Below are 277,507 nucleotides of genomic sequence, written 5' to 3' on the forward strand. Positions count from 1 at the left end.
TGGCACAGAAACAGACACATAGATTAATGGAACAGAATAGAGAGCCCAGAAATGGACCCTCAACTCTATGGTCCACTAATCTTCGACAAAGCAGGAAAGAATGTCCAATGGAAAAAAGACAGTCTCTTCCACAAATGGTGTTGGGAAAATTGGACAGCCACATGCACAAGAATGAAACTGGACCATCTCCTGATGTCACACACAAAAATAGGCTCAAAATTGATGAAAGATCTCAATGTGAGATAGGAACCCATCAAAATCCTTGAGAAGAACACAGGCAGCAACCTCTTTGACCTCAGCCATAGCAACTTCTTCCTAGAAACATCGCCAAAGGCAAGAGAAGCAAGGGCAAAAATGAATTATTGGGACTTCAAGATAAAAAGCTTTTGCACAGCAAAGGAAACAGTCAAGAAAACCAAAAGATAACCGACAGAATGGGAGAAGATATTTGCAAATGACATATCAGATAAAGGGCTAGTATCCAAAATCTATAAAGAACTTATCAAACTCAACACCCAAACAACAAATAATCCAATCAAGAAATGGGCAGAAGACATGAACAGACATTTTTCCAAAGAAGACATCCAAATGGCCAACAGACACATGAAAAAGTGCTCAACATCACTTGGCATCAGGGAAATCCAAATCAAAACCTCAATGAGATACCACCTCACACAGTCAGAATGGCTAAAACTAACAAGTCAGGAAACGACAGATGTTGGCAAGGATGCAGAGAAAGGGGACCCTCCTACACTGTTGGTGGAAATGCAAGCTGGTGCAGCCACTCTGGAAAGCAGTATGGAGGTTCCTCAAAAAGTTGAAAATAGATCTACCCTATGACCCAGCAATTGCACTACTAGGTATTTACCCCAAAGATACAAATCTGGTGATCTGAAGGGGCACGTGCACCCCAATGTTTATAGCAGCAATGTCCACAATACCCAAACTATGTAAAGAGCCTTGATGTCCATCAATAGATGAATGAATAAAGATGTGGTATATATACAATGGAATATTATGCAGCCTTTAAAAAAAAGAAATTTTGCCATTTGCAACGAGGTGGGTGGAACTAGAGGTTATTATGCTGAGTGAAATAAGTCAATCAGAGAAAGACAATTATCATCTGATCTCACTGGTATGAAGAATTTGAGAAACAAGACAGAGGATCCTAGGGGAAGGGAGGTCAAAATGAAACAAGATGAAACCAGAGAAGGAGACAAACCATAAGAGACTCTTAATCTCAGGAAACAACCTGAGTGTTGCTGGAGTGGTGGGGGCTGGGAGGGATGGGGCGGCTGGGTGATGGACACTGGGGAGAGTATGTGCTATGTTGAGCTCTGTGAATTGTGTAAGACCTATGAGTCACAGACCTCTACCCCTGAAACAAATAATACATTATATGTTAATAAAAAAAAAGGGGGGAAAAAAGTGAGACTCAGCAGAAACAACAGATTGGAGGATTATACCCCTTAAGATCCTGAGATAAACAACATTTGGAAGGAAACCAGCTCAGAGAAGGGAGAGGTGAGGCGGTAGCTTGGGATGATCAGGGAAGGACTGAGCATGGAGAAGGGATGACTTTGGTAGGCAGAGTTAAAAAAGATAGCATTTTTCCCGATGAGAGACACAGAAAACTTAGGGCATTTTCAATGATGGTAAATAAGAGATGAGGTGGAAATAGGGTTTTTAGATTTAGCAAACAAAAATATAGGATCCCACAGTTAACTATCATTTTAGGTAAACTACCATTATTTTTTTTTGTATAAATATGCTCCATGAAATATTTGGGACATACTTACACTAAATATTCCTTGTTTATCTGAGATGCAAACTTAACTAGATGTTCTACATATTAAGCTGGCAGCCCAAATATAAAGCACCTTGAAAAGTTACAGCTAAGAGTTAGGATTCCATGGGTGCCTGGGTGGCTCAGTCAGTTAAGCATCTGCCTTGGTCTCGGGTTATGATCTCAGGGTCCCGGGATGGAATCCCAACTCGGGCTCCCTGCTCCCCAGCGAATCTGCCTTTCTCTCTGCCCCTCCCCCTCCATGCGCATGCTTGTGTGTACACACAAGGGTGTGTGTGTGTGTGCGTGCGCGCACGTGCGTGCTCTTGCTCTCCCATTAATCAATCAATCTTTGTTTAAAAAAACGAGTTAGGATTTGGCTATGCAAGTTCTATTTGAGGGTGTTGCTCATGTGTACAACCTGAGGAGGGAACCCATAAACTGCACACATTAAAGAATATGGGAGGAAGGGGTAACACGAGAATGGTGACTTGCCTGGACCAACTGGGGAAGCAAATAGAATTACCAAAACGCAGATCAGGAATGGAAATTATAACAAAGAGATAAGGACCTGGAAAGGCCATTTAATTTTGGAGATGGGAAAGATGAGGGTAACTTTTGAGAAATTAATCAATGGACGACTGCAGGTAGGAAGACGAATTACAGGTATTTCAAGAGTCAGAGAAGGAAAGGGGTGGGGGTCATAAGCCTAAGTAATGTATTTATTATGAAAGCTTAAAATAAAGAAAATAAATAAAGATGATATCTAGGAGAGACCTGGGGGTATTCACAGAAACAACAGAAGGCCTGATTGAGGACAGCCCCGGGGAGGTGGGACTGGCTGAGGCAGGAGGTGAACGAAGAGCACAGGTGGCTGGAGGGCACAGGAGGACTAGTTTTTCTTGGAGGGCGAATCCCCAGACACTTGCATTCAGCCCCACTTAAAAAAAGTTTCAATGAGGCACAATTGGCATACAATACACTGAACGTATTTAAAACATACCATTTGATACATTATAACATATGTCACACCTGTGACCAACACCACAAGGTAAAGAACAAATCTGCCATCCCCAGAGTTTTCCTGGGCCCCTTTGTAATCACTCCCTCCTGCCTCTCCTCTTTCAGCATCAGCCTTCCCCAGGCGATCTCTGATCTCCTTTTTATCTCTGTAGATTGGTTTGTATTTTAAAAATTTTGTATGAATGGCATTATACAACATTCACACCTTTTTCTAATCTGGCTTATTCACTCAAAATAATGAAGGTTTATATATATGAATCATGTTGACCAGTAGTCCGTTCCTTTTATTGCTGGGTGCTATTATTGCATTATATGGACAGGCTGAAGTTTGGTTATTCATTCACCTGTTGATGGACGTTTGTATTGTTTTCAGCATTTGCTTTTACAAATAAAGCTGCTATACACATTCATGTGCAAGTCTTTGCATGGCATATACTTTCATTTCCCTAGATAAATACCAAAGAGGGGAATGACTAGATCATATGGTAAGTGTATAACTTTTTAGAAAACTGCTAACTGCAAACAGAGACAGGGAAGGATGCTCAACATCACTCATCATCGGGGAAATGCAAATCAAAACCACAGTGAGCTATCACCATACACTTGTCAGAATGGCTAGAATTAAAAGGACAAGAAATAACAAACGTTGGCGAAGGTGTGGAGAAAAGGAGCCCTCACCTTCTTTGGGAAATGTCTTTAGTAACGTCTTCTTAAATCTTCTGCCCTTTAAAAAAAACTGAGTTCTTTGCTTTCTTATTGAGTTTTGAAATTATTTGTGTGTTCTAGTTACAAGTCCTTTATGAAATATGTGATCATAAAATATTTTTCTGCCAGTTTCTCATTTGCTTTTTCATTCTCTTAACAGTACCTTCTAGAAGCTTAAGTTTTTAATTTTGATGAAATCCAGTTTATCAGTTTATCAATTTCTTCTTTTATGAATCATATTCTTGGTGTCACATCTAAGAAATCTTTGACCCAAGATTACAAAAGATTTCTCCGTGTTTTTTCCCCAAGAATATAACGCTAGGTTTTACATTTAGGTCTATGATCCATTTGTGTTATTTGTTATATATGGTGCTAAGATATGGATTCAGGTTCATTTTTTTGCATATAGATATCCAGTTTTTCTGGCACCAGACTGTCTAATTTTCTAGGCAATGTTTTCTCCACTGACTTGCCTCTATGCCTTTTTCAAAAATGTTTTCCATATTTGGCTAAGTCTATTTCTGGACTCTATTCACTGTCTTGAATATTGTAGCTTTATAATAAATCTTATAATCAAATAGTGTTAGTTCTCAAACTTTGCATAGTCTATACATAGATAATTACATATATACTCTTTATGATTATGTCCTCAATGATAAAGGCAGTTGTACTTCTTTTCTAACCTGAGTGCATTTTATTTCTTTATTTTGGTTTATTTCTTTTTCATTCACTGGCTAGAACCTTCATTCAGTACAGTGTCAAATAGAAGTGGTGAGAATTGACTTGTTCCTGATCTTCGGGGTAAGACATTCGTTAAGTATGATGTTAGCTGTAGGCTTTTCATGGATGTCCTTTACATGGAATTGAGCAAGTTCCTTTCTAATCCTAGTTTGCTGAAAGTTATTTTCCTGAATACATACTGAATTTTGTTAGATGCTTTTGTTTGTGTGAATTGAGATAATCAAATGGTTTTGGTTTTAGTTTATTAATATGGTGAATTACTTGATTGGTTTTTCTTTTTCTTTTTCCTTTTTTTAGAGAGAGAGTTCGCCCATTTGCATGCAAGGGGTGCATAGAGGGTGGGGAGGGGCAGAGGGAGAGGGAGAGAGAGAATCTTAAACAGGCTCCACACCCAGCATGGAGCTTGACATGGGGCTCGATCTCACAATCCTGAGATCATGACCTGAGCTGAAATCAAGAGTTGGATGCCTAGCCAACTGAGCCACCCTGGCACCCTAACATTGATTGATTTTAAATGATAAACCCACCTTGTATTCCTAAGAAAACTATACTTGGTCATAATAAACATCTCTTTTATGTGTTATTGTATAATTTCATTTATATCATCCATAGCTCTACTTAACTTTTTGAACATATGTAATACAATTATAAGTACTCTTTTCATTTTCTTGTCTGCTAATTATCACATCTGTGTCAGTGAGTATTCTTGAGCTTTTCTCTGGAATGCAGTTAAGTACATAGAAACAGTTTGATCCTTTTTGGAGGTTGCTTATAAGATTTGTTAGGTGGGACTAGTCCAGTGCTCATCTAAGGTTCATTATTCTTCAGTACTGAGGCAAGATCCTCTGTATACTTGACCCCGCCTCCCATGAGGCTTTCCCTCTGACTGGTGAGAACAGGCATTGTTCCATGTTGAGTGTGAGCCTCAGGTGCTCTTACCTCTAATCCTCTCAGGTGTTCTTTCCCTGGCTTCTGGGGGTTCACATGCATGTGGTGAACAGTTCTCAACTGAATACTTGAGGGACTTCCTTAGCAGATGTCTATAGTTTCTCTGTGAGGCACACTCCTCTCTCGGACTCTTTTCCTGCAAAATGTAGCCACCTTGGTCTCCCTGGGCTCTGAGTACTATCTCCTCAATTGCGGAAGTCTGCCAGTGTCCCTGCACCACAGCTAAGAAACTCTCCAGGCAGAAAGTGGGAGATGGGGGGGGCTCACCGCATTTGGTTTTCCCTCCCAGGATCACTGTCCTTCATTGCCTAACGTGCAGTGTCTTAAAAACTGTTTTTTTCATATATTTTGTCTGGGTTTTTGTTGTCGTTTCAGAAGGGAAGATAAATCCAGTGCCTGTTATGCCATCCTGGGGAAGCGGAAGTCACGACATTTTTTTAAGGGTGGTAAATTGTTTATTAAATATCATCTGGAGTCTTGGTTAATTGAGCAATGTAGAGATAATCCAAAAACAGTTTGGCAATATATCTTTATTTGTGAAATCATGTCAGTAGAGTGACCATATCATGGTTGCGGGGGCCTTGTTATGACACAAGTGAAAATTTCCATTGTTCACACTGGGAATCAGGAGTTGTTTGCCTCTAGCATCTAATTATCAAGGCCCAAACGTTTATGTTTCAGCTCCACTTTTGAATATAGATGCACATTTGCCACACAATAATTTGGAGGATGTGGGTATTTGCAAAACTTCTAGATGATTCTAACAATTGGCTGGCTAAGTGAATCATTATAGTGCAAATCAGAGATTCTCACCCTATGCACTACTGACTTTTTAGGGTGTAGATTATTTTTGTTTTGGTTAAGGAGAGAACTGTTCCATTCACTGTAGGATGTATGGTAGCTTCCTGGCCTCTACCCAGTAGATGCCACCCCGATCCCCAAACAAAACAACAAAAATTCTTTCCAGAAATTGCCAACTGTCCCCTGGGGGGCAATGTTGCCTCCAGTTGAGAAACACTTGTGCACATTAAATCCAGACCTTAAACTGCTGGAGAACATAAACTGTATTTTATTTATTTCTGTATTCCTAGCACCCAGGAGAATGCACTCAATAAATGCCTGTGGAGTGAACAAATGAGTGAATAACATGAATGAATGAATGTCATCAGTCCCTGTCTTAAAGAACAAGTATTCTCAAATCTCACTGTTCTTGTTAAAAAGCAGATTCTCCAGCTACACTCCCAGAGAGTCCTTCAAGGCATGAGGTGGAGCACAGGAATTGCATCATTTAACTGGCATCATAGTGAGTTCCCAACCAGAATCTGAGGAACCCCTGACTCTGAGTGCTAAAAAGTATTTATTAGAGGGAAAGAAAAAAAAAAAAAAACCCACGCTATTTCCCTGTAACTGTAATGCCAATTACAAAGCCTCTGGCCATTTTTCTCCACCCTGCTCAATAAGCAAATGTAATTTCAGGGACAGGGAAACAAATATTTGGCCTTTCCACAGGTCCAAGAAGGTTTTACTTTAAAAATATTCTGCTTAACCTGCAACAATCCATTACAATGCCATTTACCATGCTATGTTTCTTTGGGATAAAAATCTGAAAGTCAGCTTAGAATTCAACCTGACATCTTTTAATGAACAAGTCCTCTGGGTAAAACCATCAACCAGAGTCTCTAATCAGAGCAAATTCTTGAATGGGTTCAGTCTCTGCATCAGTCACTTCTGTTCAGAAGTTGATGGAACTGAGCCCTTCAGTTCCAGAGACCCATTCTGATCCAGGAGACCTCAGACCCAGTTTGTATGGTGATTATATCATAAGGTTGATGGGTCAGGGAAAGCATTTGAAAGGTAAGGATTTTAATGATTATCTGTTTCTTTTTAAAATTCAAGTGAATTCAGACAGACTAAAAAAAAGACCTTATTTCTTAATACATGTAACTGTCAAGGGACCCTGTATAGGAAAGAGTATTTACATATTTTGGTTTGGTTTAGTAATTTTTCAGCAAGACAGATTGCTTTGGTCAGAGGCTTGGTTTCCTTTATTCCTGTAAAGTTCTTTTTGGAAAAATTGGCGTCTTGTTTATCTAAGGAGTAGGAATTGTTTGCCCACCCACCTGAGAGCTTTCAGAGGAGAAAGAGGCCTTGGAGCACTTCACAGACTGGTTGCAGAGCATTCTAGAAGTAATGGATCAAGGATTCAAAGTGGTAGCTGCCATCTGGGGGTTATTACCTTAGCAATGAAAGGGACCCATAGGAGTAAGTACTGCTGAATTGCTCTAATAATGACGTAATATGCATTAAGAAAGGATGCATTCTTGATTCCTGCATGGCTCAGAGCCATCACTTTACACAATTCTAGGATGCAGCTTGCATGTGGTTAGAGAATTGGCTCTCTCAGGGCAGTCTAGCTTAGACATGTGCCTCCTTCTGGAGTGGAGAGAGCCACTGGACCTTTTGCTGGCTCCAGTCTGGGGCCTTTCCATGGGTGATTTTCAAAATACTTAACAATACTGAGCCATCAGCATGGTGATATAAATTAATAAATAAATCAAACATTTAAAAAATTATCTTCTGTTCTCCAGTTCAGCTAAACAATACCACATACAACTGCTCACCATGCAATTTTGCCAATTACTCATTGAACTATTCTAATATTTTTGAAATGATTTGTTGCATTGTAAATATTGCCCGTGTGGTCTCCCATCTGACCTGGCTGTCACAGGCTAAATGATACCCCTGTCTGAGCTACTGTTTGGTGAAAGGATTGCATCAAAATCTTCTTATACCTTCTGTGTTAGATTGGTCATGTTTTGGTGCCTGCCTCTTCTCCGTGCCACCAGGGCTCCTAGCAGGCCCTGTGACCTGACTCTGCTGTTGGGCAAATCACAGTTTCAGGAGGTATGAAACTGCACTTCTCTTTTGTAGTGCTTAATTGACTCTGCAAGCACCTGCTGGTCGAATAACAATTACATTCCCAAGTTGTCTAGCCCATCAAAGACCACCCGAGATGTAAGTATATTCAGTCCCTGTTATTACCTAGGTCACTCTGCAGCAGCAGGCCCATTTATTAGCGGTCAGAGTGACATTGTACGACAATTAGCTTGAATTAATGAGCTGACATTAGAAATTACATCATTAATTGTATCTGCGGCTTGGTTCAGCTACCGTTAGATTCTTTACAGCAGGCGTAGAAGTACTGCACCAGTTCAGCAACTTACCCCAGCCCTTTCCCAACTCTTTGGTTCTCAGCCTCCAAGAGGCTGACTTGCTACCCTGAGTTCCCTGAGGTAGTGAGTGCATGGACTGTGTCCTGAGAGCCCAGCCTGAGCGAGAAAGAAAGTAGCGTCTTAACAGTTCATAAGACCCACAGCAAACCTAGTGAAATGGTAAGTCTCTAAATGTATTTGTTGCCAGTTTTGATCGAGTCTTTTAAAGCTTTCCTTTGGGATGAGATGGAATATAAGTACATATTATTAAGTGACATAATTAATAATGAATATTGAAAGAATGCAGCTATTTTATTATTATTTTATTATTATTATTGCATAGAAGAAAAATAATGTGATTTCTGTAGGGGCAAGGACTGTATCTTATTATTTATTCCTCTTTTTGCCCTGTGTATAAGACCTGGTATACTAATTGTGCAAACCAGGTGTTTGAATCAACGAGGGAATAATAAATAAATAAAAGGCTCTTTGTTAAGCTGGAAGTAGGGGGCTTGAGAGTTATGGGAAAGTGCTCCATACTAGAAATAGCATGGGTTTTGGAGCCCGGCAGATCTTAGGCAGAATCCCAGATCTCATACTTAACCTGTCATGTACCATAACTTCTATGGAGCCTCAGTTTTGAAATCTGGAAAATGAAGGTTATGTGGTGGCAACAATATTTATGTTGCAGAGTTGTCATATAAATGATAAATAAGGCACAAAAAGCTCCAGGCATAAAGTAAGTGATAACAATGTGGAAACTATCACATTACTGGTCACTCACATCATTCACTGAAAATACTAATCTGAAAGAGCAATTGAACCTCTTAGTACATAAGGGAAGAATATTCTCAATATACCCTGAACCAATGGCCAAAAGTTGGATGGAATGAAAGCCTTTTATATTTCACATAATTCTTGGATAGCTTGTGAAATATCTGTGAGAAGAGTAAAGCTTTCCGCAAGGCAGCTCAGACTACATCTATCATCTCCCTTTTGTGTTAATGAAGAACTCTGTATCAGCTCAGAGGAATCCCGTAATTGAGTCAATATGCAACTTTGCTTTGTAAATGCTCAGGTAAGCACATGAGAAACTTCAATTAGGTCTCTTCTTTTGCAGAAGAAACAGTAGCACAGCTCAAGATCCTATATGAAGCTTCATTTTTCAAGGGCTCACATTTTAGTGTTTCTAAAGTGATATTGGCTATTTATTATTATTATTATTATTATTATTATTATTATTATACGTTGGTTTACACAGGGCTAGGCACTCAGGCCAGCAGAAGAAATAGCCATACCCTGGAGGAAGAAATGAGACTGATGGGGCCCTACGTCTACTGCCCAAGTGTGGTCAGCACGGGCTCCTGCCCTGTCTTCATTTCCTGGTTAGCCTTCAACAATGGTGACTGGTTGTTGCCTGTGACATGGCTCACTTCTGGAGCTCCTGCCATCTCAGTCCTGGAGTTGCTCACATCTCTTCCATGGGGAGGCTGACCCTCCTGAAGCATGTCAGATGACCAAGCAGGAAAACCAGGGGTCCTCTCATTTGCATGCAGTCTATTACCTTTCGTTGAGGAAGTTTCAGTGCATGGAATAGAAAACCTTATGGCTGGAAGGGATCTTAACTGGTCCAATACCCTCCTTGTACAGATAAGACACTGAGGGGTAACTACTTGTGGGGGCTCATGTCAGTGGTTAGAAGTATAGCCAGTCTCCCTGCCAAGTCACATGGGCATATGCCTTTTCTTCTATAGACTTTTAGAACTTAAAGGAAACTGGGAAAGAGAAAATGGGTACCACCATCTAACTCATTGCTACCAAAATTCAAACTACATATGCCCATAAGAGTTATTAATAGTGATGGCATCTTTTATATAAAAAAACACATAATAAAATAAATATGCTTATACTTGTAAGTTTACTTGTAAGAAGCTGTATACATCTACCTCCTTGTAAAAAAAGTAACTTTAACATTTAACGCTCACACATAAAACACATATTCAATAGAATAGTTAAAAATAAAGGTGAAATAACTGAGCTCAGTAGCATATTGACTAAGAAACACAGGAGATAATTGAAGGAGGAAACTGGAACAAGGTAATTACTATGAGTGTTATATTTAACTCTGAGATTCTTAGCAGCCAATACAAAAAGGAAAAATAATGGGTTAAAAAGTCAATTGTTTACAGGAATCATTCTAGTTCTTCCAGTAAAACAAACTGTTTTCTGGTGCTGAATTATAAAACACATTTATTACATGGGATTTTCTTCAAAGGATACTGAATAGTGCAACAGAAAATACCTTTGATATTTTCAAGTAGAATATGCAGAAATGGTCTTCATGTGCAAATTACTCACTTGCATAGAAGTACAATATTAAATTCTGTGAAGCCTTTTTTTGAATTACATTTGTAGGCTGATAAAGGGAGTTGGCACTAAGAAAGAAACCCTGGAGAGAAAGAATGGTGTGGTTGGTCCAGAGGCAACGTTTTAAATCCCGAATGCTTCTTTCTAAGTGAATGGGCTCAGTATGCACTTTTGCACACCTTCAGTGTGGAGGCCAAGTCTCCTTCAGCATGTGGTAAGCTGGAGGGGTCGGAGGGGTGTGGTGAATACAGCTGAGTCCTTATTCACAGTCTGTAACCTTGCAGTGCTGGCTACCTTGAAAGGTTGCAGGGATTATTTTGAATGCTACTCTTCCTGACATATTTTCAAATGACAGACTAGGGATGCAGCACAGTTAAAAATCATCTGCTTCAGGAAGTAGGGGAAGTTATAGCAGCATAGCCTACAATGTAGGTTACATTCTACTCATCTCGAGGCCCATGGCCAAGAACTGCCATCATCAGGCCTGGGGAACTGGAGTGTGGGGTACTGTCAGGCAAAGTGTCCAGAGAGTTGAGCTGGTTGGGAGGAGCAGGTGTAATCATACCCTCTTCAAGCCTGTGCCCAAGTCAGGATTTATAGGCCCCCTATGGAGGGTCTTGGGCAAGAATACAAATAGAGAGTCACACTCTATATGCACATCTAAATATTTAACACCACAGACAGCTGACTGATGATAGGTCAAATATACACCCTCCTCCTACCTTTATAAGTATACATACTTCAGAATGGAACTGGAAGGTCAGTTTCAAATTGAGAACCTCCAGTTCTGTGAGTTCTGCTCCAGTCCCTCGTCAGAGCCTTTCTCTTCCTCATCTGGCTTTATCCCTCATTGCAAAGGGCCTCATGCACATGTATATGGACATTCTAGCTTGCCCAACCAAACTACTTCAATATGCCCTTCAGTGGCATATAAAATGGCAGCTTCTTAGGCCACCACTCAGCCCTAGGGGTGCACAAAGCAGTAGCAGAGTTCACCCTAGGAAGGAAAGACCCAGATAAGACAACTCTGGAGATCTGAAAGTAAGCTCAAGGCATTTGAGCAGGGAATTCTGGGATGCGAGATATTTAGAGATGGGGAATGGGTTCCAGGTGGGCACGTCTCTTTGCTCTGGCTGACTCTTCATCTCATGAAGAGGGACATGGCCCAAAGATGGCGACAACAAGCCCTCTAGTCTTGGTCTAAAGGTGGGGGTGAACAATTAAACACTAGGTGTAAGGGCAATCTGGATGCAATATTTGTCACCAACACCCACCACCTGACCTCCGTTGGGCACCAGAGTAGATTCAGCTGATCCGGCTCTCTGGTGGGGATGTTGTCTTCCCTCATTGCCCTATACAAGTTCTTCCTAAAGCTGCATCATTCATCAAAGCAGAAAACATTCACAGATAGAGGAGGGTCTAGGGTCCTCCCCTATGAGAACTCCCCCAAATCTAGAGACTTCCCCTGCTCTGCCTTCTCACCCAGGGCATCTCCTCTGGCTGTCTACCAGCTCCCTCAGCCCATGTATATTCAGGTCCTCTGCCCATTTTTTAAATCAGATTATTTGTTTTTTGATGTTGAGTTGTGTAAGTTCTTTATATATTTTGGATTTTAGCCCCTTATCAGATACCATTCAGTAAGTGGCCTTTTTGTTTTGTTGATCGTTTACTTTGCTGTACAAAATCTTTTGACTGTGGTATAGTCCCAATAGTTTATTCTTGCTTTTGTTTCCTTTGCCTCAGGAGACATATCCAAAAAATTATTTTTGGATTATTTTTAATAATCCAAATTATTACCTATGTTTTCTTCTAGGCGTTTTATGGTTTCAGGTCTCACATTAGGTTTTTAATCCACTTGAAGTTTATTTTTGTGTATGGTGTGAGAAAGTGGTCCAGTTCATTCTTTTGCATGTGGCTGTCCAGTTTTCCCAGCACCATTTCCCTATTCTGTATTCTTGCGTCCTTGTCAGAGATTAATTGACCATATAAGCGTGGGTTTATTTGTAGGCTCTCTATTCTGTTCCATCGATCTGTGTGTCTATTTTTTGTGCCAGTGCCATACTGTTTTGATTACTATAGCTTTGTAGTATATCTTGAAATCTAGGATTGTGATACCTCCAGCTTTGTTCTTTCTCAGAATTGCTTTGGCTATTTGAGTCTTTTGTGATTCCATACAAATTTTAGGATTATTTATTCCAGTTCTGTGAAAAATGCTGTTGGTATTTTGATAGAGATTGCATTAAATATGTAGATTGCTTTGGGTATACCGTATGGACATTTTAACAATATTTGTTCTTCCTATCCATCAGTGTAGAATATCTCTCTGTGTCATCTTCAATTTCTTTCATCAATGTTTTATAGTTTTCAGAGTACAAGTCTTTTACCTTTTTGGTTAAATTTATTCCTAGGTATTTTATTCTTTTTGGTGTAATTATAAGTGGAATTATTTTCTTAATTTCTCTTTCTGCTAGTTCATTAATGTATAGAAATGCAACTGATTTCTATGTATTAGTTTTGTATTCTACAACTTTACTGAATTCATTTATTACTTCTAATAGTTTTTCTCTCAGCTGATGTTTGCACAGGCTTCTCTGTCCCATCTTGTGACTGTGTGACCTGTAGGCCACACATTCATGGCATTGCCTGGTTCTGTCCAGTGCTGCTCACGTGGTCTTATTACTCTGGGTGTCATGGAGGTCTTGACTCCAAGCCAGTCCCTTGGACTCAGCTCAAATGCCTCTTCTTAATAACACCTGACAGATTTCTTTTTCTTGGGCTTTTACAATGATAACACCTGAATGAATTGAGAATATGAGGTTTCAAGCAGACCTGAGTTCAAAACCCAGGTCTGCCACTTAATAGCTTTGAAAACTTTGGCAAGTTACTCAAATTCCTTAAGCTTCAATTTCCTCATTTAAAAAAAAAAAAAGAAGAAGGTATATTTACTCTGTAGGCTTGCTGTAAGAATTGGAGGAACTAATGTATGTAAAATATTAGTCCTGTGCCTGGTACATGGTAAATGTTTCATAAACATCAAGATCCTTGCTTGTATTTTTAAGGGCATCATTTCCTGTGGAATCTGTAGAGGCTCCTTCCAAGTGCAGGTTCTCAGTTTAGCATTTAGGGCCCTTTCGCAGTTGTCTCTGTCCTCATCTCTTGTCTGTCCCTGATGTGACTTTCCTATTCCTGCCAAGTAAATTTCCATACATCCCACAAGTGACTCATACATTCTGGCCTCCATGCAATTGCATTGCATTTAGCCCCTGAACAGCTCTTGCCATCAGACCTCCTCTCTACAATTCTAGGTCTCAATTTATGTCAAAGCCCAGTTTGGTATTAACTTCTCCCAAAAAAAACCAATGCCACTCTCTTGTTTGCACTCTCCTTTACCACATGTGTTAGATTATTTTTAACAATACCTGTGACTGACCTCTCTGATCCAACACCCTCTCTTAAAGTGTAACCTTGCCAAGGGATAGAGTCTGCTTCTCCTGCCCTTGAAACTGGGTGAGCTCTGTGACTTCTTGGACCAATAAGATATTGTCAGATGTAGTTTCCAATATTTCTGAGCCCCGGACTTAGGAATACTGGCAGCTTCCATATTCTTACCTTAGAATGTTCCCTCGGGGTAAGATGAATCACATCGTTGGAAACCTGGTTACCTTGAGACTTACATGCAGTAAGGATGCCCAAGCTAGTTACATGGAAAGCCCATTCGGAGAGAGATACCCACCAGCCTCCAGCTGTTTTAGCCATTTACAGTAGACAGCCTCCAAGATGCCCCCCACCTGCCGGTGTTCAGACTGTTGTGTAGTCTTCCTATATTGTACTAAAATTGGTCTGTGTGACCAATAACATATGGCAGAAGTACTTGTTGGTATGTCACTTTGGAGATTAAGATGTAAAAATTACAGCTTCCATCTTTCTCAGCACTTGCTCTGGAGAATACCGGCTGTCATGGAGCTCAGGTAAATTGGAAAAATCACTCAGAGCTAGCAAGTGAAGGAACCCAGATTCAAGTTCAATTGCAGGATTTCAAAGCCCAAGTGATTAACCCTCTACCTTCTACTTCTCACAGAATTCAGGAGAGCCAAAAATATACTTCTTACTGCTTAGTAATAGTCTTCAAACCCCACCCCACTCCCATACATAAGCCAATGTATATTTCATTTTCTAAGTGAAACAGCATTAGATTTATTTTACTACAAAACTTCACTTAGTGTTAGCCAAATACCACAGAGTATAGTCACTTTAATTATTTACTTTTATAGTTTCCAGTACTTTGTCCAAGCATTTTGTTTCATTTCTTTATATATATCTGCAGGCCATTATACTTCTTCTGTAGTATAAAATAAGCAAACAAAAAAAGAAGAAGAAAGGTTCATTTAATAACACTAAGCAGTTTCCTCTTCTGGCATTGATTTATTTCTTCTCCTCTCACATTTCTATACTGATATGTATCGAGAGGGTTGACTGCAATCTTAAGCCAAACAACACATACATTAATCTATTGTGACCCAGAATACTGCTTAGGCTAAGGTGTTGATGCTCTTTTGTGCTGCTAATGCCAGGGTTTTGTTACTCTTAACTTGATTGTTTAAATCTACTCTATGTTGCTTTTACCTGTGAGTGTTAATTCACACTTGCTGATGACTTCTCAGTAGCCTTCTTCCGTTTGCAAAGCACTGTGTCATGCTCTGTGGAGGTTAGAAGAAGCTGCATGGAGGAGGATTCCTGCTCTCAAAGAGTTTAAACCTGGTGATGGTTAATAAGTCTACCAGGCTTCCTGGGTGGGATGGTAGGAGTGGTGAAAAGGAATTCATTCATTCATTCCCTAGATATTTTTGTGGAGTGTCTACAGTGTTGCAGGCATTATTCTAGGCATTTGGAATTTATCACTGAACAAAACAGTAAGTGTAGAGAGCTTATACTGTTGCATATTAGGAGGTGATACATGTTGGCAGAGACAAATGGAGCAGGGTGAGGGGAAAGTGAGCATCTTCTTTTGGATTTCTTCTATATGCCAGATATGTTACAGATGCTATTGATCATCAGTATAACTCAATCCTGGAAAAATAAGAAAATCTGGACTCAGAGAAATTAGGAAACTTTGATCTTTATAATACAAAGGCCGCTATACCACTGTACCATGTTATCTCCCTTTAGAAATGCTAAAATAAACACACACACAAAGTTCAATGGAAGAAAATGAGAAAGCAGTGAATGCTGAAGGGGCTTTGTGGAAGGCTTCATGGAGGAGGTGGCATTTGAGGTGGGTCTTAAAAGATAAGCCGAAAGAAGAGGGGAAAGCATGATCATTGAAGGAACTCTGAATACATGAATATATATCTATTTCAGTTGGTTATTCAGCTCAAATCCATGTGATTGAAGGTTTTGCTATCTCAACCATAAAACTCAAAAGGTTTTCCTACTGAATGAAAACTTGTTTTCTAAAAGCCAACGTACACTCCACAGCACTACAGCATTCAAATAGAATGCAAAGAACATAAAGCAGTACTCTCGTAATAAGGAACAGAACTGCCAAGTCAGCATGTTAAAACAAAAAACCAAAAAATATATAAAGCAAACCCGTGGCTCTGAGCCAGAAAGATCTTTCCAGAAGAGGCAGCTGAGCCCCAAGCCTCCCCCAGTTGTACTCTATCAGATGGCTTCTTGCCAGCATAAGTCCTCAGAATCTTGGGAAGGTCCGAATATGACCGTCCTTGTTCATTCATTTTATGTCACAGAGCTCTGCCAGTGGCTTTTCCCATTACGGAAATTGGGGCTATTTTTTTTCCAGGACATATTTACTAACGGTAATGCTTTGGCTCTCTTCCATTTTCTGAACCAAGTGCTTATATGCATTCCACTGAAGAATGTAAATTGAATTTTTTCCATTATCTGACCCATGTTCTTCTTAAATCTGATGGGATTTTTTCCTAATGTTTCTAATAATGGCTTTCTTTGTGTGTATTGTTGATTGAAGTGTAATATACATATAGAGAAGTACAAAAATCTTGAGTGTACAGCTTGATGAATTCTCACAAAGTAAACACCTGAGTAGTCAGTACCCAGATTAAGAAACAGAACCTTCCCAGCGCCCCAGAAGACCTCTCATGTCTCTCCCCATCACTCTCCTCCAAGAGTAACCACAATCTGACTTCTACTAATAGTGATTAGTTTTGACTGATTTGAACTGTACATAATTAGAAATAGAATCATGTGGTATACACTTTGCCTTGTTGGGCTGTTTTTACTCTGTGAGATTCATCCATGTGGTTGCTGTTGGTTGCAGTTTGTGCATTCTTGGGTGTTACAGTACTCTGTAGTGTATCCACTGAGTTAACAGATTACGTTGTGTCCATCCATTCTGTTGTTGATGGCATATAGGTTGTTCCCAATATGGGACCAACGCACTTAGCTGATTGCTGTAAAAACAATTTATGGGACTTGCACGTGACTGATAATAAAAATTGTTATGCTTATATGTTAACGGATACTCTATCATTGCAAGCAAAATTCAAACTTAAAAAAATTTGTACTAGAGAAAATAAGGTGTATATCAGTCCCTGTATATCAGTCTGGATTCCCAGAGCTGATTTCATGGTGGAAGCAGATAGCAGAGGGGCTCAGCAAACATTTGTTTAGCATGTAAATGAACTTTACAAATAGGCAAATTGTATCTCTAGGTAAGGAGACTACCACCTAAGAGGCCATCTTACTAATTGGTGAGCTATGTCAGTGTGGGTATTCCATCAAGGGCTGAATGATTGTCAGCAGGACTATTGTAAAAGAATTTCTGCAGTGGGTGGGAGGCAGGTAGGACTAGATGACCTTAATTCTAAGTTGCTAGGATTCTATTTAACATGTTGTAATTACACAAATAATGTCACTCTGGGTGAAAGGAAGAACAGGGGAAAACAAATTGTTTCGTCTTACTTTTTGTGTTGAGGTTATTGGTTTGGTGGGGGTTTTTGGTTTTTGTTTTCTGGTTGTTCGTTTTTAAGTTTTTTTGTTTTTTTTTTTTCTTTTCTGCATTAGATACTTTCCCAGGAGCACCAGAGGAAGCTGGTGTTTCAATAAGTAGCAGCTTTCACTATACATTTATTTTGCTTAATTTTCATGTTTATTTTGTAACAAAGTCCTCAATAGTTATGTCACATGGCTCTAGTGGTGTTATTGGTTTTACTCAAGGCAGAACAGCATTTTTAGGCAAAACAGGACATCATACCATAAAGAGCAGAAACTCAGAAGCCAGATGGCTCATGATGAATCCTGACTAATTCCACCATTTATTAACTGTGTAACTTTGAGACATTTATCCAACCTGTGGTTTCCTTGTCTGCAAAACGTGGCCAGGAATGGTACCAACCTCATAGAGTCATCATAGGGATTAATATATGTAAGGCACTTGAAATAATGCCTGACACATTGTAAGCAATCGATTAGTATTTGCTTTGTTTGTAAGAACTACCACTTGTATCGTAGACATTGGTTCAATGCTACCCAACTTATTCAGTTAATATTCATTAAAATGTTTAGGGTTGATGACATTCTGTAAGTGTTATTTATTTGGTCTTAACACAGGGCAATGATGTGATTTCCATTTTCTTCCATGATTAAATAATGTGGACCTTTGAAAGTCAAGGTTAAGGAGGAGGAGTATGTGTACGCAGCAGGCAGACTTCACTTGCAAGCGGAAGAGAGACTGTGTAGAAAACTCCTGGGGATCTCCACAGTCAGAGCCTTGGAGGACTAGAGGAGACGAGTCCCAAATAAAAATAGAGTTCACCCCTGAGTTCTAGAGAAGGCTAAAATTTGCATAGATAAGGAGGTGTTCCTTCACTTGTTTGTTCAATAGCCATTCATCCATTTCTGTACTCTTCTTTTTTTTTCCCCATAAAGGATTTACCACCTTAGTATTCCTCCCCCAATTCCTGATCAAAACCTTCCAGAGCATTTAAAACTCTGACGTTTAAATCTGTTTGTAAGAAGACCTTGCTCTCATTGCTGGCTTTTTATCTATATGCACTGGAATTAAAACATCAAAAGAAAGTGACCTCTAACAATTCAGAATTGTACCAAGTAATAAGCCCACGATGAACCCTAACTTTACAAAAGTGATTTTCTTCCTGCTCATCAAATTTTGATAAGGTACTTCTGTAAGGAAAAGCCACTGAGAGGGAAGCATCGTTACTTCCCTGCTACTTCTCTGGATTAAAAAACAATAATAAGCAAGCCAGATCACAAAGTATACATACATATTTCTACATGCAAATTTAAAATGTTTGTAGTTTTAAAAATTAAAAGCATAATCAACACAAAGATAAATTGAACGATGAAAATTAGCAGCAACCAAAATTGTTTTTATAAAATAATCTCACCAATCAGTGAGAAAAAAATGTAGACTTTGCTATTTGGTATGAATAAGAAATTCACAAAATGCCCTATAATTACTTAGCTAATATACCAAGAAAATGTTCAACTGCCCTAGGAATAAAGAAATGCCAATAAAAACCGAAAATAACATTTCTCTTTATTAAAAGAGCAACTGTTTAAATGATAATACTCAGAGCTGTTTAAGATGGAGTAGGTAAAAGCATCTATGGGAGACTCAACTGGTCTTTAGGATTTAGATTAACGGTAGGTGTCACGTAGATGTTTATTCCTTTAGATCCAATAATCCCACTTCTGGAAGTCTGTTTTAAGTATTTAAAAATCTGGCAAAGCTTAGTCCACAAAGATATCCATCACAGCATTGCTTAGATAGTGAAACATCTTAAATCCCTCAAAATTAGAAGATGGATTATGTATTCCATTCACTTCAGCAATGAAAAATAAGGTTTACATAATTTGCAATATAAAAGAGTTCTGCAATAATGTTAAGGGAGGGAGGCAGGTCATAAATTATAGCGTGATTGCAATTATGTAAATACCATGTTAAAAATCTAGGCATCACACAAAAAGGCAAAAGAAATATATTGAAATAACACACAAACAGTTGTTTCTGCGTGGTGGGACCAAGTACAAGGTTTTCCTCCTTTTGATTTATCCATGGGTGTATATATCATCCACACAATATGTAATGAGGATGTTTATCTATTATATTGGAAAAAATGTTTGGTAATTGAAAAAAATAAACAAATGTGGAAAATATGGGAACTTTCATTTTCTCTCCCAGCAGAGTAGAACAATTTGTTTTATCTGAATTGTGGCCACCTGTTCTATTTATAGAATGTAGATGCTAAATCCGGTGTCCTCCCAGCCAAGGCTCTCCCCTGCTATAGCATCTTGGCCTGCAAGATCAAGTCTGAAAGCCATTTGAGGCCATATTAAAAACTAAAAGGAAACCCTAAATATTTAGTGCTTGATTTTTTTGGAAATTTAATCTTCTTCCAATCAAGTCTGAGAAATTTTTTAAATTCATTTTTCTAAAACATTAAATCCAATTTTAGTTGTATCGCTGATTAAGTACCTTATGATTTTTGAGATCACCATGCTTGAGAAAGCTTTAAGCACATTCATATTCAGGGATTGTGGGCATAAGTAATATTCTCCTCCTTTCTCATTTGTTGTGTGAACTGCCCTTATCAAGGGCAGACTATCACTGAAAGGTAGATAAAGAAAGTACTGCAGTATTAAAGCTTATAAATGGCTAGTGACTTACTTGCAGAAGGTTCCAGGCTGACTTCTATGGCATGATGTGCTCTTTGTGTCATCAAAACCTCCTAAGATTCTGAAGCCCCAGTTCCATGGCAACCAGGGATTTGGGACCTGGCATTAGGAAGAATACATGTCTATTATGTTTTATCCTTGTGAGCCCATCTGGGATGGCCAGGACACTGGTCAGGTCATGTGTTGTGTGTGTCCAGCACACCATGCTGCTGACTTCTTGGACTCTAAGTAAGGTCCCAACCAAGGCTGGTCTTTACCGCGAGAGGTCCTTATTAAAACTTGGTCCCTACAATTTCTTTGTAATCTTTCTTCCAACAGAGCCCAATTCTAAAGTAGCTATTCCTTTAAAATAAAATATAAGAAATAAATTTTGGTTAGTGTAATAATGCTTATGAACCTTTCTTGGAGGGTTTATATTATTATAAATTATGTATTATATATAATATAATGCTATACAGAACTATTATAATCATGTGTTTAATATTATGCTGATTTTAAATATTAGTCCCAGAAAAATGAAACATTTCAGTGGAATTTCAGACCTTGTTATTAATCAATGGGGGAGAGATTTTAGGAGTCTGAACTTCCCACATATCCCATATCACACTCCAGTGACTTATCAGGCTGGCTTAGGCTGAAGGCTGTACAAGATATCTTAATTCCTAATTTTTCAACATGGGCCAAAAGAAAAAAAAAAGGAGCAGTCAAGAATTTCAGATAGCTATTGTGGATTCTAAAATCTCTAACAAGGATTCATCCCTGAAGAAAGCTGACCTTTTCTTGTTTCAGGTGTCATTTGTCTTTTCAGCTCAACACTTTAGGTCATAAGTATATGTCACATTGTTCAACAAAACTCCCTGATTGACAGAAGCTCTGTGAAACAATGCTAGTGTCTAGAATTGAAATGAGAAAAATATAGTTTTAGTCTGGACTGTACCAGCCATCAGATAAAAATAGCAGGTATTTTGATTCTGTGGTTCAGAAGTCACATATCATTCAGCCCTCAGTTATGGACTGGGAGAAAGTTAATGACTGGTGTGTGATGGTTGGCCTCTTCTTATCTGGGATCATCAAGTCAAAGACCAAATGTGACATTTTCATTATCCAAAATCATTTTACAGGAAATAATTTCATAATAGCTTTGTCTTTTACAATATCAAAAGAAATGGTTTCTATCTCCACTTCTGGTCTGGAATTGTCATTTTGTCAAACATCCACTGAGTTTTTTGTTTTGTTTGGTATTGTAGGCAATTCAGTTGTGTCTCTTTAATACTCATTCTCTGTCAATTTTGAGATGTGCTTCAAGCAGGCAGTGCATGTTATGGAAAGATTACTGCATGCTGTGGATCCAACTTGGTGACTCTGGCAAGTCAAAACTTCTGACCTTCAATTTCCCTTGTCCATAAAAAGAAGATCCCACCATCTGTCCTACCAATCTCATAGGGTGTGGTGAGGATCAAACGTAATGATACGTGTTAAGGTACTATAGAGATAGAAACTATTAATAATAAGAAGAAAAAAGTTGAAGGAATTTTTATATAAATTTATCTTTATAGTATAACTAGAGCTGTAGTTCTTCACTCATATGCTAAATATAGTAGGTTTCAATTTTGGTTCTGCTGCTAACTAGCCATGTGACCCTGAACGTGCTATTTAACCTCTCAGACTTAGTTTCCTCCCCGGTAGTCCCGATTACTTAGGGTTTTTATGGGTGTTAGGGACTATAATGCATGTAAAGTATAGAGCAATGTGTGTGACGGCTGCAATTACCATTATCACTGATGTGGGTTAAAGTCTCACCAACCAGTCTAATAATTTTGATCGTGGTTAATGGCCATTTTGGAAAATTATGGTAAGCAAAAGTATTTTTCCTTGAAACAGAGTTAATGTTCCTGAGTAATTTGAATTATTCAGTAATTATTTTTGCTGTATCCTTTATTTGACTAGAGAAGTATTTATAGGGACTATTTAATGGTCATATCTTTATTTTAGAGAGAACATTTCTTTTAGTTATGGTTATAGTTTGTTCCACACAAAAAGTACCACTGCAGTGTATTTGATTTTTTTCTCTTGTTTGCATTTATTTATTTGATAAATCTCCTATGAGTCAGGCATTATGTCTGGATTAACCTCAGCGATGTAGGTACAGACTGGAAGCTGGCTATGGTGAGAGGGAAGGTATCAAGGAGAGCCCCAAAACTGTCTCTTTGCCTAAGCTATTTCAGTTGACATGACTATGAATAACTCAGGAATAGTCTGAGTTGGAAGTGGGAATTATGCCCTGTTTGTTCGAGGCGCAGCCCATCTCAGGTGTTTGACCTCCCCAGGGGGGTACCAAATCTCTCCGTCCCCACATCATCCCAAGCTCTTTGCAACTCTTGGGTAATCAACTGCCAGGACAACTCCAACCTGTCTCCTATCCCATCCCACCTATACACCTGCAGCTAGCCCAGAACGCAGTCAGGGTTTTTTGTTCCAACTATCACGGCTGATTAAATTCTCATTTCTATGGAGCAGCAGCTTAGAGTGAAAAGAAATAAATGTTGGTGAAGACACATTTAGACATTAGAATATAGACACAGACTAGGAACTTTCTAAGAGCTGAAGGAGAATATTCCAAGTACTGAACATTCTATTTTTTCATTATTACAAAATTAAATTTGGAACAGAATAAATTGGGAGATGATTTGCCTCAGAATATGAGTGTGACTAGAAGTTGAAATTTGAAATTAGTATTACAAAGCAAATCTAATTACAGTTTAAAATACGAAATAAGAATACTTCTAGATCACTTCAGAATACTGAGATAAGTACATGTAGATTTTATAAAACTCTACAATAATATTCTTTTATAATATTCTACTATTAGCTTGTGCCTCTATTCAAATTTGGAGGCCTTAGTATGAATGTATTAAATCATTTCTGAAGTTTTGCAAGTGATCACACTGACTTAGGGTAAAGAGTGGAATGTTGGGTTCCATTGTTTTCTATTATTAACCAAGTGTTTTCTATTGTTTCTATTACCAGAAACAAATAACTAAAATCAATTTTCCATATTATTTTCTAATAATTCCTCAAAGCCTGGATTTGTCATCTTTATTCCAGCAAGGAACCTAGTTTGGTTCAGGAGATAGTCACGTTAGAAAGAACGTGATCGAACGCTGCTCACTACCCACCTCAAGTTGTATTCTGGGTAGGATTTACATCCAAATATGTGGAATAATAGACCAGGCCTTCTCCTTTTTATATTGTTATTTTGGGGATAGAGAATCACACAGCATTACTCTTATCAGCTGATATGTACCGACGTCCTGCCATAGGCAGGATTATATAAGATACAGATATAGAACCCTGCCCCCTAAATTGTATGCTACTGTGTTCATTCCCTTGAAACTTTGTTTCTAAGGTAGATATTTTGAAATAAATGTACATCAAGAGAATTGCAAAAAGGGTCAGGTAATCTACAGAATGATATTCCTGTCAAGTGCAAGGCAAAGACAATATTTTCTTTACTGGGAGTTGTGTATATTTTGGTTCATTTTTTTACCTTCTTGGTACACAAAACCAGGAAGGGATATTTAACTGGAATAGTGCAAATGTTCCTGAGTTTTCTTTATCCCTGAGGCTAGCAGCTTAGTGGCCCCTAAAAATATTTATAAAAGCTGCTTTCATCTTTTTTCTAATAAAAGCTGGGTAGGTTTTTTATTTGATGCAATTTTTAGAGTATGGGAAAAGGGGAAGGAGGGAGAGGTCTGATGGAATGTTATGTGAAATTGGGTATCAGGATTTTATTGTACCTGAGAAAAAAGCTACATAATTTTCCTATGTTTGATTGCTATTATTGCTTTATAGCTCTTTACTCTGGTGAATTGGCAAAAAATATTGAGAAGTAGGAAAGGCTCTTTATTTAGGACCATGTCATACGCTTGGGTCAATTTGAAGATGAAATTATCAGAAGTAATATTAGGTTTCTCACCATGGCAGTCAGCCAAGTCATTGGAATTGCTTTTAATTAAACCCTAAGAAGCTCTTACAGAGGAACAGAGACCAAAGCAATCTCTTTTTTTAATTGAATGGACTTTGTTGGCCACAAAGCCAGCACTCAGATGTACACACTGTGGAGAGTCATCCCACTTACCCACCGTGTTGCCCTGCGTCCCAACACGGTAAGCCCTTCCTTCACACTGTGTAGTTTCCTTAACTGTCTGTGTACCTAATGCAGCCCAGTATAATGACCTGCTTTGCCACGGATGATGATAAAATTAGTCCACGCATCATCAAATATGATTGCCTGTATCTCATCAGGTGATCACCCCTCCACAGTACTCCTCTCCATCTTACAGCTGATGGAGTGTTTACCACTTCTGAACGGCCTTGCTCTTTTGCTCCATGTGCTTGGTGAGAGTCCCTCTATTTTGTGTTGCACCTCCCCTAGGAGGAAGCTAAAAACTCTTCCCCGACTTTCTTTTTAGCGAAGGCACAGGTATGTGTCCTAGGTTCTGCCAGTCCTAAGACATCTTTCTAAAGAAAGTGGGAATGCAGCCCTAGCAAATGCCACTTCCTACCTAGCAAAGGCAGTGGTGAAGGGATCTCGCTTTTGAAGGCAGCGGCGGTGAAGGTTCGGGTCTTCCATCAGTGGTGGAGTTATGGTGTCAGGGCCACAGGTGGTGGCTATGAAATCTTTGCCGGAACACCCCAGAGTGTAGTTCAGATACTAACTTCCGCCGTGTAGGCTTTAAGCCTGATCCTTTGATCTTCTCTCAGAGATACTGTAAGCTACTTAATATCCTTTAATAGATTCCTTTTCTGTTTGAATTGTCTCATGCTCTTTTGTATGCAACTAAGAACTCCAAGAGACTTATGGATGGAGGATTTTTCTAAAACAAGTATTTTTATTCACTACCATTTTATAACCCTGCCTGTGCCAGCGATTTGCATTTACTGCTTAAAGGACTTCTTCTTTTTTTTTTCCCTCTATGTGTCTCTAAAACATATTTGAAGAAATTTAAACAACTATAGACAGTTTTACGTGATATCCAGAGAGTGGGTGCCTATGAGCCTTGTTAATCAAAACATACATAAAAAAATTAAAAAAGACTAAAGTGAATAGTCACAGTAAGGGAGTGGGCGGATGAGGAAGGAGAACAACAGAACAGCATGAAGAGTGTTGCAGCATAAATATAAGGCTGTGACCTTATTCCACGCTAGCATTTTTATACTGAGTAAAGAGCCCTAAGTACTGCACGGTGTGGAGGGGAGATTAAAGCTAATATGAAATTTCAAGACGGGGGAGGATGGCGTGGAATGGAAATCTGAGAGAGGACTGCAGATAAAAGTAGATTGCAAATCTGAAGGTAAAGGGCTTCTTCAGAGGAACCATGAGCTCAGGGCCTGGACATAAAAGGGAGCAAGATCATGTCTTCAGTAGGGCTCCTCCCAGGGTACAAGAGCCTTCCTTGAAGTGTAATCTTGCCAAAAACAAAACAACACACCCACACAAATCAATAATATGTGCATTACACCTATTATGTAAGCAGCTGTTTCTCCCTGGAGTGAGTCCTTTGGCTTAAGGATCTCTGTTTTAGTTTTACACGTTCGTTGCGTGTCATTTTCTCCATCATCATCCCCCAAAGCGTATATCCAGTGCTCCTCTTCATGGGCTATTTTGCTAGGTCCACTCAGAGCAAATCCAAAAGAAATTGTTCCTGCCTGCAAGGAGTTTACAATTTAGATCTCAAGGAAGTTCCCCTATCCCTCTCTTCTTCCCCCTGATCCCTCATGGTAGAAACCCAGTTTATAGCCTGGCAGGCACTGGATTGAGATGGTTGGAAAGTTGAGATCAACCCCTCCCTACCTTTCGTTCCTTAAATACCAGTGTTCTGAGAACATCAGAATGCTCTTTCGCTGTTCATATTTTCCTGTTGTTAATGATTTTAGGATGAAACACAACAAAATTCTAAGAATGACATATTTATGAATAATCAAAGGAACAACATTGAAAGCTATTTTCACCTCTTCCTTTTTCTAATAAGTATTAGATCCAAAAGAAACTTAAAAAGGTAAACAAACATTGTAATTTATTACTATCTTTGATATGCAACAGGTCGGTTTTGATGTTTGGTCTAATTTAATTCCAAACTTTAAACTTCACTCAAAGTTCTCTGAATGCTTTGATCCCCCAGAATTATTGCATAGAATAGAAAAAAAGATCTCAAGGAAGAACAAAATACTGATCTGAATGTTCAGTGTGTATAGCTTTAGAAAATGAAAACATTTATGGATTTTAAAATATGTTATCCCTTGCCTGGTAAAATTTTCTTAGAATACATTACCCAACAGCAACCTATGACTAAAACTAGTAAATGGAATATTCTTTTTTTAAAAATCGAATGTTTAAGTGTCCTGCATCAAAACCTCCAGTCTGGAGGATCAAACATCTGCCAGAAATCTTAAAAATCAAAGACTTATAATAGAACACTTGTCCTAGTTCCCTACACATGGAAATTGACAGGTATCGAGGTGGGTACACAAAGCACAATCACTCACATCCCTTAAATAAGCCGTCTGTCTTTTACGAACTTTATAATTTATTCTTCCTGATTACAAGGAAAGTCTCTTACTTTTTAATGAAACGTATAGAAAATTATAAAATTTAACATTTTAAATATTTCTTTTTTTGTGATTCTATTAGATGTAGAGTACATGTAGTTGAGATCATACCGTGTATACAATTTTATACCATGCGTTTTTTCTCACTATAATGTAATGATTTCTCTATGTGTGTTCTCTGTGTGGTATACACACATACCCCATAGTGTGCTAAGCCAATTTCTACGTTAGATATTTAGGTTGTTTCCAGTGTTGTATGGTTATAAATAATACTGCATTGGACAGCTTCATGGGTAAAGTTTCCTGTTTTTTAGAGTTCCACTTTAGGAAAGAGTCTGAAAGTGGATTACTGCATCATTCAGTAGGGATGGTGTTACAGCTCTTGGCATGTACTGAAGATTATTTCCTTAAACCCTCAGATAATGGTACCAACTTAAATTGCTATCAGGGGCTTATCAAAAAGGACAGTTCATGAGATTCTATTACCGGCGTCTGTGCTGTCTTCTTGTCCTATGCTCCTCCCCCTTTTAAAAAACTGAAGTTCATATCAAGGTATGCCGTGAGAAAAAAAACATACACAACTCTCTTTGTAGAGGCGTTGTTGAAGACACGGTCTGTCACTTACTGACTCCTTAGGACAACACTGGGGAGAAATTGCCCTCAGGTTTCATTGACAGGGAAAGCTGTGCCCTGGGAAACAACTGGTATCCGTAGTCCCATGAGGCCCTGGAATTGCATGGATTTCTTTCTTGGACCACGAGGGGTTTCAGAAGCCAGGTTGTGGCTCATTTTCTAGCCTTGTGGAAGACTTAGTCTTTTTTTTTTTTTAATTTATTTTAAGTCCAGTATAGTTCTCCTACAGTGTTATATTAGTTTCAGGTGTGCAATATGATTCAACAATTCTGTACACTACTCAGTGCTCATCATGGTAAATGTATCTTTATCCCCATCCCCTATTTCACCCATTCCCCCACCCACCTCCCCTCTGGCAATGATCTGTTTGTTCTCTATAGTTGAGAATCTGGTTTTCTTTTTGTCTCTTTATTTTGTTGCTTAAATTCCACATATGAGTGAGAACATATGGTATTTGCCTTTTCTGACTAATTTATTTCACTTAGGATTATATCCTCTAGATCCATCCATGTTTTTGCAGATGGCAAAATTTCTTCTTTTTTATGGCTGGATAATATTTCCCAGTGTGTGTATATATACATCTCCTTTATTCACTCATCTATTGATGGACACTTGGGCTGCTTCTGTAATTTGGCTGTTGTAAATAATGCTGCAGTAAACATGGGGGTACATATATCTCTTTGAATTACTGTTTTCATATTCTCTGGGTAAATACCCAGTAGTAGAATTACTGGATCGTATGGTATTTCTATTTTTAATTTTTTAAAATTTTTTATTGTTATGTTAATCACCATATATTACATCATTAGTTTTTTCTATTTTTAATTTTTTGAAGAATCTCTGTACTGTTTTCCATAGTGGCTGCACCAATTTGCATTCCCACCAACAGTGCAGGAGGGTTCCTTTTTCTCCACATCCTCACCAACACTTGTTTCTTCTTTTTTATTTTAGTTATTCTCACAGGTGTGAGGTGAGGTTTCATTGTGGCTTTGATTTGCGTTTCTCTGATGAGTGATGTCGAGCATCTTTTCCTGTGTCTGTTGGCCATCTGGATGTCTTTGGAGAAATATAGTTCATGTCCTATGCCCACTTTTAATTGGATTATTTGTGGTATTTTTGTGTTGAGTTATATAAGTTCTTTATGTATTTTGAATATTAACCCTTTATCAGATATGTCATTTGCAAATATCTTCTCCCATTCCATAGGTTGCCTTTTAGTTTTGTTGATTGTTTCTTTTTCTGTGCAGAAGTTTCTATTTTGTGAATGTTAAGTACATCAAGACTGGCAGATGCCAAGGAACTGTAAAACTTCACCACAGTCTTCTCCATTGCACCCCGTTCCACCTTCCTTTCCCAATATATAGCTCCTTTGCTGGGTCTGCCTTCTCCTTTTTTTTTATAGCAATTTGAGAATTCTGCAACAATGGACTGATTTTTCATTTGTGAAATGAATTTCTATATTGAGTGTGTATCAACGAAAAAATGAACCAAAAATTAAATTTACCAGAAACGGGAAAAAAAGTTTCTAATTTGATTTAGTGCCAGTAGTTTATTTTTTAGAAGGCTTATTCTTTGAACTTATTTTGGCTTTGATTTGATTTTCTTATCTTAAAAATAATTTTTATGTCATTAATTGTATTTTTAACCTGCTTTAAATTCTTAAAGAAAATAGATGTGATCTAAGTTAATTATTAAATAGTTTTCAGTTAAGGGGCACCTGGTTGGCTCAGTTGGCTAAGCGACTGACTCTTGGTTTTGGCTTAGGTCATGATCTCAGGATTGTGAGATGGAGCCCTGCATTGGGCTCTGCGTTCAGTGGGGAGTCTGCTTGAGATTCTCTCTCTCTCTCTCTGCCCCTCTTTTCCTCCCCTCTGCTCACTGTCTCTCTCTCAAATAAATAAATAAAATTTTTAAAAAAATAATAAAAAATAGTTTTCACTTAAGAATTTGATGATGAAAAATATTGCTTTAAATTGTATTTTATTGAATTGTAGTTCCTCTTTAGCAGTTTTTGATTTGTTTCCTTGCCCATTTATCTCCTGAGGCCTTATTTTTCCCTTGATAATTTTTTTTTCATATGACCTCACTGATATGAGGAATTCTTTTTTTTATTATGTTATGTTAATCACCATATATTACATCATTAGTTTTTGATGTAGTGTTTCATGATTCATTGAGTATAACACCCAGTGCTCCATGCAGTACGTGCCCTCTTTAATACCCATCACCGGGCTAACCTAACCCATCCCCCCACTCCCTCCCCTCTAGAACCCTCAGTTTGTTTCTCAGAGTATATAGTCTCTCATGGTTCGTCTCCCCCTCCGATTTACCCCCCTTCATTTTTCCCTTCCTGTTATCTTCTTTTTTTTAACATATAATTAAATATGTTAATTATATAAATTATATGTTAATTAAATAAATTGTATGTTTCAGAGGTACAGGTCTGTGATTCAACAGTCTTACACAATTCGCAGCGCTCACCATAGCACATACCCTCCCCAATGTCTATCACCCAGCCACCCCATCCCTCCCACCCCCCACCACTCTAGCAACGCTCAGTTTGTTTCCTGAGATTAAGAATTCCTCATATCAGTGAGGTCACATGATACATGTCTTTCTCTGATTGACTTATTTCGCTCAGCATAACACCCTCCAGTTCCATCCACGTCGTTGCAAATGGCAAGATCTCATTCGTTTTTATTGCTGCATAATATTCCATTGTGTATATATACCACATCTTCTTTATCCATTCATCTGTCAATGGACATCTTGGCTCTTTCCATAGTTTGGCTATTGTGGACTTTGCAGCTATAAACATCGGGGTGCACGGACCCTTTTGGATCCCTACATTTGTATCTTTGGGGTAAATACCCAGTAGGGCAATTGCTGGGAATAGGGTAGCTCTATTTTCAACTATTTGAGGAACCTCCCTACTGTTTTCCAGAGCGGCTGCACCAGCTTTCATTCCCACCAACAGTGTAGGAGGTTCCCCTTTCTCCACATCCCCGCCAACATCTGTTGTTTCCTGACTTGTTAATTTTAGCCATTCTGACGGGTGTGAGGTGGTATCTCATTGAGGTTTTGATTTGGATTTCCCTGATGCCGAGCGATGTTGAGTACTTTTTCACGTGTCTGTTGGCCATTTGGATGTCTTCTTTGGAAAAATGTCTGTTCATGTCTTCTGCCCATTTCTTGATTGGATCATTTGTTCTTTGGGTGTTGAGTTTAAGAAGTTCTTTATAGATTTTGGATACTAGCCCTTTATGTGATCTGTCATTTGCAAATATCTTCTCCCATTCTGTCGGTTATCTTTTGGTTTTCTTGACTGTTTCTTTTGCTGTGCAAAAGCTTCTTATCTTGATGAAGTCCCAAATGTTCATTTTTGCCCTTGCTTCCCTTGCCTTTGGCGATGTTTCTAGGAAGAAGTTGCTGTGGCTGAGGTTGAAGAGGTCACTGCCTGTGTTCTCTTTTAGGATTTTGATGGACTCCTGTCTCACATTTAGGTCTTTCAACCATTTGGAGTCTATTTTGTGTGTGGTGTAAGGAAATGGTCCAGTTTCATTCTTGTGCATGTGGCTGTCCAATTTTCCCAACACCATTTGTTGAAGAGACTGTCTTTTTGCCATTGGATATTCTTTCCTGCTTTGTCGAAGATTAGTTGACCATAGAGTTGAGGGTCCATTTCTGGGCTCTCGATTCTGTCCCATTGATCTATGTGTCTGTTTTTGTGCCAGTACCATACTGTCTTGATGATGACAGCTTTGTAATAGAGCTTGAAGTCCGGAATTGTGGTGCTACCAGCTTTGCTTTTCTTTTTCAACATTCCTCTGGCTATTTGGGGTCTTTTCTGGTTCCATACAAATTTTAGGATTATTTGTTCCATTTCTTTGAAAAAAGTTGATGGTATTTTGATAGGGATTGCATTCCCTTGTTAATTTGTATGACTATTTTGTGTAGTAAGGCTATCAAGGCTATCAGTCTTTTTCATAATTTGTTGCAAGTAATTGCTAGTTTTCTTTTTTTAAGATTTTATTTTATTTATTTGAGAGAGAGAGAGAGTGAGCAGGAGCTGAGGGGAGGAGCAGAGGGCGAAAGAGAAGCAGACAACCTGCCAAGCAGGGAGCCCGATGCAGGACTCAGTCCCAGGACCCTGGGATCATGACCTGAGCATAAGGCAGATGCTTAACCAACTGAGCCACCCAGGCGCCCTGCTAGTTTTCTTTCTGATTTTGTATCATTTTTATCTTTAAAAAAGTTCCCTTGTTATTTCATCACATTCTCTACAGCAGGCTTTAGAGGCACTCAGGCCATGAAATGATGTATAGTAGAATTGATAATAGTAGTATTATTTGTAATTTCTTTAAAACCACTTACAGTCCAGTATCAGTCATCTGTTATACTCCACTGGCTTTACAGACTACTCTATGCCAGTGCCAAACTGAATTAATTATTGCACCTTATTATGTTTGGGGAAGGGATGCTTAGTTATTGTCCTTTTACCAAAACTGCCTAAGCAATCCTTACCTATTTTATTTTTCTGGGTACACTTAAAATTATTTTGCTAACATCCCCCAAATTTAAGCATTATGTGTTTTATTAAATCTGTAAATTGACTTTGGAAGAATAGACATCTTTATAATATTCTGCTTTCCATTCAAGAATGTGTCTCCATGTATTCAACTTTTCTTTTAAGTATTTTAGTAAAACTTTATGATTTTATTCATTTAGTTCCCACAATTCTCCGGCTAATTTTACTCTTGGGAATTTTATATCTTCTCTTACTTTTGTGAATATGATCCTTTGCCATTTTTCTTTATAATGATTATTGTCATTATATAGAATAGCTATGGATCTTTGGACATTTACCTATATTTAGCCATTTTTTGTATTTTTTCCCTTGTGTTTATACATATAGAGTCTTAACAACTACATATAATGATAGTTTCTTCTACTTTTTTCCTATGATTATTTCTTAAATCTTTGGTCCATATTTTTATTCCATTGGCCAGTACTTATAAAACCAAGGTAAGTGATACTGGTAATAATGAGCCTCTTTTTTTCATTCCTGATTTTAATGGGAATGCCCCCAGTGTTTCCCCAATAATAATATGGCTGTTGGCTTGATATAAATACCTTTTTGAGAATATATTTTCCTAAACCTAGATTTCTAATGAGTCAAAAGTGAGTGTGAAATTTTAAGGATTAACATTTCAATATATATTGGGATACAGTCATAGGACTTACTATGTGACCATATGATTATTATGATAACATTTCTTAATACTAAACTATACTTTCATCCTGATAAAACTAATGAGATGATAGTATACTCTTTCTCTTTTCATCGTGTCAAAATCAACTTGCTGGCATGTTATTCAAGATTTTTGTATCTATATTTGTGATTGAGATTGGTTTTTAGTTTTTGTTCTTTTTGTATTACTGCTCTGAGGTTTTTATATCATGGTTTTCTATTTTCATAATTAATTGGGTAACTTCCAATGTTTTTTTTACCCTTCAAAATAGTTAACATAGTAGCAATTATCTGATCCAAAAAGGTTGAGAAAATAATATTGTTTCTATTTCTATTTATTTATACCCTGAAACACTCCAAGAGGAACTGTTTTCTAAAACCTATAAGGGGATAAAGTATAAGTAGGACAAAATAAGCATTTGTAGAGAAGGATCACAACTTTTACTGATACTAAAAATGGAAAGAAAAGTTCCCTTGAGATTACTTAAAGGCTATGCTGCCTGACCCAGTCACCAAAGCCCTCACAACCACCCCACACTAATGAGGCTGTGTGGTTTTTCTTTTTTAATAATATCCTAATATGACAGCTGAGGGCATAATATCAAGGTACAATTAATAAAATTGGCCAAGTGCAAAAGAAAAGGAAAACCATCTCAGGTATTTGCACTCTCTCACATGGTCTGCCACAACATAGGAGGTATAACATTCAGAGTATCAAATGGATGCATTGCCTGTTCTTTGGGGCCTTCATAAATACTGTTTTAGTAACAACAGCTTTTTCTGAGGAATGAGCAGTAGAACATTTGAAGTTATAATCACTCTCTGCCAAGAATCTGTGGTGCAGATTTTCTCTATCGATGCCATATGCTTTAAGACTCAACCAAGGAGGCACTGATCTGCCATCTTCCCTCAGGCCACCTGCCTGACCCGTGGCTGCACCGTGGGTCTGAGTGGGGCCCCTCATTGCTCCATCCTCACACCCAGCTGCACCTGTGAGAATCTGTAGAGTGACTCTTGCATCAGATGGCCTTCTACCTTGCACTCTCTACCTTCCATTCAAGCCCTTGAAACCGCTGTTTGTCATTCAGCAAATTGAATTGAGTATCTCTTGTTTTGTCTTGCACAGAACCATTCCGCCCTTCCTCTGGGAGCCACATCCTGCCCTTCTGTTGTTAAGTGACCCTTTCTCAGGTTCTCTGTGGTCCTTGTGGGCATGTTCATCGGGGTGCCCTTGGCTCACTTCTCTACCTGTCATGTGCCCCAGGCTGGGCCATTCAGACTCTCCTGAGAATCCCAGGCTAGTCACACAAGGGCTAAAGGCAGAAGTAGCTGAATCATTCCAAAGACAGCGCCCTAAAAGAGGCTTCTCAGAGTTCAGCAATCTCCTGGCTCCTGTCTTTCCCAGACCTGGCCTTTAGTTCTTCCTGTGGTTCTAACTGACTCACTTTTCTTCCAGTCTCTCCCCTTTTTTGGCCCCAGTTAGTCTCAGGTTCATTTTCTCTTGTTTACAGACTGCACTGTCACAGGCCTCATGTCTGGATTCAAGCTCTGTGTAGCCCCTTTGGATCGTTGTCCCAGTTGTAATGTCTGCTGGCTTATCGCCTTGGCTGCATTCCTGGAAGCTGTCAGGTCACTCTCCATGCTCCGCAGCTTGCAGTCCAGGCCTGCCCCACATCTAAGACCCTCCCAGGACTCTAGGGCCCCAGCCCACATCATGGCTTTTTTTCTCCTGGCAGAGGAGACCGGGCACAATGCCCCAAATGCCTGGGGGATTTCACCAACCTGAACTTTTATCACATCTCTGCTGTCCACCGGCTTGTGTTCTAAGCAGAGTTTTGCCAACTTGCCGCCCTTGTTCTAAGGATCCTCAATAAGTGCCTTGTTTATATGCATATGTTTCCAGATAAGAGGAAGAGGAGGTGCCCATCATAGAGACAACTGTGCCTTTGGAGTCCTACCCAGGCCTATTCTATCAGGCGAATGTCTACTGTTCCTGGGACCCAGGTGCTCTGCAAGAACACATGTATCAACCTGTGATTGTGGCATTTCAGTGTCCTTTTTTCCTGGCAAGAATCTGTATGTTCTCTGTAAATAAGAATATGGAGGCCTGACTTCTCTGGGACTCTGAGGTCTCAGCATGATAACCTCTAAGACCACTGCCCATTCCCACTGATCTCTGAGCTGGTTGTCCCAGGGTGTCTGAATCTTGTCTTCTTTTGGAAAGGTGGTACCTGAAAGGCGGCCTTAGAAATTGTATTTTACCAAAGTGACATTTGGCCTGTGTGTTAAGGTGCAGCCATCTTCTGGTGTCTTATGAACACTGTGTTCTGTGACTTTTGGCTTAACCTATCAGGATGATATGCCAAGGAAGTCTCTTCACTGAGCATTCTGAGAAATAATGATCTGGAATATCTTCTACTCACTTCTGTGCCATTTCTGCATTGCCTCTAGGAAAACCTAAAGAAATGTGTTTTGGGAATCTCTTTGAAGGAAATCCTGGGCCAATTTCTGTTCTTCCAAGGGGTCTCTGAGCCTACATCCCCAGAAAGCCTTTAGAAATGAGCTACTTCTTTTGGAAACAGGAATTTCATGGCATTAAGGTGACCTCTGAGGTGGTGAGTCAGAGGGACAAGATGGAGCCCACCATACTTTTAAGGCACCTGGTAGGAACCTGACTCTGCCTGTTGTGGGATAAATGAAAAGGGAGTGGAAAGAAGGGAAGAAGCTTCTTCCTCGACAGGTCAGAGAGCAAACATAGCCTCAAACACTAAACTTTTGGTAAACTATAGCTAAGTCCTTATGCCAGAATGAGACTTCCTACTCCCTCCCTTGGAATTAACAATAAACTGGGATGAGCTTGATTTGAATTTTCATCAGTAGTAAAGGTGGGAAGCTACTTTCTTGGGATTTAAAGAGAACCCCTGGCAAGTGTGTAGGGAAGAGCACTAAGCTTCACCTAATCCATCAGGCCCCATTATTAAAGAACTTTTAATTCTGGGCTGCCGCTGCACACAGAAATGAGCTTAAGTTTTAGTGAGGGAGATCTAGTGTCCGTATAGGATATATCATTATGCAGATTACTATGGTACCCAGAAAACTCTCCTTGGGACTGGGAGTGAAGCAAAGGCAAGGGGAGTTCAAAAATAGTTTTATCAGCAGGGAGTAGCTTTAGCTTAAGTGTAGAGCAAGAGAAAATATGAATTAGACTATTAATACTAAATGCTTCCATCATTAACACTCATAGTATTGCTACCTCTTAAAAGAAAAAGCAATTTGTGACCCAAAAGTTGGTCAGGACCAATAGCTATGGATCATGCTAAAAACAGAAGTGAACTTAACTTCCTGAGAGCTTACTACATGCATTTTTAATAATTAGATCATATGGGGAAATCAGCATGTCTATTATTAAAATAGAAGAGCTGAATGTTGGAACACTAATTTGGAGCAGGAAGATTATACAAGACAAATTCTGAACATGGGAACAATAATTCTCCCTTGAGCAGGAAAATAATTTCATAGAATTTAATGTATTAACAAACCTGTGGTAGAATGTTAAAAAGGAAAATCCAGCCAGTGATAATATGAAAGACCCAGTGGGAATATTCAGATTTGAGCTATAAATCATGTAGATACGATCCATAACACTCATTACAGAGCTTGGAGCAGCAACAGAAGTCACTGAAAGAAAAAGAGCAGGAAAAATTTCAGAGAGATTACTTTTGCTACAAAGTAGGCATGTGTGTGTGTGTGTGTGTGTGTCGGCTTTAATCTAAATCAAATTAACATGATAGGAATGCTGGAGGTTTCTCAAGGTATTGTACTATTCCCCCTCCAAAGAAGGCATTGCAAAATTTGAAGCTGTAAGATTCTTGATAAGTCTCATTTTGTAAAGAGAAGTTCAAGAAGGAATGTAGAACATTAATTAAATGTTTCAACAATTATTCAAATGTATTTAGCACCTCTCATATGGAAAGCATTGTGTTAGGAGTTTGTGAGCTTTCAAAGACTGTGGCACTTCAGGAAATGAGACAGGATACTTATAGCCAAGCTGGTAAGTAATGAGGCCATACACAAAGTAGAACCTAAAAGCTCTCAGTGTGTGGAGCTGATGATGCCTGCCTTCGCACAATGGTTGTCTCAGTTTGGGTTTAGGGTTTGATTACATGTGGTTTCCTGGAGAATCGATCATGTGAAGCATAGTGAGCAGGTGAAGAGGTGAGAGGAGGAAGGGAGGAAAGTCAGTGGCTTGTTGACTAAAAAATTGGTTACCACTATGGCCAATTGTGGGCTATCCTACTGAAAACTCTCTGAGAGACTATATAGAATGTTCTCAGAATTGTCCCTCTGTGGGGCAGTACATATCTGTCAACCGCCATCCTTCAGTGGTTGACAGTTCCCCAGGCCCACTATGCAAGCCCCAGGATGGCTGAGGTCAGAGAATGGCCAGGTCTACCTGGCCACCTCATGATTCACTGCTGCCTCTGTACCGAAATCTCTCTGGTGGGCAATGACATGAGACATATGGACAGGCTGAGGCATTTAGTGCTTTACACAGAGGCACTGCACAGCCACTGAGAGACTTGGAGTGAGCGAGTTGCCTACTCACAGCCATGCTGTCTCCTGGGCATTCCTAAACTAATGGCCGGGGCACTACATGCTGTGTGAGATGGATCCAGTTTCTCTGCCACCATTCAGATATCAGGAACTCCTCTTCCTGGCACAGAGACCTCAGGAACACAACAGCCCATCTGTGTTTTAGCAGTGGTCACATGCACTGAGGCTAGACATTTCCTGAATGACAAATCTACTTTACTCTAGACTTGCAGATACAGGGAGCTAACCATACAGAGAGGGACAATTAGGGGCCCACAGGGTCTACCCAGGATGTAGCCCTGAACAGATTAATTTCCTTTCATTCATCTCTCTCTTTCTTAACATGAAAACTTTCCAGACATCAAATTCTGCTTCTTTTTACCCACAAACGTCCCACAAAAGGGAGTAGACATTTCTACTCCCTTCCCCATCTCTGCCCTAGCACGGACTCTCAAGGGACATGTGACCTTTCCTCTGAGTCACGGGGGGGAAGCTAGAGACCTCTTTGGGCTCTTGTTTCTGGACCCTGCCTGGTGCAACTCCTTCCCTGGCTGTTTGGGCAGAACGATTCTTCCAGAATCCGAGTTTTCACTGAGATTTTTTTTTTTTTTTTTCATTTTCAGCCTTCCATCTGGACCCTAAAAGCTTCCCTTGTGCTTACTAAGATCCCGAAGCCATTCTGGCTTCAAGAAAATATTTGCCAAACACCTTCTATGATTTTAGGGACCAACAGACGACATCCTTCTTGTTTTCTCAACAGAAATGAACTCAACACACAGTCAGTTTAAATCAGTAGACATTTGTGGAGAATCTACTATGTACCCGATACTTATTTAGAGTTGTGGATAATGTCAGTGTAAGAATGTTTTCAGCTGTGAGTAAAGGAAGTCTACCCAGAAGCTAGAGAGAAAGGCATACACTTCAATCTTATAATTGGTTTTTTTTTATAGATCTTAAAAGACTTGGCCAGGGAGTAAAGGAGATTGATAGCATGATGTCTGGCAGAAAGGGAGGGGACTGATGATTCATGACCCTGCAGTCACAGAAATTCCAAAGAGGACATTATTTGGACATAGCAAAAGCTCCTCCAAGTCGGGTACAACCTCCTTCAGGGCATATGAGACCATATTAAATTTAATTCACTACTTTCTGAATTTATTTTTCAGTCAGTAATTATTATTAATCATAATAATGATTATTGCCATTAAGGCTTTAAACTCTAAACAAAATGTAATCCGTCTAGTTAGGAGTTAGATTTGGCTATGCAATGGTATGAATTTCATGCCTTTCTTTAAAATATGAAGAAACGTGCTCTTAGCATTCTGTGTAAAATCATTTTGTTAAATATATGTGTACAATAAAAAAAAGATTGATCGCTGAATAGAATCAAGGTTCTTTAAGGGAGGAGGAAGTTGTGTTATATAGGTGTGGAAGTTGGATTGGGTGTTGGTAAGATAACCAGTAGAGTTGGATAGGTTTTTAAGTATGATTGGTTATTCCTTGTAGTTTCCTATCACCTGCAAATATTTATAAGATTGTCTTTTATTTTTCTTCAAGTAAAGGAAGAATTGTGACTAATAATTCCAACATCTGAAGTCTTTTCTTGAAGAAGGACTGAAGTTTCTTTTTTTATATCTGCTATCTGCTGACTCTCCTTCATGGGGTCATCCTTATTCGTGTGTTTCATTGTTTTGTGTGCTTCGTCATTTTCTATATTTCACCAAAAACTTATTTGAGGGAATTTTTTTGAAGTCTAGGATAAAGGAGAGCTCCTCCAGAAAGTATTTGTGTTTCCTTCTGCCAGGGCCCTGGGAAATTACCAGCCCAATATTAAACTGAGTTCATAGTTTCATGAAAATTGGGGGCTGCAAACCCAGCCACCAAAGGGGGACTTAAATTTTTTTAAGTAAGGCATTCTAAAGCACAGGCCCCCTCAGGCACAGAACCCTTGCTTGCTCAGGACTAAGGGTAGTACTGGTTGCAATGAACAACTTCATGTGCATTAAGTTTGTGAGGCTTAAGGTAGGATTAGTGATTAGGGAGTGACCTTGAATTAGGAGCTAAAATTGTCGGGAAAGGTGCAGAGTGACATGGAGGTCTGAGCATAGCAGCAACGTTTCAAAGTGTACAATAACCCGATGAAGTAAGATTCAGAGCTGTAGGTTTTCGGGAGAAGGGAGGAACAATGTTCTGGAAGCAGCACTGAGGAACAAGAAGGACACCACCTTCTTATTTCCTGACATAATGATACAAGAGCTGGAGAGGGAACAACCAGCCATCACTTGCAAGGGCTGTGGAAGCAGTTTTTCTAGCGGGAGAATCAGGCTTCCATTCGAGCAAGAAGTGAAGGGAACCTTCAGAGAAGAGGCTGAGGATATAGGGCATTTTGCTAATGGTTGGATTGTGCCTTCCAGAAGCCCGAAACAGAAGGTTCCAGGAGCTGCAGAGGGAGAAAGGGACATATAATATGTGCTCAGTCTATGAATGTTAAAAGGTAGGAGATGAGAAACGCACTTGAGATTCTCGAGCTGCTTGTGATAACCAACATAAATAGGCATTAAGGGCTTAATGAGATTAATATTGGTAGACTCAAGACCTAGAGTGTTAGGGAAGCTGTGAGCATTGAGGGTGAGAAGGGTGTCTGCCTTGTTACTGACCCCTGATGATGAAGGTGAGGAGAACTGGAGTGAGGTAGCCTTGGTCCAAGTGTATGGAGGCTCTCTTGAGGTCTCTGTTCTGGAAGCCAGCTGTTAGTTACCCTAAGCTTGCAGAAATATAGAACTAACACCCTAAGGCACACACTTGGGAAAACCTCACTCTGGCTACTAAAAGGAGAGGGGTATTAACATTTAATCTATGTCCACTATGTGCTAGGCACTGTGCTTCTTGTGTGTGTTATCAAGTTTAATCACCACAGTCTATACTTAGTATGAATCATTTTTATTGAATCCACTTTGCAGATGTGAAGATAGATCTTTGATGCTCCTTAGGTCTGTTTAACATCTTACTTTCTAGCATGCTCAGCAGATACTGCACTGAGGAATAAAATTGCAGATTGGTAGGAGGGTAGTGACGTCAGAGCACTGGGATTTTTGTGGGGACAGTGCAGGGGTCTCCTTTACCCTCCATCAGCTCCTACAAGACAAGTGTTTTTAGGAGAGAAAACACATCCTTATAATGAAGGTGTGAAGACTATTCTGAGTGCTGGATCCAATAGGCCTGAGGTGCACCAAGCGGGACCCTAAAATGAGAGCACTCTTGGAGGGCAAGCTGAAGAACCTATGCATCCCATCGTCATGAGAAAATGTTTGTTGTCCTCCAAAAACACAGCATTAAAATACCCTCCTCTAACACAAGGTAGTCTTAAATCGAACATTTCTCAAAAATACATAATCAGGAATTTTCCTGTAGGAGCTGTTATCTTCAACTATGTCAAGACATGAAAACTTGGCAGCTAGAAAAATTTTTATACTTTAAATATCTTCCATGGACAGCACAGGGAAGAGGTAGCATAGCACAGGGCACATTGATCATTCATGGTTTTCTGAACTTCTCTCATTGGAGAAATAATCCATTATCATATGACATTTGGAGAAAGGTTTTCAAGAGGGGGTCTGTCTGTCCATTTGGAAACCCAGTGAATCGCCAGCATGTTTTGCACTTGAGAGTTCAATGTTTTATGTGTAATATGCAGGCGATCTGGATAAGGTTTGTGATTTTTTTTTAATTTCACAATTTCATTTCCAATGCTGGATTTATTTGGCATTCCCATGGGATATATTTTCCTTCTCATTGTAACCACACAATAATTTTAGCCTAAATACTTAATTTAAATAATTTGCTTATGTAGAGGGATCCATGAAATGCAAATAAGCAGCATGTTCCTAATTTTCATGTTTCCTGACCACCTTAACAGCACCACATATGGTTGAAAACTGCAAAGCCTTTAACCCAAACAAGACCCAGTCAGGTTTTCAAAGACCGATGTAGCAGAGCAAGTGTAGGTTCCACAGGACAGGGAGAATCATAACTTAGAGTTCTTGAGAGCCTGAAATGGAGAGAAGGGAAAATTATAGGCCAAGGACTGTCTCTGTCTTCCTCTTTCCACAGCATCATGCATAGTGATACGAACCAAGCCAGAAAGCTCATGTGACAACATCGCTCAGAATTGACCCACCTCATCCCCACCAGCTTCTCTGGGCAGGAGGCTGTCTGAGGTGCCTGGTATCTCTTCTTTCCCGCACAAGTACATGTAGTATTGATATTTACATCCATACACTGACCCATTCAATCATCCAGGCATATTTACACGAATCAAACACATTTGGCAGATAAACTGTGTGTGTGTGTGTGTGTGTGTGTGTGTGTGTGAGAGAGAGAGAGAGAGAGAGAGAGAGAGTTCCACCCACTGCATCCCGCTCAGGCGTTGTGCTTTGTCTTGCTTCGGGTCACCCATCATTAGAGCAGTGATCTTAGGGAAGACGCCTGCCAGTGTGGCCGCCTCCCACGCTGCATTTGTTCCATGTGAGCGCGGAGCTGGCAGGGTCAGGGATTTGGGGAAGCCCAGCTTCTCGCAGCATCTGGGTGGCAGTGCGTGAGATGGGGGGGACAGGGAGGGGCGGCGGCCAGAGGTCAGCGGACGACTACGCCCTCCTCTACCGCCGCGGAGTGGCAGCGCCAAGCCTTGGGGAAGGCGTCGCCCGAGTAGGCTTCCCCGAGCCGCCGAACCTTGCTGCTTTGTAGTGGGGAAGCTCAAGTGGGGGTCTCCAGCACGCCAGTCTTATCAAGAATACAAGCAAAATTCCCGTGCCTCCCTCTCCTTTTTAAATATTTAGTAGTTCCCCTGAAAGAGCCACTTTCGCTGTCTGCCTGTGGATCCGGCTGTCTGCCCCTCCCCCCGGCATTAGGGAGACCTCAGACACCCAGCAAAGTTTCCTCCGGTTTGCTCTTGCTGCGTCCCAAGTTTCCCCTCGCCAGGGTGAAGGTGGAGGGTGGAGGAATGGTCAATTTAGCCCTGCCAGGTGGCTCCCTGGAAGAGGAGTTGACGTTAACAGGTCAGTCCCAGGCCCAGGAATAGGGGGCAAACCCTCTCTCCCCTGGCACCATCTAGGTCCCGCACTCAGAATTCCTTCGTTTCTCGGGGGACCAGACTAGGGGCGCCGCCCCCAGTGCACCACGCAGAGCACTGGTGCCCCTTTCCTTCCCCCCCCCCCCCCCCGGTGCAAACTCGGAGCCCTGACTACTCCGAGAGTACTTGCCACTTGGGGGTGGCCCCGCCCGGGGTGGCCCCGCCCCTCCCCCTAGTCCCACGCTGCAGCCAGGCCTCAGAATCCGGACTTCCCGGAGCCAGTCAGCCGGCTCCGCACCTAGTCGTGCGCCGCTCCCGCCTCCCCCGCACGGTGACTCCCTCCCTGCGCACCGCTCGTACTCTCGCTACGCCGCCGCCCGGCACTGCAGCACCGCGGGGAGGAGGCGCAGGCGGAGGAGGGGGAGGAGGACCGCAGCGTGCAAGCCCAGAGCCACTTTGCCGCCCCTCCTTTCGTCGCTGACACGCTCGGAGGAGTCACCACTCCGTGCGCTGCCGGCGAGAGTGGCAGACGGAGGCGGCACCGGGGAGAGAGCCCGAGCGACGCCCGCGAGGCAGCAGCTGCAGCGCTGACACTACCTAGGGCAGGGGGTCCCAGGCGGCTGGAGCGGTGAGTGAGGGACCCCGGCAGCGGTGGCGGGTTTTCCAGCCGCCGCCTAATTTTCCTTCCAGACCGGGGAGCCGGGCGCTGCAGCGTGGGGAACTTTTTGCAGCCTTTTAGAAGCGCAACTTTGCCCCGCGTGCCCCCGAGGAAGCGGTTGCTGGTGCCTTTTTGCTGGGGCGGGACCGGGGAATTCGGGGTAAAGCAGATGGAGGACTCCCGGATGCCCAGGGTAGGTCAGGGGAGGCGGGTGCACTTTATCCGGATTCCCGGGGGAGGCGGGTGGGCGGCCGCGGGGATTCGAAAGCCGCGCCCGCCTTCCTTGGGGACCTCCACAATACTTTGCTTCCTTGGTTGGACCGGGAAGGGGAGGCTGAATCAGAACAGCAGCTCCGAGCCCCCAGCCAGGCGTCCGACCTGTACCCCGACCCCAGCTTTGGGCTCAACTTTTCGGCGGGGATCCTTCTGCAGACGTGCGGCTGGCGGAAGAGCAGAGAAAGCCGCATTGGGCGCTGTGCGAGCCTGAAAGAGACCCCGGGGCTTAAAAAACGATTCCACGGAAGTCCCCAAAGCCCCCGTCTCGCGTCTGCGCGAGAAGCAGAAAGGGATGGAGAACCGGGAATCCCGCGGGGCTGTGGTTGTAAGTGCTGCACTTCACTCCAAACACTCCGCCCTCATCCAGTAAAAACCTACTGAGCGCCCACCAGGCTCCAGGTGCGGCGAAATAGACCGACTGGCGTGCGGCTCCGGGGGAGGGAGAGGGGCCATCACCCATAAATAAGCTACCTGGGTCATTTCAGGTGGTGGTGAGAGCTGTGGCGGCGCTCACCCAATCCATCTGACCCTTTCAATGGTCAGACTCTTTCCCCTCCGCCTGGGTTCTAGAACTGGGAAGACTTTTCTCCAGCTTGTCGCGGGGACCTCCCGGGGCTGGGCCCATGGAGATTACGGAATATGGTGATGAACTTGTGGGGCAGCGGGCACCCCGCCGCAGATGCACAAAACCCAGGGTCTTTCTGTGGGCGTGCGGGGACCTTAGGCGCGGGGCGCTTGGGGGTGGAGGGGGAGGGACTGAGTCACAGGGGCGGGAGCCGGGGGTGGGGGGGGGCGCTCACGTCACCCGCTGCGTGTGCTAGTGATGCAAATGCAGACCCGCGAGGGGCGGGCGGGGTGGGGGCTGGAGGGGAGGCGGGCGGGGTGGGGGCTGGAGGGGAGGCGGGCGGGGTGGGGGCTGGAGGGGAGGCGGCGGAGTCTCGGTCTGGGAGAGCGCGCGTGCGTCAAAGTCTCTCCGGTGATGGATGCCCCGCAGCGCACCCGGCGGCGGCGGCGGGGGGGCGGGCTGCGGCCCGGGCGGCGAGGAAAGCCCAGCAGGGCGGGTCTGCGGGCCATCCCGCAGCTCCGCAGTGCGCCACAGTGCGGGGAAGGCGCCGCAGCGGCCAGGCGCTCCCCGGGGATCGAAAGATGGGGCGTCTTTTAAGGCGCCGCAACAGGGATGTCCTGATGGCCTCCTCTCTCAATAGACCGCCTGCCTAAATATTTAGGTGATTGATAGCGCGAGAAAGTTGTTTCAGTTTCTTAGCCTTAATCCTGGAAGAGGCTTTGGCATTCATCTCTTTGGCGTTCACTAGTTTTCTGTGGCAAATTCCGAAAGGCCTCGTGCTCCTGGCAAGTTTTCATGTGAAAGCTTCGACGTTGAGGTTCATGAGATTTCCGTAGTGCTCACGCATTCCTTCATTCTTCAGTTTTGTCAGGAAGCCTGGCCTCTAAGTGGGGCTTGAGAATGGCTACCAAAACAGTGTGCTGCGTTCCTCCTTTAGGACCTAAAAATGTGTGTTGAAAGCAGTCCCTGGGAGAAAATAAAAAGCCCAATCCATGTTTCATTTTATTTATTTTTAAAAGCCCCCACTTTCTGGAAGCCTCCTGGCAAAGGTTTTTCTACTGGCTTTGCTGAATGAGGGCAAATCTGCAGTGTGTGTGGCAAAAGGATTGAAAGGGGGGAGGTGGAAGGGAGGAAGGAAGGAAATGGGGAAGGCAGTCATCGGAGAGCCCAGAGACAAAGATCCTGGTTCCTGCTTTCCGGAACCTAGTGTTACAGTCACCTCGGGCAAGTGACTTACCTCCTGGGTTCATCCTCCACGTTTGAGAAGTCTGAAAAAGCTCAGACTAGCTCTTACTACGAAGTTGTTTTGAGGACAAAAGACGATGGTCTCAGAGAGCTTTGTGCCTACAAATTCTCTATGAATGGAAAATATCATGAAACACAGTCCCTTTAAGGGAAAAAGAAAAACAATTTTATCTTTTAAAAAATTCTGGAGACATTCACCAGTGCTGTTCCTTTAATGAAATTTAGCTTTCAGTGTCAGCAAACGCAGACAATAGACTTTTCCTAACAGTCTTATATAAAATCAGATGCCATTAGCTGCTGTCTGGAGAACGAAAAAAAAAAAAAGCACTGGATTACATCTGAGTGTTTTTGGTGATGTAGTAGAGAAAACAGATCTATTTTTCATGACCTGATGACAGTCAAAGCACGTTCTCTGGTGTGAGCAGCAGACTAGCCTAAGAGCTTTTAGGTAAAAATTCTACTCATTATTAACCCAGTCATATTCCTTAAGTGTGGAAGTTGCCTCAGAAAACAGGATGCAGTTTCCACCCTGAAGGAGATGACCACAAAGGGTATCATAATGTGCAATATATCATGTGACCACAAGTCCCAGAAAATCCATTTCCTATAATTAGAGATATTATCTCTTACTCTAAGGTAAACTTGTTGATGATATATTTCACGAATAAAAACATCTGATTTGTCAAAATGCCTTCCTAACCACTCACAATGTTGTTATTCGTGTTATTCATACATAATGGTGGATATCTATGAATGGTTAAAGTTAAAATGCCCTATTTATCCTGTGCGGCTGTACCAAGGAAAAGCCTATGATTGACCAGTGCTTCTTGGTTCCATGTTGCTTTGGGTTTTATCAGACCCATGGTTTGCAATATGTACATCATTGTCCATTTCACACAAACTCATCATTTAGGTTAAGTCTGTCAGTAAACCGAAGAGGCAGACCCCTGTCTGTGTGTGGTTTTGGTACAACATTGCTAAATTGTTTTTGTTTTTGCTTTGCTTTTTCCATTCCAGCCCTATTGAGCAACCAGTGTAAATGTTGCAGTGAATTGAATTTGGAGCTTTCTTTATTTGGCACAGCTGAAATAGCAAGGGGGGTGTCAAGTTACTATTTTAATTCTTGCTGGAAATATGTCTTAATGGTGTATAAACCGTTTATTTTTATCACAAACACCCTTTGTAATTAGGGACACTTGCTATTAGTTGCATATCATCATGGTTTCCCTTGTGGGGAAGAATTGAACAAAATGAAATAAATGGAGAGAGATCAGTGGATTGGATGGTTTGGTACTCTCTGGTTCTAATATTCTTTCCCTCCATGAAATGCAGAAATATATGATGAATTATAGTTTATTTTATTTCTTAAAATTTTAATTCTAGTATAATTAATATACCGTGTTTTAGTTTCAAGTGTACTATGTAGTGATTCAGCAGTGCTCTACATTACTCAGTGCTCATCATGATAAGTGTACTCTTAATCCCCTTCACCTATTTCACCCATCCCCCACTCACCTCCCCTCTGGTAACCACCAGTTTGTTCTGCAAATTCAAGAGTCTGCTTTTTGTTTGTCTCTCTTTTTTTTGTTCGTTTGTTTTGTTTCTTCAGTTCCACATAAGAGTGAAACCACATAGTATTTGTCTTTCTCTGACTTATTTAACTTAGCATAATGCCCTCTAAGTCCATCCATGTTGTTGCAAATGGCAAGACTTCATTCTTTTTTATGGTTGAATAATATTCCATTTTATATATATATGTGTGTATATATATATATATATACACCACACCTTCTTTATCCCTTGATGAGTTATATTTTAAATTTGAACTTTGCTTATAAGTAGAATATAAGAAGTGTTTTTTATTAACTCACGTTGCAATTTTACATGGACCTATGGGCTCTGTTTTTGTAGAATAATTGATCTGTTAGATTTTATATTATGCCATTATGAATATGGATTAAAACATTTTTAAAAGACCGAAATTGAAAAATAATCTCAGTTTACTAATCTCAGCAAAGCAGATATTCAGATGAATTTAACATGACAAATTTTATTTTATTTTATTTAAAGATTTATTTTATTTAAAGATTTTATTTATTTATTTGACAGAGAGAGACACAGCAAGAGAGGGAACACAAGCAGGGGGAGTGGGAGAGGGAGAGGCAGGCTTCCCGCCGAGCAGGGAGCCCAATGTGGGGCTCGATCCCAGGGTCCTGGGATTGTGACCTGAGCTGAAGGCAGACGCTTAACGACTGAGCCACCCGGGCGCCCCTAAAGATTTTGTTTTTAAATAATCTCTATACCCAACATGGGGCCCGAGCTTACAACCCCAAGATCAAGAGTTGCATGCTCTACCGACTAAGCCAGACAGGCGCCCCTAACATGACAAATTTTAAATGCTTTCTGTTGAGCATCCAATGTATACCATGGCTGTTGTATCATTTCCTGTGGACAGGATGTACTGCAAATGATTAAGACTGGAAAGTAAGAACTTTATTAATGGGCTTTAGTCTTCTCATAGCACTTGGGTCCTCTTACAACTCAGGAGCACAGTGAGATTTATGACTGATTAGACCAAATGCTTTTTCTTGTTATTTGCTACTCTTTGAAAATCCTGTGGATTAGAATCTTTGTGTAGCTGAATAGACCTATGATTCTCAGTAGTCCTGTGTATCATACTTCTCTGGGGAGCTTATTCAAATGGAGATGTCTGAGCTTTATCCTAGACATTCTAAATAAGTAATTCCACGGGTGGGCCCAGAAAATGCTATTTATCGAGCTCTGCCAAGTGGGTTATATGTCATCAATAGGGGTCTACACTTGAAGGAGTACTTGAACTAGTACTTGACAAGGTGGCAGTGTGGCAGGGCTATCTAGGCTGTGTTGTTCTCTTCAGTATTTATTGAATCTCTACTTGAAGCTCTCAGAGAAGTCACCTTCCAGCTGGCAAGACAGACTTAAAAGATGACCAAGTTCTGTGGAAGGAGTCAGAGGTGGAGTGAGTGAGGTAGGTGGCTGGGCAGAACTCTGTGGAGACAGTTATGTAGATGGCATCATAGAAGGAGGGGCCTAGGCAGGAGGAGCAGCATTTATGACAGGTTGCTGTGGTGGCGGAAAGGCTGAAAACCTTAGCATGGCCTTCAAGGCCCTGGATGGCCTGGCCCCTGTGCACTTCTGTAACTTCATTTTGCTTAACCTCCAAACCTCTCCCATCCTAGCAACCTTCAAACATCAGCCCCATCCTGCTACAGCAACCTTATCACTGCTGTACCCTACCTTCACCATTTTAACTCTTGATGTTCTTCAGACTTCAGTCATCTTCCCTTTCTGGGAGAGCTTCCCAACCCTCTCGGGAGGGGAAAATTCTTTCTTCTCTCACAGTGTTCTTTTCTTTATAAATAAGGTTGTTGGAGAAAAACGGGATACTCAGTAACCTTGAATTCAGATTAATAAAATGTTTCTTAATCTACGTATGTCTCAAATATTGCATGGGACATAGTTATGTTAAAATATTATTTGTTGTTTATATGACATATAAATTTATCTGGGGGCGTCCTGTATTTTTATTCGCTGAATCTGGCAACTCTGTTTATAAAGCTCATTAATTTTACCATCTCCTTTTTGAAAACAGTGAGATTGTTTCATTAATGCCCGTCTCTCCTGGCTGAACTACAAAACCCCAAGAGGCCAAGGTCAGAAGTAGAGATAGGTTGTTGTTTTGTCTTGCTGTTTATCCTTAGTCTCTAAAATAGTATCTGGAGCACAGTAAGAGCTCAGTAAATTTTATCAGATGAATTAATGAGCTGCTTGAGAAAAATGGTATAACCATGGACAAGTTTCTTAATCTCTTAGAGCCTTAGTTTCTTCAGCTGTGAAAAGATGATTTTTATATCTACTTTTTAGGATTGTGTGTAAAGGGTAAATGGAGAAAACATACATAAAACTCCTAGCATGTTGCTTTGCAGGCACTGTACTATAAAAGATGTCTTTTCTCTTCAATCAGTATTTGTTTTGTAACACGAAGGGGTTCCTTCTTAATGTAGGAAACCCTGCTTCCTTTTTATTATAAGGCAATCCTGTAAGTAGTCAAGTGTTTCCTGAATGTTTACCAAAGGCAGGGTACTTTGGAGATTCAGCTGTGCAGTTACAAAGGTCCTGTTCCCAAGGAGCACCCATCTGTGGAATGGTAACACTGAGGGCTCGCTTTATGGACCACGCGGGGCCTGATGGTTAGAAAGGCCCTGTGTTTGGTTTATGCTCTGCCATCAGCTCTTGAAATTTTTTGAACAAGCGGGGGGGCCCACGTTTTCCTTTTGTCAGTTACTAGCCAATCCTGGGAACCTGTGCATATTTGTATATACACGTGCATGTGGATCGTTGTAGCCTTTATAATGATGCGGGGCCTCTCATTACTCAGAGAACTTGTGATTTTCCCGTTACATGGTTTGTAATTGACTGAACCAAGATCAGTGTCTTTTCCAGTACACCGGGACTGTCTTCACCTGATTACAACCATCCAGTGTGGGCCAGATCTTTGAGTGAGCATCAGAAACTTTTAAAGAACTGGCTTCAGGTCTCCTATCCTTGGGTCATTTCCGTGGACCTTCCCTCCCTGTCACTGCTCCCGGAGTCGCTGAGAGACTGCAGCTTGAGGTGCTAGGTCTGCCTTTGTTAGAAACACCAGGAACACTGGCGATGTGTTTTAGACTCCATCCCCTCCAGTACCATGCGTTTTAGCGGTGGGTAGAGAAGGGGACCCATTTTGTCATTTCAAGCTCTGACTAGCTTGTTTTAAAATACACTCATTGTAATATTACTCTTGAGTAGTGCTAAGTATGCCATTTTTCTTTTTTGAAAATTTTTGTGTTTGTGTTTGTATTGAAGAAGCAACATTCTAATAATTCCATCGGGACATTCTCATGTTTGCCTTCACACTAGTATTATTTTCAACATGTGACAACATGCTCCAATTAATGCACATTAAACACATTCTGAGCTGCATTGAACACAAACGTAATTTAAGTATAAAGATAATTATTTTTTGAAGTGTCCCGTTAAACCCGCAGCCAGGGTCTCCTTTTGGCCACGTCAGTGTGGAGGTAGACATAGAGACCCATGCTAGCATCCACAGTCATTGCCCTCGTTCTATTCCTCCCCGAGTTGTGGATTCCCAGTCTGCTACAAAGATTCTTCACTACTTCTTTGAGCTCTCAGGGATAATCCCTATGGTCCCTGCCTCTACTTCCCTGCAGCAGCATCCCACAGTGGTGCAGAGCGTGCCTCCCACTCCCAGAATGCCCTGGCTCCAGTATTACAGAACCTCCTGAAGCTACCATGTGCTCCTAATGTCCCTGGAGAGTTGGGAGGCTGTGCGAATGTACGGGGCTGGTGAGAAACACAACATCCTGTATTCACGATCACTTGTCCCTTCCGACTCCAGCCCATTGTCCTAAGACCATAAATAGTGGGTCTCAGATTGTCTTCTGCTTGCACTGAGCTCTCTACTGGGCGATTTCTTAGTCCCTCCCTTCCAGACATGCTCAGAAGTATCAGAATATTAAGATTAATCATGAGAGTGTTGCACAGGATGTTCTGTGCATATTGTTCGTGGTAGTGAAAAATTAGAACCAATCTAAATGTCCTTCAGAGGGTCATCAGATCAAGTATGGTTTATCTAAATAATGAAATACTACACAGCCATTGAAATGAACCTGTATGTACTCACATGGAAATATTTGAAGATAAGTTATTAATGAAAAATACAGCAGTTTATTGACCAGAAAATGTCCTATGTCTCTATTAAAAAATTAAAGTACATTAAAAAGCCCGGAAGGACAATGACCAAACTATTATCTCTGGGGATAAGATGGGGAGGACCTGACACTTTTCACTTTATATTTTTGAAATGTTTGAGTTTTTAACAATAATTACATATTACATTTGTAATTAAGGCATTAGTAAAGTTGGTAAAAATTAATTTCAGGTTGCCCATGTGATGATGTTTCTCAAATATGTCCAGATATTAATGTTTTAGTGGCTAAAATGCAGTGCCAGTTTTTCCCATGGATATTTTTTTTAGCTCATAGTACAGGAAGGTATTTGAGGTTGTGAGAACATAAATTATTTTAGGACTCAATAAAGCTGTTTTCATTTTGAATGAAAAAAGGGAACTCACCTATAAACATCCGGTACAGCGGACCCTGAGAGGAACTGCACACTGCTGACATAGGTCATTAAAGTCAAGGACCTCTCTTCCATCTCCCACCTCTGTTCTCAATAAATCTTATGTGTCCGGTGGCTGTCAGAAGCCTGTATTGCTATTCAGAATGTTGTGCTTTTAGGGACATTTTTCATCCTATGGCTGTGTACTTGATAGGATTGGAGGTGGACAATTTTTATCTTCTCTTCCAGGGGTCTGGAATGTCCTCCCTCCCACCACTTACCTTCCCCCAACTCTCAACACATACCTACCCATGGAAAAGGCTCCTACTTGCCCTTCAAGCCTCAGCTTAAAACTTCACGCCCCTCCCTGGAGGAATTTGGGCCCCTTTCTTTGTTTCTCCCAGGCCCCTTGCTGCCACCACCATCATAGTGCTTCTCACACTTTGTCGTTGTGGCTCTCTACACATTTCCCCACTAGATTCTGAGTCCCTTGAACTTAAGGGAAGAGGCCAAGTCACTGAGATCTTTGTAGCTCCACATGCTGGACACATAGGGGCTGAACACATTTTAAATATTTATTAAGCCTTTTTATTTTTTTTAATTTTTTTAAAGACTTTATTTATTTATTTGACAGAGGGAGACGCAGCGAGAGAGGGAACAAGCAGGGGGAGAGGGAGAGGGAGAAGCAGGCTTGCTGCTGAGCAGGGAGCCCGATGCGGGACTCGATCCCAGGACCCTGGGATCATGACCTGAGCCGAAGGCAGATGCTTAACGACTGAGCCACCCGGGAGCCCCTTATTAAGCTTTTTTAATTGAAGTATAATATACAGAGACAAAAGTGTGCATATTAAAAGGGTATAGCTGAATTCATTTTCACAAACTGAACACATCTCTTTAACCAACACCCAGATGATGACAGTGATGATTCCCGGCACCCCAGAAGCACCTTACATGTCCCTTCCAGTCATAACCTCCTTCTGGAGGTGCCTAACACAGTTCTCCCTGTTCTGCTCAGATGCCCACTTTTTCATGCCCAGTGTCTGGGAAACTGCTTGGCCGAGCCTTATCACTGCTGATGGACATGAGAACGTCATGAATGTGCCCAAACAGGATGCTGTCTCCAGGTGGCCAAACTCTCAGTCCACAAGGTGCCAGAGGCTAAGAAAACAGCCCCTGATTTGTTCTCCACTCGTCTGGGTTCCACCTGAGTCTAAGTCCCTCATGAGCAGTTCTGTCATTTGACCTCCACTTATATCAGGTTGGATAAGTTTCCTTCTGTTTCTGATTTGCTAAAATTTCCTATGAATGTGTATACATTACAAAATAATTTCTTTTTAATAGATAAAGCCTCCAGAGTTTCTATTTCTTCTTATGTCAGTTTTGGTAAGCAGTGTTTAAAAAAAAAATAAATTTGTCAATTTTATTCAGGTTGTCAAGTTTATTGCATTTATTTAAGATCACTGGTTTGTTTTTATTTTATGAACTGTTGTGATTCTTGTATCTAATTGTATTTTCTTCACTGCTTTTGATACTTAGTTCAATTTTTTGTATAGATTCTAGAAACTTCAGAGTCATGTAGCATTTTCTGTAGATCATTAAAAATGTATATGAATTATTTAAAACGCATTCCTATCTCATTGGAACATGGAATCATTGCCTGTGGTTATTTGCAAATATTTAAACCCATTATTTCTTTTATTTACTATTGACTCAGCCCTCAGAATATCAGAACATTAGTAACTAGATAGAATGACAGATACATTTAATTAATTTTATAAATATCTATATGATAGAAGCCAGGTTTATAGAAGATTCCAATTTCTTTGAAAGCAAAGGTGTTGATAAAAATGAAATACTCATGGGCTTGCTGTGGATCTACTGGTTGTTTAATGTATATATGTTTATAATCTGAACAGATAAATGAACCATGATTTGAATTTTGATGACAAGGGTTTTATTTGGTGAAAACCATGAACCATATTCAATTCTTATTACATCTCTACCTGCCTTTACAAGACTGTCGCAGACTTTGCAGTTTCCATCCTTTGGTGATTGTTGGGGGAGCAAGCTCATGAAATTCACATTGGCATGGTTTGTTGGAGGGCTCTTCCATATCCCAGCAACTCATATAGCTAGTGACTCAGCATTGCATGTTTTTTATAGTGCTGCTTAACTTCTACGTTTTCCCTCAATCCCACCCATTCCTTCTTTTTCCTAATATCCATCCATTCCCTGTCCAACATCATGAATTTCTTTTTTTTAAAATTTAAATTCAATCAGCCCAGGTACAGTACATCATTAGTTTTTGATAAAGTGTTCAATGAATTTCTTATTGATTTTTCTATCCCTCCTTTAACCATACTTGCCTCCCTTATGCCGGGGGCGGGGGGGGGGGTGCAGGAAGTCTCATTTGATACATCAGACATTTATTGCTACATCATGGTGCCTAACTGGCTACTCCCAAAAGTTAGTAACGTAAAGCAATTTCTTTTTGCCCATGCATCTGTGGTTTGGCAGGGTAATTCTCCAAATTACGGGTTAGATTCAGGTCTTTAATCCTACTTGGAATAATTGGCTACCCAGTTCATAATTTTTGCATGGAGAGGACAGAAGTACAGGGAAGGTGAGTGGAAACATGTGATGCCTCTTAAGCCTAGGCTCAGAATCCATGCATTTCATTTCAGCCCATGTTCCACTGACCAAAGACGTATAATGCGTAGGGCAGTTCCACATAACAAAGCATTGTCTCACACACTACAACTTTACCATCTCCCATCAGACATCCATTTAAGTGAAAATTTCATTTCTGATAATCCAAGTCTAGATCTTTTTCTGTGAAATACAAGTATTTTTTCCTTAGTTTTTATATATATTTTCCTTGGGGGAAACCCCCTCTCATGCTCTCTCTATCTCATTCTCTCTCTCAAATAAATAAATAAAATCTTTAAAAAAAAACTACTTATAAATCAATCAAGGGAAGACTATACTTTGTTTCATTTAAAATCTTACCAAGAGTTGCTCATCGTTTCCAACAGTCATGTCACCAGCAGTAACACACACTAATTGTGATATTTAAGTTGCTAATAAGCACACCTCTATTTGTATCCATGGGTGTTTGTTATATTCATGGTGATTATACACTTAGAAGCAAGCATTTCATGTCTTCATTTTGTCTTTTTTTGTTACACCAGAACATTTACATATTTAAAAATGTATTTTATTATTTTTTTCTATTTCTCCTTGACACTTTTAGGGCATTATATAGTTATTTTCAGTTTATGTGTGCAGGTGGGTTATTTTATTTATAAAAATTATTTAATAAGGCATTGCAAAATATTACTAGATGTTGTTGGACTGCTCTAAATTGTGTACATTTGAATACTGTGTGTAGTAAGCCCATTTATATTTGGGAATGAGAAAGGGCAAGTCGTAACACAGGGAGTGCTCTTCCATTTTGGCATTGTCTCTGAAGGGAGCATGTTTTTTCTGTGAAGATTGCCGCATTACTCTCTCTCTAGTGGCAGTTGTGAAGGGGGTAGTGTAGGAGCTGGACTAGCTGACAGAAATAGTGTGTCTGGAGGAAACATACAAGCCTTTATCGTAATTCTACTTCCAAGGCTTACCCAAAATATAAACAGTGTGGAGACTTGAGCTGTGAAGGCATGAGCTTTTACTGTGCTGCTCTAATCTTGGTTAGTGACAGCAAAGGACATGGGAAGCTTAGAGGAGTGAAGAAACAGACATTTTCAAAGATGGCTGCTCTAACAAATGGGGGAGATACCCAGTAGGAATCTGGTGGTTTCTTTCTAACCCTGCTTTTCAAATAACAATTTCTTGTCATTCTTTGAGTTCTCTGCTAGACGATGTTTCCTATGATTCCCCTGCCCGTCTTCTGTGTACGAGGGTGGGAGCCATCTGACTTGCTTCCACAAGAGAATGACAAAACAGGGAATGAAAGGTTGATGACCTGTCTTGGTCTGTAGTTCAAGGATAAGAATATTTTTCTTATCAACAGAAACTGATGCAAGGTTAATTCAAAAGGGAGACATTGAAAGAGTGACCCAGGACTGAATAATATATCCAGTTTGTGTGACTTTTAATCCAAAGTTGGAGTATTGACAAGGGCATCACACCGTTTATCTATGGTGTGCAGCAGATGTGGTTACTGGGGCAGAGCTCCAAACATTCATTACTCTGAACCTGAATATATAATGATCGTGCCTGCCTTTTGGGATACAGATGTGTGTGCACAAGAAGGCTTGATTGTATTCAAAGGCTGTGAATTTAAAAAAAAAAAAAATCCAAACCTGTAAAGGTTAATATCAACTTCCCAGCAAGCCTGAGGAGAAAAGCCAGTGATCAATATCATTGAATGTGAGACAGGAATACAGGCCATCTTATACATCCAGCTTTATTTAACATCAGGAGAATTAAATGATTCTTCTTTAATGGTGACACCAATGAAACCAACTGGCTGTGGAAGATTTGGAGTCATTTGAGCTCTGTCTAAATGATGCATTGATGAGACCTGGCCAAAGTTAAAGGGATATTTTGCAATAGACAATAACTCATTTACTCCCAACTTTTTGACATTATGCACACCCTTATTATTACCATATTACACAGTTGCTATGTTGACGACCACATCAGACATTTGGTGTAACATCATATTACATTTAATAAAGCTCCTAAAAAATAAAAGTTAAAGCTCCTAAATAAGTTGGAAAATAAGAGTTCATGCTATGTATGATCACTGGCTTAGAAATTTTTTTTCCTCAGTAAATGATTTTGAAATAGGGTAATGCAAAATTTAAAAAATCATATAATGAACTATCTTTGCCTAAAATTAAAGTGCAACAAAGTGTGACCCTGAGCTCCCAGTGATGCCTTTTTTTTTCCCCCAGTGATGCTTTTGAAGTTACTTCTGCACCTCCTCCTGGCCATATTAGTGCTTTCCTTTGCTGGTATGTATGTGTTTGTTGGGATACTCTGTGTGTGTGCGTGTGTGTGTGTGTGTGTGTGTGTGTGTGTCTTGTCTTCATTCCCTCTGCTGGTAGTGATGGGTTGTGACATCTTCACTCAGGAAACCATGACAATGTTAAGTGCTTCTCAGGATCTTCTGATTGCATTGTGCTTTTCTGCTTGGAGAGGTTTCCTCCTTCCCTTGAAGGATAACTAACCATTGATTTTTTGGTCTGGCTGACATATGACAACAAAAAACTCTTTCATAACAGTTTTCACTGTCCCTGACTGACAGCATTGGGAATCAGGATGCCTACCTTCTCAGGGTAACAGCTTCTCGGGTGACCCACTGCACGTGTCCTCAGCCTCAAGGCCATTTGGGTTTATAGTCATGAGGGTTCAGCCTACCTTTCAGTCATGATGAAGGGATTTATGATGATCTCATCTGATCAGATTTTCCTTCTTTTCACCAAGCTGAATTTTTCATTCAAAATTTGAAACTTAATTCTAAGGACTAGCGTGTGTCTGTGTCTGTATATTCCTTAGGCTAATCGCTTGCTTATGTCTCAGAAGAGATGAAGTTATGAGTTGATGGTCAGATGTGGATTTTTTTAAAAAAGATTTTGTTTATTTATTTGACAGAGAGAGACACAGCGAGAGAGGGAACACAAGCAGGGGGAGTGGGAGAGGGAGAAGCAGGCTTCCCGCAGAGCAGGGAACCCGATGCAGGGCTCCATCCCAGGACCCTAGGATCATGACCTGAGCCAAAGGCAGATGCTTAACGACTGAGCCACCCAGGGGCCCCCAGATGTGGATTTTCACTCTTAGTTGAATTTTGTAAGTGTGCCAAAAGCCTCTGCATGTACAGCCCTGTCAGCAAAATGGCCAGAATAATTTATTTGTAAAATGCTTAGAGAATATTTATAATGTCGATGGATTATAAAATTAGCAAATATTTATTAATTTTGTTAAGTATTAGGATTATAAAAAAGGAGGAACTTTAGATGAATCATGACATGTATGACTTAGTCCTGACTTGTGTAAAGCCACCTTTTATCTCAGCTAAGGTTCAAGGTTGGCTGTTTACTTACTTGTTTATTAGCTCAAAAGCTATAGGTATGTTAAGTGAAAAAATACAGCTTCACAGTATGTGATGAAAACTAGCCTCCAAACTACAATTAATCCAATATAGCACCAGTTATTGCCCTAAATGGACACTCTTTCCTATGAAAGCATAAAAGGTAGCAGAATATATCTTAAGGGTTTAAAGGTTCACTGCACAAGATGGTGCCTACCTTTCCTTCTTAATAGGACACAGGAGAAAATAGACTTGAATAAATAACTGAAATATTTTTAAAAATGAAATAAAAATTTCAATTCCATTTTAGTAAACAAATTGATCATCTCCCTTGTGCAAGGGATATGCTATGATCATTAGGAAAAATGAGCTGGGTAGGATTCAGCCTGTGATCTCAAGCACACAGACCTGTGAGGGAGAGCTCAGATGAGTTATATATAAATATTGTCCAACAAAGAGTGGCCGTTCAGTATAAGCAGTCCAAAACTCTGCAGTGGTTTAAAGGTGGCATTGGGTCATTTCCTTAAGGGCTTCTCAGTCCTAGTACTATTGATGTTTGGGACAGATAATTCTTTGTTTTCAGAGGCTGTGCTGTGCGTTGTAGGAGTTAACAGCATCCCTGACTGATACCCACCAGAGACCAGTAGTTTTTTCCCCTCCAGTCATCACATCCAAAAATGTCTCTGAATGTTGCCAAATGTCCCTAGGGTAGTAGAGAATGTGCAAGATTGCCCCCAGCTGAGAACCACTGACCTAAAATATAAAGAGAAACTTCAAAAGCAGTCACTTTTGAGGTGAGCCTTAAAGGGCAGGTGGGACTTTTTTTCAGATAGGGAGGGAGATGCAGGATATTTGAGGCAGAGGTGGAGCATACTGGGACGGCTGGGGAAGTGCAAGTTATCCTGTTGATAACGGGGCGAGAAGCCGTGTGAGCTCTAGAACTCGGCAGTCGTGGGAGATGGAGTTGCTGGGGTGGGTAGGAATCCTTGAAGGTCAGGTATGGCCGTTTGGACTCAGTTTGAGCAGGGAGATGAATTTGAAACCAAGTGTGCAATGGCTTAGGGTAGGGAAAGCGTTGAGGTAAAGATGCCAGTTAGGAGTGGCTAATTTCAGTTACTTCACATAGATGGCCCCCCCCATTCTTCATTCATTCTGTGAAGCAGTTAGCCCACACGTATTTATTGTGCGCCTATTAAGCTCTGGGCCCTGCTCCAGCTGCCGAAGCTAGAACAGAGAACAAGGCAGATAAAGTCCCTGTTCTCATGGAGATTACATTCTAGAGGGGGAGGGGACAAATGGTAAACAAATAATATGAAACCATCGAAATAATTTTCAAATAGTGCTTAGGGCCACCTGGGTGGCTCAGTTGGTTAAGCATCGGACTCTTGATTTCAATCTCAGAGTCTTGAGAGCCAGCCCCGCATCCAGCTCTGCGCTCAGCACAGAGTCTGCTTGATATTCTCTCTCTCCCTCTCCCGCTGCTCTTCCCCCTGCTCACGCGCGTATGCACGCTCTCTCTCTCTCAAATAAAATAAATACGTAAAATCTTAAAATCTTAAACTCGGTGAAGACAGTAAAACAGTTAATGGGATCTTCAGTGACTAGAGAGGCTGCTAGTATTAGTGACAAAACTTACTGTAATTAACTAAGACATTGAAACAATTTTGTTGCAATGAAATTGAATTTACGTCAACAATTTTATAGCAATCTCATTGCTAGGTGATCAAAAATAGAGAGGGAAAATAGAATATATTTCTTCCCTGCTGACGTATGAAAGTATCTGTTATGAAGAACATTTCTTTGTAAAATTATTCCTTGGAAAGAGGTTTTACTTGGATGGCTACTGGGACATTTGGACAATTCCTTTTAAAACAGTGGCACTGATTACAAGAGAAGAAGAAACAAGGCATCTAACAGGTGCTGGGTTCCTAGAACACACCAGCTGTGCTTCTGGGCACCTGTTCTTAGTTTTTGTCACACCTGAGTCCAGGCCACCATCATCTCTTGCAACAGCTTTTAAAAGGGCCTTTGGCCTTCAGTTTTGTCCCTCTTCACTACACTCTTGGTTTGTAAAACAAAAAGGCTGTGTCATTTTAAAAATCAGCAACAGCTCCACACTGCCTTAAGATCAATTATCAATTCCTTACTAGGGCTACAGCCAATTTCCTCGGGTCTTGATGGCACCGTACTCTCTTTCTGCCTCCCCTGAGCCTTTCTGCCTGCCTCGAGGCTCTCCCCTTCATCCTTCACTCCAGAGCTCGCCTAGTTAACTTCCATTCATCCTTCAGAATTTACCTAACAGTAGTTTCCTTAAGAGAGTCCTACCCAATTTTCCCAGGTCCCAATTTAGACAACATTCCAATGTGCAACTGGTGTACCTTCTTCTTGTACAGTGATAACCCTTGTTACTCTGTTTGGTGAATGCTCATTTCTTTGTCTGGGTTCTTGAAGGTTCATCCTCATGGACCCAGCAGGTGACACAGCGTCTGGCATAAATAAGAAATATTTGTGGGGGGCATCAGTAGGTGGTAATGCATTTTAGAAATTAAAGGGCTGGTGCAGAAAGAGCATATGTTACTTGCTCAAGGTCACAGAACTATAAATAGTGGATTTATACCTGTGGGGCTTCAAAACCCAGGTTCTCTCCATATACCGAGAGAATCCACGTATTTTGTGGAGCTCTGTAAGAGCATTACAGAGACTTGTTTGACTTAGACAGTTTACATGTAGCCTTGCTGAGAGGCGTTCAATAAATATTCATTATTTATCCAACAGGAAACAAGACCCTGACTTTAGCATTCTCTTTCATTAATGTACTTCTGTTATGATCACCAGCCTAGAATTGCCAAGGCTCAAGTCCTGTCTGTTCATAGTGAATGAAGTCAGCATTTGAAAGATCTAGATTTTGTTTTTCATTTGTTTGATTCATTAATATTCCACTAGACCCTTATATAAGTGCTTTTGGTATGCTTCACTGCCTCCCTCCACCCCCATTTTGTTATAATGTAAGTCTGCAAAATCATATAGAGATATATAAAAAAATATGTAGTACGTAATAATGCATAATTGAAACTGCTAAAATATTCAGTATGTTGTTTAATGGATTTCTAAAATTACCGCACCTTTGATTCATTATTTACCATTCATTTAGTCCTCGTGTGTTTTTTTGTAATCACTGAAATGCAAAGTGGACATAGAGAGGAATTTTGTCCTATTATTTACCTGCATTCCTAAGTTTTTTTTTTTGAAAGAGCATGAGCAGGGGTGGTGGGGAGGGGCAGAAGGAAAGGGAGAGAGAGAATCTTAAGCAGGCTTCATGCCCAGCACAGAGCCTGATGACATGAGGCTCGAACTCATGATCCTGAGACCAAGACCCGAGCCGAAATGAAGAGTCAGATGCTTAACCGACTGAGCCAGCCAGGTGCCCCACCAGCATTCCTAATTTTAAGCTCATTCCTAATTTTATGATGGTAGTAAATAGCAACGTGTTTTTTCTTGCACATATAGACATTTAAAGAACAATTATGAAACCAAATGTTTCAAATAGTGTGATGCTGAAATTCTTTTAAAATATTAATGGCTCTTCACAATGTATTTTAAATGGAGGCATAATAATTGTAGGAAAGAAATCCAAAGTTTTTTTTTTCCTTCAAAACTTGGATTTTTAACATTATCAGTTATGGCCAACGGAGCTGAGTTTGCATGCCAGCCTGTGGCATATACTCTTCACTAGGAAGTTGCATGTTCATATACTTATTACCTACATTAAGTTGGATTAGTAGACTAATAATATGGGCAAATATTTGCTATTGCCTGGGTTCTGTTTGCTATAGTACCTAGGCTATTTTCATACACTGTCTCATTTATTCTTTACAATTCTATGAGATTAGTGCAATTAAATTTTAATGTGTTTTCTGGTGAATTCTACTAAACATTTAAGGAAGAAATAATACTGATTCTACATAAGCTCTTTAAGAATATAGCAAAGATGGATACACTTTCCAACTCATTTTATGAGGGCAAAATTACCCTACTCCTAAAACTAGACAAAGATGTTACAAGAAAAGAGCTCCAACTAATATCCTTCATGATCATAGGTGAAAATATCTTCAACACAATACTAGCAAATTGAATCCAGAAATTTATAAAAAGCATAATACATAATAACCAACTTTATCCTAGGAATGCAAAGCTGTTTCAACATTTGAAAATCAATCAATGTAATTTATCGTTATTAGCAGTCTAATAGACGCAGAAAATCCATGTGATAAAACTTAGCACTCATTTATGATTTTTAACAAACTCTCAGCAGAGTCAGAGTAAAAGGGAACTTCTTAAAAAGGGCATCTACAAAAACCTTATAGCTAAAATAATATTTAATGATGAATGGTTGAATGCTTTTCCCTTAATACTGGGAACTAGGCAAGGACTTCTACTTTAACCATTCCTATTCAAAATTATATTAGAAACCATAACCAATGCAGTAAAGCAAGAAAAAGAAGCAAAAGTCTTGCAGATTGAAAGGAAAAAAACACAACTGTCTTTACTAACAGATTATATAGTCACATAGTTGGAAAGTCACAAAGAATCCACACAAAAAGTTACTAAAACTAATATACAAAAGTCAGTCATATTCTTAGGTCCCAGCAATAAATAGTTGGAATTCAAATTTTTAAAAAAATTACCAATTTTAGTAGCACACAAAAAGAAATTATGAGTCTAACAAAATGTGCAATATTTTTATGTTGAAAACGGCAAAGCACTGATGAAGGAAATCAAAGATATAGGTAAATGGAGAGCTATCCTGTGTTCATAGATTAGAATACTCAATATTATAAAGATACCAATTTCCCTTAAACTAATCTATAGATTCAGTGCATCCCAATCAAAATTCCAGCTGATTTTTAAAAATATGTATGAATCAACAAGCTGACTCTAAAATGTATATGGAAAGACAGGGAACTAGGATAGCAGGAGAGTCAGAACCTTGAAAAAGAAGCGAGCTGGAGGATTCACATTACTTGACTTCAGAATTGACTCTAAAGCTAAAGGAATGCAAACAGTGTCATATTGGCAAGAGGATAGATGTATGGAAAATGGGAAAGAAAAAAGATTCTAGAAATAGGCCCATATGTATATGACCAATTGATTTTTGGAAAAGGTACAGAAGCAATTCAATGGAGAAAGAACAGTCTTTTTAACAAATGGTACTTAAATCTTTGGATATCCAAAAGCAAAAGACAAAACAAATAAAAACAAAACAAACAAGAAGACAGCTCCCCCAAAACCAAAAAAGTTCTTAATCTGTACCTTTACACTGTATGCAAAACTTAACTCCAAGTGAATCATAGAAAGAATTGTAAAACATAATAGCATATAAGTCTCCTGGAAGAAAATGTAAGAGAAAATCCTTGTGATTTGGGGTTAGGGAAACATTTCTTAAATATGAAATCAAAAGCATGATACATAAGAGAAGAACTTGACAAATATGACTTTGTCAAAATTAAGACTTTGTGTTTAGACACTGGTAAGAAAGTGAAAATCAAACCAAAGACTGAGAGAAAGTATTTGCAAAATCTTTATTCAATAAGGAACTTGATTGCATAATATGAAAATAAGCCTCAAAACTCACAAAGTAGAAAACAACCGGGAAAAAACGGACAAGATATTTGAGTAGACACTTCATCAAAGAAGATATATGAATGGCAAATGAGCACAAGAAAAGATGTTCAACATCATTCCTCGTTAGGGCAATGCAAATTAAAGCTACAAGTGTGTTTGTTGTCCATTTCACTCATCTAGATGGGAGTTTATTGTACAGTGTTTTCATTTATGGGAAAGTAAAACAGGAATGAATTGAGGATTACTCCCACTAGAGTAATAAAATAAAAAAACAAACTGACAATACCAAATGCTGACAAAGATATGGAACACTGGAATTGTTATACATTGCTGGTGGAAATGCAAAATGGTACTTTGTAAAACACTTTGGCAATTTCTTATAAAGTTTAACATCTATTCATCATATGGTCCATTGATCCTGATCATAGATATTTGCCCAAGTGAAGTAAAAACCCATGTTTACACAAAAACCTATATGTGAATATTTATACGGGCCTTATTCATTTCTCCAAAAGTTGGAAGCATCCCAAATGTCTTTCAGCTGGTGAATGAATAAACAAATTGTGGTTCATTTATACAGTGGAATTCTACTCAATAATAAAAAAAGAACAAACTACTGATAAATGCAACAAGGATTAATCTTAAATGCATTATGCTAAGTGAAAGCAGCCAGATACAGACACTACATACTGAATGATTCTATTTCCACGGCATTCTGGAAATAGCAAAAAAAAGAATAAAAAGAATGTTGCCAGGCCTGGAGTCAGGGGAAGGGTTGATGGCAGATGGGCCTGGGGAATTTTGGGGGGTGAGGGAAACTGTTCTATATCCTGACTGTGATGTGTTGATGTTTGCCAAACTTGCAGAATTATACAACAAAAAGGGTGAATTTTACTGCATGTAAATTATACCTTAACAAAAGATTTTAAAAGGATTTAATGTGTTGCCTCTCCAGGTTACTTTTTTCACGTCATCTAGATTTGCCTCTGACTTGGTTTCCCTGCCTTGGCAACCCCTATCCCAGTCTTCAGTAGCTGACTCCTCTCCCAGCACCGCCCCCCCCCCCCCCCCGCCCCACCCAATGCTCTATGAATGGACTCTAGCTCCTGGTGATTAACTCTGACTCCACTAGGGACTGTCCTGCTCTGATCAAATGGGCAGAATTGACTTCTCCAGAGCCAACCCCTCTGCACCACAGCCAGGGAATGGCAGTTTCTTACATTTTACCTGTTTACCTGGAAAAGGGTAGCTTTCCACTTTTCTCCTTGCATTTCTTTGCTTCCACAGGCTTCACTCATGCCACTGAATGATGATATCCAGTTTTCTTGTTCGTTAGCTGGGTTTTTAGTGTACTCACAGTGTGCCTATTGTCCATTTAGTGCATGCAGATAGGAAATTTGTGATGTTTTCAATAATAGGAGACTAAAGTTGTGATTCACCAAACAGTTCTGTTAGTCGGAAGTCATGGTGCTCTTTCTGCTACACTGTAAACATATTGATATATTAAGCTTAAAATAAATAAACATGTAGGTTTGTTCTAAGTCAGACCCTGTACCAGATTCTAGTAATGATAAGCCATATTAAATACTAGTGGTATAAGAAAAACTTAGTAAACAAAAAGTTAAAATGAGAAGATTACAACCACTACTTGTTTTTCTTCTGTGAAACGAAAAGCAGTTGCCTTGCTGTTTTAATAGTGGAATGTCTCTGTCCAGTTCACCAGTGTTTCATGGGAGCAGAATTTGGTGACTAGTGAAGCCTGAATACCCTATTCTTACAATTAAATCTTTTTGGGAAGCAGGTTATGATTAGGGCCAACAGATAATTTATTGTCCAAATGAGGACTTTCTTAGTTTAAAAGGTGGTGGGGTACTATTAATAATTATTCTAGGATATCAGGTATAAACTAGGACTGTCCCAGGAATGTGGGATATATGGTGATCCTAGTTACATGGCACAGGTATACTATACAGATACTCAATAATCATTCATATTCATGCTTACGATGGTTAAAAATGTGTAAACAGTTCTTCATCCGTTTTCTGCATGAATTGCATGGCACACTGCTATAAGCATAGTCAGCTATAATTCCTGGTCAACACCTATAATTCTGCTCTTTTTTTTCTACTCATGTTAGAATGCAAATGCATATGAGTTGATACTTCTCAAATTTTACCATGCATGCAAATCATCTCAGGATCGTGTTAAAATGAAAATTCTGAATCAGTACGTCTGGGATGGGACCAGAGTTCTGTATTTCTTTTTTTTTTAAAAGATTTTATTTATTTATTTGACAGAGAGAGAGACAGCAAGAGAGGGAACACAAGCAGGGGGAGTGGGAGAGGGAGAAGCAGGCTCCCTGCTGAGTAGGGAGCCCGATGCGGGGCTCGATCCCAGGACCCTGGGATCATGACCCGAGCTGAAGGCAGATGCTTAACGACTGAGCCACACAGGAACCCTTGAGTTCTGTATTTCTAACAAGTTCCCAAATAATGTCAATACTGCTGGGCCAGTCTTTGGGAAGCAAGGCTCAAGGAGAAACCTTTGAAAGTCACTGGCCAGTTTGGGAACTTGGATTGTTGGTGACACAAAACACCTGATTGTTCATATGATGGCTAGACACTCAAGTATTGAGACACTAAAATGGAGATCTGTTGATTCATAGTAATTAAATGTTTTTTTCCAATAAAAAGAGTGAAAAAAAATTCACTCTACATTTCTTGGTGAGATCTGTGCAGCCAAAGTCAGATAAGACCATTCACTGCCTCTCTTTAGTGTTAGAATGCTTGAAGGAAATAGCTATATTCTTCACACACACCCAAAAGAAAATGAATGGGTTATTGTGAGAAGTTTCTCTTAAAGTAATTTTAATGAAAATATTTTTCTGCTTCAGATACTAAATGAGAATATGATTTGTAGTATAACCTTACATTGCAGGTTGGTAACTTACATGACCAAATGGAAATCGTTACTTTAAACACACACAGACACACACACACACACACACACACACACACATACACACACACCCTAAACAGAATGTACCAGAAGTCCTTCTTCCCCCTTTTGATTATTTTCAAGTTTTACCAAATGTAGTGGGGTTTTTTGTATACTTATCAGCAAGCAACATACTATTCCAAATTAAGATATTTAAATAATACCCAAGGTTGCTGTTTCTAAACTTATTTGACTAGAAATATGTTCTAGAGGAATTCCAGTTAGATGGAACTTACCCACATCTTCTACATTTAGCACAGTGTAGAGGAAGTTCTGCTGGATGGTTTTGGAATCTGAAAAATGAATCACAAATATAAAAAGTCAATTTGCTGAACATATAGAAACCCAGCACAAAGAAGTCAGGATTCTGGATGTCCTCCTAGAGCTCAATTACACTAGTGGCCCATCCTACACTGAATTATTAGGTGCATTCATCATATTGTTATCCCCTTTTATCAGTTTTAGACACAAGCAGATGTACACTAAATGCTTTCTGGTTCTGTTTTCCTATCTATTTTAGACATACCAACTGGTTAATTCCTAAGAAAGAAGAAAGCATATTGATGTCAAATAAATAATAAGTGATAGTGAAACACAATTGCAAATGTGACTTTCAGTGTCTTAGTTTCCTATTAGTTTGTACATTTGCTCGGCACTGTCACTTTTCCGTGAAAAATGCAAACCCTTTTATAGAGCACAAAAGGAGTGATTTAGATATTGAAGTAAAACCTTCAACTAATTTCCACTATCAAAATTCATAGTAATTGCATAGTAACACTGATAACCATATATGTGACTTCTAATAGGTAATATAAGTCAAAATCTGACAGTTTTTAAAAGATCTTTTATGCCAGATTTTTAATTAATTGTTGGAGAAAATAGATCAAAGCTGTTAAAACACTTGCCTAACTATAAACTAGTTAGCGACAAAGGTAGTCTTGAAATCCAAGCTTCTCGTTCATAGTTCAATACTGTTTTTGTATTGTCTCTTCATTGTTTTTATTTTGTATTGTATATTTTTTAAATATTCAGGACATCAGCAAGTTTTATACATTTTAATTTAAAAAAGAACAGAAAATACTTCCAAAATAATCAGTGAGGTATTAAGGATGCAACTAGGTCTCTAAAATGTGCATTGAGTTTGCTCCGGATTTACCAAAACAATTTCTTTTTTTCCTGTGTACAACGTAGTAATGCAACAATTATATACGTTATGAAATGCTCACCATGATAAGTGTAGTTGCCATCTGTCACCGTACAAACTTACTACAATATTGTTGACGAAATTCCCAGTGCTATACTTCTCACCCCTGTGATTTATTTATTGTACAAATGGAAGTTTGTATCTTTTAACCTCCTTCACCTATTTCACTCATCCGCTCCACCCCCTTTCCCTTAGGTAACCACCAGTTTGTTCTTTGTATTTGTGAGTCTGTTTCACATATAAGTGAAATTACATGGTATTTGTCTTTCTCTGGTTTCTTCTATTTAATATAATACTTTCTAGGTCATCCATATTTTTGTGAATGGCAAGATTTCATTCTTTTTAGGCTGAGTAATATTGTGTGTGTGTACGTACATATATGTGTATCATTCACATATATAGATATATACTACATATCTATATATATCTATATGCATTCATCTATCAACTTGTTATTTCTTGGCCTTTTGATACTAGCCATTCTGACAAAATAATTTCTTTCAACTACTTGGACTTGCTCTGTCACCCTCCAAAGAAACAGATTAAGGGAATATGAACACCTGCTTCCAATCATCCATGGACTTTTTACTGAAATTACCGAAGTGGAGTAAAGAGGAGGGGAGCTGAATTTTCATTTTATTGTAGGTCTGTTGCCTGATTTTACTTTACAGGCCCCTTGTGTAGTCTACGGACAACTCTAGGAATATGTTCACTTCCAAGGTGACTTTAACTCATGTGCAAATGTCGAAATACATTTTGGCAGAGGACAGTGACAGGATATTTGGTGGCTGTGGGTAGCACTGTGAGCCTTTTGTAGATGACCTCCTCTAATTATATTGGTCATAATCAGCTGAACCCTTTTGAAAAGGAGCTGGCCAAAGTGCTGAAATGCCTGGCCAGTCCAACAAAAAGCTCTAGAACAGCACTCCTTGAACAATTGAAGCTAAATCCAGTGGACAATGATCATCATCTTTTGTTACCTGTCAGCAACTTTTTTTTGACATGGTTGATCATTACCTCCTTATGCTAATTGTTAAGATACCGTCTCTCAGCTCCAAGACTACCTTTCTATATTCTGTTTGTATTGATAGTGATGGGACTACAAACGAGATATCTGAGATGGCTCCATGATAGGTCTGCCTGTAGGAGATGCTAGAGGAGACTGAGAGTCTGGAGGGGGAAGAGTGGGCTTGCTCCTTCTCAGTCACTTCCCATTGGCTTCCTGTCTACACGTGGTTCTCATGAGTGTCATAGCTTAGAAAAACATCTTCACTCCAGAAGTGACAGTTCCTTTCTGTTGCCACATATTATTCTAGTTTGTAGTTGTTCCAATACTTGCAGGACCTGCCTGTACTGGATTGAATAGTGTCCCTTCAAAATTCGTGTCTTGCCAGAACCTCAGTATGTGACCTTATTTGAAAATAGAGTTTCTGCAGATGTAATTAGTTAAGATGAGGTTTTACCCAATTGGCCCTAAACCCAATAACTGGTTTCTTTATAAGAAGGCCATGTGAAGATGGAGGCTAGAATTGGAACGATGTGTCTTCAAGGCCAAGGAATGCTAAGGATTCCTAGCAACCGCGAGAAATTAGGAGAGAGGCATGCAGTAGGTCCCCCTCAGAGCCTTCACAGGGAGCATGGCCCTGCTGACCCCTTGATTTCAGGCTTCAAGCCTCCAGACCATGAGAGGATGAATTTCTGTTGTCTTAAGCCACCAGGTTTGTGGTAATTTGTATGGCAGTCCTGGGAAACCAATACACTGCCTCATCATAGCCCCCTCAGAGACATAAGCACCAGATGGCTAGCAGGCTTTTATTAGGAAAAGGTTCCCAGACCGCGAGGTCCCTCCTTTTAGCTCAGAAACGCCAGTACCACTTGAGCAACACCTGCTTCTCAGCAGTCTGAGCACAGCTCTGTAAGACCCTTCCTCTAAACTTATTTAATAATTCAAACACCATTCCTTTGGTTCCCCAGCCCTAGAGGTTGTAGTTTTTTCTTTCAGCTCCTTATAGTCCTATTTTTTACCCTTTTGTTACCTGATTAACAATTTCATACTTGATAAATATTTATGTTGAATCCCCTCAATTGAGTCTCCTCGTCGGATCGTGACTGATACATACCTCCTTGACACTCTCATCATTAAATCTCAATGAAACCACACTGTCTTGGGCCTCCTCCTGCCCCATAGATCACTTCTCGATCTACTCTGCGGATTAATCCTCTTTTCTCCAACCTCTTAACCTTTCAGTCATCCAGGGCTCAATCCTCCCCTCCCTTCCCTCCCGTCCTCTCTCTTCTCTATCTACGTTCAGTCTATTGGTGATCTCATCATCTTATGGCTTAAAAATCCCCTGTGCTATTGACTCTCCAATGTATATAACTTTGACTCAGACCTCTGTCCCCTGAACTTTAATTACATACTCAGCATTTCCATTGGATGTCTAATCAGCAACTAATTTTTTTTTTAAAGATTTTATTTATTTGACAGAGAGAGACACAGCGAGAGAGGGAACACGAGCAGGGAGGAGTGGGAGAGCGAGAAGCAGGTTTCCCGCTGAGCAGGGAGCCCGATGCAGGGCTCGATCCCAGGACCCTGGGACCATGACCTGAGCCGAAGGCAGACGCCTAACGACTGAGCCACCCAGGTGCCCCTAATCAGCAACTAATTTTTAACGTGTCCAAAACCTGAACTCTTGATCCGCCCCCCCCCGCCTGCATCCAAACCTGCTGCTTCTGTACCCTCCCCCATGACAGTTGATGAAAAAAAATCCATCCTTCCCCTCCTTCTCTGTCCTCTCACACTCTACATCAGGAACTCTTCGTGCCTCCACTTTCAAATTTTATCTGGAATCTGACCATTTCTCACCACCTGCAGCCTCCAACCCCCATCTGAACCCCCTGAGTTACCGAAGAAGTTTCCTACTTGGTATCTGGTTCTGTTCTGGTTCTCTAGAGTCTGTCCCAGCATAGCAGCCAGAAAAGTGTCTTAAACTGAAGTCAGACCCTTCTCTGTTCAGATCCCTGCAGCGTTTTCTCTCATACCCAGAGAAAAAGCCAGTCCTTACTAATGTCCACAGGGCTTTACATTATCAGATCCTTGTTACATTTCTGAGTTTATCTTCTGCTTTTCCCTGTTATCACTCTGTTCCAACCATTCTGGCCTCCTTGCTGTTCCTCTAATATGCCAAGAATGATCGTGACTTAGGGATTGAGTTCTGTCTGCTGCCCTGAACATTCTTTCTCAATGTATCCTCTTGGATGACTCTCACCTCCTTTAAGTCATTGCCCCAATCTTTTTTTTTTTTATGTTCAGTTAGCCAACATATAGTACATCATTAGTTTTTGATGTAGTGTTCAACAATTCATGAATTCCCTAATTTTTACTACAACCCACCCCCTTCCCACTCTCAATCCTCCTTGCCTTACTATTTATTTTTCATGGCATAGATTATCTTCTAATAAACTAGGTTATTTATTTTAGTATGTTTATTATTTATTGTCTTTCTCCACCTGCTAGCATGAAAACTCTACAAGGCAGGGATCTTGCTTGACACTGTTGCGTCCTGAGTGCCTAGAATAGTGCCTGATACATAGCAGAAAGGCAACAAATATCTTCTGAAAACTCTACAAGGCAGGGATCTTGCTTGTCATTGTTGCATCCTGAGTGCCTAGAATAGTGCCTGATACATAGCAGAAAGGCAACAAATATCTTCTGAATGAATTAAAGATTACTAATAGAAGCTCAAGAAATGAGCGAAACACTTGGGTTAAAATGGACCGCAAAAATGAGTACACCAAGGAATTAAATACTGCCAGAGATAACCAAATAATCCAAAGGAAAAATAAACACAACAGTATTGGGTTTCTTATGAAAATCAGTAAGTGATCCAAAAATGGAATAATTAATGTTTTGAAGTATTCTAATTTGTAAGCAACAGAGTGTTGCAAAATGTGAGGATTACAAACTTTTTGCCTAATTCCAACAATTTGAGAGCAATGAGGCCTTGTTGCTTTTGTGAATTCTAAATATTTAATAGACAATAACACCTATTAATATTTCTTCAACCTCTATTCCACTGAACACAGTTTAAGAAATGCTGCCATAGGGTAATGAGCTGGCACAAAAGTCCACTTTTGCACATACACAATTTAGATATAATAAGCAAATAACACCTTCGAGTTTTCAGTTTTCTTTTCAGTAACATTTTCATTCAATACTGTGTTTGGCAGTTAAGAATTGATTACATAAAATATGTGAGGAGTGTTTGAAAATCCATAAAGGAAGCAATTTTCTCAAAAGAATTAATTTTTACAGTGTTTTGTTGAGATCAGCCACTTATAAATAGTGTTTAATTCTTGAAAAACATAAAACATCTGCAGATTCCTTTAAACTTTACATTACACCTAAGTACGCAAAAAAATCACATTTTCAGAAAAGGTCATGCACATTTAGTCTACATAACACAGTAGGCAAATGTTGAAGATATTTGGTTTTCAGAATACTTTTTTGGAAGTGTTTGTCTACACTGAACCTAGAGAACCTTTGTTGTAGAGCCAGTGACCCATAATCAACAGAGGGCGGGGAGCTGACTGAAGATCATGTGATGTGAAAGCAGCGTAAGGATTTTTTTTGAAACATTAGGAAAGCATTTTTAAAAATTCTTGCTTTTTAAAAAGTAATAAAAGACATGAAATTAAACAATAATATGAAAGTAATAAATTGACTTCTCTTCTCAAATGTGGTCCATAAAAAGAGAACATGAGAGTGAGGTCCTTTATGAAGGTACAAAGAAGGACATAAAGAGACGGACTGAGGCAGAAGAATTTAGAGGAGTCACACAGAAGGGCAACCATAGGACTATGAGAACAGAGAGGGGTTTAGACACAAGCTATCAGAAATTAAAGACATGGGCAACATTTGCAGAACTTGCTCTAAAGACATATTTTATTTCTATATTTTTACATAACATTTTTAAGCATGGGGGCGCCGGTGTGGCTTAGTCAGTTGAGTGCTGGACTCTTGATTTTGGCTCAGGTCATGACCTCTGCATCCTGGGATGGAGCCCCAAGTTGGGCTCTGCGCTCAGCAGGGAGTCTGCTTAAGGATTCTCTCTCCCTCTCCCTCTGCCCCTGACCCCCCGCCCCCGCTCATGCTCTCTCTCTCTCTCTCTGTCTCTCTATCCCTCTCAAATAAATAAATCTTGAAAAAAATATTCTTTAAGCACAATTGTCCTTGAAATCCTGTTCTTCACCGTATTAGAGGGGAAAATACCTTTCCACTCTGGAAAAATGGTGTATCTATATCCTGTAGAGGAAAAAAGGTTTCTTTTCATTGGATAACCTTAAAATCATTTAACCTTTAGGACATTAAAAGCCATATTTTGATTTTAAGCTGAAGCTTTAAATTCTCTGTTGCTACTTGACCTAGGGATCAAACAGCAATAAAATGTGAGTTGAGTATTCCGTCCTAAAGCAAATAGAGACAACTTGTTAATGTGGGTAACTGCAGTGAAAAAAATTGATTTGATTGTCTGGCGTCCTGTAGACAAAGAAGAGGTTGACTAATTGATGAGCCACGTGCTTCTGTTGGCTTCATGTTTTCACCATTGTCCTGTTGACTTTAGAGGCAAAGTGATTAGCCCTAGGAAATTAATATACCTCTGAACTTATTGATTAGTTTTAGTTGTTTTCTTGTGGAATTCTTAGGGTTTTCTCTACCTAGTATATAGGAAACTAATACAATGGTTTGTGTCTAGAAAAGATATTTCAAGACAGGATGACTTAAGTCAACTCCGATTTTCCATAGAAACAGAACAACAGTTAGAGGTTACATTTTGTTACCGACTGTTCTTCAGGGGAACCACTACCCATAGCATTTTTAACCCCCTAACAACTGTAAATGGTGTCTCTGAGCACCAAATAGTGAAGCATTTTCGAACATGCGTGCCACAGAGGAGTTTGTTTTATGTTTCTTGAGACCTTTCGGCAGAGAATGCTGTTGAACAGGAAAGAAGCTGAGCGAGCCTGTCAACACAGCCGGAAGGGCCCGCGGGGAGCCGAGGGGGAAATCCGGGGCCGGGGTCTCACTGGTAGCGCTCTCTGCGCCTGCGGGAAGTTGGGGTGTGAGTGACAGTGCAGCGCGCGCAGGAATACGCTTGGATGGCATTGCTGTGTTTGCATGTGAAGCGAGTGGGCAGGGCGTTTTCTCAAGCCAAGGCACGATCCTGAAGGAGCCATTAATCTAACTCAGCCGACCGTCAGGGTGTGTGGAGTTCACATTTGGGACTGGACAGTAAAGAGCAGTCCTAGGAGCCTCTGACTTGTAGTACCAATGCCGGTGGATCACAGAGCTGCGAGGCTGGTGTGCCGCAGTGCGCTGCGGGGTGGGGGCAGCCTGGCGGCCCGAAGTTAGAAAGTGAATTCTGGAATTCGGGATGGGGTGTTTCATCCCGGAAAGCCCGCACAGTGTTGCCTGCCTGCCATAATGATGCTAAGACCGTGAGTGTTGGAAGTTCGGCACCGCTGGGCAGCTGAAAGAGAACAAGATTCAGACTTGACTTGGTTTCACATGTGTTGGAACTGGTCTTCTGTGACTCTGGGCCATCCTAATACATCAGGCAGTCTCCATTTCTTTGCCTACGAAATCCGAATGAGGATCCAAATGAGAATCATATGAGATAATGTATGTGAAATTACTTACAGATGTTAATGTACTATACAGATGACGCAGCGTAAATGCATACCCCAGAACACCAGGGGTGAGGGGTTGAATACTGCCTGTATTGCAATTTCTGTATTGTGCAGCAAGAGAGGAAACAAATATTTGGCGGAGGGGCAAAGGGAGCTGATAAACCTTATTGATTATGCTTACATTTAGAAAATCTTTCAGGATCTTTTAAATCATTAGGACACAAAGCCCTCACTTACATTTAAAAAAAAAATCAATTTAGAATATGAAACCATTGTCAGCCAGGAGGAACATAATGCGCTTGACTGTGCTGTTTCTTGTAGTTACCCTTCTTTTCCCTTGCAGACATGGTGGGCTAGTCCTCAAAGGCCAGATGTCCCAAATACTCTCTTAAAGCCCAAGGCACTGGTCATTTCTTAATGAGTCTTTCAAAATCTGCTTCACACACCCACTGGCATTGCTTTAAAATAGAATCACCTCTAAGACAGAGCCCACACTCCACCGGTGGACTTTTCTGCCTTCTAGCAGGCCAGTGAAATGGACCCCTTCCCCCCCCTCCTGTCCTGGCTCTTTGTGTGCGCAGCACGCCCCACAGTCTGTGTATTCTAGCTCGTGGTAAGGAGGTTGGAGTCCCACCAGAGAGTGACTTCACAGGGAACAGGCTGCTTTTCCTTCCCTCTGTCTCCCACGCCTCTCCAACTCTCCATTCTCCCACTGCTTAACTTCTATGTGCTGCAGACTCTCAGAAATACGCACTGGATTAAATGTTACCATGACCCAGGAGTTTTTTTTGTTTTGTTTTGTTTTGTTTTGTTTTTTAATGGTTCTTTGAATTAAAGTCCTTTCACTAATTCTCTTTGTTTTATCTAGACCTTTCTTAAAGAACCACATGTGATTTCCTTATGACTATAGCAAAGGTGATTATTAATGAAGAATACCTAAAATTACGACCTGTGAATTACGTGGAAGAGATTGAGAGAGGGTAAAGTAAGGCACACTTCCAGGAAGGAGCTGTATTTTGTCCTCCTTCCTCTACCCTGGATATTTCCAGCACGTATTTCCATTGGAAGAGTGACCTGCAGGACTGTTAGAATTAGATTCTGTTCTGCTGATGAAGACAGGAAGACAAAGCAAGCCTCTTTCTGCAGACCGTACTGGCCATGACGGAAACAGTTGATGACCCAGTGGTAGCATTAAACTAATTTGCCTCCTCAAGATTAGACCGAGAAACATCAGAATTAATTTGCTTTTCTGGGATCCTATTGAGAGGCAGTGGTGTTCATCCTGCTCCTGTGTTGTAGGAATTGCACTGATTGGGAGAGAAGGCCTCTGTCTTTTTTGAGGGAAACTTCTCTTGTTGGCAACACCCTGTTGCATCTGACTCCTGATGAGGGTACCCGAATACTCGTCCTGAGAATGCTTGTTCTGTAAGATATTTTGGGCTGCAGGGTCAAGTAAGTATGGATGATGTTGCTTTTTCCCCTTCATGGAGGAAGGATGCACACAGAGCATGGGTAGCCTATCAAAGGCCCTGACAAGGCCTGTAAAAACAGTAAGAACAATGAAAAGATTCAGTTTTGCTTATTTTAGTGTTACATTCAGGCATTTGTTTAACACATAGTTTTAGAAAGTGTCAGGCATTCTTTAGAAAGTGCTGGGGATTTAGCCAAGAATAAAATAAAAGTTCCTTTTCTCATAGAATTTATAGTTTCTGGGGATAATCAAGTAATAAAGTAAAAAGTATACAATATGTTGTTGGATAATAAAAAATGTTAAGAAAAACAGCATAAAGGGTCGGAGAGTGATGATGTGGGGGCACTGTCTTAGACAATGGTCTAGGGCTCTATGTGGAGGTGACATTTGTGAAGGGACCAAAAGGAAGTAAGGGAAGGAGGCAACAGTTATGGGGAGGGGGAGCATTCTAAGCATCGAGAATAGCAAGTGCAAAGGCCCTGAGGCAAAAGAGTGTTTGGCATAGTGTAGTAGGCTGGGATGGAGTAAGGGGGTGTAGGGGTAGAAGATGAGACCAGAAAGGAGATGGGCTGGGCCTTGTAGAGGCAAAGGGGGTAGGGAGAAGCCCCTGGAGGGCTCTTAACCCTGGAGTGATATTATTTGCCCTATCTTTGGAAAGGATTACTCTGCCTGCTCTGTGGACAAGAACCTCTGAGGTCAAAGGTAGAACCGGGAAGACTATTGTAATGTCCAGATGTGACAAGATGGTGGCTTGGACCAGGTGATGAGCAGTGGAGGTTGTGAGAAAGTGACAGGTGTATTCCCATCTTAATGGTCCATAAACTTTCTTTCTGAGGGACACTTTTTAATATCTCTTGGAGTGCATTTTAGAATACACTGCTGTATATGATCAGGTGTCGATCATGTATTTCTGTCAGTTGTGAAAGTGTGTTTATACCTTCCTCCTTGGTGCTAATCTGTAGAGAATAACAATGTCAGAGAGGTGAGACACCCAAAAACTAATGGAAGAAATTGAACAATTTAGTTTTAGCAAGTATGGTCAAGGTTGACTTTGACTATTGGCTCCAGCGTCGTGACAGTTACAGAAGGCATTTGGAAATCCATTTTTGTTTTTGCTTTTGTTTATTTTGTTCTGACACAGGTACAGTTGTGCCAAAGGCTCTCATGCACGACATGTTTGCTTATTTTTATTTCAATGTATACTGAGTTCCTACTATGGCCTTAATAAGCTAATTCCTTAGTCTGTGACTGCTTTACTTGTCCACCTTTTGCCTGGTCAAATCAGTTTAGATCTCACTCTAGCTCAGATTATCAGAATAACATGTACCAGCACATAGCTTTTATTACATTGTAAGATAATTATCTGTTTAGTGCTTGGATGCTCCACTAAATGGAAATAGCCTTGACGGTGAGGGCCCGTGCCTTTAATTTCTGTATGCACGGAGTCTAGGGAGAGTCCAGACCCTACTGTGGAGTAGGTGAAAGTAGCTGTTAGTTAAATGAGTGTCTGGTATTGCCTTGGGGACTAAGGATATGAGATGAACCCAGTCTCTTCCTTTAAAGAACTAGTAGTCTGGTGGGGTGGATAGAAGAATTCTGACTTCCCTTTGACTGTTGCTGTAGGCCCACATCTGTTCTCATACATTGGTGGAATATTCAGTAGTCGATTCGAGAGGTTTTAAACCAAGAAGTCCCTCTTGCCCCCCAATATTTAACTTATCGATCCAATTAGTGAGCTTGGAATTCCACGATTTCCACATTTCCTTGGACTGAGGAGTTAAAAGAAAAATAGGTCAGGGAAGGGAGGAGTACTTTAGGAACTCCCTACCCATTTTTATATATGTCCCCTGTGAATTATTGAGCAGCTCCTTTCCACATGGGCAGCAACGGAAAAGGTTTTGTTGGAAAAGAGAGGAGGGCATCTGTTCTTCAGTGGCTACCTTGATCACACAGAATTATCTTGCAGCAAGAGAGTCCTAGACTCTAACATAGAGAAGGAACTGATGGTTACCGGGGTGGGGGGGGGATGTGTGAAATAGGGGATGGGGATGAAGGAGGGCACTTATTTTGGTGAGCACCAAGTCATGTATGGAAGTGTTGAATCACTATATTTTGCACCTGAAACTAAATACAACACTGTATGTTAACTAACTGGAATTTGAATAAAAAAACAAACAGAACTTAAAAAAGAAAAAAATAATAACCAGGTGGGAAAAAGAGAGAGAGAGAGAGAGAGAGCCCTGGGCAGTAGGTGGTACCCTGAATCCAGGAACACTCCATTCTTTTGCTTTGCAGATCATGCTTCGCACCACTACAACACCTCCGTCTCAAAGCTGCACCTGCATTTAGCCACAGAGCTCTGGTGGAGGTGTTAAGGAAGTCTCCGGTGCCTTCCTCCTAGAGGCCACGAGCAAAGGGAACAATAAGAGCATCCCTGGGGATAAAGCTCTGGGCGTTTTACCACGTGCTCAGAGGTGCTGAAGTAAACAAAGGCAGCTGCCTTGGTAGCCATGCCCTCGGCAGCTTGCAAAAGGAAATATTTATGATGTAAAACAGGGATAAGGCGGAAAGAGAAAATATGCCGCCTGCAGACATTAAGGGGAGAATAGTGCGAGCCTGGGGGAGTCTGTTCCTTTCTCCTGTTGACGTGAAAGGAGTTACCTGAGGTCTGGGAGAAAGTGATTTTCTGTTATCCATGTGATAATATGAAAGAGGCAGATTTGATAAATCTGGCTCTGCCTTTAAATTGCATGAAAATTGCAAGTATGCTAATCACGTTGCCTGACTAGCTCAGAAAAGACAAGCAGACAAATAGACATTCCTCTTGGAGCTTTCCTTGCTGCCAGACCTCAGGGTGTGTACCTCAGCAACAGCCATAAACACCTCGTGAGTCTCTCCCGAAAGAGCCCTGTGCTTCGTGGTTCCCCAGCCTGGCTCCTGGCTAGCGAGGCGCACCGCCAACCTATGATTAATGGTCATTTTTTTCTTTCAAAAACGGAAACTGCCAGCATTGTCGCTGCTGGACTGTGAATTATATTTATGAATGACATCCTTCTATACTTCTTTAATTTCAAGTACACTGGGACTTACTGAGGAAGTACCATGTGCCCAGGGTTGCCTTTGATGCTATTTTATGTAATCCTCCGAGCAGAACTTTTATTTTCCACTTTATAAATAATGTAATCGATGATTGAAAACCGTAAATGACTTGCCTAGTGTCACAAAGCTAGCAAGGCGCCAAAGCAGGATTGGAACCCAGGTGTGTGTTTGACTTACAAACAAGACCCCTGTTTATGTCTAATCATTTAGGTCATTTTAATATGTTGAGGACACCTGTTTGCTCAAGGGATGTGGTGGAGTTTCCGTACCAATGTAGGAATAACCAGGTGTTTATTCCACTGAGATAGTGTATGCATTACCTGACTCTTGTAGTGTTCTGTCTCTGCATGTAAGTAATTGCCTGGCACCAGTATTTGGCTCCCTAGCCAACTTTTAAACATGTAAGATATGACTATCTAAGTTATAAATTGCCTGTGTCCACTTCTTTCTCTTCTAATTCCAGTGATGGGCAAGCAGAGGAAATGGAAATTAGTCTCATTTTGTAGTAGCTCTGATGTGAGATTGAGGAATATGGAGAAGGGTAACTGATCACAGGTCCTTATTAAAGGCCGGTACATTGGAGGGTTGGATTTTTCTCTTGATTGCTCTCTGTCTGTTCTGAGGAACTTTTCTTCCAGCTGACCTCCTCCTTTCTCAAACCTGTCTTTAAAAACATTTAATAAATGCTGCCTTTATTTTGAAGTTGTCCTATTCATTATCAGATGATTATAGTCAGAACAAAGATTGGAACAGATGTGAAAAGCAGGACTAATAAGATACAGTAAAAGAAGAGAAAGTGTTTCCAATGTTTACATAAATAGGGTTTTTAAGCTGCCTTCCTTTAGATTTCCTACCTTAAACCCACCCCACTTAGAGTAAAACCCAAAGTCCTTCCTGTGGCCTCGAAGTCCTTGATGATCTGTCCCTAGTCACTTCCCTTGTCACCCCTCCCTGACTCTACTCAGGCCCCTGGCCTCCTTGCCTTTGTCCACCTTTTTCTTGCTGCTCCTGTGTCTGGAAAGTTCGGAGCCCCTGGAGAGCAGTCTGGCTTATGGCCCTGGCCTTAATCAGGCTTCCAATTTTCCTCTATTCTGAGGCTCTCACCCAGACTATTCCTCTTAGAATAGCAGCCCCTCCTGCACACCCTAACCCTACCGTGTCCAATAGGGTAGCTACTCATCAGGTGTGGTTATTTAGATTTAAATTTTTGCCCCATTGTTATTGGATAACACAGATCTAAAACATCTCCATCATCACAGAGAGTTCTGTGGGACAGTGCTGCTCCAACCTCCTACCCTGCTTTATTTTTATTTGTAGCCTTACCACTACGTGAAATTATATATTTATTCGTTTGTTGCCTGTCTTGTCACTCGAAAGAAAGGCTCCATACCATCAGGGACTTTGTGTGTTTTGTTCAGTCTCCTATTTTCAGCTCCTAGCAGCTCCTAGATGAGTGTCTGGCATAGGGTAGGTGCTTAATAAATACTTCCTGAATGAATGATTGGATCTTTTGGGGGCCCCTTTTTTAGTCCCAGAGGAGATAAGAATTGTTAAGGGAAATTGCTCTTTTCCTTCTGCTCTTCCCAGGCCTTGAAAGCCTTTGTGTTAACCCATGTGCTTCTGGGAAGGACTTCAGTTCCTGGCTTTGTTTCTCTTCAAGTTTCCTTCCCATTATTCATAAGTCTTAGTGAAAGGAGCAGAACTGACCACTTTCACTCTGAGTGGTTATTACCACATCCCCAGATGGTCCCTTTCCAATCTGGTAGCCTCTGTTTAATACCAGGGGACTCATCTGCCAGAAGGTCTTTGGTCATTTTGTGGAAGAGAATATCTTGCTCTTATTTAAGGGTAGGAATTGTGGTTGACAGATTTGTAGATGATTATGCCTAATAATGCAGGTTGTTTTGATGCTCCTCAGGCATCTGATTTCCCCAAGGGGTGACAGCATCCTGCTAGCTTACTTCGGGACAGGAATCTAGGATATTGTACTCCTGCTGGGCTCCACTGAAGACACTCTGAGTCTGCTTGCCAGTTCTCCTGCAGTGTTGCTCCTCTTAACACTTGACCAGAGATGGGCCAGGTACATAGAAGGGTCTAGAGAGGACAGCTGAGCTGAGACTGTCAGGATGGTTAAGAGGTTTCCTTTTCTGAAGTCTCCGTAAGCAAGCCTGGCCCAACACTTGCAGCTCATCTGCTCTATTCCATGATTGAAATTCAGGGAGTTCCCTTCCCACTGAGGCCAATGTTTTACTGTGGGAGAGAGCACGCTTCCTTGCCCACCAAATGGATCTGACAGATGCTAAACTTTGTGGCCAGAATATAGGTCATGGTTCTGAGAAACCAATAAACAAGTACACAAATGAATAAAATATTTAAAATATATATATATGTGTGTGTATGCATCGTGTTCATTAAATAACTGGCACAATATGAAGAAAATGTCTAAACTTCATTGAGTTATGTAAAAGAAGACTTGAATAAATATAAGGATATATTTTTGGACAGGATGACTATTTTAAGACTTTTAGTTCTTCTGAGATTAATCTACAAACTTAGTTCAATTTTAATTTTTGTAAAGACCCTTGTTTAAATGTGTTATCCAGCCATTTCCCAAACTTTCCTAACAACAGAATGTCCCCACTCTCAACAGGACACTGACGAGCTGTCCGGTATTAAAACAAATTAAAATAAAATAAATCAATTAAAATTCTAGTGAAAATTTTCTTGGAAAATGACTAAGCAATTCTAAAATTCATTTGGAAGACAAATTAGATGGGATGCAAATAAATATTTGCAAAGGATGAGTCCTGAGGGGTACATGCACTGATAGATATTAAATTTATAACAAAGTGATAAAAATTAAAGCCAGATGGTATGAGGGCAACAGGAGATAAACATAGCAATGTAGCAGAATTCAAAACTGAAGAGAGACTAACATACATAGGAATTTTGTCTCTCATAAAAGGGGCATTTTAATGTTTCTGGGATATTTCTTTATTCCTTTGTAAAAATCCCTTCCTTGTACAATAAAGCAAAATAAATTCCAGAGCTAAACATTAAACAATGAAACTAAAATGAGTTAGAACAAATATGGACGAATATTTTGGAATCTCAGGAGGGCCTTAATACACTGCTGAAGGCAAAAAACATGAACAAAGAACATTTTATTTTATTTTTTAAAGATTTTATTTATTTATTTGACAGAGAGAGATAGCGAGAGCAGGAGCACAAGCAGGGGGAGGGGGAGAGGGAGAAGCAGGCCTCCCGCGGAGCAGGGAGCCTGATGCGGGGCTCGATCCCAGGACCCCGGGATCATGACCCAAGCTGAAGGCAGACGCTTAACGACTGAGCCACCCAAACACCCATGAACAAAGAACATTTTAAACAGACTATAAAACAGTCAATAGCTTTGCCTGGCAAGAACACCATAGATGAGGCCCTCTGAGACAAGTATTTACAACATGTATGACAAAGGAGTTTATATATAAACAGTTCTTAAAATTCAATAAGAAACAGATCTTGTGTTCTTTTCTTGGGGCTGCTTAACAAATTACCACACTGGGTGGCTTGAAACACAGAAACTTATTTTCTCCACAGCTCAAGATGGTACAAGTCTGCCCTCTCTCCCAAGGGGACAGTCCCTCCTTGTCACTTCCAGTTTCTGGTGGTTCTGGGCATTCCTTGCCTTTTGACTGCGTAATCTCTGCCTCGACTTTCTCGTGGCTTTACTTCTGTGTCTATGTCTTCTCTCTTCTGTGTCTTATAAGGACGCTTGCCGTTGGATTTAGGGCCCACCCACATAATCCAGGATGATCTTATTTTAAGATGCTCCATTTAATCATATTCTTTTCCAAAAAGGTCACGTTCATAGCTTTTGAGGGTTAGGACATGGTTATATCTTTTGGGGGCCACATTAAAACCAGGTATATTGTGTATACCTCAATACACAAATGGGCAAAAATTGAATAAGAAGGGGGTGCCTGGGTGGCTCAGTTGGTTAAGCGTCTGCCTTCAGCTCGAGTCGTGATCCCAGGGTCCTGGGATTGAGCCCCATGTGTTGGGCTTTCTGCTCAGCAGGGAGCCTGCTTCTCCCTCTCCCTCTGCCTGCCACTCCTCCTGCTTATGCTCTCTCTCTCTTTGTAAAATCTTTTTAAAAACTGCATAAAAAGCATGTTAATATACTTAAAATAAAAATTTCCAGGCTCTCTGAATGACTTATTACTTAAAAATATGCAGATATACTAAATATTCTTTATTTTTGTAGCAAATATCTCATAAGAGATTACATTTTGTAAACTTAATTTCAGTTTTTCATAGACTTGAAATACTGTTTTTCATTTAAAAATATTATTTTAATGTAGAATTTCTGCCTTTCATCCTGCTTCTCTCAATTAATTCTAATTAGTGAGTTTTAGGGTATTTTTTAATAGACATGTTAGAATTTAGATTTTTTTTTTTTTTTATTTGACAGGGAGAGAGAGCACAAGTAGGCAGAGTGGCAGGCAGAGGGAGAGGGAAAAGCAGACTCCCCACTGAGCAGGGAGCCCGACATGGGGCTCCATCCCAGGACCCTGGGATCACGACCCGAACCAAAGGCAAACGTTTAACGGACTGATCCACCCAGATGCCCATAGACATGTTAGAATTTAAAAGGATCTTGGCATTTATTTGGATGCCGGACTGCTCGTTGGTGTCCTGTTGAGAGTGGGGACATTCTGTTTTTAGGAAAGGGTGGGAAATGGTTGGATAACACATTTGAACAAGGGTCTTTACAAAAAGCTTGAACTGTGACACTTCTAGAGAAGGACCTATTTAGTATGAGACAGAAACTTCCCAAATTTATTTGACCATAGAACTTTTTCCACTCAGAGCTCCTTGTAGGTCCACATATTACAGACTGCACTTTGGCGGAAATGCTGATCCAGGCGAGTCCCTCATGATGAAAGGGGCAGTGAGAGAGTTGGCTCCCTTACACTGCTTATGTCCTCATTCAGTAACATTGCTTTATAGCTTTTTATTTTACTAAGTTCCTGTTTTCAGGGAGCTTATGTTCCAATAGGGAAGACTATTGCGTTCATGGCTAACCATAATGGAAGATGTGATTGAGTGCCTGGAGGAAACCGACTGTGCGTAACTGGGAAGCTGTGATTAGGTTAAGCAATAATGAAAGGAAATCAAAGAATGGGAATTTACACATATTTACACATAAATTCAAAGGTTTGGAGGACAAGCAGCATTCTTAAATAAAAGTCTAATGTCAAAGATTTGGACAGGCTGGGATGATGGGTCAGTATATATTCCTTTATCTCAGATGTCCTCTCCGCCTTCCCGAAAGCTTCTTTGCAGAATGGTGTCTTGCTGCAGATATGCATTTCTGCATTTTAACTCCAGTCACCTTCAAATAGTGTCTCTATTGCACAAGGTCAGGCAGTGTGGATACTCTTACGTAATACTTAGAGCTCCTACAAGGCCATGTCCATTGTCTCATCTTTCTCCACCAAAGTCCAGAGCTCAGATATGCTGTTCTTTTTTGTTGACAGTTACTAGAAGGTCCAGAGGTTTCAAACCTGTGCTGAATAAGCATTTCAACCATGTTTTCTGCCAGAATAAGCATCTTCATAATCTAGCTGGTGTTCTGCACCATATCCGTTGCACTATGTTCTTTTAATAATCACCAGAGCATTTTATTCAATGTAAATTATACCTCAATGAAATTGTAAGCCTTTAAAAAAAATCGTTATCTTTAGACATGTGAAACAGCCTTAATAAAGAGGTATCTAGTTGTTTACAATCAGCCCTACTTGCAATGTGGGTGGTGAATACTAAGTATTGCCTTTCTTTCTGACACGAATCATAGATTAAAGTGTATATTAGTTTGGACTAATGCATTATAGAGTCCCTCAAAACATTTCTGAACTTGTTGCAAATTTTAATGTTCATGTCATTGCCTTTTTGTTTTAATGAAGCTCTATTTTGTGGCATTACTATAATGTCATCACATGTCATTAGTTTTATGTTCTACCTCATAAGAGATAAAAAGTGATAAGGCTCTCATTGGGGTGGCTAGTGTGCTCTGTTATTGTCCTGACCAAATTATATAGCACTGACTTAAGGCGAAGCATTATTCCCCACTTCTCGACTTCCACTCAGGTACAGGGATTTCCACTGCTTCCCAGGAGAGACAGATGTGGGGGAAAAAAAAAAAAAAAAACACTTGCAGCTTCTCCCTTTACCACCCATGCATATACCCTGACTCCTCCCCAAGAAAGAAGGAGCAATTTCTCTGGCAAACTGGGGGAAAGACCTTGGCCTGCTGGCCTCAGCCCCATGGAGGTGCTTACGAGGTCTGCTACTCCTGCAGCATGGAGAGTTCCCTGGACAGCCTTCCCTCCAGGAAGGAGTCCTTCGTGGTACAGAGTCCCAGGGCTGGGAAAGAAGGTGTGGCATCAGGGATAAAGTGTGGGTGTGATTCTCCAACAGCTGCTAAGTGATCACAATTTATCTCCTCTGTTGAATGTCTCCTTTAGATCCGAACTTAGGAGGGAAAGAGGGTTGTTAGATAATGACCCCTCCCTCCAACCCCAAAGTGCTAGAGACCTGCAAGTACTTTTGAGCATTTTTATCATCCAGGCATGGGAGGTGGGGCTGTCCTCTGCCCCAACTTTGCAGTTTCAGATCTCTGTTGCCCTCATGGGCTCCCATTTCTACTAATTGCTGGTAGATACAGTGTAGGTGGTTGGGCTTTGGAGTAGGCTTGTGTAAGTGCGAATTCTTACTGGGCAGGTTTCAGTTTTCCCACATGTAAAATGGGAAATTTATTTTAATTTTTTTTATTTATTAAAAATTTTAAAAGCATATGACCGTTGTTAAGATTCTTGTTGTCTGATAATACCTCTGAAGTGCTTAGCACAAGGCCGATGTAATAGTGGGTGAGCTCTTATAATTGCTATCATTACTCTGTGCACAATGGCTTCAAAGCTGCATAAATACAGTTATTAAAATGATGGACTTTCCCAGCATCCAGAAGATCCCAGAAGGTGTTGGTGAGGATGCGCTCTCCCACATCTTTTGATGATGGTAGTGATGAGGGGTAAAACAGAAGGAAGGACTGGAGGTTTGGGGACAGTGTGGGGAAACTGAGAGAAACATCTGTGTGTGTGTTGCGGAGGGTTGTTCGTGACGGGAACACGTGTGGGATGGTTTTGATATAGTACGTGGTGTGAGTGAATATACGCTGTGTGGCATGAATCATCAAAGGAAAAAAAAGAACTGAAACTCTGTTTTGCCAGAATAACTCTCGTTTATGTGTATAAATTATTATTTGTGCAAAATGATTGTCACACACATGGAAATAGAGCTGATTTGTGCATGTCATTAACTACATCAGGTAAACTGTGCTGTATATATTATTCAGTTGTAACAGCCGCTTCTGTAAATATAGGTTTTAACCAGCTCTGGGTCTTACTGCTTAGTATGATTAGCAGGGCATCTAAACAAGCAGCTATTAAATGGTTATTGTAGGAGATCCTGTCAATGTTCTGCCTAGATACTCTTGGATCCCCCCCATTGTCTCCGCTCTCCTCCCCTGGCTCCAGTGGGCCTTTGCTTCCACCAGCCAGCATCTGTATCCCTTCAGAGGACTGTCCCTGGGCCCCGGGAACTGCCTAGCTTTGGGTGCAGAGAGCTGGAAGTGCCTGCAGTCCATCCTCACCCCGGGTGGCCCTTAGCCAACAATGGGCGGGAGTGGGAGTGTGAAAGCCCCATACCTTCGCCTTGAGTGGGAATAACACTGAGCAGAGGCTGAAGCTCACCCCCCAGGATCCTGCCTCAAACTGCTGTCCAGCCTCAGTTTTCCCCTCCTTTACCAGCTCCTCTTAATAAATGATTTGCCCCTGATTCCTTATCGCGGGTTCTGTAAAATCACTAAATATATGTCAAATTTCCTCCTAGACACAGAGTAAACACCACTTTTTAATCCTCCCAACACTGCCAGGTGGTTATGTCATTATCCTTATTTCACAGAGAAGTACACCGTCTTGAATTACGGGGAACGGGCGTCTGCACTTGACTGGAGGCGGTTGGAGGTTCATTGCTTTGCCTTCTTTCCTGCCCTTCTTGGCCACAGACATCTTAGAATGACTACAGGATCATCTTTTGAAGTACAGCCATCATGTTGGGATGGTTTATCTGAACCAACAAGACCATGTTTTGGAATTATTATCTATATAAAACCTATCATGAGTGAAGATATCACAATAATTCCCCTTGTTTCAGAACCTACAAGATGATTTAGGCAAGAGGCTATAAAACAATTTTTTGTGTAGGAAACCAAGCTATCAGAATGACCCGGAAGCATGCTACTGCATTTCGTAAGACCTTAGCAAGAGCACTGGGTGAAGCAGAGAGGGGTAAGGGGCAAGTCTTTGGAGTCAGACACATCTGGGCTGGAGCCCCAGCACCTCCACTGACATTGTGACCCTGGGCCACTTTTTTAATCTCAATAAGCCTTAATCTTCCCACCTGTATAATGGAGACTGTAATACCTATTTTGGAGGATTGAAGTAAGGATTAAATAAAAAAATTAAGAAATGTATAGAGAGGTCTTGGCACAATGTCTGGCATAGAGTATGCACGAAATCAAACTGTTTTATTAAAATGATGTCTGGCATATGTAACTCAGCGATTCACCATGAAACAGAGGTATATCATTTGAGTCTCTGAGCCTCCATCCTCAAACTCTTTTCCAACTGCCTGCTCATCTTTTCTTACTCAGCTCATGGATCCTCCCATCTCTCCCTGCCCCTGACTCTCAGCTCTCCAAAAAAAAAAAAAAAAAGAAAGAAAGAAAGAAAGAAAGAAAAGAAAAAGAAAAAGGAGGACATACAGAAAAACCCTCTATTAAGACATTTGGCAAAAAGGCTTGTAATCATATGTTTATTTTAATTTCATTTTGCTGTCTTCCAAAACACAGGGCTGTGCAGAACCATGCTTCTGTTTGCCTCCTGGGCATTTGTAGTCATTCAGTGGTAACATGAAATGCACAGTCCATTTAGAAACAAACATCTTTTTGTCTTTATTGCTGGGTTTGTTTGTGATGTCTGAATGAGCCGTTTAAGTATATGTTTGTATAGCTACTTATCAAGTGTTTTATACTGGGTACAAAAAGAAGGTAGAAATGGCTATTATGTAACTCATGGTTTGCAACGCTGCCACAGAGTAGAGCTTGGGGAGTTAATGATGGAGGAGAGTGACTCTCACTTTTACATCATCTCTCCAAATGGTGGGCCACCAGAGGAGACAGCACAGTGGACAAGGGAAAGATCAGTTACCATGTGTTCAGCCCGAACGTAAGCCAAGACATAGGGTGATCTCAGTGAGAAAGAAAACCAAATGGTGGGTCACGGGAGACCCATGACTCTGGTACCCAAGACAGCAGTTAATTGGAGTGCCAGTAGGACAAGGGGTGTGTGTGTGTGTGTGTGTGTGTGTGTGTGTGTGTGTGTGTGTGTGTGTCCAGAGACGAAGATTGTAGAGACAAAGCTTGGAGTACTTACAGGGTGGGGTTGTGAAGGGGCATGGCATGCGGCTTACCTGTCCCTGCTAGCCTGGGGGTGGCCTCTGAAAGGACAGACCCTGACTAGACAAACTATATGTTCCAATTCAGTGTTTATCAAAGGTATCTGAAGTCATTTGATGAATTCTGTCCATGTCCTGTGGTTATGCTAGGGGGAAATACTCAGTTGCGGTTTTGGGTGCCATATGAGTCTTTGTTATTTATTGGAAGGAGATATAATGGAAGTAGAGGGGAAACGAATTTTACAAATATATACATATATATATATATATATATATATATATGATCCAATAGCATCGTGTATAGGGCTGCTTGCCTGCAATTTTGGGGTTTTTTTCACTATTAGGAAATAAGGTCAGACAGGATTCTTCTCATATTCTGGTTTTGCCTTTGCAGTGTGTGTATGTCTCTGAGCAATACTATTTTTCTCAATCAGAGTATATCTTTATAACACTTGCAAAATGTGTTAAGTGTACTTTTAGAGGCGCCAGATGTCCTGTTTTACTCTCTGGGGGAAGGCCTGTGTATTCTATCAAAGTTCCCAGAGGACAGAGTTCCTTAAACACCAAATAATAATAATAACAACAGTAAAACCCGTAAGTATTCCAAGCGCGAGTCACACCTGGGCAGAGAGTCATTATCCGGTGTGCATGTGGACAGTGAGATCAAAGAAAGGAAAAGCTAATTCTGTGTCTTAGTCTGAGGGGGCAGTGAAAAGAGATTGAGAAGTAAATGGTAAAAAAGACAAGAAAGGAATACTAAATATTTTGTGTGGTTTTTCTTCTTTTGCAGTTCTGTTCTGACCCCAAAGTGGATGATGCAGTCAGGGCCGAACCACTGACCGGAGTCTGAAGAATTCCCATCTTCACGTTGGCCATCGGTTGAGATAAGATGCAAGACTCTTACAAGGATAGGACTTCACTGATGAAGGGCGCCAAGGACATAGCCCGAGAGGTGAAGAAACAAACAGTCAAGAAGGTGAATCAGGCAGTGGACCGGGCCCAGGATGAATACACGCAGAGGTCCTACAGTCGGTTCCAAGATGAAGAGGACGATGACTGTTCCCCGCCGGGAGAGACCTATAGTGGGGAGGCCAATGATGATGAAGGCTCCAGTGAAGCTACTGAGGGTCATGATGAAGATGAGGAAATCTATGAAGGGGAGTATCAGGGCATCCCCCGTATGAACCAAGGGAAGGACAGCATTGTGTCAGTGGGGCAGCCCAAGGGCGATGTGCACAAGGACCGGCAGGAGCTGGAGTCAGAGAGGAAAGCCGATGAGGAAGAACTAGCCCAGCAGTATGAGCTGATAATCCAAGAGTGTGGTCACGGCCGTTTCCAGTGGGCCCTTTTCTTTGTCCTGGGCATGGCCCTGATGGCGGACGGCGTGGAGGTGTTTGTTGTTGGCTTCGTGTTGCCCAGCGCGGAGACAGACCTATGCATTCCAAATTCAGGATCCGGATGGCTAGGTGAGTACACTGTGTCCGTGAGACAAACTCTGAACCCGGATTATTTGTTGAGCACAGTTAACAAATAGAATAGATACTTTTCATCTAGAGCAGTGCATTTTTTTCCCCAATACTTTGTTATGAAAAATTTTAAACATAACAGAAGAATCAAAAATATTGTACAAGGATGCCCATATATATCCACCACCCAGATCCTATAGTTAACATTTAATACCATATTTATCATCTATCCATCCATCAATCCAACTTATAACATTGTGCATTTCAAAGTTAGGGCAATAGATTTTAACTTACCATACGATAAATGTTTTATTGGTTTCTCCTTTATTAACATCCAAAGATATGCCTTTGGGAGTTAATAAAATTATTATATGAAAACCTATTTGAGTACTTTCCTAAATATGGAGGTTAATTCTATAAAACTCTGGCAAATGTGATTTCAAATTTCAAATTTTATGTGTAATACTGCGATTTAAATACTTTGGGGACCCTGCTAATTTTTTTTCTATGATCTATGTATATGTTTGCTTGTTTATTTTTTCAGTTAGTCTTATTCATAGAATTTTCTCTAGATGACTTTTTCTATCTTTTTCAAAGTCCATACCTTTGTGCCTAAACTGGAAAAACCTCCTCATGTAATTTTAAAATCTCTTTCAAATCCTATTAATATCTAAATTATATGTGTAAAAATAATATGACCTCTCTATAAAATATCTAGATAGCAGATTTGATATTTTGTTTTAAAGTTACCATGGGGCACCTGGGTGGCTCAGTCGGGTAAGCATCTGACAGCTGATTTTGTCTCAGGTCACAATCTCACATCGGGCCCGGTGCTGGGCGTGGGGTCTGCTCAGGATTCTCTCTCTCTCCCTCACCCTCACTCCACCCCTCCCCCTGCACATGCTTGCACACACACTCTCTCTCTAAAATAAATAAGTAAGTTAATTAATTAAATAAATTAAACAAAATTAAGTTACCATGCCCTCAAGGTTCACGTTGTTACAAAGCCTTAGTTAACATTCCCACTCATTTCCCTTGCTTGATCTCGCCACCCTGATCGTGACCTGAGCCGAAATCAAGAGTTAGACTTAACCAGCTGAGCCACCCAGGCACCCCAGAATGCCATTTTCTAACCTGCTCTGTGATGTCGTGAGAGAGAAAATCATGAATGAGAAAAGGATCTTATTCTTTTAATAGTTGTTTCTTTATATGACTCCCTCCTAGCCTCTCTTTCTTTAGCCGATTAACTGAGTGAGATAGATCCAGGGAAGCCGACTGTGAGGGAGAGAGGGTGGGAATGGGGCACATTTTGCATGTTTTTGCTGGTAGACTCATCTGCGTGTTCAGCCATCAAAATGCAGAACATGGTTCAGAGGAGGGTCCTTAATCATTTGTCAAATTGATCATTTCAGTGTATCGCTTGTGTATCTAGCACTGTATTTTGTCTTTGCTTTTTTCTTTTGGTGAGCAGATATAACTACTGTAAGTTATTTTGGCATCAAAATATTGATCAAGATTTTGCAAAAGGAATACATCAGCAGAACATTTTAAGAAGCTAGATCCTTAGAAATACATCCACACACATATTTAATAATTGCAAGGTTGATTTTAGGACAAACATCTTTTCACGTTGTGATCCTAGCATCTATATTGGAAACATTTCAGGAAAATCTAAACTAAGCTTGCCCTTGTGCCTTTATCTTCTTGGTGCTGAATGGAAGCACAGTATCGCCCATGGTTCTCTTATCAGTCAGTCCATCCCAGAAACCTGCAAACCCCGATGATGTTAACACACCCCTAGGTGGCACCCAGAAGTGTAGAGAATGCGGTGGAAAAATCGAAGCCCAGATATTTTCATCTTTCCATGAATGTTGACTGCTTTAGTGAATTAAAAATATGTCCCCAGGAGTGTATGGTTTCACTCAACGTTGCGAGCCCTCAGCAGAAGCATTTTAATGGTTTCATAACTGTGCCTTCCGGACTCGCATTTCAATTATTTTGCCATTGTAATTTCACTTATAATTGCATTCTAACAGAGTTTTTTTAGACAGGCATTTAAAGTGTTTTGCCATTTTCATTTCATCGAATAATAGCTTTGTAAGGTAATTACCACACTAAGTCACAGTAGTGGGATCAAAATACAAGAAAGATGCATGACCCATGTTTGGGGGTATTTGGGGGTTATAGATTTGCAAAATAATTTCTCATTTGCTACTGAGCATTGTGTCATTTTCTCAAGGAGGACCAGGAATGAAAAATATGAACCAATTTATGTCTCAGTTATTTAGGAGATAGATCATCTCTTGGCGTTTGCAAGATGATTGACTTAAAGGGAGTTAAGAGCATCCTGTGTGTGCGTGTGTCTGTGTGTATGGTCTGTGTATTTATATAACATTGTTAATGGGCTGGGAGAAAGTTAGAGTAAATATTTAATTATCTAACAAGCTGCTCTTTGAGGGGGTAAGTGCAGTCACTTTAAGAGAATCCATGTTTTATTGCCAAAGTGTATTTATTGAGCCCTTATTATGTGCACAGCACGCTGTTACGACAGGTGATGATAGGACAAATAAGGACAAGGTTTCTATATCCAAAGAAGTTACGGTCTAGTACGGAGAACTCACAGATGCCTGCAGGTTAGCGGTACAAAGAAACAAGTATCGATAGCTGGTAGAGAGCTGTAAAGAAAGAGACTTGAGGCTGAGAGACCACATGAGGGGTTAGGACCTCACCAACGCGGCGGGGAAAAGGCAGGGATTTAAGAAAGGCAGGTTCCAGAGGATGGAGTCAGCAAGGATTGGTCCTCGATTAAATCTGATGGTGGAGCAAGTGGACAGTTGATGAAAAGAAGGCGATTCATCAAATTGCTTAATGCAGAGGACAGGTTTTATCACGAGGAAGAAGGATGAAAGGTTGGCTTTAGACTTCTCACTATGAGATCCCTGGGGGTGTCCGAAGAGCCCCGTGGGCTGCTCTCCATTTGGGCTGAAGCACGGTTGGTTTGTGAGCCATCACATTTACGATGACCCTGCCAGTGACCTTAAGCAGGGGGCCGGGGCTGTCCTGCAAAATGCCGTTTACGGGGCTGGTGGTGAGGAGGAGGGCCGAGAAGGAGAAGCCGGGGCAAGAGGAGCGGCCAGGAGAGCGGGGAGGCCTGGAAGGGAAGGCCCTTTCCCTGCAGGGAAAGGAAGAGATGTGGAACTCTTGGGTGCTGCAGGGTCGTGCTGGTAAGGTTGCAAAGGGTCTCTCGGTGCAGCCATTGAAGAAGTTCTTGGCTGTGCAGACGGCTCTTGAGACGAACCTAGTGAGCAAGGCTAGGTGAATAAAGGGTTCAGTAGCTAAAAAACAGCACAAATTTTTACACATCTTATCTGGAATATCGGTGACTTCAGCTGCCACTCTGGTGTTATATAGGTTCTGTGTTGGATTAAGCAGTTATTTATGCAGTGGCTTTATGTGGGGGGCGTGGCCCAAGGCCCTTTAAGGGAGATTGAGATGAGTAAGGATTGGTTCCTATTATCAAGGGAGATCATGGTATTTCCCAGCTGCTGGTGTCTTAGGGATTTAGGCAGACCCTGTCATCTTTTTTTTTTTTTTAATTTTATTATGTTATGTTAGTTACCATACATTACATCATTAGTTTTTGATGTAGTGTTCCATGATCCATTGTTTGTGTATAACACCCAGTGCTCCACACAGAATGTGCCCTCCTTAATACCCATCACCAGGCTAACCCATCCCCCCACCCCCTCCCCTCTAGAACCCTCAGTTTGTTTCTCAGAGTCTATAGCCTCTCATGGTTTCAGACCCTGTCATCTTAAAAGTGAGGGGAGGAGCCCTGGGCATGTGGGCGACCTGCTTAGTCCAGGGCTGTGTATTGGGAGAGGCAGACTGTGGAACACACATCCCAGCTCTTCATCCCATGTTCCTTTCCAGTTCTCTAACATTTTCATTTGAAATCCTTTCGATTGGTTTTACTCCTAGGAGAAGACAATATTCTCAATTACAGGCAGAAATATACCACTTTGGTGTCTCAAGGATGATCTAAAACTCACTTTTTGTTTGTGGACTCCAACAGTGTAATCACCTGTTGGTATTCGATCTTTTTTGTCCTTTTCCAAAACCCTAATAGAGGATATTGCCTGGTTTTGCTTTTTGTTTTCTGTTGTTGTTGTTGTTGTTGTTTTGTATTTATAGACAGTACATAATGGCAACAGTCACAAATGAGAATAAAATTTTCTCTGAGAATTAACACGTGAGATCAGCCCATAGTACAAAGTCATCTTAAAGAGGCAGAGTAGTAGAAGTTAAAATAGAGGGAAAGTAAACCCCATGGGACCAGGGCTTTTTGTCTGTGTTGTTAACTACTGTCTCTCCCCTACCCAATCAGTTCCTGGTACTTAATAGAATCTCAACAAATATTTGAGATGACCGCCTGTGAGATTATTAACACTTTGAGACCTCCCTGAAGATACTGATATATCTAAAGTAAGAATGTGTTGTTTCGAATGGGACTTCGTGGTTGGTCGTGAAAGACCAACAGGAGAGAAAGTTGGATGCAGATGTTGGCAGTGCCCTCCTAAATGCCGTCAGGGGTGGTATGCCCTGACCTAAAAATTTTAACCTATGTGTTTTTGGGACCACATGCATCCCTATTTTAAGGAAGACCACATTAGCCTGGAGTCTGGGAAGACATGACTCCTGTAGCAAAGACCTTTCATTCTAATTCCATGCTCCATAGCACTTTAAAGATTTCAAATTGAGCTTTCTTTAGAGTTTTCCCATCAGGAACGTGCTTGCCAAAGGATGCCAGTCTTGGCAATTCTGGTTTTTTGTTTTAATTAACCAAACGTCCATTCTGGTTTTTTCCATCTGTCTTGGTGAGGTTGACTACTGGGAGTCTGCTCCTGAAGATGGATCTGTTTAGGATGTGCTGTTACGTCCAGGTCTGGAACATGTAGGACCCAGGTCCAGAGTAGGACTGGATGGAAGTAGCTAGCACGTGGAAGGCCTACCTTGGTGGTCCCCTGGGTTTCCCGGAGAAATATCCTATTGTAGTACATGTGGGTTTTCCTTTAGACCATCCACAATAATGGGTGGGCAGTTGGCATATTGGGCAAAAACGGAGGTAGACCACGAACATCAAAGCATTAAGAATATATTTGCACATATGAATGGAATTTTACTTGACATTTTCTTCAGTTTTGGAAACTCTTGGAAGTTTAAAAAAGGATTTATAAATAATTCTAGAATATAGATTTTTGTTAATTTAGAATACATTTTTGGCTAGAAATGGAGCAGTGATTTTCATTTTAGTCAATACTTGGCTATCCACTGTATCAAGTCAGACTATTTGGCATTCGTATATCTTCTCTTGACAACTGTAATGTTCATTCAACAAAAACTTATTGAGCGCTTACTATGTGACAGGCGTGATTTTAGACTCTAGGTATTCCTATTTACAATGGTAAATAAAACAAACAAATCTCTAATAGACCTGAAATGTGTCTTTTAACCTTTCCTTCTATAGCTCCTACCTACCTTTTTTACTTTGTTTGCCACTTATAAAAAGGGTGATATCCTTGAAGGCTGAGATGGATGGATATGAGCTGAATTCTCCCTAATTTCTTTCTCCATCCCTCCATGCACTCCTTTATTCTTTTAGGTATTAACAAAAGAAGATATATTCTTTCGAGATTTCTAGCTCCTTTATCTTTAGCTGTCTATATTTAAAAAACAACATAAGCTTCAAGTTTCGAGGTACCTTTTGCTTTAGTCCTATTGACTGCTGATTGCCACTAAACTGCAGGCATTTTGTAGAAACTGGCTCAGTGTTCATTGAATCAGTCCTTTTATTCAGTCTGTATCACCCATTCCCAGTGCTGTCAGGTAGACCACTGGTAGACCACTGGTAGACCAGTATATCCAAGCTGATAACAAAGTGATGAAGTCTTAGTTTTAGTCCAAGCTTTGATCTTTCAGCATCTGGGTATACTCTATATATTTTTCTCAGTTTTATTGAGAAATAATTGGCATACATCACTGTATAATTTTAAGGTGTACAGCATGATGGTTTGATTTACATATATTGTGAAATGATGACCATACTAGGTTTAACTAATGTCCATCTTCCCATAGATACAATAAAAAGAAAAGAGAGGGGGAAAAAGGCAAAACATTTTTTCCTCATCATGGGAACTCTTAGGAATAAGAACCCTCTTAGCAACTTTCCTAGGTAGTTGACTCTTGAACAACGTGGAGGTTAGAGGCACCAACCCTCTGCACACTCAAAATTCCCCATGTTAACTTTTCACTCCCCCAAAACTTAACTACTAATAGCCTGCTGTTGATAGGAAGCCTTACTGGTAACATAAACAGTCTATTGACCCATATTTTGTATGTTACATGTATTATATACTCTATTGTTATAATAAAGTAAGCTAGAGACAAGAAAATCATAACAAAGAGAAAATACATTTACTGTACTGTACTGTAATCATCAAAACAAATGTGTATATAACCCACATAGTTTGAACCCATATGGCTCAAACCTGTGTTGCTCAGGGTTCACCTGTGTATCATACAACAATGTTAGCTAGAATCATCATTTTATACATTACATCTAGTACTTACTTATCTTATAGCTGGAGGTTTGCACCATTTGTCTACCTTCCTCCGTTTCTCCCTACTCCTCCTCCCGCTCTGCTTCTGCTAACCACAGCTCTGATCTCTTTTTCTATGTTTTTTTTTTTGTTTAGGTTTTGGGTATTTGTTGTTGTTGTTGTTATTGTTGTTTTACATTCCACATATAAATGGGAGCATACAGTGTTTCTCTTTCTTCATCTGGCTTGTTTCACTTAGCATAATGCCTTCACTTAGCACAATGCCTCCAACATGTTGTTGCAAATGGTAGGATTTCCTTGGGGTTTTTTAATGGCTGAATAATATTCCTGTGTGTGTGTGTGTGTGTGTGTGTGTGTGTGTGTGTGTGTGTGTGTGTGTGTACACCATAACTTCTTTATCCATTCACCCATCAATAGACATTTAGGTTTTTTCCATGTCTTGGCTATTCCAAATAATGCTGCTATAAACACGGGAGTACGGGTATCTTTTCAGTTAGAATTTTTGTTTCCTTGGGATATATTCCCAGAGTTGGGATTGCTGGATCATATGGTAGTTCTATTTTTAATTTTATGAGAATGCTCCATACTATTTTCCCAGTGGCTGTACCCATTTACAGTGCCACCAACAGTGCACAGGGTTCGCTTTTCTCTCCATGCATGCTAGCACTTGTTATCTCTTGTCCTCTTGGTGACAGCCATCCTGACAGGGGTGAGGTGATGTCTTATTGTGGCTTTAATTTGCATTTCCATAATGATTACTGATGTCGAGGATCTTTTCATATACACGTTGGCTTTTCATATCTCTTTTTTGGAGAAATGTCTATTCAGGTCCTTTGCTCATTTTTAAATTGGGTTATTTGGTTTTTGCTATTGTGTTGTAGGAGTTCTTTAAATATTTTTAATATTAACCCCTTATCAGATATATGATTTACCAATATTGTTTTCCCAGTCCATAGGTATTCTTTTCACTTTGTTGATGGATTCTTTTGCTGTGCAAAAGCTTTGTAGTTTGACGTGGTCCCACTTGTTTATTTTTTATTTTGTTGCCTGTGCTTTAGGTGTCATATCCAAAAAAAATCAAGACCCATGTCAGGGAGCTTTATTCATCTATTTTCTTCTAGAGTTTCATGGTTTCAGGTCTTACACTTAAGTCTTTAATCCATTTTGAGACAGTTTTTGTGAGTGCTGTAAGTTATGGGTCTAGTTTTATTCTTTTACATGTAAATATCCAATTATCCCTGCACTGTTTATTGAAGAGGCTGTCTTTTCTCCATTGAGTATTCTTTGCACCCTTGTCAAATATTGGTTAACAATATATGCTTGAGTTTATTTCTGAGCTTTTGATTCCATTCCATTGGTCAATTTGTCTGTTTTTATGTCAGTACCGTACTGTTTTGATGATATAGTATAGTGTGAGGTCAGGGAGTGTGATGCCCTCCTTTGTTCTTTCTCATGATTTCTTTGGCTCTTCAGGGTCTTTTGTGCTTTCATATGAATTTTAGGAGTGTTTTTTCTACTTCTGTAAATGTGTTCTAAAATTTAAAAGGAGGGTCTTTGTACTCTAAAAGCGTAGACTGCAGATTTCAGGATCAGCACTGTGTACCCTGCCTAATCCCTTTGTCATTAACGTCTATCTGCCTTGGTATCTTGAAGGGAGGTCTGACATCCACTGTGTGTGTGTGTGTGTGTGTGTGTGTGTGTGTGTGTGTGTGTGTGTGTGTGTGTGTGTGTGTGTGTACGCCCTCTGGTTCTGTTTAGCCTCTAAGTTGTCACAGTGATTCCAATTGGAATTAAAAATTATTGGCTTCTAGAGAACATCCTGTCCACCAACACTAGCAAAATCTTATTTGGATTCATTATTGCCAAATTGGAAAAGACGTCTCAATAATTTGTTGCCATTATATTCCTGGGTCTTATTTCCTCTGGTCATTCATACTCTCCTGAGAGAAGTGAAGTTTCTAATGTCTTAGTGGAGTTGGCCCAAGCAGCCTGAAAAGATTCCTCCATCCAGAGAGTCTGTGATCCATTTCCACAGGATAGGAGTGAACAGAAACTCCATGCCACATTGCTGAAATTTTCCAATAGGCAGCATTCGGGAATGGTCAGAGTGTGATAATAAATGCCTTTCTGTCATTTGGAGGCTCGTTAGAGGTTTCCCCACAATACAGCTTTGAACCTGAAGACTGATCCTGGCATCCTGATGCCCTATATCTCTACATCTTAGAACACTCCTGAATGAGGATTCTGATTCCATTGGTGGTCCTGGCCTTACGTATCCTGATTCAGTGTGGAATTCTCCCTGAAGTTGCTGTAGAACTTGCTGATCCGTTGTCCGTTTAGAGAATTTGTTCATTGCAGCTTGGTTTAAATAAAGCAATCTGAAATGTTAATCACCTAATAACTACAAATAATTTGGGCTTGTAGGTTTGAATTCCAAACGTGAAGATGCAACCACCCCCTTTCATGGGAAATCTAACCTCTCAATATTCTTACGTAACAAGAGTTTTATAGGACCTACGCTTCCTGCAGAATGCTCCAGAGAGTAGGAAATGGTTTGATTACATTCATCTTGAAGAGTTAATCTGATAAATTATTGAAGTAAGTATTCCCAACCCACATCTTTGCAAACTGACATTCTTACCTTAAACTTAGAAATTTCTTATTGGCCTTTTCAAGATTGTGAGAGAAAAAGTAAAAGAGGCCCTTGGGTATAGTTCTTATCTTCGATTTCAAAATTGAGATCTCTTTTCAAATATAAAATGATGAGGACACAATGAGTTTTTCTAATGAAATTTTTTTAATGTAAGAAATTTGCTTAAAAACAATATAATGATCTTTAAATTATTTTCACATCTCTCTGTTATCTAAATGCTAAAGATGATAAATTTTGTCATGAGTATTTTATTACATTGAAAATGCAATCTTAAATAAGCAAATATGTCCACATGTTGGACTATCGCTTATTTTTGCCATTAAGTTTATTTTTTCACTCTGAAGACAAAACCTGGAAACAGGGAAGCTGACAGCCGAGAAACTGCTGAACATCCTCGTGCACGCACTTTCTGTAGCCAGCTTATACTGTGGGGCCGCTATGTACAGTTGTGCAAGTTGTAACCTGCACAAAGACACCTGGCCGGTGCTGGAATCCAGCCCTCCTTCCACTCACCAAGCCATTCACCCTGGCTTGCGGCCGATTCCACCTGCCTGTAGAAAAAGGTTGGACTTTTGCTAATTCTTCTACTCTGAGGAGACTCTTTTTTGTCATTTATCCACCTAGATAAGCACCTTTTCCCAATTAACATAGAGGAGCCTACTGTGCTAAGAGACTCCATTATTTGGGGATATACATGAGGTAGTGGGGAACCTGGGGAGATTCAAAAGGAGGAGGAAGATAAGAAACCAAGGTCTTACCCTTCCAAGAACTTACGGCAGATTCAAATTATTCAGAAGAAGGGAAAGATCAAAGGAAAAGCATAACCGAGGTGCAAATATAATTCAGTAAACATTCACCTAAGCAGTTATGGTTGTTGGGTGCTAAGTGTAGTCAAATTAGTATGGGCTTTATTTTAGTACATCATGTGCCTAGTCTCACCGGCTTAAAATACTTTGGAAATGTTGAGAAAATGGGGAACTTTGTGTTTGTAAAGGCACTATATTTGAGTATCTCAGAACAACAGAATTGGAGAGACTAGATCCAGTAGGGACAGCATCATTAGAGGGCTTCAGTCCCTCTCCCAACCATGGGCATGCATGTATTTGTTGCCCAGAAATTGCTGAGTTCTGTTTTGGAAAAAAAAAAAAAAGGAGAGCACAAGCCTCCTCTTCTCGTCCTCTGGAGGCAGGCTGGTGCCCCAGAGACCCTGGATGGAGATGAGAGAAACCCGGAGGCTTAGAGCCCTAGAACAGTACAGAGGGGAATTTTCAGATTTGCCCTGATCTTGCTCATAGCTGGGGTTTCCTGCCAACACTCCCTCTGTGTCTGGCATCTCAAGGGCAAGAAGTGTAGCCAAAGCTAAAGTCAGCAGAGAGGCCATATTAAAGAAGTGTCACCCCTCAGCCTCGGACGGAAGGTCCCTGGACAGAGGCCAGGATGGGGTGCCCTTGGGTGGTGGGGAATCGAGCATGTGATAGGCTTCATACTGTGTCCACTTTATCTGCCTGTCTCACCATCTTTTGTTCACACTGCCTCTTCTAGTAACTTTGCACCATTGTCCTTAATAAATGATATCAATATAATTACCATTAAAAAAAAAAGAAAAGAGAAGAGAAGACCCTGCTTTAGGACAACGGACTCTGCTAGTTATGCCTCTGCTGAGGGAGTTCTCAACCAAACAGAAGACCTCCTAGCCCGCACTGAGGCCAGGCTGGGGCTTGGTGGAGTGGTCAGTACACATCTGTACCATGAGGTCAGCCAAGCAACATCAGAGAAAGTTGGGGTTGGAGGCGAAGAAGAGCGTCTTCTTTCCTGACATCCAGGGAAGAGCGCAAGGAAAGCAGGATGGAGTCACACCACCTGGCACTTTCGTAGGGCAAATTGACTTGGAGTTGCTAGGATGCACTTTGCGTCCACACAGCGCCCTTGGTTTGTGCCTGGGAGAGTTCCGTTTCGGGGCATACACAGGATCAGACTCTTAGAGGGGAAGTTAAAGGGGTTGCTTCACATTCAGTATGGCTCTTTGTGAAGTCAGGAAGAGAAGATGAGAAAGTTGGGCATTGCTCTCCTTAAGATGGGATGTTCATAAGATGCTTTCAAGTAAGTGCTGAAGCCCAGCTTTCTTCTAGGAGACTAAGAGTTCTGTTGTTCTTCAGAGAAACAAGCATTTGGAGAATAGATTGTAACATTTGAATGACAAAAGATCAAGACACAAAATAAATTACATTCCTGATGTCTTTTGATATTGAAATTTAGGTATTTATACTGTTCAAAGAGCAGGGAAAAAGTTGTTGTAAGTAAAATCATTACCAAGAATATCTCAGTCCTTGGGAGGGATTTGCATGAACCAAAGTGAGAATGAAATGTGTGGCCCCTTTTCTACAAAGAGGCCGAGGGTGGGTAGCATAGAAACCTGCAGTTAACCCAGTTAATGTGGACATAATGTACCTACCAGAAAGGAGAGAACTGATGGTGAGAGGCCAAGTTTTAGGCTGCCGGGTAAGGTTTTACGATGGGGTCTCTTTACCCTTCCCAATGACTAAGTGAAACCAAATCTACCCACAGGGGGTATCATAGTCAGGAGGGGGAGAGTAGGAGCTGGGGCATATGTGGGAGAAGTTTGGGGGGGAGTGTGTTTTTACCTCCAGAATCAAGAATCCAATTTACCTCTGTGACCTTATGCTAGGACTTCCCTCCCCACACTCATATTCTTATAGGTTGCCATACTTGACTTCTGTAGGCTCATTCACGGCAGTGTGGCAAAGATATTTCTACCACACACACACACACACACACACACACACACACACACACACACACACACACACACACACACACACACCTTCTCCTGGGGATTCAGGTGGAACAGGAAGGCACAGTTTGTTCCAGCAATGTGAAAAGCAAAGCTGCTATTCCTCAGGGACAGCTTCCTGACAGCAATGAGCTAAAGTGTGAGGAAGATAGCACCTTGAGGTGAAGTCAGCATCTCCATCCTGTCAAGTTAAGGGAGAAAATGGATGGACAGGAGGAAGCCACGTAGTGGTTAGCAATGTTCAGAGTTGGTGGGAAGGATGAAATTAAATAATAAGAAACAAATGTCAAATCAAACAAGAAAGAACAGATAGAAAGTAAACCATAAAAGAAATGCTTTGAAGAAAAAAGATATGGCTTTGATATAGGCTACAACATGGAAGAATCTTGAAAACCTTATGCTAGGGGAAATAAGCCAGACACAGAAGGACAAAGGATTGTACGACTGCAGTTACAGAAATTATCTAGAATAGGCAAATTCACAGAGACAGAAAGTAGATTAGAATTGCCAAGGGCTGGGAGGGAGAGGGAATGAGGAGTTACCACTCAAAAGTTAGAGTTTCTTCTAGGAGTGATAAGAAACTTGGGGGAAAGATGGTGGTGATGGTTGCACAACATTGTGAGTGTACTTAATGCCGCTGAATTGTACCCTTAAAAATGGTTAAAATGGCAAATTTTGTGTTATGAAAATTTAACACAATTCAAAAGGAAAAGGAAAAAAAAAACGGAAGTCGTTTTAGAGGTGGTTGGGTGCTCACAGCCGTCTTCAGAGATGGATGGAGTTCACATGCCTCCCGTGTTTGAGGAGCTGCCGCAACTAGCAGTGAGCCCTGGACAGACACAAATGTCTTCCTAGAGCAACTTCTCCAGCCCTTTCCTGCATTTTCACAGGAATCGGGGTCCTGATGGGGCTCCAGTTCTTAGTAGCAGCTGCTCCTCCTGGTAGCTCTCTTCCTGACAGATTCCAGACTAATTCTGGGTGTGGAGTTTGCCGAATGGCCTCTCACATAAGAATATTCTAGACTGCTGAATTCTCCTTGAGCTTCTTGGGGAATATTTGAGAGTGCAGGGAGGGATTTGGATGTAGATGAATTATGCTACTTAAAAATCAGAGGGGAACAAATAATATAACCTAGAATATTCTGTAGGCAATTTTTCAGTAAGCTTGGAGTCAAGATAATCATTAGATTAAAATGTGCAACTTCGCTATGTAACTTGTTTGGGAAGTGAGGTATTTATTTTAGGTAAATGAAGTTTACCTCCTCAAAAGTCAAAGCTCTTCTTGTTTAAGCCTATTTCTTAAATGGAAATCAGAAGTGTTTTATATTATTTCTAAATTTATCTTCTATCATTTAAGTGTGTCCTGATGGTTCAGGGTATTGATTTTTATTCTTTATGTAATACTTTGGTTTTTATTCACCCCTTTCTATCATCCTGTCGATGCTGCCACTTTTATCATCCCCGATGTACCTGTGCTGTGGGTTAGGAAACTAGATAACTAAGGTTGTTAAGAATTATCTGTTAAATAAGAGTAAATAGATTATGAGAAGAAACTGGGAGTTATTGGGTAATTGCTTGACTTTATAAGTGAGGCTTTGTACCAGATAAACAGGATGTCCAGAAGCCAAGCTCAAGGTTGTGGCAGAGTAGGCATTGGAAGGACATTGGAAGTTTGGCTTTTGGTGTGTTAGTACGTATCTTTCTTTTTCCAGATGCAAATAGCTCTTTGTAAATCAGGCTAGGGCTCAGCCATGCGCCAGTTACTCTGGTGAAAAGTCAACTAGCTGGCTTAAATTATTTTTATGAATCAGGGCAGGGTTTAAATAAATGCTTTAAGAGTTTAGAATTAATGCAAAATAAACTTAAGTTTTTGAAATTTTAACTTCCTTATTCTTGGCAATGTGGTCATTGGCCATGATTATGACCCCTGCATCCTCTGTGTTTCCATCCTAAAGGGTCTTTGGGATGGAGACTCTTGTTGCAGCAGCCTACTTGCCATTGCTCTTCAGATCATTCCTGGGGGAGTGGGGTGGAGGATTTGGGTCACATCACATCCCTGATCAAACTGTTTGCTGGTTGGTCTACAGATTGCCTTAAACTCCTGAGTATGGTATTCCAAGCTCTCCATAACTTGGGCCTAATCTATTTTACCCGTCTTTTCTGCCACTCACTCCCCTCTCCCAGATGTTCCAAAATCAGGATATAGAGTTGCCAGATAAAATACAGGGTGCCCAGATAAATTTGAAATAAGTAACAGGCAAATAATATTTTTACAAAAGTATGTCTCATGCAACATTTGGCGTACACTTGAAATATTATTTGTTTATCTGAAATTCAAATTTAAGTGGGCATCACGTGTTTTTATTTGCTAGATCTGGCTACCCCACTGGTAGTGGTGATAACAGCAGGAGGCGGAGGGATTGGAGTTTGTTCTTTGCCCTCTGTGTGTCAGGCATCCCATCAGTCATTAAATTCACTATCTCATTTAATCACTATCATATCCAGTCTCAGACTTTGTGAATCAGTGCTAGGGGATGGCCCTGGGAACTGTATATATGTTTTATAAGCAGCCCGAATGATTCTTGTTCAGAGGAAAGTTTCAGAAACACTGTGATCTAGACTGCTGCTTCTCAGACACCATGTGCAGACGTCACCTGAGGACGCAGGTTTTGATACAGCGGACCTGGGGTGGGCCTGAGGTTCCTCTGCTAGGATGAGCTGGGATCACAGTCGAGGCTGAAGCTGGCGGTTAGGAACCCCACCGCGAGTAGCGCTGTCTTAGCGCCCCCCCCCCCCCCCCCCGCGCAGCCCCAGCCAAGCAGCCGCAGCATCCCCATCATTTGTGATAGTGAAGGCTGTACGTGATACTACGATTTTAAACAATGGGGCGTGTGATAATGTAAGTGGGAGTATTTCCCTTATTCACCAATATACAGCAACATGCATTACAAAGGAACCTTATGTACCATTTTCGAAGAAAGGTTTTCTTTCCAACAGTAAATCTCTTATCGACAGTTGAAGGATGCACATTTTTTTCTCCACGGACATGGCTATTGACTTCTTTACCCCGGTCTTTCTTCTACATTGGTGGGGGGGGCATCACCGTCCCTAACCACATTTACAGCCACTCATCCCAGAATGGTCCACAGATGTGAAGGGCACAGTGTGACTCTGCTTTGTGGAAATAGTTTCTCAGTACCAGAGCCATGGTGATAAAATTATAATGTGAATCCCTCAGGTTTTTCCCGGCTCCCGTATAACATGAAATTAAATGACTTTTCTGAGATGGCTTATTGTCTCTGCAGAATCTAGTTAAATCAGGAATATGAAAAGTACTGCTGTGTCAAAAAAAAAAAAAAAAACTGATTGGAAACTGGTAAGAGCTAACCAGACTGCTCCCAGGGACAAAGGAAAGCCCTGCAGTGGGACTCGATCCAGCTGTAAACACACACACCCAAGCGGTGGCCGATTATATGTGTGAGAAGTGGTTGGCTTCTTAGGGCTGTCTGTCTGATTGTGTGGTTAGCTCCTCATTTTTCTCATTAATAGGTCAGAGATGCCTTTGTGGAATGTAACCTTTCCAAAATTTAGCAGTTCTGACACAGAAAGACACCAGCAGGGGCTCCTCCACTTGTTCATTCCTCAAATTCTTACTGAGTTGGTGCAAGACAATTGCACCCTATTTTGGGGGAAATGCAGAGATCCACCAGACAAAAGCCTAGACACATCAAAACAGTGTGGGGACCAGAGGATGGGGAGATTAGCCAGCGGGATTAGTTAAGGAAGATTGATTTGCATTGAGTGGTCCAGCCAGTAGGTGTGGAGGGCCTGATTGTGAGTGATACAGAGGGGAGGGTGTTTTCCAGTGAATTCCTGGACCCTCACAACCCACTAGCTATGGGAGCAAGGGAGAGGAACATACCATAAGGCACTGAGGCTTCATGCCCTGGTGTTGTGTTGGGTGGGAATGCATAAAATATAAACTGTAGTTCTGGGATTGGTGGGGAGGTACGGGGAGCCTGTGTGTAGGAGGGAAGATGAGTTTAGTTATAAGTGCAAGAACTGGGTGTTTTAGTCACAGACTACCCTTAGCTCAGTGATCGCTGGTGCCCAGTGATTTTTTTGTCGAGTTTGAGGTGCCAGCCAGACTCCGGAGGGCATTTACAAGTGCGTCCTGAGACTTGACAGGGACACTAGCCCTAGAGGTGGACGTTGGAGACATCTTTGAATGGAGACGCAGGGGAGAGGATGCATGCTGAAGGGGAGATCCTGAGGAATGGGGGGGGGCTAGTGACACATCTTCAGCAAATGCTTAGGGGTGAGGGGAGAAAAGTCATGAATAAATGGTAGGAAAAGTCTCAGCTGCCTGAGGCCAAAAGCAGCAAGACTTTCAAGGGGAGGAGGTAGGCAGACCGAGAGTGCTTTGGCGGGGTGTGTGGCTGAGGAAATGACATTGGCCGCTTCAATAAGAAAACCGTTCCAGAGGGTGGAAAGGACAGATGTCAGATTAATCACTGAGTTTTACTGTCTATTTTTAAAGAGAAGGAAAACAAATCAGTATTTAAAAATTGGTTCTAAGGTACTGTGGTATATTTGTTTTGGGTAATGCTTCTAGTAACATAATTTTACCATAGATTGGAGCAGCTAAAAAAATATTAATCCTCTCCTGCAAGGGAAAATTGCACATGTGTAGCCATTATCTAGTGTTCCTATGTCATTAGGTGCCAATAATCACATCCAGAATATATAGAGGAGAGAAATTGGCAAACCAGGAGAGAAGTGTGTTAGCCGCTGCTATCTCATTTTATTTATTTTTCCAAATTGAAGACTGTATCAGTTACTGGTACCTCTGGATTTAACAATAAAATAAACTTTGTTGAAATGTTCGCATTTAAGCAGTGAAATAGGAATGATAAATGGTAGAGAACTGCCCGGAACAAAGGCAGCTCCCCGTTGACCACTCCCTTGGGGTGAGCCTCCGACTCAGTGAGAGGGTCTTCTACTACTACACACTACAGCTTTGCCCCCTGGGTTTCAGCTGGATCAGTAGAGAAGCCTCCTGTCCCCTGCCCTCGCCCCACTTTTATAGTGTGATGGTGGCTCCCGCAGACTTCTACTGTGCATCGCAGGGTGTGTAGGATCCCTGATCCTATTTTCTCAGTCACAGAGCGATGCGTTGTTCCCCCAGAGATGCGATTTCCCTCCTCTGGGAGAAATAAATTCTTACAGCTATGACACAGAAATGCATCCCAGATGGAATGCTGTGAAGCCAGGAGAGGTCAGGAAGCCAGGGGATGGCCAGATTCTTCCCAGTATGGGGCAGGTGCTTCCTCTGACCCTGTGGGGCCTCCTGTGCTGTTCCTGTTTAGTAAAGACCCCAGCGCTTCCCCCAGCTTGGATCCTGAAAGGAGTTCCCAGGAATAGGCTCTTCCCTAAGCTTCCTTGTGTCACATGAATTGAGTCTGGAGGCCAAGCCTAATGAAATGTTAACCACTCCCTCCTCCCTGAAATTGCATCTGCCTTTGGCTCCTTCTGGAGTCTCTCATCTCTCCTAGTACTCATTCTACATTCTCCTCTCTGCTCCCTAGGGGGTCTTCCCAAGACTTAGCCCTTGGGGTTAAGAAACTGGAGTTTCTAGCTAAAGTGGTTAAATTAGGGAAAGAAATAAAAGGCATCCATATTGGAGAGAAGCAGTAAAATTATTTGCAGATGATATGATCTTTTATGTAGAAAATCTTAAGGACTTAACTAAAAAACTATTAAAACTAATAAGCAAATTTAGCAAATATATGAGTTTTTAAGAACTGTTCTAACAAAGTACCACAGTCTGGGTGACTTAAAACAATAGAAATATATTTTCACATAGTTATGGAAGCTAGAAGTCCGAAATCAAGGTGTTGGCAGTCCCTTTGAGACTGAGTAGTATCCTTTCTTGCTTCTGCTAGCTTATGTTTGTTGGCAATCTTTAGTATTTCTTGGTTTGTAAATGCATTACTCCAGTCTCTACCTTCATCATCACATGGCCATCTTTGTCCTGTGTGTCTCTCTCCTTTTCGTATAATGAGACTAATCATATGGGATCAAGGGTCTATCCTTCTCCAGTATGATGTCATATTAACTCATTACATCTGCAGTGCCCCTATTTCTAAAGAACGTCACATTCTGAGGTATTAAGGGACTTCAGCATATCCTTTTTTCAATATATATATATTTTTAGGGAGGAGGGGAGACAATTCAACCCATAATAGCAAGGTTGCAGGATATAAAATTCATATGCTAAAATCAGTTTTATTTCTCTACACTAGCTATGAACAATCTGAAAATGATAATTAAGAAAACAATTCCATTTATATAATTTCACCAAAAAGAATAAAATACTTAGGAATAAATTAAACAAATGTCAAACTTATACTCTAAGACTAAAAAAAAAAATAATTGCTGAAAAAATGAAAGAAGACCTAAAAAAATGGAAAGACATCCCGTGTTCATGGATTGGAAGACACTGTTTTTAAGATGGCAATATTCCTAAATCTGTTCTACAAATTCAACAACAAAACAACCCAGCTGGCTTCCCTATAGGAATTACATACCAATTCTAAAATTCATATGGAACTTCCAGGGACACAGAATAGCCAAACAATCTCAAAAAAAGACAACAAATTAATTAATGAACTGTTATTTAAAATCTAGGCGCATTTACAATTTCAAGACTTACTACAAAGCATCAGTGGTCAAAACCGTGTGGTACTGGCACAAGGTTAGACATATGTACCAATGAAATAGAATTAGGAGTCCCAAAATAAACATATATCTACGGTTAATTGACTTTCAACAAGTGGCCAAGACCATCCAATGTGGAAAGAATGGTCTTTTCAACAAATGGTGCCAGGACAACTGGATAGCTGCATGCAATAGATGAAGTAGAACCCTTACTTCATGCCAAATGCAAAGATTAGCACAAAATGGATCAGAGACTTAGAGGTATAATTATAGAGCTCTTAGAAGAAAATGAAACCTTCATGACCTTAGTTTTGACAAAGGATTCTTAGACATGACACCAAAACACCAGTAACAAAAGAAAAAAATAAACAAATTGGACTATCAAAATTAAAAACATTTGTGCTTCCAAGTACAACATCATGAAAGTGAAAAGACAACCCATAAAATGGGAGAAAATATTTTAAATAATACATCCGATAAAGGACTTATGTCCATAATATATAAAGAACTCTTACAACTCAATAATGAGAAGACAACCCAATTAAAAAATGGGCAAAGGACTTGCATAGTCATTTCTCCAAAGATTTCCAAATGCCCAATAAGCACATGAAAAGATGCTCAACATCATTAGTCATAAGGAAATGCAAATCAAAACAAGATGAGATACCATTTCACACCCACTAGGTTGGCTAGAAATAAAAAGTCAGATAATAATAAATGTTGACAATGATTTGGAGAAATTGGAACCCTCCGTGCTGGGGGGGAATTTAAATGCAGGCACTTTGGTAAAAAGTATGGCAGTTCCTCACATGGTTAATAAAGTTATCATATGATCCAGCAATTCTACTTTTAAGGTATATACTTGAGAGAAATGAAAATCAAAGTCTATACAAAAGCTTGTACATGAATGTTTATAGTAATGTTATTGATTATAAAAGGTAGAAACAACTCAAATGTCTATAAACTGATGAATGAATGAATAAAATTTGATGTATGCATATGATGGACTACTATGTGACCATAAAAAGGAATGAGGTATTTACAAGCTACAGTCTAGATGAACCTTGAAAATATTGTGCTAATTGAAATAAGCCAGTCACAAAGACCACATATTATACCATTCCATTTATATGAAATGTCCAGCATAGGCAAATTTATAGGTACAGAAAGTAGATCATTTCTTGTTTAGGGCTAAAGAGGATGAGGGCAACATAAAGGCTACAAGGTTTTTTTTTGAGATGAAGACATGTTCTAAAGTTGACAGTGGTGATGGTTGCACAAATCTGTGAATGTACTAAAAACCACTGAATGTTATACTTTGAATAGAAGAATTCGATAGCATGTGAATTATATCTCAATAAAGCTGTTTTTTAAAAAGAATAGACATGTAAAGTTGTTTGGCAAATTGACTGGCTTGCTTTGTGAAGTTAAGTCAAGTATGTGTGCAGTGCCATTTTAACGACTATGTGAAATGCAGGACGGAAACAAGAAAATGGTGGATCTTATCACCTGGTTCTCCAATTTTAACTCAAACCTGTTACTCAGCTCTGTTAGCTGTAGACTACAATTTCGTATCATTGATCATTTTACTGAAGCTCTTTGTAGTCTAGATGGGTGCTCTTGGATAATTTGGTTTAGAAGGGGGAGAAAAGCTCTTTTCAGAGTAATAAGTTCTATGAGCCAGTAGGTTAATAAGATTATACTAACACTGAACATATAAGAAAATCTCAATGACACGGTGATGGGAAGAGGCACCATCAGATAATGATATTTTTGAGGCCCTACTGACCTTTTAGCTCTAGTAATACTTTCTTTTTTACCTGAAATGTTTAATGACTGCTTCCAAGGAAATGGCTATACATATACATATTTTATTGTTTTTATTTTTGTATAGTGACTTAGTAATTGTTTTTTTTTTTTTTTTTAGCACCCACAGTATATACCTGCTCTATGGAGCACATGAAAGGCGGGTACTTATTCATTAGGGCCTTTGGGCTGGAAATCAGAGCCCAGGGTTCCTTCAGTATCAGGCCACTGATTAGTTTTGTCCAGACCCATCTGTGGAATTGGAAGATTGTGCCAGAGATTTCCCAACAATCTTAAAACCTCTGGCCTTCTAGGGTGGTGAGATTCTATGAATGATGGATTATCTCTTTGTATCTCAAGCAGAAGAAAGTTGGTAAAAACCCTGCATATATGTTACATGACATCCTGTCAGATATTTGGATACCAGTGACATTTCTGGAGAGTTAGCTGGTTTATGTGGACTGAGCCTTGGAACATTTCATGGGGCACAAAGTATGACTTGCTTGATCCTGTCTTTTTTTTTATGATTTTTTATTTATTTATTTGAGAGAGAGAGAGAGCATGCAAGCAAGCACAAGCGGGGCGGGGGGGGGGCAGAGGGAGAGGGGGAAGCAGGCTTCCTGCTGAGCAGGGAACCAGATGCGGGGCTCGATCCCAGGACCCTGAGATCATGACCTTAGAAGAAGGCCAGACCCTTAACCAACTGAGTCACCCGGACGCCCCTGGGTGATCCTGTCTTTCACTATGGATGCCTGTGTTCCCACACCTCTTTACCAGTCTGTAGTCCTGACGGTACTGTTTCCCAAGCTGGATCCTATGAAGTATTAAAGTCTTTACCAGAGGATCTCTCACAGCCTTTCATATGTAAAATTGAGGCTATTAATACATTTCCAAAGTGACTTGGCTGTAAAACCCTTTGTTTCATGGAGCACTTAGTCACAGGTCAGTGAATGGGAATTCAGAGGAATCCAGTTTTGAGGCCTCTGCCTTGGACACCTGTGAACCAGTGTCAAAATTCACTGCCTCCAGGAAACAGTCTTTGGTTGCTCTGTATTTATACACCCTTGGGTCGCCAGTGCCAACTACATAGTTACTATTCAAAAAACATTTGTGGAATTAGGGGCACCTGGGTGGCCCACTCAGTTAAATGTTCGATTCTTGATTTCGGCTAGGTCATCTCAGGGTTGTGACGTTGAGTCTGACGTTGGGCTCCATGCTGGGCCTGGAGCCTGCTTGGGATTCTCTCTCCCTCTCCCTCTGCCCCCTACCCCTGTTCACTCTCTCTCAAAGAAAAAAAAAAAAAACTGGTGGAATTAGTGATAGAATGAACAAATGATACGTACATGAGTATGTACATGGACCATACCCCACTCTTCTCCCTTCTAGTCGGCATTTATGTATTAAGCTTACATAGTATAAATGAGCTCTGCTTGCTAGTGAATTTCCCCAGGAGTTTTGGGTTTGAGATCTGAAGGATGCTGTCACCTCAGCTAGTTCATAACCCTCCTTAATGGTACCATGTACTTCATTAGTGGCGTTGGCCTGACCTTGCCCCAACCCCATCTTGGCTCTTCATTAGCCCTGCAGTTCCAGCCTCAGGAGCAGATCTTCTCCTCTGCAAGCCCTTTCTCTCACACACATCAAACACTAAGAATATCATAATGGAAACCAAATTAGACCTATGATGACCGCCATTGTAAATGTTCTACTGCAAGGCCAGCAGCTTCTTTGGACTCTTGAACCTCATGCTTTGCTTCCTGTCCTAAGAAGAAGGAATGAACTCTTTTGATTTTCTGTAAACTCTCACTCAGAGCATATGGAAGGAACTTCTGCAAATGCAAAGAAAAATACTGGGGCCCTTAGGTTAGGTACAGTAGGGCAGACACTGATGTAGGAAAGGGTCCTGACTGGCATACGCCCCTCCTATGGTCTTCACAATCTTCACAGGTATGCCATAAATACTTGAATTTTACTATCTTTTGAGAATTGGGAAAATGTTTGCCTTTTCTCAGCAAAGATGGAGACTGTCAACACCTTAACTCAGTTGTCAAGTCCACGTAAAAATATCCCACCACCTCCTTTCTTAAAGCCCTCAGACCACTCAAGTCACATGAGAACAATTATTTTTTTAAGATGACATATTTTCTTTAAATAATCTTATTTAGAAGTATTAAGAGTTATTTTACTGGCTTCTTTGATACTTTTCAGGAACTCATGAGTTGTTAGAGAATTGCCCGTTCCTTTTTCAGATAGTCTCAAGATCGCATTCCATGCAATAGCCGTGTACACCAAAGACTGCTGTTCATGTAAAGAAGAAATTATAATCCTCATAGTAGAGTAAGAACTATATCGTAGAAAATAATTGCCAAAAGAAAAAAATAACGAGATTTGATTGATGGGACCCATTGAATTTGCAGGTCCCCTCCATTTTATGTGCCCACTGTTTGAGTTCTGCCAGCTGAAGACAGATCACAGGTTAAATCATGTGACTTATCCACTTTTCTTTTGTTTTTCAATACCACAGCTTTTTAAACTTGACACTAAATTCCATATGATTTTTTTCATTAAGGATGCAATGGAAATGAGCTCTAGTTTTGGCACTCTGCATGTCATTTTTTTGTCCCTTCTTGGGACATGCTGCAGCTGGGAATGGAAGTCACGACCTTACTATTGAGGAGCTATACATATTTATAAATCATTTTTAAACTAGTTTACAATTCGTAAAAAGTTGCAAAACTAGTACAGAGAGTTCCTGTTTACCCTGCATCCAGTTTCCCTCAATATAATATCGTACAAAATCTCAGTATCTTGTCAAAATAGGAAATTGACATTTCTGTGATATGTTAACTCAAATACAGACCTTATTTAGGCTTCAGACAGGTGTTTTGGGTTTGTTTGTTTTTTTTACATCTGTTCTTTGTGTTTGTGCGGGGGTATAGTTGTAAGAAATTTTATCCCATGTATAGATTTGGGTAACCTCACCACACAATAGGGTCCAGAACTGTTCCGTCACCACCAACGAACTGCCTCCAGCTACCCCTTTCTCGTCAGTCACACCATCTCCCCAGCCCAACTCCTGGCAACCCATTGAGCTGCTCTGCATCTTTATAATTTGGTCATTTTGAGAACGCTGTAGAAATGGAATCACAAAGTATGTAACCTTTGGAGATTCCTTTTGTGTTTTTCCATTCCGCATAATGCCCTTGACATCCATCATTGGTTATGTGTATTAATCATTTGTGCCTATTTATTGCTGAGTAGTAGGAGTAATATCTGTTGACCTGGGGGAGGTGGTAGTGCTTGTTTGTTTGCGTTTTGTTAGGTTGAGGCCAAAGTCAAAAAGACCAGGCCAGTAGCTGAGTAGATTCAGGAACTGGAAGCCAGTGCAGTGAGGCTAAGTTCAGACGAGAGGCAGCAGGACAGACTGGGGCAGAGAGCAGGGATGGAATCAAGATTTCCAGTGAGAGGAATAAGGCCATGCTGCCAAGCCCTGACCAGGAAAGCAATACCTTGTAGAGATGTGGCAAGAATCAAATCACAGTCTAGAACCTGGTGTGGCCAGAAGGAAAGATTGGGGGGGCAGGGTGGGAGTGGGTGATAAATGCCCATTGTCTCCTCCACCTGCCCTTGGCTAACCCCAGATCTTCCTGGCCACTATTCTCCCTGAGGCTCCTGATTTTGTTTCTGCCCTGCAGTATCTTGTGTTAATATCATACCCAGAATAGAAATGAAGATAAGGGATAGGGTGCAAATACCCCCATGGGTTAGAGTTTGAGGCATTTTTTCAAAATAAAGGAAATTCTGATCAGTTGACCTAGCACATAAGAACACAGCAGAATTCCACATCCCCACAGTGTGGAATCTGAGGTGGTCTGGCTCAGATTCCAAAACCTTTTAAAGGCGGGGAAGATGAAAGAAACTGGGTTTCTTAATTCCAAGTTTATAATGAGAACCAACAAACCACTATTCGAGCCATTAAATATCTTTACTTAGTGCAGATCTGATAGTAAAGTAATAAAAGAAACGGGACTTGCAACAAATGAAAATAAAGGACATCTTTGTAGAAATCATCATTTGATATTATGGTAAATAAATCCTGCAAATATCTGTGAGCTGGGGTCAAGCCAATAGACAGCTGCTCCTATTAAATGCTGCCTTAGAAAATGACCCTGTACATAAACCATGGCCTTCTGCACTAAAATCCATGGGTCCAGAGTCACCTCTCTACTATGCCCAGGCCTGACCATCTTTCCTGGAGGGTTCCTACCAGTGCAGTCCTTGCTGGCTCCCCATGACCTCCAGGACTCTGTATCTCGGGGCCCTACCAGATGCTCCCTGCTTTAGCTGACTCACCCCTTCACATGCCCAGCTGCCAGATCCCTCCTGCCCACCTCCTCACCCTGAGTCTCATCCACACCTTGGATCTAGCTCAGACAATAATGGGTAAAACTCTTTCACCACCTGTAATCATATTGGCCAAAAACAAAAGCAGGCAAGCAAAAAAGCAGAAAGTATAAGATGACTCAGGGTCCCTGGGTGGCTCAGTCGGTTAAGCATCTGCCTTCAGCTCAGGTCATGATCTTAGGGTCGTGGGATCGAGTCCCACATCAGGCTCCCTGCCCGCGGGGAGCCTGCTTCTCCCTCTCCTCCCTGCTCAGGCTCTCTCTCGCTATCTCTCCGTCTCTCAAATAAGTAAATAAAACAAAAAGTATAAGATGATTCTATAAAATTTTGGACATGTTCGTGTATGACAGATCCATAAATAGTAATTAAGTGAAAAAGTATTTACTAAATTCCTAATCTCTTTTTGGAGATGGTATCATAATGGGCAGTAGCACTCTCAGACCAAATGCCCGGTGCCCCATCAGCAGGTCTCCCTAGGAGGCAGCTGGCTCTCTCTGCCCTGCATGCTACTGCCCTGACTTTCACATGCCCTGAGGTGAGTATATCCCCCCTTCCTGGGAAGCCCTCACCTTTCTCTCCTAAATTACACTCTAATAAGTGTGCATTGTAAAGTTCAGAGAGCAACGGTTCTCACAGATATTCTCATAAAATATAAAACAATCTCCCTTTTGTGGAAATATGTAGGCTCTGGGCATTTAGTAGTTCTGAAATGACTTTCCAGGGGTGCTCCAGTGATGAATTTAATCCCGAAGAGAAAATCCCCTGCTCTGCTCTGTTTGTTGCTAAGACTGCCCTATAGACGCCATTGCTTAATTTATTCTTCCGATGTAACATTGATCTTGAGGAATTCCTTTGGTGCTAATGTAGCTGTGGTAGGTACTCCAGCAAGCATCCCCCTATTTTTTCACTATTAACTATTTCACTATTTAAAGTATTGCTGGCTTCCCTGGGTTCCCACATCAGGCATTTTACTGACTGGGCATGAAAAGAAACGTAACAAAATAAAAGCATAACTTATATTTTATTGGAGAGAGTAGATGAAAAATGAACAATTGTCCCATCAAATTTCGACTGTACGGGGGAGAATTTTGAATGTATGTTAGAAATGAATTAATCCAGGACCAGTGGATGGCTAGTAGTTGGTGAGATTCTGTTAATGATTCCATTCAGAAGTATTGTGATCCCCAGAATGACTGTGGGAACATCATGGCTGTCACTACCGCTCCAGTGTACTGGTGTGACAAGACTGGCTCAGCAGTCTGTGACTAGTGTGCTGTACTTAGATCTAAACATGACATGATATTCCAAGAAACCTTAGTTGTGGCTGAAAACTGTGGCAGGGTGGTGGGAAACTAGGAATTCGAGGTGTTACAAAGACTTAAGTGATGTAGTTTATCTCAGGCTTGTCAGTTAAGAGTTTCTTTCTAAAGCTGAGAGGACTACTGCATCAAAGAAGATAGAACAAAACCAATCGAGTCCCTCAGTCCCACCAGGGGAATCCATCAACTGCATCACACCAATGCCCAGTTAGCAATAGTTTGGGCAAATCCTGTGTCCATTGCAAGTTGGCAATAGTAATGTTCTTAATTGGTTCCTTTACATGGAACCCATTGACAAAGCTGCCAGACGCTTTGATGCTGCTTAGAAACCAGTCTTAGCAACCAGAGCACATGGCATTTGAGGGGCTTGAGAAAGGTGGCACTAGGTGAATCTGCTTGCCAGGGAGCGAGACAATTTGGCTGGCTACAAAAACCATGCTGGTGCAATAGTGGTGTCAACTTATGGAGAAATATTGTGGTTGGTAGGAAAGAAGTCATTTTCCGAAAGAGAGTCAGAGATGTGTTTTGAGGGCTCGGTGGCAGTTGGAAATCCCCCAAGCCCTTGCCCACAAAAATGATGATGTGACAGTCATCACCTCAACCCCATCTTATGAAAGAAATCTACCTGCCTCTGGTGTTTATGCTGGGGACGGGAAGTAAGAATGAAAGAGCAAGAAAATCTCATAATGCCCCTGTTCCATCAGGCCTGCCATTCGTGCCGCTAATGGAACAAGAAAGAGAAGAGCGATCCTGAATCCTCTGTTTGCTGTACTGCTCCCCTCTCCCGCACGCTGATAGCCCCCCAAGGATGGAGGATGCTGGAGAGTAGGGATCAGTAAGCTTTCTCTGTGAAGGGCCAGATAGCAAATCCTTTGGGCTTCTTGGGCCACCTATGATCCCTGTCATATTCTTCTTTGTTATAACCCTTTTAAAATGTAAAAAACCATTCTTAGCTCCACAAAAACATGATTTGTTGATCCCTTCTATAGACCTGCACACACTTGGTTACTAGCTGAGAATGTGTCTTCAAATTTGGATGTGATCTCCTATCCTGGTGAGCTGGGCTCCCCTTTGTTTGGCATGACACCAAGACCACAGGCAGGCTCTAGCTGCCTGCTCCGTTCCTTCTTGGTCAGCCCGAAAGCTGACCCTGGTGATTGTTGTTGCTGTGAGCGTGAAAGTCTTTGTCTCAGACCTGGAGCCTCATGTCCTTTACCTGCATCCATGAGACAGGTAAGGAAGCTTACCAGCTTCCAGGCAAGGTAAAATCTCTCAGTTCCTGGGAGAAGCTAGAGGCAGAGCAGGGGGCAGGGAGGTTGTGTTGGGGCAAGGCACGATACAAGAGCAAACTCTACATGGAATAGAGATGATCCAAATCAAGAGATTATTTTCCACCCCAACTACACTGGCCTCATTTTTTTTTAAGATTTTATTTATTTATTTATTTATTTATTTATTTATTTGAGAGAGAGAGGAGAGAGAGAGAAACAGCATGAGAGGGGAGAGGGTCAGAGGGAAAGCAGGCTCCCCGCTGAGCTGGGAGCCCGATGTGGTACTCGATTCCAGGATTCTGGGATCATGACCTGAGCCAAAGGCAGTTGCCCAACCAAGTGAGCCACCCAGGCACCCTACACTGGCTTCATTTCTAAGTCTCCAAAGTTTTCCATTTTGTCCTTCACAGAATCCGGACTCTTCTTCCTTGCTGGGTGAAAAGAGGGGAGTCTTTGGCTCCCTCTAGAAGTGAGAGTTTGCCAACAACAGTAGGGTCCCTAAAACACAAACTGATCTCTATCACTTTTTGTTATAAAACAAAAGGAAATCTGACAGTGACTAGATTTTACTCCCATGGCCTAGGGATTAGGTATAATACAATTAAAAAGAGAATTTATTCTTTAAATAGGAAGATGCATATACATATATAGTTAGATGTATATATAAATTTATAAAATAAATATATATAATTTAGTTTTATAACTATTATAGATAACTCTATTACATTTATAACAAATATATAAATTTAGTTAGCTAATATATACATTATAATAATATATATATTTAGTTAGAATGAAAAATTGATAGTGAATATAATTATGAATGTTTAGACATTAGTGACAGTTATAATTGTTGAAGTGTAGAGAGAAAATTGGATGTAACACCAAAGGGTTAAATAGTGCTAAAATTTTGCCCACATTCTTAGACAGCTTTGTGTGTGCAGCTTGATTTGCTGATGGGATACTCTTAACCCTCATCCTGAGTGTGCTGAACTTTAGAAAGATTATCTGTAATTCATTTCTTTAGATCGCTAAACAATTAAGACAAGAGGTCTAGAAACCTACATAAAATTGATTATTTCCAAAAGCGGAACTTGGAACTTTTGAAATGAAAACTAACCATACAACCCAGAGGTTTAATGAATCAGAATCTCTTTGGCAAAGTCAGGGTGTGGGCGCCTGTGAGAGACAGGGCTGGAATCAGTTAAGTAGCAAGGGCTATAGTCAAAGCCTTGCTCCTCTGTCAGCCTCTCTCCATCGGGGTGAGGCAGGTCTCAGGTGAGTGCAGGATGGCACTGTCCTGAATGAGAACGGGAGTTTAGCACAGTCGGATCCCTACCCTCGTTCTGCTTCTCTGCACCCACAGCTGTGAGGCTCCGGCCTGGCCCCAAGAAGCAGTTTGTTATTTGTGACAACCCTGTGTACACGGTGCCCCGCCCCCTCCGCCTCACCCATAGTGAGTCAAAGTTTAACAGGTTTAGTCAAATTTGTGCTGTGAGATTTAAGTGATCACTGATTTACCATATTGTGGAGCCTCAAGATGGAAAAACTGGAGGGGCCGGGAGAATCTCAGTTTGGGGGAGGGCATTTGGATAGAGAAAAACATGGTAGCGAATCTGCTCCCTAGTTTCCCAGGAAGAGCTGTGGTTCTGTCCCCTCCTGCTGCTGGGCTTTATGAATCAGCCACATTGTGTGCATGCTCCAGAGCACGTGGAATTTATGTCCTCGTGTTCTTCCCTCTAGGAGCTAATCCATATACTACTGCTGGGGAGAGAGTGCTCTCTCTGAGTTCCTGCCCCTTGCAGTCGTGACCAGATCTCTCACTGTAAAAGCAAACCACCCACCACCACCACCACCACCACCACCACCACCACCACCACCACCCATAAAACGCCCTCTGCTTCAAGCCTGCTTGACATTTACTTTATTCCTCTCTCCCCCCGCCACTTTAAAATTTACTCACTAAAACAAGATAAAACCCCCCAAATCTTTCCTGGAATTTCCTGGAAAAAGACGTGACAGGAGCCAGAGGGAGAATGACCTAGCTTCATTTCTGGTCCCCCATTCACCATTTAGTTTATGGCTGGACGTTAGGGGGGAAGGGGAGTTTCCCTTAATATTATGTTCTTATTTTGAAACGATTTGCAGTAAGAAAAGAAATACTAACAATTAAACCATTTTGATCTTCCTTAAAGCTTAAAGTGGAAAACTGTTTCCCTTGTAGTCTGGGTATCCCAGTGAAGAAATGTCTTTAGAAGTGTAGGGACCTTGCTATTCTAGGTATGTGTTATTGTGTAACAAACTACCAGACACTTAATGGCTTTAAACAATACCCATTTATTATATCTAACATTTTAAATCATATTTTGTTTAATGGGTTAGGAATTTGGATAGGGCTTGGCTGGGTGATCCTTCTGCTCATGATGCCATCAGAGGTCACTCAGTGGTGGTTTAGTTGGCAGATGGACTGTTCTGGAGGGTCCAAGATGGCTGACCCTTGGTCAGGGCTTAGCTGGGACTGTAGAGGATAGTGCCAGGTGTTCTCAGGGTAGTCAGACTTCTCGGATGGTAGCTCAGGGATCCAAAAGCAAGTGTTCTAAGTGAGCAAGGTGGAAGCTACATAGCCTTTTATGACCCAGTCTGGGAAATCAAATAGCATCACTTCTGTCAGACTCTGTTGGTCAAGTGGTTGCCCAGAATCCAGGAAAGGCAACATAGACTCCACCTCCTCGTGAGAGGAGTGTTGAGAAATTTGCAGCCATGTTGTATAATCGTCTTACATGCATGAAGAGACATCCCTATTGTTACGTGTTAGAAATTCATTTTATGAGCCATGGTTTAGTACATTCATTTTTCTGTTAGCCTTTTTTCAGAGTGCAGGATTTCCAAAATATTTTCCCCACCATTTTGAGTTTTATAACTAGTGACTCCCAGTTTTGGGGATTTTAAAGTCCAATTAAAAAAAAAATGATTGGCCAACTTTTTATTTCACTAAGGAAGGTCATTTTAAAATAATAATTGTGTGGTGCCTGGATGGTGCAGTTGGTTGAGCAATGAGCGGCCAACTCTTGATTTCTGCTCAGGTCATGATCTCAGGGTCTTGGGATCCAGCCCAGCCTCCAGCTCCGTGCTCAGTGGGGAGTCTGCTTGTAATTTCTTCTCTCCCTCTGCCCCTCCCCCTGCTTTCTCTCTCTATCCTTCTCTCAAATAAATAACAGTTTAAACACTTTTTCTCAAGATTTAATAAATCTTTAAAAATAAGAAGAAGAATTGCAACAAAACACACCACTCTTTATGCTCACTATCAATTCATCAAACAAAAGGCACATTCACATCAAAATAATAGGAAGGATATATCCTTAGAATAAAAGATCTTTAAATTAAATAAATTTACCTTGATGAAATGGCATATATTATTTTTCTTTCTTTCTTTTTTTTTTCCATTCACTATAGGCTGGTGGAAACTTTCTCACGAAGCCTCTTCTGTAGATGTGTGCGTTTGGGTATCACTCTTCTAGACGAAAGTTCTTAACTGTGTGATTTATCACACTTACTTGGGATACTCAAGATCTTGTGGTCTGGATTTCAGATTATATTAGTTCCCTCAGTTGCATGGTTGTGTGTGACTGGTACTAGGGCTTAGGTTAAAACTCCTGTGTTAAATTCAGATTACATTAGCTAGGTTTTACTGATTGAAATGTGCCTAGAACAACATAGTTTGATGGAGTTTCAGAACCAGCTGTCCACGATATGGTGTCTACCAGGGGTCAGATTACCAGTTGGTTGTAAAGCTAAGACAAATGCATATGAAATGCTGACAAAGAGTGCAAATCAGACTGTCGATGAGAATATATAGAAGTTACTCATGAAAACCAGAGTAGTCTGGGTGTGCTCACAAAAAATGTGGAGGTGAAGTTCAAGGTACAGGGTTTGGATGAAAGGCAAGAGAAAGATGCTTCTGGTGAGGTTCAATGGGTAAGGGTTCAAAAAAAAGAATGACTACAATGTGTTAAGAAACACTGAGGCATTTGGGGTTGATTTTTAGCATATCTTGTCTTAGCTTCTAGAGGACAAAACAAAATGGATTCAGCATTCTTTTGTTTTGAGCCGAAATACAGTAATTGATTCAAGTTCCTGCTTTTTTCTTACTCTGAGAGTCCCATTTTTTCCTTCCTAATCTAAGCAGATGGCTAACTGCTCATGCTAGACCCAAATCATTTATGATCATACTAAGAATAATGAGCTGCTAAAGAACAGCTTCAGTCCTGTGGGTCAATACCTGAATATTTGCGTGACCTTCCCTGAAATACCTAAATGTACTTTTGACAGTTTGGGATTGAGGAGACCTTGCGTGGCGTTTCATCACTAATGACAAAATAAATCTCAAGTGTCAGCAAGTGCTGCCCTGAATTTACCTCACCTTGGCCAGCAGTAATGGATTAGGACCAACATCCATTAGTGCAAGGCCCATCCTGGTATTTATTCACTCACTGCTCTGGGCTGACAGCTCAGGTATCTGCCTGTTTGGGGAAACAAAAGGTCATGGTGGGGCATCCGAAATGGATTACTGAATTCTCTCATTTACTGGAATCTCTTATGATCTAGTCTGGTTTTCATCGTGATGTCTCACACCTAAACTTAAACAAACAAACAAACAAAAAAACGCATCAGCAACAAAAAACTTCCACATGGCTTTCGGAAAGGGGTCTTGAAGGACTTGTGTAATCATTTTCCAGTCCCTATGGATGGAGCACAGTGTGATCTTTGAGTCTATTTTCAGACCTCTTTTCCTACCATGCAGTCGCATCCCCAGTGTCTGGAAATGGCCTGAGTTAAGCAGCAGGAGCCCTTTCCCTTTAGGCATTTCTGTTGCTTAAAATACCAAAAGATATCCTGTGGACATAGCTCCAAGATTATGTTCCTGTTCTGTCCCTCCAAAGTGCTCCTTCCTTTTAGATTTCTATGCTTGGTTTGTTCGCAGCGCTGATGTAAAAGAGACTTCTCTGGGAAAAAAAAAATCCTTTCATTGCTTGCAGGTAAACTTGAGGAGATTCAGGCATTTCTCGTAAGCCTGTTTTTCATGCATTTTCTGGAAATGAGACAGAGGAGAGCACTGTTCTTCCAGAATGGCCCACTCTTCCAGTAGAAGAAGGCCTTTGCTGGGCTCCGCCGGATCTGCGGCTGTGCTTTCAGGGCGGTGCTGGGCATGTTAATAGGCTCGATGCTTTCCTTCTTTTCACCACTCCCGGGGCGCTCGTGTTGGCTGCGGGTTCGCCTCCGGTCCAGCGGCGTCCCGCCCCTGTGCTCCCGGGAGCTGCCGCTGTGCTTAGCTCCACCCCTGCCTGCAGGGCCTCACGGCCACCCTGCTTGTTCCCCTTGTCACCACCGCTGCACTGCAGTCGCCCCACCCCCACCCCACTCCACCCCACCCCGAGGCCACTGGCGCCCTCTTCCGAGACAAGCCGAAGGTCCTCTCCGAGTCTCCGCGCTCCGGGCAACCCTGGACTCTTCTGAGGTGCTCTCTCCGCCATCCACACCCTCCGCTTGTCTCTTTGCCCGCACTTTCTTAGGCCAGACTTCTTTTCCTTCTCTCCCTGTGGCTGTTCCTCGAGGGTTGATCCTAGGGTCTCTGTCTTCTCTTTCCTTCATCCTTGCCTTTCACAAGGCTCTAAACTGCCTGCTCCGCCCCCCCCCCCCCCAAGGTCGTTAGGCTTTCTACTGTCTCCCAGATACTTCCACTGGCTGGTTCAGTCCTTGCACACCTGCTCCCGGCGCTGCTACAGGCAAACTTGTCCTCAAAGTGGCGTTTGCAAACTATAGCCGGCTCCCTGCCTCTTTTTGTAAACAGTTTTATTGGAACACAGCCATGTCCGTTTGCTTATGTGGTTTCTGTGGCTGCTTTCGTGCTGCAGGTGCACAGGGGAACAGTTGTGACAGAGCCTGCGGAGCCGGCAAAGTCTAAAATGCAGTCTTTTCCCTCCGGCCCTTCAGAGAAGAAGTCTGCCATTCCTGCTCTAAATGTCCTGGTCTTTTCACATTAGGGCTTTGGTGGCCTTATTTCCCCACTCAGGAACCCATCAGTGGCTCCCCATGGTCTATGAAATTAATTTAATTTGGGGGGGCTTGCTATTTAAGGATTTTCTCTCACTTACCTGGCTTGTATGTACTTCTCCACACACCCAACCCAGCCCCTCGAACCAGGCTCCATCCCCTCGCTTACCTGCCCAGGCTTCTCCTGCCCTTGCCCACTGCAGAACTTTCCCCTCGCTGTCGTGTAGGTCTGAGGGGATGTAAAAGGCCATCTGGCCTATCCTCTGACTCATGTTCTCCTTGTTCTTTAGACACTTAGCTCAAGCCCTGCTCTGTTCATGAGGCATCCCTGAGGGTGAGCTATATTGATCATGGCCTTACTGATTTGCATGTGTCACCTGTACTGCCCCATTTGGCCCCATTCATGGGTAGTATAGTGAAGGTTACCGATGTGGACTTCCCCCGCACTGGTTTAAGACCCTGGCCTTTCAGGCCCACTCTCCCCTTGTGTTCTCTCTCTTTAGGAATTTTACGAGGACCCATCCCAAGCCCGTCTACTCTTCCTTGCCTCACCCTTCAGCGTACAAGAACTGTGGACTCTGACCGCCAAAAAACCCCCAGCCTTGTGAATCTTCTCCAAGCCCACTGCCCCTGCCTTAGACCACGTTGCCATCATTCCTTCCCAGGGCTACTTCTCAGTGATAATTCCTGAAGCTGGTCTTTTTTTTCCCTTGGCGGGAGCACAGATTTAAAAATCATCCACTCTCAGGATTGCTCAAGTGCAGAGTTGACATCTGAGAATTAGTACTTACCTGTATGTTGTGCTCCAGGCCCGTCAGGCCTCGAGTGCCTTACCCTGGGCTGGATCCTACCCCCCTTCATCATTCCCCACTGCAGTTGATCCTCCCTGCAGTTTCTGGAATGAATTTTTCAGGGGCCGATGATGGCCAGTCTGTTTTATAGTTTCCCAAAGGCTAAACGCTAACTCCTTGGATTGACTCCAACTTGTCTTCCATTGTGGTCTCCTGCCGCTTTTGTCCCCAAGCGTGAACTCTACGTTCCCTCCATCCTCAGCTACCAGGAGCCCCTTTAGTGAGCTGTGCTCTGACACACCTCCAGACCTTTTAACTGAGCTTTCTTCTCTCCCTGTGAACTTTCCCCTCTTGCTTGGAGAATTCTTACTCATTGGTCACAACCCAGCATGACCTACCTTCTGTGGGAAGTTTTCCAGAATTGTGTGGAACTAATTAAGTCGCTCCTTCCTTTTTTCCCCTTAAGCATAATGTACTCACCTTAATTACAGCGTGCATTTCATTTGATGGTAATTAATTTTCTTCATGTTTTTAATCTCCCGGGAAACCAAAGGTTCAAAGCCCCACTTTTATATTAAAACGTTTGGGAAGTTTTATACAAGTACTGTTGCCTAAACCCTACCCCAGGACCAGAACCTCTGGGTGTGGTCTGGACATCAGCATTCTTTTCCTTGAAGCTCCCCGAGGATTGTGATGTGCAGCCATTGTCTGAAAGCCCTGCACTAGGCTGTGAGCTGCTCAAGAGTGAGGACCATGCCAGTTTCATATTTGTGGACCTCTTCTCATTGCTCTTCTCTTCCCCTGTCCTCATGCCTCCAAAGGTTGCCTGGCTTACAGTGGGAGCTCATGGAAGAGCTGTGGAATCAGTGACCATCTGCTCATTGTTGACTCAAGTTACTGGGATTCCGGAAGCAAGGGTCCAGTCACTTACCACTTCTCTTCCTCAGCACAGGCCTATAGTGGGGGAAGTTTCCAGAGAGAGAGGTCCCATTGGTGCAGAAGTAATAGGTGATCTCATGGTGTTCCATAAAATGGCTCTCTGTAATGCTCTTCATTCCTAAGACTTGTGTCTTTAATGCTTTGAACACCCTAGGGGCTGCAGTTGCCCTTTTTGGGGGGCTTCGAGAGCTATCCGTGTAAAACATATTTGAATATCTCTTCCCTTATCCAGTGGGCATGCTGCATACTAGCCATTTGAGCAAGGATATTAGAGAAGACTGGGCTTCCTTATTAGGACTCTGCTTCTGTGTTTGGCTCTCTGGATTCAGTGAGAGTGGTTTTGGGCCTTCAGAAGCTTTGTTGTGCCCAGGGAGACTTAGGTAACAAGTAGGAAATGCTGCGTGATGCGGCGTTACCTGCCTACACAAGCCACTGCAGCCGTCTCGGCCTGGCTCAAAGGACTTAAATGTCAGACTTCCCAAATGTAAAAGTCAGAGATGTGCTGTAGACTGCATCTGATATTTACAGTTCTTTCTAGCAAAGGTGAGCTGACTTTTGTTGCAGATGTTCTCCATTGCAAATTAGGAAGGTTTTTCTTCTTCTTTTTCATGTGTACATACGCCTTGGTTATTATTGCTTTCCTTACTCGTATTTGATTTTGTGAAAGTCCACAGATGCATTTGAACACATAACGGTCCTTCCCTGTGGCTACTAAAAATAGTAATTGGAAAAAGTGAGGGGTTGGGTAAGAGAAGCCTATTAATTATTTATTATTTATTTAAATTAATTAAATTTAAGAAATCATGTATTATTTATTCATTTGAATAGGTTAAAATTGCAAAAAAAAATAAGTCTTTGAGGCTTAAAAAATTAGTTAACTCTTCCAGTACTGTTTCAGGTGGCTTCTTTTCAGGACTCGAGCGGAGGGTGGCCAAAAGCTGTAATTTACTTTGTACACCAGCCTGGAGTACTTTCTTTCTTCCTGTTGTCTTTTTTCCATCTTCATTTCCTTTCCCTCTTTTCTCTTTTTTCCTCACACCAGTAGTAATATTAGCATTTCAGGACCTCGCGCAAAAAAGAACCATGCTCAAAATCCGAAACAAAGGCTCCCTCACCTTACTAGAATAGAGAAGGTCCGTATGTGTCCTCACCTTGAGGGCACCACTCAGTGTGTTACAGGCCATAGACACTTTCCCTTGAGTTGGTCTGGCCAGAGAGGATGCAAAGATCTTTCAGTGTAAAAAATATTAGGCCAAATCCTGCTCTATGAACATGCTTCTCTTTGGTAAGTAGTACTTTGTGGAAGATAGACTCCTGTGTGAAAAAGTTAGTGTATCAGACGAAGGCTGAGTTTATGTCTAAGGCTGTCTTTCATCCAAGTGTGGTAGCCAAAAAAAAAAAAAAAAAATTCTAAAACTTAGGGTGCCTGGGTGGCTCAGTCACTAAGCGTCTGCCTTCGGCTCAGGTCATGATCCCAGGGTCCTGGGATGGAGCCCTGCATTGGGCTCCCTGCTCCACGGGGAGCCTGCTTCTCCCTCTCCCCCTCCCCCTGCTTGTGTTCCCTCTCTCACTATGTCTCTCTGTCAAATAAATAAATAAAATTTAAAAAAAAATTCTAAAACTTGATCATAGCCTTGAGAAAAAGTAGGACTTACCTGCATAAGTATCCAAATCACAACAATCTGGAATCTGGCCTTTTCAAATATATCCCTATAGATCCTATTACTAGGGCATAGCTTTGGCCCAAGTCAATCTTCTCTTTCAACATAGCTTTACTTTTTTTCTTTTTAATTGAAGTGTAGTTGACACGCAATGTTACATTAGTTTCAGGTGTACAGCATAGCGATCTGACAACTCTTTATACAATGCTACGCTCACCACGAGTGTGGCTACCATATAGCAGTATACAGCACTATTACAATACCACTGACTATATTCCCTATGCTGTACCATTCATCCCTGTGACTTAATCATTCCATAACCGGAAGCCTGTATTTTTGACCTCTCTACACCCACTTTGTCAGTCTCCCCACCTCTGTGCCCTCTGGCAACCACCAGTTTGTTCTCTGTATTTGTGGGTCTGTTTCTGTTTTCTGTTTCTTTGTTTTGTTTTGTTTTGATTCCACATGAATGAAACCATATGGCATTTGTCTTTCTCTGCCTGACTTATTCCACTTAGCATAGTAGCCTCTAGGTCCATCCATGTTGTTGCAAATGGCACAGTCTTATCATTTTTACAGCTGCATAATATTCCTCCGTGTGTGTGTGTGTGTGTGTGTGTGTGTGTATCACATCTTCCTTATCTATTTGTGTATCATTGGACACCTAGGTTGCTTCTGTATCTTGGCTATTGTGAATAATACTGCAATAAATGTAGAGGGTGCATATATCTTTTCAAATTAGTGCTTATTTTTCTTTTTCTTTGACTTAAAATTTGTTTTATCCTAAGAAAATCCCCTTATAAAAGGTGACTATGATCATCACCTCATGGAGATTATTTATCACTGAATTCAGAATACTGCCACAGAATGATTTTTGTAGAAATCCAATTTGTAAATAAATGGTGCAATGAATTATAGAGTAATACATTAGCCATGGGTAACTGAGGTGCTTAAAACAATTTTTTAAAACCTATTGGTTAAAAATTTCTATGAGAAAAATACTGTATACATTTCTTAAAATTGTTCTGTTAAGTTTAAATGTGCTTTACAATGGCGCTAGGGGGAAAAGATGTGCCCCCTTAGGTATTGTCAGAAAGAATCAAAAGCAGCTTCTTAGCAAAGAGACAGAAATAGAAATGTGATACTCATCAGGGGAAATGAGGGTATGATTAAATAAATGGTATCAGCCCCCATGTTAGACTTCCCCATGAGGAAGTCATGCTTGAGGCCTCTTTTGGTCTTCTGAAAGACTGAGGGGCTGGGCTGGCCAAGCATGGCCCGAGCCCGAGCTGTGGTAGGAAGAGTAGAGAAAGCCGCAGGCCAGGTTCAACCTCCCAAAAGCCCAGCTGAATTAGAATCTTCATTCAATTCATGAAAGGATCTGAGAGTCACAGCCTGGCCTCTCTCAACATCGGAGGTCTGCCCCTAGCTAGTCCTGAGGAGATAGGTCCTAGGGGAGGCGCAGATTTCCTGCTTGCCCTTTACATATCTGCAGCTGGTGTAGGGGAGATCTTGCTTGTTCTGTGTCTTTGGAATTAAAATATTCCATAGCCTGGGGCACCTGAATGGCTCAGATGGTTAAGCATCTGCCTTCGGCTCAGGTTATGATCCCAGGGTCCTGGGGTCAAGCCCCACGTCTGGCTCCTGGCTCAGCGGGGAGCCTGCTTCTCCCTCTCCCTCTGCCTCTCCCCCTGCTCATGCTCCCTCTCTCTCTCTCTCTCTCTCTCTCTCTCTGTATCTCTCTGTCTCAAATGAATAAATAAAATCTTTAAAAATATATATATTCCATAGCCTGCATCTCCTCCTATCAAATATGTATTAGACAAATACAAACTTTAATTAAGAAAATGTGCTGGAGAGATTGTTTTAATGGAAAGCACACCAGACTAATAGTGCCTTCAAACTCCGAAATGCACACAGATCTGTGAGAATCTTGTTCAGATGCAGCTTCTGACTTCTGTAGGTGTGGAGTGGAGCCTTAGAGTCTGAATTTCTAGCAGGTTCACCCAGGGTGCCTGTGCTTTTGGGCCAGAGGTCATACTCTGAGGTGCAATGATCTGGAAGACCTGATTTCAAGTACTGGCTTTGCATAGCATCAGTTTCTCTGTGCTTAAGATAAGGGACTTTCGATTAACATACCTTTGAATTCTGATCATCAGCAGCATCATGAGGAGAGGAGGGCAGGAGGGTGGTCTATGTCAAGAGCATATATCCCTGCTCTGAGTTTTCAGGGAATCCCCATCAGCACACAGCAAAAACAAAATGGAAACGTGGAAACAAACAAGCCAGGAAATACAGTTTGTATTCTGACAAGTATTTCCAGTTTTATTCACTCTGTACCTTTGCTAACATTCAAAGGTCTGGCTTTAACTAGGTCACACAATCAACAAATGAATCTTCTCATTGTGCTGTGTTTCTCAAATAAACTAGAAGGGAGGCTGACTCCTGTCCATGGCACACCCAGTGGGACAGTCTAATTACCAATAATATGCAGTGTAGGCTCAAAAGATTGTTATCCTTAGATCTGAAACATCTTCTTAACCAGAATAGAAGTGGATACAACTTGATACTACATTTTGTTTCGCTAAATCTATCGCTTATGGAGGAATTTAATACCGTCTTGAAATATTTCTTATCCTTCAGAATCCTCTCAGGTATTCCCTTCTCAGTGAAACCTTCCCACAGTCAGAATTACCAGCCACCTTTTGTCACCCTGCTCCCAGTTACTGGAGTGCGCACCTCATGGCTGGACTCCTTCTGTTGTGTGCCTGAGGTCTCCCTCACTGAGTTATGAACTCCTGAGCCATTTGGATGGAAGAGAAAGAGTTCAGGGACTTGGAACCCAGGTCCCTGAGTGTGCACTGAGCACTGCTCTGTCCTGGTCATTTGTGCCCAGGAGGCCATGGAAGGTTTTGACCTGGCTGCCCCACTCTGTAGTGGCCATGATCAGATGGGATATTGGGAGGGTGGTGTGAAATAGTGGGTGTGCAGCTGTCTCCCTTTTCTCTTGGCTTGGAGTAGGGCCCCAGATAAAGGCTTGCTCAGGTTCTCCTTAGGTGAGCTCAGGGATCATGACTTATCAATCCTTACAGTTCTAGCACTTCAGGAAAAGTTAGGCCAAGTGGGTGCCCAGTAAATTCTTTACAATTGAATTTAACATTCTCTCTTTTAAGGCGGTTGAGGTGTATTTATTTTAGGTATAGAAAAAATACAAGATGGAGAAGTAACTGTTTGGTTTTCCCCTAGTAGCTGATAGTGCATGCTTTTGTGGGATATACGAAATGTATCTTGAAGTAATTTTGAAAATTCTGACAGAGATTTATTTCTGGTTTGCTAAGTTTAGAAATCCTAAACGCAACAGGAGAAAAGATAAATATTACACAGGAACAAAAACCTATATTTAACAGGCAATTCCTAAAGGTTATCCATTTTTCTATATAGTTATAGGTATAAACTTTCTGGAAGAATTAGAAAAATTGATAATAGTTACCTTTGGGAAGAGGGTCAAGGGCAGGGGAGAAGGAGACTTTTAGTTTCATGTTATATATTTCCATGTGCTTTGAATTTTTGGCCATGTAGGCATATTTGGGTTTTTAAATATACATACATATATATATATATATATATATATATATATACACACATACATATATAAATACGTACACACACACACACATATATATACATATGTATGTGTGGGTGTGTATTAAGGATATTTGGAGGAATTGAAGGATGGGCCATTTTTATTTTACTCTTTTATATATTAAAATCTCTAATGAGTATTATTTTGGGGTGGCTTAAGTACAAAGTGCTAATGATAAATGTGGGTGCTCTGCCCTTTGTCAAGTCACTGAACCATCTCCATCACAGAAGTCAAGGGCAAGCTCAGCTCACTCAGCCTTTCCTATGTCTGAGCTTTAAGGAGCTCCCAGGGTGGGGCTGTGTTCTCACGCTACTGCCAGTTGGGAAAATCTAGCAACGAGTTATGAGTCGTTAAAGTGCTGGAATCATCACTTCATAAATCTGTGGTCTGGCTTAGTGAAGATGAAGCTGCAGGTGACTGTCCAGAATGAGAAGAATGATAGGATATAGAGCCCAGTCCAGCAGGAGCATCATGCCTCCTACAACCAGAAAAGCAAGGGAGGTGCCCTCCTTTGGAACATAGCATGTCCTTTTTATTTTTTGTGAGGGAGAGGAAGAGAGAGAATCTTAAGCAGCCTCCACGCCCAGCTCAGGGCTGGTTGTGGGGCTCCATCTCACAACCCTGAGAGCATGACCTGAGCCGAAAATGAGTCAGAAGCTTAACCAACTGAGCCACCCAGGTGCCTCCATAACATGTCCTTTTTAGAAAGATACTGGATTTTCATTTTTCCTTGGCACCGCTGAGCTGTTTTCCACATTGATCCCCTTACCTCCCTCCAGTGGTTGGGAATGAGCCCATTTAGAATGTCTGAGAACAGATGGTGCACCCCTTGTCATAGGCTTGGGTAGAATGAAGCAGCATTTCCCCGTAGCTCCCATCGATCATATTCTGCTCCCCTGGACTTAACTCTGATTCTGTGACACCTCAGAGACCTTTCAAATTGTGCTTTCAGTTCTGGATGATACCGCCACACAGGGGCTGGGACAAACTGGGATGTTTTCCTAGGAGGGCAGCCAGGATTGTTAAAGGAATTGTAACCATATTGCACGAAGAATTGCTGATGGGTTGAGATGTAGTCTCTACTCACTTCTCTGTGGTCAGATCATTCGCTTCTCTATGCCAGTGAACTGGGTTCCATAGTATTAACCTCAGAGGGTTGTTGTAAGGAGCAAATACATTAATTCGTACAAACACTTAGAGCTGGTAAGGGTTCAGCAATTGCTAGGGACGGGTTTTTGCCCTTGGGGCTGGAGCTACAAGAAAGACTCCCACATCTTTGGACTGCAACAGCCACGGGCCCCTCCTGATCTAAAGGAGCTCACCCTCTGGTTTGTAGGCATTTTTAAAGTCACGGATATTATTATGAAAAGCTTAGCTATTGATTATTCTTCTGAGAGGCCTGAGTAGCCGACTTGAGCCCCTTGTGCTGTAAATAAGAGATTTGCTGCATATGCATTTCCCTGGGTGAATCTGTCTCCTTTGGGAATTCCTTCGCCTGTGCTGATCCATTATTTAAATTGTCTTGTAACCAGGCACTGGGCTTCATGATATGAATATCTTTTTTTTTTCTTTTTGAGAAGGATGCTCTGTTTATGGTTAGTCCCATAATAAAGAGAAAAATATGTCAGTCCCCATCAAGGCAAAGGATGGCCACTCACCCCTTTGCAGTACCCCAGTCTGAAAAAAATGGCTTCTGTTTTGTCTTATTGTACAATGACTCCAACATTTGCCATTCCTATACCTGCCTATACTCAGCTATATGCAGAGCAGCGTCCACATTGATGTCAAGGTCATCAGACTTTTCCAGGTGTTCTTCTGGGTCTTGTATTGATCCATTAACTGTGTATTAAGCAAATGAATTCAGGGTGAGTGTTTAAATAGGATATTTCCCAAACTAATCTAAAGCAATCAATCAATGTGTTTTTCTAACTTGTTACTTAGATGCTGCTGGGTATCTTGAATGTGCCTTTGAAAAGGAACTATTCAAGTGGTGATTTGGTGATGGGGGAGGCGGGGGAGCAGAAATGGATGAGAGATGTAGTAGCTTTGTATATACCACACCCAGATATAACAAACTTTCATTTATTAATTATGTCATTTCCCCTAGACATTACACACCGTTTTACAAACATCTCTGAAGTAACTTTTGCCATACCTAATATTATTTCATCTTAAGTAAGATTCGGGACAGGGCTTCTGGGGCCTATTTTTTTTTTAGAAGAAGCAAGTGAATTAGACAAACCATAAGAGACTCTTAATCTCAGGAAACAAACTGAGGGTTGCTGGAGTGGAGGGGCTGGGAGGGATGGGGTGGCTGGGTGATGGACATTGGGGAGGGTATGTGGTATGGTGAGTGCTGTGAATTATGTAAGACTGATGAATCACAGACCTGTACCCCTGAAACAAATAATACATTATATGTTAATAAAAAAAAAAAAGAAAATTCACAGGGCATCTCGGTGGCTTAATTAAGGGTCCGACTCTTGATCTCAGCTTAGGTCATGATCTCAGGGTTGTGAGTTCAAGCCCCCCATTGGGTCCCACACTGGGCATGGAGCCTACTTAAAAAAAGAAAAGAAAAGAAAAGAAAAATCACATGTGTGCTCACAGAGACACCAAGAGGAACATCGATCTAACTCTTGATTTTCCATTTGTTTCCACTATGGAAGTAAAGCCAACCATGGTAAGTTTAACAGTTCCCAAACTGCAACACCATTTTTCTTCTCCTTAGGCTCCTTAAGCTTCTGACTCCAAGAGAAAGTTTTCTCTTATAAGCAGAGTTTGAGACTCTTTTAAGGTTAACTCTTGTGGTCTCTAAACCTACCTTCCCTAGCTTCCCTTTCCTTCCCAAGGAAGGGCCAGGACTTTTAGGAGAGACTAGGGAGAAGGAACCCATGGAGTCCTTTAGAGAGTCCCTAAGAGTCTGGCCTTGACCCAATCATCTGCTGCAGGCAAAGATTTGAAGCAGACTGGGGGATTCATTTTGACTAGGAAGACCTTGACTCAGTCTCCCATCTTGGCCTTGTCATGTGCTAAGCTGGGCATTTGGACCAAAGGCAACATGCCTGTGAGTCAAAGTCCAGGATTGTCCTGTGTGGAGACTCCTTGGGCCTTCCCCCTATGTACCCATTCTCATGAGCCGAGCAAGAACGTCACCATTTTGTCTTTTGCCTTTGTCATTGGTCATGACAGCTAAAGGTAACCAACAGAGCTTACTTTCCAACTTGAAAGGTGATTTGTATATCCTGAAGGATGTGTTTTGTTAAAGGAATTTTTTCTCATACAAAATGCTAAAATGTGTTTTGTCTCTTGTTCACTTGATCTAGTGTGTTAATTACTGCAATCTCTGTTTTCTGTGTGTTGCAGGCAGCGTAGTATACCTTGGCATGATGGCCGGGGCTTTCTTCTGGGGAGGACTGGCGGACAAAGTGGGAAGAAAGCAGTCTCTTCTGATTTGCATGTCTATCAACGGATTCTTCGCCTTCCTTTCTTCATTTGTCCAGGGTTATGAATTCTTTCTCTTCTGTCGCTTACTTTCTGGATTCGGGTAAGGTTTTTTTCCTTCATACTTCATAGTAATGTGTTTATTCTTCATAATTATACATGTTCTCCACTCTAGAGGACCTCATTACTGGGAAAATTATCCCTTACCACACTTCTTTCCCTATCTTCACATCTGCCTTAGGAACCATGATGCTAGTTCTTAGAAATGTAAGTCCAGAAAAGAGAACACACTTCTATGTTCTTGTGGCTGATTCTGGTAGTATTTTACTTCAGGAAATTCATTTTAGTTTAAATGGAATCTTGTTTCTCTGGCAGAATGCATTCATAAATGTATTTTTCTTCTGAAAATTGAGTTTAAGCAAGAAATAGCCCTGGTCCTCCCTATTATGAGCTAGTGAAGGTTCAAACTATTCAGACTTGCTCTTAAATCCAGGATGAATGTGTCTCAAGCAAATGTTATTTTATTGATCTATGTTAACAGCATATTTAACTTGGTAGGAAGCCTACTTCTTGAGATGTAATATGTTCCATTTGTTAAGTTCCTGATTTTTGTTGAATTAACAGAAGTTGTGACGTTGGCCCAGTACAATGGAGGAGTATCACACTCCCCCTGCCCCATCCACGGGGAATACATTCCAAAATCCCCGGTTGATGCCTGAAACTGCAGATAGTACCGAACCCTATATAAACTATGCTTTTTCCTCTATATACATACCTATGACAAAGTTTAATTTATAAATTAGGCACAGTAAGAGATCAACAGCAGCAACTCATAATAAAATAGAACAATGATAAAAATATACTGTAATGAAAGTTATGTGAATGTGATCTCTTTCAAAATATCTTATTGTACTCTACTCATGCCTGTTCTTGTGATGTAAGACAATAAGATGCCTATGTGATGAGATGACATGATGTGAATGACGTAGGCTTCGTGACATAGTGTTAGGCTGTAACTGACCTTCTAATGATGAATCAGAAGGAGGATCAGTTGTTTCTGGACTGCGGTTGACTGCAGGGAATTGAAACCACAGGTAACTGAGACCTGGGAAAGCGAAACTGCAGAAAATGGGGGACTGCTGTGTAGCCAATGGTGTAGTCATTGTCTTTAAAGAGCTTGAAGCACCTGTCAACTCTACGAAGTGAATCCACAGCTGAGGAAAACCCCATATCTTAATTAGGAGAGTCCAAGATATTCTGCTCTGATAAGGAAAAATTTAGTAAAAATACAAAATTTCTGTTTGAGAACTTTATTTTCATTAGAGATGTTCTTTCTGAGGTATCTATCATAAGATGAATCTATAGGAATAATATCAAATAAAAGTAAATAAATAGAGAAAGGAAAGGAGACAGTTCTGGGTTATGAACTTGAGAGGCATATCAGTTGTGGTTGTTGAGAGTGGTACCCACACAGCAAAACATAGTTTTGCCAAAAGAGAAGGTCAGAGAACGGCAACTTGTCTTCCTTAATTACCTAGAATAGTACTTTAAAATCAGAACTAAGCTGAAAAGGAATATAAGGCATAATAGAGAAAGACTGTGATCTGGTTACTTCAGGGGTACAAAGATTTCCAAATGCAAACTAATGGATCACTTTTATGACCATTCAAAATATTAAAAAAAAATTTTATATCATTTTATGCCACAAGATATATGTACATATTGAGACTGGTGGATTATTCACTGATTTTTCGGATGTGCTTTTTCATCTTTTCATAGCTCTTCATATGCTACATTCTGCACACAGTGGGCACTTTGCAAATATGTGACTAAGTCGCACAAATCAGGAGCTTTCCTTAGGGTGAAGACATGCCGGTAGACCATTCCAGAAAACCAAGAAGGTTGGAAAGTCTGGGAAAGGGGCGCCTGGGTGGCTCAGTCGTTAAGCCTCTGGCTTCGGCTCGGGTCGTGATCCCAGGGTCCTGGGACCGAGCCCCGCATCGGGCTCCCTGCTCCGCGGGAAGCCTGCTTCTCCCTCTCCCACTCTCCCTGCTTGTGTTCCCTCTCTCGCTGTGTCTCTCTCTGTCAAATAAATAAAATCTTTAAAACAAACAAAAAAAAGAAAGTCTGGGAAAGTGTAAAAATATTTTTTCCTTGGGAAAAAAATGATAAAAATCAATAATTCACTTTGTAATGAATGATAGAGAAAGGAGGCTTTCCCTTGGTGCTCAGAGGTCTGTGTGAAATTGGCTAAATACACAGATGACCTGGGGAGGTAATTTGGATCATGGATTCAAGGGGCTGCAGCAGTGTATTGGGGTAGAGGAAGAACATGTTTTATTTGGAGCTATTTGTTAAAGGACCTTCACAGCGTCCATAAGATAAGACATTCCTGCCACCAGGAAAGGCTAAGGCTTCTGTTTACTTTCTGTCACCTATGTAATACCACTGGCCTGTCAGGATAAGGCTAACAGCCTAAGTTCCGAGCTTCCCAGTCCTTTCCATTTAGTCTTATCAAGGAAATTTCAGTGATATCCATAGACTCAGAGGTACCTGACTGTGGTCAAATTATGATGGCAGTTTTAATCGCCAATTCTGGATTGTGATGTGGTCAACCCAACTGACTGCGGAGAAAAGGGCCATTATGGTGGTTGCGGAATACTCCAAACTAATGGACTGTCTAGAAGTTAATTCAAGGGCAGGACAGAAGCAGAGACTGCCTGGGTATATTCATGATATCATCGTCCTCCCTGTCACAGACAAATCATTCTTCAGCTAGCAGCTCAGGGCTGCTGACTTCTAAATAACATAATCTACCTGACAAAGCACAGACCGTGTATTGCTAACTCAGCTAGGCTCCATAAATTATGATACCAGAGGTTAATGCATTGTGCCTTTGCCAAGTTGGCACAGGACTAGGAGTCCAGAAATCCAAGTCCACCCTACCCCTGCCCTTTACTGGGGACCCTGGGAGAGTCATCCTACTTTTCCAGCCTGATTCTTCTCTTGTTTTTTTGGTTTTGTGTTTATTTTTATTTATTTATTTTCATTTCAAGTTTTTATTTAAATTCTAGTTAGTTAATATATACTGTAATATTGGTTTCAGGGGTAGAATTTAGTGATTCATCACTTACGTACAGCACCCAGTGCTCATCACAAGTGCCCTCCTGAATGCCCATCACCCCTCTAGCCCCTCCCCTTGCCCACCTCCCTTCCAGCAACCCTCAGTTTGTTCTCTGTCGTAGAGTCTCTTTGGTTTGCTTCCCTCTCTTTGTTTTCCCCTTTCCCCTATGTTCATCTGTTTTGTTTCTTCAATTCCACATATGAGTGAAATCATAGGGTATTTGTCTTTCTCTGACTGGCTTATTTCACTTAGCATAATACACTCTAGCTCCATCTATGTTGTTGCAAATGTCAAGATTTCATTCTTTTTGATGGCTGCATAATATTCCAGTGTGTGTGTGTGCGCGCGCGCGCGCGTGCGTGTGTGTGTATTACCACATCTTTATCCATCCATCTGTTGGTGGACATCTGGGCTCTTTCCATAGTTTAGCTATTGTGGACATTGCTGCTATAAACGTTGGGGTGCAGGTGCCCCTTCAGATCACTACATTTGTATCTTTGGGGTAAATACCCAGTAGTGCAATTACTGGGTCATAGGGTAGCTCTATTTTTAACCTTTTGAGGAAACTCCATACTGTCTTCTAGAGTGGCTGCACCAGCTTGCATTCCCACCAACAGTGTAGGAGGGTTCCCCTTTCTCCACATCCTTGCCAACATCTGTCATTTCCTGTGTTGTTAATTTTAGCCATTCTGACGGGTGTGAGGTGGTGTCTCATTGTAGTTTTGATTTGTATTTCCCTGCTGATGAGTGATGTTGAGCATCTTTTCATGTGTCTCTTGGCCTGATTCTTTTGTGAGAAGAGAGGGAGATTCCCAAGGCTGGGAGTGCAGCTGAGCGGGGAGCCCAGGTGGCAAAACAGTCAGAGTTTTGTGGGATCCAGGCGCTGAGGGGACCTGAGAACTGAAGTTGTTAAGGAAAATGAAGAAAGTTATCTTTCTTCCTCAGCCAAGTTTACGGGCCATGTCACCTATACACAACGTGTGAGGCACCACCTCCATGAGAGAGGGCTTTTCTCAGCAGCTCTAGAGTTGCATTTGGACACCCTGTCTCTGAATCTCTGGGCTGTCTCAGCCAAGGCTCTGCTTTCTCCAGAGATATATTTTTTCTACTTAGTTAAGAGCTCCCTCTATCCCCATCTGATCTGGGTTTTAAATTGAGTAAAACTAAATGACCAAGGAAATAAGGGTTCAGAATGTTGGGATTCTTCTGTTGCAGGCCTCTGACACTCAGACACATCAACGCTCCATGCATTTCCCAGGAATGTTGCTCTCGCCATCTTTTCTGCTTCAGAGGTTCTTCTCCCAGAGCCCTTAGTGCTCAGGGCCTCAGAGAGGCCCTTTCTAAGACAGCCCTCCCTGCAAATACTTGCTTTTCATGTGTTTATTTCTTTCCTCCTCTGGATTGTAAATTCCAAGAGGCTGGGCTTGTCTGCTTAAGGCAAGGCAGGTTTGGTTACCCTAAAGGACACCAGTCCTGCCAGGGGTGGACCTATGGCTTTGGCTAGTTGATCATGGTGTTGTTGCCAGAAGTGAAATAGTTGGGAAGTTTGCTGAAGTCTTACTTGATCTGTATTAGCAGAATTCTAGGTCAAGTGAATGAAAGTTTAACTTGAATCATAAAAAGTCATGAGTCTCAGGAGACAGTCATGGCCCATCAGTGAATTCCCAGACTCGAACCAGTTTGCAGACCCAGAACTCCTCAAATAAAGGGGAGACTGGGTCCCTTGAGGAAGAACCCCAGGACCACTGACACTATAATACCTTAATCTTTCACTCAGCCTTTCCCAAGGGACTTAGGGCCTTTTACTAGGGTAGTGATGCTGAGGGGAAAGGAGATAATCAGACTTTGGGGGACTCACCGGCTCTGAACTGACACTAATTCCAGGACACCAAAAACGTCACTAAGATCTGCCAGTCGGTGTAGGGGCTCATGGAGGTTGGGTGATAATGGAGTTGTAGCTCAGGCTACATCTCAATGGGTCCCTGAATCCATCCTGTGGTTATTTCCCAGTTCCAGAATGCATGACTGGAATAGACGTTGTTACAGATAGAATCTCCACGTTGGTACAGCTCCTGTTCACTAGTTCCACATGCTGGGAATTTCAGTGGAGGAAAAGAATTTCTGGGTCACAGGCAGAGCCTTCATTTTGCAGAGTAAGGTGCAGTGATGGAACCAGGAAGACACAGCTAGGACTTAAGTCACAACTAAGTCCTTTTGAATTGGCAACTCTGTACTCAACTAAACTGCCTTCTGAATCCAAGATCAAGATGCCTTTGTGTCAGTTTTATTGCAAATGCCACAGGTTTCCAGCTGTTCTGTCTTATTTCGCGGCTGAAGCATCATTAGCAGCACTGTGTTAAATTCCTGTTTCTGCATATAAGGGAGACTGCGAAGGAGTGCTTCATTTAGCCTGAGGTCTACCTGGGTTTACGGTTTCATTGCCTCTAAATGTGCTTTCCTCTTAATTTCCCACACCAAGTCATGAATATATTTTGTTAGAAACATAAATATGTCCAGCTGCCATATTCTGTGTGACTTTAAATATTTATTCAGTACGACGAATGATTTTCCAGCTGGGGACAACAGTGTGAGTGAGGAATAGGGCATCACGAATTATTCATCTCTCTCTCACTTTCGTAAGTGAATCTCACACCAGGGAACAGACACTTCCCTCTCCTCTTTTGCTATAGAAAATTAGAAAGATGGGAAATGGAGTTGACACCACTGATTCATTTTCATTTGCCCCAGAATTAAATTATTTGTTTCCAGTCACTGTTAATTATGGGAATGATAATGCTTCAGATGCTGGGCAATATCAGAGTTGGGAGCTTCTCACTGAGGGCCTGGCTCAGCTAAGCATAAAGGTCAGGAGAGAAATATAACAGCAACAGAAATTAAAATGAAATTTCTATGTATCTGTATGTCATCGGGAACAAAGAGTCATTTCTCCCTCTGCAAATGGAGCCTCGCAAATGCATACTTCATAGCTATTTGCTATATCCTTCTATTAACTGCATTATAACCAGATCACCTTAGCTTTGTAGAAATGATTCCCCACTAATTGGAATTCTTCGGTGTTTTATATTTAGCATGTTTATTCCCACAACATTTTTAAAAAATAGGTATGGGGGCGCCTGGGTGGCTCAGTCATTAAGCGTCTGCCTTCGGCTCAGGTCATGATCCCAGGGTCCTGGGATCGAGCCCCACATCCAGCTCCCTGCTCCACGGGAAGCCTGCTTCTCCCTCTCCCACTCCCCCTGCTTGTGTTCCCTCTCTCACTGTGTCTCTCTCTGTCAAATAAATAAATAAATAAATCTTTTAAAAAAATTAATAAATAAATAAAAAATAGGTATGCAAGAATAGTATGCTCTTTTTTTTAAGTAGGCTCCATACCCGGTGTGGAACCCAATGCAGGGCTTGAACTCATGACTCTGAGATCAAGACCTAAGCTGAGATCAAGAGTCAGATGCTTAGGGGCATCTGGGTAGCTCAGTTGATTGGACGTCTGCCTTCGGTTCCAGTTGTGATCTGGGGGTCCTGGGATCTAGCCCTGTGTCAGGCTCCTTGCTTGGCAGGGAGCCTGCTTCTCCTTCTCCCGGTCCCCCTGCTTGTGCTCTCTCTCTCTGTCTTATAAATAAATAGAATCTTTTTTAAAAAGTTTACCAAAAAAAGTCAGATGCTTAAACTGACTGAGCCACTCGAGCGCCCCTATTGTGCCTTTTTAAATAGAGGCACAGGGAGATTAAGTGGCTCCCAAAAGTTCAACAGATCCTCCGGTCTTCTGAGTTTTAGTCTAATTCTGAACGACCAGGTTCTCCCTTCAAAGTAGTCTTTCTCTTAGGATATGTTTTACTTCCTTATCATATTTGAAAAACGCAGGCTCATTTCAAAATTTTCAAAACGTTTAAAATGTGTTTTATCAAACACCTCTATATGCTTGCCCTGTGAGAGAGGCTAAGTACTTTACACTGTTGACTCCTCTAAAGCTCATGGTCACCCTGTGAGGAAGATTCCCTTTATTCTACCCATTTTATAGAGGAGGAAATTGAGGCACAGAGAGGTTAAGTAACTGTCCAAGGTCACACAGTAAGTATTGTGGTCATACACAGGCAGCCTGGTGCCAGAACCCATGCTCAGACCACCAGGCTGTGCTGTCTCAGATTCAACGAGAAGTATGTCTGATTTCATAGGATACAATGCCCAATACACAATAGGCACTAAATAAACATTTTGAACCGATCAATTCAGGAATGTTTCTGACCCAGAGAGTCAGGATGGAGAGCTCTTCCAGTATGAAAGATGAGGCAACAGACTACATTACCTTTAATCCCAAAATAATCACAAACCCAGATTGTCAATAGGAGGTCATGGTTTCCTTAGGCCTGTGTTGTCCAAGAGGCAGCATGCAGCTTCCAAGCGCTTGAAATGTAGCCAGACTGACATGAGCTGTAAACGCAAATTACACAGCACTGGTTTCAAAGACTTAGCACATACAGAAGAGTGCAGAATACCTCATTGATAATTTATATATTGATTACATGTTAAAATGACAGTATCTGAATATGTTGAGTTAAATGAATGTATATTAAAATTAAATTCACCTGATTTTTTTTTGCTTTGTCTTAATATCTTTTCTAGAAAATTTAAAGTTATACATATGGCTCACATGGTACTTCTCTTAGAAAGCACTGTCTTAGACAATGCCTTTTGTGAAAATTTCCCCCAAAGAGTTTACCTTTTGGGCATACTTTATTTCCCAGTATGCCCTTTGGCACAGGTGCCATTGATCCCAAGAGAGAAGTAACAGAACAAAAGATCTTCCAGACTTAAAATTTATAATTGTGGAAAAATGAGCCATATGCATTTTTTAGAAAAGACTCTGTAAGCTCCTTGAAGGCAGGAACTTGGGTTCTTCGTTCCTGTACCTCCAGCAATTGTGATATACCTCATGCAGAGTTTGGCTGGAGGGGGTGGGTATGGGGGTTGATGGATGGATAGATAGATGGTGGGTGGATGAGAGGGTGAGTAAAGGAACGGATGAGTAGATACATACAGCAAGTGTCTGGCGAAGTCTGCAGGTTTTTGTCATCATTTCTCATAGATCATCTTAGTGATCATCACTATCTTTATTCATGACCCCATTTAGGTGCTGTGGGAATGGATTTTTCCAGCTCTCTCAAGAGCTCGATTAATTTTTTTTCAAGACAGTGTTAGAATCCTCATCTATGGCTACACCTGTTCCCTGTAGCATTCTGTGCTGCTGTGGATACAATAGGTTTGGGTGCTTAGGGCACCAACCTGATTACAAACAAGGGCTAGGGAAGCTGTTTTCTTGGAAACACAACTTATGCCCAAATTGTATATTTACATCTCAATATTTTTAAAATAGTCAAGTTCCTACCAATTATTCTATCCATAGTTCATACAATATTGGAAAATAACAACTGCTCCTATCAAAGAATATGATTTTTGAATCTGTGACTTTGGACAGTGGGAAATTAAAGCTATCCGAATGACACAACCTTTAGCACTGCCACCGGATATAGGAGATTCCCATTCTTGATTTGATGACTGGTTTGGTTACCGGTAGGTGTTCTTCTCCTGTTTCCATCTGGAGTACTCATCATGAACAGGTGCCTTCCAATCAATACAGCAATCTCATTTTCTGTGCCACCCCAGCCCATTCAGAGACAGTTAGATCTGTGTTCTTTTCTCTAAGCCTCTGTGATAGTCTATTTACTTTCATGAAAAGGAAGTCACTGAAAAGTCCTTCTTTGGGGCTGCTGCTTTAATTGTTTATTTCTGGGTCCAACTTAAAATGTAGTGAATTGGTTCTGAATTGCTGTGCAATTTGCCTGGCAGTCAGTGTAGTTGATTTTCCTTTTCTTGTGATTCTGAGTGAGGATTAAAAGGATATTTTCAGGCAATTTTTTTGTAATTGTGATTCCCAGTGTAAACTACACCATTCAGTGTTCTTTTTATAAACCCATAATACCCATCTTAAAATAAAAGTTGTCAGAGTGGGCTCTTGGTGGACTTTGCCCTCCGCTTATTGTCAGTATAGAACATGTGACTTTACAACACATATTCACTTCCTCCTTAATTCTGTCCTCCCATAACGCCCCATTTCCCAATGGAAATGGGAGATAGAAGATTGAGGTGAAAGACTGTTTGACAGTCACATGGTGAAATAAATTAGAATGAAAGTATTCTTTGTTACATGCTTACTGGGGAATTTTGGCAGAACAGAATCACTCAGGAGAACCCCTCCTTGGGAGAAGTCATCAGACATTCCACAGGTTCTCCTCTAAACTCTCATAGTTCAAGCCATTTTAAGTCCAACTACTCTTTTTGTCCACGGCCTCCCTCTTTCTGCAGAACCCTGAGCCCTTCCCTGTCTTTGCCTCAATAGCCAGTGTGAGTCAGTATGGTGAGGTACGGGGACAAACATAGTCCACCAGAGTTGCCATCTGCACGGGAGTAATGGGAGGTGTGGCAGTGAAATTTGCAGCCTTCCAACAGTCAGGCTTCCCAGTTTCTCAGTGAAGTTTGTGCAGACAGTAGTATTTGGCATTCTCTTTCATCCTGCAACGCTAAACGGACTTACACTTATGTGTCTCATGTTCCCAACAGAGAAGCTGTGTCTGTAAAGCTGACATACCCTTTGCCTTACACAATATCCCACATGTGAATTTGCCTAAGATTACTGAGGGAAATAAATATGTTTCGTGATATTCACCAGACGCCTAGTATTGAGTCATATGTAGGCCTTTTGAGGTGTGTGTGTGTGTGTGTGTGTGTGTGTGTGTGTGTGTGTGTGTGCGCGCGCGCGCGCGCACACATGTGGGCTGGAAAGTGGGGTTGGAGAGTGGTCCCAACTTATTCTAGAATGTGTTTTGATACATTTTTTAAATTCCTTTATATTTCTACAATTAAAGTTGTAAAAATGTAACCTTAATCTTACTTAAGAATAACTCCAAGTCTGAAATTCCAAATATCAGTGCTCTGTTTCAGTTGTATCAATTCAATTATTTTGAATTTGGCTAATCCTCCACCTCTATAGAGTGTGGATTTCAATTATTATTCCCTCTATGCCTCCTTTTACCGAAGATAATTAATATTTGACCCTTTTTGACAGTTAATAAAATAGACTTAATATCTGATCCTGAGAAAAATTCTTTACAAACCACCCTGATCTGATGGCTTCATTATGTAAACATTCCATCAAAATTGAACTTGAGAAAATTTCAACAGTAGCTAACTGATCATTATATAATGAACAATAAAAAGGTCTCCGTGCTAACTGGATTTAGAGATATATTACATATCAGGTAATGTAAAAGATGACCATTTCATGCCTTATATTACGAATTTTTAGTATAAAACAAGGTATATTTTCCATATTAAATCGCCATTACAAGACTTTCTCAATCTCAGCACTATTAATATCTTCGGATAGGTAATTCTTTGTTGCAAGGAGCTGTCTTGTGTATTTTAGGACTTTTAGCAGCATCCTTGGCCTCTACTTATTATGCCAGTTGCACCTCCTGGGTTGTGATAGCTAAAAATGTATCCAGCCATTGCCAAACGTCTGTTGGGAGGGGGAGAACACAATCAACTGTATTTAAGAACCACTGATACGTGGGACTTCGAGAACTGCCGTTCAAATATTTGTTATCTCTTCATGTATTCTCAGAAATTTTATCTTGATACAATAAAACAATTCAGAAAATGCATAGCCCCTCACACAAAATATGAACTATTGATGTAGAACAATGAGAACTTTTTTTTTTACTTACAAAAATGGGGGGGCAGCTTTTTCCTATCTTCAGTACTTAAAGTTTGAACAAAATCATATTGTGATGAAAACTTATGCTTTATCTCTTATCTGAATTTTTATTGTTGGTAATTATAGCATTCTGCAGCAGTTTTCTTTAAGGGACCAAGGTATTTTGGAAGTTCCTAGAGTGCCGAACAGGGTTGCACGGTGTCTTATGCCCAGGGGTTCCAAGTAACTTTTGTCACCAGGGCACCTGGTCAAAAGGTGCCCATACAACTCAGACATAGACTGATTTCAGGAACTCTTTGGGGACTCTGTTGCTATTGGAACCTCCATTCCAGCACCCACAACTTCTCTCATAATTACATTGACCCAGAACATAAGATGTATGTTTCCATTCATGGGAGATCTTTAGGTCCTCAGAACAAGTTACTCCAGTCCATTTGGCATGGCACCTCCATCAGCAAGAGCAATCCAGCTCTTTTGAGGAGCACTGAGTGCATGTCCTGTGGGCCAGGTGATGGGGATTCGAAGGCGAATGGGATATAGTCCTCACCCTCACGGAGCCTTCAGTCTGGTGTAAACAATGTTTAAGATCTCTGCCGCTGTATGAAACACTACTAATAGTTAACATTACAGCAGGCTGCAATGTTTTTTTCTGCTTAAAGGCTGTCACAGTAACACGAGGAGTAATGTTTTCCCTAAAATGGATGATCAGCCCACAGTGAGAAGTATGAATGCTTGCATTGTTTTGTAGGGCTCTGAATCTGAAGAACTTTGCAAAGGCTTTCAATAGACTTCCTCACTCATTCTTCAGACTCATGCGTCCATTGGTATTAGAGTTCTTTGCAATCTGCTTTGCAGATAGATATTGCGGGATATCCATGCAAAAATAACCACCTTGAAAAAGAGGCGTTGAATCAGAACCAGCTGGATTGCTTATATTCCCCTAAAAGTTGGTATTCTTTTACACAACAATAATTTGTGTAAGCCCACAGGCAAATCTACAGTCTTCCACTTGCCACTTTAGCCGCCCCAGAGTACATTTATCTCGTTTCCGAGTGGCCTGGCATATCGTACATGCAATTGTGCCTTCATGAAGTGTGAGTGATAGCTCTTAACATATGGAATGTCCAGAATCCTGATGAAACATTAATTGGGATGTGAAAAGTCCATAAAAACCGGGACTTTTTTTATGCATTGAGAAGTGAAGTCATAGGTTAGGGACCTGGGACTTTATGATGCAGAGAAACGGATTCTTCACATCAAATGAAAAAAGCAGGAGCATTAAATGATTTATGGCACAGCCATTTTATTTCCTATTAAAATTGTGTGTTGTAATGAAACCACTTTAAATCTGTTCAGAGCTTTGTGGAATTTTAAAATTCAGCCAGCTGTCCATGGTGTCTGGTCCTTGAGAAGCCAGGGAGAGAACTGTGGGGGTCTGACGTGGTGTGGGATAGAGCCAGCTCTGACTGCCCACCACATGCATTTCTTTCTTGTGTGGGGGGTCCACTTGATGACCTTGGACTGCTTGGCTACCCCTAGTGTGATGGTGCCAAATAGCCACGTGCTGTATCTGAGGTCACATGGAGCTTAGGAATTTGGGGTAGAACTGCCACATTCATGGCCCAGGGGAGCAGATATAGATGCTTCAAGCTAGTCTTTTTTCAAGTCTTTGAATAGCAATTCCCACTAAGAAACACAATAGCAATTCCCACTAAGAAACAATATACATTTATATACATATTTGTTTATATATAAATTTATATGTAGACACGTATATGCATATATGTATGTACTTTCTACATTATAAATATGTTTGTCATGAAGACAAAAGTTTAAAGAAATGTTACTCATCCTTATTACTTGAGTTGTATGTAACCATTTTCATCTCTATTTCAATTTTTAAAATTCTGTTTATAGCTACTAAATTAATTTCATAGCCCACAGATTGAAAAGCATTGGCCTAAGTGATCTACCCATATCTAGCAGTAGATAACCACCATATCACTTTAAGCAGGGGCAAATGAATGAAGTGGTGCTATATTTTGACCCACCATTTGATGCAGAATGACATTATGAATCCCATGATTCGATTGGTACACCCAGTTTGCTACAGATAAGGCCTTTCTTTAAATTTCATTTGCTAAGGTCACTGCCAATACTTCTTTATCACATCAAAGGCTCTGAGGAAATCAGTTATTGTTAACTGCATAAATACATGTTTTACTTCTTGACATGAAATGTCAATAGCAATTTACCTTATGGAAATCTGAACATAAAGGAATCGGCACATATTTTTAAAACTGTATTGCTAAGTGTTTTCTCTGTAACTTGTTTGTGTATATTGTACATCTTTCAAAAAATATTTAAGAATTCATATACTGTTTGGAATGATGGTAAGTAATGTTTTCTCATTCTATCCTACTTTCTGAGACAGTGTTTTTTGAAAATTGGTGGTCAAGACCTGTTTGAAATTTGGATGAGATCTAAGGCCCATCTGCCTAGAATGAACAAAATATTTATTCCATAGACCCTCATTGGAGAACCCTTAACCTGAGTGGAAGTCACTGTTCATGTCAGCATCCCTTAGAGTTACCCTACTGGAAGGAAGCATTGTACCCTGTTCTGTTGGTATGGAAACCAGCAGCACCTTATTTGATTCTACCAGTGCGCATAGACATGTACCGAGGCAGCAGTGAGATCTACTGGGTTGAGACCAGAGCAGTCCAGAAAGCAACCCCATTGGGCCTGTGTCCATCAGCACAACAGCCTGACTGGGCTGCAGGACCAGCTGCTGCAGGGTCACAGGGCAGACAGCCTCCCAGAAATGTTTGAAGCTCTTTCCAAAGTCACCATGTCATGGGTAGGACATATCCTAGTCTCTCTTTTTAAAAATGTGTTCATTAAAATATTCACTAGATTAGACCCAATGCTGTAACTTTTGCAAATACGTAGAACATTCAACCCTGAGTGGAAAGCCCCTCAGATTCTTATGCAAGGTTAGCTCTATAAATCCCATGACTAGGGCACCGCTGCCACCTCTTGGTAACATTCCTTAATTGCAGGTTCTGGAGGGATAGTAACCCTATATTAAGCAGATTATAATATTAAAGTTCTAAAATGATAGAAAATATACATGTCTGGATATGCTGGGATAGAGAGAGAGCGTGTGTTGTTAGAGCTTGCTTTGGTTCTGCCCTTTGCAGCTCCCATAGCTGTCCTGGCTCTGATTTCAGGTATTCTCTGTCCCTCTTGGCAGGATCGGAGGAGCCATTCCCACGGTGTTCTCCTACTTTGCTGAAGTGCTGGCCCGAGAGAAGCGGGGGGAGCATCTGAGCTGGCTCTGCATGTTCTGGATGGTTGGTGGCATCTACGCCTCTGCCATGGCCTGGGCCATCATCCCGTATTATGGTAAGAGGCTGGCCTGACGCGAGCCGGCAGCCATCTTATTTTACTTCAGCCTCCATTCTGTCCCTTTCCTGTCTTGTAAATGCTGGTTTGAGAACAACACTGGCGTGATCAAGTTTTTCCCTTTTGTAATATCTAGGATTTACCTCTAGTACAGAAAGCCAGTGGTCCTGTAGGAATATTATTGCCTTTTGCTGTTTTTCAAGTGCTCACTTTCATTGGCTTTCTGTGTGCTATCAACTCTGGGGTCCCCACCCAAATGGACATGAGAGGAGACACAGGTCGTAATCAGCATATGAGGCAACAGGACTTACTGTTGTTTGGGGGACTGTCATACACATCCGGCACACGCAAGTGCCTTTCTTCATCCCCTCTGGGTCCAGTCCAAAGCTCAACCCCATGTCAGCCCTGCCTCTGCTGGCAGCTCAGAACCAGGATGAGAGCAGAAAGAATCCTGTCTTGTCACGGACCATCTGTTTGCGGAGCTTAAGAGGTGATTCGACTGTCCTTGCTGCCCGGATCCCTCCACAGTTTCTTCTGAGCACTTGCTTTTCCTGCCATCTCTGAACACTTAAAGGTCTCCTGTTTCTGGGCAGTAAGCTTTGTCCTGCTTAGAAGCCAGGAACTTCCAGGTGCTTCACCCACAAACAGTGCAATGCAGGGAGAGGTTCACAGAATCCAGGAACCAAATTCAATATATAAGGCAAAGGAGAGGGGAGGTGTTCTGATTGTGTGTGTCTGTGTGAGAGAGAGAGAGGGAGAGAGCAAACATGTTGAAGTTTACAGATTATCAGTATTGTGTAAATTAAAACCACATGTGGACTTTAAAAACTCACTCTTTGTTCAACCTAAAATCTAATTGATCATCGGGTAAAAAATTTGATTTCAAAAATTCACTTTTGGGTCATTTTCCTTTTTCCCTGCTTTTGTTTTATAGCAGAGCGATTTTCACTATAAAACCTAGGTCTCGTAGGGAACAATGATGGGTAAATTTGATTCATTGCTGAAATCAAAGACAAGATGTAGACTTTAGTATTCAAATGCACTGTAGTTTGTTTTATTGTACTGAGTTACAAAATTCATGTTTGTCACACTCTTTCTTTTAATAAACCTAAAAAGTTACATGCAAATCAAAATTGTATATAACAATAACAAGGAAGACATAAGGAATAGGTTACTTGGCCTAAAGAGAACTTTTCTTTGCCAAACACTTAAGTTGAGTGTGGCGTGCCAAGCTCAAGTGATGGGTTTTCCTTTTTTAAACTCTGGTCAGTTCAGGGCCAGAGATACCCTCACACAGGCAGTTACTCATGTCCACCATAAGGCTTGTCTTCTCCCACCATCCAAGGAATTACAGGCGATTCTCCTTCTTTGTCCAGGCCCTGACAACCTCAGCCACCCTCAGAACTTGCCTCTGTGTAGGTGGGCATCTAGCTGCCGCCCCACCTAGCTGGCTGTTTTGAATGGAAAAGCCACTCAGCTGCCATGTAAAAAATTGCTTCAGGGCGCCTGGGTGGCTCAGTCGGTGAAGCGTCTGCCTTTGGCTCAGGTCATGATCCCAGAGTCCTGGGATCGAGCCCCGCATCAGAATCCTTGCTCAGCGGGGAGTCCGCTTCTCCCTCCCCCTCTGTCCCTCCCCCTCTTCTCTCTCTCTCTCTCTCTCTCTCTGAAGTAAATAAATAAAATCTTAAAAAAAATAAAAGAATTGCTTCTTAGGAACTCTGTGTAAGGAGAAAAAAAAGGAGATGCCGAGCCTGTGCAGAGCCAGCGTTACTCAGCATTGCTCCTGGAGCCTCCCTAGTCCATATGCAACCATTGTACAAATGAGAATAAGGTGCCTCATCCAGGTGGACAGGGTTGCGGCCCCACCCGCCAGCTCTGTTACTGCTGACAGCTGTACTCAGCAGCTGGATTCCTTCCGAGGCCAGCCTGTGTCTCAGCCTCTGATGGCAGCACAGCTCCTTGGCTCCGGGGTTTCTGCTGTCTCCTCCCTGGTCCCCTTCCCATCCTATGTCAGAATTCCTCCTGCTGGTCTCCCTAAGCTCGTAACTCTGCTGTGCTTCTGCAGTCTGCACATTTCCGCCAGGCCTGGGCATGATTGCTTTTGTTTTTGTTTTTGTTTTTGTTTTTGTTTTTTCTCACTAGGTATTTAGTTCCTCAGACTCCTGCCTTTCACACATCCCTACCCTCAAGCTATCGGCAGGCTCCAGATTTTGCCCCCGGACTTGCAAACCATCAGCCAGTGGCTGACCCACAAAGAATGAGTGTAATCTCACCTTTATTTTTCTCAAGCACACATAAGATATTCTTTTTTATGGCAAAAAGGGCTGCCTAGTCCATACATAACTGGAAAGAGCTGAGGCTGTGAATCATAAACAAGTCATAAAAAGTTACCAAAAAACCAATGACAACATAACAAAATTAAGTGTATCTGAGGCTGACATTAATTTCTATGTTAAAGGAACCTTGAGAAGTAATGACCTGGTTAAGAAATCAGTAACAGAAAATTAAAACCTTACACCCATGCCTCATTGAAGGCTTTGCATGGCCAGAAATGTGGCAAAAGCAACAATTAATGCAAACAAGCCTGTCCATATATTAAAATCAACAGGGGAGACTTTTAAATACCCTTGCTGAGTTCGTTGTTATGCTTTTGCAACTTGAAGTGTTTTAATGATTTCAGAAAAGAACTTAGTTTATAAAAATCCTGTGTTGAGACTTCTAGGGCATGATGATGTTTTGTATCTTGGTGTGGGGGAGGGTGTATTCATTTATAAAAATGCATTAAGCTGGATACTTAAGATTTGCGTACGTCACTATATGGATGTTACACTTTTTTTTTTTTTTATAAATACTTTTTCATAAAAGTTTACCACTTCCGTTACCCTCTGAAAATATCCATGCTTGGGTCCTACCCCAGATCAGTCGAATTTGATCATTTGGGTTGGGGACTCCGCGTGGATGGTTTTTAAAGCCATTTAAAGCTGGTTCTCTGCAGCCAGTTTTGAGACTCTTCAGCTTCCTACCTCTCCCAGGGGGTGACCTGGGAAGCCCCTAGAACTTCATCATGTATGTACAGGGAGGGCTGTAAATGGGAGCAAAGAGAAGAGTGAGCCTGACCGGCATGGTTGACTTATTCAGTGCTTGTTTAGGTTTCCATATTGTTGGTTTCATCCAGGCTAAAGGGCTTTCCAGCTTATGTAGCTTAGAATCACTTACAAAGTAACTTTGACATCTTGCTCTGTCTTCTTCTCAACACCGCATCTTTTTACTTTACTTAAAACAGACAAGAGCTGTTAAGTCCATCCACTCTCCCTGCAGCCTCTGAAAAAACAAAAAGGTTTCCCTTTTCCCTCTGAAATTCTCTGTTGTGTAAATGATGTCACAGCCCATAGAAAAATAAGAGTATGTGGGTCCTGGCCCTCCATCCTCTTTCATTCAGGAGGCCTCTGAGCACCACCACCTGGATAGCATATGGAGTTTTCACCCAGCAGGAGAGGAATTTGGGAGCATCATAAAGCGACTCAGAGCCAGGGACTGGCCCTCCTCACACCGGGAACAGGATTTGTGCTAGAGGGAAAGAATCAAAAACTGGCGTCCGCACTGCAAGCAATTCAAATGACAAGTGATGCAGATGAGAAGGTGTTTGTGGTGTTGCCTTTCTGCTGTTGTGGCAGAACAGTCAGTGCACAAAGCCCTGAGCCTGATATCGAGAGATCGGAGACTTGCATTCCAACTCCAGACAAACTTCTTACGCAAAGAGACTGTGAGTGGTCACTAAGGATGGGAAAGGAAATCTGGAAGGATTCTTACAAAGTTAGACAAGGCCAGAAGGGGGTTTGGACTGCTGCAAGGGCCCCTGAGTTAACATGTGGGCTGTGGCCAGGGTCTGCTGATGGGCAGAGGGATCCACCCAGGCCGCCGAGGCCTCGTCCCTGGACCAGCATCGGATCATGATGGTGCTTTACCTTCACGCAGTTGCTGGCAGGGCTGAAGATTTCCCCGCAGACAGTCACCAACATGTGAAGGTTCCCAACAGAAAATTACCTCGCCCACTCGGACACGGCCTTAGGAGGCAGAGTGTTTGAATGTCATCACCTTTCCTGCCGGCCACCTCCCCTGTGACCAGTTCCTTCCAGCTTCTGGGATCCCTGTGAGAGAAGAGATAGCACAGGGATGGTGGTTTTCCTTCAGCCTCCCTCCCCTCAGTAATCAGGACACTGCAGCATTTAATGGAAGCCCCTGGGCCTCAGGGGAAAACGGGACAGGCTGCTGACTCACAGCACTTTCCTTCTTTGGCTGAGAGCCTGAATGTTGGCCCAGGCTTTGGAGTTGCCCTGGGATTGCAGCACTCTCTGCTCCATTAAACCCTCCAACGCCATTTTCTCTTTTCAGTTTGTGTGCACATCAGATGAGGTTTGTCCCCTGCTGAGGTGCACCACAGTGTGCAGCAAGGACATTCAATTAGCTAAGTGGGAAGGTTCTTGGTTCAGCACAAAATGCCTCAGCTCTTAAAGCCCAGAGCACATGGGGCTGCCCTCCACACCGGAGCCGCCCCACAGCCTCCACCTCCCCCCGCCCTTCACCCAGACTTTCCAGGGCCAAGCTGGGGGCACCCATAAAGCCCAGGCCCACCTCTAGCTCCCCCACCAGCCACAGCACAAGGTCTGGGCTTAAAACCTCACATATTCCTGAGGTTTCGACAACCAAGATGTCCCTACTTCCTTAGCTCCGAGATGTGTGAAGCTAATACATTTCTTCTCCCTAATGATGAAACTGGGTGAAGGGAGAGTGGTATAGTCGAATGGCTGTCTGGTTGAAGAAGGAAAGAGGCAAGTTTTGTTCACGAGCGGAAAAGCACTGCGGCCAAGGGAAGGGGTGGGGGGAGCGAGTGCTCATCTTGAGTCTCCACTGCACTGCTTCTGGGTGTGAGCTTTGTCAAGCTTTTCAGTCTCCTCCCATCCCATTTTCTGCGTCGTGGTGGGGGTTAAGCGTGACAGTCATGTTAGAACACCCAGGGCATGACTAGTGTTCAAAAAACGGTAGCTCTTACTGCTGTCAGGTTCATCTACATCGGGTACCCAGACTCCATCAGCGCAGTCCAGTGCCAGCTCAGAGCTACGGGAAAAGAGGGAGAATGAGCTAAAGAGTGCCAAGTGGTAAACCTCACCTACTGGGTGAGGAGATCAGAGGAGTCAGAGGGAAGGAGAAATAGGAAAAAAATTTAAGATAGTGAGAGAGATTCAAGGAAAAAAAAAATACTGTAAAACCTGGATTACCTGGAACCCAGTGAATCCAAATCTCCCATTCAATTATTTGTTGGGTGAATTAATATTTGGAGGGCACAAACTATACAAAGACCCACCTTAAAGCCACTCTCGCCAGGTAGGAAGAACAAGAACCCGACTGTCCCAGCCTGCTGGCAGGGATGCTGGCCAGCCCTGCGGGTTAAAGGGACCGCAGTTGAGCCGTTTCCGTCTTGCAGCAAGGTGTCCTACGCCCTGGACCCCGGCAGGAGGCTCAGTGGTTAGTGGCATGAGGTTGGATGTAAGACATGCCCTGGTTCCAAGCCGGCTCTGCCATTCTCTAGTTTTGTCACCTCTAGGACAGTTACTTGGGCTGTCTGGTCCTCAGTCTCCTTGTCTCTAAAGCAGGCATAACACCGCAGTGTTGCCGCGTTCAAGCACTGTGTGCAAAAAGTGCTTACACTGTGCCTGATACGCATGGTCACTAAGTGCAGTCTTTTCTTTCCACAGATGGGGCTAACGTTGAGGTAAGGGTACAAAGAAGGAACTGGAATAGTAAAAAGACCTTACTCCCCTTTTCCTAACCATATTCTCTCAGCTGTGTGCTTATCATTTGAAGGTTGTGGAGGCAGATAAGAAGGGGAAGGGTGCGGAAACAGAGCTTGTAAGGCATGCCAAGTATTCTGCGCCCACTCTGGGTGACAGGTGACAGCGGCGTCCCACTTACTAGCCCAGCCAAGTGGCCCCAAGCCCTGCCACCCACCTTAGCCGTACCTCTTTGAATGTCACAGCGCTGAAGATTTTATGCTCAAGTATCTCAGTAAGATATTGCAAGGGGAATCCACTTGGTACATCAGTGTACACCAGCGTTATTTCTTAATTTGTCCATATGGGGTTCCATCTAATCTTTGATTTCAGCAAAATGACTCTTGGGCTCAGACTTCCTCCACTCTATGGTTCAGTTTTCCCCAAGCATTAAGAAGATACATCAGCCCCCAAAATAATAATGATAAAGTCTTTATTTAAGGACTTAAGAAATGGATATGGGTCGTTCTCATAGTTTAAGTGTACGGCCATGTTTTTAGTGAGTGCGTGTCATTGTTCAGGCGTTTTGGAAGCCTCCCGTTCTTAGATGGAGCCACAAGCTTTCCCAACCCCAGCCCTCCCGCCACTCTCCTCACATGAAGTGCATCACCTGGGGAAACATGTTTGTCAGCTTGGGTGCAGGTAGCTCCCCCACCTGCCACCCATCCCACACCCTGCCAGTCCTGCACAGTTCTGGGAGGTGCTCTTCAACATTCTCACTCTGACCTCCGAGGCGTGGTGAACTCAGGGGAGTCGCCTCTTCTGTTGTGCATTAAGCCAATTATCATGGTGCTCAGGTCCTCCCAGTGCCATTCAAGCTCCTCAGAAACGGAAGGGCAGTGGTCCCTTGTTGAGAGCCTTCTGTGTCCCAGCCATTGTGCCAGGCACCACTGATCTTACGCTCACAGTCTGAAGACAGAGGTAGGGCCTTTAAAAATATGGCAGTTTTCCCTCTCACGTGTGGTGTGAAGAGCTGCAGGTGCATATGCTGCTGCCAGTGCTGGTGACCCTGCACAGCGGTGCTGCTCATCCATCCGTCGGCAGCCAGCGCAGCCTGCACACCTCCTCTCAGAATAAGGCCTTTAAGTGCAGAAAATGAAATAGATAGGATTATAAATGAACCCAATTGTTAGCAAAATGTATTAGCATATGAAGTAACTACACCTAGTATCGGGCCTAATAGCTACCTTCATTTTTAAGTAGATATGGGCATAGAAGCTGGAAGTCAATGAATCCTTTCTCTTGAATCCTAGGAAACCACCGGAGTTTGGGTTCTCCCAGAACCCCACATTCCATTCTTTACCATCTATTAGTTAAGATTAGGATTGACTGGGGGAAAAAAAAAGCTTTAGGATTGATGGATATAAGAGAAAAAGCCAAATTAACAGAAAACAAGATACAAGCTTGTTTTATATTTAAAAGAAGCCCGGATGGGGGCTGTCCAGTGCTGGGATGGTAGTTCTACCCATCAAAGGCCCAATTCCTTTTATCCACCATTCTTAGCACACTTCAACCAGTAGGTCCACATTCTAGGCAGGACAAAGCAGGAAGGATGTACAAAGATATACCTGGGCTGCCATTAAAAATCTCCCTGGAAATCCCACACAAATCCACTTAAATCTCATTAGCCAGAACTTCAGCACACGACCATACCTAGCAGCAAAGGGAGTCTTGGAAATGTAGCCTTCAATACCAAGCAGTAAAGAGAACACCTACTGGATAGAGAGGATATTGGGAGACAACTAGCCATCTCTGCTCTTCCATTTCATTCTTCCTCTGGAAAATCTTTTAAAAGTGTCCATGTGGTTCATAATCTAAAATTTTAGTATGGCCCTTCTGTATTAGTCAGTTTTTAGATGCAAATAATGGAAAGCAGCTCGAGCTAACTTAACCAGAATAGGAATTTATTAGAAAGCTATTGAGTAGCTCACAGAATGGTCAGGAAGGCTAGAGAACCAGGCTCAGGAAATGGCAGGAGCCAAGGGAATCCTTCCTTAGATGGCTGGCACGGCTTGTCAACAAACTCAAAATTTCAGCACCCAGACCCAGAAACCCCACATATGGTCTAAGAGAAGTTAGCTCAAAGTACACAGCTTCAGTTTCCACTGCACCAAGGAGCTTTGATAGTGGTTTAATTGTTCTTCAAAGATGGTGGAGAGAGTTTTCTATGCAAGATAACAATCCTCAGAGGCACTGGCCTTCTGTTAGAAAGTCATGATTACCAACATGTGACATTATAGACAAGGTACCTTAAGGCCCTAATTAGGATAAGGCCCTGGACATAAAGTAATGTGTGCCAGGGAGGAGAATCTGGGTCCATATGAGAGTGGGTACAGTTTGGGCTAGTGTGGCCTTTCCGTGTTGGTTACAGAAAATTAGGTACAACATTCTAGATAGCCCAAGCCAATGGGAATCCTCTGCAGCATTTCAGCAGACCAGACTTTCCTCATCTTCAGATTACAGCTGACTAGATCCCTGGGTCCTCCCCAAAGCAAATGTGAATCTCAGCCTAATCACTGGATTAGATCTTCCATGAATCCTGGAGAACTTGATCTCCAGTACAGATAAAAGCACCTAATATCTACAATAAATAAAACCACAAAAAGTTGGTTTCACTTCCTGTAGATAAAGATGCTTTCTCCAAGAGCTGTTGACATTAAGGTTTGCCTTGGGAACAATAGTGAAAACATTAGATAGTATAAAAAATTTTATTTAACAAATTAATGGCAATACCAAATGCTGGTAAGGATTCAGAGAAGCTGCATGTCTCATATAGATGGCTGCAAAATAGTGCTGCCACTCTGGAAAATAGTTTGGCAGTTTGTTTAAAAAAAAATGTAAACACACCTAACATATGACCCACAGCTGCACTCCTAGGCATTTACCATCGCCCAGAGAAATGAAAATTTATGTTTACACAAAAACTTACACATAATTGCTCATAACACTTTTTTTTTTTGCAATAGCTCCAAACCAGAAACAACTAAAATGTCCCAGAATACCACAGAATGCTATAACTCATCCACAAAAGGAACTTGATAAACAGCTTGAATAGGCCTCGAGGGCATTTTGCTGAGTGAAAAAGCCAGTTTCCAAAGGTATATGTACATAGCATTCTGGAAATGACAAATATCAAACTGGAGAAAAATTTAATGGTTAGCAGGGGCTAAGGAGGTGGGGAGAAGGGAGCGGGTGTGACTGGCAGTGAGCTAGCCCCCGGGAGGTCTTTGAGTTGATGGAATGGCGCCTGTCTTGATTATGGAGGTGGTTACATAAATCCACACATGTGATAAAATGACATAGAACTACCACACACATGATCCTACTGTCAGTTTCCTGCTTTTGATATTGTACATAGTAATTTAAGATCAAAGCATTTCTAACCATTGAGGGAGACTGGGTGAAGAGGGTATAGGATCTCTCTGTATTATCTTGCAAGTGTCTGTGACTCTAGTTACTGCAAAATAAAAAGGAGAAAACAAAATTAGTAATGCCTTTTTTGAAAGGCATTTTTATATCTATCAGCTTATTTATTATAATTATCTTAGAAACAAAGGCAACAGTAAGTGTTATTCCCATTTTTTTGAATGGTGAGCCCATTGCATAGAAAGTTCGTCGTTTCCCAAAGTGACAAAGAAAATGAAGATTAGAAATTAGAACCAGTCTTCTGATCTTCATTTCTTCAAAACGTCCTCCAGACATGACAAAGCTAAGAAACGTTCTCAAAGAGCAGCCCACAGGGCTGTCTGGAGCCACAAGCTTGTTTGATGGTCTCTACAGTGTGCATATACAGCCCATGTGGCAACTACCGGTCCCCTTGCCTATCTGGGTAATGCCGACCCAGCCCCTTGGCAAACATTGCGAGACTTATGCCTCCATCCTCTGCCACAGGAGAAACCATTTAAACCCAGAATTCAGTCATTTAAAAACTACCTTACTGAAAACGTCATAAAAGACAGAAGAGGTTTTTCCATCACATGCCTTATAACCCACAACTTCGTCAATCTTTATTTGATACTTGTGTGCCTTTCAAAGGCCGCATTACATCTTCTCTCTCCCCCTCCCCCACAGCATGTGACCTCACTGGCTGGTCTCCTTCCTCCGGGAATCTAACTGCACTGGCCACCCTGCTTTCCTAGCTTATGTGCAGAAATTCAGCTCTGCCCAGCTTCTAGCTCTAAACGTACATACCCTACCTGCGTTAGTCTGCTTGGACTACTGTAACAAAATACCACTGACTGGGTGGCTTAAACAATGGAACTTTATTTTCCCACGGTTCTCAAGGTTGGGAAGTCTAAGAGCAAGGTGGTAGTTGATTTGGTTTCCGGTTGCGGGCTCTCTTCCTGGCCATCTTCTTGCTGTGTCACCAACATGGCAGAGAGACAGAGATCTCTTTTTTTCTTATGTTCGATTAGGACCCCACCCTTATGACCTCAGTTACTTCCAGAAACCTATATCCAAATATAGTCACATTGGGCATTAGGGCTTTAATATGTGAATTTTGGGGAGACACAGTTCATTTCATAGCACCACCAATTGTGGTTTTAGCAAACAGGGGACCTTCCAGTCATCAGAAGTACATGCTTATTCACCTACCCTTTGAAGGCATTGAAGAAAGTTAAAGAATTTTTTCTGATGTTTTTCTTGTTAGACCCTACTGCACACTTAACTCTGCAACACTGATCTTTTTTCTCTCTTAAATAAGGTCTTATGATATCCTTATGTTTCCATAAGAACTGCCCATCTCATTTCCCTGAACATTTGTATATTCTGAACTAGACAAAATGCATGTGCGTGTGTGTTTCCTTGAAAAGAACTGTTCTGAAAATACCCTTGCTGGGCTGAATTCATCATTAACCTAATTAGATCCTTTATCCGAGGCTTACAATTAGCACCATTACCAAGTCTTGATAACTAATTACAGTGCTTCTAAATTAACCTCCGCCTGGAGGGACATAAAAATTGTAATCTTCTAAAATGTTCCTTGTTTGAGGATGTGACCATTTCCTGGATTTCCATCAATAATACCGAACTGGCTTAGAGGGCAAGAGATATTCACAGTGCTGTGGAGAGATAGAGAAGGCTTCCTTGACATCTTAGGGTACCTGCTAGAGAACCTGGACATCACTTTTCTTCCATACGCATAGCGAAGTCCCCAAAAGGTGTGATCCCTCCACTTGCCCAGATGATTAAGATGAAAGGTTGTAGAGCTGCCCATCTGTTTTTTACAAGTGAGTGCAGTATTCTTCTGTTTGTAAGAAGTAAACCAAACTGCTGAATAACCTGGAAGTTCCTATTCTCTTATGGGCTGATTTAGTATCTATATTTTATATAGCTGTCTCTGTCAAAATCGAGCTTAGATTTGCTCTGAGTTGCTTTTAGAGGGTCCTAAGGCAATCCCAGTTAAAGACCAAGGGTGTAGCATCTTAGCAAATGTGGCCGTTCGGTGCAACTGGACCATGCAGAGGATACCTACATAATTAATTCCATAAGATGCACAATTAATGCCTAGAATGGAACCTTAGAAAAATAGATGATTAAGTAGGACAGAGTTTGAGGTTGAAAGCATGATGGGGGAATCTAATTATACAATGAAGTAATTCCTAAAGGGACTCTTCTCAATTTTGGGAGGCACTTCTTCTTTAGGAAGTGCCTGATCTTTTATGCAACATTGGAACATGTCTCCACTGGAGGACAGCTTGAGTTATATTGTCCACTATTCTTCACTCTCATGCTCACCCCTCAACAAGCTGTTTGGCTGTGCTGCCCATCACACCATGTAATGTACGAGACAAACGTCAGTCATGAGGCTTGAGCGGGATACCTGAAAAGAGGTTGGAAAACAGCCTGAGGACTGTGTGCTGGGAGATGACAGTGGCCAGGCTCTAAATTTGGCAAAAATTAAAGGAGGCAAAATACGGCAAAAGAAAATGTGGGCCAGAGCAGAGTGGGCTGGTTCCTATAGATGTGAATCAAATGAACTGTCCTGCTAACAAGAAGATGCCCTTGCTGCTTGCGTGATTCAGAGTGAAGAGATGAGCTGTCTCAGCCATTTGCACATTCCCTCACCCAGTCTTCTCAACAACTGGAAGCATGTCTTAATGAGGTGACTGGCAAGGGTTGGGAAATTGGTTGAAGGTCATAGAACCCATATATTTTTTCCTAAGTCTAAATTATCCCCCAAAGAAGTGGATCCTAGAAGTGGACCCTCATTACTGCTAAACGAACCGAGATTGAGCGTTCCTTGAAGTTACTTGATGAGAAGTAACACAGCACTTTGGGTGTAGCAAATATTTTGGGGGCCTCTACCCTGTGACTGGCCCCATGCTAGAAGCTGGAGAAGCTTCTAGGCTAAGTTGGGAGTCTACAGAAACATCTGGTCTTGGGTAACAAAGAACAGCCTTGAAATCAAGCTTTGCTTTTCATCTTTTCATGTTGCAGCCTATGGGCTCAAAGGGCCCCTTTCTCAAATACTGCGGTGGATTTGGGAGTTCAGCCTTGCCTGGGCCACTTGAATTCCATGTGTTCTTTAACATAAAATGGTGTTACAGTTTAGTTGGAGGGAACACATCAGCCTGATGGGTTAGGTGGAAGGCTGGGGAAAACTTAGGCAAGAGGGGAAGATGAGTAGTGAAAAGTCAGAGAGTCCTGGTTTCATTCAGCTCAACAGTTTAAGACTGAGGTGACCAATTTAAATATCATAGTGCCCAGGCAGGCGATGTGTATAAATGAAGCGGACGAGAAAGGGAACTGAGGCAAATGAGAGTGTCCATGCCCTCTGTGGGGGGTGGGCAGCTACTCAGCCGCAACGGATCTAAGCCACGCAATTATTGACGCCTGGTCTGGCCAGATTTACTGGGAGAAAGCAGAATTCTGGATAGTTACATGAAGTCTCCAATTTTTAATCTATCAAATTTTAACTTTATTTTTATAGAGATATAATTTACATGTGTGGTAGGCAGAATGATGGTCCCCAAAGATGTCCACATCCTAACCCTCAGAACCTGTGAGTGTAAGAGTTTCCATGGCACAGGCCAATTAAGGTTGCAGATGGATTTAAGGTTGCTAATCAGCTGACCTTAAAATAGGAAGATGATCCTGCATTTTCCAGTGGGCTCAGTCTATTCACAAGGGCCGTTAAGAGCAGAAGATGGAGTAGGGAGGAGAGATGGAGAAGTGACCCCGTGGGCAGAACTCGGTTTGATGTTACTTGCTTTAAAGATAGAGGAAGGGAGCCGTGAGCCAAGGAATGTGGGCATCCTCAGAAAGCTGAAAAAGGTAAGGAAACCTATTCTCCTCCAGAGTCTCCATAAGGAAGGCAGACCTGCTGACACCTTGCTTTTAGGGCAATGAGATCCATTTTGGACTTCTGACCTGCAGGGTTGTAAGATAATACATTTGTGTGGCTTTTAAGCAAGTGTGCAGTACTTGTTACAGAACAATAGGAAATGAATATAACATAGAGTAAAATTAATCCATTTTAAGTGATGAGATTTGACAAAGGTTTACAATTGTGTAATTACCACCCCAGTAAGATACAGAACACTCTCATCACCAAAAAGATCCCTTGTACTCCCTTGCAGTCAGCTTCCTCACACTATCCCTGGTCTCTGGTAAGCACTGATATGCTTTCTGTCTTTTATAAAATTTCTTATAAATGGAATCATACAGCACATAATTTTTGTGTTTGGATTCTGTTTGGGCATGTTGCCTTTGAGATTCATCCTTGTAGTTGGGGCTTTGGCGGGGGGGTTCATTCCTTGGTGTTACTAAGTGGTATCCCATGGTATGGATGGGGCACAGCTTGTTGATCCTTTCCCCAGGTGTTGGACCTTTTTGGCTGTTTACAGTTTGGCTCTTAGGATTAATTATGTACATTTGAGTACAAGTCATTGTGTGATGAGGTTTTCGTTTCTCTTGGGTAAATACCTGAGGGGGGATTGCTGGACTTGTTTGGTACGTATATCTTTAACTTGATGAGAAACTGCCAAGTTGTTTTCCTAACTGGCTTTATCACAATCACCTCATCTTTTCAAAAAGTTTTCAAAACACTGTATGGACCAAACAGAATATACTTACAAGCCAGGTGCTAAATTTGGTACAGGAGGAGCCACTTTTAAGACGAGAGGAGCTAACCTGACCTGGAGGAGAGACCAGTAATCAGCTTTTGCTGACAGAGAGATGGTGCCTCTTTGGGAATCAGAGTGGGGGGAAGATCTCGTCCTCAGGAGAAAGGCAGGTGGGACTCCTGGTCCTCAAGTACCTATGGGGCAGCTGTGCCCTTAAACCAGAGGAAATGGAGCTGTGCTTTGGGGGTGGAGTCCCAAAGACCAGAGAGAGCAATAGCTTAGTTTTGATCAGAGGTTGGACATGAGCTAGTGGCCCCAGAAGGGCAGGGCCTCAGCAGTGGCCTTCTGAAGGGCAAAGGACCTCAGGGACCTTCTGAGAAGTAGTGGGAGGCAACATGTCTGATTGGCAGGTGTCCCCATCCTGCATGAGCATTGCCCTTGGTGGTTTATGAAGATTTTCAGGAGCATCCTCCCATAACCCAGATGAAAGTCAAACTGTGTGACAGCCCGTCCTGCACAGGAGCTGACCAGGCAGAAGATACCAGGTAAGCAAGCAGCAGGACCAGCTCCTCCCATGACCATCTTCCTTCTGCCATGTGTGGTTTGTGCTCAAAGATGTCCCCGGCCAGCGGTAACTACGTCTCTTTCTGCAGTGGATAGAGGGCAGAGAATCACGAGAGAAGAGAAAGGAAAGAAAGACTATAGACAAGGGCATTTCCCCCTTTCTGACCCAGACGTGGTATACCAGTGGAACCAAGTAGGAGGTACCATGACCCCAGGCCCTCACGGGGGCCTCACATGCTCTGTGTGCCCCAGGCACAGCTCTGCCTTATTCCACGGCTGTCATTTATAGGTTCAATAAAAAAAAAAAAAAATGCATCTTTCTTAAGTACCCGAAGCAATTTCTGTGACTCTTTGAAGCCAAAGATCAAATCTTAGTCATCTTTACAGTCTCCATGGTACCAGAACACCGTGCCTGACCCAGACTAGCTCACAATGAGTGTTATGTTGAACTGAGTCACCAAATGACCTGGGCAGGGATGTTAGACCCCTCCATGCGTCTGATCCAACATAACCGCTCCCAGTTCTAGTTAGTTTCATTAACTAAGCTTGTGCTATGAGGTTATTTTTTTTTCCTTTGTGATTCAGCGTATTGAGGAACGAGTTCCCATCTTGGTGATGGTTGGGGCTGATGCGGCTTAGAGCGGAGGAACTGGCTGATGTCATCCTGGTTCACTTCGTCCAAGCCTCTGCAGGAGCAGTGACTTAGAACAGCAGAATCAGGAGTAGCTCTCCATTGCCTGAGGTTCTGTCACTGCTGAGCTGCTGCTAAGTTATTGTAACTTAAAGTGGTTCTCGAGCTTCCTTCCGGGTAGTTTGTTTGTTTCTGTCTCCACCCTGCCCCCGCTCCTCTCCTTTTATCTTCTGGCCTCTGACACATGTTTGGATTCTAAAGCACTGTGTCACTGGCCTTTGCCGGCTGCTCAGGGGACCCAGATTATTGCATTTATTTACAGTGTCAGGCCTTTATTAGGCTCTGCACCGTCTGGGAGACTTTCCCTGCTATTAACAATCCACTCCAGTCAAATCAGGTCCATCCGGGCGTTTCTCAAAGAAAAGCCTGTGTACATGGTAATGGTTTAAAGAGCAGGGAGAGCCTGATTGAAGAGCGACAGGGCGGAAGATGGGCTGTGGTGACCTGAGAGTTTGTGGCTCTAAGCAGGGGCATCTCACAGTGGAGAGGCTTTGGAAAATGAGAAATCGGACTATCACACTAAGGAGAGCCGGCTCGTTCTGCACTCCAGGAAGACTTGGCAGGAGAGTGGAGAGCATGGAAAAATCCAGAACGGAGCAGCTAGAAAGTTAAGGCATGAAAACTCTAAGTTTGTCCTCTAAATGTGTAATTAGCCCCTGTCTTTTTCTGTTAAGAGAGGGTGAGCTGATGCCCACCAGAGGAGAGAGGATGTATGCCGAGTAGTGATGCACATGGACAGTGCCCATATTCCCGTGGGGATCCGATGGCAGGAGATAAAGCCCTCCTTCCACCCCAAGGGCATGCTGAAGTGGGGCCTCAATGACTAAAAACTGAAAGCAAGGGAAAGCAGGAGGTTTGGGGTGAGAGAGCCTTGAACTGGGAGTCTTCTAACCTAGGTAGGGAAGTGTACTCTGGTGTAGTCATTCTGGAGAGCAGTCAGATGATGCTTGTCAAAATGTGTAAATACACTCCATTCCTGGTATATACCCAGAGGAATGCGTATGTACATCCATCACAAGGGGGCTGGGTATGTGAAAGGTGGTAGAACACTTGGCATCAATTAGAAACAGTAATGGTGACCTGATACCATGTTGAGTGAAAAGTAAGAAAAAAGTGAAGACCCTAGCATGTTGCCATTTTGTAAGTTACAAGACCTACTACTTATTTTTACAAGAGTTTTATTCAAATTTGAGTCAACAGTTAAAACACACTGGCTTTATCTTTTTGAATTAGTGTTTTCAGGGTGATTTTTTTTTTATAAATACCCAGTAGTGGAATTACTGGATCATTTAGTATATCTATTTTTAATTTATTAAGGAACCCCATACTGTTTTCTACAATGGTTGTACCAATTTACATTAGTGGATAAAGAAAATACTGTGTGTGTGTGTGTGTGTGTACACATACAATTTGATATTACTCAGCCACAAAAAAATGAAATCTTGCTATTTGGGAGAACATAGATGGATCTAGAGGGTATTATTATGCTAAGTGATAAGTCACTCAGAGAAGGACAAATACCATTCGATTTCACTTATATGTGGAATCTAAAAAACAAAACAAATGAACAAACAAAAATAGAAATAGACTCAAAAACAGAGCGTAAACTGATGGTTGCCAGAGGGAAAGGGGATGGGGGGGGAGGAATGAGTGAATTAGGTGAATGGGATTAAGAGTTGCAAACTTCCAGTTATAAAATAAATAAGTCACAGATAGGAAAAGTAAAGCATAGGGAATATTGTCGATAATACTGTAATAATGTTGTATGGTGATGGATGGTAACCACACTTACTGTGGTGAGCATTGCATAGTATATACAATTGTGGAATGATTATGTTGTGCTCCTGAAGCTGGTGTAGCCTGATAAGTCAACTATATTTCAATAAGCAAAATTTCTTTAAACTACCACAGTGGCTATGGGGATGTTGCTGGATCAACAAAGAGTGGGGAATGTTGAAAAAAGGGGGAAATAAATAAGCACGTGATTCGCACACTCCTCTTGATAGTGTGGTGGTTGGAGGGTAATTAATTCAATCCCCTGCACCTAAGGTTGAAAAAATATCAAGAGTTTTACTGGAGTTTATTTAGTAAATAAATTAAAAAAATTTTTTTCTGAGCATAACACAAGCGTGGAGCAGCGCTCAAGTAGCAGAGAGTCCTGGAATAAGAATCAGGTGACCTCTTTTCTTACTTAAACATCCATGCCCTTCGGTTCTCCAAGCCTCAGTCCCTAACACATGTGCACTAGAAACTGTGCACATCCCTCTTAATTCCAACATCATATTTTGAGGTGCTATGGCAGGTAATTTGTAAAGGCTGAAGAGTAGATAAGTAGATCTCCAAGGGAAATTTCTGTCCAGTGCAGCAATCTGCAGGATTAATTAGCACCTGTGAATATCATACAGTCAGAATTATTGCCAGGGTTCCAAAACACCTGCCTTCTGGTCTGCAAATACACCTGTGTTTGTGTACTGGCGCTGTTGTAGCTCACGGCTGATGTTCTTCTGGTCTTGGGAAGATTGTTACTGAAATCATTTTTATGTCACAACAGTGAAACTGCATTAATGCACGATATACGGGGACAAGTTTTATTAGGAAGGCTTCCATATGTATAATTCTTCTAAACAAATGCTGTTTTGTTTAAACTGTTGTGCATTGTTCTAAGCTGGGATATAGATGGGCATATCAGTTTGATTTGTATGACCATAGCAGGCTAGTCAATAAATACTTAAATTTAATGGAGCTAGTAATTTAGAAGCACCTACTCTGTTTCTAGAATGGCCTAGCCATAGTGATTCAATATGTGTCCTTTTTGCCACCAACAAAATTAAGCATATGTATCAGAAATTCACAATGAGTGAGATAGTCCCTATTATACATATTTCTTTAGAAAATTATTCAAATTTTAAAGACCAATTCCAAATAACTCACCCCTTTTATCAAACCCAGGACAGCATATTTCAAGGTCTGCCTGCAGTGGTCTTATAGGAACAGTACAGTAAGTTTGCAGAGGAAAAGTAATTTGGGGTTTTTAACTCAAAGAATCAAATGCTTTGTGGCTGTGGTCCTGTGATTTCCAAATTGGAGGGATCCAAAGAGACAAGGTTTATGATGATACATCATCTGCTTCCTCAACAAGGCAGCGGTTAGAACAGCAAGTAGCAACCTCATTTCAGGCTTCTGTTTTCATCGGTTGCCCGCAGCATGACGGCCTCCACCCTAAAAAAACAAGCATCCGGCACTCTGTAAGAGCATTATAAATCATAGTTTCATTTCAGGGAAAAGGTTATTGATTTGCTCATTTTTTCCCTTCTCCCTCTGGTTCAGATTTTAGTGGGAAATTGAAATTTCCTTTATGCAGTATATTATAGCCAATCAAAAGGGCGGCCTGCGCTTACCTGATTTGTAATGGAAGGTGATACGGGTGAGCGATTTCACTCGGCTCATCCTGCAGTAACTGTAATCAAGAGATAAAAGCTGGAGCAACTACACGTGCTGGCTCGACTTCATGAGAATTATGTTCTGCATTTCCTAAGACTACGGTGTGTGATCAGTTGAGATGGAAGAACTAACATGGGTAAATGGCAAGACATTCATTTTCCATTTTTTCACTTGGCTTTCTAAAGCCAGCCAACATTCTCATTTTCCTGTGGTTATTAATTTGGATCAAATCACCTAAGTGAGATTAATTTAAATGACATTTTTCTACAAAAGGGTCAGAAAAAAGACAAAGGGAGGTTAATCTAAGGAGAAAGGGCAAAAAAAAAAGTAAATAAAATGGTGATGAGATATTTTTTGATACTTTAAAAGACACAAAGTCAAGGAATAAATGAATATCCTTAGTAAAATGCAGAGAAGCCACGAAATGTTTTGGCAAGGCAAAAAGGCTTTGGTAGATTTTTTTTTTCCTGTTACATTATGGATTTTCCTAAGACGTGATACACATATTTGGTAAAGGGAAACACAGCATTCTGTGTACCATGCTGAAAGAAAGCATTTCTAAGTTGGGACAATTGTAATATGCCAAACATATATGGAAGGAAAGATAGAAATTATAAAGAAAAACAATAAAAATCCCAGCAATATAAAATCTTATATATAAACAGTACTACAATGTAACTGGTGGCAACATGGCAGAAACTCAGGACATAAAATCTTGTCATTGAAGTGTATGGTGAATGCTTAGATTAGAAATCTCAGGCTATCAATTTCACAGGGGATTTGCTTGGTGCAAAAGATGAACCAAGATTAAAAAAAAATAAACATACTAAAATGTCATCTGACCCGGGGCGCCTGGCTGGCTCAGTCATTAAGCGTCTGCCTTCAGCTCAGGTCAGGATCCCAGGGTCTTGGGATCGAGCCCGGCATCGGGCTCCCTGCTCAGCAGGAAGCCTGCTTCTCCCTCTCCCACTTCCCCTGCTATGTTCTCTCTCTCACTGTGTCTCTCTCTGTCAAATAAATAAAATCTTAAAAAAAAAAAGTCATCTGACCCATTTTCAAATCCAGAGAGAAACATCATTTTACAAATCCACATTTGTCTTTTGTCCTTGCTTACAGATACAGTTAGTATATTTCATTAATTGTGTCTGCTCTAGATGACTCCACTGGCATCTCAATTGATGAAAGTAGAGAAGAAACAATTGGCGATATGAGCTATCTCCCCCAGCCCCATCCTGTACAAAATTAAAAGATGCGTATATTTTAAAGACAGATCTTAATCTAGAAATTGCATGCTGCAGATTTGAGTGGTAAGACCCATGTTTTCCTACAGAGAAACAAATCCCTTGTCTCAGCTGAGCCATTTTTCCTCTAGGATGAAATGGATTACTTTTTTGTAGCAGATGTTCCACTCACCACGTCAGCAGCATGCCCAGAAACGTTTACTATAACACCTAGTAATCGAACCAAATGGGTGTTATGACACCATGGATGGCACACAAAAGTTACTTCCTAGCTTCAGAATACATTTTCTTTTTAGCTAATTGTTAAAAAATCAAATCACCATTTGTCCATTGTCCTAAAAATCGAATACTGCTAAGGGATTATAATAAAAAATAGTTCTATGTCCTACCCATCCCCACCCTCTGTTCCTTCCCTTCAGGAGCAGCTACTTTCAGCAATTAGAGTTGTTTCCTCTGTATTTGCCTTGTTTTTTTCTAAATTATGTAGATACACTGTTTTTACCTTAATGTGTCTGTTACACACTATCTGTTGACTAGCATGGAAATGGAGAATTCGTGTTTTTACCCCCACCCCCAAATTCTTTTTCTCCTATGCTGTCAATACAGTAAACTCATAATGTTTGGTTAAATCAGTAATCAGAATTTATATCATCATGATTTCTGCAGAGCCAAGTAGTATTCTAGATATTTCTTTCTTATGTAACTTTTACTTTTCCTGGAGTTAATAATTACTTTGTATTTTCATTTGCCTGGCTTTCCATGTGTTTGATGAAGTCTTTGTACATGTACAACCTCTCAATATGGTTTTCAACATAATGAAACATATTGGATGACCTATCATTTCCACTACTTAATACTGAAGACCTTTCTCCTGGAGTTCTTTGGTCATTGTGTTTCTTGGGTCTGCTACATACTTGTCATCCTGGGACTTCCCTTCACAGCTCTCCTGAATTGATTCCTTATTTCTGGGACCCATAGACTTTTTGACGTATACAATCTTTTTACCTTTTTTTTTTTTTTTTTGGTCCTTATCATACTATATACCAGATTAATAGTATGGCTGGGAATAGAATTCTAGGTTGAAAATCATTTTGCCTTAGAATTTTTGAAGACACTGCTCCACTATCCTCCAGCATCCAGAATTATTGATAAATCTGATGGCTTTCTGACTCCCTTTGCTCCATATATAACCTGTATTTTCTTTCTATAACTTCTTCTCTTTATCCATTGTGTTATGGTCATAATAGGCCTTCATGTGTCTTTTTTCTCACTTTCCTGGGACTTAGCCATTTCCATTTGAACACTTAGGTCCTTCAGTTTGGAGAAGTTCCCTCATAAAATTTTTTGCCCAGGAATTACTTTCCACCACTTTTTCTGTTCTAACATTCTAGAATGTCTGTATATTGGGTGTTGAACTACCTAGATTGATTGTCTAATATTTTAATTCCCTCTTTTGTTCATCTTTTTGTCTTTTTATTCTACTTTCTAGGCACTTTCTTCAACTCCACCTTTCAACCATTCTATTGAGTTTTCATGTCTTCTCTTACTACTTTTTTAAAAACTAAGAGATCAGTGTGTTCTTTGCCCTTTTCTATGCAACTTTTTTGTACTGCATGACTACATTGTATTCTCTTACACTCTGAGGGCATTGGCTATGGGATTTGAGGGGGTGGAGTGGGCAGTGTTTTTTCCTTGCATTACCTGTTTTTCTGAGTTTCTTCTGTTTTGGTCTCTCTGATGTTGGAACTTCTCTTAAGTATCTGGAGATCTTTAGCTATCTGTTCGTATTGAAGAGTGAAGCACCAGAAATCTGACTGAAAATTTTGTGAGCACAAGGAGCTTGTTGACTAGGGGTAATGGGTGGAGGTGGCTTGGCATAGCATTTCCTGGAAATGGGTAGTCTCTTTCATCGGAAGACCCCCTAAATCTTAGAATCTGTTTGTCTTTTTTCTTTAAGACTCTATTTTCTGCAGAGATGTTTTGGTAGCTCCATCACAGCATAAAAGTGTGGCATGTGTGGGGAAGAATATGATCTTGTTTCTGTGCCAGCCAGTGTATTTCTTGATCCTCCACTCCAAACTGAGCAATTAAGTGGCGGTTGTGTGATAAATTCGGCCTGAAGCAGATGTTTTGTTCCCTGGTCCACATCCCCAGTACCCTTATATCAGTGCAATGTAGACGTAGTATAGACAATTCCAGTGTCCCAGCTATGGGGCTTTCTGATTTGGGGGCTCAGGGCTCTTTCCAAAGACCTCTAGGCCCCACACAGATGCAGCCATAAAATGCAAGGGAGTTTACTCCCAGGGGTCAGCCCTCAACTAGTAGGTAAAAGGAGGTGGTGGATAATTGCCTTAGCTTCACCTCTATGGAGGGACCATTCTGTGACACATTCTACATGGTGCCTTAGAGAGCCCCCAGTGGGCCTGAGCTCCTGTTGCCCCTAGCAGAAAGCACTTCGGTAAGGCATCCTTTATACATGTTTTCCTTCTTTCCTTCTCGCTCTGCCTTCCTTCATACCTGTGTCCTGGGCTCACCTCCCAAATAAACTACCTGCACCCAAGTCTTTGTCTCGGGCTCTTTGCAGGTGACACCAAACTGTGACACTGCCTCTAAATGGGAAGCTTTTGTGAAGTTCCATGTATCCCAGAGAAGTAATACATAAATGTAAAATGACCGATTTTTTAAAGTATATTAATTTTACCCTACAAGTAAATACTAAATAAATTATTGGTATATTGATAAAATATCTGTACTGCTTATTGAAAATAAGTCAGACTCCAGACTGACCCCAGTTTGTGCTTTTAATAAGGATCCCTGGAGATTCTGATATGGGTGGACCCTAGACTATATTTTAAGAAACACTGGCCTTTTGGCTTCAAGTTGGACACACTTTTTTTTTTCCTTAACTGGTGGGGAAACATCAGAAACACATGCTCTGGGGTCATGCAGATAGTGGGTGTGGAGCTAGAATTTAAATCCAGGTGTTGCTGACTTGAAGCCACTCTGCACTGACCATCTGCAATACCTTGGAACATTTTGTTTCTTCAAGAAAATCAGGATGGTGGCATCTACTCATTGGGTAATTAGTAGAATTTAAATAAGATGACTCCTAAAAAGTGCTTGGTGAGGAGCAAGTCACCATAGCAAGTGTTCAATACATGGTAGCAATATGTATGTGTAGGTATGTTTGCACTGCAGAGAAGCACTGAATTGAAAAAATACATGTTTTCTAAAACCAGAATTAGTCTGTCAGCCACTGGCAAACATCCAATGAAGGGTTCCACAAGGACTCCCAAGTAAGTTCTACAGTCAATAAATACTAAGGGATCTTACTACCTGATATAGTTGAAAGTCTTCCTCTAACACTTCCCCAGCTGAGTTGAAGACAAGACTAGGAGCAAAGAGATAGTCCTGCATGAACACACTGTGGGCTCGCTGTGACACTGTTGCCTGAAGAGTGACTTTTTCAAAAGATGGCTTTTTAAATGATTGTTTTCAACTTGTAGTAAGATACTCAGCAGAGTTCCAGATTTAACTTGTCCTCATTTCCTGTTGCATGTACCCCAAGATGGTCAATAAATTGCTATGATCACTGCCAAAGCCTCCTAACTGGCTCTGATTCCCCTTTGTACTCTCCAGTCTGTTCTCAGTAAGGCAACCAGAATGATCCTAAGAATGTAGGTCCATCCTGCCATTTCCTGCTTTCAGCCTGCAGTGTCTTCCCGTCACACTTGGAAGTCCTTGCCTTGGCCTCCCTGACCTACCTGATTGAGTCCCTGGCCTACCTCGTATTCAACTGCTCTCTCTTGCTCGTGGAGCTCCAGCCACACTGGCCTTGCTCTGCTGTGTACATGCCAAACACGTTTCCTTCTCAGTGTGTGCATGTGCCATCCCCCTCTTCTAGAATGTTCTTCCCTCAGATAGGGACTGGCTTCTTGCCACACTTAGAAGGTTTACAGTTGAAAAAATAGATTCATCCTCAAGTTGCTTGAAACATACTTGACAGTTTTCTAATAATGGAATCAAGCATCAGTTTCTACATTTAAATTTGTATTAAAATTAAGTAAAACTCCTAATTCAGTTCCTCAGGCACACTAGCCACTTTCAAGGGCCCAACAGCCACATGTGGTTACTGGTGCCATGTTGGCCTGCAAGCATAGGTCTAGTGGGATAGGTAAGGCATCTAAACATACAACATGAACACACTCATGAAGAGTTCACATAAAGAAGAGATGCGAGGTCTGAATACTGTCTTTGCACATATCCTTTTCCTGACAAGAATTTGTCATTCTCAGGACTTAACTGATGTATCAACTTTTCCAGGAAGTCTTGTCTGATACTCTCAAATTGAAATGGGTCCTCTCAACTGTAAGCTATAAGAGCACCCTATGTGTCCTCTGTCTTTAGTTTGTCATGCATTGTTCTAACTTCTATCTATATAGTTATGCTTTTGTATTTCCCTAATTCATAAACTCCACGTGGTCATTGTTGATTCTCCGGTGCTTGGCCCTCAATACATATTTGTGGAATGAATAAATTAGTTATGAATGAATTGAATAGCCAAAACTTGGAAGAAAAGGTGGTAGGGCTAACTCTGTTGGAACAGAGACGCCAGGGTGTCAAAGGGGAACCAGGAAGCTCTGTTCATGCAGGACACTGAGCCGCTTGGGTCAAGTGGATCTGGGGAGTCAAAGAGGATGAGCTAAGAAAAGCCACCAGATTTAGTAACCAGAGGATCATTTTTATGGGAATCCACAGAATCATTTAGACAGACTAAGTTCACGGACACCCCTGATTTAAGAAGGGTAGGGATTTTAAATGTTGTGAGTAGATTGGGTCCTAGGGCCATTGTCCAGTCTTACAGGTGGGGCCAGCTGTGCTCCTTCCACTGACTGCAGTCCCCACCGATGGCAGCTGTTCAATCTGTATGCTAATTGAAACTGTGAGCGAGTCATAGCAGGCTCGGGGTGCTGTGTGATTTATGGGCATCTGATCTAAAGATATGTAAAGGATGGAATTATTGGAGCCAGGAAGACAGATGTGATTAATCAGAGCAGACAGTTTACCAAGTGGCCCCACTAAAACACTGCAGTGAAAAGCAGAAAAGAACTCTGGTTCCATCCATGAGGCAAGAGGGGTGTGTGTGTGTGAACGTGTACACACAGGATGTGAAAGAGTGATTTTCTAGCCTATAAGAGATTGGAGTTGGGGGATTTTTCAGGACATATATTTATCTTGTAAGTTTGCTGACACTCCCCATCACCATTCGCAGATGTAGAGCTCCTGGCTCCTTGTTTGCATCATAGAAGCTCCTGGGTGTTTGGAGAATGGCTGCAAAAAAAACAATACGAAGAGTAGTTCCTTTTATTTATATTCTTTCTTTTTTTCTTTTTTTAGGATTTTATTTATTTGACAGAGAGAGACACAGTGAGAGAGGGAACACAAGCAGGGGGAGTGGGAGAGGGAGAAGCAGGCTTCCCAGTGAGCAGGGAGCCTGATGCGGGGCTCCATCGCAGGACCCTGGGATCATGACCTGAGCTGAAGGCAGACATCTAACGACTGAGCCACCCAGGTGCCCCCTTTTATTTATATTCTTAAGGTCCCAGCGTGAGTCTAAGCCTTTCTGCTTCCCTGAGGATTCCTTTCCTTTTGTTGCTCTATCAGGGGCTGTGGTTCCTTTTGCCAATATGACTAACACCAAGAAACCAGGACGCAAGTCAAAATTTTCTAGTATTTATCTAAGAAAAAAATGACAATAACATAAGTAATGGTCTTGAATAATTGTTGATTTATTAACATCAGAGTTAAGTGAGTCTTGTGTTTGTCTTATTTATTGTTGAACACTTGACACCGACTTGACACCTAGACGTAGTTTTTCAGTTTCTTCAGACTGTCCAAACAGCTGCTCAGGATCATTCCTTTCAAGAGGAAAATCTGACTCATTGTTGAGACTGTGGAAACAGACATCTTCTTCTGGATACATGCTCCATGCATCCTAAACAGTAACACACCCCACCCCCACGCCTTTTGTGGGCCCCTTACCTGCACCTCCGGCAGGGTGGAAAGACTTCTGGAATGCAGAAGGGACACTGCTTGACAAATCAGGGTGGAAGGGGAGGGAGCAAGGGAGTGCTTTGAAGTACTTTGTAGGGACCCCATACACCAACTACGCAAGATGTAGTGGTTCTGCCCCCCTCTCCCGAAGATTCAGCATCCCCACTATTGTCTCGCTTCTCCACCCCAGTGTATACACGTGGATGAACAAGCACTTCTCTTTTCTGCTCTAATGCCAGCTACTTGTGCAAGCAAAATGGTTTGAAAAATTGGATCCCGAGTTCGTGAATTAGGACCCGTGGATGATGGTAAGGACAGAAGCCACAGGGAGAGTCAAGTGACATCCTTACTTTTCCTTTGAAACCATCTGGCCAGGAAATGATTCAAAATCCGTGACCTTTACAGAGTGGAAATTGAAGAACCAGACTTGAAAAATAATAAACTCAGAATCTTTAAGTGCTACTGTCCCAGTTTCCTCAAGGGTAAGACAGGAGCCAGAGATGTTGTCACACCCTGAAAAGGGATTCACTAATTGTCAGAGTGCTGAGTGACCTAAGAGCATGCTACCGATGCGAGGAAATAGCCAAGTCAGAATAAGGATTGTGCCTTATGAGCTGCTGTGTCCAGCAGATGTGACCCTGAAATTTTGCGGGTAAATATCTTAATGGAGTAATGGTGTTCCGTGGGCATATGCTGATTATTTGTAGGCTCCTATTCACTCACCATGTTCACGCCTTAGCCATCGGTAATTGTCACTCAAAACCAGCTTCCCTTTACACATGTAAGGATAGAAGCAGATCCTGTGAATTTTGGACAAAAAGTACAAAAAAAGCACAGCTCGTTTTTTCCTGTGAGGTGATTACTTATTATCTGTGTGCTTATTTCAGATAATGAGTTATTACTGCTGGTAATGGAATTCCTTCTTACATTTGCTGTGCAGTGGCGCACGGAAGTTGATTTTTAAAATTGCTACATACCAAGGGGAGGACAGGAATGTCATCTGGGAACTAGTTCTCTTCTAACAATCTATGAAAAATAGAGAACATTCGAATTTTCAATTTAAGTTTGAGTCTTATAGAATTGTGGACCTAAAGTGGTCTTTCTTTTTTCTATTAAAACTGAAAACTGTTAAATTACCCAAAGTCCCAACAATGTCATTATCATTAGCTTTTAAGATTAAATTTGAAGGGGCGCCTGGGTGGCTCAGGCATTAAGCATCTGCCTTTGGCTCAGGTCATGATCCCAGGGTCCTGAGATCGAGCCCCACATCGGGCTCCCTGCTCCGCAGGAGGCCTGCTTCTCCCTCTCCCACTCCCCCCTGCTTGTGTTCCCTCTCTCGCTGTGTCTCTGTCAAATAAATAAATAAAATCTTTTTAAAAAAGATTAAATTTGAAAATTAAAGACTACATGTATGTTGGTACTTTATAAATAAGTAGATGGTAAAGCAATAAATTCAAGGCAGGCCTCAGCCAGTCCCTCCCCACCTGCAGAGACAGTTGATGCCAGTGATTATTAAATACCTGGAAGAAGAGAAGCAAGGCCATACTGAAGAGAGAAAGTTGCCCAAAACCTAGAAAATTCTTATTCCGGGACTTCTGATGACCCAGTAACATACATGTTGTAGTGACCTTAGAAATGCTGCAGAACTGGTAATATTCTTAAGAGAAGAACACGTCATTGTGTACTTTGGCCTTCCACATTCATGTTGTATGGAGTGATCATCTGCAGTCATTCAGGAGCCTAGCATACATGCACATGAAGCAGCTGAATTAGTCCGCTAGGGCTGCCATAACAAAATGCCACAGACTGGCATTAAGTAACAGAAAGTTACTTCCTCCCAATTCTGGAGGCTAAATACCTGAGGTGAAGGTCTTGGGAGGTTTGGTTTCTTCGGAGGCCTCCTTCCTTGGTTTCTAGATGGCCTTCTTCTCTCTGTCCTCACATGGTCATCCCTCTGTGTTTTCTGTGTCCTAATCTCCTTTTCTTCCAAGGATGCCAGTCCTGTTGGATTAGTGCCCACCTCAATGACCTCATTTAACTCTGTTACTTCTTTAAAGACCCTGTGTCCAAACACCAGTCACGTTCTGGTGTACTGGGTGTGAGGGCTTCAACATGAGGATTTGTGGGGGACCTTCCCCCTCAGCCCGTAACAGCAGCCCTCTTACCCGCCCTCAGCCTGTAACAGCAGCCATCTTACCCCCCCTCAGCCCCTAATAGCAGCCATCTTACCACCCCTCAGCCCTTAACATCAGCCATCTTTCCAGCCTGGTAACCCTGCCCATGGCAGATGTTCAGTCAGCCATTGTTGGATGACTGGAATGAAGATGTGAGCCACAAGTCTCTGTGCTGAGAGGAAGGAGCGGGTGTTAGGAGTAAAAGTGAAGCAGCTGCTGAGGCTGCAACTGGGTCACTCAGAGAATAGCTATCAGTTTTTTAAAATAGTTATACCGTGATTAAACCTGAAGAAAAATAAAATTCGGGGTCAGCTCTTAAGAGACAAAGAGAAGGAACTTGGAGAGCCTCTCGGAGGGATGCAGGAAATCTTTAAGATGACTTCCATTGGGCATTATGATTCCAAGCGGATGCAAGCAATTAACAGCTGTTCTGAGTTTATGAAACATGAGGTTGGAAGCCCCTTTAGTGGATGTTGTCTACTCTAGACTCCTTTGTTATTTTTAATGTACTCGCACAAACAGGAAATGTCTTATGCCAGATGCAAAACATTTATCAATTTTACGATCCCTTATAGTCACCAAGTTTAAAAAAAATAACATGGGAAATAAATTGAAAAGAGGCATGATGCAATCCCATTACCCATTAAATATTCAATGTTGGTTTTGAAAAATGTTGTAACACTATAACTTAAAGCCAATTTGGGTAGCATTTTAATATAATCTGAGGCTTTTAAATAATTGTGTTAATACCAGCAGCGGCTTTTATTTGGTTGGAAATGTGACTTATTTTATAAATATATCTTTAATGAAAATACACTGAAAATATATTCACCTGGTTATTAAGATGTCCGTTTGTACAGATTTTCTGTTTGATGTGCTAAGACAGTGCAGGGATGTTACTGCCTTACTCTGCCATTAAGACAGTGATGACAAGTGTGTCGCTGACGTGCATGGCTGTGTTTTTGGATGGCGTCCATGGTAGCACTGTGATAGACTCGATCGAAGACACTGCAGAACCTTGGGGCATATAAATCTTTGCACTCTCCACTCAGTCATCCATACAGCAGCTCCATTTTTTGTCACAGTCCTCACAATGAGATATTTTTCAATGGTATAGGTGTAATATTAACCCTCAGTGGGTTACTGTGGCATTTGCTACACCGTTGGAACCTTTTATTCTGAATACTTGGTTTGTGGTGTGGTCTCTCCATTCTCTTTCAGAGTCACTCTCTCTCAAATGCAAAAGTCAGCTGTGAAAACCAAATGGTTGATCACTTCAATTCTGCTTATGTACCCATGTCTCAGAGGTTCCCTCATTGGTAAAGAAAAGTCAACAGATGACTCATCTTTGTCTCACTCTCCATTCCATGTTCTTGTGGCTGTTCTTTAGTTTTAGGTCCTACTTTTCTTACAGTATTAAGAAAAATCCATGCCTAACTAGTATTAAAAATAAAATGGTGGGGCGCCTGGGTGGCTCAGTCAGTTAAACACCCGACTCTTGATTTCGACTCAAGTTATGATCTCAGGGTGGTGGGATGGAACCCTACATCAGGCTGTATGCTGGCATGGAGTCTGCTTAAGATTCTCTCTCTCCCTCTCCCTTTGCCCTTCCCCTGCATGCTCACTCGCTCTCTCTCAAAAAAATAAAATGACTAACATGCTCTTTAACTTGATTTTTGTTTTTTTTTTAAAGATTTTATTTATTTATTAGAGAGCGAGCGAGAGAGAAACAGCATGAGAGGGGAGAGAGTCAGAGGGAGAAGCAGGCTCCCCACTGAGCTGGGAGCCTGATGTGGGACTCGATCCCAGGACTCCGGGATCATGACCTGAGCCGAAGGCAGTCGCTTAACCAACTGAGCCACTCAGGCGCCCTTGATTTTTGTTTCTTACGTATGCTGTCAACAAAAACACTCCTTGTTTTTCAAAAGTCCTATATCTTCTTCCCCATTAAAAAAAAAAAAAGCAAAACCAAAAAAACTGTTCAGGGCTTTCTTTCCCCATCAAAAAAAATTAAAAACAAAATCAAAGTCCTATATCAAAGCCAACCCATCAGAGATCCTGTGACTGAGAGCTTGCTTCTCTTCTTGAGTACACTGTGGTTTAGAGTTGTTCCTGCTGTTTCACTTTATTACATTTGTGCTAAATAAGCATCCTGCAGGAACAGCATCCAAACCCCATTAACATCAGTAGTTCCGAACCACCTTTTCCCATCCGTTTTCTAGATGCATTAAATACACTGTATTGCAAGAAGGGAGCTATATGTCCACTTGCCCAGCTGCATTCTTCCTATGTGAGTTATTCTGGATTGGGTTCCATCCCTGCCCTACGGAAGGCAGCCTATTGTGCGTGTGATTGAGACTGTCTGATGGCAGACTTCCTGGGTCAGCTTTAGGAGCCTTGTGATGGATGGAGGAGGGCCCAGCTGTCCTGGCGCAGCACTGAAACTGAAAACAGTATTGTCAAGAATAAAACACCATCCTTTGTAGCCAGGTGGACACAGCTACATCTTCCCTTAGAACTCCCATGGATGGTTCCCTTCTGATTCTGGTTTTCTCTGTGTAAAAGGGAAGACCAAGAGGACTTCTTGTCCTTGCCCACAAGAGGATCAGCCATTAGCTTATGTATTTTGAGAGGTCTTCGGTTGTACTCTCAAAATTGTGTAGACATCAGATCTCCTTTGCTGATGGTCCTGTTGTTTACCCTGACCATAGGCATCATCTGTAAAATGAAAGAAAGATCACTTCCCCCCTCTGCAACATTTGGTGGCAGGCTGATACAGAACTGATTCGCTTTAAATGCTTCTTCCTGCCTTCTCCTGCCACCTCCTATTCTGGGTAATCCAGTACAGTTCCTCACACATAAATCATCCTGAACAGCAGTGTTCTCAGACTTTGGCACGTAACGGAGTCACCTGGAGGACTTATTAAAATACAAGTTGCTGGGTCCCCGCCCCGGAGTTTCTGATTCTGTAGGTCTGTGGAACCAGGGAACGGGCATCTCTAACAAGTTCTCAGGTGATGCTCAGGCTGCTGGGTCAGAGACCACACTTTGAGAACCAGTGCTATCCAGTGTTAGAACTATCCGTGCTCCTGTTTGTTACTATTACAGGTTTGGGAGACTAGTGTTTTGAACTTGTTAACAGGGTTCTCTTCTTCCTGGCATTGATATCACTTTTGTACAAGACCCTGGGTCCTAATTTGTTAAACTTGAATCACTGGTATCAAAAACAGTAAGGAAAATAGTATCTAACACTGACTTAGAATTTTACATCTTTACTTCCATTACCCCATTCAAGCCTTCAGACAATCCCAAAGCTGCTGCTGCTGCTAATAATAATAATAATAATCACTATTATTATTAGAGAAAAATGAGGTTCAGAAAGAGCAAGTGACTTCCTTAAGGTCATTGAGATAGTAGAATTAGGACTGTTACCAGGCTAACTCCAGAGACTTTGATCTTCACACGAGGGTACACGAATTCACTGTCCTAGGAGATCATATGCGATGATAGTTTTTAAAAGGCTAATTTTAAGCAGTTCTACTTCCATAAGCAGCCCTCCATTAAGTTGATGTGCCCAAGGGGTGCCTGGGTGGCTCAGTCGTTAAGCGTCTGCCTTTGGCTCAGGTCATGATCCCAGGGTCCTGAGATCGAGCCCCACATCGGGTTCCCTGCTCGGCGGGGACTCTGCTTCTCCCTCTCCCACTCCCCCTGCTTGTGTTCCCTCTCTCACTGTGTCTCTCTCTGTCAAATAAATAAATAAAATCTAAAAAAAAAAAAAAAAAGAATCCTAAGCAGGTGAGGTGAGTCAAGTTCACCCCCTTTCCAGGTAATACCAGACAAATGAGATACTCAGGGTTGATTTTTCTCTTTTTATAAGACCATCCCCTCGTTCCAATGGATTTTATTTTGTCTACCGTTTTTGATATTCACTGTCAGGAAATTCTCGGCTAACTAAAAATTTCAAGCTCTTCCCTGCTATTCTAGCCTATGGAAAGAGGAAAAACAGATGTTTGATATAAAGCTAATCATTCTTAATAGCATTAAAGACCCTTCTTAAGTTCTGTGACACTCTATATTAATTCCTAATAAGTCAAATTAGCCAGAGGTTTTTTTTTTTTTCTCCCAGATACAAGAAAGGTTTTTTGTTTTTTGTTTTTTCGCTGCCAGGAATAATCAGAACCACTAATGCTTCACCTCTTAAGATATGTTTTTAGCTCAATCTTTTCTGTTGAGTTTCTCTGTTTTCCCAGACAAGGATTCATGAATGTATTCTGCTGTCCTGTGGTTCTAATTATATCAAGTGCTTTGGACACAGGACCAGTGGGTCTTGAGACTGTCTTCTCATGTTGTCCATTTCTCCCATGCCTGGCCCCGCCTTCCTCTGCCCCAGCATGTCTGCAGTACCCCCTTCCCTCACCCCGGCCTTGGAGTCCTGTTTTTAAAACTGTCCTCACAGACTCACCCTTCTTTCTTTACCGTGATCCCAGAGTTGCCCTCTGGCCCCAGTGTCCTAGCTTGGATCTGTGTTTTCGTAGCTCGGCATTCCTCTGCTCTAGCAGACTTTTCCTTTCCAAATCCCAGAAAGTAGGTTTGTTTCAAATAACCCTTACATCTGCAGCCCACGCTCGTTAAAACCAAACCCCCCCACCCAGTGAAATCTCAGAGTGGGCATGCCAGGCCAGCCCCAGCTCACCCCTTGCGTCTGCTGAGCCTCAGGGCCACCAGAGGAGGGACTGCCTCATTTCAGCCACTCATCCCTGAGGCCACCTCCCACCAAACATCCGGGATCCTCTGGTCCTTCCTGCCTCTTTTTCACCCTGGCTCCCATCTTGGCCCTTTTCTAGGAGAAAAGAGTGCTTGGGTTCTCTTTAGAACCTGGTATAAGAATGAAATAAACTGTCAGGTCATGTTTCCTAATCCCTTTTTAATAACTCAAAACCTGACAAAAGGGGGCAGGATGCAGACTATGTTCTGGGATGTTTTTACAAAATGGTGGGCAAGGATTTCTTCTTGAAACAATTCTGATCCTCTGCACTTCCTCCAGAGGCCTCGACCTTGTATCCAGACCCTCATGGAGGCTGCTTTGTGCTTTGGCTCCTTGTAACTGGGTCTCTGGCCTTCAGAGCTGAAGGGCAGGGCCCTGCCTTTCCATCTTTGTATCTATGTCCCAGGGGAGCCTTACCAGGTTGCATTTAAGAGTGCAGTGGTTGAATTAGAATTGATGAGAACCTTGGAGGAAAGAAAAAGCACAACAGTTTCTGAGCCCTAGTCTGAATTGCTTCAAGCTTCCCCTCAGACTGGCAAGTAAAAGTCACCAGGCAAGAGGCTTTTAAGAGCGCCACATCTTTGTGTACCTTGTGAACCCAGAGTGCCCCCCAGTGTTGGTTAGGGTTAATCACAGTTCGCCATTTCTTAGAACACCCTAGAATGGATGAGGGAGATGCATTTTGGCTTGGTAATTCCTGTCAGTCCTAACTTTCTGCCAGCCGCTTTTCTTGTGTTTGTCAAGAAGTTCAGTCTTTCCGAGGCCTCGTGAGGTATTTTGGGAAAAACTCACTTTCATTTGCCTTTGTGCAAACTGGACTCTGAAGAAGAGCAGTTTCCACAGAAATTCATTTCCTAGCCAGAAACTCTCCCATTCCCAAATCTTTTTTTTAATGTGCCTCCTTTTTAAAAATGTCATTGTGTTTATCTTTTCAAGACATCGATAAAAGTGAAAAACCGGCCAGGTCACCTTTCTACTCCCTCGGAAGGCAAAGGCATTGATCAAACAGACTGACCGACAAGTTTCTTCTTATTGATGAGAATTTTAAGTTTCTAAAATTGCACTTGAACTTTTTCTACCGGCCTCCACCCAAATGAAAATGACTTCTAAACTTCTGAAAACCTTTTTTAATCTTCCTTCATCTACCACTATAAAAAGCATGCCTCCCATTTTGTTTAATCAGGCCTGTTATCAGACCTCCCAGCACACCCACCTCCAGGCACCTGCATCGTTTAGGAACCTTCACAAGTGTTCTGTGCACCAGACTTCCAGAACCACTGAGTTAAGCAAAGAAATTCCTTGCTTTTCCTCCTTATTTATTAATCTTATTAATTAAAACATCTTACCCATTCAGCTCACCATTATTACTGCCTGTGGGGCTGAATATTCTCTGTAGCTCCAGCGTGCACGCATGTGTGCATGCGCGCATGTGTGTATGTCAGAAGTGTGGTTGCGAGGGGTATGGTGGGGAGCAAAGAACTCATTGAGACACAAAAGTCAAAACTACCTGTTTCTGTGGCTTGAACCCTTAGAAACAGTAATTCTGCTGCCACCCTTTTGACTGAGTGGTGCTGAAGCAGGATGTAGTTTGTATTTGATTCATCTGGGTGACTGCTAAAGACCATTTTAGGCACCATGATCCTTGACAGAAGGGTAACAGCCTCAGGAAATCTCGCCTTGGCAAGGAGGAATGGCCCACGCTTCCTTAGTTCTCCAGGGTTGGGAACTCCCTCTTTAAGAGTTACCTTAGGCCAGGAGAGCTTGGCCAAAAGGAGAGGAGGAGCTTCAGTCTGGAACCTGAGCCCTGCCTGACCTTTGGTCACCTCGGCTGTGAAAAGCAAAAAAGACTGTTGTCTGTTAAAATGCAACCAGCTGAAATAGTGCTAAGCCCAAAGTAATACAACTTGAATGCTTCCAAATCAGATTAGTTGATAAAGTATCTAGTGCTTTGCCTGGAGCTTTGTTATATTCCCAGTATCTAATCTTGCTGTGCTTGTCCTGAGACTACTCTTGCTTAAATTGAGGTTATCATTTACATACAAAAAGATGCAAGAGTATTAAATGTACAGTTCAGTGGATTTCGATAATTGTATACATCCTCGTAACCACCACCGAAAGCAAGATAACACATTTCCATGTCCCCCAAAAGTGCCCTCACACACGTGTTCAGTCAGCCTCTTGACTACCCACCCTAAAGGCAACGACTGTTCTGATTTCTATCACCAAAGAAGGTTCTTCCCGGTTTTGAAATTCATATAGATATAGTGTGGAACCTTCTGGCTTTTTCAGTCAACAGTAATGTTTTAAAAAATACCTCCATGTTGTTGCATGTATCAGCAGTTCATTTTCTCGTTATAAAATATTACCATTATATTGATACAACATAGTATGTTCTTCCATTCTCCCGTTGATAGATGTTTGGGTGGCTTCCAGTTTTTTGTGGGATTTTCTGTGTGTGTGGAGGGAGAGGGGTCAATTTTTATTAAAGGCTGCTTTCTGGTCATTCTTATACCAGAATAAGAATTCTGCCTCAGCTCTGCTTAGGTTTTCATTTCTCTTGGATAAATACCCAGAAGTAGGATTTCTCGGTCATATGGCAGATGTGTGTTTACATTTATAAGAAACTGCCAATTCTCTAAAGTTGTACCATTTTACGCTCCCACCACCAATGTGTGACTGTTCTGCTGGCCCCACACCCTTGCCAACACATGGTGGGCGTGGAATGATATCTCATTGTTTTAATTTGCATTTCTCTGAAGACTAATGATGTGGAGCAATGGTAATTCAAAGTTAAGGCTGTTTTTTTTTAAATTTTTTATTGTTATGTTAATCACCATACATTACATCATTAGTTTTGGATGTAGTGTTCCATGATTCATTGTTTGTTCATAACACCCAGTGCTCCATGCAGAACGTGCCCTCCTCAATATCCATCACCGGGCTAACCCATCCCCCCACCCCCTCCCCTCTAGAGCCCTCAGTTTGTTTTTCAGAGTCCATTGTCTCTCATGGTTCATCTCCCCCTCTGACTTACTCCCCTTCATTCTTCCTCTCCTGTTATCTTCTTCTTTTTCTTTTTTCTTAAAATATGTTGCGTTATTTGTTTCAGAAGTACAGATCTGTGATTCAACAGTCTTGCACAATTCACAGCGCTCAGCATAGCACATACCCTCCCCAATGTCTATCACCCAGCCACCCCATCCCTCCCACCCCCCACCACTCCAGTAACACTCAGTTTGTTTCCTGAGATTAAGAATTCCTCATATCAGTGAGGTCATATGATACATGTCTTTCTCTGATTGACTTATTTCACTCAGCATAACACCCTCCAGTTCCATCCACGTCGTTGCAAATGGCAAGATCTCATTCCTTTTGATGGCTGCATAATATTCCATTGTGTACATATACCACATCTTCTTTATCCATTCATCTGTCGATGGACATCTTGGCTCTTTCCACAGTTTGGCTATTGTGGACATTGCTGCTATAAACATTGGGGTGCACGTACCCCTTCGGGTCCCTACATTTGTATCTTTGTGGTAAATACCCAGTAGTGCAATTGCTGGATCGAATGGTAGCTCTAATTTCAACTGTTTGAGGAACCTCCATACTGTTTTCCAGAGTGGTTGCACCAGCTTGCGTTCCCACCAACAATGTAGGAGGGTTCCCCTTTCTCCGCATCCCCGCCAACATCTGTCGTTTCCTGACTTGTTAATTTTAGCCATTCTGACGGGTGTGAGGTGGTATCTCATTGAGGTTTTGATTTGGATTTCCCTGATGTAAGGCTGTTTTTTGAAGAACCTTCACTTTTTTTAACCTAGAAAATGGGATGTAGCAATGTCGCAGGGGAGCCTAAGGTGAGTGTGTTATCTTGAGCACATCTGAGAGGCTGGTACCGGTGTGTCTGTAAGGACTGTGACCTCCTGAGGGAGGAGGAGCCACTGGGGGAGGAGGACACGGAGGAAGAAGAGCCGAAGAGGCAAAGCTGGTCCAGTGGCCCAGTCAAAGAGAAGGGCATGAAGAGATGGTACACTTTCTCTTCCCTCAAATTTCAGCTCATCCTTTTGCAGAATGAGCACCGGTGAGAGGGAACTGCAGATGAACTATAAAAGATGTCCTTGAAGGAGTCCTTTGAGCTTAATGGAGCTCAAGATAGGAAAAGGGGAACTTTGATGCTGGGTGAAGGAGCCTTTGGGTCCAGGCCTATGAGTAATGAGAGCAGGGCCAAGTCTAGCACACAGAGCACAATGCACAGAGCTGCTTTTAATCCCATCAGACTAATCCTTACAATAGCCCCTGCCTGTGTCTCTAGGCCCCCCGGGCGCAGTCTGCCGGCCCCCGAGGCCAGCCCTCTCCCTTCCACTCCCGCCTTGCTTAGAGCCAAAAGGGACAAAGCTCGGACATCCAGAGACTGGAGGAGGAGTGAGCAGGTGGGAGAGGCAGCTAGACAGGGTCTGTACCCGCTGAGTTTCTAACAGGGATGGAGGGCTGCTCAGACGCCCCCAAGGGGAGCCTGAGCAGGAGAGGAGGCAGCAGAGGGAGAGGATCCCAAGGTCGGCCTGCCCTCCCTTCAGCCTCGGAAGGGTGACAGAAATGGAGAGCAGAGGACCAGGCCACCAGCTGTCTGGCCTCTGCCCTTCATGCCTTAATGCTAAGCCCACCTCCCTGCCTACCACTGGACTTTGGCTGCTGGGCCCCAGGCTGGGTGATTTTCAGTATTTGTAAACATCTCAACAGAACAATAAAGCATTTGGAGTAAAAAGAAGGGAAGGAAGGAAGGAAGGAAGGAGGGAAGGAGGGAGGGAGGGAGAGAGAGAGAGAGAGAGGAAGGAAGGAAGGAAGGAAGGAAGGAAGGAAGGAAGGAAGGGAGTCGAAAGGGTTAAGTCCATCTGGCAATTCCTCCAAAAACTAAACACAGGATTATCTTATGATCCAGCAATTCCACTTTTAGCTCTAAACCCAAAAGAATTGAAAGTAGGAACTTGAAGAGAGATTTGTACACCAGTGATCATAGCAGCTTTATTAACAATAGCCAAAAGATAGAAACAACCGGTGCCCACTGATGGATGAATGGATAAGCAAATGTGCTATATACACACAATGGAATATTCTTTAGCCTGAAAAAGGAGTGAAATCCTGACATAAGGTACAACACGGACAAACCTTGAGGGCATTAATGTAAGTGAAATAAACCAGATACAGAAGGACAAATACTGTATGATTTCCTAACTTAGATCAGGTACCTATGGTAGTGAAATTCATAGATACAGAAAGTGAAGTGGTGGTTGCCAAGGGTGGGGAGTGGAGATGGGCAATGGGCAATCACTGTTCATGGGTATAGAACTTGCGAGATAAAGAGTTCTGGAGATGGATGGTGATGATAGTTGCACAACAATGTGAATGTATCTAATGTTACTGAATTGTACATTAAAAAGGGTTAAGGGGTGCCTGGCTGGCTCAGTTGGAAGAGCATGCGACTCTTGATCTCAGGGTTGTAATTCTGAGCCCCACATTGGGGATAGAGATTACGTAAAAATAAAATCTTTAAAAAAATAAGAATGGTAAATTTTTATGTTGTGTATATTTTACCACAGTGAAAACCCATAAAAAAGCAATTAAGCAGCTTGCTCAAGGTCTTACAGCTAGTAACCAACAGAATGAGGATTCCAATTTAGGTGGTCTGATTCACAGCCTAAATTGTCCACCCCTTTCCAGAGATGCTTCAGAGTTGGGCCGTGGCAGGTGAGCAGGGCATCCTAGGGCTTTGTTGGATATTGGAGGCCTTTATATCTGCCAGTAGATTCCCAAAACACAGAAACAAAAGACACCACAGGGTTGTGGGAGGGGCAGCATTCATGGGTACATATGAGATGTTCATAGGAAAAGGGGAACTTTGATGCTGGGTGAAGGAGCCTTTGGGCATCAGGAATCAGGAATGAAATCTAAAGTCTGCTTCCCAACATCTGTTTAAGCTTCAAACCACCTTCAGTTAGCTCTGTTAACTTTGAGTCCCCATAACATAGACAAAAACAGTGACCAGTTTAGGGCTGCTTATCCTGGGCACTTCTGATATTTTGGGCTAGGTAATTCTTTGGGGGCAGAGCAGCTGTCCTATGCATGATAAGATTATTTAGCAGCATCCCTGGCCTCTGCCCACTAGATGCCAGGAGTAACTCCTCCAAGATCATGACAATCAAAAATGTTTCCAGACATTGCCAAATGCCTCCTGGGGTGTAGTTACCAGAATTACCAAAAAAAAAAAAAAAAAAAAAAAACCCAAAAAAACGAACAAACACAAAAAACAAAAAAACAGGGTTCCTAGTTCAATGTGAATTTCACATAAACAACACATAAATTTTTTAGTATAAGCATGTCTCAAATACTGCATGGGACATGCTTATACTAAAAACTTTTTTAAAATCAAGTTTAACTGGTGGCCTGCCTTTTATCTGTTCACCCTATGGGGGTGGAATGGGTTTGGGCAACAGGATTGTTGATGTATTAAACAAGATGATGTGTGTGAGATGCCTGGCAAATGGTGGGTGTACTCTAAATATTCCGGGAATACACTGCAGACCATGAATCCACTTCACCTCTGTCCCTCTTGGAGGCTGCAGCTGGTACTCACATCTCCCTATCTTTTACCGAAACTGTCATCAGAGCGGGTACAGTGTCATGAGCAGAAAGGGAGCCCACATGTCAACCTCTCAGGGCTGGGAACTAACATCCACTCCAAGCTGGTTTCCTAGCCTCCTGTGCAGGAACGTCCATCTGCTTGTGCTCTGGGGCCTTGTCATTGTGGGCTCGCTGCATTATTAGATCATTTCTCCGAAGCAGCAACCACAGAAGGCGATAGCGAATGAAAAACTGCATCTCTCCCAGACTCAGTCACCCTGGGTTTGATCTTTCTGGCGCCATAGCCCAAGAAAACCATTCCCTCGGATATGCCAGGACCAATCCTTTCCCCAGTCGGTTGCAGCGAGGAGCTTCTTTCTGGTCCAAGATTAATGACCCAAGCAGGCAGCATTTCCAGAGAGCAAAGGTGAAATTTAACTCTGGGTAGATGCCTGACATTTTGAACAAAAGGGAAGGGGCAAGTGAGGAGAAACGGCATTTGTAGGTCTCCTGCAGCTTTATAAATCAAGGATGGGCAAAAGTGAATTGGGTCTCTGCCAACAGTTGAACTGATGTGGGTTCCTCTGTTTCGTTTTCAGACAGTCTGAATGATGCACGCTTTAAAGATGTGTTGTCAGGAGTGTCCCTTTGAGTTAAATACCCGCTTATTAATTCCTGAGAATTTTATTTTTCCAAAAGGAAATCCAGTTTTTGTGTGCGAGGTATTAAGTTTGTCCACGAGAAAATACATTCATTGCTGTAGGGGGAAGCCCCCTTTTCTATCTGGCTGTGGGTGAGATAGACCCTGAGAAGCTGGGGAAATGGGACAAAGGCTTGTACAGCTTTCAGTTAGAAGATGAATAAGTTCTGGGATCTAATGTGTCTACGGTTCCATATGTATCATGGTGACTATAGTTAATAATCCTATATTGTATACTTGAAATTTGCTAAGAGGTTGGTCTTAAGTATTCTGTCTGCAAACCCCCTGCAAAAAAGGTGAGGTGATGTATGTGTGATTTAACTTATTTGTGGGCATCATTTCGCAAGGTGTGCATATATCAGATCATCCCATTGTACACCTAAAATATATATATGATTTTTATTTGTCAGTCATACCTTAATAAAGCTGGAAAACAAAAACAAGAATGGATCCCTCTGTGCACCAGAGCAAGTTCCACTATATCTCAAAAAACCAAGTGTATGCTCTCACCACAAGGAAATTAAGTTGGAAATCAGTTACAAAAACAAAAACAAAAAAACCCTCCTATATTTAGAAATTAGGGAATAGATATGTTTTCAGAAAGTCACTTTGGAATGTACTAGGCAAACTGATGATGAAGGAATCCAAGAGTGGGTTCTTCATTGGTTAACTGAATAAGCATTTGCTGAGTGACTACTCTTTGCCTTATTTTATACTAAAGATGGATAAGACATGGACCCTGGCTTCATGGAACAGACTTGCAGATAAATATTCACTCTCTCCTGTGGCTTTTCTGTCAGTCACTGTGCTAAGCACTATGGGAATTCACAGGATACCCAGAAAACTCAGTGGGGGAAGGGAATACCTTTTAGTGTGTCCCGAAGAATTTACAGAGGCCGTTTCTCTCTACTTGATCAATAGAAGACTAAAGTCTAGGAATTCTCCAGATTGACCTGGGCGGGGGGTGGTGAGGACGCCAAAGTATTTGCAGGTAACAGGGTGGAAGGAGGGGTCTGTGCGGAATTAGGATGCAGACGGAAGGAAGAGCCAGGTCTCGGAGGGCCCGTGGTTACACTGAAGAATCTGGGCTCTATCCTGAAGGGCCTACACAGAACCCCTGGACAGGTTTTATGCTGGTGAGTGAGACGATCTGATTTTTATTATGGAAAGATCTCTTGGAGTAGGCGGAAAATAGACTGGGCAGATTGGAAGCTGGAGCTCTATTAAAGACAGAGGGTATTAAAATGATTTAGCACCAGGGCTGCGGTCAGTGAGAAGGGAGAAAAGCCAAAGGGCTGGAGCCCGGTCCCTGAGGCCCACTGCCGGGCTGGTGCTGCCCCTGTGTGGCTGGACCGTAGAGGGGTCCAGAGCACCAGGGCTCAGGGCAATCCCTGTGACGTGCATGCTTCAGTGTTTCAGCAGTGGGCATAGCCATACAGATCCATGCCAGCTGCAGATTAGCCCTGTGAGGATGACCCAGGCGAGGGAGGTCAAGGGCCTCGACTAAAGAGAACGGGTGAGGTGTGGACAAAATACGGAAAATAGAGTTACATTTCTCAGTGGCCGACTGGACATAGAGAAGGACGAGAGTAGAGACTGACTGTCACATTTCTGGTGTGGAAGGCTTTGAGTTGGGCCGGGGCCTTGCAGGAAGCCTCTGGTGTCAGGAAGCGAGGAACCTGAGACAATGTGAAGGGCGTGGTGTTGAATCGGACACAAGTGAACAGGAGCTGGCAACGGGGCTAAGAGGGTGGACCTCTCCAGAATTGCACTGCCATCACTACACTTGGAAGGGGCCTGCGATGTCCCCTTCCTTGAGGCACAGCCCCGGAAACCAGAGCTCCCAGGGCATGTGGTTGCTTGTATTTCCCAGCCCATTAGAATGGAATTTCTTTGACATGAATGACAAAGCTCTAAAGTTCATTTTGGGCCTGAATCATGAGCTAAGCAGCTGTTTCACTTGTCAAGTGTTAAATGATTTGTTCTGGATCAGAGACTACAAGGCAAGAAATGGGGCTAGAAAAAAGGTGCAGGTAGACAGGTCAACAGTTAGCGAAGACGTATGAGTGTGACCTTTGGCATCAGCCACAGAGAGCACTCAGGCTGACCTCCGTTGTCATAACACTGGAAATATTATGGCCCTCTCCTTATCCCCACCCTGGGGAACTATCTTTCACCTAAGAATGGATTCCATTAGTATTTTTGTGCCACATCATTGAGAATCTTTGGGGAAGGGATAGAGCGCTTTTGTTGATCGTGTGCAAGATCTTGCTGAGGCCGTGTGCAAAGAACAAAAAGAAATCCTGATCCGGAATAAAATAGGGCCCATGAAGTAGTATGGAGCACTGTTCAGGGGAAAAAAAGTATTTTACTTACATCATATACAAAAATAAACTCAAAATGGATTAAAGACCCAATGATGAGACCTGAAACCATAAAAACTCCTCGAAGAAAACATAAGCAGTAATCTCTTTGTCATGGAGCATAGAAACATTTTTCTAGTTAGGTCTCCTGAGGCAAGGGAAACAAAAATAAAAAGAAAAGCAAAATAAAATGGTTTTGCATAGCAAAGGAAACTGTTAATAAAATGAAAAGACAACCTACTAAATGGGAGAAGATATTTGCAAATGATATATCTAATAAGGAATTAACATCCAAAATATATGGAGAACTTACACAGCTCAAAACCAAAAAAAAAAAAAAAAAATTAAGAATCGGGCAGAGGACCTGAAGAGATGTTTTTCCCAAAAAGACATGCAGATGGCCCACAGACACATGAAAAGAAAAGACACTCAGCATTGCTCATCATCAGGGAAATGCAAGTCAAAACCACAATGGGATACCACCTCACTCCTGTCAGAATGGCTAGTATCAAAAAGACAAGAAATGACAAGTGTGGGCGAGGATGTGGAGGAAAAGGAACCCTTGTGCAGTGTTGGTGCATATAAAAATGCTACAGCCACTGTGGACAATAATATGGAAGTTCCCCCCAAAATTAAAAATAGAAATATCATATCCAGTAATTCCACTATGGGGTATTTACTGAAGAAAACAAAAACACCAATTCAAAAATGTAGGTGCACCCCTGTATTTATTGCAGCATTATTTACAATAGTCAAGATATGGAAGCAACTCAAGTGTGCATTAATAGATGAATGGATCAAGATGTGGCGTATACATCCAATGGAATATTAGCCACAAAAAAGAATGAGATTGTGCCCTTTGCAACAACGTGGATGAACCTAGAGGACATTATGCTAAGTCAAGTAAGTCGGAGAAATACAAGTTCCACATGATTTCATGTGTGTGTGATCTGAAAAACAAATCATCAAAAAGCAGAAACAGACCCATAAAGACAGGGAACGAAGTGATGGTTGCAAAAGGGGAAGAGAGTGCAGGAATGGGCCAAACAGTTGAAGGGAGAGGGAGATGCAGGCTTCCAGTTAGCAAATGAATACGTCATGGGGATAAAAGAGACAGCACAGGGAATAGAATCAATGGTACTGTAATAGCGTTGTAAGGTGGCAGATGGCAGCTACACTTGTGGTGAGCACAGCATAATGAGCAGACTTGTCAAACCACTTGTTGCACCCGGGAAACTAATGTATATAACATTGTGTGTTTACTTCAATTAAAAAAATAACTGAAAAGTATTTTAAGGACAGCTACTTTATTTTTTTTTAAAGATTTTATTCATTTATTTGAGAGGGAGAGAGAATGAGAGAGACAGAAAGAGAGAGCATGAGACGGGAGAGAGTCAGAGGGAGAAGTAGACTCCCCGCCGAGTGGGGAGCCCGACGCGGGACTCGATCCCAGGACTCCAGGACCATGACCTGAGCCGAAGGCAGTCGCTTAACCAACTGAGCCACCCAGGCGCCCTAAGGACAGCTACTTTAAAAGCAGATTGACTGGGTTGCTAATATACAGAATAAGTATCATTTTTTTTATTTTTTAAGTTTTTTTTTTTTTAATTTATTTGACAGAGAGAGACAGCGAAAGAGGGAACACCAGCAGGGGGAGTGGGAGAGGGAAATGGCCTCCCGCTGAGCTGGGAGCCCGATGCGGGGCTTGATCCTAGGACCCTGGGATCAAGACCCGAGCCGAAGGCAGACACTTAACGATTGAGCCACCCAGGCGCCCCTATTCTGATTTCTTTTGAGATTTTATTTATTTATTAGAGAGGGAGAGAGCACAAGCAGGGGGAATGGCAGGCAGAGGGAGAGGGAGAGGGAGAAGCAGGCTTGCCGCAGAGCTGGGAGCCCGATGCGGGGCTCGATCCCAAGACCCTGGGATCATGACCTGAGCCGAAGGCAGACGCTTAACCGACTGAGCCACCCAGGCGCCCCAAGTATTGTTATTTTGCCACAAGTCTTCTCCCAACCTTTGAGCATTTGTGTCCAAACTAACTAAAGTTCTCAAGTTTGTTTAGTTTTATTTTGTTAAGTTCTGAAAGTGCTCCATTTCTTATCATGGATCTATAATCCAGAGTGAATTTCTTGTGGTTTTATCTGTTCCAGGCACAAGATCTTTGAATCAGAGAGGAGCTTAGCCCTAAAATGAGCTTTAGAGTCTGTTAGTCCAACTTTCTGCTTAATGTAAGAATTCTCAATATTTAGTTATATTTGCTTTTCAGTTTCCTAAGCCTGGACATCAGCTTATGCAAGAGTTTATATATTAATATAAACCTGCAAACATACACAATTGTTTTTAAGTAAATATTTATGTGAGTAAGATAGAGAAGGAAAGTCAATGTGTGCCCGTATATGCTATAAGATAATAAATATGAGTATATACAATGTGTATTTACAAAGTAATGAGCTGCCTTTATATGTATTTATGATATAAGCTTCATTTGTATGTGGTCAAAATTTGCCAATTCTATAGGCTACTGTAGTATATAGTTACATAAAAATCTTTGACAAAATTTTAACAGATCTACATTATCATAATATTAATATTATATTAACATCGGGCTACAAAAGAAAATCCCAAAGGATCTTTGTTGAAAACAGAAACGCATATACACACTTTTTATGCTTTCAGCTTTTTTTCAAACCCTTAGACTCTTTCTTTCAGTGGAGCTTGGGACGTACCTTGCTTGAATGAGTCATACATACTTGCACCAGGAACTCTTTCTGGAAAGGTACTCTCATTTACTCTTCATATTAGAAGCACTCACAGAAGATATTCCAGAAAAAATAACCTTGAAAAATAAGCCCATGAATTTCTGACCAGGAGGTTTGCTTCTTCGAAAGCATGGTTAGGGTGACAAGTCACACTCAGGAACCAGAGGCATTACGTGACTTCCCTCTGCTGTTGACCACTCATTCTGTGCATTCCTAATGGTAGGACCAGAGCTCAGAGACAGAAAGAGAGAAACTAGCAGGAAAGATTAGCTTGTTGCTTGGGTCTGCTCTTAGAGACAGATGACTCCTGCAGTTATTTGGACTTGAACCCTTGGACCCTTTCCCTGGGGTGTATAATTCTTGTTGAATTGACTCTCACTTTTTAAAGGCATGGTTATGTGCTGCGGGCAGATCCCTGCCATTTTTTTTTTTTAAGATTTATTTTTTGGGGGAGAGAGAGCAAGCGAGTGAGAAAGAGAGAGAGAGACTATGCACAGGGGCAGAGGAAGAGAGAGAAAAGCAGACTCCCCGCTGAATGTGGAGCCCAACACTGGACTGGATCTCACAACACTAAGATCATGACCTGAGCTGAAATAACGAGTTTGATGCTTAACCAACTGAGCCACCTAGGTACCCCCTGCCATTTTTTTTTTTTTATTGTGATTGCTTTGTGTACCAGTGTTGGCAGTCGTGCTACATGATTGGCTCAAAATGCAACTGACCTCTGCCCCAGGAATCCAAAATTGGCCTATGACTAGAGTTACCGGTTTAAAGATCAAAGGTCTGTGAATATTGTTTTCTTTGCGACCTGGAGACGCCAGGGTAGTCTCTGGCGCTTTCTCATTGCTAGCCATCAGTGAGCACTACCGTGTCAAATGTTCAGATTCATCGCAATCAGAATGAACATTAGTTTAGTTCCAAGAATTGTATGGATGCTGAATAATGTCAAAATTATTCCACTTTCCTTATCCTTTCTCTCTTCCCATCAGACCTTGTACTTGAGAAGAGTCAAAGGCTTACAACTCTTTGAAAAGTTTTCTTGTCCTTTTTATAACAAGGTAATAGAATGCTCGAACAAATAATGCCAAAAGCGAAAGTCCCCTGTTAGCACCCACTTCCTACCCTGAGTAGCCATTTAAAATAGTTGAGTGTATTCCTTCCCTCCCTTGTTTTCTCGATATAATATATGTCTATAAAAATGAGATCATTACTATTTACACCGTTTGGAAAAGAACTTTTTTACTGAGCGGTGTAACTGGGACATTTTCCAGATCAGTTCAGAAAGATCTACCTCATTCGTTGCCAGTAGTTACATGGTGTGCTTTTGCATGGCTGTACCACAGTTGATTTAACTTTTCCCCTCACCCTGGCTTCTTTTTCTTCTTTTATTTTTCTAACAAATGAGGAGAAGGTGAAAATCTCTGCCGTCAGCACCAGGGACTGTCCAGCTACATCTGGTTCTAAAGTCACAGATGACATTAGATGCATGACAACCTGAGTTTCTAGCCAAGCGTTAATGTTTCATGTTGATTAGATAGTATTTATATTGTAAACCAGTGACCCGTTGAGGGGATAAAATGTTATTAATGTAGGAATAAAATCAGAAATTTATCTGATCATCATGCCCTTCCTAAGTGTGTTGCCACTTGAGAAAATGGATTTTGAGCTACTTTTCCAAAGAGACTTTTAGTTGTCTCTGTGCCTAGTGAGGGAAGACCACTGACAAATAAATACAGGCGATTTACTTCTTAGCTATTAAAAACTCATCTCACATATATTTATTTGTTATTAATACCGATTGCTAATGTTTAAGAACATCGAATCTGTGTCTTGCACCTAAAACCTGCCTTCTTACCAAAGACTATGTCCTATGAATATCACAAAACTGGTACCCAAATATAGATCAGTAAAGTAGGTGCTCATTCATGAGTGCAGCAGCAGCTAAGCCCAAAAAAGAGCATGAAAGTCAGCATTCTTCTTCCACATGCGTCACATACTTCTGCCTTGGCACCCTGTAAAATGTCAGACAGTCACGCAACTGGGGAGGCAGCTGGTTTCTGCAGTCCTAGAGCACGCTGGCTCGAGGCTCATAGATGGCCTTGATTACTATGCAACAGGCATGATGTTCTTATTAGCGCCACCCTGATGAGCGCCGTGCAGTAACTGCTTTCTGTAATACCCTAATTGAGGGCCTTCCTCACATGGAATTTACATTATATGTAGATAAGTCTCTCAGTATGACATTTTAATGGGTACTTTTTAACAGAGTCCAAAGGACAATTAGAACCACCACCCACGCAAGAATCACTTTTTTGTTTTTTTAAGACAAGAAAGGCGTGGTGCCCACAGAGGGCTCATTTAAGATAATCCATTTTTCTAAGTGCAGATGAGTATCCGAACATAACAACCCGCTTTCCTACTTGCGTGTGGCCTGGTTTCATATTCCGGCCCTTCACTCCTATTGATGTCTCCCCACTTCCTGGTGTTGGTGGTTTAGCTTTTATATCATTCTCCAATTCAAATGTAAGCCATACTGAAATCAAAATGGGGAGGGGTCCCAGGAATTCATGGCTGAATAGTTATGAAGGTCAGTGTTTTACCACTCCATTCTTTTATTCATTTTGGATCCAGATAATGGTATTTTAGTTTATCCAAGCGTCTGCAGGGCCATTTCTCAAGACTGTCACTCTGTCTATCCCTCACTGGGGCCACAGAATATCATCCATCAGTCTTTGAGCCCCCTCCCCAGGGCCATGTCCTAAAAGGGGAATAGTGTTGGTCTCCCTTTCTAGGATTCCCTCCACCCACTCGAGGGCTGTCCTCTCTTTCTCCAGGTCATATGGTTGTGATATAGAAGGAAAGAGTTAGGGACCAGGCATGGCACAACCTGTCTTGGATACTCTCATCTACTTCTTAAGTATTGATTTGAATTGTGTCTCTAACTTGAATGTTAGAAACTTAAGAATTAGCTCTTTGTTCAGGACCCAAATAAGAAAAGAAATTTTGCTGGGGCTCTGGAGAAAATACTCTTTTGGACAGATACCTCAGCCCCTTCTGTACTCCCACCACTATTTCTTCATAACCTGTTCCAGCATGTGTGGGACTGTTTGTTGTGTCTGTTAACTAATCTGCCTCTTCTCCTAGACTGAAACTCCTCAAGGGCAAAAAAGAAGTCCTCCTAGCCTCCACATTGTGGAGCATTGTGACTAGCCTATATAGGTACTCCATGAAAATATGAATGAATAAACAAAGTAAAGTAAGGTGATCACTAGGCAGTAGGGAAATACAAATTAAAATCACCATGAGGGGCGCCTGGGTGGCTCAGTCGTTGAGCGGCTGCCTTCGGCTCAGGTCATGATCCCAGGGTCCTGGGATCGAGCCCCGCATCGGGCTCCCTGCTCAGCGGGAAGCCTGCTTCTCCCTCTCCCACTCCCCCTGCTTGTGTTCTCTCTCTCGCTGCGTCTCTCTCTGTCAAATAAATAAAATCTTTAAAAGTAAATAAATAAATAAAATAAAATCACGATGAAATACCATTACACGCCTATTAGAAGGGCCAAAAACAAAAACAAAACCAAAAAACCTAAACTGATAAAACAAGGTAGAAAGGGTGTGAAGCAGCTAAGAGTCTCACACACTAGTGAGGGGAATGTCAAATGATACAGCCGTTGTGGAAGATAGTTTGGCAATTTCTTATAAAACTAAACATAAACTTTTCCTATGACTCAACTAACCTACTCCTTGGGATTGACCCAAGAAAAAAGGAAAACTTTGGGACACAAAAAATCTGATTGAAATGTTGACAGCTGCTTTATTGATAATCACCTAAAACTGGAAACCATCCACTGTCCTTCAACTGGTGAGTAGGTGAACAAACGATCATCTAGCCACACAGGGCAGTTGTACTCAGCAGTGAAAAGGAACAAACTATTGATAGGTCTAACAGTCTGCATGGGTGCATTATTCTAAGTGGATAAAGCCAGATTCAAAAAGCTGTGTACAGTAGGATTCCACTTAGATGATGTTCTGGAAAAAGACAAAACTGTAGGGGCAGAGAACAGACCAGTGGTCATCAGTGGTTAGGAAGGGAGGAAGGGTTGACTGCAAAAGGGCAGCAGGAAGGAATGTTTTGGGCTGATGGAACTGGTCTGCCTCTTGATCACGATGGTGTCCACATGACTGTGCATTTATCAAACTCATAGAGCTGGATACCTACCTGAAAAGGTAATAAATTTTATCGTATATTAATTACTAATTTAATTTGAAAAAATAAATCAAGGCTGTTTTGCTGTTTAGTGTGAATTTAAAAAACGTCAAAAGAAAACTAGGCTTACTAGCCTGCAGTGATTTGTCACATGTTCGTATACTACCATAAACCCACTGTGAGAAAGTGTGTGTGTGTTTTCATTTAGCAAATGTTTAAAGAGAACCTTCCAATGGACCACGACTTGCTATAGGCGCTGAGAATACATTGGTGAGTAACAAAAGCAGAGTTCCTACTCTCCTGATGGGGAGAAGGACTGAGAGTTAACATGTCACCAAATCAATGCAGTTGATAGCTTTGGATAGGAGTAAGTGCTGTGGAAACAGTAAGATAGGCCTTGGTGACAAAGGGTGGGTTTGAGGGTTTGGCCTCTCTGAAGAGACGACCTGGAAGGTGGGAAGGAGGCATCAACATATGCAAATATTCAGGCAGAGCGGTCCCAGCAGGGAAAATACCAAATGCGAAGACCCTAAGGGAACTACACTGGGGATGAGATGGCCTGAAAGACCCTCTCACTTTCAAACCTCAGAGAAAGGACAGCTAAAATAGAACAACTGTCCTTTCAAATGTATGGCTGGGCTTCCAAGGAAATTAGGCACAGCCCCTGAGATGAAATTAAGCTTTGAATGTTCAAAGAACTATGAGCAGGTAGGTAGGGCCTGAGCAAGAGGGCAAGGGCAGCAGCAAGAAGGTGAGCTCAGGTAGGTAGGTAGGGATGTGTTTCTGTTGGCTCCAGAGACCATGGTAAGACATTTGGATTCCGTCCAAATGTCTTGGGAGCCATTGGATGCTTTTAAGCAGCAGAATGAAGTGCTCTTTTTTTTTTAATTTAATTTTATTATGTTATGTTAGTCACCATACAGTACATCACTAGTTTTTGATGTAGTGTTCCATGATTCATTGTTTGCGTATAACACCCAGTGCTCCACGCAGAACGTGCCCTCCTTAATACCCTTCACCGAGCTAACCCACCCCCCACCCCCGTCCCGTCTAAAACCCTCAGTTTGTTTCTCAGAGTCCATTGTCTCTCATGGTTCGTCTCCCCCTTCATTTTTCCCTTCCTTCTCCTAATGTCCTTCATTCTATTCCTTATGTTCCACAAATAAGTGAAACCATATGATAATTGACTTTCTTTGCTTGACTTACTTTCGCTTAGCATCATCTCCTCCAGGCCCATCCATGTTGATGTAAAAGTTGGGTATTCATCCTTCCTGATGACTGAGTGATATCCCCTTGTATATATGGACCACATCTTCTTTATCCATTCGTCGAAGGGCATCTTGGCTCTTTCCACAGTTTGGCTATTGCAGACATTGCAGCTATGAACATTGGGGTGCATATGGTCCTTCTTTTCACTACATCTGTGTCTTTGGGGTAAATACCAGTAGTGCAATTGCTGGGTCATAGGATAGCTCTATTTTTACTTTTTTGAGGAACCTCCACACTGTTTTCCAAAGTGGCTGTACTTTTCCAAAGTGGCTACACCAACTTCTGTTCCCACCAACAGTGTAAGAGGGTTCCCCTTTCTCCACAGCCTCTCCAACATCCGTTGTTTCTTGTCTTGTCAATTTTTGCCATTCCAACTGGTATCTCAGTGTGGTTTTGATTTGAATTTCCCTGATGGCTAGTGATTATGAACATTTCTTCATGTGTCTGTTAGCCATTTGTATGTCTTCTTTTGGGAAGTGTCTGTTCATGTCTTCTGCCCATTTTTTGACTTGATTATTTGTTTTTGGGTGTTGAGTTTGAGAAGTTCTCTATAGATCTTGGATATCAGCCCTCTTACTGTCTTACTGACATTTTAGTTTATTTATTTTTAGTGATCTCTATACCCAGTGTGGGGCTCAAACTCATGACCCCAAGATCAAAAGTCACATGCTGTTCCAACTAAGCCAGCCAGGTGGCCCTAAATTTTGTTTAAGTAGTCTCTACGCCCAATGTGGGGCTTGAACTCATGACCCTGAGATTACAAATCACACGCTCTACTGACTGAGCCAGTTGGGCGCCCCCTCTTACCGATGTTTTAAAAGGGTAAGTCTGGCTGCTGTCGGGAGGGTGGCTTGTGGTACATGGCGGGGGGACAGGGAAAGGAGAGTGAAGCTCCTGCTGTAGGTCAGGGGCACAGTGTTGCTAGCTAGGAGTTTGGTGGTGCCGGGGAGATGGGGAGAAGTTGTAGCTTTGAGGTGTGTTGGAGAGATGGAGCTTGCGGAGAGATTGGACCTTGAGTGCGATGAGGTGGAAAAGAGGACTCGGGGATGAGGTCTTGGTTTTAGTCATGAATATGTGGCTGGCTGGCAGTGTGTCATTTGCTGAAGCAGGAACATTGAAAGAAAAGCAAGAGTTTTCTTTGGTAGCAGAGCAGGAAATCAGAAGTTCCATTTTGGACACAATAACTCTGAGATGCCCAGTAGACATCCCTGTGAAGATGTAAATAGGCAGGTAGAGAAGGGTTTCTGGAGCTCTAGAAACAAAAGAGGCCATGTTTCAGAGACAGTGGCCTACAGATGGTGCTTAAAGTCATGGAAATACACGAGTCGGCCTAGAAAGAACCTGTATCCAGAGAACAGGACTGACAACCAATATTTAGGATATGCCGACTTGGAGAGCTAGTCAGAGAAAGAGTCAACTAAGGAAACTGAAAGAAAGCCAGTGAGGCAGCAAAGAAACTAGCACATGTCATGATGAGGAAGACAAGGGAAAAAGTTCTTCAAGGAAGAGAATGATCAGCCATATGGAATAATTTAGACAGTTGGAGTAAGAAGAGGACAGAAAAGTGCCTATTAGATTTGGCAGGACAGATGACCTTCTCTGGCACAGCTTCTGTGGACTTGGGGGCAGAAGCAGGAGACCGTTGCTCTAGACCATTCTTTTGAGAATGGGGACAGAGGAGTAGCAGTGCAACTGGAGAGGCCTGTGGGGGTCAAGGTAGGGTTTTTTTGTAGATGGTGGAGATGGGTGTGCTGATGGAACGACCCATCAAGTAAGGTGAGAGAGCACCATGAGGAGGCCCAGAGAGGAGGGGTAGGTAATTACAGGAGTTCTGTCCTTGAGAGAGAGAAGGAGGAGAGAGTGGCGAGGACAGATTGACCTTGGATTGGTTACAACAGACCAACTGCCAATGCTCCTGAGGGAAGGCAGAGGGTACAGACAGGCACAGGTGGGTGAGAAGATTCAGGAGTGAGAAGATGAGATGTATGTAGTTCTCCCTGTGTTTGTGTTCTCAAAGAAAACAGGAGGTGGGGGTCAAGTGCATGGAGTAGAGTAGATGGCTAGAGATTTGAAGAGAGACAGAAGAAGGGTACAACTGAGTTTTGGAGGCTGGGGAAATGCTTATTGCAAAAAACGGTGAGGGAAAGGAGTGGACCCCACCCCTTTATATAAAGCAAGAGCACAGTGCATGTGCGCGCGCGTGCGCACACACACACACACACACACACACACACACACACACACTAACCAGGGGGTCAGAGACCTACTTCATGGCTAACGAAGTACAGAAGGATGTGAACCGCAATGATCAGGCTAAACTTAGGCTGCTGGACAGAAGAATCTACACCTGAAAAAACTGCATTTTAAGCTGAGGAGAGGGGTCTCTGGACCAGCTAGCTCTCCTCCAGGATTAGGTTCTATTTGTTGTCCAATTTCCTCCATAGGCTGAAAACTGCTCGAATGGAATCACATTGCACTCAGTCTCTTCCCTCATCAATGTGATGTTTGGGAGCCGTGAGAGTGAAGGGCAGTATTTCTAAGACCAGCTGTCAAAAGAGACTGAAGTCATAGGAGAGGCCATTGGAGAAGTCCAAGCAAAAGCCAGGAGCCTGAAGTTTCATAGAGAAAAGCTAAAGTTCTTCAGTTTAATTGCTGTCAATCATATAAGCAACAGAGCTGTAACTACAGAGAGCTGTGTGGCTTTCTTTTTATTTTGTTCTGTTTTATTTTATTTTATTTTATTTTATTTTATTTTATTTATTTTATTTTATTTTATTTATTTTATTTTATTTTATTTTATTTTATTTATTTTTTTTATTTTATTTTATGTTAGTCACCATACAATACATCATTTGTTTTTGATGTAGTGATCCATGATTCGTTGGCTTTCTTAATGCTGATGTAAGAAATCACCACAGACTGACTGGTTTTAAAGCACATAAGTTTATTATCCTAAAATGCTGGAGGTCGGAAGTCTAAATGAGTTGGCAGGGCTTCTGGGGGCGGGAGGGGAGAAGACAGCCCTCGCCTTTTCCGGCTTCTGCAAGCTGCCTACATTGCTTGGCTTGTGGCCCCAGCTACATCTTCAGAGTCAGCACTGTAGCACCTCCAGATCTCTCTCTGAGCAGACCTCCGACTTCCCTCATCACATCTCCTTCCCTCTCTTTCTCTTATGAAAAGGCTCTTCTGCTCATGTAGGTCAGTCCCCACTCTATGACGTAATCAGTCTACCTCAAGATCCTTAACTGAATCCCCCCTGCAAGGTACTTTTGCCATATATGGTAATGTAGTCACAGGTCTGGGCATGGGGACGAGGACATCTTTGGGCAGGGAGGGAGCCCTGTCCTAGCGCCAGAAGCTTCCAGCTTTATCCACTAGTGTGATGTAGTCCTGTGCTGTAGCTTTGCATTTACTTCACTCAGCCATCTAAAGCTTTTCTTTTTGATCCAGTGTGTAAAATAATAGGATCTAGAGCTTTTAAAAAAGATACTCGTTATAAGAAACTTTCAGATCAAATGTGAAGTGAACAAGGTATGTTTTCTCTATTCCATCAGTTTTTTTCTGTGTTTTGGATATTTGGGACTTCAGAACTTCTGCTACATAAAACACTGAGAGTAGACATCCCCTCCTAAAGTTCATGATGTGGTTAATTTACCAATTCGCATAACCCTCAAGTATTAAATTCCCAGAAAATGTTTATTAATCTAAGATTAATGCACCATGTCATTGATGTTTACATCATTTGTCAACAAATTCTGTGTTTATGGGCAAGTGTGCATGCACATGAGGCTGGGTGTGGTATATGACTCTGCCTCAAATCCTGGTGGAGAAGATGCTGATGTGTAACTTCAGCTTTGTGACCCTGAGGAAGTTGTATCACCCTCAGAATCTCACTTGGCTTCTGTGTAATTAATGAATAAGTACACTGCTCTCCTGGGGATGGGGTATAAATAATACTTGACTTTTAATCACAAAAGCCCTTATAAGTGCCAAGTATTGCCAAAAACTAAAATTTTGCCATATGTAATTCATCTATATCTCTATAAATTTCCACTCTGTTTTCAATTAGATTTGATATCCCTCATGATTTCTCATTTAGAATCATGTTTGAATTTAGCTTTCAACCATTTTATATTCATTCAAATATCGGCTTCCCTTAGTTCTTTTTTTTTCACTGTTATTTAAATTATATTTTATTATTTTATTATATTATTTATAAATATATAAATACATAATTATTATTACCCTTATTTTTTACTTATTATTTCATTTCAGCTTTTGTTTAGCTCTTACACTTAGCTGTATAACTAGGGGACCCTGGCAGTGGGATTCTAATTATTCTCAGCAGTTTTCCTTTTAGTTTTTAAAGAGATTTCTGTTTGTATCCCCTTATGCTTGTTTTTATTAGAGTAAAAATACTATTTAGAAATTTTAGATTGTCTTGATCTATTTTATGACATGTGCATATGGAGAGATACCGCACCTGCCATTTCTTCACAATTGTACTGGTCAGGGTGCTGGCAGGAAACCAAGAACACCCTCACAGGGGATCGCTAAAGAGTCACGTGGAAACAGTGAAAAGAAACCAAGAGGGAATAATAAAGCACCTAGGAGCTAGCAGCAGGAGGGCATCTTGTACCTACCCGTGCCTCAAAGAACACCAGGGTGGAGGGATTGCCAAAAGCTGACAAGAGCCGTGGCTGTAGGAGAAGGTCCCAGGGGATGAGCATACCAACTGCCAAATCTCCCCCCAGCCAGGGGAAGGGAGAAGGAAAACAAGGGAAATAAATATCCTGAATGCTGCTCCCGCCGTGCCAGACCCAGTGGAAGCCAATGGTCAAGGGAGCCAGTTGATGCCTCCATAGCAGTCCATTTCCCGGCACACGGCGGGGGCGGGGGGGAGGCAGTGACCCGGAGGAGCAAACAGAACATGCCCCAGCACAGAGGTCTATTGGAAAAATATTCCAAATTACTTTATCATGGGATAGTACAGAAACACACATGTACCCCCATACTTAAGACTTGACCCTTTGGTTTCTTTCTCTCACCACTGCTATTGGCGGTTGTAAAGTTGAGCTGGTCACCATGGCTAATGCCCAGATCGGCTCGTTTTTCTGTGAGTGTTAAGACTTAACAATACATTCACAGGGCAGATACCCACAGTGATTGGGGGGAGGGTCCTCGCTTTCCCAGCAGGCCATCTGAGAGGCGCTGTCCTTCACTCTTCCATTCTTTCCTTTCTAGGATGGAGCTTCAGCATGGGGTCAGCTTACCAGTTTCACAGTTGGCGTGTGTTCGTGATAGTCTGCGCGCTCCCCTGTGTCTCCTCGGTGGTGGCCCTCACATTCATGCCTGAAAGCCCACGGTTCTTGCTGGAGGTAACATGCCTTACTGTGAATGTCTAAGGGAGCCACACACATTGGAAAAAGTTCCTTGTTTGCCTCTCTAGGAGGTACGTTTTCCCTTGCTACCATGGAACCATGGAGGGGCTGGTTTCGTGGAGATGTGCTTTAAAAGACCCGTGTGTGAAAAAGCTGCCTCGTGGCCTGAAAGCACTAATGTTCCTCCTCAAGCAAGTAACTTTTCAGTCAGTGAAGAGACTTTGTCTTTTTTATACATGAGCTTTTAGCAGCTAAAGATGCTATTTCTAGTTCTAGGCACATCCATTGAACTGCTCTTGTACTTGAGGCTATCCAGTGGGGTATCCCATTTGTGCAATTACACCCAATTTGCTCCGACAACACAAGATGGTTATTGGAAAATCAGGGACTATAAGGGTTTTACCTTTTAGCCCTTCAGTGTCTGTTCGCATTTCTTAGGTTGGAAAACATGATGAAGCGTGGATGATCCTGAAGCTAATTCATGACACAAACATGAGAGCACGGGGTCAGCCTGAGAAAGTCTTCTCGGTGAGTACCTGCTTCTCAGCAAATCTTCTATGCCGGGAGCCAGGAAACCTTTTCTGAAAAGGCCAGATTGTAAATTTTTCTCTCTACACCAGTTACACTCATCTTTTGGTTCCTCATATTTCCACTTCACTTAGACATGTTTGCGCTCACTGGCTCTGTGTGTACCGTTCAGTCTGCATGGAATGTTCTTACATCTTCTGGTTACCAAGTCTATTCTCAATGGGGAAAGCCAGTCTAAATTAATGAAAATTGGATGGATGGAATTTTTTGGAAGGAACAATGGTTTAAATATTTTTACATAGGCAGTCATACATTTAGACTAATAATGTTTTGTCTGAAATAGGTGTAGGCAGATACACAGTAAGACATAGGGAGACATAAATAAGATCTTCAGTATCTTATAAATAACACACAACTACAGGTGTTAAAACATATGAAATAGTTCCTCATTAAACAGTCTGTTGACATCTTATTTATTTCATTTTTACCTAGGAAACAAATTTTTCAAATTGTAAATATAGACTTAAGTTTGGCCTTCATCTAAATTACCACACATTCTTCCTTAGCACAATTTTTTATGCAATGTAATGGAGAAATGAAAGTCAGTAATGGATGTTCTCCATTGAGGACCTGAAAGTCTTTGAATAGGCCCTTCTTTTAAGCAGATGCACAACAGAGGAAGGATTTTTTTTAAATGAAAGGATCAGAAGGTTAGAGGAATCTTGAGGCATCATCTAGATACTCAATGTCACTTAACCCTTCTTAGCCACATGAGGGAAAAACCCTTTACCAGGGGGATCTTCTGCGAAGGAGAGCCTCTCCAGGGCCTCACTGTGCTACTTACCTGCTTTTTCCTCCAGAAGGTTTGAGGTACCAAATTCACACATGGTCATCCATGTCGTTACTAGATTAGGTGAGAACTGGGGGGAAGACTCCAAAAGAATGGATAAAACTCAGAGTCATTTATTATGTGACTTTCAAAGTCATTACATGAGTCCACCATGACAAATTTGTCTTTTTTCCTTATTATGCCTACAATATAGTGAATCTGCATGCATTCCTCCAAAGGCTTCTTTTAAAGCTCTTCTTCTTATGCCCCTACCTTAAATATTGTTTTCCAGGACTCTAGTTTTAGCTAATTTCTCTTTTAATCCTATATGCTTTCCTTAGCTGATTCTAGCTCTCTATCTCCTAATGGACAGCTCTCCTGAGCTCCAGACATACATGTTGAAGGCCTTTATGGACGTCCTTTTATGTCCTTTCAAATCTGAATTTCTGAGTCTGAACTTAGCACCTTAAGAGTCTTCAAGCTTCTTCTTTTTACTAAATTCTACCAGAAGATACCACCAGTACCACAAACCGGAAAACCTTGGAACTACCCTATTTCTTTCTTCCCCTTTATCCCCACAATATTCGAGGAATCACTGTGTCCTATTATTTCCCATCCTAAATATCACTCCTCATTGTTCCGTACTTTTGACCCTACTGCCAACTGATTTCTTTCAGCCCTCTTTACTCACTGCCCTCTGCCCTTGGACTATTCTTTAGGAATCTAAAACTCTTTGTAGTTGGCTAATACCTTGTTTTCTCTCACAACTCAGGATGTTTGCACATGGTATCTCACGCTTGGAATGGCCTCCAAGTGGTTTACATACATGGCAAATGACATACTTCTCCATAAGTCCCAGCTTAGGTTCAGTCCATGAAGGCTTCTCTCATTCCCGAGTCAACTTGGGTGTTCTATAAAATACATCTCTCCCATCCAATATAGATCTACATTACAGGTTTTTTTCTTTGTATGGTAATTGCTGGGAGGATGTCAGTAATGGGTATTTTATGTTTGCATCTCTGTAGTCTTAGTGCTGGACCCGGTTGGTACCCAGTGGGTGCCCGTGAGTGAATGAACAAACAAACACTGATGAGTAGAGAAGAAGCAGCCTCCCAAAAATAATATGTTGAGTGATAAGAACACCTCTGTGATTTAAAAAAAAAAAAAATCTATAGAGTATCACAGAATAATGCCTCCATGGATTATTTTGAGCTGACTCTATTTGGAATCCCACATTTAACTCAGACATTATTTTCATTAAATACAGACCTCTTTGTTGACAGAGCCAGGAAGAGTCTACTGCTTACCTTGTATAATTTGGAAGATGCTGAGGGTCCCCAAATGACCACTGTCAAAAGATAGCCTGGGTACCTGGATTCTCACAAAAGAAGTGCTGCTTTGGATGTGGGCAGAATCTCCAGAAAAAGAGTGTTCAAAAGTTCAAAAGTGTTCAAAAGTGATCCCTGGCAGGGGTCACATTTGTGCAATTGCTGTGTTCTCTCTCGAAAGTTACATAAATATTGACTAACAGTGTAAGATGGGACAGGTCCACAAAAGGAACCCTTCTTTTTTTTTTTTATTTTTGTTTTTTCTGTTTTCAGGCTTCGTTCTCTGTGTTGAAAGCATTGCCTCTCCCGTGTCTAGGTTCTTTTCCTGAGCAGAAGAGGCTAACTTCAGTCCTAGATGCAGCTTTTCACAGTGGTCTCCCATCATTTATCCCCTCTGTCACAGAAGAAACTGTTAGAACTCATTCTCTCGACTCTGCACCAGGCTCGCCTGTGGCTATTTGCTGACCAGCCGCTGTGGTGTTAGGCTACAGGAAAGGGAAAGACGGGGCATAAAATATAAAGATAACTTTTAGGAATACAAGTTGGATGGGGAAGCTTTAAGAACTGTGTTGAGGGGCCAAATGTATCAAATCAGTAGGCTCCAATGTAAAGTATGTACAATCGCTTCAGTCCAAGCAAAATAATTCTTATTCTAGAAGCTAATCTCTCTGAATGTTTTATCTGCGAAATGTGTGCCTTTATGGTTTCCAAAGAAGGACATTTGGGGCTCATATTACTCCATCCTTCCCTGTTCTTCTGCCTTGTTCCGTGGTATTCCCTCCTATTCATTCTTTATGCAGTTCTTTTAGGTGGTGTTGGGATGTGTATACCTTACGCCCATGGTCTCATGTAGGAATGGAATGATTATCAGATACCTGCTTACTTTTGTGGGAGTCGGGATTTGCTCCTCTCAAGACAAAAAACTCAGCCCTTGGCACTGTGTTGTTCTCTACAGGTCCACAGAATCAAAACCCCCAAACAAATAGATGAGCTGATTGAAATTGAGAGTGACACAGGCACGTGGTACAGAAGGTGTTTTGTCCGGATCCGCACGGAACTCTATGGAGTAAGTAACAGACCCGCCCCGAGTGCCGGCCAACATGTTACCTTTGAAGTTGGTCAGAAGCAGGGTTGATCGTGGCCGCCCTGAGTGGGACTGTTCCCCCTACTGTCCAGGACACCTCATTTGCCTACACGGGGACCAGGTGAAAGGACCCCCCCTTGGATCAGTGGGCTAGCCAAGTCCATATTTGGGAAGGGAAGGTGCTAGGCAAGGAGTCTTGGCAGGGCTGGGACACACTGAAGTTTTAAGTTACTTTGTCCCTTGGCTTCCAGGCAGCTAAAAAAGGGAAGCTTGCAAGATTTGGTTTGCTAGAGCCTTCAGCCTTGACATTTGAAGTTCCAATGAGTCTGGCTAAAAGAAAAGTCAGTGTTTTTATAACTGGTGAAGGGGATTGGGGAGTGGGTTCACTGCATAACCACACAAGAAAACTAACTCTTGAACATTTCACAGATTTGGTTGACTTTCATGAGATGTTTCAACTACCCCGTCAGGGAAAATACAATAAAGCTTACAATTGTTTGGTTCACCCTGTCCTTTGGGTAAGTAATATTTCAGTTCTTGGTGAATGAAATCTTTACATTTCCACATAGTAACTCTCAGTCACGCGGCTCTCCTTTCTTACACTGTTTAATGCTGTTAATATATTAGGAAGGATTTTTTTTTTTTCAGTTTAGATTTGCTGACCATGACAGTTTTTATAAATGACTTACCTTGGGGCGCCTGGGTGGCTCAGTCATTAAGCGTCTGCCTTGGGCTCAGGTCATGGTCCCGGGGCCCTGGGATCGAGCCCCGCGTCGGGCTCCTTGCTTAGCAGGGAGTCTGCTTCTCCCTCTCCCACTCCCCCTGCTTGTGTTCCCTCTCTCGCTGTGTCTCTCTGTCAAATAAATAAATAAAAATCTTGAAAATAAATAAATAAATAAATGACTTACCTCATCTTATCACAAGGCTGGGTGACAAAACCAAAAGTCCTTGGAAAGTCTGATGAGACTGTGGGTGATGTGCTCCCCATAGCTTCTCCACCCTCTTCTCCTTGTTTGCTTGGCACCAGCCACACTGGCCTCCTTGCTTTTCCTTGAACAGGCCAGAACGTTCCAATCTCAGGGAACTGCCTTGGCACTGCTCCCCGGACATTGCCCAGCTCATTTCCTCACCTCTTTTGAGACTTGGCTCAGATGTCACCTTCTCAGGGTCACCTTCCTTAAGCACTTACTTCATTGCAGCCCCTCAGCACTCCCTACCCCCTTCTCAGCCTTATTATTCCCCCAAAGCACCTTCCATCTTCTAATATACAAAAAATTTCTTTATTCTCTAGAGAATAAAGCTCTGTCTCCCCCTCTGTGGAAGCTCTGTGAGAACGGGGATTTTAAACTGTCTTGTTCACTCCTCTATGCCCCTGGCACATAGTAAGTGCTCAATAAGTAGTTACTGAACGACTAGAACCACCATATGTGGGTTCTAAGAAAAGAGGAGATAGGAAGAAAATATCAGAATTTTATTTGCTAATGGCTTTAGAATATTTGTGTCCAACTCTATTTTGTGTAATTTACTGTTTAAAAGAGGCAGTTAGATAATACCCTATACTTACAGGTCAGTTGGCTCTTAATGCCCTAGGAGAGCCCAACATCTGTGCCGCAGGTTCTATCTGTAAACATCCCTAAGTTAAAACAGGTGAGTGATCAAAGATGGTTGGTCTTTCATAGTGCCGTGAGGGGTGGTAAATGGAGAGACAAGGAAAGTGTGGATCAGAAGACCTAATACCTCGGGGCGCCTGGGTGGCTCAGTCGTTAAGCGTCTGCCTTCGGCTCAGGTCATGATCCCAGGGTCCTGGGATCGAGTCCCACATCGGGCTCCCTGCTCAGCGGCAAGCCTGCTTCTCCCTCTCCCACTCCCCCTGCTTGTGTTCCTGCTCTCACTGTCTCTCTCTGTCAAATAAATAAAATCTTAAAAAAAAAAAAAAGACCTAATACCTCATTCTGCTCTGTGACTTGGAGACACTACCAAGTTTTATTTCCTTATTTCCAAGTTAAGAGGGTAGATTCAGAATATGTAAAGTAACTCCCACTCAAGTTCTAGAAGACACATTAATCAATGAAGGCAGAGAAGGCTAAAAAGTGCCTACTATGTTCTAAACACTCAACTAGGTACAAAGATAAGTAGTCAAAAGTTCTATTCTTGATGTGGAGATTTACATGGTTTGCTAATATTTTGTTATTTATTGCTGACCACATTTTAAGCTTGATGGTTTCCTTGTAATATCCCTGAAATGTTAAAGAGTGGCTAGCATTTGGTAGATTTTCAGTAAATGTTCGCTGAATAAATGACAAATTAGCTGAAACTCCTCCACATCATTGATGATATACATTCCAGGCTAGTGTGCTGCCCTCATTGTTGCCACTTTCAAAGATTTTTGTCCTCAGTATATGAGTAGAGAGCAGTGTGATCGATGTTCCGTCCCTGAGTCATTGCTGCTTTAGTGGCCACCACTCACACCGCCACAGTGATTTGGTCATGGTCTATGAAAAGAAGGGGTTGGAGATCTATGGAATCCCAAGGCAGAGATGTTTCAGAAATCTTGATGACAGTGATGAGGATAAACACTGACGTCTTTTGAACACTCACTATGTGCTAGGCACTTTGCATCCCATTTAACCAGAGTAAGGAAGGTGGGTACTGTCATTGCGCTGATATTAGACATGGGGCACCTCAGGCTGAGAAGAGTGTGCATCCAAAGAATCACCTGGAGGACTCCATCTCCAGAGTTTCTGATGCAGCCGTTCCGGATAGCACCCGAGAGTTTGCATTTGTAACGAGTTTTCAGGCGATGCTAATGCCGCTCATCCAGAGATCCTACTTCGGGAACCACCAACTTAGAGCAGCGCTCTCTAATAGAAATAAAATGCAAGCCACATATGTCATTTTAAATCTCCAAGCAGCCCCATGAAAGAAAATAAAAAGAAACAGATGAAATTAATTTTAATAATGTACCTTATTTATTAGCTCATTATGTCCAAAGTAGTGTAATTTCAACATATAATCAATATAAAAATGATTAATGACTTAATTTTACATTCTTTTTTTCATTAAGTCTCCAAATTTGATATTTTACACTTACAGCAGATCTCATTTGGATTAGCCACATTTCTTGTATTTTTTTAGTTTTTATTCAAATTCCATTTAGTGAACACACAGTATAATATTAGTTTTAGTTGTACAACATAGTGATTCAACTCTTCCATACAATACCTGGTGCTCATCACAGCAAACACACTCCTTAATCCCCATCACCTGTTTCATCCATTCTCCCGCCCCGCCCCCCACCTCCCATCTGGTAACCATCAGTTCTCTATAATTAAGAGTCTCTTTCTTGGTTTTCCTCTTTTTTTTTTTTCCCTTTGCTCATTTATTTTGTTTCTTAAATTCCACATATAAGTGAACTTATATGGTATTTCTCTTTCTCTGACTGGCTTATTTCACTTAGGATAATACTCTCTAGTTCTGTCCACATTGTTGCAAATGACAAGATGTGATTCATTTTTACAGCCAAGTAATATTCCATTTATATGTACATATATGTAAACACACACACACACACACACACACACACCCCACATCTTCTTTATCCCTTCATTGATCAATGGGCATTTGGGCTGTTTCCATAATTTGGCTATTGTAGATAATGCCGCTATAAACATCAGGGTGCATGTATCCCTTTAAATTTGTATTTTTGTATTCTCTGGGTAAACACCCAATTGCTGGATCATAGGTATTTTTCCAAAGACCTATGAATGGCCCACAGACACATGAAATGTACCATCACTGATCATGAGGGACATACAAATCAAAACTATAATGAGATATCACCTTACACCTGTCAGAATGGCTAAAAGCAGCATACAAGACAACAGGTGTTGGGGGGGATGCACAGAAAGGGGAACACTCTTGCACTGTTGGTGGGGATGCAAGCTGGTGCAGCCGCTCTGGAAAACAGTATGGAGGGTCCTCAGAAAGTTAGAAATAGAGCTACCCTACGACCCACCAAGTGCTCAGTAGCCCCCTGTAGCTAGAGACTGCTGTACTGAAGAGCACAGCGGAATGGCTGAGCTGCCCCCTGCTAGAGTCCTACGTAAGAGGGTACGGCAGAACGTGGGAATAACCTGGATTTTCAGGTAATAACCCAAATGACCCTTTTCCCAGCCTTGAACCATTTGAGAAATGGGTCTCTGCCCTTGGGCTAACAGTATCACAGTAATGTAGGCACCAAGAAATAGTCCTCATTAGTAAAAAGGTCATTTAACAGTACTCAGAGTTTTGCGAGCCCAAGAGTTTGTACCACCAGACTAGGAGATGGGGTTCCTCAGTGAGGCCTGGGGTGATGAGACGAACATCAGGGTCAGGGAGCCCTGTGCTGGTGTAGGTTGCAGGTCCCTGCCCAAAGGCAGAGTGCAGCACCCCTATCCCTGGGGCTTCCCAGGCAGTCTCTGCAGCGTGATTTTTGCAGACTGACGCATGGCGGGGAGGGGACAGTACAGATGACTGCTTGAGGATTCCTTGTGTTGCAGGGAGCCGATCAGAATCACAAGTGCTTCTCCAGGAACCCCTGCCTCTCTGAAAATGTTGCAGGGTGGAGGGGGGGGTCACTACCACGGGGTGTGCCAGCACCCGTACATACTCCCTTGTCTTTGTCTTTGCAGGTACTATGGATTATCCGTGTGGTTCCCTGATGTCATTAAACATCTGCAATCGAACATGTTGCCCATTGAAAAGATCGAGAGAGAGAAATTTTCAAATTTCAGTGTTAACTTTACAATGGCAAATCAGTTGCACACGGGAGCGGAATACGACAACGGCAGGTCCAGAAACTTTGAAATAACTTAATTTGCTATCTGTTCTGAAAAATGTCTTTCTTCTGAGACTTCGCTGCATGGAAGCATGCACTCTTGCTTGTTTTTTGGTTTTTTGTTATTTTAGTTTGTACGCTAGTCATTTTCAAACTGAATTTGTACACGTCCAAATGAGCTTTTTAAAAAAAAAAAGGTGTATGTGTATCAGTCCTTGGCTTAAAACTGCTGCTGAAACCGCCGTTTCACGTTTGTGAAGTAGCGGAATTAACTGGTATGAAGAGAAAATTTAGAGACGCTGGAAAGCCACAGAAATAAGTCATGGAAGAGAAGAGTGAGGAGTACGAGGAAGTAAGATGGGTGATGGTGTTACTTAATTCAGAGAAGAAACCCGAAGTGTAACTTGATGCCTGTCTCCCACCCCTGAAAAGGGGGACCACTTTTCAGAAGCCCTTCCTTCTCCGGGAGGCTGAATCAAGAAGTGGCGCTACATCGTATCAGGAAGACTTTCCCTTAGAGCAGAGGAATGATTCCTCAAAGTTCAGGGCTTTGAAAATACGGAATAAGTTAGCAAAGGACGTTTTTGAAGATGGAATCTGGAATGCATCTTGATAAGGGGAGAGAACTGGCTCAGGAAGGTGGTTCCAGTGCATTCTTTCAGGGAGGGAAAGGGATAGACAGGGCCATTTGTTTCTATCCGTTAGTTGTTGTCTGAGCAAATAATGGCTGATGTGAGCTCCTGGTGGTTTACATTATTCTTAGGAAATTGTGCCAAAGGCAGAAATGGTAAAAGTAAAAAATTTTTTAAAAACTGAACAAAGTTCTGCAGGGCAAAACCACTGCGGAAGGATGAAAAAGAATTCTATAGGATGCTTATGGTTTCTATAACGAAAGGGAGAATTATGAAGTAGGAGAGAATTGTTTAAATTGGCAGTTCCATGAGGGGCCTAATCTTTATGCAAGGCGTGTAGGATCACCTTCACTCTCCCACATAAAATACCAACCAGAGTCTGTGCTTGTTTTTCCACGGAAACCTTAGAGTGCCGTGCTCGGTAATGGCAGGGTAAAATTTTACTTCATTTATTTTTAAAAGTATTGTTACTCCATTAGAAATATGTCTGATATGTTTGTGTCTCTGACATATTTTAAATGATGCCTGTTAAAGTTCTAAGCCGATTCTTCAGCCACCACCAGGAAATTTTTTTACATTAGCAATATAAGGATTAGCGATTTTAATAGTACTAAAATCCCTGTAAAACATATATATTTATTTTAGAAGGTGATAGAATTTTTATTGATTTTTTGTTTGTCCTTGAGGGAAATGGGAAATGCCACTAACTCTTTTTTTTTTTTTTTACAAAGAGCTTTCTTTCCTATTCAGTATCATAAAATGGCACCACTTTTCAATGCTGTGGTACTGATCTGGAATAGCCTCCAGGGTAGACTATCATGAAGCAAAGCAAAAGGTGTAGAATAGTGTGTCTCACTTGCTAGCACTCCATAAATAGAATGCTCCTCAAGAGCACACGAGAAACTGGCCACACTGGCCATCTCTGGGCAAAAGAACTGGGAGAGTTGAGGATGGCTGGGAAAAGACTTACTTCATCCTTTTTCAATGTTTTCAATTTTGTACCCTGTGTACTCTATGTACATATTATCTATTCATAAAAAACCTAAAATAGTTTTCCCTTTCGAAATTCATCTATTTCAGAAAATTGCTAATATTCTTAAAATGTGCCGTTATTGGGGCACCTGGGTGGCTCAGTAGGTTAAGCGTCCGACTCTTGATTTTGGCTCAGGTCATGATCTCAGGGTCGTGAGATCAAGTCCCACATCATGCTCTGCACTCAGCGTGGAGCTAGTTTAGGATTCTTTCTCCCTCTCCTTCTGCCCCTTCCCTGCTCACTCTCTCTCTCTCTCTCAAAAAAAAAAAAAAGTTCCATTAATTATTCTTCTTTAGTGGATAAATTTATGGTTTAGATGGTTTTACTCTAGACCCGTGGAGTAAAGGTTGAAATAAGATTATTTTTTAAGATGGTGGTGTGTTAGGCCGCAGTGCACTTTAAGCTGACAAAAACAATCAGGCATTAAGGTGAGAACAATTTTGAAAGTACTAAAGAGCGTATAGCTTTTAAGTCGGTCAGCTTGCTTACCTGGGAGGCTCAGACCCTTTCTGCCCCGAGCGGTATTTGGTATAATAACTTATTCTCCAGTTGAACAAGCATTTTCATCTCAGTGACTAGCTAAGTATACATTCATGGTTTCTTAATAACTTACCTAGACACAATGTGACTTTTGATCCCTGTCTTCTGGGAGTCCTTATCAACACGGACAGATCGGAGTCGTAGACTCTTTTAAGATGTTAGGATCATCACGACTATTATCATCTTCACCATCTAGAATCACTCCCCCCCCAGCCCCTTGCAGCACCCAAAAAGGTATCTGAGCAGGTTTCATCATTCTACACTTTTCCAAAAGAGCAAAGCTCTCTCATCGCTCTGCCTGGTTCAAGCAATACCTGTTGGCTTTGAGAAGAAAAATATTCATGGAAATGAGAGTGACCTGTGAGTTTCTTTCTTTCTATGAGCCCTGAGTTCATCATTCCTCACATAAATGAAGCAGAATTCTCGTGTTGTCTCTTCAGAATAACCAGAAAGCCCTATAGGAGAATGAAGAAGACTTGAATTTTTAGCTTAGGAAACAGACTTCCATTAAAAGTGAGCATGGGAGCACATTCTAAAGTTCGAGCCATTAACCTCAAATAGAGAATTTTCAAATAAAGGCACATGATCAAGAGCAAGAGGATAGGATTAAAAACAAGGAATCGGTAGCCACAGTTAATCTCCAAACTCTCCACCTTCAATAGCATACTCCACAAAATCTTTTACCAACATTGCAAAGCTAAATGAAGTTATCTTGAATGCCAGCTCTTCTGCTGGAAAATAATATCGGTGAGCCAGGAGATAGCCAAAGGACAGGCTGCATGAGGAAGAGGGGAAGCTGCGAGCCCAGAAGATCCAGAGACTAATGTCTCTATGGAGAGTCCGTAGGTAGTGGGGCATCAGATCTCTAAACCTGTTTGACTTCACTTTGAACCCTGATGGACACAGTCATTGATAAGAATTTTTCTGTGTGTTTTCTGGGCAGGTTTCTAGGGATGAAGTTCAAATCTGTAACTTTCAAAGATTCACTTTTTAAGGCCTGCATCTTTGAGGATGTGACTTCAGTCAACACCTACTTCAAGAACTGCACATTTATTGACACTGTTTTTGACAACACGGGTAGGTGTGCTACTTAGCCGTGCCTGGGGCCTCTTCAGATGGCCCCGTTCTTGGCAGAAACGTGACACCCCTGTGACATGTGTGGGCAGCAGCTTATGCAGAAAGTAGAAATTAAAGTGTAAAGGAACGGATTTCCTTAATCGGACCGGATCATAGTTAAGCTTTTATTGTTTGTCTCTGTCGGATTTAATGCAAATGGGACTTGCTGAAGTTCCAAGTTAAAATAAAAAAAATCCTGAGGCGCCTGGGTGGCTCAGTCGGTTGAGCGTCTGGCTCTTGATGTCAGCTTAGATCATGATCCCAGGGTCATGAGATTGAGCCCAGTGTCAGACTCCACACTGAGCATGGGACCTGCTTAAGATTCTCTCTCTCTCTCTCCCCCTCTGCCCCACCCCCACCCACCCTACTCGTGTGTGCACAATTTCTCTCTCTCTTAAAAAAAAAATCCTTTAATTTTTTAAAGAGATTTTATTTATTTCTTAAACCCACAGGTGGGTGGAGGGGCAAGGGGAGAAGCAGACTCCCCACTGAGCAGGGAGCCTGACACGGGGCTCAATCTCAGGACCCTGGGATCATGACCTGAGCCAAAGGCAGATGCTTAACCGACTGAGCCACCCAGGCGCCCCTCCTTTGAGTAATGTTTGAAGAAAAGAATTACCCTGTAGTTTATTTGTTTGTTTGTTTGTTTGTTTGTTTATAATCCCGGCTTCAAAATTTGATGTCCACTTAAGTGATCATGCCTGAGCCGCAGCGAACAGAGATGGACAACGCATGGCTGTTTAATCAGATAGTTTTTTAGTGCAATCCTGGTAATGGAGTTTGGAAAACTCCCCGGGGGAAAAGAGGGGCAGGGGGGAAACTGATTGAGCACCTACCATATGCTGGTTCCTACTCTCCGTCATTAGACATTATCTCATTTGGTGAGATAATAGTGGAGACTTGGAAAAACTAAGTAATTTGGCCACATTCTTAGACCTGGTAACAGCTAACAGTTTTATCTGACGGCAGAGCCCTTGCTTTCCCACCCCTGCACTCTGGTGTGTCTGTCCTGAGTCCGAAATAACAGGCCAGCACTGGCAGGAGTATAGCGCTACCTTGTTGCCAGCTAGTGACTGTCCAATAAGGGCAACTCTTACTCCTTTGGGCCTTCCTCCACTTTGACCTCAACTTCTACATTCAGCCTCAATGGGCCCAAGGAAAGTCCTGTTCCTCCTCTTTGCCTCCGAGTCCCTTAAAGGCTGATTCATCCACATCTTGAAACAAATTGTTTTTGTAATTGTGGTATGAAAGCTATTAGTACTGTAATGATAGTACTTATGTAACGTGATAATTAGAACAAAGTAACATTATAAAGAAGTAAGCAAGTAATGTAATTAGCGATGGCCAACCATAAAAAAATCAGAGAATAACTGGACTCTAACGTATTCTTTTATTCAACTTGTAATGTGAGGTTCTAGACTAGCCCCTGTGCTTTGGCCAGGACCTGAAGCCCTCAAGTTTACAATACCATGTTTCTTTTCTGAATTCTTGACTGGCTTTCTTAGATTGGTGCGCAACTATAGAGAGCTTGATGACCTGTCTTTGTGTCCACAGATTTTGAGCCATATAAATTCACTGATAGCGAATTTCAAAACTGCTCATTTTTTCACAACAAGACGGGATGCCAGATTACCTTTGATGATGACTATAGTGCCTACTGGATTTATTTTGTCAACTTCCTGGGGACATTGGCCGTGTTGCCAGGGAACATCGTGTCTGCTCTCCTGATGGACAGAATTGGGCGCTTAACGATGCTAGGTATGTGCTTGGTTTCATATAAAATAAAAGAGCTGCCCTTGTCATCTCCAGGGAACCTGGTCCCCACTATATTCCCTGCCCCCTTAGGGATATGTATCCCATAGAGATGAGGAGAAATTCCTTAAGACCTTTCATGAGGACTAAATTTCAGTGAAAATTATGTCTAATTACATTTCATTTGAGGTGCTTCCATGAGTTAACAGACTGAAGAACTAATTATGTGTGACTAATGTATATTTTTCCACTTAAGTAGCTGAGTAATTGACGATGTGCATTTCCTGCTTGCTGTGTTCAGAAGGCAGTTGGGGAGGCAAACCTTTATACAGGTGAGGCTACCTGTTCCTGAGCCTTTGGAGTCCAGGCCACGTCCTCCCCTTGGGATTCAGTTTTGCTGAGAGATGTCGAAGACCCAAGGATCATTCTCTCCTAAGATGGCGGGAAACATGGCAGCCTTTTGTTGGCTTCGTTGGCAGGTGGCTCGATGGTACTTTCGGGGATCAGCTGTTTCTTCCTCTGGTTGGGCAGCAGTGAGTCCATGATGGTAGGCGTGCTGTGTCTGTATAATGGATTGACCATCTCGGCCTGGAACTCTCTGGATGTGGTCACTGTGGAACTGTACCCCACAGACTGCAGGTATGTTGAAATGGGCCTCTAGGAAGAGGCACTCTGGGCTTCTTGGGACCACAGAGAAGTCACAGAAAAATAAGCCAAACTGTCATTTCCCAAGGGAAGTGAAAATCCAAAAAAATACCTGGTTTCTGAGGCTGTAGTTTTCACTCATACCTTTTAAAAAGAAACTATCAGGGAATATAGTTGCTAGCAGGAATAAGTGATCGGGCAGTGAAACTAGTGAAGGGATTTAATTGTGTCCATGACTTAGTTTGTTGGCTGACAATATGAGCGACCTATAATGCAGTTGTGAGGGGTAGGATTTAATAGCCTCTCTTGGACCACATTTTCAGCTGCTAATCAGTCCTGAGAGGACTCTTAACCTTCCTTTGCAAGTGTCTGCATGAGCTTTGTATTAAGCAACCACAGAGAAGTCTCTAGACCATATCTCTTGACCTTCCTGGTCTGTTGGAGGAAAGCCCAAGGTATTTCCAGTTACAACAACAACAACAACAAAGATTCCTAGTTGAAGAAAGTTAGGCATCAGTCCCAACATGAAGGTAAAAAAGCATCTTATATCAGAGAAAGGACTAAAAGATAGACTTTTGGGGTCGAGCTGTAGCAGCTGAATAATTAAAAGAATAGAAGCCCTGTTTTCCCATTTGACATGAGCAAAGACAAATGGCCTTTTCCTTCTTTTATTTCGTGTATACTTTGTCACCATGGGAGCCCTCTCTGCTGAGGGATGGGGTCAGTATCTTCTGAACTTTGAAATGGAGGAGGGATTTTCCTAGGATTATGCAGAGACATTTGGGGTAAGAATTTTCAACAACATCTGTTACTGACCATATAGGAACATTATAGGAGCTATATACCCATCTCCTGCAGAACATCTCAAACTCTTGTGGATGTGTCCTTATCCAAGTTCTACTAGACCCTCAGTAACCTCCTACTGAATGTTTAGGCTCTGAAAGGAACCATATACTCCACATTCAGCATCTCCTTCAGTCATTCAACAAACATTAATTCTCTGCTGTGAACGAGCTCCTGGGGTGGATGCCATGGGCCTTGGGATGAGGGTGCTGCCAAAAAAAAAAAAAAAAGAATGAAAGAAAGAAAGAAAAGATTAAGACTCTGCAGTATCCACTGAGCATTCTTTTATCAACCTCTCTTCCTGCAAACTGGGCCCAGATGTGGATTAAACTGTACATTTAAAATAAATCCCTTATTGTTAAAGCCACACTATGGCATAGCCGGATGCCTTTATGTTACACGTGTCAGAGTTTGCTACTCTTTAGCTGGATCAGCTGCTTATCCCTCTACCGTACGGGATGGAAGGATGAATATTCTTCTATGGCAAAATCTGGCTTAAAAAAACAAAAAGCAAGAGGGGAAAGGGTGCAGAGTTTGAAACATGGCGGACGACATGGACCAGCAACAAACTACCAACACTGTAGAAGAGCCCCTGGATCTCATCAGGCTCAGCCCAGATGAGCGAATTTATGTGAAAACGAGACATGACAGAGAGCTTCGAGGCAGATTACATGCTTATGATCAGCATTTAAATGATATTGGGAGATGTGGAAGAAACTGTGACTACTATAGAAATTGTTGAGGAAACGTACCAAGAGATATATAAATCAACAAAACGGAATATTCCAATGCTTTTTGTCCAGGGAGATGGTGTTGTACTAGTTGTCCCTCCTTTGAGAGTTGGCTGAAACAAAGAATTTATCCTGTATGGAATATAGGAGCTTTTGTATGATTGCCTCTTTAAATGTAGAAGACACTCAAAAGAGAAACCTGTGTAAATTTTGATATTAACAAATGACCAAGGATTCTTCCACTCCTGAAACGAGTTGATTTGTGGATAATTAAAAAATTCTCAGGCTAAAGGGCATTTTAATTTTTTTCCAACCCTTTCAATAGATGTGATCACCAAGATGCAAAAAAAACAAACCAAAAAACAAGAAACAATGAATTGGGCAGGTTCCTCCGATGAGAAACATGGACCTGCTGTAATTCAACAGAATTTGTTGGTAAAAACAGAAATTGCTGTTTGTGTTTGCTCGGGTCCTCTGAGAAGCAGAGGGCAGGACAGAACTAAACGTGGGTGAAAATTTTAGTAGGAGACATGGCTGTGTGAGAGAAAACAGGGAGGGTGGTGAAGTCTGGGAGAGCTGCAGGCACCATGAGAGGGGTGCCTTATGAATAACTGAAGGCATGCCTCTCACTCAGGTTTTAGGAGCTAGGAAACGGGACAGAGACCACATGTATTCCTTAGACCACACCTTTCCACTGTGTCAATGTCACTATAATTCTTCAATCCTCAAGATTTCAGCATCAAAGGAAAGCATAACATAATGATTGCCTGATGACATTTCAGCTTTTTTCCCAGGTTAGATCACGGACAGTTATGGCACATGATAATTTGAGGGGCACAAAAGGGGGTAGAAGGACCCTCACAAACGCATTTTAGTGGAGTCCTTATAAGATCCAGTTTGTTCGTGGAGATGTGAGGGACCATTTTTTGGAATAGAAGCTTAGGGAAACTTTTTAGGATATTCTTTGATACTCTCTCACACCAAATATATGGTGTCTTTTCCAACACCAACCAGTTCTCCAATTCTGACACTACGTGGGGCTGGTATCAGAGCCTACAAGTGAAAGGGCTCAGTCCCACAAAACCGCCCCGTTTCCGATGCTCGCTGCAAATGGGGTGCCCAGGCAACTCACACTTCTGCCCAGCCAACTGCAGATTTGTGTATTTCCACCCCACGAACAGGTTTGATAATTGGCTAGATAAAGAAGTACCTAGGGTGAGCTACAGAGGAGTCCGAAGTGCATGAACCTCCATGTTCCCATGGAGTTAGTTAGGCTACACTACCACCATCCTTACATGTGAATGCATTCACCAGTCTGGAAGCTCTCTTGATTTATAGAGGTTTCATTATGTAGGCATGTTTGATTAAATCCTGGGTCATTGGTGACTGAATTTAATCTCCAGCACCTCTCCCCTCCCCAGAAGTCAGGGGTGAGGTAGGAGGCTGAAAGTTTCAACTCTCTATTCACATGGTTGGTTATTTCCAGAGACCAGCCCCCATCAAGAAGCTATCTAGGAGCCCCTCAAATTAAAGCAGAGGTGATATGAAATTTTCTGTTATTATGCAGAAAGGCTGAGATTTTCAAGATTGATATAACCCAGTGTTCCCTGGAGCGGGTGAGGGCGGCATTGCTGCTCAGAAGCTGTTAGGGGAATTCTAAAAACATGTACAACATGTAGAGAGGGGGGAGTCTAGCAATCTCAGTGTTTTCCCCCATAGATGAGGTGGTGTTTCCTTTGGCTGCTTTCAAGATTTTTTCTTGGTCTTGGTGTGGATTTCTTTGGGTTATTATGTTTGAAGTTTACTCAGAGTCTTGAATCTGTAGGTTTGTGTCTCTTGACAAATTTGCAAGACTTTCAGTCATTATATATTTGAATATTTTTTCTCTTCTTCTGCCTGAACTCCAGTGACATGAGTATTAAATCTTTTGTGATAGTCCCAAAGGTCCTTGGTGCTCGGTTAATTTGTTTTCAATCTATTTGCTCTGTTTTTCTTTTTGGAAACTTTCTATTGTTCTCTTCCAATTCACTGATTCTTTCCGCTGACTCCTCCATTCTGCTGTTGAGCCTAATCACTAAGCTTTTTTGTTTCTATTTTTTCTAGATGTTTTCTATATTTTATGTGTTTCGAGTGTGTTCATGATTGCTCACTGAAGCATTATTATCATGACTGCCTGAAAATCTTTGTCAGATAATACTAACATCTCTGTCATCTCCAGGTTGGCATCTCTTAATTGTTTTTTCTATCTGTTTGAGATCTTCCCAGTTGTTCTTAGGATGAGTGATATTCAATTGAAAAGTCATTTTCCTATTATCGTATGAGACTTTATTTTTTTTTATTATGTTACGTTAGTCACCATACAGTACATCATTAGTTTTTGATGTAATGTTCCATGACTCATTGTTTGCTTACAACACCCAGTGCTCCATGCAATACGGTATGAGATTTTAAATCTCTTATAAACCTTTAGTTTCTGGACACATCCCTGTGGGGAGAAAAGGGTGCAATGCCTTATTATTGCCTGGTGAAGGTAGATATCCGGTGTCCCCACTCAGCCTCTGGGGACACACAAGAAGGGGGGATATCTTCATTCATGTTGGCCAGCAGTGGGAGTCCAGGCTCTCCTCACGATCATGATACCATGGAGGGAAAGAAGGGAGAAGGGAAGGAGCTCATCACTGGCCAGCAAGGATGAAACTTCCTACTTAGCCTTCCCTGATACCACTTCGGTGGTGATATGGAGTCACCACGTCACAGTTTTGTGAGGGTGGACGTCTAGGCTCTCTCCTAGGCTTTTGCTGGTGTGGCTGGCATTTGGGCTATAATTTTTCTGGTGTTCATTTAGAGGAGAAAGATTATTGTCTAAACATTTTCTGTCTTTCTAGGCTGCCCCTACCCTGGTCCTCTGGCTAGAGAGAACAGGGTTTGTTGGGGCTTTTTAAATAATCTGTTGCTGGTGGTATTTCCACGTTGCCATCTTCTTCAGTTCCAAGTCTGAGATCAATGGAGCAAAAGAAAATGCAGGGAACTCACCACTCCTAAGCTCAGATTTGTCTGAGATCAGTGGAGCAAAAGAAAATGCAAGGAACTCACCTAAGGTCCCTAGCACCTCTGCCTTTTTTCTGTCTTTCAGAGTTTTCTTGTTTGCTTTTTAATATCCAGTATTTTTAGCTGTAGTTAGTGGGAATGCTCATGAAAGTATGACTACTCCATCTCCATATGAATTTTAGTATTGTTTACTTATTCATTCAGCCTTTTTTTTGAGTGCCTGTGATACAGCCATGAATAAGCCATTTGTGGTCATTACTCTCACAGAGCTTGTGGACAAGTGAACATCAGGTATAAGAGAGTGAGGTCAGGGTCATTGTGAGGGAAGTACGTGGTGTTGTGAAAGCAGAGAAGAGGGCTTCTTGAAAGAAGTGACATCTGAGCTGAGACCTGAAAAACAGTAGGTGATAGCTCGGCAAAGAGATGGAGAAAGAACATCTCAGACGACGTATGAAATACTATCTGAAAACTTCTGGAGGCTAGAGTTAACAGAGGCAAGCAAGGAACAAATCAGGAATGATCTTGTAAATTGCATCATCCTATGGGCAATGGGGAGCCCTTGAAGTGTTTTAGGAAGAAGAGGGACAAGCTCAGAGAAGGGCTAGAAGTTTACTCTGGTGGCCAGAAAAGAGGCAGGAGGACTGGTTAGGATGCTGAAAATAGTGATGTGAACCAGAAAAATGTGGATAGGAAAGGAGCTAAATCAACATTCAACATGTTCACCGATATTTAGAGATATAATAAACAAAACTTCACGGTAAGTTAGATGGTAGGGTGAGGAAAGAGGTCATCAAAGATGATTCCAGTTTCTGCTTGTAGAGTTGAGTGGATGGTGATGGGCATTTTGAGACTGGGACACAGGAGCGAGAGAGAACAGGTTTGGGCTGGGGTCGGGAAGCTAATGAGCTGCCATTGTGGATGTGTTGGGTTTTCATGTCAACATGATGTCTGATAGGCATTTGGATTATTAGGTTTGGATGCCAGAAAGACACCTGAGCTGGGGATAGAGTGTTCATTCACTAATTCATTAAATTTTGGATGATTTTGGAATATGTGTCATGTGGCAGCAATTATTCTCGTTCTTGAGGTACAGCAGTGAACAAAATAGGCAGAAAACCCTAGCTTGATGGGCTTATGTCCTACTTGGAAAAGACAGCCAATAAACAATTAGATAAGTAAAGTAGTTATATCAAATGGTCCTTAGTGCTATAGAGAAAAGTAAAGCTACATATGGGCATAGAGAGCCCTGGAGTCCGGGAGCTTACAATTGTTAACAGGATGGTCTAAGAATATGCAACTATAAAAGGTGACATTTGAGCAAAGATGCCGGAAGATACTTGGGAAGAGAACATTCACAGCAGGGGCAACAGTGAGTGCGAAGGTCCTAAGGTGTAAGTGCTGGAGGCCAGTGGGAGGAGGGGCAAAGAAGCTTGTCACACTGGAGCAGCATAAGCAAGGTGGACGGTAAGAGGCAATAGAGCAGAGTAGACACGAAGGACTTCGATCTTCATGAAAATCCATTGGAGGGTTTGGGGCCAAGTAGAGACATGATCTCATGTATGTTTAAAAGGAGAACTGGCTTTTGTGTTTAAAAATATACTACAGAGAGTCGGAGGTGGAATCAGGGAGAACAATTAGGAGTGCCCTCCAACAGTTGTGGCAAGATACAGTAGTGCCAGTGGGTGTGGTAAGAATTGGTTCGATTCTGCAAATATGTGGAAGACCAACGGGCATTGCTGAAAGATTGGATGTGAGGTATGGGGGGTAGGCGGTGGCGGGGGTGGGGAGCGGATACGCAGAATGACTTCAGGGTTTTTGACCAGAGCCACTGAAAGGCTGGGGTTACCTTGGCTGATATAGGGAAGATTGTGTCAGGGGGAAGTTAGGGAGGAAGTATCAGGAGCTCAGTTTTGTTCCTGTTAAGTCTGAGATGATATGAAATATCCAGATGGAGATGTCAACTAGGCAGTTGCATGTATGAGATGAGAGTTCAGGGAAGAGGCCTGGGTGGGAGGTAAAAATTTGAGCCCTTTCAGTGTATTTAAAGTCCTGATGTCAGATGACGCCATCAAAGGACGATGTGTAGGGAGAGAAGAGGGGAGTTGTGAGGACTTAGTCCGGAGACAAGGGAGAATTCAGAGGTGCAGCTGATGAGGAGAAGTGAGGAAGGAAAACTGAGAAGGAACTAGGAGTGAGGTAAAGAGAAAGGGCATGAGTTAGGTCCTGGGAGCCCAGTGAAGAAAGTAGTTCAGGAAGAGGGATTGATCAGCTGTGATAGATGCTGCTGGTGGACCAAACAGACGAGGGGAATTGATGACTTGAATTGGGGTTATGGCAGCAACTTAGGTCCCGGCATGACGGTAAAGATAAGGGCCTGCTCACTAGTATCATGGCAAAATCCCAGTGGCCAGACTGCCCGTCATGCAACAGTTGATCCTGAGGCAGGATCAGGGTTGACCTACCTTGAGGTTTAGTTGACTTCTGCGCCCCAGGCAGGGCTGAATCCGCAGGTGGGAGAGAAATGGCCCCATGTGTAGAGATAGGAGGACCTTAGGGACAGTCAATGAGTGTACACACATGCATGTGTGAAGACAAGCAGCCATCCCTTTATTCTTCTGCACTCTTATGACATCGCTCTCCTGGCACCCGGGCTGGTGACAATATGTGGAGACCAGGCAGTAGGGTTAGAGTGGCCTGGCAGGTAGTTGAAGGCAAAAGGAAACAAAACAGAGACCTACAGAAGAATGATGTGTCTGAAAAGGCAAAGGGTCGAGTCGGGGTAAATCCATCAAGGTATGAAGATCCAGAGTCAGCACAGCCCGTAATAGTAGAAATCCAGAAACTCAGGCCAGGAGAGTAGAGAACCAAAAACGCTCATCCAGTGCTCACCCTGGCCGGCCACCTCCATTTGATCCTCCCTCTTCGTCCCAACTCTGCACCAACAGCTGGGGATCCTTGTGGAGGCCGGGTTCCCAGTGTCCCCGAGGGACCACAGTGATTGGGACTCAGTGGTCCACGCGGGACGCTTCTTCCTCTGACTCCAAATTCTGAGGTGTGGCCTTGAAGGAGAGAGTAGTACTGATTTGTGCCAGGATCTGGGGATGATGGAAAAAGCAAACAAAGTTGAGTATGTGTCCGTGAGGCTGGGAAGACAGGACATCTTTGAGAAGCATCGTAAGGGAAGAAATGGAGAGCAGAGCAGAACGATAGATCTTTGAAGTGTGAGCATTATTGAATATACAAATCATTGTATAGTATTTTGAGAGTTTCTAATTATCCCTACACACATCAGCCCCTGTCTTGTGTCAAAAATAAGCAGGGAACCTATTATCTGTAATGTAAACAATGGGCAACTGATAAGATATGAGATTATTCTCATAGATGAGAAATATGACTGCAGCACTGTACCAGAGATAGAACAGATTTTCCCAGCTTGCCAGAAATCTAAAAGGGGGCACCTTACCCATGGAACACGTTGGTCCAGGGGAGTTTCCTTTTTCCATCGTTTCTCCACACCCAGGTGCTGCCACCATCTAAACTGTCTCAGTCCTCCTTGGACTGGGAGATGCCAACACAAGATACAGTCCATTTATTGGGTTTAGTCAGGGCTGGTTGGACTCCATCCCCTGTATTCTAACTATGAGAAATATCATAACTTTTCCCTCATCTCTTTGAATCTTCAAAGAGGAGACAACGTGTAATGATAGGTTGACCTGGATTTACCTAGTATTCGTTAACCCCATTCTTTAGCTCCTTGCCTTTTCTCTCCTCCTTACTCAAGGTTTTAGACCACCTGAAAATCCTAAACGTAGCCACCTGACGTAAGAGACTCATGCACGGGGTCATTTGGGTTCTCAGTTCTGCCTTGCTGTCGTTCCGTGTCCAGCCAGTGACTTCCCACTGCCACCCTGTGGGGGTGACAGAGTTCCACTGTGGGACACTTCCTGTGTCCTTATGACCCAGTGGCCACTTTGACCCCTTCTCCATGGAGCTCAGGGCGAGGAGCTCCCACCTTGTAAATGGTGAAACCCAAGCTGTCCCCACGCCAGCAGGCCTGTGTCCCAGGTACTCGTCCAGCAATGTGCTCCTGCCTTTCTCTGGCCACCGACCCCCCCCTTCTTCCCCCTTACACATTCACAGTTTCACACATGACCTCAGAAAGCATTTGAAAGTCAACCTGTGATTGTTCCCACCTGCTACTCCCTGCTCATCCTGGGCAGCCAGCCGCTGCTGTCACCCGGTGCCATGGGAAGGTCCTTTTCTTCCATGAGCTAACCCAAAGCATCTGCCCAGAATTAGCCACCCGAAGCCCCTCCCCATGCTCGATCCTGAAGGTCTTCTACCCTGGATCTCGTACTGACCAGCTGTGTGACCTCAGCGAGACCACTCAGCAAAACTGTGCCTCATTCGTTTAAGAGACAAAATGACGACATGCTGCATCCGTGGTTATGAAGTTAAAGACCACACTTAATTTTTTTTGACAATCTTGAATTGAAGTATTTTTTTCTATCATTTCTATCTTTATAGACCTTGTCATTGTATTATATATGTATGTGACCTGAGTCATTTTGGCCTGATTCAGGCAATGTCAGACCCTTTTCGTCTCTGGCAGTGAGAAGTGGAGTGTGAGGGGGTAGGAAGTAGACGTGTCCTTCACCGCCCGCCTCTCTCCCAGGTGGTGTATTACAATGGCGGCAAATCCTACCGAACGTGCAAACGGGCACAAGAAGCCGTCCTACAGCCTGTTCTTGACTCCAGGGAAGTCCGTCTCTCTGCTGAACAAGCCCTTACAGGAAAGGGCTATGGGACCTTGATGACATGCCGACAGCAGGACCATCAACCCTGGGCTTGGTCAGGCCTTTAAGTGTTAGGGAGCAGGACCAGTGGGCTCTAGAATCTGGAGTCTCAGCCAAGGGTACCATTCCACCAGTTTGAGGCTACTGGGCTTGGAGGATGCTTGCTCATCCATGGTGCTAAGGGCAGAACATTCTTTCCAGTCAACTACATACCAACCACTCTTATCACCAGTGAAACATTGTCTCTGCGTGCATTAACAAACTTTCTCATGCAGATTGCTAAAATGATGTGTAAAGCCCTAAATATCTATCTCTGGCCTATTGATTCCTGGTTAACATGATTTAAATTCCAGAGCACAGAACAACTTAACTCCTCTTTGTACTGAAGTACTTTTAAAGCAAATTGCCACCAGGACACGTGATGATAGCATGTTAAGGGGTGAGTTTGTTTACTGTCTATTACCCACTACAATGTGAGCTCCTTCGGGGCAGGACTTTGTTTTCCTTATGTCTTAGCATAGCTCTAGGTGAATGGCAGGAGGGGAAAGGAAGGGAAGGGAAGGGGATGCTTTTTTAAAATTCACCTGGCGATGGGCTGTGGTTTCCCTTCGCAGGTGGAATCCCGCACCCCACCGCTCCTCCCCCATCCAGGTAAACTGGTTAGGCCTTTCGTGAGTGAGGGCTAGTCCTCTTCCCTCCCTCTGGCTGCCTGCTGCACCCCTGTCCACTTTTGCAGTCCAGAGCCTGTGACCTCCCGCTGCTTCAGCAGCCAGCTCCCCCTTGGCCCACACAGCACTGCCTACTGGAAACCCTTTCTCCTCCTCTCTTTGCCTTCCTCCATCAGTAGTGGGGAGGAGGCCTGGCGCTGCCAGAAAATAGCTTAGATCAGTCCTTTAGCCTTTCTGGAGCTTGGTTTCCTCATCTGCAAAATGGAGGTATGTCAGGCTCAGTGCCGAGGATTTAGGTCATCTCGTTTACGCCATATGTGATCGTCACTGCAAGCCTACAAGAGTAAGGAGCCTTACTCTATTTTCTAGAGCGGAAAATGAGGCACAGAGAGGGGAAGAAACTTGCCCTGGGTCACTGAGGCTCCGCGGTGCTGCTCCCAAGCACAGACTTACTTACCCCTCTCCTAGCTGCTCTGGGGTGGAACTCTGGGAACTGGCTTCTAAGAAGCTTACCTGGGAATTGGGATCTACAGTCATGTTCACAAATCCTGGCCTTAGATGAACTCCAAGTTGCCTCCCGGTGCTTGCTTTCCTCCCATCACTATCTACTCTGGCCCGGGGAACTCACCCACTTCCCACCTAGCTTCATCAGCTACCGGGGAAGACATAAAGACTTCCATTAGGGCCTGACCATGAATATTGGCATATCAACAGCACAGGCACTAGGGAGACCCTTGATGGTGATGGGGATGGGAGGGAGATGGAGGGCTACCTTGGGCCCAGGGAGTCCTCTTGGCTCGCAAACCATAGGTAAGTCCTTCTTCGCTTTGTATGTAGGGCAAGACCTGCTTACAGTGGTATAGGATGCCGTCTTCCCGGGTTAAGGAGGACACACACAGACCACGCACATACACACACTACTTACTTGGATGAGACAAACTTTCTCTTTCTTTGAAGCTCAAGAAAGTAATTGAATTCAGTTTTTTCTGACTTAAGAATGTGAAATTAGAGTTCTATCCTCTGAACAAGCAAGAGGGTAAGGCTGGAGTCAGCAAACAAACGTGGCCTGACTAATGCCCTTTACAGAAAGCTACTTCCAACATATTTTGAAGATGTCAGGAAATTCCACAAGTATCTTGTGCCTGTCCTAAAGGGGCAGTGATGAATGAGTGGAAAAACTCTACAATCCTGCCCCCCAATCAGGCTGAATCCAGACAGGAGAGCCCTGAGATTGGTACAAGCCAGGCCTTAGTGGGGGAGCAGGAAGGAGGACCTCCTTCAGCAGGGGAACCGTCATGGCTGCCCAGAGCCCAGCCTGCACAGTGGCTGCATAGGAATTGGAAGAAAAAGAAATGATTCAGTTTGCATGAGAAACAGAGTGCCTCTGGGAGAAATAAACTGTGAAAAGCAGTGTAAATAAGAGAGCTGGAGCAGGGACGGGGAAGAGAAGAGGTTGGATGAAGCCTTTGCCTTGGATTCCTCTCCTGGGGGGCCACAGTCTCCCCCCGTCCCAACCACATCATAAACATTTTCCCTCGCCTGGGTTACGCTGCCTGATATTTCCTAATGAACACATCCAAGCGAAGGAGGTCTTGCGTGTGAAGGTGTGTATTGCAATAGCATTCATGTTCCCCCAGTTTGGGAAACTCCTAATTGTCCCAGTGGTATGGTTACAGAAATGATGGTTATAAGCCCCATCATTTCATTTTAGAAACATAAACAACATGGGATGGTTTTATTAATGATTGGGGGGAAAGCAGAAGCAAAATTGTATAAATCCTGTGATTCGTAAAAAGCACGGATATGATTGGAAGCACACTAAGGGGAATTCAGAAGTGAAAACCATTTTTTGGAGGGGTGGAGTAGGTGTTTTGCTTTTGTAATCTCCTTTTGGCATATAATAGTAAATCCAGATCAATTGAAGAATGCAGTTATCTCTGGAAGAATCTAGGGTCGTCAGCCCTGGACACGCCTTAGATTCACACAAGACTTCCAAAAACCACCTGTGCCTGGGCTCCCAGCTGAGCAGTAAGGTCAGAATGGCTGCGGGCATGGCCCTGGGCATTGGTGTCTCACGGCACCATGTTGTAACAGCTCCACAGGTGATGGTGTGCACCCAGCTCTGAGCACCCCTGGGCGAGACTGTGGTCATACAGGGCCATGCACCCGACTTCCACCAGATTACTCTTCTGACTCCACATTGAAACAGCTGAGGATTTGGGACACTTGTCTGGGGCCTGGGGGAAGGCGGGCCATTTGGCGCTCAAGGGGCCTTTGTGGGGGTGTCTAAGACTGAGTGGGGTACCACAGAGATAAGTTAGAGAGATATGAGGGTGTTTTGAGAGTCAGAGAACACCTTTGTCCACATTCCATCCTTCACCTGGTGAGTTTCTGCTCCTTCAAGATGAATTTTCTTCGCCTCCATCCCCTCTGAGAAGTCTTCCCTCAGTGCCGCACCCCCACCCTGAGATCAGCTCCCATCCTGCGCACCCCCATTGTACCCTGTGGCTGGCTGTATTACTGTCCTTAGCATGTTGTGTTATCATGATCCTTTTGCATCTGTCTTAATACAAAAGGGGACTTTGTTTTATTAATTTCGGGCTCCCTGGTGCCCAGTGTAGTGCGTGGCACATAAAGCTTAACGAATGATCATTAAATGAATAAATTCACAGAAGAATGTGTAAATTAGGACTATATTAAGGACCATTTTGCTTCGTAGACAAATATTCAAGGGGTTTCTAGTGCTCTTAGCATGGCAGTCCAGTCGCTTGGATGGATCCAGTGGTGAAATAGCTTTTTTAGATAAACCTGGGAAACGTGCCATCGTTTGTAATGCTGTTTTCATGAGAAAAAATGAAATTCGTTTTGTGCTTTCAAGAGCCAACTTCTGGGTGAATCCCTAGAGCACAGTGTAAAGTAGTTCCTCCTTATCGGAGGTTTCCCTTTATGCAGTTTTGGTGACTCATGTCCCTCTGGTCTGGAAGCAGATGAGCCTCCTCCTGACACAGTGCTAGAAGGTCAGTGGTAGCCTAATAGCACGTCCCAGTGCCTGCGTCGCTCACCTCCTGTCTGCATTTCCTTGTCTTAGGTCATCACGAGAAGAGTGAGTGAGGACAGGGGCGCCTGGCTGGCTCAGTCGGTGGAACCTGGGACTCTTAATCTCACGGCTGGGTCGTGAGTTCCGGCCCCACGTTGGGTGTAGAGATTACTTAAATGCTTAAAAAAAAAAAAAAAAAAAGTGAGCCCAGGATAATATATTTTGAGAGAGAGACCACACTCACCTAACTTTTATTATGTTGTTATAATTGTTCTACTTTATTGTTAGTGATTGTTAATCTGACTGAGCCTAATTTAGAAAGTAAACTTTATCATAAGTAAGTGTATGTGGGAAAAACACAGTATATATAGGGTTCGGTCCTATCTCTAGTTTCAGGCATCCACTGGGGGTGTTGGAACATCTCCCCTGCAGATGAGACAGGGTTATGATATTACTGATTTAAGGACTGCCTCTACTTTCCAAAATGCCCCTTGCTGAGTCCTTAGTATTCCTTTTTTAACTTCTTTTTTCTTTTTTTAAGACTTTATTTATTTATTTGACAGAGAGAGACACAGCGAGAGAGGGAACACAAGCAGGGGGAGTGGCAGAGGGAGAAGCAGGCTCCCCGCCGAGCAGGGAGCCCGACGCGGGGCTCGATCCCAGGACCCTGGGACCATGACCTGAGCCAAAGGCAGACGCTTAATGACTGAGCCACCCAGGCGTCCTTCCTTTTTTAACTTCTACCAATGATTTGACTGAGTCATCCAGGAAAAGTTCTTTCCAAAAGTTTCAGTTAAGCAAAGAGAATGCTTCCCTTTTACCCCTTAAAAGGTAAATTCCATGAGCTGAGTCTGGATCTACCCCATTTCAGGCCTTTTCCCAAAATGAACATTTAATTTGTTTTCCTGATTTCAGCAGTCAATGGGACGGATCCTTCAGTCAGCGTTTGAAACCATGGCTCACACTGGCATGGCGCCTGCCATGTGCCAGGCACGGCCTGCCTGTTACTATTATTCAGCATCCCTTGCTTCTTCCCAGGAGCCCCGTAAAAGCCACGGCTGATCCTGCATTGAGGTCAAAAAAACGAAATTTAAGAAAGAGTCTAAATGTGAGGGCAAAACTTTCCTCACCCTGTCCAGAATGGTGCCAGTGGTTTCCTTTTCCCAGCCTCTAACCAAAGCGAAAAATGATACAAATGCCCTGGAGCCCACTCCACTGGGAAGGCCCTGGAGAAGCCGCGGCCCGCCGAGGGATGCTCTGGCGGCCACACCCCCGGCAGCGGAGCCGGAGCACTGCAGTGAGCCAGCTCCCTGCACTAGCACGGGGCTCTCAGAAGGAGTGAACGGTGCAGGACAGGGCCACCGTGATAAAATGTGGAACGGGGCTGCCGGGCTCCCAGGGTACTGTTTGGGGAAAGAATTTCCATGTAAAAGATTTAAGTAGGTTGAGCAAGAATTGAAAACAAAGGATTCTGGCTGGAGAGGTAGGGGAAAAGGGATGGAGTTTATAGAAAGATCGTAGATCAGTTCATTCTTTCTCCCTGGTACTTGCTGGTTAAGAGAAGGCACGGAACATCTTTGGTCTGAAAAAAATTCAGGAGCTTGTCCTGCTGTTGAGAGGTCAGCGAGTCAAATGCTGAGCTCTGCAAACTCTCAGCTCCCCACCCTCAGAGGACTTAATGAGCATGAAGTAACTTGCACTTTGTGTGTCTGTAGAAGTTCATGGCTTGCTTTTAAGTAAGAGCAAGGGAGTAATGAACTGAAAGCTTATTTACTTTATAAACAGACAACCAGCAAGGGAGAGCTACTTCGAGAATGATTTTGGTAACACAGCTGTGTGTCTGATGCATGGGAAATCAACCCTCCAGCTCACAAGTATTTGAAAAAAGAATTTACTTATCCAAGGAAAGGACAATCACATTTTCTCAAATGCCAGTGCTAATTTAAGGAGGCTATATGCTTTGGATCCATACCAGATTTTCGTGTGAGGAACTGTCTCTGTTCAATAAATGAAGATGGAGAGTCATGGAATATAAAGATTTGGTCATTTTCGTTTTTTGGGTTTGTTTTTTTTTTTTTAAGCTTCAGATACCAGATGCTCCCGATGCGTGTCTCTTCAGCGCTGTCCAGAAATCTCAGGAAGTTGTACATACCGTAAGGAGATAGCCACCCATATTTTATACCCTGTTCAGAGTTACGGCTTGGGAAAATACAGTTATTTTAACCCAGCTGTAAACTCTGTTTGGGTCATTCTGCAGTTTCAGCATCGAGAGACTTCTTCCTTCGGAAGAATGTTTCCCTCTTATCAGCACCATACACACTAGCCATTTTTCCCAGACCGATACAGTTTATCTTACTACCAGAAGATGTATTTGGTAGTTTATGAGCCTAGAATCTAGAAACTAAAATGTGGTTTAAAAAAAGCGAAGGAGGTCAGTCTGAAAGGCTACCTACTGTAGGACTCCAACTATCTGACATTCTGGAAAAGGCAGATTTAGAGACAGTAAAAAGATCAGTGGTGGCCAGAGTTACTGGGGAACGAGGAGGAATAAATAGAGGGAGCACAGGGGATTTTCGGGCAGTGAAACTATGACTCTGTATGATACTGTAATGGTGGACACGTGGCCTTATACATTTTTCAAAGCCCACAGAATACAAAACACAGAATGAACGCTGACTTAAACTATGGATTTGAGTTAATAACAATATACTGATATTGGGTCCATCAATTATAAACCTGTGTACCACACTGAGATGTTAAAAGTAGGGGTGCGGGGTGAAGATTTATGTGGGAACTGTCTTTGCTTTTTACTCAGTTTTTTTTGAAAACCTAAAACTGCTCGAAAAAGTGTCACTGAACAAACAAGGAGTTCAGCCTCATGGCATCTCCGTGGAGGTGGGGGAAGTGGTGGATGATGATGTCATTCTACTGAAGTCCTCTGCAGTACCCAGCAGGTAGCCTCCAGCAATTTCATTTGAAAATAGTTATCAGTACATTAAATCTTACCTTTCTAGTGGTCGTTGCTATTACTAGTCTCTTTATTTAAAAACAAACCAAAAAGAAGAAGCATATAAAATTAGCTTACTCTCTTCTCAAGAAGTTCCTGTTTTTCTGGCAGAGATTCTGTTACACCCCTTCCACATTCCACACAGTTGGCAGTTTTGCCACACGGCCAAGGTCTGCCTACTCTACCTTCCAGGTGTCTTGGCCAGACAGAAAGTTGGCGCTTGCTACCTCTTTTTAGGTCTGTACTGACCAGTGAAGTCACTGGCCCTGGACAAAGTCACAGGCTGAGTTCTGTAGGAATGCAGCGTATTCCTCTCTGTGGTGTGGGAAGGGGGTGCAGGTGGATAATAACCACAATGAATATCTACACTCTGTAGAAAATGGCACTAGGAATAGCTCAGAGAGTGATGAGTAGTTGTGACTGGCCGAAGGAAAGCCCACACTTACCTGTTTACAAATCAAAGAAAGAGGTGTACTGGATGCTACACTTGACAGCGTATAAAATGCACTTCCCTCTGGAGGGGCAAAAAGGTGTCCAACAATGATCTTGCATTCGATTTGCCTTGAACACCCAGATGTATCCGGTGACGGACAAGAAAGTGAACTGACATAGAGGCCGAGGACGTTCATAGTATGTCATGATGTCAGGGATGTCAGTACCCTCATGAGCGAAATTAAGTTTCCTAGAGTAAAATCACACTCAAATACCAGCAGAATGAGCAAGATCTTCTCTAGGCCGACCATCGGATTCTCTCCAGTAATGTTTTCCTGGACGTGATTTTCCACACAGAACTCTGATGAGGATGGAGGAAGTGCTGTTAGCTCATTGGTGGCCACCCCGCTCAGCATTCGGTGTCTGCCTGCTACCAAAACATGTGTGGAGGGAGCACGATAATTCACCTCTACGGCACCCGAAAGATGAGGAATACAAGCCAGACATCCCTGATTTTGTCTGATAATTCCATGGTTTTAGTTATTTAAAACCTCACACGTTAACGGAGCTATGAGGAAAGAGGGAGGGGAAAAAAAATCTTAAGAAATATATGGTCCTGTATTTTAATTTAACTCTGGAAGAGAGAAGAGACTTTTTGCCCCGAAATTCCTTTTTCTTCCTGTTCACGATAAAGTGGAACTTCTGGGCAGAATAAGAATTAGTCAAGGTGAGCAGAAAATCAGCAGAGGGCTGAAGGACCGGTGCCAAGAGCTGAGGTTCTCTACCTCTGGATGGGCTAGCAAGCATTCCATCACTTGCCTTAATGAGATACAAAACTCTTCCTGGCGGTCCCTAAGGACATGTGTGTCTAAGGTTGCATCTGGGAAGTCACTTTGTCAACCTTGTCTTGTGTCTCTTCCCCTTACAGGGCGACAGGCTTTGGCTTCTTGAATGCCCTGTGCAAAGCAGCGGCCGTCCTTGGAAACTTAATATTCGGCTCCCTGGTCAGCTTCACCAAATCGATCCCCATTCTGCTGGCCTCCACCGTGCTGGTGTGTGGGGGACTGGTGGGCTTGCGCCTGCCCGACACACGAACCCAAGTCCTGATGTGATGGGGAACAAGCCGTCCGTAATACTGCATTTCTTTCTCCTGCCCTGTGTCGACCCTCCGGACTGACTCAAGGCTTCAGTTTGTTTGTTTGTTTGTTTTTTTCAGATCTCAAAAGGTGGTAAAATAGCAGAACACTAACTCTTGCCGTGACTGAAATGTAGATGCATACCATCCTGCCCCTTAGATGTGAGTGTGCAGTGTTTTTCAGGCCTTGTTCCCCTTCCGAACTGGGCTCCTCCCAGCTCCCAACAGTCAGTCAGCGGAAGCGTTGTTGAAGTGTCCTCGGCAGCCGGGCCTCCCTGAGATCCCGCTCCCTGAAGGTTGAGGAGCCTATGCTGCCCTAAGAAATAGATCCTGCCTCTGATTTCACATTCATGGGAAATATAAGTTGGCATATTATTGCATTTGTGCTGAGGAGAGGGATTCTTCTTCTTCTTTTTTTTTTTTTTCAAACAGAGTGATATTTCCTGTTTACTTAGAAAAGGACACCCAGCTTAATTCTTGCTGTTACAGCAGGGCCTTTCAAAGAAAACCATGTGGCACCAAACGGAGCTGGGTGGGGCTCTTTTGAGGCCTGACAGGGAAGGTGGCTTTGCTGACAAGACAGATAAAGGCCATGCCCTGAGCAGCAAAGATCTGAGCGAGTGGCACACGCCAGATTTCTGCCCAGTTCCAGTCCTGAAAAATCTGAGGAGGGAGTCGTGCTGGTATCTGTGATGCTGGCCTGGGGGCCAGAATGTTAGAAGATCAGAGATCAGAGACAGGCTTCTGCCTCCGTTTACCCCCGTCTCCTCCCCACCCCCACCCCAGCTACCCTTGATCTTGCCAGGGAGCAGGTTCCGAGCAAGAGAGCTGCTTTCCGAACCCTGGGTCTGCCTGCCTCATTCTGCCCTTCATCCGAACTGTGCTCAGTCTAGAGATGGTCGGTCATCTCCGTTGTTGTAAGCTGCAAATGAGGAAGAAGCCCACCTCTAGAGGCGTTTGGAAAGGCAAAGTGCTGCCTCGAGGGCACCACCTTTCTGGGGGACGGCGCCCCCGCGCCCTTGACGCTGGGCTTTCTAGCTGGTAGCGCTGAAGTGGGTCTTCTTCCTCTAGCTTCCACTGGGCCCTGTGCTCCTGGCTGCCGGCTGTGTGGAACCCCAGCGGCTTAGTCCAAGCAAGGGGCCCTCTGGCAGACAAGGTGGTTTGGGGCTGCTTGCTTTACCTCTGGAATCCTCCTGGACCTGGAAGACAGAGGTCAGCCGGACATTCCCACGGGCTGTCGGCTTTGCGACCTTCTCACTCCTCAGGCCTGCCCCTCCTCCAGGCTCATCCTTTTTATGCACCTTTGAAATCTGAAGCCTCCTTATAGACTTGCAGCAGTGACCAGCAGCCAGGAGTAAATCCCATGTTAAAACAGTATTCCTGTTTTTAACTCCGTCTTGTCAAAGGGTTATCCTTGTTACTTATTATAGCATTTCCAGCAGGCCGCAGCCCCGGGTCCCCGGGAAGGGAGAGCCCTTGTTTCCAATAGCCATTCCCTTCAAAGCCCCGTCCTGACCCCGAAGGCCCTCTGCCTCCTTCTCCCCTTCCTAATGGTGCCCCTGGAGCTGCAGAGTGCAGAGTTCTGACTCTGTGAAACATTTCTTTCATGAACATCGCCATGAATCGATCGCCCCTTGAAGTCATTCAGGTCTGTGAAGGGGGCAGCCTGGTGTGGGAGGCTGGCAGGACGAGGGTGGTTCCCTGGGGCGGTCGGCTCAGGGCCAGAACATCGGCAAAACGCCAACCCCAGGCTGCAAAGGTGGCAGGAAGAGGGAGAATCAGACAAGACTAGATGAGATCTCTTAGGCTGATGCCAGCAAAGCAGGGAAAGAAACGGAACTGCCTCTCACTTCTGCCTCTGTAGTATTACTGGATAACAAAGCTGGCATTCACACAACCCGGGAAGGTACCTTGTATATTATTCCTCCACGTGGATTCATTTCCCTACCTACCTACCCCTTGGTTCATCTTCTTCAAAAAGGCGCATGTGGGGACCCGAGCAGGGCTGTTTTAGTTGAACACAGCATGTACAATCACAGCTACCAAGGCAAGATGTGTTTGTTCATCAGCCCATTCAGAAGCAAGAGAAATGTGCATGGATGTCGTTGTCTCTAGTCTTCTTAACTTTCTGAAAGTTAAGATAGTCCAGTAAGCAAAGTCCACTATCATAAATGTCTCACGTGTCTGTTGTAGCCCTAAATGTGTAGAAAGGCTCCCAAGCTGCAGAGCTTAGCAGATGCAGAGTTTTATTTGAACATTGGCTGGGTCAGAATGAGATTAAATGAGCAGAACCCCACTTGGTGAGACCTGACACCATACATTCCCTTCACAAGGGCCTTTCTTGGCCCTCCCGTCACCTGATCCAAGCCTCCCAGGTGGCCCAAGAGGGATCTATTCTAATCTCCTGGACAGTCTGTGGTCACAAACCTTCTTGGTCACCACCTTTTCCACCTTCCGCGTAGTTTTCTCTGCCTCCTTTGCATTGTTCCCATCACCTTGATTTTCTCTGAGAGAGCTCAGGTTGTTCCCGAAGTATGTGGCAGGGCCTGTCTGGCTTGTTGTGGGGTTAGCTGGCTTAAGATAGAGCCGTGCGATTACGCAGGAGCTCAGCTTTGTCCGCGGAGCAGCCTGCCGGCGCCGGGACCTGCGACCAGCATCTCATTTCATCCACAAAAGAAGAAAAACGAGAGTATGTGCCAAAAGGGAAGCCTAGGAAACCGTTCCACTTGCTCCTGTATTTCTGACTCCTTCTCTATCCAAAATGTCCTCCTCGCTCTTTGGAATCAATCCAGAATGCCAAACCCAGAGGCCGGGGATCACCTTACACCCAGAGTAGTGACCCTGGGAGAGAAGATAGATGGGCCCTAGCCGCCTCCTTAATGCTGGACTCATCTTCGCAAGCACCAAATAGGTTTAGTCTAGGAACAGACAAATTAGCAAGTAGGCAGGTTGTTTGGGAAGCCCCTAGGAATAGGCCAGAAAACATAGTTCCGATGTTGTGTGTGCTGCCCGCTTCTTAGGATCCTGAACATTATCTCCACTCAGTGCTGGTTTGACAGTTATCATTGCCTGCTCGGGAAAGGGACCCACCCCGCCACATGGACACGGTTAGAAGACTCTCTGGTCACCATGCTGTCACCAAGGCTGTGTCCTGTAGCTGTCCCGACTCTTTTCTCCCTTTTGTTCTTGAAATAGGAAGACCTAGGGCTGCAGAAACTGAGTCTTGATACCACCTAAGTTGGCAAAGGCACCTTCATTTACAAATTTACTCACCAAAGCAGACTGCAGGTGTGCACCAAAACCTGCTTCGCTGCTTCTCTGCATGTCTTTAGATATCATGGGAGAGGTGGGGAAAGCAATGTAGTGTCAGAGAGAGTCCAAGCTACCGCAGAGAAGGTTCCAGTGAAGGGCACACTGGAGCCTTTCTAAACCCTGGGATCATTTCAGAGTCACTTCGCGGGCATACCTTTTGATTCCCTCTGCCAACCAAAATAGAATATGACAGTCTCCAGTCTTTTCGATTTAATATCAAAATGGCCCTTATCTCTTTCTTCATCTGTTCAATGCACTAAAGGCTCTGAAGTCGGAAATGTCTGAATTTGGCTTTTACCTGGTATCCTAGTAAGACAAGTGGTTGGTTGTTAAGGTGCACACTGGCTGTATATTTGGTTTTCCTCTAACCCCCATGTCAGGCTGACCTTGGTTCAGTGACCAAAGCTACAGAAACACAAGTTATGTGGCAACAACAGAAAGAACTCTACACCCCAGGGCACTCAGATGAACTATACATTTCTTACGGTTTTCGTTTCTGCCAAACAATGTATGTTTTGAGAAAAGCTTTCCTCGCAGTGTGTAGGACGTAGACAAAAGAAAACTCTCATTGTCCCCTAGCCATGTGCGTCCGTTCATTGTCCCAGGTACGGAGTGCCAGTTCTGCGTGTGACGTTCTCTTGCCCCATCCCTCCTATCAGCAGTGTCCCGCCCACCAGACACAGCTTTGCCAGAGCTTTCGTGGCTCTTTCTCCAACAATACCTAGGTCTCAGTAATCCCAGGCTCTGAGTTACAAGGATACAGTTCGTGGATCCGTCTAGGCCCTTGTTTAAGGCCGGCGAGGCTGGGTGGGGCAAAGAGGGGGCCAGAGCGTTGCCTGATCTCTTGTCCTTTCATGTGATTATGCAGTACACATTGATGGAGCTCTTCCCTGTGCTGGCTTGAAAGCCACTAGTGAACGCTTTGCAGGACTTGAGTGAAGGCAGAGGAAATGGGCATGAAAGAGAAAACAGCAGTAATGGGGTCTCACATGGAAGCCCCCGCCCTAAAAGCACCAAATGTTGTTTTCCCAAATTTAAAAGAAGCCCTAGCCTACGGTGGGCAGTCGAGAAACAACTCAGGCATTGGGACTAGTGACGGGAGGAGAAGGCCCCTCAGTTTCTCGGCCTTCGTTGGAGGGACTGCTAACTAATCCTTGGGAAATGAGAGAGGAAGGCACACATGCTGTTGCTGTGAATGCCTCGGCATGAAGTCGCCCTGAGGTATTACTCAAGGAAAGGTAGCAGCCGCAAAGATAGCCCCTTCTCCGTAGAGACGCTGGCTTTTAAAGTCCCGGAGTTCTTTCCGTGGTGGCCCGAGAGGAGAGGTGGGGGCTGGGAAGTCTGGCCCAGAGCGGAGTCAGCGCCCCGCCTCAGCGGCGGCCCCGTCCCCTGGCCTCAGCTTCCAGAGCTGTTTCCTTTCTGATTCTGAAGACTGGCGTCCACTGTCTTTGCAGATAGGCTGGAGACGCTTTGCCCCCTCTCTCCTCGGCAGATAAGCTCCCCAGAAAACAGGTTCTGGCCGTTAGTGGCCTGAGCTTTTCGGATTTCAGTTCAAAACCAGTGCAGAGCTGTTGCAAAGTGTCTTGAAGCCCCAAGGACCTTTGGGGCTCTGGGGCCTGAGGGGAAGCAGAGCAGAGAGAGTAATTGGTGCGGACCCCCCTCCCCTGTGGGAGCCCCGATTTCCTCTTTCACCCACAAACCCTCTCCTCCTTAGCTCCCTGTGGCGGTACACACTCACTTCCTTTCTTTCCCATCTGTTCTTCTTCCTCCTTGCCTCCTCTGGTCACCTCTTGACTCCAGCCACGTACAGAGGCCAGGCCAAGCTTTCCTGGCACACTTGGGACTGAAGGGTGCGCCCATCCATGCCTCTGGTGGAGGCCCAAAGGGTGAAGAAGGTGTTGAATGGCAGTGGGTGCGGGGAGTCTAAGCTCCAGACTGTAGGGGTTGACACAGTTCCCTGAACCAGAGATTTCTGGCTGCTTCTCTCTCCCGTGCATGATGAGATGGCCACCATTGGCATGGGATCCGAGAGAGGCCCATTTCTGGGGCAGAAATCTGAGACCTTAGCATTGGACTCCCAAAAGAAAGACGAGGTAGCCCGCAGCAAGGCTCTCGGAATTCATTGACCCCTGGGAGGTAGAGGCTCTGCTCGGTGCCAAAGGCTGGGGGCTTCCTAGTCTGACTTAAATGCTGACATTGCAGAGGCTGCCCACTCTCTGCCTATACCCTGCCAGTCAGGCTCCCCTTAGAGCCAAGAGTGCCCAAAACTAGGAGGAGGAGAAAGCAGCCCTCGGCCCTCTGTTCAGACTCCTGCAGGGCTTAACACCAGCCTAGCAGCCCACCCTAGAAGCCGGGGTGTAGAGTGACTGGCGGAGCCTGCTCACGGGGACAGGGGCCCCGGAAGCCAGCGATGTGCGGGAGCAGACTCAAACCCGTTCCTCAGAGCTAGTCCTTTTGGGCATTTTGTGAGCTAGTTGGGAAACACAGCCATTATACTAAAAATTAGATTATGTAAACTTACAATAATAAATATGCAAAAGTCATCGCTTTCTAATTATTTTACCGCACGTTAGCATCATCCATGCCCTTGGGGTGATGGACACGTGTGGTCTCTGGATGGTAGAGATGCTGTAAATGTTGTGCTAGTGCACACATCTTCCCAACTCCACGTTCAGTGACGTCACATTCATAGCTTGGAATCAGCTGGTGGGCGTGGAGGGGAGGATTTACACCGTGGAAATCTACCAAGGCTGCCGAGTGGACTCTTAGCCCCAAAGCCCTGACCGCTGTGTGGCCTCCCACTGCACGGACCCAGGCCACACCAAATTGAGTCCTGTAGGTTTGTGGGTCAGCATCGCCCACATGCCCGAGGGAAGGAAAGACAACAAGTCAGCCTCACGTCAGTACACGAAGGGTTTCTTTCTGCATTTGTATTGACTCAGAACAGGACCCACCGTGAGGAGAATCTGCCACTTTCTATGGGTATTGCTCCTTCGGGGAGAATGTGCAGTAAATTGACTAATGTGTGCTGTGCAAACAAAAATAAGCTCGTTTCAACCTATGAAGTGTCTCCCCTCCCACGCCCAAGTAGGTGTCCAAGAAGGAAACTCCTTCCTTGCCTTTGACATTCACCGGGCCTGCCTGGATAGAACTGGACGGATTTGCTTAATTTCACTTCCACCACTGTTGTTAGACATTTATTGTGCCAAATCTATGTCCTGAATCAAACAGAGGAAAAAAGAAATGTTCTTTCTTGATACGTGCTTTTATAACATCTAAAAAGTGGTTATGTATCCTCGACCTGACCGGGGAACATATTGAATAGATCATGTGTCCTTCACTGATGTCTAGATACTGTAAATAAAGTCCTGCGAGAGGTTTTTTTCTTTCAGGTAAACCTCGTTTTTGGACACATGCTAAGCCCACCATCCGCTCTCCTTTGCAGTGAGATCTTGGCAGGGGTCCCGTCCTTGGTTCTGGTGTTTGGCTGTTTTGTTTTGTTCTGTCTTGTTCCTTTCCTGTTTTCACTGCTCTGTAAGACCTCCTGCTGTGAATGTTCTGGTTACCCTAGTGGTACTGTATATATACATGCTGCATGTGTGAACCCCAATAAATTCTGTTTCAGGTTTCTGGAGTTTCCATCTTCCCTACAGCTGGTCCTGTTGTGAACTCATCTTTCTGTTATGCTCCTCTGTGTCTGATTCCCGATTGCCAAAATGTTTGACCAAGTATGTTTTAACAAATGTCCCGAGACATCCATGCGTATCCTTGTGAACGGGCATGCTCCGTGTGGGATGACTCGTGTACAGCATAAATCTATCAGATGTGGAAGTGTGCATACATTTACTTGCCAGATACCTAACATTCATGTAACAGCTGCAAAGATATTTAATGTACATCGGATTATTAATAAAAGAGCATTTTTTGCTCCATTATATTCAAATAAAGATTGCCGTGTGACTGACTTCTCTTCTAAGCATGAATTGACCCTTTAAAAATAAGAACTGTCCTTTCTATGCTTAGGCATCAAGAAAACCTGTTTGCCTTGATTCGGGCTTATTTGAATTGTTTCTGTGGGCCGGGATCATGGTCATTGTATTGTTGATGTTACAGGAACACTTTCTGATTGTTAGCCAGGACCATTGGGAAGAAAGTGTTCGTGGGGGAGCTGGTGGCAGGGCACATGTCTGTGTTCTTTTGCTCTAGAACAGGAATAGCAGATTTTTATCTAACCTATTAACTCACTTGTCTGATAGTGGCTGCTTGGAATGTTAGTCTGAGAAGAACGATGAGAAAAAATGCTGTGTTTTGTAGCACTACCATCAAAGGCAGAAACACAGACTGCCTGCCAGGGATTTGCTAATCCCAAAGGAATACCTCTGACTGCATGTCACGGAACACCCAGCTTCAAATATCCATAGGAATAAAGGGAATGTAACGAAGACAATTCCAGGCTTGGTTATGACATAGCTAGTCAACATCACTGAAGACCCGGGTTCCTTCCACCTTTCACATCAGCCATCCTCAGCAGACTTGCCTGTCCCCTCAGGGGCATGAGAGAGTTCCAGCAAGTCGAAGCATCAGATCTTCACACAAAAATATAAGAACCAGAAGACAGACTATGCCCTCTTTAGGACCCTTTTTGGAGAACATGCTCAGAATCCTCTGGCAGACTTCCTGTTACATCTCACTAGCGGGATTTGCATCATTTGCCTATTCCTCAACCAATCCCTCTCAAGGGGGATGTAATTATCATTTCTGGCTTAGACTGATCAACATTCCCCTCCCTCTAGAGAGCTCAGAAGGAGTTCTCTCTCCTCTAAAACACATGGCTTCTGACTACCTGAATAAAACAATTTAATGAGCAAGAGTAAAGGAAGGTAGCCATTGAGTAGGCAAGCACCGGTGGGCCATGGCTTCCAGAACCATGGTATGTAACACTGTTGCCATGCTCAGCTATTTGTAGTTACACTTAAAATAACTACAACTAAGTTAAGAATTCGGTTGCTAACCACATTTCAAGATGCTCAATTGCCACATATGGTGGGCTAGTGGCTACCATATTGGACAGCACAGATATAGAACATTTTATCATCACCAGAGGTTCTGTTGGATAGCACTACCCTAGAGATTGTGCACTCACTTCCCTCTGCAGGCTGTTCCTTCTCCTGGGACCTGCTCACACTTCTTCCCAGGTTCTCTCTTCCAAGGTTAGATCCTCTCTTTTTGCTGTAGCAACTTTGTTCTCCCTTTCCCTTCTCCCCACCAGACCGGAGCTAGCCAGCCCATCACGCCATATTGGTCTTCTGCCTTTCTCCAGCCCCAGCCCACCTGATTTAGAACCAATTGATTACTTAAGAAAATTTACCATTTGCCCCCTTTTTCTTTCTTTCCTGTTTCATGATAAGACTCTCACATGAAGAGGAATAGAGGATTCCACAGGCTAAAAAAACCTAATAGTATCAGGGATTATGGCAAGCATGGGAACTCACCAAAAGATGCTGAAGGTGCAGATGAGTTTCGCCAAGGATCATTGTGAGATCTGAGGGAAGTATCTTCAAGCCTGGCCTAGACCAGTGGCTGCAAAATGCCAAATGTGAAATTCCCAGCCATCAGTATGTTAGCACAAGGCAACATTAGTCTTGAAGGAATATCTTTTCCTGCACGGTGATGTCTGAGACAGCGAAGGTGCTATTATTATCTATATTAATTTGCTAGGGCTGCCCTAACAAAGTACCACAGACTGGCTCGGGCTTATTTTGTTACAATTCTAGAGGCTAGAAGTCCAATATCAAGATGGAAAAAGGGTTCATGTCTTTGGAGGCCTTCCTCCTTGGTTCTAGATGGCCTTGTCTCCGTGTTGTCCCATGGTTTTCTCTTGGCAGATGTCTGTGTCTTAATCTCCTTTTTGAATAAGGGCGCCTTGGATTAGGACCCATCCTAATGACATCATTTCAGACTGATTACCTCTCCAGAGACCGTATCTCCACAGGCAGTCACATTCTGAGGGACTGGGAGTTGGGACTTCAACGTAAGAATTTCGACATAAGGACACAGTTCAGCCCAGAACATTAGCTCAAATGCTACTTATGTTATTGTGTATATATATTGTGTATGGAATTGTATGGTATGTGTGTATTGTGTGCAGAATGGGATTGAATCTGCCTGTGGTCGCATGGCAGAATAGCAAGGGCTATATCGGATGTGTTCACTCTTGTGTGTGCTATTCATTCAGAGGGGGACATAAAGAGAGACAGATTGGGGAATAACCCTTGGGCCCAGCACTCCTAAGCCAGAAACAGGTAACTCTGGAGGATACCCCAGGGCAGGCTCGCCAGCCTTTGAGGCCTGCGTCACACTGTTCTTAAACCTGTGAGTCTCCCTCCGCAGGCTCTCTGCTTACTAGAATTCCAAATGAGACCTGCTCTGTCTGTACAATAATTTTCCCTAATCCTGGAGTTGACGAGTGTGGCGCTCCCCACGCCACCACAGCCTCTGAGCCAAGCAGCCCTTCCTGGGCCCGGCCGGTGAGGGGTCCTCCATGACTGTGACCAGCTCGTGCGCTGCTTGGCTGCCAGGGAGGCGGGGGGCGGGGCACTCCGGCAGCGGCAGTCGGCCGCAGTCCCTTTGTTCGGTGGGGAGAACCGATGCAGCGTCATCTCCTGTAATTTGCAGTCCAGACACCAGGTGGAGAAGTGAAAACCACAAAGAAGACAAGTTCTTGAAGGGAAGGCCGGCTCCCGCCCTGCAGCTGCAGGAACGGCCTTGGGCCAGCACGAAGGGTGCGGTGGGCTGGGAGAGCTCGGAGGACGCAGTCAGCCCCACCCCTGACTCCAAGGGCACCAGCGGCCACCTGCCTTCAGTCTTCTTTCTGTGCTCCCTGCCCCTGCGGCGGCGGAACAGACCCTATGTACAGCAGTTGCACTCGCTCACGGCTGCTCACACCTGCATCCTTGCTCCTTAGAGAGCACCCAAAAAAGCCCTGTAGACTGAGAAGGCCAATGAAGTCTCACCGGCAAATTCCATTTGCGGCTGGACGGAAAGCTACTGCACATTGCAAAAAGCGAGGCGATTTGTAAGTTTCCCCACCCCCTCTTCTGGCCTCTGAAAACATCAGACATGTCCAGGGCAGGCCAGGGCTTTGCCGTGCTCTTGCACCCTAGGCTGGAGGATGCTGGTGGCCTCCCATGTCCCTTAGAGGACGCCTGTAGCACTTTCTAAAGTGCAGGAAGCTGGGGCTTTTCCAGACCTCAGAGTCCCATTTCTCCATCCACACAGAACTGGTGAACCTACCAGAGGAGGGGGCAGCATACCCCTGTTGCTAAGAGCATGAGTTTGAGCGCAGCGTCAGTTCCAGGTTTGGGGGTTTCTCCTTAAGAAGATTATAATCAAAAATTTAGCTACCAAAGTAACTATTTAGAATGAGAAAAGAGGGGCGCCTGGGTGGCTCAGTCGGTTAAGCGTCTGCCTTCAGCTCAGGTCATGATTCCAGGGTCCTGGGATCGAGTCCCTGCCCCACGGGGAGCCTGCTTCTCCCTCTCCCTCTGATGCTCCTGCTCTCTCTCTCTCTCTCTCTCTCAAATAAATAAATAAAATCTTGAAAAAAAATGAGAAAAGAAGCTCCCACAATTTACAAAGTTTTAAAAGCTGACATATATTGCAGACCGTAGCAAAATTTCGGAAAAATAACACACTATTATAATTAATTAACCACCTGATACATCTATTTTTTTCCTGTATTATTTGGCTGCTTATTCTCTGATTGCCTCTTCCTATGGTAACAGTTTTGTGATATCATCATCTAGAAAGAGAATAGAAAGATACAGATTAGTTTTGATTACTAATAGTTTTGGGGTTGGTTTTTTTTGGTTTTTTTTTTTTTTTGAAAGTTTCTTGTTTCTTCTCCATTTCCCACATACTTCCTGTGCTGAAGACAGACACCACATTCACGTTTGCAATCCAGCCTCTGGCCCTGTGTGTTTGAGTCACAAGGCCAGGTGAGTGAGTACTGGGGGCAGCAGGAATATTCCTGGAAGCCATTCCTTCAGAGAGACAGCCCGTAAGACTTAACAATCACAGTGAGTGTGAGCTACCTCAGTGTATCTCACCAAACCCAAACTCAATATCTCATATTTACCCAGCTCAAATTCCTCTCAGCCAGCTTTCCAAACTGCCTAGCTCCACCCAACACCGGGGCAAGTTTGAGGGAGAGAAGAACAGTAGCAAGAAATGGTAGTTTTAACTGACTAAGGAAACCAGCTATTAAGGCTTTCTTTAGTTTTGCAAAATTTTAAATAACATATGACCATTTGAATACACTTTTAGGGCCCTCCCAGTGCCTCGAAGGGACCTGTGCAAATGGGGGCCTTGAGGTCTATGCTTCATTAGCTTTGTGGTAAGCACTCCTCTGAGTTTTGGAGTCCCAGATGTGGATTTGAATCCTGACCCTGCCACTTAGCAGCTGTGAGGGCATGGAGGAAGCTAAAATTAGTCTTTCTGCATGTTCATTTCTAGAACTATACATTAGAAGTGATGCCGGTTTGTATTTCACTGGGATTTTTAGGGATTGAGGAAATGTATGTAAAAAAGCTTAGCAAAGCACTTGACACGAGTCCTCAGGACATAGCAGCTAGTGTGATACGCCAGATTGGCTCAATTCTGCTCTTGGAGGCGGGTCTGCACTTCCCTTCACTCTGAGGATGTTGAAGAGCTGTGATAACGGGAGCCAGATCCTCCTGGAGGCCTCACACAGGATGGAGTCCTGCCATTGTCTGGCTTTCACAAGGCTTCTACAGGATCCGGTGACTACTAGCTTCTGCTGTCCAGGCAGGCCTGACGGGCACCCTGGGCCTCTCCTGAGCCTGGCTACGGCTCCAGGTTACTTACCCACAACCCCCAACTCAGCTGTCATTCACTTCCCACACAGACAGCACAGACAGTGCTCTGCCCGAGAACCGGGGTGCTCAGCTCCACAGCAGGGCCTCTGGCAGCCAGGAAGAGAAGAAAGGAAAGTGGCAGCACCCACACCGGGATGCCAGGACCTCCCTGACCCCAGTGGCCCCTGAGTAGACCGTGTAGACCTGGCACTTCTCCTCAAGAGCTGCCTCCTCCCGGGTGCCTGGAGCTTTGCCACTCAGCCTGCTCCAGACACAGAATGTTGTCCGAGTCTTCTCCAGGTACAGCTGCTGTGAACAGAGCCCAGAGGAGACTTGCTTCTTCGGGACTAAGACAAAGGCCAAAGAGCAACTGTTCCCAGCAGGCCAAGTTCGCAAAACAGTGGAGGAGGAAATGAATAATTTACCGAGAGGAAAAAGAGCCATGTTAAGTGCCGCCTGCACACAAGAAGGCACAATGAGAAGCCAGGGATGACCCAGGTCTGGAGCCCGACACCATGCAGGCCCCACAGTGGACCCACTGGAGGTAGTAATGGTGATGCCTCACCAGCAGGAGTTAGGGGAGCTTGGTCTCTAGACTAGGTGGAACCTGAATTCAAACCCTAGCTTCTCCACTAGTAAGCTGTGTGGCCAAGGGCAAGTTGATTAACCTCTCTGAGCCTCAATTTCTCATCAGTAATAGAGGGATACTTGTATCACTCACTGAAAGGACTGAATGCAAGTGTTTAGCACATTGTCTTCCTGATGTCTTTCGATGCACAGAAGTTCCTAATTTTAATCTACTCTAATTTGTCAACCTTTCCATTATAGGTTAGTGCTTTAAAGATCATATAAAAAATAGTTTTCTACCCCGAAGTCATGAAGATGTTCTCCTCACCTAGCTACTTTATTGTTTTTCATCGCACATTTAGCTCCACATTTAAGCTGGAATTCATTTTGGGTACTTTCTGCATCGGTCAGAAGACCAAACGGCAACATTAATAGAGTGAAAGGGAAAGCTGCTGAGTTAGATGTCGGCACCTTGAATAACCAACAAAGAACTTCTATCCAGAATAGATGAAGAACTCCTACAAATCAATACAGAGAAGAGAGATGACTCAATAGAAAAGGAGCAAATGTCTAAATGGAAACTTGAAAAAAGATGTCCAGAAGAACACGGCCATTGAACATATGAGAACAAGGGGCGCCTGCCTGGCTCAGTAGGTGGAGCATGTGATTCTTGATCTCGGGGTCATGAGTTCAAGCCCTACGCAGGGTGTAGAGCTTATTTTAAAACAAAACAAAACAAAACAATGAATCTCATGAGTCATCAGGGCAATGCAAATAAAACCATGTTATGACACCACTAAATACCCTCTGCCCCCAGAATGGCTAAACCTGAAAAGACTGATAATACCAAGTGTTGACAAGGACCTCTCATCAAGGAACTGCCACTTACTGGTGGGAAGGTAAATTGGTATGACCATTTGAAAATGGTACAGAATTCCTCTCCTTGGTATATGCTCAATAGAAAGGTTTCTATACTTGCATCAAAGACATGCACCACAATGTTTGTAGCAGCCAATGCCAAATATGGGACAGGCTGAGGAATTCCTACCATTGTATCCCCAGTGCCTTGGACCATGACTTACACATAGTAGGCACACAATTAATATTTGTTAAATGAGGGACACCTTGGTGGTGCAGTCATTTGGGTGTACAGCTCGTTTTCTGCTCAGGTCGTGATCTCACGGTCATGAGATCGGGTCCTGCATCAGGCTCTGCGGCCTCTCTCTCTTCTCCCCCCCACTCCCTGTGCTCTCTCTCTCTAAAATAAATAAATGAACTTTTAAAAATTTATTTGTTGAATGAATGAACAATCTGAGGATGCAGTCCAGCCCGTCAGCCTGCCTATGAGGCTCTCTATGATCTTGTGCCTGCTTCCCTTCGGCAGCCGCCTTCCCCTCTATACCCAACTGCATACACCTCCCTGGCACCTAGGTGCTTGTAGACACTGCCAAGCCTCACTCAGGCCGCCCCTCCACCTAAAAGACCCTTCCACCTCGCTTGCTTTCTCAGGTCAGGCTTCCCCAGAAATAGACTCTGGGAGAGAGATTCTCAGGAAGGAAATGTATCGGTGAGTGCTGTTGGGAATAGTGCCCATAAAGGAATGAAGAAAGCTGCCCTGGGCAGAAGGAAAGTTAACTGTGACAGAACTGCACCAGAGGTGTCCGCTGCTCCTAGGCAGGTCTGCTTATGGGACAGCTTTCAGAATTGTCCCAAACCGAGGCAAGGGGGTACGGCCTTTGTACCCCCACCAATGACCTATGGCATGAGGCCATCTGAGGAAGGGGACGACCTTGGGTGAAGCAGCTCCCTTTGACAAGGGAAAGGCCGGGGAGGGATTCAGCTGTGAGCTGCGGGCAGACAGCGCTCAGGGCAGGAGGGTAGCGAGTGCTCTGGTCTCAAAGCAGGATCTGAGCTGTGCGTCACAACGCACACTGCACCTCCTCATTTCTCACAGGTAAGATTGCAGCCTCACCTGCCCCAGGAAGCCTACCCTGACTTCCTCTACTCGCCCCCTCAGCAGCTGAGCTTCCCTAATGCCAGGGTTCACCTCCTTGTGGTAAAGGAGTCCATGTGTCTGTCTCCTCCAGCAGACTAAAAGAGCTGGAGAGAGGAACTATATTTCATTTACCTTTGTCTCCCTAACACACTTGATGCCTAGTTTGACCAGAGACCATACATTTGTAATTTGACTCTATATAGTAAAACTAAATCCACAGGTGTCTCTATTTCTTTTTCTTTTAAGATTTTATTTATTTTGAGAGAGAATGAGAGAGAGAATGTGGGTATGTGTGTGTGTGTGTCTGTGTGTGTGTAAGCAGGGAGAGGGACAGAGGCAGATGGAGAGAGAGAATCTCAAGCAGACTCCATGATGAGCACAGAGCCCCACACAGAGCTTGATCTCAAGACCCTGAGATCATGACCTGAGCCAAAATCAAGAGTCAGATGCTTAACCGACTGAGCCACCCAGGTGCTCCAGGTGTCTCTATTTCTCAATATAGTGTAGCGTAATGGTTAAGAGCATGGATGCTGGAGCCAAGTTTTCTGGATCCATTTCCTGGCTCTGTCACTTTTAGCTGGATGACCTCAGACAAGTTGCTTAACTGCTCTGTGTGCAGTGTTTCATCAATAAAAATGGAAAAATAGCAACTACCTCTTGGGATTGGTGAGTCAATGTGCAATGCTTAGAGCAGTGCCAGACACATAGTAAGCTTGCAATAAATGTGAGCAATTGTTACGAAAGGCATGCATATTCTTAGCAATTCCGTTTAGGCTGTGGGGAAATGACCGAGTAGAAAAAAGCCCTTGCAAGTCTTGGCTCTCAACAAGAACTCCTAGAAAGATTTTTAGCCTTCATTTCCATTGCGACCTTTTTCATGGTCACGCACTGGGAGGCCGTGTACCAGGCATTCCAGAGCAAAGACTCCAGGTAGTCAGCGGAAGACTTTCTTCAGCACGTGGGAGTCAGAAGCATTTGCACACGCGGGCAACGGACACCAGCTCCTCGTTGGTAACGGCACGACCACAGCCATCAATTCTTGCTGACATTCAGACACCAGGTTCCAGTTCTATGGAATGAAGGATACCTGTCATCCTCTTTGTCTTGAGCTATTTTCTGAGCTGTTTGTTGAAAATGATGCAAGAATCAAACAACCACAAATCTGCTGTCCTGAGTGCCTACTTCCCCACTCCACCCTCCATGCCTGCAGTTCTTCCTGAAGGGCCCTAGAGCTATGGAGTTTTCCTGCCAGTACACCTGACTACCTGTTAGCCTCCACTCTCCAGAAGAAGCAAAGGGAAGGAAAATGAGAAGAAAGCCTGGGGATATGGAAATAGGGGGGATTTTCCAAGGAGGGAAAGTCAAACAGGTTCCCCTCCTTCTACAGAGCAACCCTTTTCCTGAGGCCCAAGATAATGTCATGGTCCTGTAGAGATTCTAATGAGCCCAGCAGCTGAGTTATGTGGTCTCATTTTTCCTGTGTGAAATCTTTCATTCAAGTTGGCTCAAAAAATGATATCCAGATGGGCAGCAGAGGTCCAGAGACCCCAAATTGCTGATCGTTGCAAGTTTATTAACCTGCTAAAAAATACCAAGGAACTACTCTACACCCCAAATCACTGTAGTCACCAATAACAAATAAGACAGACATGGTCCTCCCTGTTTTCAAGAAGCCTACATTATAATGGGGGAAGACAGACAATAAGGAAACAAATAAACAAACAAATTAGTTAAGATGGTCTACAGGACTGATACACAAAACACAAAGCTGGATGATACCTCCTCCATCACCAGGTAGGAGCTAGTTTAGATCAGATGGCCAGGGAAGCCCTCTCTCAAGAGGTGACCATTGACCTGAAGAACAAGAAGACATCTCAAAGCTCAGTCCGGACTAGAGTGTGTTTTGCTCTGGAGCTGTCTAAGTGAGGGAACCCCTTCTCCCCCACAAGGAGACAGCTACAAAATTAGCTGCTGGGCTGTATCAGGAAGGGAGTGGGGACTGTGGCAGCAAAGAGAACTTGCTGCTTTCCTACACACGGCCATCTTGAGTTGGCTGCTTACATACAGTTCTAGTGGCCTCCTCTAGGGCTGCTCGTGGTTTTCCATCCCAGACACTGAATCCGTCCATAGTGCAGACACCAAAGCTGTGACAAAGAGCCATGTTGCTGTTCCATAGCTCTAGTTGTGGTGCAGGCAGACCATGTCTCTGTGGACTCTGCTCGCAGACTCCTCAGTGTTGTGCAGCAAGCTCAGCGCCTCTGGAACAGCCCTATTCCTTTCAGTGCTGTTGCAGAGGGATGGTACTTCGTGGGTGCTAAACCTCAGCTTAAAAAAGAAAAAAATCTCACATTACCCAACAACCAGAAAAAACGAAAGACCCATCATGAATGTCAGCAACCCCACCCACCCATAAAGAGAGCTCACAGGACAATAGATTTTTTTGTATCCCTCCAGATTCTCTTTTCATATTTGTTAATGTGCAGGAATATATTTTCCACAATTTTGATCAGCATCAATACACAAGTTTGAGGCTTATTTTTTCTACTTTACATTTTTTCCTATGATACATTTCTCCTCAGTAATATTGTTCCCAAGTGTCATTTTAACAGCTTAAGAGAATCTAATTATGTTGAATTTCATCATTTATGTTTGCTTGTTTTTATTACATTTTTAAGGACTGAGATTATTTGAAATTTGTGTGTGTTATACAAGGTCCTGCTAGGGACATGTGGTTAAGACTTGGTTTTTCTTTTTTTTCTTTCCTTCTCTTTTGCCTTGTGGAAATATTCCAGAGTGAAGTGACCAAGTCAATGGGTATAAACAGTTTTACAGCTCTTGTTAAATTTACTAGACAGCTCTCAGGAAAGATGGAGCCGGTTTATGGCACCAGCCAATCGTGGGTATGTGCCCCTTTTCTTAGATCTGCTTCTCAACTGTACTTTACCCATATAAAGAGATAAAAGTGCTGCAAGCAATTTGAAGGAATTCCTTGTTTTATAGAAAAAAAATCTCAGAGTCTTCCTTTAAACCCAGTGGTAGTTATATAACCTTAATTTAACCTTAGCCCTGATACTCCATAAAGAGAACACTCTATGCACCCCTGTCTCAGGCAGGCCTTTGTCTTTACTTCTCCCTCCTCTGAAACACTCTGTCCAGAAAATCGCATGGCTTGCTTGCTTACTTCGGTCAGGTCTCCTCACCCCACCTAAAATGCCACTCTGCCCTGTCACTCTCTCTCCTCTCACCTTGTACACCCCTCCCCATTGCCTGACACAACATGTGCCTTCTTTGTTTCTATAGATAACATCTGTGTCCTTCTTCTAGAATGTACATTTCATGAGAACAAAGACTTAGTCTCTTCTATTTGCTTCTATGTTCCCAGTGCCTAGAAGATGCCTCGTGCACAGTAAATATTCCATAACTATTGCTGAATGAATGAGGGGGTGAATGAACGAAGTGTCTGATTCCATCATCAGTCTTGACGTTCGGAAGAGCAGGGTCTGGAAACCTGTGTGAGACTCATTGGTGAATCTAAGAGTTTGCTGGCCGTGAGTTCCTAACTCGAATGAAACTGATGAGTCCTCTCGCCCCAAAAATGTGCACTCACAGAACTTACTGTGTAATTTCGAAGGGTTCTGCCTGGCTGAAGCTCTTGGTGGGTCCAGAAATCTCAGCTTGGGAACTTGTGCTCCACTGACCACAGCATAACCCGGAAATCACTGATGGGCGGCCCTACAAACCCAACTTGTTTTAGTTGGGCCCGTAAAAGATTAACTGGCACACAGGTTTTTGAAGTTTTGCACTGATTGCTCCATAATGAAAAAATCTGAAAATTTCAATGGAAAACCAATCCATATTTCTCAATTCTCTTGGAAATTCAGAAGACCTGGCAGCACTCAGCCCACATTCCTAACTGAAGATAAGCAATCACAGCCCCAGGTGACGTCTGTCCCCACCGCTCCCTGTGCTTCTCTGGTCAGAAGCCGAGTGTTCATGGCCATCTGTTACTGGGCTCAGACTGTTGTTTTCTTAAACCTGAGTTGACGGGAAAGCAAAACAGACCTCTGCCTCTATTTTTCTCCAGCCAGGTTCACTTCACGTATTGATGTTACATGCCTAGCCACTGCAGGAATTTGACTCGGGACCCCTTATCTAACTCAACCATGAATTATAAGTTGACGAAACTCAGACCCAAAAACGGTTAAGAAACTTGCCCAAGATTACATGGGGCCTGACTTAAACTCAGGTTTCCTAAATCAATACTCTTTCCCGTGCACTGTCTTCTCAACTGAATAAAGAGCCGAGAAATGTATCATGTCATTAGAAACCATGGATGTCTGCAAATCTCTCAGAATCGGCTAAGTTTTTCAAGGTCATCTCTATACACCTGCCAAATGCTCAGAGACATCCAAGCAATGCTTGACCTAGTGCATGAACAAATGAATGAATGAATGTTTTCAAATTACAGTTTAAGCTGGGGGAAAGTGGGATTCGTTGAAAAGCCACCTTTCACGAACAATGGAGGGTATGATTTTAATTCTGACCACTCATTTTTCTTTTCTTTTTTTCTTTTTTAAAGGAGATAGAAGTGTATTGACTACACCATGAGGGAGCAGCCAGCAGGACAGCAGAGGAGAGACTGTGTGCCACGAGGCAGTGAGGCCATGGTTACAGGGCAGAGGGAGGGAGTATGGGAGTGTACGGAATTTTCCTTTTCCCATAACTGTGCCTGGTCATAAGGAGCCCATTGGTCAGCTAGAGCCTGTGGCTTACTGAGCCTGTTTTGCATTCAGCCTGGTGCTCGGTCGCTGGGGGCCCTTTTACCTTACTCAGATGTCCATTGCTTAAGCGTGTGCCTAAAAGCGGTGTCTGCATCCCCCCTCCCCCCGACCGAGCGGCAATGACAAATCTCTGGCATTCGGGCAGAGGTCTCATCTTCAGTAGCTGCTATTCATGCAGGCCGGAGGTGGGGGTGCAATGTCCCGCCCTAAGCTTGTCGGTCCGTCAGGGGTTCTCTGCGGTTACCGACCAGAGCAGGGTGCTATATGAATGTGCTAGCAAGCCATTTGAGTGAAACTCCTTGGTGGCCAGGTCCACGGGATTTAGGGGGAGGGGACCCTCTGATAGTATGGGCTGAGATCCTTGCTGAGTCATCATTCGTATATGGAATTGTTGGGTTCACTCAGACACGTGGGACGGTATTTTGCCGGTAGATCAAGGTGGCAGCTGGATGGGCAGGAACAAAGGAGAACAGGGAGGGGGCTGAAAGAAGCTAGGTGGCTGAGAGCCAGCGTCAGGAAGGGCCCCAACCGAGTCTGAAACACGTGCAGATCCGCCCCGGATGAGCTTCTGCTGTCAATTGCGCTGCACACTGGGAACAGAGGCCTCAGGGGGAACAGAGTGGGAGAGGAGAGGAGAGGGGTCCTTTGCCTTCATCGGCACGAGCAGAGACTGTCGGCTCTCAGACCTTCAGACCACACCAGGGAGCCGCCCCAGCCAGAGATCTTCAGTTGTCTGACGAATACTAGGGTTAAGGTCCACAAAGAGAAAGGAGAGGGAGGGAAGGGCCCCTCTGAAGGGCAAGAAGGGAAATCCCTCACCCTTTCCGGGGAAAGGGCGGTCTGGCTGGTTCCCCCTGGGGCTTCGGATCCTAACCGAGGAGTAACCTCCGCCAGAGGTCATCAGTTCCCGGAGGAGTCCTGGGGTCGGTCCACCAGGGAAAGTCTCCAGAAATTTCCCGAGAATCCAGGGTGAGTCCCCGACCAACCGAGGGTCCCTGTAGGGGCCACCAAATGTGGGGTGACCCGATCAAGTAGGAGCTGGTGGCGAGGGCCGTGGGATTCACCCAAGGCAGAACAAAGGAGATAGAAGTTTATTGAATCCACTGCGTGGGAGCGGCCAGCAAGAGAGCAAAGGAGAGACGGTTGTGCCCACTCATTTTCATTTTCCGTGGAATCAGTTCTATTATATGAAACACACAGCTCTAGCCCACCACGTGAGATTGGTAGCCAGCAAATCGGGTAGGGATTAGCCACTCCATCTTCTGGAGGACACAAATGTGTTGCATTACCCTAATATGTTCATTTGATTGTAAACACTACAGGCTCCTTTAAATTTCCCACAGCTTGAGTTTCAAGTCATCAAAACTCATGATTTGTCCTGATTCCAAGAGATAAGAAGCAGGTGACCTGAGCCGCTGGTGGTGGGAGGTACTGCAGAGGTTGCCTTCCTTCGGACCGCTGACGCTAACCCGGCTAGACATGGGCCCCGACTGTTCTGAAAATCCATTCCTCTCAGTCTCCGGCTGAGTATTGCCTCCCTGTGGGAAATTATTCTCCATTTTGACAGTGGCAGTGTTGTGCCCTAGAGTAATAAATGAGAGCCAATTGACCTTTTTAGGAAAGTCATTATCATTATTATAACATCATTTTAAAAAGCATTTCCTCCTGAATATTTACATCATCCAAACCCTGAGGACAGTAACTGCCACTTCCAGTCGCCCCCATATCTGTTTTCTTCTACTTTAGCAATAGATGACCTGTTTTTAGCTAAATACACGGCCACAGAGTAAATACCACATTTCCCAACTTCCCTTGTAGCCAGAAAGAGCCATTTGTCTAAGTTCTAGCCAGGGGCATGTAAGTAGAAGTATCATGATAATGTCCAGAAAGATCAGGCTGCTTAAACGTGAGCATGATGCCTGGATCTCAAGCAATCATTTCAGACCATGACGCAGAAGCCAAACTGAGGACAGCAGAGCAAGAAGCTAGAAGGAGCTTGACTTCCTAATGATGATGGAATTCCCTGTGATTTTCAGCTGAGTCTAATGCTAACTAAAGCAACTAAAAGTTTGTCAAGAAGGCTGAAAACCATTTTGGCAAGTAGGCAGTTAATTATGTTTAATTAAAGATCAGTGCATGAGGTTCCTTTTCACCATTTCCAACGAGACACTCACTTCTGCATTAGGGGTAAGTGAAAATGATGTTTCCCTTTCTTTACATAAAAATCAACAAGTGCGGGCGCCTGGGTGGCTCAGTTGGTTAAGCCACTGCCTTCGGCTCAGGTCATGATCCCGGAGTCCCGGGATCGAGTCCCGCATCGGACTCCCCCTTCTCTGTGGGGAGCCTGCTTCTCCCTCTGCCTCTGCCTGCCACTCCCCCTGCTTGTGCTCACTCTGTCTCTCTCTCTATGTCAAATAAATAAATAAAATATTTAAAAAAAAATCAACAAGTGCTGAAAAACTTCTGCAGCAATTTTTATGTTTTATTATTTTTTGAGGTATAAATGACGTAACATCTAAGTTTCAGGTGTACAACATAATGATTTGTTATTTGTATATAGTGCAAAATGATCACCATAGTAAGTCTAGTTAACATCTGTCACCACACATAATGACAAAACCTTTTTTCTTGTGATGAGAACTTTCATGATTTTCTCTCTCGGCGACTTTCAAATATGCAGTACAGTATGGTCACTATCTGTACAGTGTACATCCCCATGAGTTATTATTTTATAACTGGAAGTTTGTGCCCCTTGACCTTCTTCATCTCTTTTGCCCCACCCCCACCCTCACCCCACCCCCACTCTGGCAACCACTAATCTGTTCGCTGTATCTATGAGCTCAGGGGTTTTTTTGGTTTTGTTTTTGCTTTGTTTTAGAGTCCACATATAAGTGGGATCATATAGCATTTGTCTTTCTCTGACTTACTGCACTTGGCATAATGCCCTCAAGTCCATCTATGTTGTCACAAATGGCAAGATTTCCATTTTTTATGGCTGGATAATGTTCCAGGTGCGTGTGCGTGTGTGTGCGCACCACATTTTCTTATCCATTCACCCTTCAGTGGACACTTGGGTTGTTTCCTTATCTTGGCTGTTGCTATTGCTGCAGAGAACATGGGGGTGTATATATCTTTTTGATTGAGTGTTTTTGTTTTCTTTGGATAAATACCCAGAAGTAGAAAAGCTGGATCATATGGTAGTTCTATTTTTAATTTTTTGAGGACCCATTATAGTGTTTTCTAGAATGGCTGCGCCAAGTTGCATTCCCACCAACAGTGCATAAGGGTTTCTGTGTTGTCACTGCTGTGTCCTCAATATCTGGTCTAGCTCCTAACACTTAATGGAACTTAATAAATATTCATGGAATGAATGAACTTTTGTTATCTTGACAGAATGTTTTTCAGTTAAGAAAAAGATATGAGGGCGCCTGGGTGGCACAGTCGGTTGAGTGTCTGACTTTTGGTTTTGGCTCAAGTCATCATCTCAGGGTCGTGGGATCGAGCCCCACGTTGGGCTCCACGCTCAAGAGGGAGTCTGCTGGAGATTCTCTCTCCCTCTCCCTCTGCCTCTCCAACTCATGCTCTCTCTCTCTTAAATAAACAAATAAATCTTTTTTTAAAAAAAGAAAGAAAAAAGGTATGAACCCCAGCAATCTCAGTGTTGAGCAGAATCCAAATAAAATGTTTTAGAGTTACATTAGCAACTTTAGAAAAATTGGTCTTATGTCTGGACCGGTGGGACGATTTCCAGGTACATCCTTGGGAAGTGACTGCCAGTTGGGCAGGGAGGGGCCCGGCCCTGTGATGAATCAAGCAAGAAACAAGTAGGGGGCAGAGGTGACCATCCCCCACCCGCACACCATCTACCCTCTGACTCCCCGCCTCACCGCCAGCCTTGCCTCAGAGCTGCCGCTGCAGGGCCACATTGGAACATCAAACATGGGATTCTGTTTGCCGACTTGGCTTAGTAACAAGGCCTCCTTCTGACCGTCCCCCTGCACAGTCATAAAGGAGAAGGACGCATTTAAAGTGGAATTGCACAGGTTTCCCAGCGGGATTGCTAGGCTTTAAAGGGAACGCCTCAGCTGAGCATTGCTGCCCACAGTGGATGAGAACATCTACCCCAGCCCCACCCTTGGCACTGTTGCCCCCAGTGCAGGTGCCTTCCCTCCAGCAGTGACAGCCAGCCCGGAGCAGTCGCTGGGAGCCCCTGCCAGGGCAAGAGGTGTGCTGGTACTCAAGCCTGTGTTGTCAGGTGCCTTCACCGAAGGATGCGGAGACCCCTCGGGTTGGTTAGCCAATGGTGAGGTTATTTTAGGATGTGCAGAGAACTAAGGAAGAAGGACCCAGCCATACAGCTGCGCTTTGTGCGCCGCCCCCCCCCCCACCCAGGACATCATTCTGAATAGCAGAGCTCCTCAAATATCTCAACCCCAGGTCCAGAGTCATTCTCTGGAATTCTCACACTGGGGTTTCTCCTCCATTGGGTTCACTCAGCTTTTCTCTACCTCCACTTGTCCCTGCTGACTAATTCTCTCTACCACCCTCCTCTCTGCCTCAAGCTTCTGCTGCCTTTGCCCTGTAGCCCCTCTTTAGTACCATCCTCCTGTCTTTTCCCTGTCCATACTCACAGACTCCCCGACAGGGGTGTCTGATGGGTTCAGCCTGTTACCCTAACAAAGTTCTCGAGCCAGACCTTGGCCATTGGCCAGCCAATGGGAAGCTGCTGTCGGGTTAGGGGCCAATTTCCAGCTCAAGCAACTGTAACTGAAGCCACACATGCAGAGTGATATGGTAGAAACCATTCGTTCATCAGGTGTGGGAGTCTACACGCCGGGCTCCACCCTGGCATGGAGAGCAGAGCAGTGAGGAGAGACACAACACAAGCTTCAGGCTTCACGAACATCACTTTCCGCTGGGGGTGAGGAGGACTGACAAGAAACCAACTAAAAAGGGAAACATAGCATAGATGTCGGTTAATGTGATGGGGAGAAACCAAGCCAGACACGGGTATAGGGAGCGCAGGGAGCAAGGAGTGGGGGTAGGGGTCAATTTCAAGTAAGGTGCCAGGGCAGGTCCAGGCGAGACAGTGACATTTGTGTCGTTAGGGACATAAAGAAGGCAAGAAGGGCAAGAAGGAAGCCTCACAGGGCATGGTAGGCATGATAAGGCTTCTGGCGACACGGCCACGTCACTGGGTATTGGCTTTGTCGGCACTGAGCATCACAGGAATTCCTGTCCTCTGGTGCCTCACAGAGGAGAGGGAGGTGCCTCCATAATGTACAAAGTGCAGCACCCGATGCTTGAGTAAAGTCAAGAAGGACCGGAGCCCAAGGGGCATGGAAGGAGGGAACCAGGGGACAGACACCATGCTCTGTGTGACGTGTCCCTGCTTTCCCAAAGCCTTTCCACAGGAGCAAGGATGCGGTGGACTTCCAACTCGGGACAGTCTGGTTCAGTGGGCCCTAACCTGCAGGGAGGCCAGAACACCTGGGGGCCTCGCTAAGTTCAGATTGCTGGGCCTGTCCCCAGCAGTGCAGACTCAGGAGGGCCGGGTGGGGCCCAATGTCGGGCACATCGAACACCTTCCTGGGGAATGCTAATGCTGCTGGTCCCACAGGACCCTTTGAGAAGCTCCGCTCTCCCTGACACTCTTATCCCTCCCAGACCCTCAAAGTCTGCCCTCGCCCTCCCCTCTGTCTGAAATGGCCTCCTTCCTCCTCTGCTTCTCCCTCAAGCCCAGCTTGGAGCCACTTCCTCCAGGAAACCTGCCTTCTCTCCAAGGCCAAATCGCCCCCCGCCCCCCCACCCCCCATGCCCTCCTCGGCCTGTTTTCATGCCGTCCCATATCTATCTGCTTCTGGATGTAGGTGCCGGAGGGCAGTTTCTCCAGTTCCTAGGATGGGCTAAGTGTTAAGCGGAACTGTCTGAGACCCCTGGCGTTCTCCCTTGGCATCTGTGAGGAAGGCCCTGCTAGAACCGCGCCCCAGCTCTGCTCCTCCCCGGGCTCTCCCACTATCGAGACCCCATTCTCTCCCGAGCTTGCCAACTCCCCCCAGACTTCCTAGTTCCAGCAGGTTCAGGCCCAATGTTGTCAGAACATCTGGCCATCCAGGAAGTTGAAATACTTTCTCTGACAAAACGATCTGTCGTTTGAAGTTTGAGGAGGGCTGTTTTACTCAGAGACTCGAATAAGCAAAATCAGGCCCCAGAAGGGCAAAGCATGCACGGGTCAGCGAGAGACTCGGGGGACCCAGTCATTCCACCCTGCCTATGCCACAAGCTGCGTGGCCGTGGCCAAGCCCCTCCGCATGTCAAATGAGGGGACTGGACGAAGGTCCTTCTCAGCTCTCCAATCCCAGGATGACAGAACTGAGTTCATGGAGATGCTGAGCAAAGACACTCAGCCTTTCAGCATGAGGGGGCCAGCCCTGGACGGAGATCTGTCCTTCCTCCAAGGCATTTCCTCATGTTAGCTCTGCATGTGGAGTCAGAGGTCACTCCCTCACGAGTCCAGGTGAACTGTCGATGGAGGGGGCTGGGGGTGGAAATTGCAAAACGACATTGTCACACAGAGGAAGTGCATAGCAAAGGGTTGGAATCTTAGCGTCACCGCTGGGTGACTTTCAGCAAGTTATTTCATTTCTCTGAGCCTCAGTTTCTTCATCTGTTCAATGAGTACAAAACCAGTATCTATCTCAGAAGACTACTTGGAGCATTAAGAGAAAATAATTAACAGCAAGCACCTAGCGCAGGGGCCAGAACAGCATGTATGTTCAGCACCTGTTAGTTCTTTAGTCCACGTTTGCTGCTAGGCTGGCCCCTAAAGGAGGAAAATATCTTGTACTCTGAACCCCGAAGTCCTTCTTATCAGCTTCTGGTCACTCCCTATGGCCTTGCTAGGTCACTTATTCATTCAACCTATGTTTATTGAGCCTCCACTGAGTACCAGATACGGTGTGAAGAATCAGCACGGGTAGTTACAACACAGTCCCTGTTCTCAAGGAGCAAGAGCTCTGCTTTCATTAGCGTTATAGACAAGTCAACAGCCATGATGTGATGGGACACATCTATCAGGTGTAAGCATTGGGTCTAAGCAAGTAAGAGAGATCAGAGGAGACGTCCTGGGCAGGTGACATCCAAACTGATTCTGGAAGGGTGAGGGAGGATTGGCTGGAATGAGTGGTGGCAGGGTAGAGGCTTCTAGGGAGAGGGGGAAATGAGTCCGGACAGGTGAGCGCGATCAGGTCACCAAAGATCTGTGTGCTATAATATGGAGTTGAGACTTTAACTTAGGAGTAATGCAGAGACACTGCAGGATTTTAAGCAGGGGAGTGGCAGGATCAGCTTTGTATTTGAAAAGCTCACCGTGGCTGCTGGGTGGAGAACCAATGAATGAGAGGTAGGGGAGGTGGCAAAAACTAGAAGAGGGGAGAGCAGTCCAGACAGCACCATGCTGAAGGTGGTGACAATGGAGAGAAGGGGAGGAATTTGAGGAATGGTTACAGGGTACCATCTGCAAGACTCAGCCATGAACTGGAAGACAGAGTGACAGAGAGGGAGGAATCAAGAATGACGCCCGGATTTCTGGTCTGGGCAGCCAGATGGATGCTGATGTCATTAACCAAGGTGGTAACCACAGGAAAGATGGGCGGGCTAGGGGTGGGGTGAGATCAGTTATAGGAGATACAGGGCATGTGAGGCTGAGGGGAGCGACTATTAAAGGTGGAGCATACACAGATTCCTGAGAGAGCCCTAGTAGAAGAAAAGGTTAGGGACAAAAAAAGGAAAGGGGCCGAGTCAATGGTGTGAAGGCTCTGGAAGAAACCAAAGGGCATACAATGCAGAGCATGGTGGGAGGATGGACATTAGACAGGGGTGAGGCCTACCTTGGCTCTTGGGATGAAGGGAAGGATGTAGCCACAGGTGTGCGAGTACATCAGGTCTTTCTTGACACGGGACCCAGAAGTCCTGCCCGGCAAGGCCCTGTCCCACCTGGAACACATAGTTGGCCTCAGATAAGTGACTCTGTGCTTCAGGCTTCTCATCTGTAAAATGCAGACAACCTGGAAGGGTGGCTGTGAGGCTTAAATGAAAGCATGTGTGAATATGCTCAGAACAGTGGCTAGCATCCAGGACGCGGCTTACGATATTAGCAGTCTTCCCCGGATGTGTGCTGACCCATAGCGTGTTTACCTGAGTGCTCTAGGGATCTTCCTCATCTGAAGCGCCTTTCTGTTTCATGCCCTTTCAAAGGTGGAATTTTTTTTTTTTTAGCTGTCCATTAAATTCCTATGTCCAATCTTCTGTTCATTTGCAAAATCAAAGATAATAAATAAGCTGTGCAATCTAGTGTAGGGATTCTACAAATGGCCCAGCACTTAAAAAAAAATTTCTGGCCCCATCAATTTCTGGGATTTAGGGCCATGGAATCTGTATTTTTTTTTAAGATTTTATTTATTTATTTGAGAGAGAGCAGAAGCAGGGGGAGGGGTAGAAGGAGATGGGAGAAGCAGACTCCCTGCTGAGCAGGGAGGCCCCTGACACGGGACTCGATCCCAGGACCCCAGGATCATGACCTGAGCTGAAGGCAGACGCTTCACCGACTGAGCCACCCAGGTGCCCCAGGAAACTGTATTTTTGACATTGTATGATGAAAAGAGCAGAGTTTGTAGTAAGTAGAATCAAATTTTCGTCCTGGCTCTATGTTTAAGTAGTTGACCTTGGGCACCTGTCTGAGCTTTTGTTTCCTCTCCCATGAAATGAGGGAAGAAAAAGCTGTTCTTGGAGTTACTATGAGGATCAAATAAGATAGCACAGAGTGAAGCCCTCTGAAGGCGGTCCTGTGCCTTGCAGGAGGCAGTATACTCCCACTATGCTCTGAAGTCAGCTTTGATTTGATGACTGAGCCCTCCAACGCATCCAGGGAGGCGGTTTACCAGAATCCCCCACCATAACAGCTCTATACCACTCATAAGAATTTTCAAGCATTTCTTATTATGGTATTACATGCCATCCCCTTGAAAGGAAGTGGGATGTATCTTAGTTAAATTTATACTCACCATCCCCCTTTTTGGGGGTAATACTTTTTTTTTTTTAATCTGTCTTCAGCTAAATTTTGTTAAGTTTCGAAGGGAAATCCTCTCAATTTGGTGTCTGGAGGACTCCAGTCCTGTGGGCCAGGATTTCGTTTATTTTTAGTGGGGTTTCTTACTTCTTGGCATCAGCTGCTGCACTCTGGAAGCCTCATAAAGCGGGTCCTCCCACAGGCACCCCTTCATTCCAGGAATCTGCCCGCCGCCCACCTCTCAAAGGGTCCGGGTCTTCTGCCAGAGCTCACCCTGTGAAGCTGAGCGGGAGGGCTGCTTCTCCATGCTTGCATCGGAAACCGAGTGCAGTGGCCGACCAGACTTTGACTGCACTACCCCAGGAGGTCGCCCGGATGCCGAGGGGAATTTATAGACAAGGGAAATGGAGCTGTGCTTCACCAGGATCACAGCCAAGGGCAGCTCAGACTCGGCCCTCCACTCACTCAGGAGCCCGTGGGCTTTCTATGGAACGAGATACTCCACAGGTAGCCCCTTTGAACTTGAATCCTATAGTTCCCTCATGTGTTCTTAGTTTGGTGTTGCGTCATTTTTCCATCGGTGATCCTGGGTTTGAAGGGCTAAATCGAATGGTTCTTTGTAGATAGGAAGGACTCCATTCTGTCCCCAGGGAAGGCTAAACAATGGGGTGCCTCCGTTTCTCCTTCACATACACTTATCACAAATTTGCTTTCTCCAGCCTTCCTTGGCATTGTATTAGTGGAATGATCGATCATCGGTGAAATCGATACAGCTTGCCATTTATACTCCCCAGGCACGGAGTTGGCTCTGTTTGCAGGTTTTTTAAGTTTTTAAATGGACAGTGCTGATTTTAGCCCCACGTTGCTCCCTCCGCCGAAGGTCCAGCCACTTCTTTCTTTTTTGCCTGTGTCGTTTGTTCTAGACCAGCAATCCTCCTGGCCACTGTCGCACCCAGTGCCCGGTCCCAGCCCCACAGAGGGGTGGGCAGTCGAGGACTGAAGGAATCCCGGAAGCTCTGTGCCCTCTGCTCCCTCAGGGGCCCTCAGAATCCAGAGGCAAGCAGGAAGCAGAAGAATGTCACAGCGGGTTGGGAAGAGCCTTCTTCCTTTAATATTTATATTTTAAATTGAGTAACTTTTCAAGTATTTATCTGTTTTCAGGTTCAAGGGCAGCCACTTTGAACCTGGATCTTCAGTGAGTGATGAAATCTGAAGAGTTTGACCTCTCAGCTGCCTGGCAAGTGGGGAGACCAGATAATGTCATTCCTGGCTGAAAACTTCCCCATGGCTTCCCATCTCCTCTAGAAGGAAACCCAAAATCCTGCACAAGCTGCCCAGCCTCCAAAATCCATCCCCTCTGGGCTTTGCCATCTCCAGCCATACCTGCCTCCGGCCTTTGTCTTCTCCCCGCGGCCTGGGATACCTTCCCTTCTTAGCAGCCTCTTTTTTGTTTGAGGTCTCACACTTACATTTCACCTACTCAGAGCCTGTCTCTGGCCACCTGGTCTGGAGGAGCCTGGAACAAGGGCCCTGAGTTCAGGGCCTAGGTCGGTCCTTGCCATCTTGCCTCTCTTCAAGTGTTTTCCCCCACGACCCTACTAAGAACCACTGCTCAGGTCCCTACCTCCACTTCATTATGAACTTACTACCTGGGTGTAATGGTCCTAACCTCTTGGACCCTTAGGCTTCTTATCTTTAAAATGGGGCTAGTAAAGTCTATGGTGATGGCTAATTTTATGTGTGAACTTGGCTGGGCCACAGTGCCAGATATTTGGTCAAACGTTATTCTGGATGTTTCTGTGAGAGTGTTTTTGGATGAGATTAACATTGAAATTGGTGGCCTCAAGTCAAGCAGATTGCCCTCTACGATGTGGGTGGGCCTCATCCAATCAGTTGAAGGTATGAATAGACCAAAAGACTGATCTCCCCTGAGCAGGAAGGAATTCAGCCAGCAGGCGACCCGCAACATCAGCTCTGCCGTAGGTCTCCAGGCTGCCAGCCCACCCTGCAGAGTTTAGACTTGCCAGCCTTAGTCATATGAGCAAATTCCTTAAAATAAATCTCCCTATGTATGTATATATCCTACTGGTTTTGTTTCCCTGGAAAACCCCAAACTAATACAATTACCTTGTGGGATTTTCCATTAGCACTAATAATTGTTGAGTGCCCACGGTGTGCCACCCACCTTGCTAAGGGTTTACCATACATTATCACAGGTAATCCCCAACAACCTTATGAGCTGGTCTCGTTCTTATCCTCCATGGACAGCAAGACGGTGGATACATAGATGGCCGTCACTGACAGTCAGTAAAGACTGGCTTGACAGTGTTTTGAGGGGGCAGTTCATAGAGGAGAGACATATGTGCGTGACCAAATGCCTGGACTTGGTACACTCTCATTTTGAACTGGTCCACTTAAATAACTTCTCACTGATAAGCTCATACACTCAAACAAGCCGCCCATGGCATGGCCAGCTGCCAGCGAAGCAGAAGGTGGGGGAGAGCCGCAGCTCGCAGGGGACTGTGGCTTACACAGAGCAGCGGCCAGGGAAATGCCGCTCCACATTCACTACAGGACTGGCCCTGTCTGCCCTGACTGACTCTGCTGTCACTGTCGCCGTGTGGTGGGGTGGCACTTGGCCTGCTCTGGGAAGCAAGAGCCCCTGGTGAGAAGCTGTAACTCCTTCCGTAATGGTTCTCTTGGCTGGCCATGCTAGATGTTTCCCCAGAAAATTCCCTTTACCCATGAGCAAACTTCATCTGGCCCTTTTCTTCCCAATTAAAAAAAAAAAAAGTTTTTAAGAAAAAAATTTGGAAAAGTCTTTTAAGGCAGGTAAGTGTTCAGTTTTCTTCCACGCAAATTAGAATGAACTGTACAAAATCAGGGTCCATTTATTATATTCTGTTTAGCGTTTGGCTAAGAGCTGTTCTGTTTTCTTTTTTGACGTGCCCACAATCCTGTGAAATAGGTATCGCTTGACGGATGACAGCACAGTGGCTCGAGGGACACGCAGACTTGCCCAGTCACAGCTGTAAGTAGTATAATTGTTAGTCCCGTCTCGCTCCGGTGAGGAGCCTCACCACGAGTGATGGCCTGGCAGCTCTGGGGAGGGCTGGTGACTCATGATTCTCTGCTTCTACTGGGGAGTGTGCCTCGGTGGAATGCCTGAAAACATTCAGACCTATATGCTTTCTTTACCTGAATTTATTCATTCCCTCACTCATTCATTCATTCAATGAGCACACACACTTAGTCTGTGTCAACATGTTCTAGATGCTAGAAAAAAGACAGTTCCTGTCTAGCAAATGCTGTGTTGACATCACGCAGACGGTGAAACGTTATAAATGCCAAATTTAGCAAAACCTTCTCTGAAGGATCTCACTTTCTCTTTTTCCTAAAAACTCTTTTTTTTTAAGATTTTATTTATTTATTTGACAGAGAGAGACACAGCAAGAGAGGGAACACAAGCAGGGGGAGTGGGAGAGGGAGAAGCAGGCTTCCCGCCGAGCAGGGAGCCCGATGCGGGGCTCGATCCCAGGACCCTGGGATCATGACCTGAGCCGAAGGCAGACGCTTAACGACTGAGCCACCCAGGCGCCCCTGTCCTAAAAACTCTTAACACTGGTTTTTGCTAAGAAATATCCTCATTACTACACTGTTCTGTTTGGTTAACATTTGTTTTCTTATTAATCCTTTCCAAAATCCATGCCTTCTGAAACCAGGGAAACTATGTAGGAATTCCTTGAGAGCAGAGGTCATGCACTTACCAGCCACTCAATAAATATGCTCTGACTTCACCCAAATCATTTCTGACGCCCAGTAATTTCCCTATAGAATCAAAATGTTCGCACTTACACAAGTCATCGATTTTATTTTTAAGCATTGAGGTGCATGCTGTCAGTTTTCCTATCACATTTTTTTGTCCTGGATCTGAATCAGACTGTGAATCCCTGTGTGTAGAATAATAATCTATGATATAACCTGACATGCAGCTCTGTAAATCTCCCATTCCTGCAAGTCTAGGGAAATCAGAAATGTCTGCCAGGGACACATTAGCTTTAAGAACTTATTTCCAAACTCCGTGTTTGTTCCATCTCAGTCTCTGTCTCTCCTCTCCTTCCTTCTTTTGCAGTCCCTTGGATCACAGTGTGATTTTTCATACAGTAACTTCTGGGCTGTGAACAAAGACTAAGTGACAATGAAAAGGGTCATTGCTCCCTGCCTATTGCTCCTTAGTGTTCCCAGGCCCCAGCCGTGTTCTTGTTTAAACACAAGACTTGTTAAGTCCTTCCTAAAGCTAGAAGTTGGGAGAAGGAGAAGGAAAAGCTGTAGGAACTGAACCAGCTGCCAGCCTGGTGATCATAGTACGGAACCTACAGAGGGTCGGCCATGAATGAGGGGACAAGGCAGAGAGGGAATGTAAGTTAAAGAGCCCCCTTGCCCCCGGGGCTGTGGGAGCCCTTGGCAGCGCTCCAGCCTTGTTTGACCTTGGAGCTCTACCTGCAGGTCAAGGGAGAAGCACCCTCAGCAGTGCTTGGTAATTTGCCAGGAGGCCTAGCACCCTGCCAGAATCACAGGTGATTCTACCGGACTTCTGGTCAAGGCCGGCCCGGCCCCAGAAGGAGGCCCTGGTTGAAGTTCCTTGGAGGGGACCTCAGGAGGTAGCTGTGGGGCCTTCTGTCCTTTCCTGAGATGGCTCTGGGGAGGGGCATAACCATTGCACTACCCTACCACCTAGTCATAGTTCTCAAATGTTGGGTGGGTTCCACTCTCAAGAAGGGATGGCACCGCCCCCACACACACCCAAGGCTAGCACAACAGCCAGATCTGCTGTACAAAAATCTCTCTCCGCCTGGCCTGTCACCTGGTCTAAAATGCACACCACCGTACTCTGTCCAGTAGGTCCAGAAAACCCTATGAGGATGAACCAGTGTCATCTGAGAGTGTGAGATTTAAGCCGTCCGCTGTTGGGCCGGTAAGACCGTCTAGTGTGAGGATGCCACCTACAAGACAGCAGGGCTTCGAGAGCCAGGGCGGAACTCTGCAGGGGTAAGTCTGAATGCACAAGTGAGTCAGAAAAAGCTGCAGCAGCACGTTCTCAACAGATACTGGTGCTGATAAAAGTAGGGGAGGAAAAAGTCTGTGAGGCAGGACCAGCCTGCGCACTTAGCCCGGGGTGGCGGGGGGAGGCGGGTAGCAGGGCCTGTGGGCTCTGGCTGAATGGGGGTCCGTGTGCCGTCAAAAGAGGCAGTCACCGACCACTCCCAGCCATTGCTGCCGCATGAGAACGGGGACGCCGCTGGCCAGCTTTGGCCTTCTTTTTTTTTTAAGGAGAAGGGAAAAACCACAACCAGCTTTTTTAATATGTTGGCAACTAATTGAATTATTTACAAACACTATACGGGCCTGCACAGTACAAGCTAAATAAAATATCCTTGGGCCTCATTTGGCTACCAGGAAACAGTGAAAGACTGAAGGAAGCGACTGCCCAGGGCCATACAGGGGGCAGCTGAGACACTGTTCTTCCCAGCTCTAGTGCATAACATAAAATGATTTAACAAGCAGGAGACCCCTCACAATCAATCAAACCCATTTAAGCCAAGAGCCAAGTGCAATATTGTCAGCCTCTTTACACCTCAGATCCATGTCTTGACCCTGAGGAAAAAAAAATAGTTCAATACATTCTTTTGTCTTCTTTCTCCTCTTCCAAGCTAAAAAAAAAAAAAAAAAAAAGCTAAAAGGTAAAGCTTCAGCGGCAAAATTTCTCTGGAAAGGTGGCACTTAATTCTAGAGGAGACCTTTGCCTCCCAGCCATTAGTCAGGAATGTTCCCGGTGAATCTCCAAGCCAACAACATTTAGAACTTGGATCAAAGCCCTGAATGACCTTGGGCAAGGTTCTTAGCCTATCTGATTCCCTTCTTTTGCTCACTAAGAGAAACTTCTGTTGGGCAGAAAAAGCGCAAAACCAAGAATGGCTAGTCATCTACCAGACACCTTGCCTCAGTTTATTCCACCATAAAACTAGTGGAACAAGCCTAAGGCCTTTGAGGGCCAAGGGTCTCTCGGCCTTCTACATAGCGCACTCACCTCTGTGGAAATCAGGATTGCCCTCCAGCCAGAGTGTGAAATGGGTGAAGTTTGAATTCTTTGAGCTTCATCCTACCTCCTCCCAGGTCTGGTTATCTGATGCCCTGGCTGAATTCTGGATGCCCTAGGGACACCTAACTGAATAAAAACCTGGTTATTTTACTAAGTGACATAGCAAGGGATATGTATATGAACATAACAAGATAGAGAATATTATGTACATATGAGTATCACTTGGGCCAAAAACTATATGATGAATTTGTGCCCCTTTTTTAAAGGTTCAGAATGTCCTAACCACTCATTTTAGAAATCACATTCAGGACTTTCAAGTTGAATACCATGAAGTGTTTAGTGTTTGGAACTATCTGCTCATCCTGACTTGGAAGCAAGTTTATTTATTCAGCATAAAAGGAAGTATTTGAACACACAGTGTAATTCTCTCCAACATTTAAAAGCAGCAAGACTAGCCAAGCAACTTTTAGGACAATAAGATATATTTCTCTGTTCTGAATACCATCTTGCCACCTTAACGAAGATCAGCGTGAAAAAGGACATGAGTTTTAGTAAATATAGGGATATATTTAGATGATGAAAATGAGCTCTTTTTTCTAAAATTCCCTTCTGTTGCCTTCTTCATTCAGTCATTTAGTTTTGAACCACTCTTTTGTAAAACTAAACATGTAAACAAGGTTTTTGAGAATATCACATTATCGCCCGGGTGAATAGAATGACTTTCCCATCCCACCTTTATTACTTTACCTACATTATTTGGACCCAGCTGGCCTTTTGGAATGACAGATTTGCATAGAGACTGGGGTAAGAGCGGGGCGCCTGGGTGGCTCAGTTGGTTAAGCATCTGCCTTCAGCTCAGGTCACGATCCCGGGGTTCTGCATTGGGCTCCCTGCTCAGCAGGCAGTCTGCTTCTCCTTCTCCTTCTGCCCCTCCCCCTGTTTGTGCTTTCTCTCTCTCTAATAAATAAATAAATAAAATCTTAAAAAAAAAGAAAGAAAGAAAAATTGTCAAATATGCAGAAGAACTGAACCAGAGAAAAGTCCAGCATCTGCTGAAGGAGATGATGCGTGAGGATAAGAATGCAACAGAAGGCAGGTGGAGCCCCATCTATCCCTGCTCTGGGCAGAGGGCATGCCCATCCTTCCGGCATCTCACCGGGGCTCCTCTCTCAGATACTTTCTCCAGGGCATACTTCCACCCTGTTCCCAGCTTAGCTCTCCTACCTCCATGCTAAGAAGCCAACTGATTCTCTTCAAGCCCCTCCTGGCTTCTTCCTCTCTCCCAAGTGATCATTTTCATCACCCCTTCTAGATCCTTCCCTAATACATACAGCCTTGCTTAATCATTTGGTAGCTACCAGTAAGGAACGACGTGGCCCAGAGAATTCCATGGAATCTCTCTTCTAAGCCAGTGAGTGGAAACCAGCATCACACTCTGCGCTGGCCTGTGTTTTGTTGAGGCTACACTTGGCTCCGTGCCGCCTATGAACCCCAGGACTTTTCTTTTTCTATTCTTAGGCATAACCTGCCATTCTTCTACCTTTCTTTATGAATCTTGTGTTTTTCCTGGCCCTTCTTTTTGCCCTGGCCCCTAGACAGTGGAGTGATTAGAATGTGCTGACAGAACTTTTGTCCCTTGTTGTAGTAGCGCCTGGAGCTGGAGCCTCTGCAAGATGACTCACTGCTTCAGCAGCATTTTTCTCTCACTGGAGTCATGCCTGCCACGTGGTCCTGTCCACAATGGGTAGCTCCTGGACAAGACAAATCCATCATCTCATTTGTTTCATTTTGCTTCCTCTTTCTGGAAGTTGAACACAATGGCTGGTTGGAATGAACAACCTTGCACTGAGGACACGTAAGTTACTTTCCAAGGGGCTCCAAGATGTTTTTCCGTCTCAGAAATGTCAGTTACTCCTCTTTTCTGGATTTCATTCGAATGTTACATGCAATGCTGCTATGCTGCTGCTCTGTTCTTCTCTAGGTGGGAGATATTGCAATGCAGGTACTTGTTACTTTGCATGCAGGTCATCTACCAAGGTTTAGCTCTCTGCTGCAACCAGATTCTCCTTGAACATTGGCCATTTACGAGATTCGTGGTGTTACTGAATTTCTCCTCCACAACATGGCTTGTCAGCATCAAAGGGCCAGGGAAAGGCAAGACATCGATCTCAGAACCCCAGTTTGAGGGTGTACCAAGAAATTAATTTTGGAGAGAATTGAGATTGAAGTTAATCACTTGTTGATTTGATGAATATTTATTAGGTCTCTACTATATGCAAGGCACTGGCTTTATAAGCAATTATTGATAAAAGTAGAAAGCAGTTAAACCATAACAACAGATGATTTGTTAAGAGCTCCAAGACATGGAGACCCAATAACTCTTTGAGGAAGAAATGAAAATTATCCAGAAATAGTAATTTTATATTTTATACATTAGCTCTTCTCCTACATTTTCCTTAAAAAAAAAGTCCTGAAATAGTCCTAAAATAGGACTCTTTTATCAATGAAGCCTGACAGAAGCATCATGGGAGAAGAATCAATGCCCACTTGGTGTAAGATTACAGGCGCCATGGGGAAGTGTGACCTCTTCTCTTTGTGGCCCTTGGACACTAGAGACTGGGGATTTTTTTAAAGATTGATTGATTGATTGATTTAAAAGATTTTATTTATTTGAGAGTGAGAGCAGGGGTGGGGGCAGAGGCAGAGGGAGAAGCAGGCTCCTTGCTGAGCAGGGAGCCCGACAAGAGGCTCATTCCCAGGACCGCGGGATCATGACCTGAGCCAAAGGCAGACGCTTAACTGACTGAGCCACCCAGGTGCCCCACAGTTTATTTACTTATCTTAGAGAGAGAGGAGAGAGAGAGAGAGAGAGCATGCAGCAGGGTTCAGGGGTCAGAGGGAGAAGGAGAGGGAAAGCAGATTCCTGCCGAGCTTGGAGCCTGATTCGGGGCTCGGCTTGGGACTCCACGCAGGGCTGGACCTGAGCCGAAAGCAAGAGTGGGATGTTCAACTGACTGAGCCACCAAGGCGTCCCTGATCCTGGAGATTTTCTAAGGGACTGAGCAACCTAATCAAGGGACGTAAACATGAGTGGAATTCTGAAACCTAATTCTTGAGACCAAGAACTATAAAACTGACCAAGACCCTAACACAGATAAGATACCCAGCGTTAGCTAAGTTCTATTGAAAATTATATTATCACAGAGATGCACTAGCTTAAATAGAGGAACCAGAGAATTTAATGCTACAATAGAATGAAGAATGGAAAAATCATTTAAGATTTATTTGTAAGTGTGTTTACAAAGAAATTAGTGCAAAAATCAAAAGGAAAATCAAAGTGAGCTTGGGTCTTCTGGCCCATCGGAAGTTTGGAATTCTAGGTACATCTGTAGTGATCTTGGAAAGGAATGGCATGTGAACTGGGGACAGATTTTCAAAATTTTGATTAAAGGTTTTGTTGCCTAATGAAGAAGACTCCACCCAGTGGAGGAACCCCCTCTATAGCAGTTCCAGCTAAATGCTTTCTTTTCAAAGAGCATCTCATATAATTTCAATGAAGTATTTTTTAAACCTCAAGTTTAATCTAATTAACAGCTTTTCCGAGAAGATATAAACTCCAAACTTAGAAGAGCTTGACCCACCACATTTTGAACGACATTGAAAATTAACGTTGTAGTTTGAAAAGGTAAATTCCTAACTCTTTTCCATTTTGTTTTAATTTTACCTCCTGGAATGTTCTCAGTTCTCTCAAGAGATTGTAGAATTCACTCTCAGAGTGAAAGCAATTTATAGTCATTTAAAAATTATTTGGGGCACCTGGTGTCCAACTCTTGCTTTTGGCGCAGGTCGTGATCTTGGGGTATTGAGGTAAGAGCCCCTCATCGGGCTCTGCTCTCAGTGCGGAGTCTGCTTAAAACTGTCTCTCTCTCCCTCCCCCCACCCCACGCATGCTCAAGTACATGTGCTCTCTCTCTCTCAAATAAATAAATAAATAAATCTTTTAAAAAAATATTTGGTATAGGAATTTAGAGGATGAAATAAGCTAACTTGAAAGAAGGAGAAAGTCCACACACGGGAATAGCCATTGGAACAGCCCAGGTAAGAGCTTGAATCTGAGTGGCAGTGGTGAGGATGAGAGCAAAGAAGAAAGAAGAGGGGCACCTGGGAGCTCAGTGGGTTAAGTGTCTGCCTTTGGCTCAGGTCATGATCCCGGGGTCCTGGGATCGAGTCCTGCGTCAGGTTCCCCGCTCAGGGGGGAGCCTGCGTCTCCCTCTGCTTGTGTGCTCTGTCAAATAAATGAAAATCGTTTTTAAAAAGGTCTCAAAAACAGAGTACAGCAAACTGAGGAGAGATCCATTAGTAGATGGGGAGGAGGCTGAGGTGGAATTGGTTGATTCTGATTGTTTTATCTGTTGAGTTTGAGGTGATAGTCGCACTTATAGTATGGCAAAGGGCAGCCATTGGTGATATCTGCCTTCCTTGCAGTGCTTTCCTTGGTTCACTATTGGCTTTTACCCTTGGCCTGAGGCTGACCAGATCCAGATGTGAAGTTAACTCTTAGCAAGCTGAGTGACTGAGCTTTAGCAGCTGGTTAACTACCAACAAAACACAATAAAGTAAATTGGAGAGGCTTTAAAACCAAGAGACACCATCAGAATGTTTAAGCAGTACTTCGCGATAAAGTGAGGCAATATCTACTTAGACAATAGACCAATCATATGATCAACCTTCCACCCTTTCATGAAGCGAACAGTTATTCCTTGTTGAGCCTTAACAGGGGGACCAGGAATCATTACCCCATCTCCAAATAGAAAGGCAGTCATCAGGAAATGGGTCTCAGCAGCCCCTTAGGGAGCAGTTGAGTTTTGGGGTAGAAATTATAACCCTCATCACCAGATAATAAGCACCTCGCTAGAAAGATGTGTATGTTTGCATATTCACATTGCCCCTATCAATATCTCAATGAGGCTTTGTTTTGAAGTAATGTAGATTTGCCTTAATTAAGAAAAGTAAATGAATCTGAACTTTAAAAGCTGGTAAAGCAACATTTTAAGACATTATACGTGTTTTGACTATGTTAACAGAGTGCATATTTCTTTTAAAAAATATTTTGAAAAGCATTCCAAACATACAGGAAGATATAAAGTACCAAATACTTATGTGTATACCAACTGGATACAATACATGCCATATTTGCTTCTGTTTTTTAAAAGGAAATGAAATGCTATAGAATTTGATGTTCTTTGTCTACTTTCTCAGCTTCCTTTCCCTCCCCTAGTTTCTCAGACGTTATTGCTGTTCTGAAAATGGTATGTTCTTCCTGTGCATGTTTTTATACTTTTGCTACATGCAAATGTCCCAATGTGTATCATATGATATTATTTTGTATGTACAGAACTGCATACAAATGGCATCACATAGTATTTTCTTATTCTATCATATTTTTATATATCGCAATGTCTTTATCCATTCTGCCAGTTAGGGACATTTAAGCTATTTCCAGTTTTTCCTGGAGTGAACATCCTTGTACACATTTACCAGAATGTGGAAGCTTCTCTAGAGGATCTTAGTAGATGTGGAATTACTGACTTTCAGGAATTTTATATCTTTACCTTAACTAAAGATGGCCAAGTCACTCCCCCAAATGATTGCTCAAAGGACACCCCTCCCAACACTGTATGAGCATTCCTAATATTCCACACTAGTTATACATGTTAATTTTTGTCAACCTAGTGGGTGTTTTAATTCTCATTCCCCGATAAAGAGTGAAGCTTCCTTCAAAATATCCAAGCTCTTCTAAGTGAGCTAGAAGTTTGTTTGCCTCTCATCAACCAATTAAGACAAAGTGTTCCTGAAAGGGAGTGTAAGAGTCAGAGAAAATTAAAGCTAGGACTAAGAACTACTGCCAAAGATAGATCAATCCGAGATGAAGGTAAAAACATACTTGAAGTTACAGTCAGGAGGAAAGCATGAATGATTTTAAAAATCATTTTGCTGAGCACCTTTTAGACCTTATCTAATTAATACATATAGGACCAACAGGGAACTACAAGGTATTATCAGTAAAATTATAATCAAAATCAGTGCCTGGACACAAACTGGACCCCAGGTCTCTAGTTCTTTGTGATGGCATATACATGATGAAAACTTGAGGGCATTTGTTGTAGGTTCTATAGCATTCACCTGGGTAAAGGAAATGTCTCTAGTAGAAGGTGAACATCTTGAAATTTGTAGTTCAATTTCTTAGTCTAAAGAAAGGAGATGGGCTTCTGTGCTGGGGTAAACAGTTTAGACTCAGATAAACCCAGTGCTGTCAGTTACCACTGCGAGGCTCTCCAAGTCTCAATTTCTTCAGCATTGCTACAGGATTGAAAGTAACAACTATTTCTAGTCTATTGCCAGGTACACCTAAATAGGTAGCAAATTCATGATTATATCAAAATGATTGAGCAACCACTACATTCCAGGCATTGTTGCAAATCCTGGGCCCACGGCAGTGAATATTAGGTCAAGTTCTACCTGTCAAGAAGTTCACATTCTGGGACAAACAATG

General features: G+C 42.8%; 1 protein-coding gene, 1 non-coding gene and 1 pseudogene across 2 annotated transcripts; 2 read left to right on the plus strand and 1 right to left on the minus strand.

Annotated features, from left to right (window-relative positions):
- The first annotated feature begins 43,116 nt into the window (after positions 1 to 43,116).
- On the plus strand, positions 43,117 to 243,477 carry SV2C (synaptic vesicle glycoprotein 2C). Its single transcript, XM_028114546.2, has 13 exons — positions 43,117 to 43,239; positions 89,007 to 89,682; positions 133,738 to 133,918; positions 147,985 to 148,136; positions 204,119 to 204,252; positions 204,694 to 204,783; positions 207,896 to 208,006; positions 208,454 to 208,542; positions 212,695 to 212,853; positions 215,989 to 216,122; positions 217,716 to 217,919; positions 218,393 to 218,552; positions 236,049 to 243,477. The coding sequence occupies exons 2-13, from the start codon at positions 89,106 to 89,108 to the stop codon at positions 236,230 to 236,232; spliced, it is 2,175 nt and encodes a 724-aa protein (XP_027970347.1). The 5' UTR covers positions 43,117 to 43,239; positions 89,007 to 89,105; the 3' UTR covers positions 236,233 to 243,477.
- TRNAT-UGU (transfer RNA threonine (anticodon UGU)) lies at positions 199,597 to 199,669 on the minus strand. The gene has a single exon. It is a non-coding gene; the product is annotated as a tRNA-Thr (tRNA).
- On the plus strand, positions 219,943 to 220,249 carry LOC114217630 (U6 snRNA-associated Sm-like protein LSm3 pseudogene; annotated as a pseudogene).
- Positions 243,478 to 277,507: the final 34,030 nt, after the last annotated feature.

The sequence above is a fragment of the Eumetopias jubatus genome, unplaced genomic scaffold (assembly GCF_037043125.1).
Source record: "Eumetopias jubatus isolate StellerSeaLion01/CBP00866 unplaced genomic scaffold, mEumJub1_p1.0 scaffold_5, whole genome shotgun sequence".
NCBI lineage: Eukaryota > Metazoa > Chordata > Mammalia > Carnivora > Otariidae > Eumetopias > Eumetopias jubatus.

Excerpts from the sequence above, each read along its gene's own strand:
- SV2C (XM_028114546.2), top strand. The coding sequence starts at position 89,106 with ATGCAAGACTCTTACAAGGATAGGACTTCACTGATGAAGGGCGCCAAG. Across the intron at positions 208,543-212,694 it reads TGGTTCACCCTGTCCTTTGG|GTACTATGGATTATCCGTGT; the intron begins GTAAGTAATATT and ends TTGTCTTTGCAG. Across the intron at positions 217,920-218,392 it reads TGGGCGCTTAACGATGCTAG|GTGGCTCGATGGTACTTTCG; the intron begins GTATGTGCTTGG and ends CTTCGTTGGCAG.